Source organism: Scyliorhinus canicula, chromosome 10 (genome assembly GCF_902713615.1).
Source record: "Scyliorhinus canicula chromosome 10, sScyCan1.1, whole genome shotgun sequence".
NCBI classification, from domain to species: Eukaryota; Metazoa; Chordata; class Chondrichthyes; order Carcharhiniformes; family Scyliorhinidae; genus Scyliorhinus; species Scyliorhinus canicula.
In genome coordinates, this window is record NC_052155.1 from 129,257,330 (window position 1) to 129,545,687 (window position 288,358).

The 288,358-nt window shown below is 47.7% G+C and overlaps 2 long non-coding RNA genes across 2 annotated transcripts; both read left to right on the forward strand.

Annotated features, from left to right (window-relative positions):
• Positions 1–13,043: 13,043 nt before the first annotated feature.
• On the forward strand, positions 13,044–27,669 carry LOC119972951. Its single transcript, XR_005462190.1, has 3 exons — positions 13,044–13,195; positions 25,948–26,034; positions 27,478–27,669. It is a non-coding gene; the product is annotated as an uncharacterized LOC119972951 (long non-coding RNA).
• Positions 27,670–103,440: 75,771 nt separating this feature from the next.
• LOC119972950 lies at positions 103,441–237,177 on the forward strand. The gene is made up of 3 exons (XR_005462189.1): positions 103,441–103,488; positions 151,775–151,867; positions 236,861–237,177. It is a non-coding gene; the product is annotated as an uncharacterized LOC119972950 (long non-coding RNA).
• The last annotated feature ends 51,181 nt before the right edge of the window (positions 237,178–288,358 follow it).

The following is a 288,358-nucleotide window of genomic DNA, read 5'->3' on the forward strand; positions in this document are numbered from 1 at the left end:
CCCCAGTGGATTTGAGGGGGAAGGGGAAAAAGAAAGAGGATTTCAGCAGTAGGGCAAGACATTGGAGTGTATGATTCTCTTGGTGGTGGCCTCTAAAGGGTTCACTGTCAGGTAGGTCCCACCCACCAGAGCGAAGTGGACCACCCGTTTGGCCTTCAGAAAAAAGCTGCTTTGCGATACATTTTTGAGGTGGCAACAATAACCGAGTGGCCGAAGGCATCTGCCATTGCCCAGATGATGGGCCCCAGGCCTTAGCCTCTGCATTTGTTGTGATAAACAGTCCCAGCCTCTTACTCCTCCCTCTGTTACATATGTTGATAATGCAGGCAGCTTCAAACCCAGTCCCAGGGTATTGTCTCTCTCTCTCTGTTTCGCTCCCTGCGGTATTCTCCTCAACGGTCGGAATTCCCCAGGTCAAAAGAAAAAGGAGTTGTATTCCTCCTTACCAGTGGTGTTGTCGGTAAAGACAGTTCACTGCCTTCTCCTGCCCAGACATCACGGTCCCTTCCTCAGGAAAAGACAGTCCAGTCAGAGCAGAGAGTAGTTACTCCCTATGGCAACAGACTTAACACACTTATTCTTGAGAGACAAACTTTCAAAACTGTTAATAATAGGAGTATCCTACACCACCCCCCAACCCCCCCCCCCCCCCCCCATATGTTGGTACAGAGGAGAGGATTCCCTGTTTCTCCAACATAAAGTTAGTGTTTGTACCGTTTAGCCTTGTACAAATGTAATGGTTACTGTTTTTAATAAAAATATGATCAGCACGACACACTTATTCCTGAGAGACAAACTTGCAAAACTAGTACAATTGATTTCACCCTTCTTTCCTCTCTTTCCACACCACCCCCCTTCCCTCCCCCTCCTTCTGTTGGTACAGCGACGAGGGTATCTGGTCTCTCGTGTGCAGCACGGTAGCACAGTGGGTAGGACTGTTGCTTCACAGCTCCAGGGTCCCAGGTTTGATTCCCATTTGGGTCACTGTCTGTGTGGAGGAAGCACGTTCTCCCTGTGTCTGTGCGGTTTGCTCCCACTAGTCCCAAAGACGTGCTTGTTAGGTGATTCGGATATTCTGAATCCTCCCTCTGTCTACCTGAACAGGAGCCCAAATGAGTAGACTAGGGGCTTTCCACAGTAACTTAATTGCAGTGTAAATGTAAGCCTACTTGTGACAATAAAGGTTCTTAAAAAAAAATTAAAGTTCAGTGCTTGTACCGTTTTTTTATGTTCAACTGTGTTGTTAATCGTTTTAATAACAAAATATCATACCCCCCTCCCAGTCGTTGGTACCCAGTTTCTCCAATGCAGAATTAGTGCTTGCACCATGTGGCCTTGTACAAATGTAATGGTTACTGTTTTTTTGATAAATGATGTGTTAGGCAGGTTGGTTTGACGTTGACTGCAACTGGATGCAGTGAAGCTAGAAACAAACGTCTGACACAGGAGATGATCCAACACGGTTTTATTTAACTAGTGGACTGTTGTACATGTTCGGCTGTGGGTTGACACTCTACTAATCCAACTGATGACCTCTTACTGGCTTGACCAGACATATTAGCTACAGCATGGTAATAGTGCTCACTAACTTGTGCACTCTGACTGTCTCAGTAGCTGGGTCCTGAGAGAGGGAGACTTTTAATGTCCTGTCGGCTTTATAGTGGTGGTGTCCTGTCTGGTGATTGGTTGTTCTGGGTTGTGTGTTCATTGGTCATCCTGTGTGTCAATCACTGCCTGTTTACATTTCATTATATACATGAGTGGATATTATGACAAGAAAAATATGAGTACCATTGATTTTTAATAGAGCTCAACCTCTTGGTCCTCAGAGTGTTGGGTTCCACCCAAGTTCAGCAGATAATAGGGAAGGCAAATGGAATGTTGAATAAAAATTGGGAAGTTTTGCTAAAATTAGACAAGGCACGAGTTAGATCACACTTGGAATATGGTGAATAGTTTTGGTCTTCTTGGGCAGAATTCTCCGACCCCCCGGGGGGGCGGAGAATCGCCCGGCGCCGGCGTCAATCCCGTCCCCGCCGTGTCCCGAATTCTCCGCCCCCCGAGATTCGGCGCGAACTTACGCCGGCCGGCAATGTCCTTTCGGCCCCGGCTGGTGTGGCGCCAAAGGCCGTTCACGCCAGCCGGCGGAATGGGATCCACTCCGGTGTGGGCCTAGTAGTTCACGCCACTCCGACTCGCCGGGAACCCCCGCCCCACCGGGTAGGGGAGAATCCCGGCCCTTATCTGAGGAAAGATGTACTGGCATTCGAGGCACTCTTGAGAACGTTCACTAGGTTGATCCCGAGTATGGAGGAATTTACTTATGAGGACAGTTCAGTAGGTTGGGACTGTATTCATTGAGAGGCAACCTTATTGAAATATATAAGATTCTCAGCAGGTTTAACAGGGTAGATGGTGAGAGGTTGTTTCCCCTTGTGAGAAAGTCTTGGATCAGAAGGCATAATCTCAGTGTACTGGATATCCCATTTAACAGAGATGAGGAGGAATTTCTTTTCTCAGGGGATAGTGAGTTTGTGGAATTCTTTACTGTAGAGAGCTGTAGAGGCAGGATCATTAAGTATGTTGAAGGCTGAGATAAACAGATTTTTAATCAGTTAAAATTCAAGGGTTATGGGAACAAAGTGGGAATTTGTTGAGGATTATGTCCGATCGGCCATGATCTGACAAAATGGTGGAGCAGACTCGATGGGCTGCATCGTTTACTTCTGCTCCGATGTCTTATGGTCTTATCATCCAGGGAATAGATAGAAAATCCTGTGAGGCCATGAACCTCCCCAGCAAATTCCCAATATGTACTCCTGATGCTCAAAACCTTCAAAAGTGGTTCATAAAATCTATGCTTAATTGTTGAAAAGGGAGGCCCATCCCAGAATCCTGAGTTTTTTTCTTAATTGTTCTTCCAAAAAGAGTCTCCAGTAAGATTCCAAAACCTTCCACAAATCAATAACCTAGCTGTTCCTCAAAAACAATGTAGTTATTCCTCTTTATGTCCCTTCCAACTGTGAAGAATCACTGTAAGTATTTTGGAAATTGAGATACCCTCGAATACGACATGGGGGAGAAGATTGGTAATTCAAAGGCTTTAATCATCAGAGAACCGGACAGCTGCCGAGAAGTGTGCTCACAGCTTGCTGCCCAGTGAGCATCATCTTATATACCGTTTCCTGGGGGCGGAGTCCCCCAGGGTTCCAAGCCCGGTCTTAAAGGGCCAATGTATTAAAGGCAAGGTACAGTAACAGCAGTTACCAATACCATTCATCGCATTCACCCCCTGTTTAAAAAAAAACACATAGTCCATCGGGGGTGAAGTGGAGTTATAAGTTCAGTCTTTTGGGTGGCCTGACCGTCCGTGCTGACCTTCTCCGCTCCGGTGGTGGTGCCGTGGATATCGTCAGTTTTGATGCTGGTACATCTGGGAGCACGGTTGACTGAGCCTTTGCCCGCTTTGGAGCGGGGGGGGGAGGGGGGGTATCCGGGGTGACTAGGGTGATCGATGCCGGCACCGGCTGGGGGGGCAGAGGGCGCTATTGGGGGGCGCTGTCGGGGTCGGCAGTTGGAGCGGGGAGGGGAGCGTCGGTAGGAGGGGGAGGTCAGTGGGGAAGGCGGCGGGGTCGGTGGGAGAGCCAGCGGGTGCCAGGTCTCGCAGGGAGACGGTATCCTGTCTGCCGTGGGGGTGCGCGACATAGGCATATTGAGGGTTTGTGTGTAGCAATTGGACCCTCTCGACTATTGGATCTGTTTTATGGCTCCTCACGTGTCTCCGGAGTAGGACTGGTCCCGGAGTCGTCAGCCAATGTGGAAGCAAGACCCCAGAGGTGGACTTCCTGGGGAAGACAAACAAACGATTGTGAGGGGTCTCGTTCGTGGCCGTACAGAGGAGCGACCTAATGGAATGTAGGGCATCGGGTAGGACCTCCTGCCAGCGGGCGATTGGGAGACTCCTTGACCGTAGGGCAAGAAGGACAGCCTTCCAAACTGTCGCATTCTCCCTCTCCACCTGCCCGTTTCCCCGTGGGTTATAGTTCATCGTTCTGCTCGAGGCGATGCCCTTGCTGAGCAGATATTGACGCAGCTCATCACTCATGAACGATGTACCCTGGTCGCTGTGGATATATGCGGGGAAACCAAACAGTGTGAAGATGCTGTGCAGTGCCTTGATCACGGAGGCCGAGGTCATATTGGGGTAGGGGACAGCAAAAGGGAAGCGGGAGAATCATATATAATGGTGAGGAAATAGATGTTGCAGTTGGTGGACGGGAGGATCCCTTTGAAGTCCACACTTAGTCGCTCAAAGGGCCCAGAGGCCTTTATCAGGCGAGCCCTGTCTGGTCAATAGAAGTGCGGTTTGCACTCCGCACGGATCTGGCATGCCTTAGTCATGGTCTTAACTTCCTCTGTGGAGTAAGGTAGGTTGCGGGACTTGATGAAATGGGCAAGCCGGGTGATCCCCAGGTGCAGAGGTCATCGTGATGGCTCTCAGGCGGTCTTTTTGCGCATTGGCGCATGTGCCGTGGGACAGGGCATCCGGGGGCTCCTTGAGCTTCCCCTGGCGATATTTAATATCGTACGTATAGGTGGATAGCTCTATCCTCCACCTCAGAATTTTGTCATTCTTTATTTTGCCCCGTTGTGCGTTATCGAACATAAAGGCAAACGACCGTTGGTCGGTGACAAGGGTGAACCTCCTACCAGCTAGGTAGTGCCTCCAGTGCCGTACGGCCTCCAATATGGCTTGTGCCTCCTTCTCGACTGCAGAGTGCCGAATTTCCGAGGTGGTGAGGGTTCGGGAGAAGTACGCTACTGGTCTGCCCGCCTGGTTGAGGGTAGCAGCCAGGGCGACGTCTGATGCGTCGCTTTCTACCTGAAAGGGAATGGCTTTGTCCACCACATGCATGGCGGCCTTGATGATGTCGGCCTTGATACGGCTGAAAGCCGACTGGGCAACAGCCGTCAGGGGAAAAACCATGGTCTTAATGAGTGGTCGGGCTTTGTCCGCATATCTGGGGACCCACTGGGCGTAATAGGAGAAAATCCCCAAGCACCGTTTGAGTGCCTTGAGGCTACGGGGGAGGGGGAGCTCCTTAAGGGGACGCATGCGGTCGGGATCTGGGCCTAGGACCCCATTTTCCACGACGTAGCCGAGGATAGCTAGCCGGGTTGTGTGGAACACGCATTTCTCTTTGTTATATGAGAGGTTGAGGGCCCGGGCAGTCTGGAGGAACTTCCTTAGGTTTGCGTCGTGGTCCTGCTGGTCATGGCCGCAGATGGTCACGTTGTCCAAGTATGGGAAGGTAGCCTGTAAGCCGGGCTGGTCCACCATTTGATCCATCGCCCTCTGGAAAACAGAGACTCCGTTTGTGACACCAAAAGGGACCCTGAGAAAGTGAAACAGCCGACCGGCTGCTTCGAAAGTCGTGTAGGGGCGGTCCTCTGGGCGGATAGGGAGTTGATGATTGGCCGCTTTTAGGTCGACCGTGGAGAATACCCGATACTGGGTGATTTGAGTCACCATTTCCGCTATGCGGGGAAGTGGGTACGCATCGAGTTGCGTAAAGCGGTTTATGGTCTGGCTATATTCCACTACCATTCGTTGCTTTTCCCCGGAGCGGACTGCCAATACTTGAGCCCTCCAAGGGCTGTTGCTGGCCTCTATGACCTCCTCTTTTAGTAGCCGCTGAACCTCTGACTTGATAAAAGTCATGTCTTGGGCATTGCACCGCCGACTCCTGGTGGCGACGGGCTTACAGTCGGGAGTGAGGTTCGCGAAGAGGGGTGGCGCAACTTTAAGTGTCACCAGGCTGCATACTGAGTGGGGGCAGGGGTCCTCCAAACTTCAGTGTCAGGCTCCGGTGGCTGCACTGAAAGTCCAGACCGAGCAGCAGGGGGGCGCAGAGGTGAGGGAGGATGTAGAGTTTTAAACGGGTGTATTCAGCGCCTTGAATTGCGAGACCCGCGACACAATACCTCGTGATTTGTACCAAATGGGACCCTGAAGCGAGGACGATAGTTTGTGAGGCGGGGTGGGTGCGCAGAGAGCAGCGCGTTATATGTCTGGATGAATAAAGCTCTCAATGCTCCCGGAGTCGAATAGGCAGGGAGTGTCATGGCCGTTGATTTGTACCCGTATCATTGAGTTCCGCAGGTGCTTTGGCCGCAATTGATCGAGCGTGATCGATCAGAGTCCTCAGTGGTCAGAGTCCTCGATTGAGTCGGACTCACAAAATGGCCGCCTGGAGTCACAAAATGGTCGCCGCTGTCGGTCACACGTGTCGGGATTCGAAGATGACCGCCGCCAAGATGGCAGCCCCATGACTCGCACGAGGACGATGACGCGTCAGAAATAGGCGTGTCCGGCCGCCATGCGGCCACGTTGTGGGGGCTGTGAGGCTGGGAGCTTGATTTCTGGGCCTGGTGAGGCTTTTGTTTGCGGCCTTTGGGCCCAGCCAGGCAGACTTTAGCGAAGTGCCCCGTCTTCCCGCAGGCGTTGCAGATCGCGGAGCGGGCCAGGCAACGCTGACTTGGGTACTGGCCTTGCCCACAGAAATAGCATGGAGAACCCCCGGAGTGAGCAGATCGCAGCGCGGCGCAGGCCTGTAGCGCGGCCGAGTCTGGAGGGGATCGAGAGGAGTTCGCAAGGTCCGTGGAGTATGTACGGAGGTTACGGTGGGCCGTTTCTAGAGAAGAGACAAGCGTTACTGTGCCTTGGCGATCCTTTGCCCCGTCTTCTAGGATCCGCAGCCTGATGCACGAGGACCTGATACCGGAAACGAAGGCATCGCGAATATGCAAGTTCATGTGGGCTTCTGGCGTCACTGCTTTATGATTGCAGTTCCTCGCGAGTGCAGTGAGTCTCTCCACGTATTCGTCTAGAGTTTCCCCGGAGCGCTGGCTGCAGGTCGAGAGCAAATGTCTGGCGTGTACCTCGTTAATCGGCTTTACGAAGCGTTTCTTTAGTATATCGACTGCAGTTTCGTAGGTCGTAGCGTCCTCGATCGTGGAGGAGAGTCGGTGGCCCACCCGGGCATGTAATAATCTCAGCTTGCGAGCGCCGTCGACTTCAATCTCCGAGGAGTCAAGATAGTCCTCAAAGCACCTGAGCCAATATTTAAACATTTCTGGGCCTTCCGGCGACCGAGCATCTAGGTTGAGTTTCTCCGGATTTAGAGCGCTGTCCATCTTGATGTGTCTGATGTTTAAATTTAGATACCCTCAATTACGACACGGGAGAGAAGATTGGTAATTCAGAGGCTTTAATCATCAGAGAACCGGACAGCTTCCGAGAAGTGTGCTCACAGCCTGCTGCCCAGTGAGCATCATCTTATATACCGTTTCCTGGGGGCGGAACCAGAGGCGGAGTCCCCCAGTGTTCCAAGCCCGGTCTTAAAGGGCCAATGTATTAAAGGCAAGGTACAGTTACAGCAGTTACCAATACCATTCATCACAGAAATCAAGGAGTCATTAGACTGCTGCTAAATATAAATCTGTTATAATTTGCCACTGATAGTGCAAAATAGCCAATCTACTTTTTCACTAAAATGATTGCATAAAGGTAAAATAGTATTCGATCATTTATCATATTAATTGAAATTTAGTCCTTTGCTATATTATGCAGAAACAGAATGAAAATCACTGAATCTAGGGGGCGATTCTCTGAGCCTCTCCCCAGGCCAGAGAATCGCCGCAAACGCGCCATGACGCCCCGACGCCGGCGCGCGATTCTCCGAGGTGCGGAGAATTGGCAGCATTTGTGCCGGTGCATTTGGCACGGCATTGGTCGCGGGCCGCTGGATTCGGCGGGGCCGCCGATTCCTGCCGGCGCTGTTCACCCCTGGTCGTGCCGGAACTCTGCAGGAACAGTCGGGGAGCGGCCTGTGGAGGGGGGAGAGGGGCTCCTTCACCGGGGGGGGGGGGCCTCCGATGGGGTCTGGCCCGCAATCGGGGGCCCACCGATTGGCGAGCCGGCCTCTGCCCCCCCCCAGGCCTACTTTCTGACGTGGCCAGCCACTGAACACCGACTCCATGTTGAGTCGGGGCGAGCACACTAAAGAAGTCCCCCGCGCATGCACAGATTGGCGCTGCCCAACTGAGCATGCGCGGGTTAGCGCAGCATCCATTTGGCGCCGCGAAAGGAGGCTAGAGTGGCGTGAACCACTCCAGCACAGTGTTGGCTCCCTGTGGGGGCCAGAATCGGTCGTACCCGGCCCAGTTCGCGACGGCGCGAACACTTGAGCTCCACATTGGAGAATCACCCCTCTAGTCTCTGTTTTATTATCTAAATGGTAAATGGAGTAAATTGTAGACATTGGAAGGTTATAGAATTCCTCTAGTAGTAAATATTTTTCTTGTCAAGCATTTTGAATTAATTTATCGCCTGATTTCCAAAACACTTTGCCCTCTATAGTGATTGACAAACATCTAATTGAGGTCAATAAAATCACCATCTGATTAGGTAAGTAATTTTTATTGGCTTTTACATTGCAATGGTAAGACAGGTGATGAATCTTTTTAACATTCTTATTTCCGAGAGCAATTTTTTAAATCATAAAAATGACACACAGTATATTTAAGAATGACATCCAAGAGGTTCGAAAGCAGATAGTGTAATAATTTTAAATAGTATTCTCAAAACGCAAGAATTGAATATCTAAGTCATTAATGATTTTAAATGTGAAATACAGACATAAGAACTAGTTGTAAGGTCACCTTGAATAAAATACTTTGGGTAAAACTGTGAACTTTATTGGGAAATTAAATTGGGCAACAGAAATTCAGTCACCCAATACACACTGAGAGAAATCGAACAAGTGCAGAACAGATGACTGATTGTTATCGTCCATTTTACTCCACGACTGGCATCGAAAGTTATGTCCTCTGTATTTGAAATTAGCAGTGGCAATGATTCGTGTGCAGGGGATTACTAGCCTAAGAGGCAAACCAAAAATTATAATTTTGGGGAGGGGGGAAAAACATGCTGCGCATTCTGGGCCTTGAAAAATGCTTTTCTTTTAACACCATAGAGATGATACACTAACTGCCTGCTACTTGTTTTGCAGCTGCGAAATAGGCAGCCTGTGGTTGAGATCTGTAGAGTTGGAGTAGTGGGGGGGAAGAGGTGGGGGGGGGGGGGTAGGTGGGGAGTGGGGAGTGGGAACGGGGTGGTGGTAGATGCTTGACACCCGAGGTTCATTGACTGCAATTTCCAGCCAGGCCTATGAAAGGTTGAGCAACAGGCTCATCTGTTTCTGGTGGAATGCAATGAAAATGTTGTGGTCTTAATTCAGTTGACTTTTTCAGGTACACACGGGCGCATAGTGCACACCCACTATTCAGCCAGTATACCAGGCTTTGTCTGTCATGATGGATGGTCTTTACAAGGGGTTGCCGTTCAGAAATTAAAATATGTTTTCAGTCCAGCCCACTGCTGGTTCATGTGTGCCTCACATTGCGCTCACTTTTCCTTCCTCCAGATCCGTGGTTCCCAACTTGTTGTGGTCCACGACAGTATGGCTGTGAAAAAAAAATAAAATGGTGTGTACCTCATACGTATTATAATCGATGTTACGTTATTATTTTCAATGTAATTTGCTTCACAAACATCCTTGTGAATTATAATCTGCAATGTATGTGTGAGTGTGCATCTTAAACTATGAGAAATAGTTGTATTTTTAATACCCGTTGATATATAAGTTTGATTCCTGTCAGCCATAGGCAATGTGAAAAATAATGTTTAAAACGGCTTGCATACGTTCTAGTCCACAAAAGCTTTTGATGACGATCTATGGTCTGCATAAAATAAAAAGGTTGGGAACCACTGCTCTAGACTCTACTTCTGGGCTAGCCTGCCAAGGGAATGATTGATTTCTTGCCTTCTCACAACTGTAGCAGGGTATCTCACCTGTACCTCACCAGCAGCAATTAATGGGACCCGGACCTGAAAATGATGCTGGCCGCCCGGCATTGCCTTTTGGAGGTGTTGACGTGGTCCTTCTGCCAACCTCACAGTGGTACAGTGATCAGCACTGCTGTCTCACAGCGCCAGGGACCCAGGTTCAATTCTGGCTTGGGTGACCGTGTGGAGTTTGCATATGCTCCTCGTGTCTGCATGGGTTTCCATGGGTGGTCTGGTTTCCTCCCACAGTTCAAAGATGTGCAGGTTTGGTGCATTGGCCATGTTAAATTGCCTGTTACTGTCCAAAGCTATTCAGGTTAGATGGGGTTACAGGGACAGGTCTGGGGAATGGGCCTAAGCAGATTGCTCTTTCAGAGGGTCAGTGCAAATGTGATGGGTCGAATAGCCTTCTTCTGCACTGTAGGGATTCTATGGTTCTCATGATCTAAGTTTGCTGCCATGTTTTCCCTACTGTTATGGCACCAGCAGAGAAAGATTATGAACAAACACTAAACCTAGGTGAATGCCTGTGTGTATACAGGAAGAGCAAGTTAAGCATTGGTTCTGAAACTATTTATCATAAATTTGAATTATTTGATAGAACAAATATAAAATGCTTGAAGGAGCAAGTCCTGATTGTTTATCAGAAGAATTCCTGTCATTTATCGATATCATTGTGAGCTGATGATTGGCCTTAAGATTTCTCATGAAATAGAGGTGATTGACTTACAAGTTAAAAGGGAGTTGATGTCTTGAAATGGTTCATTCAGAGCAAGTACATTAGAGAACACAGCTGCATAGCAGAGTCAGGACAGCCATAAAACTCAACTATAACATTGGAAGTGCTCGGTTTGATTTGGATTCTATTTAAGCAGTTGACTTTTATTGTGACTTCCTCACCCTCCATAAAGATTATGTTATTTATTTTCTTGTTTATTACTTTTCACATCATTACTTCAAGCTTTTCAATCCCTGGAAAAACATATGCTTAAATCAGTCTTTGTCTAATCCTTGTACTATCACCAAAACTCAGTAATGATAATGCGTTCTCCTTGACATCTACTCTTGCATTTGAGTTTTTAACAGATTCTCGGGTCCTTTTTGAATGGCAACTGGTAAATATGACTAGAAGTACTTGAATCTTCTCATCTTCATTATCCTATTGTCTTACTTTGCACTGTAGCAAATGTGAGGAGTAGAGAGTCAGTTGTGGTCACCTCAGAGAGCGGATTCTTGAGCAACAGGAGGGCACAGAGCGGAAAGAGGATCAAGAAGGAAATAGAGGCCTTACACACAATGTAGAATCTATCATTAACGTTAGAGCTACCTGGAGGTGACCAGAATGCGGCACCGCAGGAGACTGTGACTTTCCAGGCAGATGGCCATAGGCATCTATGCCCCTGTCACCAAAGGCTTTGCAGTTTACATCACTGGTTGCAAAACCCTGTCAGTCAATGGCCATCAAAGTCATAGAATCATAGAATCTCTACAGTGCAGGAGGCCGTTCAGCACATTGAATCTGCACTGCCCCTTGAAAGTGCACCCTTACCCTATACCCATAACCCTGTAACCCCACCTAATCTTTGGACACAAAGGGACAATTTTAGCATGGCCAATCCATCAAGCTTGTACACCTTTGGACTGTAGGAGGAAACCAGAACACTTGGAGGAAACCCCCGCAGACACGGGGAGAATGCACAAACTCCACACAGTCACCAAAGGTCGGAATTGAACTCGGGTCCCTGGTGCTGTGAGGCAGCAGTGTTACCCACTGTGCCATCATGCCAGCCCTGTCACAGTTACCGTGACCTTGAACTGCTTGCTCCGGTCTCCTCTTCCACTCCCTCCCAGAACCGTGATAGGGATCCCCTTGTTCTCACTTTGCACACCACATTCAAAGGATCATCCTCTGCCATTTCTGCCTCCTCCACCATGATGCCACCACTTCCCCTGGCCGCCCTGTCAGCATTCCAAAACTGTGATCTCCATGACATCCTCATCCTCTCTTCAATCACCATCAATACCTTGTCCCCTTCCCATGATGTGACACCTGCCCTTTTACCTTCTTTCTCCTCACCATTCAAGGCCCCAAACATTCCTTCCAGTGGAAGCAGCAATTTACTTGTGCTTCTTTCAACTCAGTTTACTGAATTCATTGCTCACAATGTTGTTTCCTCTACACAGGGGAAATCAAACACAGTTTTGCTGACTGCTTTGCAGAACACTTCCATTCAATTCACAAGCATGACTCTGACCTTCCAGTTGTTTGCCAGTTTAATTCACCACTTTGCTCTCACGTTCACATTTCTGCCCTCAGCTTGCTGCATTGTTCTGATGAAGTTCAACACAATCTCGAGGAACAGCACCTCAACCTTCCAATTAGGCACTTTACAGCCTTCTGGATTCAACTATTAAGTTCAACAATTTCAGACCATGAACTTTATCCTACATTTTGACTCTGTTTTTTTGCCAGCCTTAATCAGGATTTGCTCCTGAACAAACTGTTCATTTTTCACACTCAGTCTGGACAAATGCTTTGTTTCTTTATTACACTCATTACCACTCCCTTCACCTTATGTTCCAGGATATCTTTGTCATTTATTCTCTCCTGTACACTCCTCTATCCCAGCTATTCCATTTCGGTCTTCTTCTCCTCTCTCCCGTCAATGACATTAAAGCTACTACACTTCAAAGCTCATACTACTGAGACAGAAGTGATGTCTGTGCCTCTCATGTCTGAAGAAATATTAGCAGCATTTCGCCCCATCGAGGCTGCTTCACCATTCTGATAGGATACTGTTGTAAAACCTTTGTCTGTTCTGAGTTTTCTTTTCAATTCTTTTCAATTCCTGTCCTGGCTGCTTTTAATCTACAATCTTCTTGCCAGCTGCTACAAATCTGAAACACCCCTGGTTTAATGGACGTGCCCAGAACTTCCTTTTTTAGGTTCTGTGGCAGAACCCATGATGTCAGTTTGATAGACTTGGCAAGCAGTCAATCGGTGACTCTGAAATTCAGAACTATCTCCTGTTGTTGCTTGCAATTGGTGGAGCCATTCAGAATCTGCCAGAAAAAAGGTGGGTGATCTGGAGAGCTCCATTTTGTCCTCAGTTCTAAAAAGAGGTTCAGCTGAAGGCACTCTCTTTCGGCTCTCTCTGTGCCAGGTGCTTTTTAAAAGCTTCTAGTCAAATCTGTGAAGGTATTCCTCGTTAAAAAGGTGGACAGCAGTCAGAACTGTGAAAGGAAACTTCTGGAGTGGACAATTGCAAGCAGTTTCTCAAACAGGTCTGTGATTCTTTAACCCTCTCTCTGAATGGCTGGGAAGAACCAGGGCTGAATTCTCTGATTTTAGGGCTACGTCCGGAGGAAGCGTCTGGTCTTACGACCAAAAGGTACAACATGGCGCAGCTGCACGTGGAACCGGCCTGCCAGATCGTGCCCCCCGTAACCCGTCTCGCCACCCCCTCGCCACCCCCTTTCCACCCCCCACCAGTTCCCCCAGCCCCCGCTAAAGCCCCCCATGCCAGCTCCCTCCGACCATGCCGATGTTTTACACAGTTCGCAGCCACCATGCGAGGTCCCTGAAAACTGAGAGGACATGCGACCGAAGCCTTTGGGAAGTCAGCCCATCGGGGGCGGAGCATCGGGGGAGGGCCTCAGATGACGTCCTGAAGCCATCCTAATGGCGTGTGGCATGCTCAACGATGACGCCATTTTTGAGGGGGCAGAATATACGAGAAATGGCGCCACCCCCGATTTTGGCGTAAAAACGGATTCTCCAGCCAATCCCTAAAAGCGATTTCAGCATTGGCAAATGGAGAATCCAGCCCCCAATCTGCGAACATTCTTTATAATACAGCTGAAGGTTCTGTACAGAGATCAGGCAAATGGAAGACACTGTAAAATTCTCTGGTTTAAACTTCCAGTAATATATCAGGGAGATGAGGGCTCCAACCAGTGGTCGGAAGTCAAAATTGTATTGGCCTGAATCTTCTATGTGAGCTCCATCTGGTGGTCGGAAGTCAGAATTGCAGTGACTTGAATCTCGTGTGTAAGCTCCATCCGGTGGTCAGAGGTCAGAATTGCACTGCCTGAATCTCTTATGTAAACCAATTCCCCAGAGGGTCACATTTGGAGAAAACCAGTGTCTACAGAGGCCAAAACTGTCGCAGTGAAGATTCATCTGAAACCTTTTTCTCCCATTCCCGTTATTCTCACCCAATTACTTTCTCCTCACCGTGTGTTGTTTTATGTATGTCTGGGTGGAGGAAGCTCTGTGTGTGCCAGGATGTAACCATTGTATGCACTCTCCGAGTATTGTGCAGACATGCATGATGTACTGCTGGTGATTGCACTGGAACTGTACGTTCAGGAAGTGGAGCCCCTTTCTGTTAATGAAGGGCAGCCCCTGGTGAACTGGTGCTCTGAAGGTGACATGTGTGCCACCAATAAACCCCTGGGCCTGGGGCATGGCAGTAATGACAGCTCATAATAATAATCTTTCTAATTGTTACAAGTAGGCTTACATTAACACTGGAATGAAGTCACTGTGAAAAGCCCTCGTCGCCACATTCCGGCGCCTGTTCGGGTATACGGAGGGAGAATTCAGAATGACCAAATGACCGAACAGCACATCTTTCGGGACTTGTGGGAGGAAACTGGAGCACCCGGAGGAAACCCACGCAGACACTGCGAGAACGTGCAGACTCAGCACAGATAGTGACCCAAGCCGGGAATCAAACCTGGGACATCCTTCGAGCAGCCCTGGGACCTGGCTGAGGTTGAAGTGGATTTAGGTGAATGCTGGGGCTAATTGGGCATCTGTGACATCTCAGATGCATTTGTGCGCAAATGTTGACGAACTCCCTCACATGTCCCTGTTCAAGCCCTGGAGTGAACCAGAGGCAAAGACCTTGAGGGCAGCCATCAACGTGATGGTCTCCAGTAACGGGTGTTCTTTTCCTCGACCTCAGGGTGCCAGATCTGATGCCATCTGGAGCAGGCGGCGTATGGTCTCCTTGTGAGGCAGAGTCGAGAGCGGCACACATAGTCTGGTAGCCTCTCAAAGGGCGGGTGCGGCGATAGAAATGTGGTCTGATGTAGTGCCACCTTCATACCTCCTCCTTGTTCAGCTGGATGGCCAGCGCTTTAGCCTCATCAGCTGGCCCCTGCTGTTCTGGGGCAGGCTCCTGTTGTGCAGGCCTTCCCTGGGCTTGTCCTGATGGTTTTGCCACTGTGCATCCATGACATCAGCAGCGGCCAGTAGATAGTAAACATGGCAGACTGAGTTCCAAATTCCATTTCTGATGGGGGGTCATTGAGAGATGTGTGCCTTTGCTGGGAGCCTGGGTTTAAAACTGAGATTATGAAGGGAGCTGTTCAGGTTTTCTATGCGGGTCCGGGATCCATATACGTATACCGTGTGATACCAATGGGTTGCAGTTGACCTGCAAGGCCTGGAGAAATCGCGTAATCCTTGGGAATGAGTTGGCTGACAGTCTCACTAGTGAGGCTGTTACTCTGAGAGGGGTTGTGTGCTTGTAAGTAACACCCAAGAGGTGAGATGCTAGACTTTTACAGCAGCAATGGGAGGTTCAGCGATGGAACCCGAATCCCGAGGGGGACACCCCAAGTCCACATATTTGCCACCAAGTTGGTTCCCACTAGTCCCAGAGATCCAGCCGTTCACCCCCTCGCAAAGCAGAAAACAATAAATAAGTTACTTAGCTACTTGCTTCCCCTCAAGGACCAGGGCACCAGGACCCCATTTATACAAACACCAAATCACGCCCCTGTGACTCTCAGCTGGGAGGGGTGAAACATAAAATGGTGGGTGGGGTGGGTAGTGGAGATTAGGGCTTCCAGCGCATTAATTACAATCAAATCAATGCAAAGAAGCTTTTTACATATTCTCGCTGGCACGGGGCGGGAATCCTGCGATGGTCAGTGGGACGGGACTGAAGACTGGGGACGGGTCCGCTGCCCAGTGTCGATCCCGTTTTTGGGCCGACGCGGGATTCCTGATCTTAGCAGCGGGGAATGGGAAGTCCTGGCCAGAGAGTAATGTATCTATTAAGACTTGTAATAGAATGCTAGACACCATACTGGCTCAATTGTTGCAATTTTGAATTATCACTCAGGACAGGAAGGTTCCTGGTGGTGTTTGTATGATTGACAGTGTATTTTAGTAATTGCGAAGGCTGAACAGAAGCAATACTTCACCTGGCTAATATGTAATTCTTGATACATATGACAGACCGGCATTGTTTTTAAGCAGGGACCGGCTTCATATGTGGGTCCAGACCCTGATGATGCCTGAAATTCATGCACATAGGCAACCTTCCTTGAGACAACCTCTAGGACCCCATTCAATTTTGACAGGAAGCAGGAGAGCCAATTGGACCGATTAAGTTGTGGGTGGTCAGCAGCCCCTCTGAGAAAAGTGGGCACTGCCAATTCAGATGGGAGACCTTGAAGGTGAAATTTCCAAAGGAGATTGATATTAACTTGGAAGCGTTAACTTTGGTTTCCCTTTCCACAGATGCTGCCAGACCTGCTGCGTTTTTCCAGCACATTCTGGTAAGGGCCTCCCTCTGCAAAGAGCATTCGAAGGCAGGATCGTGTCTCATAGACATCACGATGAGCAACTCTGCGAAATTCCCCTCCCTCCTGCTTCCAAATCTGTTGCTGCATGGCAGATGAGATTCTACCTGTTCCATTCATGCTCCTTTATTTCATTTGGGATTTGTCCCCAATTTTTTTTTGAAGTATAGACTTCTACAGAACTGTTCCATCTGTTCCTTTCGGAGGAACGTGCCTATTAATTGCAAGACAGCTGAAAGAGTTAATAAGCACAGTGTAGAATGAAAATGAACCTCTCCAAATTTGATAGATCTTAAAATAGGCTACATATTGTGAACATTTTCAGATAAGAAACAATTTTCTTTTCCAAAATAGAGCACATGGAGAGAACACGATCATTTATGGCAAGTGTTCAAGGTTCGGAAGCTAAAAGCAGACCAAAGCAATTGCATGTTACAGATGGAGCTGCTGGTGACTCACATAAAAAACATCTCATTCCCTTGATTTGAACTTTTTTGGATCTAGCGGACACACCAATGGGCAGATGTCAACATGTTCCAGAGCAACAAGCAAGTCAGATTCCAGCTAGACTGGGACGATTGTCAGTGTTCTCACCAAAAACGAGGGCCAGATCGTCCTCAGAGGGGAGAGTAAAGGCCACAATGATGGGGTCAGTGGTGATGGGGGATGTTTATGGGTGACAGGGAGGGGGACGGGTGAGAGGATGGTGGAGTAGGTTTGGTAAGTAACACACACCATCTCTGCAGCAAAGAAGCCCGCCCTCAAATATCCAACAGCAATACATTGAGGTGGGAGTGGGGTCCTCTCAAGTAATTGGAGTTCAAGGTCAGCACAACTGGCCAACCAAAGGGTCACCTTAGTAATAACGGGGAGCTAGGGCAACACGGTGGCACAGTGGTTAGCACTGCTGCCTCACGGCGCCAAGGTCCCAGGTTCGATTCGGGCTCTGGGTCACTGTCCGTGTGGAGTTTGCACATTCTCCCCATGGGTTTTACCCCACACCCAAAGATGTGTAGGGTAGGTGGATTGGCCAAGCGAAATTGGATGGAACGGTAGCACCAGTGGTTAGCACTGTTGCTTCACAGCGCTAAGGTCCCAGGTTCGATTCCCAGTTTGGGTCACTGTCTGTGCGGGGTCTGCATGTTCTCCCTGTGTCTGCGTGGTTTTCCTCCGGCTGCTCCAGTTTCATCCCACAAGTTCCAAAATATCTGCTGTTAGGTAATTTGCACATTATGAATTCTCCCTCTGTGTACCCGAACAGGCGCCAGAATGTAGCCACTAGGGAATTTGCACAGTAGCTTCATTGCAGTATTAATATAAGCTTACTTGTGACAATAAAGGTTATTATTAAATTGTAAAAATTGACTTGGGTACACTAAATTTAAAGATAAGTAATAAAAAAAACAGGGAAACTCAGAGGTATAATCACTGGCACTCCTCATTGCATGGTGAAGCCCACATAGCAGCAGGCCAGAGGCAGAAGGTGCTCATAACAACAGGATCCCAGCATGGTGTTGAGCTCATTCTGAGCCATTTGCCATTGGCTCTAGTTAGGATTAGAGGTGACGGGAGAAACAGAAAAGGGTGCTTACAAGGGGAATGTGAGTCAATGGCCGCTAAATTGCAACTGCAAATCTCCATCTTCCCGGGTGAATGGACTTGCCTGAGAAGGACTCATGGTTATTCTTCCCATTTTAACAAGGCAAAGGTCTCTCTATTGAATCTCAAGGCCAGTGAAGGCAAGTGGAATAGCCTGAGAGAAGGTTTCTCTCACTTGGTTCTCTTCAGCCTTGTCAGAGCAATATCTCCATGCGCAGGTATGTATGAATGGGAGGAACATCCATCCTTGGTTTCCCAAGATGTTCTTCACCAGGAAGGGCCAGAATGCAATTGATTTTAGGCGTAAGCCGGGGCCAAGAGAGACTGAACACATGGCAGTGTCTCTTTTTATCCTTCGGGGGTTTTGCGCTCTTTTGGGCAGTCCTTAGCTTTGGACCCAATAATTCGGCAGGCTTCGATTACTGCCTTCGATTTTAGCCAATAATGGGCCGGGTGCCTTAATGGCTGGGCGTGTCCTGAGCGGTCATTGACCTTGGCTGTTTGGGCTTCCTGGGTGAAGGGAGTGGCGCCGATGAGTCTGTATCTGTATCTGATACCTGAGTACAAGTCTTTTGTTCTGAGGAAATGGGCCATTAGAATGTAAATTGGCTGGGGGTTTTCGATTGTGTCTGGTTATCTAGTGGCAAATATACACTTAAGTTCTGAGTTCGTCTGGATCCTGCATTGGCCATATTTCCCGTGATTCTTTGCAAGTGGCCATATTTCCCTTTGTAAGTGGCCATGTTTCCCTTTGTAAGTGGCCATCCCAGGTGGTTACATTGTCTCAGAAGATAGTGCCAGGTGTCCTCGAGAAGCCTAAGGCCTGAAGGACACTGGAGTGCTAAATTGTCTCCTGCTGTGGAGTAGGTGTGCCCTCCTCGGCCTGACCAATTGGAGGTGATGGGGTCACAGGTATAGGGTGTTTGGAATGGCAGGGCTCCCCTGGAAAGTCCTAGGTAGACTGTCCCAGGGTATCTAGCTGACGGTTTTCCTGCCTTTGACTTCCTTATGGACCCTCCGTGGTTCCTTGAGAGGAAAGACACCTCGAAGGTTGAGGTTCCTTGTTCCCCTATTGCTCAGCTAGTGCAGAAACATACACATGGCTGGAATGATGGAATGTAGATCCAAGTGCAAATATGACAGAACCTGCTGAACCTGGGTCACCAAGGCATCTGGCACGCTTCCCATGGAGACTTCGATGCACTCGCATACCAAAACCACCAAATCAAAGAGCACAGAAAAGGACTGCACTATCTCTCATGACATTTGTTGAGGGTCTCTGATACCACCGCTTAATGTTTCCCTGTGTCTCTTTGTATCTCCAGCAGAAACCCATAGAATCCATAGAATTCCTACAGTGCAGAAAGAGGTCATTCGGCTCATTGAGTCTGTAGTGACCCTCTGAAAGAGCACCCGACATAGGCCTAGTCCCCACCCTATCCACACCATCCAACCTTTGGACACTAAGGGGAAATTTTAACATGGGCAATCCACCTAACCTGCACACCTTTGGATGTGGGAGTTAAGGGGCACACCCAGAGGAAATCCACCCTGACAGTTACCAAAGGCTGGAATACAACCCAGGTCCCCGGTGCTATGATGCAGCAGTGCTAACCACAGTGCAGTTCCTATGGCCAATTGCAGAGGCTCGTTATCTGACCCGGACCTTTCATGGGCCTGTTCTGCAGCAGCCCACTGTGTGCCAGAGATCTCGACTGTCACTGCCTCCACCAGCTAAGGACATGTCCCTATGAAGTGACCATTAGTGACTGACCTCAAGCCTACACCAGATCTATGACCCACTAATATGTATGCCTCGGTGCTGGTGGAGGGTGCAGGTGAATACTGTGACAGCTCTACAGGTGAAAACACCTCCTCCTCTGACATTGGCTGGGGGCCGGGGCTTTCTTCTGAGGAGGAGGCTGGCCTTCCTCTCGACCCGGTTAGCACCTGGAATGGAGAAAAGAGAGAATGAGTGACAGCCTGTCCTCTTTTGGACCACATGGGTGCTGACCACAATATCAACCTCTTCCCAGGCCGCTGTGGTCATATAGGAAGGCCTCTTGCTCCGATCCCTCAGGAAGAGGACCTGTGCTTTTTGAGTCCTTGGGTTTGCCAAAGGGTGTTGCCACATCTTCACTTTGGGATGGGGGAAGGGAGATGGCAGAGGAATGCATAACCTGTCCACACAAAGTTTGCAACAGGTATAGGGCAGATGGTGAGACTGCCTCTGGGTCAGTAGCATAACAGGGAGTAAGAGCAGAGGCTGCGAGCGGGACGAGCTCAGTACCAAGCTCTCCATTAGATCAGAGCCAGACTCCTCCATTCCTCTTTACAGTGACAGGGAGATGTCTGACAAACCAGTTAATACACCCAGCATTTAAGTGTGCATGCCAGTTCAGCACTCTCCTGTATTGTAGTCCATCAGTGTACCCCTCAGATTTCTCTACAGGAGTACCTATCTGCCACCTTGCCCTCCGGTGAGCTGATAAGCGCTTTAAACTTCACCCATGGCCTGCAGCCCAGTCATACACTGTGACTCACCATGTGATGATTCAAACTCCACACTATCCACTTTAGCCAAGCAGTGTCGGTTTCTGAACTGGTGGCTGCAAGCATCAAAATAAATGATTGGGCTTGTTCATCAGTGATGTGTTTTTGCTCCTTTTCCTCCTCCAGACACTCTTTTGACTGGTTTGATGATACTTTTAGATATTTGAAAGCAGGAACTCAGAATTGGAAGGCCGATGCAGGGCTGGCCAGGTGATTTGGGAGGAAAGTATGAAGTGGAATTTTACCATTTTTTGGCGAGGCATCCAGGTGGGAAACATGGAGGGTAGCATGCTGGTGGCATAGGTGGGTTTACCCGCCGTATTTTTAAACTGATGAACAAAAAATGTAAGGGGTGGGTCCCACAACATAATGTTGGTGGAGCAGGCTCTAATTGAGGCTTTTCAAAGATCAGGGAGCCCTGCTATAAAAGCATAATACACCTCCCTGCTCACGCAAGACCCCCACCACAGAACTTCCCCCACATCCAATGGTGTAAATGGCACCCAGTTGATGTCTTGCAGGCGCAGCCATTGACTCCTGGGTGCCAGGTGAATATGACGTCCTGGTAATTAAGTGAGCCTCATGGTTCATTGAAATCTCATTATCTGGATCATGCCCAGCAAGAGCGTGATGCAAATTGCACAAGGCATAGTGAATCAGGTGACTTGCGATCGGCCAGGCACCTGATGTGAACCACAATTTGGGCTCTTGTGGGGTTTACTCATTGCACCTGGCTCCATGCCTAGTGCAACATGATGGCTGAATCGCGCCCATGGACATTAGGAGTAAAAATGGATATGAATGATCTACATAAAATCCATGAACATAGGGAAAGGAGTTTTCAATTATACAATGTGGAAGAGGACATGTATTTGTACCAGAGGACTTTAATAAAGGTGAAATGGAGTCAGGTGAGTAACATTAAGAAGACGTTTATTTATAACACATACTATGTCCATAGGGGCCCAGTCAGACTTTACCAGGTCCCCGCTCTGTCGGTCGGTCCCTTTCTGGCCAACCTTATATGCACCTGGCAATAACCCCGGAGTTAGCGGGGGAGCTCATACTCCTCGAGTCACACAGGGAAACAATCAATCCAGCCTCCTGTGTTCTGTGCCGGTTATTACAAGGACAACTGTCATGAAAGCATAAAAGAAAAACCAGTGTAAAAGACTGAGGGAAATCAGGTACAATTGTTGTGTGTACATTATGACCAAACTTTTTCGCTCTTTTATCTGCATCAATCAATGTGTGTGCCCAAAATTATCTTGACTCTTCAAAGTCAAAGGATGTATAAACTTGAATCCAGAACTTGAGGTGCAGCAGGGAAGTATTTTTTTCTTTCTGGTATCATATTGAGATTCTTTATTGAGCGATTTTAAAAATATATATCTTCCCTGACAGCTGCGCTGTTCCTTTCTGTAATTTTAATTACATTTTTAAGTCATCAGTATAAGTGATATTAAAAATTGAAAAGATTCCACATTGCATGAACTTAAGCATGCTGTTTGTAATGCCCATGAATGATGGATCGATGGATACTTTCTTTTTCAAACTTAAAGAAGGAATGTACTGGATGAGCTTGATGTTTTTCACATGTCTTGATCATTTACACTGATTGGTAATGAGGTATGTAGTAAATATTGGGAGAAATAGAAATCAGCAGAATGGTCATTGCATTAATGGACATTTCAGATTTTGCCTCCACAGGAAATTCCTATCCACAACAAAGCCCTCTGGGATGGGGTCAGATGCCATGGATTTTGGGAGCATGGTGGGGAAGGAGGTTTGGGGATCAGAGCCCTCATGGGAGGCTGGAGACTGCTGTATGAATGAATGAATGTCAGGGGTCTGGAGAAATATGGCCTCTGGGGAGGTTTATGGCTTGAGGGGAAGGTTGGAGGCATTAGGGATGATCGGAGACATGGACAGGAGGTTGGAGGCTTTGGGGTGGGGGTGGTAAGGTGGCAAAAACGTGAGGGAGAACAAAAGGTAGCAGCAGCTGCCCAATAGTGGCAGTGGAGATGGGGAAGGTGTTGGTGGGGGAGTGATCTAGTGGGTAGATGATGTCATAATATCCACTCATGTATATCATGAGATGCAGGCAGGCAGTGATTGACACACAGGATAACCAATGAACACACACGACACAGAACAACCAATCACCAGACAGGACACCACCACTATAAAACCCACAGGGCATTAAGGCTCTCCCTCTCTCACAGGACACAGCCAAGGAGATAGACACAGTGCACAGGCCAATGAACATCATCACCATGTGATAGAGAGCTAGTCTGGTCAAGCCAGTAGGAGGTTATCAGTTAGATTGAGTGTCAACCCACAGCAGATTATATACAGCAATCAACAGGTTCAATAAAACAGTGTTGGACCATCTCCTGTGTCGGAAGCCTGATTAGAGTCTCACTGCATCCAGTTGCAGTTGATGTTAGACCAACACAGATAACACATCAAATGGCAAGATACTTACTTACCTTTTGGATCCAACAATCCTTATTGAGGTCTCGCTACCAAATTTCACTCTTTGTTGTTAGCTACACACTCAAATTAAAATCAGAAATGGTGTAGAGGCTTCCATTATGAATGCTAATGAGGGTCACTAATCCATTATAATATTTGAAGTGCCAATCTGAATATTTGGAGTGGGTTGGTTTCCAGCTCTGCTCCTTTTATGCCCCTGTTCGAATTGGAAGCGGGCGAATTGGTTGTGGACTGGGATCAGGGTTCAGATTCTTAACACTTTAACCTCCCACCAAAGCCTTGTGCATATTTTGGGGTTAACTTCCCCCCCCCCCCAGTCTTGCCATTTATGAATGCAGATCAGCCATTTTGAACAATTCATTTCTGCTGCCTACCTAACCTTGGAATAATCTGATGTTATTAAATGATTGGTTCAGAAGGGTGTGTCTGGACTTTCTTTCATAATGTACAGCAGAATCATACCATTTTTTTTTCAAAGTGTCAGGCTCAAACTGAAAACTGGCGTGTAGCTCTCCAGCTGTCCAGAGCAGTTTTTCTCTCTGGGTAGCGAGGGCAGGAATTCCCTGCCCTACCACGACATGTTCTGCAGCAATGGAGGGTGCGTCACCAGTGGCCAGTGTCGGAATCCTCTTGTCCCGCCACTGTCAACAGAGTTTCCTGTTGAACTCACCCCACACTGCCAAGAAACCTGCGACATGGGGGGTGCCGTTGGCAGGACCATAATATCCCACCAGCGTGAACAGCCAGAATAATGCTGCCCAAAGTTTCTCTGAGTAAAATAAATTAGTGGGTGGGTTTTACGCCATCAATATGGCAGGTCGGGTTCTGATAGAGCTGGCACCCGGCTTCACAGAGATCGGGTGACATGTTTAAAAGGCACCCCAGTCAGTCAGCACCGCTATCACCGGGTGATAGATATAGGACAGATATCAGAGGCAGTTTCTTTACTCAGAGAGTAGTAGGGGTGTGGAACGCCCTGCCTGCAACAGTAGTAGACTCGCCAACTTTAAGGGCATTTAAGTGGTCACTGGATAGACATATGGATGAAAATGGAATAGTGTAGGTCAGATAGGCTTCAGATGGTTTCACAGGTCGGCGCAACATCGAGGGCCGAAGGGCCCGTACTGCGCTGTAGTGTTCTATGTTCTAGTCCTGGAGGACAAGTCCCCTCCTACACCACCATGGAGGTATCAAGGTCTCTCGCTTCCTCCCTGAACAATCATCGGGGGCTCCACCACCCCTCACCACCGCAGAAGTTTCATTGGCATTCCCCCTCACCTCCCTCACACCCAGTGTCTGCAAGACCCCTCTCACTGCCCACTCTCCCCATGTCTGCAAGACTCTCCCTCACTTTCTACTCCTCCAGTCCCTGCAAGTTCCCTTCTGACTGCCCGCTTTCCCCCACAACCTCACATAGCTGGAAACTCTCCCATGGGGCTCCCACAAGGACCTGCCCCGAGAACTGCCCCCAACACTACCTCTTGGTTCAGGTTGGCATACCTCTTGGTTCAGGTTGGCACTGCCAGATTGCCACAGTGTCAGCCTGGCAGTGTTAACCTGTCTCAGGGGGCTGTGCCTGGGGGTATTGTGTCACTTTCCCCCTCGGGGTTATACTTACCTTCACATCCCTGGAGTGATCCCCTCGACTGAATTTCGTTTTTCAAAACCTGTTGTGACCTTGACCGAAGTGAAGTCACATCGGCGGGGTGTGAATATTCAGTGTGGGGGAGAAATCGTGTTGCGGGAGAAATTGTGTTGACTGAAATCAATCAAAATTAGGTTCTTGCTTTTTATGGGCATGAACCTCGTGTTGTCATTGGTAAGGGGCTGGGGAAATCGGGAATTGCAATCTCTCCAGAGAGAATCGCATTTCCCGATTCTCTCTGGATTTTCTGCCCAGGGCGCCGTTCTCTCTGATGGAGAACACAAGCTAAAAATCGCCGCCGTAATATTTGACATGGAATTAAAAGCAGACATGGGCTGGTTCATAATTGACTTCTTTAGACTTGTCATTCGATAAGAGGGAGAAATTTAAAGCTAATGATGACTGAATATCAACGTAGGACACTTGTTAATGTTCTCTCATTTCATTCCTTCTTTTGAATTACACACTGATCATTTAAATCAGAAATTATATAGAGATTTTGATGGCCTCCACTTTGCATTTATCAGCCAGTGTCTTAAAGCTGGCTTTATTATCTTATTATTCAACTGACCTGATCACAAAATTAAGGAAGCTTGCTGAGCTGATGCTTCCTGAATATGAAACAGAATCTGCAATGAATATCAATCAAATTGTCACTTAGAAGCTGAGCATGACCATATCAGTAATTTAATCATTATATTTCACACAGTTTTCAGGTCACCCTTGAACATTTTTTCCTCTCTCTGATGATTCATAACATTGACCTTTTGTTCTTTGATCAGGTGTCCTCCTTGAAAAATTACAGGCACTTTGTTGCGCTTCACTTTAATTTGTTTTTAATGGTAACTGTTTGTAAACGAACTGAATCTGACTGAATTTGAGAACAGCAATATGGAACAGAGCTTGCATTTTATAAGGTAACATCTGAAGCAGCGTAATCCATTATTTACCGAGTCAGGCAACTTCCAATGTCGAAAAGCTTTTCAATTACAAACTCCAGCACCTTGTGTTTCAAATGACAGGCAGCTTTGCATCAGCTGATGGATGTGATATATATCTGGATGTGCACATGGTATTGAACACATGTTGTCACTGGGCAAATACCTGGAGGTCTGATCACATCAGTTATGTTTTTCAGGGTGCAATGAGTGTTAGATCAGAGGCAGATGGACCTGGAATCTGGTGCCATTGATCCGTGTGCCTGAGCCATTTTCAAGAAATTGAGGTAATTGAACAGCACGGACTCTTACTTTCAAGTTAATGGGCAGGCCCCAAACTGTGGCTGAAGCATGGACAGTAAGGCTGCCTCCAGGTGAGAAACAGGGGCGGGAGGCAGTGTTTCATCCAGCTCGGGATCCCCTTCAACATCCATTCATCGCAGCTAAAACCACTTTGAAACGAACGTGCTTACCGTATAATACAGGCACGGCTTCAACCTGATTCCTTTTCATTTCTTGAAACAGTTAACCCATAAAACCTGAATCTACCTAATAGTGACGGTAAAAGATGCGGCCACTGGTCACTGAGTGAAGGACGATGATAGATAGTGGTGGTCCCCAGCGGTCAGTGTTAGAACCATTGTTTTTCTGATATATATAAATGACTTGACTATTTGGAACACAGACTAAAATTTCAAAATTTACTGATGGTACTGATGCACGATCAATTGCACAAAGACTTGAGTTGGATACAACTGAGGCTTTATTGCTCTAAGATGTGTGGCCTCCCACAGCAGCTGGCGAAATGGCTGCAGCATGGAGGACACACATATTTATACTCAGGGACTACCAACGTACCTGTAGTACAGGTCCTACCATACATCCTCTAATAGAGGTGCAACAGTGGTTTACCACAGGTACCAATCCTGGAGGAGTGGGAAACAGTGAGGATGTTACAAATCAACTGCAACAGGATATTGACAGGCAAACAGAATGGGCAAACAAGAGGCAGATGGAATTTAATACAGAGAACTGAGGCGATGCATTCTGGCAGAAGGGAAAAGAAGAGACAACATAAATTTAATGGCACAGTTCTAAAGAGCGTGCATGGGATAGAGGGGCCTGGGGGTGTGCCTGCACAGATCTCTGAACGGTTAGCAAAGCATATGGCATCTTGGGCTTAATAAATAGAAGTGCTGAGGATAAAAGCAGAGAAGTTATTGCTGAACCTCAATAAAGCTCTGGGTTAGGTTGCAACTAAATTATCGGATGCAGTTTTAGGAGTTTTGTGAGGGTCCTTGAAAAGGTGCAAAGATTTTATTGTAATGGTTCCAAGAATGAGGCATTTTAGCTCCCAGATTAGGTTGGAAATCTGGGATTGTTCCTCTTGAAGCAAAGGAAATTGAGGTTATATTTAATAGAGCTGTACAAGATTCTGGTAAGGGAGACAAGAAAGGCTGTTCGCATTAGCTAATAGTACAAGGACTAGAGGACATAAATGTAAGGTTTGGGGAAAGGTGTGCACATTGTCACTTCATATCAGGAGATGTTTTCTGGCCAAGTTTGTAAATATAGAGTGCAAATATTTACATGATTAACAACATAATACTAGCAATAAAACAGTTAAGTAATCTAAAGAAGCTTTTAATTTTATTTATAGCTGAGAAATGTGTTTGAATATTAGATAATTGACTGAAATCATTTGCATGGCATTAATTTTTCTCTTCAAGGTGGATTTAGCTTCTCTGACTGGGAATCGAATCTGAGCCTCATTCTTCCATGGCACCATAATCTTATCCACCACATTGTCACTTCGAATAGGCGTCGGAGCGTGACGACTAGGGGCTTTTCACAGTAACTTCATTGCGGTGTTAATGTAAGCATACTTGTGACAATAATAAAGGTTATTATTATTATTATTATTATTGCAGTAGTTGTGAGGAGGAACTATTTTCCATAGTGAATGTTTTGGAACTTGCTATCCACGAGGCTAGTGGAAGCAGAGATAATCAATGATTTCTGAAGGAAATCAATTGGCACTTTGAGCTAAGGGGGATGGCAGGGAAATCTGACTGGTTTGTTTTATTGACAAATAGCATTGGACCCAATGGGCTGAGTGGCCTCTTTCTGTGCAGTAAGTGACTCCATGAATCTATATTAGTGATTTATTATGGATGTAACTTGAAAAATCTATGTATAGCTAGAAATTAGCAAAAATTTACTCATGGGTGGATTTAGTTTTATAGGTTAAACATTTCAGTAAATGAAAGGAATCAGACTGAAGTTGCACCTGCATTACACAGTAAGAACATTTTCTTCAAGGTGGATTTAGCTTCTCTGACTGGGAATTGAATCTAAGCCCCATTCTTCCTTGGAACCATGATCTTATCTACCACATTGTCACTTCATATCAGGAGAGATGTTTTTTGGCCAAATTTGTAAATATAAAGTGCAAACATTTACATGATTAAAAACATAATACTAGCAATAAGACAGTTAAGTAATCTAAAGAAGCTTTTAATTTTAACTATAGCTGAGAAATGTGTTTGAAATATTAGATAATTGACTGAACCTATTTGCATGGCATTAATTTTTTTACAATTTTAGCAGAGCTAAACTTATTCATTTTAATCACTTAATTAAAGATCTGTTTTGATTGTTGTGAAAGAACTTAAAAAGCATCTTCAATTCTTGCTTTGATCTATATTCTGAATTCTTTGATCTATTTATGTAACTCGATTGTCAGTATGAATGATATATTACCTGCGGAGAATAGCGCTATTACATTCTAATTACACTAATATGGCTGAAATAGGCTCCCTGAAGTGAAGCAAAGAATTTTACATTGTTCTACTTAAATCAATATTTTTCAATCAATTGCCAGAGTGAAATGGTCAACATTGCTATGTCCTGTTAATTCTTCCAATTTCCTTCACATAATCTATGACAGATCATCATTCACTCATCTTGTTGCAACTGTACACATATTATTTTCCTGCTTCTTGAATAACACATTGAGTAATAATTGAATACTAAATTATGTATCTATGACATTATTTTTAATAGCCTTGAGAGCAACATAATTCTAACATTATGTAAATTATGAAAGTGCCTTCTATCATCTTTTGGATATTAATTTATTTCAGCGAGCTTCTAGCTATAGATGGTAGGCCTATGAAATCAGGAAGCCTTGTTGGATGCGTGAACTCTACTTCAATGTGGTCAGTTTTATTTTCATTCAGAATAAAAAATTTCAGTCACGACATTTGGCTCTGTAATGGTGGAGGTTTTGCCACTACAGATGGTATTTTAGCAGAAAAATAGGAACTATACCAGTCCCTATTTTTCTACCCACTTGGTATGTGACTTATACCGAATGCTCTTGTTGTGGGCTTTATGTGCATGAGCCGGAGTATGCAAAGTAGACAGATCATAATGTCCGCCATTTTCTAAAATTGACCTGACAGCCATTTTCTCCTTCACGACATCAGTCCTTTCATAATCACACGTGGCTGAACATGCATTCAGGAGCACCAGGCACACTTCCCCTCCAGCACTATTTAAAAAAATCATCATCCACTTTGCAAGTTAATGGATACAGGACAGAAGGAGGCCATTTGGCCAGTTGTGTCCAAATACCCAGTAGCCACAGCTGCACATTTGCTACTTGCTGTGTGTGTTTGAAGGAGTTGATATTAGCTGGAAGGAATGGTGCTGAACATAGAGAAGGCATTGATTATGCCTGCAGGGCGTTTAAATACACCACTTGCTCGCATATGGGCTGTGGAAATGGTTCCATTGATCTGTGCCATCAAATGGAGATGGAAGAAAGATAACAAAGAAGACCAACTGCCCACCAAGGATTCAGGAAGAAGAAAACGCCTTTCAGAAGGAGAAAATACCCACAGCAGGTCATCTGGATGCACTTTTCCTACCTCCACCGAAGCCAGGAGCACTGCATTTTGTTACTCTGATTCAGCAAGGAGCTATTAACAGAATTGTGTTCCTCTTTTGGAACCAGATCTGAAGCCTCAGAGCAGAGTAAAGACTGCAATGCCATTGGTCATGAAGGTGATCATGTAGCTGAATGTAAAATGGATACAAATTAGGCATTTAAATAAATGTTAACACCATTAACAGGCACCAAGCCCAAGTCCAGGGACCCCCTGGAAACTCTGCCTGAAAGTCAAACAGTAGTGCAGAAGGAGGGGAAATTTATAGCATTTTTACTTAACCCTTCCATAACATCTGTTGCCTCAGACAAAAGTGTTTAAATCAGCAGCTATTACAGATGTCAGAGGTTTCTTCGAAACCCAAGTACACTTCAAAGGGCTTCAAATCCCTTAACAGCCTATGAAATGCAAACCTTCCATTCAATTTCACGCAACAACATATTGAGTTTTATTGGTCCAGGCACAACTGTTTAGGGAGTTTGTCGATTTATCCTTCACACTTGAATGCATATCAATTACCCTGCTTTTTCTGCTGAGAAAAAAAGGAAGTGAGGGCATTTCACTCCTTTTGATGTGGCGAGGAGCTGTTAATCATAGCAAGTGTGTTTAAAAACATTGTATTCAGCATCAGTATAGGGTACTTGAGATGCATTCAAGCATGAAGGGAAACATATACACTGGAAGATTCCAGTATTAGACAAAGGGGTTTGTTTATCAAAGGCAATGGCAGTTAGATAACAGGCACAAAACACCATAGGACAGGTTATTACACTTCAGCTCCCTGGACCACACTGCCCACGGGGTCCTGCGCTAACTCCCCATTGGCTAGGATTTGCAGGTTCCTGCACGATTGGCCCCGAGCTGATCATGAATTCCATGGAGCCCACCCCCTTATAGGGGTCATGCTACTACACTCTCTGTTGAATTAGTGCCATTGCCCCTTTCTGCCCCTTGTTGAGAATCCAATACCACAATGAGCTCCCACTGTTGCTAAGAACCCACCAACGGATTAAGCTCCTACTGTTAGAGGCCTGCCACAGCAGACTGGCAATAGCCTCTGCTCTCCAATATTCCACTTCAGCTCAACAAGGAATCAAGCAGCCATCTGGCTTCCAGACACCGAACTGAGGTCTCACCTTGATGTCACTAGTTTTAACTAGTCAGAGATCTGCTGGCCCGTAATATTCATATGCTGATTGTAAAATGCCAAACTCCCAGTTATTTACATGTTAATCACAGTTAAGCATCTTCTCAATTAACCTAATTGCAGTCTTGCTGCATTGTAATGCCAACACTGCCTTTGTGCTTTCTTACTGCAGGTAATATACAGAACAATCGGCATAACGCCTGGCCGAGTGTTTACCTACCCAATTCTTCAGTTAATGGAGCAGTGTGTGAAACTGCTGGTATGTAGTTGAAAAGCATAAGAGGATATATTTAAGGATCTTAAAAACTTGTGTGAGATAATTAAACATTAAAGTAGCACTGCACTCACGTCCTCAGGGCCAGATTGCTGGCAATGATGGCAGTAGTTATCTTCTCCTACTGCCCTTGAGGGTAGAGAGTCTCTTTCCTTCTGTCCATGTCCTGCACCAAGACTTTCTCCAGTACAGCATTGCAGAATCTTGGGATATGTTCTCTGGCGTGCTTTTCACTCTTCCTTTGCAGTTTCAAACCCTGCTGCAGCCAGAATACATTTTTTTCTTTTAAAAAAATATTAGGAGTACCCAATTATTTATTTATTTTTCCAATTAAGGGGCAAGTTAGCGTGGCCAATCCACCTAACCTACACATCCTTGGGTTGTGGGGGTGAAACCCATGCAGACATGGGGAGAATGTGCAAACTCCACGCGAACAGTGACCCAGGGCCGAGATTCGAACCCCGGTCCTCAGCGACGTAAGTCCCAGTGCTAACAACTGTGCCACGTACTGCCCTTTCAGAAGTGCAGTCTGACTTCAGGCTAACTTTAAATGGTAATAGCCTCGCATGACGTTTGCTACCCTGTAGATGTGTCCTGTCGTTCACTAGTATGTTCAGCACTGGGATGTTCACCACATTCGCTTTCAACAGTTTTGTGGTAACCCTGATTCCCCATTCCCAATTTCAGGGACAATCCAATTTAGCCCTGAGGAATACTTGCTGGGTGTAGTTTAGAAAGTTTCAAATCAACAGCTGGTAAGGACAATAGTTTTTCTTCAAAAATACTCTGAAGATTACTACATGGTAAATTGAAATGTCGCAGATGCTCAGAAGGAGAAGCTTTCTCAGGCAAGATTGAAAGCATGTGAAGACACATTTTTGCAAATTAATTGTCTAATTTTTGTTAAATCAAAGTGGAAATATAAAAATAATTTCAATTCAAAGAGAATCATTAGTTCAAATGAATAATTCTTTCGCAACTTACTGTGACTTTCTGCCCTAATAATTGTGAAGTTCTTGCGCAACAGTTTTTCATCCTGATAAGAAATGTCTTATTCTAGTGGGGCAGTGTGACATTTCGGTTATTGTACATAGTTCAAATGATAGACTCAGCTCCACACACTCTATGATAAGCCAATGTTGCCTCATAGAGACAGTGAGGGAATGGCCCAAAGAGTGACGACCCTGATTTACTTCTTTTAAAAGGATGGTCTGTTTTTCATTATGAGATAGGAGGGAAATGAGAAACAAAGTAGATATTCCCAGAAGAAGGGAATATGCATAAGTAAAAAGGGTTGAATATACTGTGGTTCTCCATGACACAAGATTTGTACTTTTGAAATTGCATTGTTAACCCTCCATTATAATTTCTTTGAACGTTGGCATGGTTCTTCATGTACATTAGAAGCAGCAGAAACACAGTATAAAGTCCAAATGAAGACATTGATTTACAACCTACAGTGTTATCTCAGTTTCCAGGAAAATTATCTCCCTTCAAACTGACCTGAAAGTTCTTGATGCTGGCACACAGGGGCTGATTTTAGCATGATCAAGTCAATATTAATAACCCCGATGAAAGCCCATTAGTCTGAAACGTTGTTGCCTGTTTCTTTCTCCTCATGATGTGGAGATGCCGGCGTTGGACTGGGGTGAGCACAGTAAGAAGTCTTACAACACCAGGTTAAAGTCCAACAGGTTTGTTTCAAACACGAGCTTTCGGAGCACGGCTCCTTCTTCAGGTCACCTGAAGAAGGAGCCGTGCTCCGAAAGCTCGTGTTTGAAACAAACCTGTTGGACTTTAACCTGGTGTTGTAAGACCTCTTTCTCCTCAGACACTGCTTGTCCTGTTATGATTGTCCAGCATTTCTGGTTTTAAGTCAAAGTGCTTGCCTGTTTCAGGAGGTGGATCATTTTAATATGCAAATTGAGGTCCTCCGATGCACATGGAAGCCGAGTCCAATTGCCATTTTGACACAGACACGAGCAGAGCCTGTACAATTGTCTCTCCAATCAGTTTTACTGGCAGCAGAAAAGTCAACAAGTGCCACCCACAACAATCATCCTTTCTCCACATGCCCACTTCATCCTTCAGAATAAATTACAGTTGATCAGGAGGTCTCTGAGCTGCCCGATATTGCGTTAGCCTGCATACAGAGAGCTGCATCGGAATGGCCATAGCACTCTTGTTTCATTAAAGTGAAGACCTCTGAAATGACTCTCATCTCTTTGTTGCCAGCAGAAGGAGGAGGTCTGCACATTTCACCAGTCAGCCATTCTGGAGTACTTGGCCAGGGTTTTGAAGTTGTGGTGACTGTGGAGGTGTAAGTGTTCAGGTCAGTACTCTATTGGAAGAATTTCCCTGGTACTTCCCGCGAATGGGATCTTCCATTCCTGCCGCTGGTGACCCTCTGCAGCAGCTTCCCCGTAAGGCCGGCAAACAGTGCAAAATGCGGTTGACATCAGCAGGTCTGGGAAATCCTGCCGCCGACAATGGTGAGCTGCCTCTGCCACCAGACAATACGCTGGGGGGGGGGGGGGGGGGGGGGGGTGTGGGGGGGGGGGGGAGGAGCAGACAATCTTGCCCTGTGAAATTGACAGCAACTTCTGATGTCTGCATTTGGCACATGTGCAATTAAACGCAAACACCCAGAAGCTGTTGGCAGTGATTCTCCTTTCCTCCACAGTGTGTCCTGTTGTAGAACACATGGGTAGAAATCAATTTAGATTCACTAATTTGCTGGCAACTCGTCAAGTCTGGTTCAACAGCACCTTTTGAACCCACAACTTCTATTCAAGGGTAAGGGCAGCAAGCACATGAGAAAATCAACACAAATCAGTCACAAACAGCCTGACTTGGAAATGGCTGTTCTTTAGCATTGGTCAACAATCTGAAACTCACTAACTAACAGCATGGTGGGTGTACCTACATTGCATGGTCTGCAATTGTTCAAGAAGATGGCTCACCACCCACCTTCTGAAGGGCAACTAAGGATGGGAAATTGTTATAACCTAAATGGAGGTCCTGGGGTCATGAGCATATGGTTTCCCATGACCTCACTGGAACATGACCTTTCCCTTTAAGGGGGTGGAGCTTCCTCTTTAAGGGGTTGGGCTTCTCCTTAACAAGGTGGAGGAGGGGGAGGAGGAGGAGGAGGAGGAGGAGTGGTGATGGTGGTGGTGTCCGGTAAATGTTGACCTTACCAGAGATGCCTCCATCCCAGAAACAAATAAAAAACATTCCCTCTTTTGTGTAAAGGTAGTGGGCGAAATTCTCCCATCTGGAGGCTAAGTGCCGACGCCGGAGTGAAAACCGGAGTGTTTCACCCCGGCATCGGAGGCCGCTCCTCGCCCCCTATTCTCCCACCCCCAGGGGGCTAGGAGCGGCAGCACAGTGTAGCCACCTGGGATGGCCACTTCCTCACACAAAATGGAAGAACGCAAAGGTTACAGGGAAAAATGGACAGTTGCAAAGAGACAAGCAGTTTGCAGAATCCCTCGTGTACTCTAGCTGCTAAAGAAACCAGACAGCATTGTAACTAACGAGCTGCGTGTATTAAGTGAGCGATTCCCGGTGATTCCCAGGCACAATGGACATAACAATTAGAAGAGATTGAAACATTCTATAGCAGGTCAGACATCCCGGCGCCAGTGGAGTCTGAAACAAAGGACACAAATAAAGTGGAAAGAACCGCCCAGTGATCGAGGAACAACCCCGTTATTGGGGAAATTCAAATCAATCGATTGGGAAGAGACCCAATCGATTGCAAGTTTATAGAGGGTCCACCCTTCTGGGCGCGAAGCCCTTGGGACCTATAAAAGTCAGGTCCCAGGACTGATTCTTTCTTCTTGACCAGCCGGCTCTCCCAGCAGAACACCTTTGCAGCAGAAGACATCGAGAAGGAGAGGCCTGGTCAGCAGCCGCCATCAATTAAGTGTCATACAATGCACGCTACGAGAGTATACACTCCTGACCCCTTTAGTCCACACCAACTGGAAGCCGGCGGATCCAGGACAAAGCAAGAGGCCATTGTTCCCTGATCCAGCAGTTCCCTTATTCCAGATAAGTATTGGCCTGTTAGTGGTAGGAATAGCCTAGTCTTTTAGTGTTATATGCATGAGTAGTAAATTACTGTAATAATAAACATGTCTTGTTTGAACTTACTAACTGGTGTATTGAGTCATTGGTCCGAACTTGAACTTGAATCTTGTGGCGGTATCATAAGGATACCTGGTGACACTGGAGCTAAGGAATAAAACAGAACCGTTTGAGTGTAAAGCACACTCACCCAGAACGAGGAACAGCGTTAATTACGCATGCACGGTTGCCGTCCTCCCGGCGGGGCGGCGGAGGAAAGGAGTGCATCCTTTAGAGACGCTGGCCCGCCGATCGGTGGGCACCGATTGTGGGCCAGACCCCTACTGAGCGCCCCTGGTGCTCGATCCTCCCTTCCCCCCCACAGGCCGCACACGCAGCATTCACGCGCTGTTTATGCCGGCAGCGAGCAGGTGTGCTTGGCGCCGGTGTGAACCCATTGGATTAGGCAAGCCGCTCAGCCCATCCGGGCCGGAGAATCGCCGCTCGCCTGCTACAAACAGCGAGCGGCGATTCTCCGAGCGGCCTGTCGTAAAATGCGGCACGCCGTTTTGGCACTCCCGTGATTCTCCCACCCGGCGTGCGGTTCGGAGAATTGTGCCCAGTATTTTCAATTTAAACACCCTTGAAAATGTTTACTCTTGTTAAAGAGTTCTAATGGTACAGTAATTCATAAGTACTGCCAAACAATCTCGTTGGGCCTGCAAAACAAACTGAAACACCCTGCCGGTTATTTCCTGGTTAGCTGTCAGTGAGAATGTTTCATTGTGATTGGTTGCTTAGTCTGCTGGATGACACCACCATTGCTGGATTCCCTATAATTGGCACCAGATTTGAGTTTGCAGTAGGAGAGGTGACATTTACACCAAAGAGCTTGCTAGATCATTGCAGGCGACATTGTTCAAAGTGGGTGGTGAATGGCATCTCTTTTAAGAACATTCTTCTTTTAAGAACATTCTTAAAAGCACAAATATTTTGTAGGAAAGTATGCTTGTTTGCACAACACAACCTTTGCATTCAAATCATGGACCACAATTGGAAATGTAATCTATAGGGCACGATTTTCTGACCGGGTTGTGCGCGAGAGAGAGCACAATGTGGCTGCCGAATCCCAGATGAAGCCACCTACAGGCTTCTCGGCAGCATCTGCGACTCGCGGGACTCACAGCAGTCCCATGAGGTGTCAGAATCTAAAATTTGCCCAAAAGGGGCGAGACCAAACGGCATGCGTTGAAGTAGGCTCTAAACTTACTTACGGCCTACCCACTCGGAATCTACTTTCCTCCCTCGATTTACCGGCCTACCCAGGGAGGCTGCAGCTGGGCACCAATCAATGCTGGTCCACATGAACATGGACGAGGTGGGACGGCACCAGAAGGGGTCTCCCGGGCCATCGGAGACTCCACGGAGGTCAGAATCAGTGCAGGCTGGCCACTGGCACCACCCCTGAAATATTGGTACCTTGGCACCAGCTGGCATCTTGACTCTGCGATACTGTCACTGTGCCATGGGTGACACTGCCAAGATGGCAGGAGAACTGCCTCGATGCCAGGAGCACTGCCTAGATGCCAGGGTGGCAGTATAAGGTTTCCTTGGTTCCAGGATGGCACTGCCAAGGGTCAGGGCCCGAGGGGGGTCATGCCCATGAAAGAATGGTGGAGGGGGGTTTGAAGGGGGGGGGGGGGGGGGGAGAAAGTGTGCAAGGCAAGTAAGTCTTATTTGTTTGGTATGAAGCTGGTTAGCTGGAGATGAAATTCAGAACTGCTGGAGACTCGGAAGCCAGGGCCCACAAGGTGGAGAACTTCAGCCATGCCCGGTACACGCCACACTGAGCTCTGTGCTGGGCGCACATGCTGTGTGCACCCAAAGCCTCTTATCTGGTACTGCCATGACTGCACACGGCCCTATTAGGGCTGGTTTAGCTCAGTGGGCTAGAGAGCTGGTCTGTAATGCAGAACAAGGCCAGCAGCGCGAGTTCAATCCCCGTACCAGCTGAGGATCATGAATTCTCCCTCTGTGTACCCGAACAGGTGCCGGAATGTGGCGACTAGGGAGTTTTCACAGTAACTTCATTGCAGTGTTAATGTAAGCTTTCTTGTGACAATAAAAAGATTATTATTAGCTGATTTGACATTCTGGGCTGGATTCTCCCCTACCCGGTGGGGCGGTGGGTCCCGGCGGGATATGCTGGCATGAACCACTCCAGAGTTGGGCCTCCCCAAAGGTGCGGATTTCTCCACACCTTTAGGGGCCAAGCCCTCAGCTTGAGGGGCTAGGCGCGCGCCGGAGTGGTTCCCGTCCCGCCGGTTGGCATGGAAGGCCTTTGGCGCCACGCCAGCCAGGGCCGAAGGGATTTCACCGGCCGGCGGAAGTCCACGCATGTGCCAGAGCGTCAGCGGCTGCTGATGTCATCCCCGCGCATGCGCAGGGGAGGGGGTCACGTCCGTGTCGGCCATCGCGGAGGCTATGGCCAATGCATAAGGAAAAGAGTGCCCCCACGGCACAGGCCCACCCGCGGATCGGTGGGCCCCGATCGTGGGCCAGGCCATCGTGGGGCACCGCCCGGGGTAAAATCGGCCCACGCCACCCCCCAGGACCCGGATCCCACCCGTGCCGCCAGTCCCGCCAGTAAGGGAGGTGGTCTGATTCACGCCGGCGGGCGAGGCATTACAGCAGTGGGACTTCGTCTCATCATGGGCCAGGGGGTTCCCGCCGACTGGCGCGGCGCAATTCCCCCCCCCCCCCCCCCCCCCGCCAAATATCCGGTGCCGGAGAATTCAGCGGCCGGCGGGGGGTCGGAGAATCCAGCCCTCTATTTGTAAACTTATAGCACACAGGTGGATTGTAAGTGGACAAATTGTGGCACGTGGTGTTCAACATGGAGTAGTGTGAGATAATCCACTGATGATGTAAGAAAGGTAGAGAGGATATTTTCTAATTGGTGAGAATCTCAAAATTGACAACTTTAGAGGTTCCAGTGCAGCTATCACTAACATATACTGGTAAAAATGTACAAACAATGATTAAAAAGCAAATACCGTTTTTACTTTCATCTCAAGGAGGTTCAAATATAAGTGATGTTTTTGCTGGTTGTGCAAAGCTCTCGTAAGGTCCCAACCTTTGTTATTGCAGTCAGGAAGGATATACTGACCATGTGGATGCACTGGATCAGAGTAATATGAAAGTTAAAATTTTAAATTATGAGCATAGGTTTCACCGACAAGGCTCTTTCTCCTCAAGTGCAGAAGATTAAAAGGTGATTTAACTGAGGTGTTTAAGATGTTGAAGTGTTTGTTAGGGTGGACTATTTCCTCTAGGTAATAAATCCAGGAAAGAGATTGTAACTTTAAAATTGGATCTGGACAGTTTAGGAGCGATGTCAAGGGTATGGGAAATGGAAACTTCTCCCCCAAACAATTATGGATGACAGGACAATTGAAAACTTAACTGAAATTTGTGTTCATTTTGTTATGGAATATGGAATTGAGGCGAGTAAATGGAAGCAAGACATCTGTAAGCCATGATCTAATTGAATGGTGGAACATTCTTGAGGAGCTGAACAGCTTGTGTCACCCACATCCCGTTAAAGAGCAACTTTTTAAAGAATGAGGTGAAATAAAGAATCTATTGTGGTGGACTTAGCACAGGGCTAAATCGCTGGCTTTGAAAGCAGACCAAGGCAGGCCAGCAGCACGGTTCAATTCCCGTACCAGCCTCCCCGAACAGGCGCCGGAATGTGGCGACTGGGGGCTTTTCTCAGTAACTTCATTTGAAGCCTACTTGTGACAATAAGTGATTTTCATTTCATTTCATTATACAGATACATGAAACATTGATGGTGAGACTATAGTGATGCAAATAAATGAAAAAGATGACTGGATATTAATCGGCAACTATTGTCTAATGGGTTATAAATTGTCATTTTCAGTGATAGCCTCTCATTTCAAAATTGTTGTAAGGCAAAGAAATGCAAGAAGGGTTTGCCCTGGTTGAGGGAAATATAAATGTTAGAGGCAGTACGGACTGACATGAGTCAGACAAATTCTGAATGGTCTGAGACTTCCATATTTTTCCTTCTCGGGTTTGAAGATAAGTGCGTCAGGATGAACTTTAGATTGGATATTGATTTAAAGTGAGGACACAAAAGTGTGGATCATACAATCCAATATACTGCCTTGTACAAAATAACTGGGCCTTATCTAATGTAGTCGAGACTTTTCTCTAGGTGTAGCATTTGCTGGGATTTCTAATGATAAAATAGAAAGCATTTGAAATTAACTTTTAGTGAACTTTTTCATTTTAAAGAGGACAGAATTGTTGGTTGATTTTTAGGCTTTGAAATATTAGCTATATTGAGAACCATTAAATGTCAAAAATAACACAATAAAATGCCTCTAAATCTGTCTTACTTTTGCAGAAAAACCTGATTACTCAGAATTGTGCAATGGTTATTCCTCATTGAATTGAAAGCGAAATACTCCTTACTTGTGCCTTGCAGTAAAGGTGAATTGTTTGTTTGAACAAGTCAATCTCAAATGATTACATAAATGTCAAAAACATAAACTCCCATCATTTGTTCATCTAATCAGCTAGATCTCTATTTGTCTATTTGAAAGGTCTGCGCAAAGTGGTAGTTTCCCTGTCTCTGAACCACAAGATCTGCGTGCAAGTCCCACTTCAGAACTCGAATGGTCGAAGAAGTTACATTCATGATGTGGCCAAGCAGGTTGAGCATCAATCTGCAAAGCCTTCCAACATATACCAATCACAGGTGGTAAGAGGGAGAGTGATTCTTGGTCAGACATGGTGTTGGAACCAACAATTCTACGGACATGTGCTTGTAGGATTAGAATAGCGGTTTTAATATACTCACAACAGACGCAGCCGGTTAGCCATTGAACTTTTCAGTGAACTGGCCGGCTGACCATGTGGCACTGAGCTTTTATACAGGAGCTTCTGGGGGAGGAGTCCTGGGCAGAGCCAAGGGATAAGCCCCCATAGAACTCGAGCATTCCCAGAGCTACTCCCCCTGGAGGACAGGTAGTGTAACTGCACTTACAATACAGACATGTATGTATAGATTACAATCCGGTGTGAATCACATTCACCACACATGGGATGGATAAAATAGAATCCTCCACCATCACTATTCATAGCTCCAGGCTACAACATGAATGTAACAGCACTTGGGCTCCTTAAAGAGTCAATTGGCTGATGGCTGTTGTAGATCAGATTAATACCAATAACGTGGGGCGGAATTCTCCGACCCCCACGCTGGTGCGGAGAATAGTGGGACGCGCCGTTTTTTCCCGCGACGCCGGTCCAACACGCTCCCGCTATTCTCCCCAACGCGCAAATTTTTCCGACCGCCTTTCCCGCGAATAACCCCGTCAAATTGCCCGAAACAGCCAAAACCGGCCTCCCGCTATTCTCCGGCCTGGATGGGCCGAAGTCCCGACGTCGGCACGCAATTTGAGTACGCCGGTTGACACACCTGCTTTTCAAATTCGTCAGCCAGTTGAGATGGCTGACGAGGAAGTGGGCGGACCGCCGGACTGTGAGCAAACCGGGGCTGACATCTCGGAGAACGCAGCGAACTGTGGGGAGTGGGGGGGGGAGGGGAGGGTGGCTGGGGCGGAGAAGGGGGGTCTAGGGGAGAAGGAGAAGGGGGGAGGGAGAGAGAGAGGGAGAGAGAGAGGGAGAGAGAGGGAGGGAGGGAGAGAGAGGGAGGGAGGGAGAGAGAGGGAGGGAGAGAGAGAGAGGGAGGGAGGGAGAGAGAGAGGGGGAGGGAGAGAGAGGGAGGGAGGGAGAGAGGGAGAGGGAGGGAGGGAGAGAGGGAGAGGGAGGGAGGGAGAAGGAGAGGGGTGGAGAAGGAGAAGGGGGGAAGGAGAAGGGTGGGAGGGAGGGAGGGAGAGGGGGAGGGAGGGAGGGAGGGAGAGGGAGGGAGGGAGAAGGAGTTGGGTGGAGGGGATTGGGGGGAGGAGAAGGGGGAAGGAGAAGGGTGGGAGGGAGGGAGGGAGGGGGGAGAGAGAGGGAGGGAGAGAGAGAGGGAGAGGGAGTGGGGGGAGGGGGAGGGGGAGGGGGAGAAGGAGAAGTGGGGAGAAGGAGATGGAGGAGGGAGAGAGAGGGGTAGAGCGAGGGAGGGAGAGAGAGAGAGAGGGAGGGGGAGGGAGTGGGGGGAGGGGGGTGGGGGAGAAGGAGGGGGGGAGAGAGAGAGAGGGAGAGGTAGTAGGGTGGAAGGGGGATGGGGGAGAAGGAGAAGGGGAGGGTGGGAGAGGGACAGAGAGGGAGGGTGAGGGAGGGAGGGAGAGAGGGGGAGGGAGAGGGAGTGGGGGGGAAAGTGGGGGTGGGGGGAGAAGGAGAAGGGGGGAGAAGGAGAAGGGGGAGGGAGGGAGAGGGGGAGAGAGAGAGGGAGAAGGAGAAGGGGGAAGAATCGCTGCCTGTGAGAGGGCAACCCTGTCCAGGGCCATGGATGACGCATGCACATTAAGCCAAACGTCTTGCGGAACCTGACCCATGGCCGAAACCGTTTCACCCACTGCCTCGACCGCGGACGCCACCCGTGCGGTGTCGGCCTGGGTGGCTGCCATGAGCGGCACCACTCCCTGCTCCTGGACGCGGTTTGACTCCTCTAATTGCGTCTGCAGCTGCTGGAAGACAGCCCTCATCCCGTCATTGTATCCCTGGGTTTGCAAATGCATCGGCTGTGCGGCTGGGTCAGGTAAATCCAGGACCCCGGGAAACGTCTGGGAGCCAGCTGAATGCTGGGTCTGGCCTGCCCTCCGACAGTCCGGGCCCTCGGCTGCTCCGACCTCCACCTGCTGTACCGGCTCAGCTGTGTTGTGCGAATCAGACCGTGACCCAGGAGCCTCATCACTTAATTGGCCAACCGAGGTGAGTGTCTCTGGGATGGTGGATAGTGTGGGAGATAGCGGTGACGCAAGCTGTACGTCCTCGTCTGGAGACATGTTGTCGAGGTCATCGCTCCAGTGATGCACGGCCACAGGGCATTGACGGGCCATGTCTCCGTCTCCCTGTGTCAGCGTCCTGTGCGCCTCCTACTCCACAGATTCACTTTGGGAGGATGCAACTCATGTGTGTCCTCCTGGCACCCTCTGGCGTGTGGCCCTGGGTGCGGTGGTGGTGGTGGAACATGCTGGTCTCTGCCTGGGTGTAGACGGCGCTGGTCGTTCGGCTGCACGACCTAGGGAGGAGAATGAAACGGGGTTATTTAGAAACGTCGGCCGGGCGTAGGATGGTCCAGTGTGCAGAGTGTGAAGGGACAGATGATGGGGCGGGGGGGGGGGGGGCTTGTCATGCAGGGTTGTCTCACTTGGTTCTGCACCTCCAACCTCGCATTGCGCGACCTCCCGGGTGGAAGACCCCCCAGCAAGGTCCAGTGCCCTCTGCTTTAACGTGGCTAGGGGGTGATATATGGGCGAACCCCCTCTGGTCCTGTTCCGCTCCTGGGTATTGTGAGCAGTCTTGTCCTGTTGGGGGGGGGGGGGGCATAGGAAGATCATCAATTTGGCAGGTATCATCAGGGCGTTCACATATTGGCAAAGGTAGGGGGGTAAAGTTGGAACAAAACCATAGCACCTCTCCAGCACTCATGTGGGTCTGTGACAACTTTGTAAACCACCATCCACTCACTCTCGCCCCCCCTCGCCCTCGCCCTCACCCTCCCCCTCCTGCCCGGGCGGGGGGAAGTGGCTGATGAGGGACTTGAGCAGGGGGGGTTGTTGTGACCCGGGGGCACCCTCTTGGCACTTACCCTCGCAGCCCTGATGAGGTCGTGCAGCTTTTTTCGGCACTGTTCCCCAGACCGAGGGGTGTGCCCCACAGCACTCACTGCACTGCCCACCTCGCGCCAGGCTTCCCGCACATCTCTGATAGGGTGGCGATGCCCTCTTCTGGGGCAGATGATGCTCCTCCTTTGTTCCACCTCATTGAGGAGGGTCTCCATGTCTGCCTCCTCGAATCTTGGTGTGGCCCTCCGTGGCTCGACCATCCTCGCCGCTTCCTCCGTTCTTCTGGCCGCTCGCGCCTTTTTACGATGCGGAGCGGCGTCATTGTGCCGTCATTCAGGAGTCGCAGCCTTTTCGCGTCATTTGACGCGTTACACCCGCAGCCCCGCTCCTAGCCCATTTCTGGGGCGTGAATAGCTCGGAAGCGGGGCCGTATCGGGCCGTCGTGAAGCTCGGCAGATTTCACGATGGCCATCCCGATTTTTATCGGGAGCGGAGAATACTGCCCATGGGATTTGATGGCTAGGATGACTTTGGGACCTGCCTCCTTGCCCTACCTGTGGTTGAGATCGTAGTGCTGTGGGTCAGAGAATGGAAGGACATTGCCATTTGGTTGTTTCAAAAGAAAGTAAAGGATTACGCATAATCTATTATTAGAAAGCACCTATGTGATTTAAACTTCATCATCGTGTGGCTTAATCATTTTGTGGTTCAGCAGTCAAATCCAATATGAAATATAATGACGTGCAGCATATTCTTTACAGGTACGTAATTTGAATTATTTGTCCATTTGAATTGAAATTATGGAAAAAGGTCTTCTTTATTCATTCACAGGATGTTGCTGGTTGAGCCAATATTTATTGCTCATTACTAAGTGCCTTTGAACTGAGTGGATTTGCTTGGCCATTTCAGAGGGCATTTAAGAGTCAATCACATTCTTGAGGGTTGGGAGTCACATGTAGGCCAGACCAGGTGAGGACGGCAGATCTCCTTCCCTTAATTTTCTTTATTAATGAGCCAGATGAGTTTTTGCAGCAATGGTTTCATGGTCATTCTTAGATTTTTTAGGGGGAGATTCTCCGGTCTCATCATTGCGGGACCCCATTCTGAGTGAGAGCAGAAAATTTGGCGTTCAAGCCAAAACTCCATTCACCTTCAGTGGCAGCGGAAAATCCCATCTGCGAACGGAGATGGAAGATTTCGGCCTTAACTCCAGAATTTTCATGGAATTCAAATATGACCCAGAACCCAGGAAGCCAGAGCATTACGCAGGGCCTCTAAAGTCCACAGTCCAAAGATGTGCAGGGTGGGTGGATTGGCCATGCTGAATTGACCTTAGGTTAGATGGGGTTGCTGGGTTACGGGCTTAAGGAGGGTGCTCTTTCAAAGAGCCGGTGCAGACTCGATGGGCCGAATGGCCTCCTTCTGCACTGTAAATTCTCTGAATACCACTATGCCACTGCCTCCCCCAAAATTTAGTCACATTGTTTTACTAAAATAACTGGATAACAACATTTTTTGTGAACAACATGTCTGCATTAACAAGAATAGACTAAATTCTGTGAGAAAGACGTTGATCTTGATTTGTACTGGGGATCAGAAAGAGTACACATGATGTTCATGGCAAGGTCAGGAACTTCAAGGCCCTACGTATATTATGGTGAGGCTTCATTTGAATAAATATCTCTCGCGTCTGCCTGATATCTGATCATGTTGACTGCCTGGTTGGCACTTGAGTAGGCAAGTAGGCATCTGGAGGCAGACAGCGATGGAGAAGTGGGTGGAGGGTCTGGCAAAGATTGAGATGAATTGAATCTTCTGACATGGATCGAGGTGGAGAGAATGGTTAGCTGTGCACAAGGGAGGCCCAAAGCTTCCATGTGAGGCACTGAAGAGTAATCATACGGCTCCTGCCCCATACATAAGCCGCAATACACTCATATTTCTAACATTCTTCTCTCTCATGACTTCATTGACTTGAAATTTTGAGCGCAATTTTCTCATTTCTTTTTGACTAAGTGTTAACTTAGGTGGGAAAAGCAGGGTGCAGCCCACCAGCTGCACTGCCATCATGTCCTGCCATATTTTTAAATGCTGAGAGAAGAATAATCAAGGGGATGGGTCCCACAACGTCACACCTGCAGGGCAGGCTCTGAATGATCCCGCCCTGGCAGCAACCTCAGCCCTTTAAAGAGCACCCAGATGTCTGAATGATCCAAATAGATGAAAGGAACACCCTCCCCCAACCATGGACACCCCCCACCCCAAATGGACATGGAACCCCCAGTGCCTCTCCCATGGATCCCCCTCTCCACCACCACCCCCCTCCACCTCAGCAGTGCTCCATGGCAGCTTTCCCGATACTGCCCAAGCACTGCAAGTGCCTGAGATGTGTCGGGACCAGTGCCTGTGCTGTGCCAGGGGGGAAGCTGGTAAAGTTCTCGGGCAATGCCAGGCTACTATCTGGGCATAACCCTCTCCCATCGATGAACTGTACTAACCTGTGTGCCCCTGAGGGGTTCTGCTCACTCGTTTCCCATTTTTATAAACTGATTGTTAACTGCACCAATGTGACAACACACCTCCACAGGGAGGACTTTGTCATGTGGGGTAATGTTACAGTGAAGAGGCCTGCTAATTAGATGTAAATGTATTGTAATAGGGTTGGGAATCCCGTTTTGTCATTGGCAGGGAGGCGGGTACAATCGAGAAGGGAAATATTGCCAGCGTTAAAGCCGTTTTGTGTCTCCCGCTTGATTCTCCGTTCCTACTCCATTCCTTCCTGCCAACAATGGAGGTGGAAAATTTCCCCTCTCCTCCCCGCACTAACTCTGTTTTTCTCTGCAGATGTTGCCCGACCTGCTGAGCAATTTCTGTACTTTATGTTTCATTTAAAATTAAACTTCAAGTCTTATCTTCTGAGCCTCTTCTGACTTGACCTGACATCACACAGATTTACCTGACAGAGATGACTAATGGAGGTCAGAGTGGGGAAGGATGGTTACTTCAATAGAGTGGCATCATTTGGAAGGGAAGTCTGGGAATTCCCTCGCATGCTATGGAATTTTAACTGGAGCAGGCGACTGGACAGGTACATCTGATCCATGATTCCGGGGGAGGATGGTGTTGTCTGGTTGGTGGTGCGGGTGGCAGAAGGGTATGTCCCTCAATCATTGGGGTACAATTCACAATCCTCTGGATACCTGATTGGAGGATGTCTGATATCTGACTGTGGGGTGTACAATACTGGGATGGATGCCCATTCTAAAGGTGCCAAATCTCCATTCTGAGGGAATCCATTCCCCAATCTTGGTGAGATGGTTCTGATTACATGCGTGTGTGTGTGTGTGTGTGTGTGGGGGGGGGGGGGGGGGGGGGAAGGGGGCAGGCAGGAGAATTCCAATGCACATCCGTAAGGGATGGGGATGGGGGTGGCTGGGTGCTTGAGGAGCAGGGCAATCCAATTCTGAAGGGGTGGGTGCTGACCAATCCAGGTGGTTGGAGTATGGGTGCTGATCTCAACTCTATGCTTGACGGGCTGGGTGAAGTACTGCTCTTGGTGGTTCATGAGCAGTGCTGTATGCACACTTCAGTTTTCTCTGAAGTCGTCCTTGCTAGCACGATGGCACAGTGGTTAGCACTGCTGCCTCACAGTGCCACTGCTGCCTCACAGTGTCACTGCTGCCTCACAGTGCCACTGCTGCCTCACAGTGCCACTGCTGCCTCACAGTGCCACTGCTGCCTCACAGTGCCACTGCTGCCTCACAGTGCCACTGCTGCCTCACAGTGCCACTGCTGCCTCACAGCCCCACTGCTGCCTCACAGCCCCACTGCTGCCTCACAGTGCCACTGCTGCCTCACAGTGCCACTGCTGCCTCACAGTGCCACTGCTGCCTCACAGTGCCACTGCTGCCTCACAGTGTCACTGCTGCCTCACAGTGTCACTGCTGCCTCACAGTGCCACTGCTGCCTCACAGTGCCACTGCTGCCTCACAGTGCCACTGCTGCCTCACAGTGTCACTGCTGCCTCACAGTGCCACTGCTGCCTCACAGTGTCACTGCTGCCTCACAGTGTCACTGCTGCCTCACAGTGTCACTGCTGCCTCACAGTGCCACTGCTGCCTCACAGTGTCACTGCTGCCTCACAGTGCCACTGCTGCCTCACAGTGCCACTGCTGCCTCACAGTGCCACTGCTGCCTCACTGTGCCACTGCTGCGTCACAGTGTCACTGCTGCCTCACAGTGTCACTGCTGCCTCACAGCCCCACTGCTGCCTCACAGTGCCACTGCTGCCTCACAGTGTCACTGCTGCCTCACAGTGCCACTGCTGCCTCACAGTGCCACTGCTGCCTCACAGTGCCACTGCTGCCTCACAGTGCCACTGCTGCCTCACAGTGCCACTGCTGCCTCACAGTGCCACTGCTGCCTCACTGTGCCACTGCTGCGTCACAATGTCACTGCTGCCTCACAATGTCACTGCTGCCTCACTGTGTCACTGCTGCCTCACTGTGTCACTGCTGCCTCACAATGTCACTGCTGCCTCACAATGTCACTGCTGCCTCACAATGTCACTGCTGCCTCACAATGTCACTGCTGCCTCACAGTGTCACTGCTGCCTCACAATGTCACTGCTGCCTCACAATGTCACTGCTGCCTCACAGTGTCACTGCTGCCTCACTGTGCCACTGCTGCCTCACAGTGTCACTGCTGCCTCACAGTGCCACTGCTGCCTCACAGCCCCACTGCTGCCTCACAGTGTCACTGCTGCCTCACAGTGCCACTGCTGCCTCACAGTGTCACTGCTGCCTCACAGTGCCACTGCTGCCTCACAGTGCCACTGCTGCCTCACAGTGTCACTGCTGCCTCACAGTGTCAGGAAGCCAGGTTAGATTCTGGCCTTGGATAATAGTTTGTGTGGAGATTGCACTGTAAGGAACTGGGTAAAATTCTTGTCTGTTTCGTGTTTCTTTTATAATACCTGTACCGCTGGCTGGTTCGAAAACCATAGACTTTTGGGTTTTGAACTGAACCCCCCATTGCAAGCTGCCATGTGGACTGATCCAGCAGATCCATTGGATTCAGTGTGCTCTGGGGCATTGCTGGTGATACCATTTTGATGGACTTGGCTCCCAGCCAACCACCTCTTCTGGAATTCCGGACCTTTTCATATTTTCACTGGTGTTCAGTCAGGCACTTAATGATTATTGTCACAAGTAGGCTTCAATGAAGTTACTGTGAAAAGCCCCTAGTCGCCACATTCCGGCACCTGTTTGGGGAGGCTGGTACAGGAATTGAACATTACAAGCCAGCTGTTTAGCCCACTGTGCTAAGCCACTTTAGAATGTTCTGGAGAACCCAGGCAAGCCATTATTGTGAACTAGTTTCACTTTTGGGCTTAGATAGGATGCAGCACAAAGCAGATCTCCCTCTCCGCTCTCAGATTGTGGATTTAAACAGTTCCAGCCAAGCCTATGCAAGCTCCTCCACAGCCAGTTGCCAGGTCTGTCAGAATTTTAAATCTCTGTTTGGAAGACTGGTGATGTGAAACACTCTTTCTATCAGCTCAGGTTGACAAGTAAAGTACCGTCCACCCGGCCAGTGAATGTTCCACTTCTGAGTAAAAGGCTGGGGAACTGAAACTGACTTTTCTCAACTGATGACCTGCGAAATCCTCAGGTGAAGGATTCTAATATTACCTCAGTGGGTCTGAGGATTAGACTGGCAGAGGGCCCACAACTGCAAGTGACTCTCTGGAAGGAATTCTACCACCTCCATGTTCTAATCAAAGAGAACAATTGGGAAAGCAAAACAACTGAGGAGTTCAACCCTTCATGTCCTTGGAAGATCGTGGACCACAGAAACCACAACCTCAGCAATGGGATTCTCAAATCTCATACCTCTTAATCCGTGTTATTTTTGGAGCCTTTCCTACCCCCTTGGCTGTGTGTCTGTCATGTTCCTGGGTGGAGGGTGGGACCGGTTTTGGGAATAGGTAGACGAATAGACCATTGTTCCATTATTTCCATTTTCTGTTAATCTTTTACTCTTGTTATAAATAAACAGTTTGTTAATACTTTACTAATACACCTGGTGCTTTACTTATACACCTGGTGCCTGTAACTCGTTGGAGCAGTCATGTGTTAAAGATCCCAGGAAAATACACAAGTTATTGGTTAATTCACTTATGTTGGGACTCCGGGGTCTGTTGGGCTGGAACTGACCGTGCACTCGCACATAGTGCCATAATAGCATGTTCTACCCTTGTCTGCGTGGGTTTCCTCCAGGAGCTCCAGTTTCTTCCGACAATCCAAAGATGTGCAGGTTAGATGGATTGGCTGTGCTAAATTGCCTTTCGTGTTCAAAAATATTCAGGTTAGGTTATGGGGTTAAAGGGTGGTATGGGCGGGGAAGTGGACCTGGTTGGGTTCTCTTTCAGAGGTTCAATGTGGACACAAGAAGCCAAATGACCTCCTTCTGCACTGTAGGGGGGATTCTATGATTCAGTCCCTGGATTTCCTGAAGCCTGAGAAACACGACAGCTTCCAGTTAAACAAATTAACTCTGAGGTTTCCAGCCTCAGAAAAGTATATAAATTGCAAACTCACCTCTTGAGATCAGGCTGACTGAAGCTGAAACTTACTGGGTTGGAGTTTAGTTTTAGGTTTTTGGAATTTTAACCTTTGTCCATACCCCAGCCTATTCATTTGTTGGTATTAACATTTGGCACATTCTTTCGGGACTGTCGAGCTCGGAGGAGACTCTCGAATTATTTCTCAGCTTATTCCCTTCACATCACAGGGGCTGATTTAGCTCACTGGGCTAAATCGCCGGCTTTTAAAGCAGACCAAGTAGACTAGCAGCACGGTTCGATTCCCGTATCAGCCTCCCCGGAAAGGCGCCGGAATGTGGCGACTAGGGGCTTTTCACAGTAACTTCATTGAAGCCTACTCGTGACAATAAGCGATTTTCATTTCATTTTCATTGGTGTCAATCATGTTGGTCTTCACTGCACTTCCTCCAGTACATATAAAAACGTTATTTTGCACTGCAGTGACCGGAATTGAGCATTGTATGGTCTAATCACTCAGCACAACTCAGCAAGCCATTCTATCTATCCCAGGATTCAATTATGTACAATCTTGTTCGTGAAAAGTTTATTGTCTTACTGTCTGGTCTATTTTATATTTGTGACATTACTTGAGAGTTTTTTTTGTTGTTAGTATTTTGTCGAAGGAAATCAAAGGAAAATGGTCACATTATTTTGCAATTCTAATTCATACTAAAGGAAATTTAATGGAACTGGTCCTGGCCACGTGCATTAGCACATTGATGTTGCTGCTTCTGCTCGGCAGCAATCAAAAGAATTACCAGCTCGACTGGCTCCTTGATTCTTCCAAATCAAATACTGAAAGGAAGAAAACATCTAAGTGAGCGATGAGGAGTCCTGACAGCGCCTTGACCCACAGCCCTCTCAGGATCTGGGACATCCACCCATGTGCATTCCCCTAAGTGAACACCTTTTCAATGAGCTTCACTCCCTCCACAGTCACACAACAGCCTCCTCACCACAGTTGTCCCTCGCAACACCAGCTGAATGAAGCAGCTCAACTTTAAGTGCCACAGTGGGCTGCGTGACGCCCCCAAAGGTGAGGAGTGAGGGTAGTTGAGTGTATTCAAAGGACCTGTGCTCTATCCACATGGGGAATGAGACACTGCCAACCATCCTCTCCTGAACGGGGTGATGATGAGTGACTTCACCATAATGCCTTTCATTGGGGCCATCTGTGCCACCTCTCTGATATGGGGAGGTGAGTATTAGACTTGAGGTCCAATGCTTGAGGGGTAGGCTTCCATCTATTTTGATCAACATAAATAACCAAGTAAACTAAATCAAATAGACTGAGGGACAAATTAAAGGGACAGTCCCTTCATGAGAAACTGCCTCAAAAAAAGAGAGAATCACAAATGAGATTTGAAACATCGAACCAAAATGTGCTTAATGGGATTAATAAGACACTCTAGCCCCTGGAGTGGAAATGGGCACGGAAGGCCAATGGACACTCGTGCTTCCTCTCCAACTGGGGGCACAGGGATATCCAGCTGTGAATGTAGCCACGGTAGATGGGCAGTCAAATAGGATGATCTACAACTATTTTGCAGAATATAAAGAAGAAGTAAGCAAAACTAAATTAACTGTGGGACAAATTAAAGGGACAGTCCCAAATGGAAACTGTCGTAAATGCTAAATGAATCACGAAGAAAACTTAAGACATTAAATCAAAATGTGATTAATGGGGGCCATACGGCACCACACCCTCTGCGGTGCACAACAGGCACGGAAAGTCTCAAGCGTACCTGTGGGCTCTGAATGCTCCCTCTCCCGGGGCATCTGGCCACGAACATAGCTGTGGAAGAGGGGCAGGATGTCAGGTAGGATGACCCCCCAAAGGGTTAACAATTAGATGCCAATCAGTGGCACATTCATGCATTGCAATATTGCTAAAATTGGCACAATTAACTCACCAAGGAAGGGTTAGGGAACTGAGTAGACAAATTACTTCCCCTGATTTTGTGAAAAATGTAATTTGCAGTCAACTACATCCTTAAAGGGCATTTTCATTACTCTAGCTCTCATGGGCTGTGGGTTAAACGAGGCAGCCACCCACCCACACACTACTCCCTGATAGACTGGTCTCCATAACTAGTGGTCTTGAACTTCTAGACACCTCTTGCCTTCTGGAGTCAAAGTGTAGCCTGAGTGTGGGGGGTTCATTCGATTGCACTCCACTGTGTGAAGATCTTCAGCCCTCGCAAGGTTGGAAGCCATCCCTTCTCGAGTCCCCCACTCTGCCCATGTAGCATGGAATCTCACCGGACCATACCCAGGTATCTCACAGTCTCCCCTTTGTACTGCCCCTGTGGATTCACCAGCTCTTGCCCACTTTCAACCTGCCACTTTGGAAGGGCAATCTTTCAGCAGTGAAATCGCCATAAGTCCAGCAAGGGAGACAGGACGCGGCACCTGAAGACTGCAATGCTTACAGCTATGAGGGCCACTAAGGCCTGTGAGTGACCCCACTCCCAAGATGCCCAAACTTAACCCCTCCCCTGGGGCCCTCTGAGTCTCCCACATTCTCTCCAGTGCCCCCCCTGCAATTGGCACCCTGGAGGGTCATGACGACCCGAGTACTCACCTCTAATACTGCCTTTAGGATGTGATTGCCAGGCTCTCATTTTTATAGGGCTGTTGCAGATGAATATTCAGACAAGGGGAAGTCCCAGTGGGGGAGCTCACTATAAGATGTATGTAAATGAGGTTGCCGACCTTCTGTGGCGGGATTCTTGTTACACCACTGGCGAGGGGCCTGAATTGGAAAATGTGGGGCTGGATTCTCCGCCCCGCTGTGCCACATTTCTGCCCCGATCCGCCAGCAAGATTCTCTGTTACGCCGACCAAGCAATGGGGTTTCCCATTGTGGGGCACCCCCACGCCGTCGGGGAACTCCTGGGCAAGAATGCAAAGGAATGAAACCCATACAATCAGCTTTTGAAAACCAGATTGCTCAGAAATATTGACCAGGGAAACAGGCAAACTGGAAATATTGGAGACACTCAGCACCTGTGGGGAAAATAAGTTAATGTTTAAACTAAAAGGCTCTTGATGCTGGTTTGATTGAAATTTTCATAACTGGGATCAGTGACTTTTCATTTGGTAAAGACATCAAGGGATAAGGAGTAATAAATGGAGTTTAGATATAGATCAGCCATAATGAAATCAAATGGCAGAATGGTTGAACAGCTCCTGCTTCCATAACTTGTCGTCAAACTGTTTCTTCAAATAATTCTGTTCCAGTTTTAAGACCTCATTTCCATTTGCGAATCTAACCTGTTTGTCAACTAACGTGGGGATGAATATGATGTTGTGAATCAGCAATCTAGTTCGGCCTTCTACCATCAAGCTGTTATTAGAATATATTAGCCAAAAGATAAATAAGGTCTGAAAACCCAAATATTATGTGTGAAATACATTGTTTACAATGTATCTTCCATCTTAATTATCAAGTAATTTAATCTGAATGGTCAGGCCACAGAAGTATTGAACATTTTGAATACTCAGGCAACAAAGGCTTCCTGGCCTGCTTGTTTTTAACGCTTAACACAACTATTGAAATTACATCTTGTGTCTGTAAAATCTCAGACACTTAGACCAGTTTATTATTCAAATGTTTTGCCCTAAGTGTCCTTATTTGTGAGATGAACGAAGTGCAAAACAGGTTCACGGTTTAACTTAACTTTATTCACAATTCTCTCACTCTTTTGGGTTTTCAGACTCATACCTGAACTCTAGATATCATCCGCACTTTGTGAAGGAGGTTGGACAGGCCTTGATCACTCATTATGGATATCTTGTGGGCTTCAAAACCCAAGTTTCCTTCTTCTTGCAATGCTTGCACCTGGGCCCTCCCAGGTTATTGCTGAAGATCTGTTCCAATGTTCCTTATTTTATACCAGCCTGCTAGCACTGAGTCATAGGTATACACCCACACCTGTCCTATTGTCCTATCCAGACTTCAACTCATTAATGAGAATAAACAGGATACCACTGTTCAGCCATGGTAATTCAATGAAAATCCATTGTCCTCTGAAACACTGTTGTCTGACCAGGTATTAGCCCATTATGGAGTCTAATGGTATATTTTGTTTGTCCTGCTACAAAGTTGTGTCTGGAAGTTAATTACATATGCATAACATAGTCTTATTCTTTTGCATAAATGTGAGTGTGTAATCACAAAGTCCATATGGCAATAATGAGTTTATGAGTTGACTTGAGTGCTCTTACAGACAACAGCATCAATTCAGTCAAGCTTTCATGTGGTAGTTTCTGTTCCTGGCCTATGTGGCTTGTCAGCCTGTTTCTAGTACCACAATCTGTTAGCCCTCATATATTAACTTGACAAATAAACTGTTCCATACAATTGAAACTTGAATATTTCCTGAACATAGGCTTTTGTCTCTTAGAGTAGGCAGTGATTGTGCAAAGGAGGCTGAAAATAGCCAAACCCAGGGTGGGGAAGCAGAGGTTCTGCCCAGCTTAAACCGAGACATCAATTTTTCTATTCTGTTGCCCACCCAGCAGATAACCAAATTAACAGCTGGTCTGTGATCAGGAGGAAAAAGGACCAATATACCCTTCCGCAATTGAGTAGAAGGATGATAGGTGATCATGGCAATTGAGGAGGCAGGCAATTGGGACCCTACTTTCATTTGATAATCTAACCTGTTCGTCCTTAAATAATGTGGGGATGAATTTGATGTTGGTCTTATACCATGCTAGTGGGAGGCAGTTGGCAAACATGGCAAGGGGAAAGTGGGGCCTTGACTAGCAGTGGGGAAGCTGAAGATTTCTTTGAATGGCCGAGGAAAGTAATCCTGTTCAGATTGGGGAGTTTAAGAGATTGTTTGAAATCCTCCATTTCAGCCTTATAGTGGGATTATCCGGTCACCCTGCGATGTACGTTCTGGCGTCGGAAATGGTGGGATCTTCCTGTCCCACCAATGTCTACAGGGTTTGCGTGCTCCATACCCTCTGCCATTGGCGATTTTCACCGGCGGGATTACAAGGCTAGAAAATTTTAATGTTACCAGTTTCTTTGTGATGGCACATTTTAAATTTTAAAAATACTTAGCTGTTATATAAACAAAAGTAAAAACCAAAATTAAATTCCAATGCCAAGCCAGCAAAATGAAAATAAAATCCACTGCAACAAATAAAAGGTTCTAGAAGTTGAAAAGAATTGGGCTGCTTCCTGGCAGCATATATGAAAGGTGAAATGAGTACGACGTGATCTCCTGGACTAATTTCAAATGCCTCAGCGGGTTGAAGAGGTATTTTCCAGATTTTGACCCTGTTTAGCCGTGAGATTTTCTGTTTTATTTTGCCTCTTCTTAGGAGTTGACAGCAATTGCTTGCATACAACATACTGATTAATGTTACCCAAGGACCAAAGTGTTTTCAGTTTTTCAATTACTTTTGTGCAAAATGGAAGTTGGTTGAAATTTTTGCTGTGTTTGTGTGTATTGAAGTGCTGAGTATATTTACAAACTGACTGTCTTACCTGCAGTGTGCTGCAACCCCGATCCAAGCAAAATAAATCTTAACAAACCACTTCTGCATTTATCTTACACCAACCTTGGTCATGGCATTATTTTTCACATCACATATTTCCCCTTTGGTGTCTGATCAGAAGGAGAGATTACATTTATATAATGCCTTAAAAGTAGAAAAACATTCCCAGAGATATAATCAGAAAGACAGCGATGGATGATGAAGCAAAGGTGATAGTAGGATGGGTAACTAACAATGTGGTTCTGTCTCACTGACTCAAAGGCTCTTTCCCAAAGAATTCTGAATCACAAGATGCTGATGGATGAGGAAGTTAATTTGCCCCATCTTAATTCACCATGCCAGAATGACCCTGAATGTCCCCCACTCCATTTCTGCACCATTGGATGTAATTTAGTTCTAGTGACAGGGCCCTCCTAACCTGTTGGAGTACTAATAGAAAATACATGTCGATTAATTGAGGGAACGCCCCACATAATTAAACTGTCGTCAGGCATTTCACAGGCCAGTATTGGGTCTTAGACACAATCAAGCCCCCTGAGGGGTGGAAATTCTGCACCCGAGAGCTGCCAGCCAATTAGAAGCCTACTGGGAAATATGGCCAAGTTCAAAAAGACACAATAGCCTGATGGATAGTCATCATGACACCAGCAAAGCCTGATGGTATCAGCAAAAGCAGCATAAAAAGTGTGAGTCTGCAATGAAGAACAGCATGTGTGGTCAGAGAGTGAGCACGGGAGCTGATTGAACAATGGCTGATTCTAATGTCTTGGACAGACAGTAAATGAACACAGACCCCTGTGTGTCATGCTCCTGAGAAGAAATACAACCCCTGAGTGGGTCACAACTCTTTGAAAATTAGTGAGCAGAGAAGTCATTGATCAATTAGTACTGTCCTGTGAGCGTATGACTAGAAGTATGTGATCAGTGCCAGAGAGATCTGTATAAGAAGGAGAGACAAAGAGACATCAGCAGAACCTGGAAGAATAACATTGCAGAAGAAAGAAGTGTGATGGGGGTAATGACATCCTCCACAACTAGAAGTTAGTTAAGTATAGGCAATTTAACCGATGCTTGTGAACTTGTAGTGGTAGCAAAGAAAGGTAGAATCATTCATGTGTTTTCGATTCAGTGTATTACAGAACCTGACTTGTAGTAGTGCTAAACATTGTGATTTTATATTGTATATCGATAAATGCATGATTTGATTTAAATATAAAGTTGTGTCTATCAACTGATCGGAGCAAGGGCCCCAGTCAACAGGGGGTGTCAGAGGTAAGGGCTTTCAATTTCCACCCCTTCCTGATACCAAGTCCCTTAAGCAGGCACCGAGTATCTGTCAAGAAAGACGCACTTACAAGACCACAAGTAAACCTAACAGGATTTACTGGGTGGCCATCGAGAAGCATGGGAGAGCTCTGCGAGTCACATTTGATCCCTAAGCCACCGGTGGACTCAGGAATCACTGTAATGTGGGTCATTAATCAGTCTATTTGACATCCCAACTCCAGCTGTTGTAATTCCTGCCCCCAACTTAACAGTTTTCCTAATGCTGGGAGTCCGAAGTGGGGAGGGCCTGATCCCTCCCCATACTACCACCCTGTCCTGAAAATCTATTTGCTCTGCCAGCCTCAAATACCTTCTGCCCATCGTTCATTAACTTTTTTATTTTTGCCACTTTACACAGAAGTTGATCACTCCATGCATGAAGAAAAATTTCCTGATACCAGTCCAAAAATCACAATGGAAATAATGCCCCTGTGTCCTATCATCACCGTTCTCTGGTATCTACTTTTTTATTGGTTGTTCCTGGTAGGTTAATTTAACCTGGGTCCTCTTTCCGACCATTATTTGCGGTTACCTGTCACTCCTCCACTCTCCCATTTATTAAATTTCATTTCTCATTGGGGAGGAACAAGATAACATTTGGAATACCAGGTGCAAATGTGTAAATAACTAGGATGACTGGGATGCCTTTGGGTTAGACAGTGAGTCTCAAAGGACAAGCATGATGAGAAGTCAGAAATAGGTTGGGGAGGAGTGGGCTGGTGGGATGGAAGCACTGGGAACCACTAGGATTGCAGGGTGAGAATGTGGATCAGGAAGCACTGAGGAAAGGTAGTTGCAGGCAGCCTTGTTGTTTGTGTAAGAAAGAGAAGTAGGTGGATAAGCAGGGAGATGGGCACAAGCTCAGATACAGGTACAATACATATTTTAGAGGGTAGCACATGGTGAGCCATGATGCATGAGTGGCCTACAGCCAGGGTAGCAGGAAAGGGTTGTGCAAGCGGCAGTTTGCTGGACCCGAATGGATCACCATTGCCGCAGCCTGCAAGGCAGCCATGTGGCTCTGCACGCCGCTGACTGCCCACTGTGAACTTCATGCAATGGGTCATATGGTTCCCCCCTCCCTAGGGCACTATCCTAGGTATCTTCTGGCCCAAGCCGACCCATCAATATGATGGGCATGCATTCAGCGCAACCAGTGTCTTCCTGTTGGCTGGGATAAGTGTGTGTGGGGAGTGGAGTGCTAATATGAGGCAGCACCTTGTCAGCCTTGTGATTGCCAATCCCGAGCTCGGTGAATTGGACACCCATTTTTCATTTGAATCACTCGTGTGCCATTAATGGTTCTGGAATTTTTCCGTGACCGGTGCCAATTTTGCTGTCATAGAAGTCCACCGATTCTCTCCAGGCATCAGCACTTAGTATCTGACATGGAGAATGCAGCCCAATAATTTTAGAATCAAAACCAACCAGCTGACATGGAATGGAACGAGAAACACCAAAAATCTTTTGAAATGGAATTTAATTTAGTTTTCCACTATTCCTCTCCCCTTCTGAAGCCATTTATCCCTTACTTGGATCCCGTTCCACTGTCTATGTTTACCCAGTGTGATAACCCTTGTGGGGTTAACTGTATCAGGACTATCAGATTCCTCATGACATCCACTGAATACAAACTTCCCCGGTAATGAGGGACCAGTGCTTCCCCTGAACAGCGGGTTAGATCACTGGTATAAAACCCCCTATCTGGGTGCAGACTGGGGAGGGTGACAATTCGGGGAGTGGAGAGCTTGGATATCATGAATAAACCTAACCTTTGTTTCCAACCTGCTTGATTAGTGCGTACTGCTTTAGCGGATTCTACACCCCACAATAAGTCACTCACAGGGTCATCATTCAAATAGGTGCATTTGAAATGACTTTAGCTTCTGTGAATTATTCAAGTTTGGTGATGTCCTCACCTGAAGATTTTATCATATTCACATATTCAGGATCAGTGGATGGTGATCGTGGTCGGGAAGGAGGCTTCTTTCACCCTATCGAACTGGGGAAGAGAGTTGCCAAGGTTAGTTATAGCAACGATTCTATTAACCGCTGTACTGGCTGAGAAAAGATAACACAAATTGGACATTGATTTTGGGATCTTTCTGGTCCATAGAACTCAACTCTTCATTGAGTGAATTTTACTTGTCAGAACTAAGCCACAGAATAAATCACCATTCTGTTCCTAAATCTAATCATGATGTGGAGATGCCGGCATTGGACTGGGGTGAGCACAGTAAGAAGTCTTACAACAGCAGGTTAAAGTCCAACATGTTTGTTACAAACACTAGCTTTCGGAGCACTGCTCCTTCCGCAGGTGAAATCCCAACTTGGGTCACTGTCTGTGCGGAGTCTGCACGTTCTCTCCATGCCTGTGTGGTTTTCCTCCGGGCTCTTCGGTTTCCTACCACAGTCCATAGACGTGCAGGTTAGATGGATTGGCTATGCTAAATTGCCCTTTGTGTCCAAAAAAGAGTAGGTAGTGTTACTGGGTTACGGGGATAGGGTGGAGGTGTGGGCTTAGATAGGGTGCACTTTCCAAGAGTCGGTGCAGACTCGATGGGCCGAATGGACTCCTTCTGCACTGTAAATTCTATGATAATCTGTGAAAACGGGGAGGACTCCTGGTTCCAAGGATACTTGCTGCTCCTGAAAGGCAGAGGCTAATGAGCACAGGGGGACAAGCACCAATAAAAAAAAAGATTTCCTTATGGGGTCATGTGCTGCTGCTGCTACCATCATCCACAGCTATACCCCTAATGCTAACCCTAATCCCCACCATTGTACCATCTGCAAGTAGAGGAAAGGTGTTAAAGTAAACCCAATGTTGCCTTCATGGCACACCCTGTACTTGCAACTTCTAGTTTTGAAAACTAAGCCAGCAGATGGAAGTATCTCCTCCTGCCTTGTTACTATATATGTGGCCGGAATTCTCCAGCCGGTGTGTTCCCACAGGCAACACACCCCAGGTTTCCCATCAGCATAGGGTGGTTTCAATGGGAAATCACATTAACAAGTGGCGTGAGTAGATATTCCCGCTGCTAACGACTGGCATGCCACCAAGAAAAACGTGGCTGGAAGATCAAGTCCATTGTTTAGTTGATGCTATTAAAGATAACGGTTCAGGTCTAAACTTTCAGTTTCTTGCAAATGAGGCAGCAATATGGGGAAATTACTCAATTGGTCACTTTTTCCTGTCTCTTTTCCCAAGGAATGGGCTTTCTGTCAACTGATAATCAGGTTACTTCAGATTTATTACTCTCAAATTCACACTTATTGGTATTTGTTGCAAGATAGTTTATTTATTTTGCAAGTTGTTGTTTACAAACTTAACATTTGCCATGAATTTCATTCGAGTTGTGGTTTTCTGCAATTTGTGTGTTTAACCTGCTAGCCCACCCATGCATGAGAACATGTAGACTTATAGATAGATTCAGTTCAAGGCATACTCACAAATCATCTCTTGATCAAAATCATAGTTACATATGGACATATGAAATAGGAACAGGAGTTGGCCAGCTGACTCCTTGGGTCTGCTCTGCCACTCAATAAGATCTTGGCTGATCTAATTGTAACCTCAACCACACATTCCTTGTTGCTCATTCTGGGTGAGTGTGCTTAACACTCAATTTGGCTCTGTTTCATTCCTTAGCTCTAGAGTCGCCAGGTATCGTTAAGATACCGCCACAAGTTTCAAGGTCAAGTTCAAAGCAATAAATCCATACACCAGTTAGTAAGTTCAAACAAGACACGTTTATTATATTACAGTAATCTACTAATCATGCATATAAAACTATAAGACTAGGCTAATCCTACCACTAATAGGCCAAATACTTATCTGGATAAGGGGACTGCCGGATCAGGGAACAACGGCCTCTAGCTTCGTCCTGGGTCCCCAGGCTTCCAGTAGTTATGGACTAAAGGGGGTCAGGAGTGTCTACTCTTGTAGTGTGTGTTGTGACACTTACTTGTTGGCGGCTGCTGTCCAGACCTCTCCTCCTCAAGGTTCTTCTGCTGCAACGGTGTTCTGCTGGGAGGGCTGGCTGGTCAAGGAGAGGCTGGCAGAGAGAGAGAGCTGGGGTCGCGGTCTCTGTCTTATACCTCTCTCAGGGTCTGGGTGGACCCTCTATTCACTCGCAATCGATTGGGTCTCCTCCCAATCGATTGATTTGAATTCCTCAATAACGGGCAGTATCTCGATCACTGGGGCGGTTCTTGGGACTTATTGTTTTGGGCTTCTTTGGTGCCGAAAAGTCTGGCCTTCCATTGAATGTATCGATTAGTGTTAACTTGTTTCTTTTGTGCCTGGGGATCGCCCGGTATCGCCTCATTAATATGTTAACTGTTTTCTTTTCATAGTGCTGTCTGGTTTCTGCAACAGCCAAAACTGGTTCCTGCAGCAGTCCAAATATACAAGCGCTTTGCAAGCTGCTTGCTTTTTACAACATGTCCATTTTCCCTGCATTCCTTGCAATCTTCCATTTTGTGTTGGGCAGTGGTCACCCCAGGTGGCTACACTCCCTCCTTGTGATCCTCATGAGAAATCATGAAGGATCACCCAAGGTCGGTGCCTTTGGGTTCCCTGATTTCAGCGAGTCCCATGGCCTCTATACTTTCCTCTTTATGGCACAAATTTCTTTTATCTAACAGTCTCTGGTTGGCGCTATGTCAAAGGGGACATGCATTACTAGGGAACCTCTAACTATCCTTCGTAAACTACACTCCCTAACACATTTAAACATTCTATCTTCCTATCCTTAACATTATCATAACACTCCATTTCTGGCTCGGCAGTCGAGCTCAGAACATTACAATACATTCGCAGAGGTCTTTATTTACAACATCAAATCAAATTAAATCCTTTATTACACATCAAGGGGTTGGGGGGATTGGTGGAAGCTGAAAATAGGGGATCGTAAATGGTCGAGGTGCAAGAGCGGGAAGCTCTCCTTCTCCATTTTCTTAACGAAGTGTCTGCGCTATGATGCAGAGAACTGCTATCACCAAAAGTGATTCAATGACGTATGAAAGGGAGTACCAGTTCATTAATTTTGTGCACCAGGTCTGGTCATTGCTGTTCATTACTGGGCTTTGAGAAGTCGGTGTCTGGGAAACATTAACGGCGGGGGTCATAGGGGAAAAAGGGTTTGTGTCCGTGCGCAAAACTACACAAACAATAACTAAAAACATGTAGTTCGTCATCTCGGTCTTCTTTCTTTTCTTCCTTCAGGCCTCTTGTATTGCTGATCGTGCTCTGATCCTTCCTTTGAACGTTCGAAAGCTATGGGATCAAGCATAGTATCTGTCAATACATCGTTTAATACCTTTAATGTTAGTGTATCTGTCCTCTCATTCCAATTGTCCCTTAAATGAAGTCACACCCTGTGACTCCCCTCATTTTTTTTTTCAAAAGCGAATTTAAGACCAGTCATACACTTAACAACCTTGCCGCTGCGAGCCGTCTCGCAGGTTTTGTGATTTACCATCCGAATGTTCCTGGATGTAAATAGCATATGGAATGGAACGTTACCTGAAACGAAAAATGAAACCAAACTTTAGAAATTAGGTATCCGAATGAGTTGCGTATGGCCCGCGACGGGTAAGATTTGGGTGGAATCCCCGGGTAGGGCGTGCTGTGCTGTGCCCGAGCTGAGCTGACCAGAGGTGGGGTCCTCAGACAGGGCGGGTCCTCAATGCCATTTCTCCACTGTCTGAGTGACCTGGAACGAACGGGCAGGAATGTGTTCATTGTGAATTTGCTGCCTCTATTCCCAGAATAGAGGGGCACCTAAACAAAAAGGTGGAGCCAAGATGCTCCTGGTGGGTGAAGGGTGAAGCCTTAAGTTGGGCTCCAGACATTGCAGCTGAGTTGAGTTCTCAGAGTTATCTGCGGACAAACTTAACGTGCATGTGAGGTGGTCACAAGTTTTTCGTCTGAAAAGCGAGTGGCCAATCTCCAAATCAAACACTTAACATACAAACAAACATCATAACCAACATGTGTGCAGATTCCATCAGAAAGGACACCGTTTATCTCTCAAGCGGTTCCTCTTTTTACATAATCTGGACACCTCAATAATCTTCATTCTCTGCGAACAGGGTCGCAAAGGCCGTGTCGGGAGTCAGACTCAGAGTCATCCTCTTCTCCCAGATCCCATACCCTTGTATGGATCAGGCATGCAATTTTAGCATTCTATGACCGGGGGTCGCTCTTGCCATTGTGGACAAGTCTGCAAGAATTGTCCCTGTGCCAAATCGTGGGGTCTAAATTTGAATGAACGTTTTTGGGGTCGTCATAGTTGGGCGGTGGGTTTGGGTGTGGGTCTGGAGTTTTAATGTAAGTGATCTCTAAATCACTGTAGTCGGTGTCGGAGTTGATGTGTGTGGGGTCTGTTGGATCAGGGCAGTAGAGAGGCGTGCTGTGGCTGTCGTCAAAGTCACAGTCGCTGTCTCTGCTGTGGCAGCTTGTGGGCGTTTCGGGGCGTGGTCTGAAGTCAGTGGGCGGAGTCGAGGTCGAGTCCGATGAGGAACTGGTCTGTGAGGGGGAGGGTGGAAATGTGTCTCTTGTGGGCGGGGCGTCTAGCAGGACATGGTGTGAGTGGTTTGACTGTGTTCCATAAGCCTTTAACTGGTTAATATGGAACCACGCAGTCCTCCCGTTTGGGTACTTGATCCTATATACTGATGGGCTGATTTTGTCCGAAATTGAGTACGGGCTGGAAAAGTTTGGGGCCAAAAACGTGCTGGGGTTATACACAGATAACATCACCTGTTGCCCAACCTGAAATTCTGTGGTACGGACATTTTTGTTGAAACAGGCCTTGCTCTGTTTCCGCCTTTTACCCAATTTTACTGCGGCTGCTAGCTGAGCCGACCTTACAGTCTCAACTAATTGTTTTACTGCTGTCTCGTGTGTGAGGGCCGTCACTTCTGGGCTGGTCATGTCCAGTCCTAAAAGGAATTCTGAACCTTTCATAGGGCGTCCGGTCATGAGTGTGTGTGGGGTGAAACCTGTTGATGATGAAACAGTATTTCTTATTAACATTAGTGCGAATGGGAGCACTGAATCCCAAGTTGAATTGTTCTCCTGTACCATCTTTCTAATGGTTGATTTTAGAGTCCGATTCATGCGTTCCACTATTCCGCCTGACTGGGGGTGGTACGCAATGTGGAAATTTTGTTTGATGCCGAATATGGTCAGGACGTTTTTCATGGACCCGTCCTGTAAAATGAGTTCCCTGATCTGATTCAATACTTCTGGGGAGTCCCCATCTAGTAAAAATGTGGTGGGTCAGGATCTTTGCGGCTGTCTTTGCTGTGTTTGTATGAGATGGGAACGCCTCTACCCATTTCATAAACGTGTCTATGACCACCAGAACATATTTATAGCCATTCCTGCAAGGGACCTATAAAATCGATCTGGAGGTTAGTCCAGGGGCCATTAGCGGGGCGAGTGTGGCTGAGTTGTGCCTTCTTTGAATACCTCTCCGGGTTATTCTGTGCACAAATCAAACAGTTCTCGATGTAGTGCGTTACATCGTCTCTTAAATTGGGCCACCAACACAGTTGCCTAAGGTGTTCTGTGGTAAGGTCAATCCCTTGGTGTCCATGACCATCATGGAATAAGGCAATCATTTGATTCCTGTCTTTCTCAGGAACCACATACAATTTGTCTTTGATAATCACACCCTCGTGTGGTCAAAGCGTGTTTGAATTTGTCGTACTGGGCCACAAAGTTTCCTTTTAAAATCTCCCGGAGATTTGTGTCCTGCTTCTGTGCCTGTACTAAATCCTCTATGTCTGTCTGTGAGACCTGAACTGAACTCACAGGGGCGCTAGCTGGTGCGCTAGCTGGGGGTGTCCAAAAATGACCTCGCCTGGAACCTGCTTGAGCCAGTGCGTCGGCTTTCACATTTCCAGGGGGGATGATCGATGGTGGCTTCTAACCTTAATAATGCCATACGTCCTATCATTTGCCTTCTCTAGGATATGGCGGAGCAATGGGGCTGATGGAAGGGGCTTCACGTCCGCGGAGACAAAACCTCTTGTCCTCCACAGGGTTAGAAAATCTGTGAGGCTGTTACAGACATACAAACTGTCCGAATATATGTCTGCTGGGCTGGGGAACGAATCTGGGTGGTCCACTATATATGCAATGGTCGCGAGCTCTGCTGCCTGCGCGCCTAAGTGACCGGGTAACTTTAATGCTAACTCCTCTAGTGCGCGTCCCTGCGCATCTTCTCCATCAATACCGCATCCTGTAATGCGTTCGCCATCTAAAACAGTGGATGAACCGTCCACATATATCCGTAGGGGTGCACACGTGTCCGTGGGCAAGGGGCTCTGGCTTGAATTCCCTATCTTCCTGGGGGGCGTCTTAGCAATGAAGGGTCCTGTGTTGTGGAGGGGTGCTACTATCTCGCAATCATGGGGGTGTCCTGGATACTGGAGGTTGTCTGCTACAAATGTGTGTGTCCTGGTCCGTTTAACTGTTATGTCCCGTCCCTGTAACAGAAGTGTCCACCTAGCTGCTCTTATCTGGCTCACTGAACCGTCCTTCAGTCATCCGTCTAAAAGTAACTGTGTGGGGGTGTGTTCGGTCAAAATGGTGATGGGGTTGAGTCCGGTAGTGTAAGAAAAGTATTGTACTGCCCAGAATACCGCGAGCAGGTGCCTTTCGCAGGCCTAGAAACCTTGCTCCACGGGGTCTAACAGTCGTGAGGCATAAGCCACTGGTCGTAGCTGCTCGTGCCGTTCCTGAAGGAGCACGGCCGAGAGGATCAGATCTGTGCTTGCTACCTCAATTGCATAGAGGGAGAGTGGGTCTGGAACTTGTAGTGCAGGTGCTGCGCTAAGGGCTTTCTTTAACTCTTCCACAGCCTCTGTATGCTGCGGAAGCCATTCTCAAGGGGCTCCTTTCTTAAGGAGGTCTGATAGTGGGGCTGCCTTGGTCGCGAAACCATCGATATGGTTCTGACAATATCCAACCAGTCCTAAAAACGACCGGAGGGCTGAAACATTTTGGGGAAGGGGCAATTTGACGATCGAGTCAATTCTTTTGAACTCGATCTCGCGTTTGCCGTGCGTGATGATTGTACCCAAATACATCACTTTATTCTCCAATAGTTGGGCCTTTCTGGGGTTAACTTTACATCCGATTGAGTTCAGAAGTTCCAGGAGTTCAGACAGAAGTGTGATATGCTTTGCCTTGGTGTCTGTCTGCAGTAATAGGTCGTCCACATACTGTACCAGACATTCGGGTTGGGAAAATTGTGCTAGTCCATTTGCCAGCTGTCGGTGGAAAATGGAGGGAGAATTGTGGAATCCTTGTGGGAGGCATGTCCACGTGTACTGCTGTCCTTTAAATGTGAAGGCAAATTTGTACTGGCACGCCTTTGCCAATGGTATTGACCAAAAGCCATTGTCCAATACAGTGAAATATTTGGAGTGGAGTCCCTGCTTGAGTATGGTCTCGGGACTTTTTGCTACCGTGGGGGCTACTGCTGGGGTACCTTTGTTGAGTTCCCGATAATCAATGGTCAGACGCCTTGATCCGTCGGGCTTCCTCACTGGCCAAATAGAGGCATTATTAGTTGAGGCTACTGTCGTAAGTTCACCCTGCTCTAATAAGCTCTCTATAACTTTTCCAATTTCTCCCTCCGCTTCAAAGGGGAAATCTGTACCGTCTCCGTGGTCTCGGGTCAGGTCCTGTAACTTGAACTTGTCCAGTCATTCTGCCGTAGTCGTGCCGGTGACTGGCAAATGCTGTCCTGTGTTTGTTCAGTACTGCCCTAACCTGTTTATCCGTGGTAAGTGTGGTCGGGTCAAAACAATAGTCGCCTACTGCGCTAATCCTGTTCGCGTACTCACCTACTGTGAGCATTGCGGTTGCTCTGTCAGATTTCGCCATTCGCCAGACAGACTGATTTACTGGGTCGAATGACAGGCTGTGGGCATTCCTAAAGTCAATGCCCAGTATGTGTTCTGCTGTGCGGGGCAGATTAACTAAAACAACGGGGTGTCTGGTGGAGATATTGCCTAGTTGGATGGGTACAGGGGCTGTAATGGTTCCTTGCTGTGAGTGGCCTGTAAAGCCGCTGAGTGTTATTGTGGCTGTAGTGGGCCACGTGTCTGCCTGTGGTATACTGGAGGAATTAATGGTTGTGCGGGACCCTCCTGTGTCCCAAAGTAATTCTATGGGCTTGCCCCGAATTTTCGCCATGACCACCGGTCTTCCGGATTGGTCCCAGAGGGTGTCACAGACCCAAGTGGTGGAGCCCGAACACCGTCAGTCCATTCCGGCCACATTGGTCTGTCCTGACTGCATCCCTATACTGTGGATAGGCTTCGCTTTCTTCTTGTTCAGAGTGCCTGTCTGCTGGCCTCTCTGAGATTTCTGCGGGCCGTTGCATTCCCTAGCAAAATGCCCTAACTGTCCGCAGTTATAACATTCTTGTGACTTCTGTGGGGGGCTGTTCTTTCCCTCATTTACCCATGCGGGGTTTTGGTGCGCTCTCACTGCCTGAATATCTGCTGCAGCCTGAGCTTCTTCGGGGTTCTTTACTGTTACCTTGACGTGGACAGATTGCTCCCAAGCGTGGGACAATCTTTTCAATACCCATTTTTCATTATGGGCCTCTTCTGAGATGTCATAATTGGAGCAGACATTCTGTCCTGCATCTGTGGCATGGGGAATGATGGTGTGGGTCCATTTAACCATATTATCTCGGGTTAAATGTGCGCGGTCTAAATCTCCAAAAACGGCAGTGAAATGAATCCACAGCCTTCCTGCGAATGGTTCTCGGTTCTTTTCTGCCGACACTTATTTAGACCTTCGACTGGGTCTCCTCTGTTGTACCCTATCGTGTCTAAAATAGCTGTATGCATCTCTTCAAGGGTGCCTCCCCTGTGGGTCAGGGAGGGCTGCTACAACTGATGAGTCTAAACTCAAAACTGTGAGCTTAACCTGCTCTTGCTCATCCAGGCCGTACATGGCCGCCTGCTGTGTCACACGTGCAAAAAATTGGTGGGGGTCTGCAGTGGGGAGGAATGGGGTGATTTTCTCACATGCGTCCCTTAGTTGTGTCACGGTTAAGGGGGTGGTGTATGTGATCTTGGGTGCGCCTTCTGCGGTTGCTTTTCGTTGGGTGGTGACTGGGTTCATTGGTGCTGGTGCTATCTGATCTGTGGGGGTTTGGGGCACTTTCCTTTCCTGCTGCGCTGTTAGTGCACATGTTCACTGAACATATCGCTGCGCTGTCTCACTTAACTCCTGCCAATCTGGGGCATTCTCTTCTTCTAATTGTGTTCCAAAGGTTTCTTGGAAGCCATTCTGCACAGAAAGCAGAGATTGTAGCTCCGCAATCTGCTTCCTACATTTCGCGTGGTCCACTGTGCTTTGCCTTTGCTCAGTGGTGGCAGCATGGAGTGCCCTTAAAGCTGACTTTAGGTCGCTACACTGCTTTTTCAGTGTCTCTACCTGTTTTTCTGACTCTTCTCTTACCAAGACTGCACGCTGCACATCTTGATAGGCTTTTTCATACTGAACTTGAGAGCTGCTCAGATGGGCTAGACAAGACTGATGTGCCCTCTTGGCATCATCCACCTCTCTATCCTTATCTGCCAGTCGTTGCCTTAATCCTATATTCTCCTTTTCGATGTCCCTGACATCCACTTTGCTCATTCTGTTCTCTCCTCTAACACTGCTCGGAGCGTCCTGACAACCTCCTCTGTGCCTCGCAATTGTGCCAAGCAGGACACAATTGCCATCGGCTTACGTGCTTTACCTAAACTCTTCTTGTGAATGTTAGGTAGGTTCTCCCACCAAGTATGCCCTATACTCCCGGGACCTGTCTCCTCATTCACACAAAACTCACTCCAAAGGGGCCATCCTTTCCCTTTGAGGTACTTCCTGAGTTCCAGCTCCTAAACGGGACACTGACCTACTCTGTTGCTGTTGGTCGCTGCGACCACGAACTGCTTTGGGTTCATGAGGCGTTCGATTGCCTGCATGGCCATCTCTTTTTCTCCTATGCTCTCTTAAATTTGGAACGAGAGATAATAAGGCAATGCTTATAAAATACGGGTACGGCTTTCGCTGTGTTCCAAATTATAAACTCCCGACAGTTTGTTGCTATAAAAATCTCTCGGTTTTACCTTACAACCCTGTTAGTTACGCATGCTAAAACACATTTCCGAATTAGGAGTATTGGTTTCAACTACTTGAACACTTGTGGTTTTTCCTTTTCCCAATTGGATTTCAGATTCAAATTTCTGGGTTCTCTCGGAGTGGGGGGGGGGCACTTCTAATCGGGTCCCGGCGGAGTCGCCACTAAATATTGCTCATTCTGGGTGCGTGTGTTTAACACTCAATTTGGCTCTGTTTCGTTCCTTAGCTCTAGAGTGCCAGGTATCGTTCAGATACTGCTACAAGTTTCAAGGTCAAGTTCAAAGCAATAAATCCATACACCAGTTAGTAAGTTCAAACAAGGCACGTTTATTATATTACAGTAATCTACTAATCATGCATATAAAACTATAAGACGAGGCTAATCCTACCACTAATTGGCCAAATACTTATCTGGATAAGGGGACTGCCGTATCAGGGAACAACGGCCTCTAGCTTTGTCCTGAGTCCGCAGGCTTCCAGTAGTTATGGACTAAAGGGGGTCAGGAGTGTCTACTCTCGTAGCGTGCGTTGTGACACTTGTTGGCGGCTGCTGTTCAGACCTCTCCTCCTCAAGGTTCTTCTGCTGCAACAGTGTTCTGCTGGGAGGGCTGGCTGGTCAAGGAGAGGCTGGCAGAGAGAGAGAGAGCTTGGGTCGCGGTCTCTGTCTTATACCTCTCTCAGGGTCTGGGCGGACCCTCTATTCACTCACAATCGATTGGGTCTCCTCGCAATCGATTGATTTGAATTCCCCCAATAACGGGGCAGTATCTCGATCACTGGGGCGGTTCTTGGGACTTATTGTTTTGGGCTTCTTTGGCGCCGAAAAGTCTGGCCTTCCATTGAATGTATCGATTAGTGTTAACTTGTTTCTTTTGTGCCTGGGGATCGCCCGGTATCGCCTCATTAATATGTTAACTGTTTTCTTTTCATAGTGCTGTCTGGTTTCTGCAACAGCCAAAACTGGTTTCTGTAGCAGTCCAAATATACAAGCGCTTTTCAAGCTGCTTGCTTTTTACAACATGTCCATTTTCCCTGCATTCCTTGCAATCTTCCATTTTGTGTTTGGGCAGTGATCACCCCAGGTGGCTACAGCCTACCCACAATAACCTTTCACCCCCCCCCCCCCCCCTGTTAATCAAAAATCTATCTTGCACTGCCTTAAAATATTCAAAGATTCTTTTTCCAGTACATTTTGAGAAGCAGAGTTCCAGAGACTCACGACCATCTGAGAGAAAAAAACTTCTCATCTCCATTTTTGAGCCATCCTTTATTTTTCAACATTGACCCCTAATACTAGATTTTCTGATAAGGGGAAACATCCGAAACACATCCGAGCCTCCGAGCCGCAATTGCACTCGGCGTGGGGCGGAGAATGGGCTTCAGACCCGCGATCGGGTCCAACGCCGCTCCCGCAATTCTCTGGGGACCGGTTAATCTCAGCAATTGGGCATGCGCGGTCGACGCGGCGCCGGCCGGGGGCCACTGAAAGAGGCCCCCGCGGTGATTCGCCACCGGCAACTGGCCGAGTTCCTGCCGGTGTGGTTCACTCATGGTTCCACCCAGTGGGCACTCGGAGTGGCGGCTGCAGACTCAGTCCGCAGCCACCCTGGTGGGGAGGCAGGGGGATCCGTCACTGGGGGCCACCAATCAGCGGGCGCGCACGATTTCGGTGGGGGGCGATATTGTCAGGGCCGGTCCATTGTGTGGGTCTGCCATGTTGCGTGGGGCCACCGCCACACGCATGCGCGGACCTCCGGCCAGAAGTGCAGAGTCGGAGCCGGAGCTGCGAGGACTACTCCGGGGCCCTGCAAGCCCCCTGCAAAATGGAGAATCACTCTGGACTTTCTCTATGTAAGTCCGCAGACCAAGCAGGCCAGCAGCATGGTTCGATTCCCGTACCAGCCTCCCCGGACAGGCGCCAGAATGTGGCGACTAGGGGCTTTTCACAATAACTTCATTGAAGCCTACTCGTGACAATAAACGATTTTCATTCATTTCATTCAAATACATTCTGTTCCTAAATCTAATCATGATGTGGAGATGCCGGCGTTGGACTGGGGTGAGCACAGTAAGAAGTCTTACAACACCAGGTTAAAGTCCAACATGTTTGTTACAAACACAAGCAGAGTTCCAGCGACTCACGACCAGAGTGATTCGCGCCCGTTTTCTTGTGGGAGTGGGGACATAGCCCCATTATCAGAGAATTCCGCCCATCCTCTCTATCAATACCCCACACGACTTTAAAGATTTTGATCAAGTCACCTCTTACTCTTCTAAACTCTAGTGGCTACTATGATGTTCTTTGTTAGAACGACCAAGATAAAGAATTAGAGGTGACACACAAATGTGTACAACATAGTGCAAGGGATTTATTTACACGATTCTGCTCAATTAGGATACAATGGGGAACTCTCCAAAAGCCCGCAAAATTCTCCGATGATGTCATTGCGTAACACGTGTCACTACACCAGTCAATGGTGTTACTCTGATACATAACAGATACAAACTTAACCTCTCCAACCTCTCCTCATATGACAATCTGCTCATTTCTGGTAATAGTCTAGTAAACCTTCTTTGAACTGTTTCCAACACATTTACATCTTTCCAGGAACTGGCTGTCATTCTTTGCACCCCCTATGATATTTAGCCTCTCAACCATCCATATTAAGTAACAACATAGTTCATCCTTATAATCAAGGCTGGTTTAGCACAGGGCTAAATCGCTGGCTTTGAAAGCAAATCAAGATAGGCCAGCAGAACGGTTCATTTCCCGTACCAGCCTCCCCGAACAGGTGCCGGAATGTGGCAACTAGGGAGTTTCACACTAACATTTGAAGCCTACTTGTGACAATAAGCAATTTTCATTTCATTTCATTTTTCAAGAGGTGCATATTTCTTTATCGTACACACATGGATATAAAGCATGGTACAAGTCAAAATTTGAGTTGATCCATTTAATAGCACTGTTATGTATGATAATGGCTGATAAAAATACTGTCCTACACAAATTCCTCCTTTTTTACATTGGAATGATAAAATATATTTGATTATAATATGTTAACACACATTCCAGGTGGGATTCTCCCGTACCCGGTGGGGCGGGGGCTCCTGGCGGCCAGAGTGGCGTTAACCGCTCCGGCGTCGGTCCACCCCAAAGATGCGGAATCCTCCGCACCTTCAGGGGCTAGGCCCGCCCCAGAGTTGTTGGCACACCGCCGGCCGGTGGGATAGGGGCCTGGCGTCACGCCAACCGGTGCCGAAGGGCCTACGCCAGCCGGCTCAAGTCGACGCATGCGTGGGTGCGCCAGTGCATGCTGGCGTCATCCCCGCGCATGCGCACAGGGATTCACTTCCGCAACGTGGAAGACCACAACGGCCAATGCGGAAGGAATAGAGTGCCCCCATGGCACAGGCCCGCCCGCGGATTGGTGGGCCCCGACCGCGGGCCAGGCTACCGTGGGGGAACCGTCCGGGGTAAGATCCCTTCGCGACTCCCAGGAACCCCGGAGCCCGCCTGCCATGTCCCGCTGGTAAGCGACCTACTCTGATTTACGCCAGCGGCACCGGCGACAGGCAGGAGGGACTTCAGCCCATCACGGGCCGGAGAATTCGGGTGACCCCGGTGCCCATTGAGTCGCGCCGGACCCCGCCATTCTCCGAGGTGTGTGGCGCAATTCACGCCGGGCCTAATTTTGGGGCGGTGGGAGAATTGGGAGGACGGAAGGGGGGGGATTCACGCCAACCCCCAGTGATTCTCCCACCCGGCGTGGGGGGCCGGAGAATCCTACCCTCCATTTTTGGTGATTTTACATGTTTGATTGCAACAACAGTCAATAAATTGTTAAACTTTGATGGATCTATACTTTGTTAATATATTTATGTGTCGCCGCACTATATATTAATCGTCAGAACTTGAAACTGAGCTTCTTGGGTGAAGTAAAGTATAGCTTTATTTGTGTCAGTTTTTAAAGTCTACTGATCAAGTCAATTAAATGTGAGTACAGAATCTAGAAAGTTTGCCCAACGCAAATACAGATGGTTAAGTTGAATTCAAAATACAATTCAGTTTGTGGTAATTTCTTCAGATCAAAATGCACAATACAAAATGAAACAAAACAAAATGGCAGTTTGCAAAGCTAAAGCAAAAAGAATAGATTTCGAAGGTTAGGTTAAAGATGATTTTGGAGAGAGCAAAAAAGGTTCTCTCCCGATCTCTTAAGGAAATCATAATCTTTTAAGGTTCGGTCCCCTTTCTGGCTGTGATTGGATTAAAATAATTATAATTCATCTAATTCGACCAAAATGTCTGTCTATCAAGTTTTAAGAGATAATGTGGCATGAGAGAATTTCTGCATGTGTCCATAATATGGTGTGATCAAACCACCTGTTTCCCACCATATTTTCTAGAACTGGGATTTTTGCCCAGTAATGATAACAATGAGTTTATTCTGCAGTGTGGCCTTGCAGTGTATAGTCAGTTTTCAAACTGACTTTCACATCTGATCCTTCCCCATGCTCTCAGCCTTTTCTGCTGTCATGGCTAACATATGATTTTTAATAGTATAATGTCACTAAATAATTTCTTCCTTTAAACTTTTATTACCTATCAGAAAAGTAGGTTTCTAACAAACTTGTTGCAGAGACTTTGAGAAGCATTTTTCTTCCAACTAGAATATTTGTGGGCTGATAGAAATCGGAGCAAAACATGAGAGCCCAGAGGAATCATGGCAGGAAAATCTCTCATAGTGACAATGTTGGCGGAGAAATAGCTACCAGGAGATTTCTGACTATGGTGATTCAGGTCAACAATGCAACTTCCTCTCCCTCGCAATGATTAGGTTAATTTTAATGTAAGGGCGGCAGGGTGATGCAGTAATTAGCACTGCTGCCTCACGGGTTCGATCCCGGCCCCGGGTCACTGTCCGTGTGGAGGTTTGCACATTCTCCCCATGTCTGCATAGGTTTCACCCCCGCAACTCAAAGATGTGCAGGGTAGGTGGATTGGCCACACCAAATTGCCCCTTAATTGAAAAAAATAAGTTTAAAAAAAAAAGGTTAAAAAAAAAATTTTCTGTGACCCTACAGATTAAAATCACCGCTGGAAAATCATTGATGATTTTAACATAGATCAGACAGTTCCTGCTAATTTGAAAGAACAATACGTGACAAAGAAGTTGTTTGCTGCTATGTGTATTGCATTTTCATATATCATCCAACATGTAGAGCAAACCATTGAAGTGAGATCAATTACCAGTGAAATTCAAAAACATTTGTTCTGATCTTGAAATAAAGGAGGAAAATAGTTTGAGATGTATGAATCTTTACTGCCTGCATTGAGTGAACATTTTAAAATCTAAAATGTGTCTGCAACAACTCATATGTTCCTGCAGTTCTACTGCTGCTCCAATAATGATCTTTCAGAGAACTGTCTGATTGGATTTACATTTTGCTGCAGGAGGAGACTCTGGCAAAGAATGTAAATGGTTTGTTGATATGCATGGTTTTCTACTGTATATCATCCATTTGCAAAGGATAAATGACGGAATTCTCCCATTTTGAGACCAAATGCCATGGCAGAGGTGGGAACTTTGTGGGCAGCACGGTAGCATTGTGGATAGCACAATCGCTTCACAGCTCCAGGGTCCCAGGTTCGATTCTGGCTTGGGTCACTGTCTGTGCGGAGTCTGCACATCCTCCCGTGTGTGTGTGGGTTTCTTCCGGGTGCTCCGGTTTCCTCCCACAGTCCAAAGATGTGCAGGTTAGGTGGATTGGCCATGATAAATTGCCCTTAGTGTTCAAAATTGCCCTTAGTGTTGGGTGGGGTTACTGGGTTATGGGGATGGGGTGGAGGTGTTGACCTTGGGTAGGGTGCTCTTTCCAAGAGCCAGTGCAGACTCGATGGGCCGAATGGCCTCCTTCTGCATTGTAAATTCTATGAAAAATCTTGGAAGGTGGCAGATTCTCTACTTCTGTTTCAGGCAGGTGGGATTGGTGTGATTTACGATGGTAGGATTCCCATTGTGATTGTCACCACTCCCACCAATGACATAACGTGAATTCTGACGTTCATCGTTGGAATCCCGATTAGAATACATTTTTACCTGATTATTAGGTCTCTATGTCTATAACCACCCAACCCCCTACCGCCATGCCCTTGTTGCCCCTGCACCCCATCCCCACCCCGTGACTCCCACTCTACAAGTCCCCTCCCACAATCACTCATTTGTGCCTGGGTCCTTTCTCAATCCAAGATTTTGGGTCCATGTAACACCAGCAGTAGCCACCATCTGCCTAGTGGTACTTCAGAGTACACAGATTTTCCAGCTTCTAATTGGCTGGCAGCTCTTGGCAAGCAGGACTTTCATGCCCAGGGACATTGATTGTGAGGGAATGCCCTGCAGCATGCCTGAGGGCCAGGATGCAGCAAGTCTTTGTGGAAAGAGGTGACACAGGGGTCTGGTCAACTCTCCAGTCAGCAATTGAGACCCTTGTCACCAGTGCAATATTCCGCCACAGTCTTGCAAATTAGAAGTTAATTCATTAGTTGATGACATTAGCAAATAGAATATTGCTGCTTTTGACAATATCCACCTGATCATTTGGAAAGAGCAAATAAAGGCAAAGCATGTTGCTATGAAAGTCCTCACCTTAAGCACTGTGCTGTGATGAGAAGGAAATATCTTTCACTCAAAACTCTCGGGTGCGAATTGGAAATGTGATCTCACCCAAATGATTGATCATCAAAATTGGTCATCAGAAATGGACACGGAAGTATCCGTGCAGACGGACGACGTTGTGTCTGGGACCGAAGTGTCGGTAATAACACTTCGAAAGGTTGGCCAGGGAAAGACAGTTGACGAACTGATATACACTGCCCAACCCAGAACAGTTGCAAACCTAAGCACAGCCTTGGATGAAGTGGTGCAGAAGGCCACCACCATTGGCAGCTGAGGGGGATATTTTGGAATTTGCGGGGGAGGGATGTCATAACCCTCACAAGGACCGTGGGGAAATCGTTGTCGATCTCCCCACTGGACACGTGGAGTACGAACTTCTCGGGTCAGAGACAGAGGTCACCCAGCTGGAGCTCGTTAAAGACTGATACATAAAAGCCGGCCCAAGTAGGCCTCAGAGTTGTTGGTTGTGGACTGGATTGGGACAGTGTTACTGCTGTGGGCAGAATTGGATTCGATTGGATTTGTTTTATTGTCACGTGTACCGAGGTACAGTGAAAATGTTCTGCATACTATCCAGACAGATCATTCCACTGGAGGGCCAAAGAGCCTGTTCCTATACTGTATTGTTCTTTGCTCTTTCTACAGGAAAAAAAACATAGGAAATATTTAAATGCACAATGTTTATACATAGACACAAACATTGGGTGAAGCAGATGGAGTACAGTACTACTGATTAGAGAAGTTGTATGAAGAGATCAGATCAGTCCATAAGGGTCTGAGAGTCATTCAGGAGTCTGGTAACAGCGGAGAAGAAGCTGTTTTTGAACTTGGTGGTGCAGGTTCTCAGACTTTTGTATCTCCTGCCTGATGGAAGAAGTTTGAAGAATGAATAACCCAGATGGGAGGGGTCTTTGATTATGCTGCCTGCTTCCCCAAGGCAGCGGGAGGTGTATACAGAGTAATGGATGAGAGGCAGATTTGCGTGATGGACTATGCTGTGTTCACGACTCTCTGTCGTTTCTTATGTCTTGGGCCAAGCATTTGCCATACCTGGCTGTGATGCAGCCAGGCAGGATGCTTTCTCTGGTGCACCTGTAAAAGTTGTGAAGAGTCAATGTGGACATGCTGAATTTCCTTAGTTTCCTGAGAAAGTATAGGCGCTTTTGTGCTTTCTTGGTCGTAGCGTCAACGTGAGTGGACCAGTACAGATTGTTGGTGATGTGCACACCAAGGAGTTTGAAGCCGTCAACCATCACTACCTCGGCACCATTGATGCAGACAGAGGTGTGTGCGATACTTTGCTTCCTGAAGTCAATGACCAGCTCTTTTGTTTTGCTGACATTGAGGAATACTGTACATAGTTCAACAAATCCTTGTTTCATTACCACTGGATTCCTCCAGTTGTTAAACTCACACACACTCACATATATACACACATTCACTCACACACGCTCACATATACACACACACTCACTCTCACACACTCACATACACACATACTCTTGCATATACGCACACACTCAGTTTGTCACACATAGATGCACACATATGCTATACCCTATACATTCTCTCACACACACACAGTTCACATGCTCCCTGCCTGCACCTGAGACATTTGGATGTTTTATCTCTAAGGAAGAACTTGGGACAGCTCTGAGGATGCCAAGAGACAGCCAACACCTTCACTTTGCTTACAGCACCTCCAATCACAGGCTGTGTCTCTCCCATATTTCAGCTGCAAATGTGGAAGGAAAATGACTGGTGTTTGGAGGAGCAGCTCCTTGTTGATCGATCATTTCCAATACCTATAATTTGAAAAGTGATTCAGTGGACTGGATATAGGAACATGGCAGGCCGGATTATGGCCCATAGCCATATGTTGGACAACCCTCTAATATCGATACAATTACCCACTTCTGATACATGCACTGAAATGCTACTAGATTATGGCTCTGAACTAAACATATAGAAATAATTTGCCAGAGAAACAGTGGCTTTGGAAGTAAAGCCAAAGAAAGCAGAGATAGAGATGGATCACAACCTAATGTCTAATTACATGAACATAGCCCAAGACGTTAAAACATTTTAGAAAAATCATATTGTGAAACATTGTTGCCTTACAAGCTAGTAAATAAATAAATACTCTTGTGGTGAGAACAGTTAAAAGAGCAGTTCAATAGAGTTGCTAATTGACAGATTCAATCAATTTGTCCTTTCCTGCACTCCAGTCACTAAATGGTTCAGTGCATTAGTATAATGAGACACCATGTCACTGTGAATTATCATAATAAAGCATTGCGCCACTAAACAGTAAAATGTTAATGTCAATGCTTTCATTAATGTCTATATCATTTATTCCAATAATTTATTTTTGCTGGTCCCTGGATTACCAATAAAAGCATATCATCTGGATATTACAATATGTTCTGATCTCTCCCAGAACACTTTTTGAATTATATTTCCTTTTCTACTTAAATCCGAAAACATGTTTGTAAAATCCTGGAGCTGGGCAGCACGGTGGCACAATGGTTAGCACTGTGGTCTCACAGCACCGAGGACCTGGGTTCGATCCCGGCCCCGGGTCACTGTTATAGAATCATAGAATCATAGCATTTACAGTGCAGAATGAGGCCACTTGGCCCATCGAGTCTGCACAGGCCCTTGGAAAGAGCACCCTGCCTAAGTCATCCTATCCCCTATTCCACACCTTCACCCTATCCTCATAACCCCACCTTAACCTTTTTGGACACTAAGGGCAATTTAGCATAACCAATCCACCTAACCGGCACATCTGTGGACTGTGGGACTGCAAGAGCACCCGGAGGAAACCCACGCAGACATGGGGAGAACATGCAGACTTCGTACAGACAGTGACCCAAGCCGGGAATCGAACCTAGGACCCTGGAGCTGTGAAGCAACTCTGCTAGCCATTGTGCTACCGTGCTACCTGTTGGTCTGGAGTTTGCACATTCTCCCTGTGTCTGCTTGGGCCTCACCCGTACAACGCAAAAATATGCAGGGTAGATGGACTGCCAATGCTAAATTGCCCCTTTATTGGAAAGATTTTTTTAAAAATCGTGGAAACCCTTCCCCAGACAATTTGTTTTGCAAGTCTCTCTACTTTTTTACACCACTTCACTCGCCTCTCATGAACACAGTGGGACAAATTTCTGGAAAGATTCTCCAACATGTACACCATTACTTCCACAGAAGAATCAGGAGACATTGAAAAATTTACATCCCCATTCTTATGTAGGTTTTCTCACATTATGATGTCTTGAGGGGCTTGGACAGAATAAATAGGTAGATAGGGTTCCCGCTCGGAAAAGAATCGAGAGGCACAGACTTAAAGTGATTTGCAAAAGAAGCAAATGTGATGCAAGAAAATCCTTTTACGTACAATGAATGGTTCGGGTCTGGAATGTACGGCCTGGAGGTGTGGTGGAGGCAGGTTCAATCAAGGCATTCAAGATGATTATTTGAATAGAAATAACATGCAAAGAGAATGGCACTAAGTCATAATGCTCATTCAAAGAGCTGATGCCGACATGATGTGCTGAAGGTCTCCTTCTGCGACGTAAAAATTCTGTAATTCTGTGATGATCAATGAACGAAGGAATCCTCTTGGGCATTCACTCCCATTGGCGTTGCTGATGTAAATGGAAATTGATGCAAGATCAATTTTTAATTTTAAAGCTGAGTTTGATAGACTTTTGTCAACTAAAGATATGAAGGGCTCTGGATCAAAATGGATAATGGCCTACTTGTGTTCCTATATTCCGTTGTCCACTGTGCCTATGTTGTGATACAGTTCCATTGGCATATATCCACATGGATTTCAGGGCCTGTTTCAGCAAGCTATTCAACTGGATATCTAATCATTGTTGAACCTAATTCAATCCACAGATACAAAAGCAAAAGATATGGAAGTTGGAAATCTGACCATGCTGCCCGTCTAAACTAAAATCTTCTACACTTCCGTATCACTCTATTCCCCTCCTATTCATGTATTTGTCAAGATGCCCCTTAAACGTCTCACACTTTGCTTCTCTGTGCTTGTTTAAAACCTGTTACACTTCTTAGATTTTCCAGGTCTCATAAAAAAAATCAACCACCAGAATGTTAACTCCATTTCTCACTGGTGGTGTCTGACCTGCTGAGCATTTTCCATTTTATTTCAAATCTCCAGAATCTGTTGTAATTTGCTTTTGTATCAGAGTTACACCATTGCTCTTCTCCATCTTCCTCATTGCAACACACTTGTTGAAGTTTAGTTTTTACTCGTGTTTCTTTGGCAGCAGGAATTTTCCAGCTGTTCATGTCAGCGGGATCTTCCGGTTCTGCCAACAGCATACCACCACCATGAATTTCCAATTGGCATGGGATGGATTCAATGGGAAATCCCATGGACAACGGCAGGACCAGAATATCCCATCGCCGGCCAATGGCGGGCTGGCTCCTGCCATCGAGAAGCACGCCACGAGAGGCCAGAGAATCATGCCCATAGAATTTGCAGCACAAAAAGAGGCCTTTTGACCCATCATGGTTTTGTCGGCCATACGACCACAAGACTTAGGAGCGGAAGTAGGTCATTCGGAACATTGAGCCTGCTTGGCTATTCAATGAGATCATGACTGATCTGAGGTGATAATCCACAACTGTACTTTCCTGCCTTATCCCCATAACACTTGATTCCCTTACGAATTACAACTCTGTTTTTCTCAGCGTTGAACAAACTTCACAACCCAGCCTCTGCAATTTTCTGCGGGAAAGAATTCCACAGATTCACTGCCCTCTGAGAGAAGAAATTCCTCCTCATCTATGATGTTATGCCATCAAGTCGAGGATTCTCCCACAAGGGGAAACAACCTCTCAGCATCTATTCCTGTTATGCCTCCTGAGAACCCTATATGTTTCAATAAGGTCACCTCTCATTCTTCTAAACCCCAAGAATGCAGGCCTGGATTTGCCTAGCCCTAATTTACTCATACTTTGGGAAGTAAGTGAGTTATCATTTATTCTGTTTGAGGTGCTGATTTTTGTCTTTTGTTTCTCCCCTTGGCCTTCAAGCTCATATCCTTTCTTATGCTTTTTTACTTCAAAGAGAAAAATCACCACTGCACACCATGTATTTGTGCCCTTGTGCTATCTTACTGCAACACAAATGAGGTAAGGTAAAGGTAAAGTCGCCATAGTCTCAGATAACCACAGGCTGCATTCTCCTTTGAGAGAGCTGACTGATGGAGATTGAACCTGAGGGTCACCATACCTCAGGTAAGGTTGAGAAGGTTGATGAATAACCTCAGCTGATACGGGAATTGAACCCGTGCTGCTGGCCTTGCTCTACACTAAGGACCAGCTGTGAGCTAACTCAACAAACTAAGTATGTAGATTCCGTTTGCTTGAGGATCTCTGTGGAGGTCTTTGTGCAGCTAAATCAGTGCAAGCACCAAGGTGGTGCAGATCCAATTAAGGTGACTTTTTCCACTTTTAAGAGGCCACAATCATTTTTGTTTTTCGCCCAAATTGGGTGATTTTGTATCTCGTTCTTTTTGATGTGTCTAATGGACCAGGTGATTTTTCCATTATCAAAATTAAGTGAAGAATTTAGTTGAGATAAGATGTCCATACGTAGAAATGCCTGTGCAACTGGTCCTAACTCTAACAGCATTGGATCAGTCTTTCGGAGGGTAAGAGAATCTCCTCGTGCTTCAAAAGCGTTAATTTTTCCTGCATTTAGGGTAAATAAAACAGCATAATTTTGAGTAACGCAGCTACGTTCAGCTCCAAAACCAATATGAATACCTCCCACTCTTAGCGAAATATATCGCCCATGCTTTTTCTGTTCTAGAGGTGCATGTGAAGAAATATGAAAAGAATAACCAAGAGTAGGGTCCATTAGTTTTTGAAGAATCAAACAGAGAACATCTTTGATCTGGAGTTAAGCTGTTTAACATTTCATTCATTTCATTGTGGTCATTGCGTGCGTCCCTACGTGGGGATGGCTGGGACGGTCTAAAATTCCTGTACGCAAGTCTGGGTATGTCCTATTGGAACGTAACTCTGGGTATGTCCTGTTTGTATGTATTACGTGGCTGTCCACGGGGTGGAAACATATTGTCTGAGTCATTGGATACCTCACTATTATTTCTTGATTTGACGACATGATATCATCCAATGTCCTAATTTACCACAAAAAAGACAGTGTGGAATTTTCTTATTTTCACTCAATGGAGCAAGGGTGCATGTGGAACCCAATGCTTCTGGGGAGGTTGTATTTACTGCTCATATCGCTGCAGAGGCTGCAGGAGCTGCTGCTGGAGTGGCAGGTGACACAGGCTGATTTTGACCAGCCGGAGTGTTATTGCTTGTCTGGTTATGCAAGCCGCGATCTATCTGAATACATTGGTCAACTGTTTTGCGGTATGTACCAGCTGTAGCCCAATTTGGTACAATCAGGCTTAAGGCATTAGAAATTTCAGGTTTTATGCCGGCAACAAAAGCAGTTTTAATCGGCCCTAAAGTACTTGTATCCTAAGTATCTGTTTCATTTTGGAGTTTCATTCCTGAATGTTCTATCCAGATATGTAAAAGTCTGTCTTCGAAATCTTGTATATCTTCAATATTTTTTTGAATACAAGATGTAACCTTAGACCAATCGGTTCTAGGAGGGTGAAATCTTAATCGCCAATTTTTGACTGCTAGCCAACCAGCTTCTAAATTTTGCGAATCATCTCCAAGGGCAACTTCTACTTTGTCTGCAAGATGTTGACTGTCACGGGTGCCTACCATAATAGACAGAATTTGCACACCATCTAACGGGTGAAGATGATAAATGATTTGTAATGTGTGGAGATGTTCCCAAGTGGTCAAACGACCCCTTTTTGGGTGATGAAGATCTTTAGACCATCTGTCTATTTTATCAGGGTCTGCGACCTCATGAACCCAATGTTGGCCCTATACCGTTTTAGTGGTTGTTACCTCATTTTCATTTACTTCTTTACTTCCAATTTTAACTTGTTTCCTTCATAATAGGGCTAATCAAATTACTTTTGTAGTTTATGTTCTAGGTACGCTTGATTCGTCACTGTCTTTATCTGATTCAATTGGTATTTGAATTCTAGGTTTTGCTTTATTTCTCACAATTGATCTTGGTAGTGGGATTGGAGTTGGTTGTGGGATTGGAGTTGGTTGTGGGATTGGAGTTGGTTGTGGGATTGGAGTTGGTTGTGGGATTGGAGTTGGTTGTGGGATTGGGGTCAAAGCTATATTGCTCAGAGTACTTTCTCTAGCTTCAGAACTGATATTAGGATTTGAACAAGGCTAATTTGTTCTCTGATTCAGACTATGAGCTGCAAGATTGTCTGTTAAGATTTTGCAGTGTCCTTTTAAATTGTTCATTTCACTTTTCAAAACACATCTTTCCTCGAGTAACTGACAATTTTGACTTTTGATTTCATCAGTTTCTGTTTGTAACTGTTGATATTTGGACTCTGATTTATTGTTTTTGCGTTGTAATTCACCAATTTGAAATGATTGTCGTTGAACTTTAAAAGTTTCATTTTCCAATAGTGTTTTGATCTGGTCACATTTTTCCCGTTTAGATTTTGCATCTCGTAATTCTTCAATAACTGCCACTAGTTGGTCTTTAGTGGACTCAAGGTCATGATCGTATTTAGTTTTTGCGACCGTCTCTTGCTGTCTACGGAGCTGTGCCATTACTGTAAAAGACCATTTCATACATTTTCCTTCAGTTAAATGTGTGGATTTTCCATATGCTCTCTTGATGTTGTCAAGGGATCACTGTCCTTTAGGGATGCAGCACGACCTCCCTTAGAAGTTGTGGGAAGTAGTTCTCTACCATTTGAAGGTTCTGAATCTATTTTAGGATTTTTGTCCGCCATAAACTAAGCCTTACACCCAATTTTTTGGTCGTCAACTACGTTATGTGCAATCTGCCGATCATACCCCCCTGACTATTTATTATTCTGTCCTGTTTTATTTAATTTCTACGACCAGCACCCGATTGAATTTCCCGATTTCTGAAAAAGGTCCTTTCAAAGGGTCGAAGCACTATTTGATGCGGCTTTAAGACTTTTAATGGGTGAAGAAGATATTCTCTAACCCCAGTTTTGCCGTTTTTCTTTGGGTCTTCCGTCCTTCTGGGCTTCTGCTAACGGTACGATCTTCCGTCTTCCGATTTCCTCAGATTCTCTCCAATCGTCACCGACTCACTCCAATCTTTTCTGATTGTTTCCGATCAGTGATTGTCTCTGATCATCGACACAGCGCTCTTCCCCTTTTGCCGTACTACGCTAATTGTCGAGATCGACCATGCGGTTCAAGTGCAGTCTCGCTTACACTTTAAAACTCGGTAGAAATTTGAGTTCCACTTCTCAGATGCAAGTGAGAATCTTTTATTGCCTCTGCTGATTACAATTGAGAGAAACTTAAATCTATTCTCAATAAAGCCTTGCCACCAAAAGACTTAAAGAGAAGTAATTTATAAAACAATTTTAACTTTCAAAAATAATACAGAAATGGTTTCTTGCTTAAAGCAAAACAGCTTGCGTGAACCTCAAGAGTTAGAGTGGAAAAGTGAAAATATGAAAATAACAATAGCAAGTAGTTAGATCAGTATAGAGTGATCCTGGATAGAAAATGGCTGTCTGAACTCTCATGTTTAAGGAAAATGTTATCAGTCTGAGGCCATTTGTTCATACCTCTATGTTGTCCTAATTGGTTTGGGTGAGTTTCAAAAACATTTGATTGGATGGTTAACTGTCAATTCTCAATGTGCAATGTAAGTTTTAAATATTTCATGTTTGAATATTTGTGTGTGCTACGGAATGTGGTTTGTGCGTAATCGAGTCTGCTTCTTACTGGTTTTCTGCTAACTCTCATTGTATCCATATTCTGAAAAATGGTGGTTTCATATTGCTATGGTGCTTATTTCGACCTTGATCTGATTACTGGTACAGCTCATTTCTTAATATGAAATCTGTTCATTAGAACAATAGTCAGTTCATATTTTCAGTAGAAATATTGCCTTTATCTTCAACTAGTTTGTAAATGTGTCAAGCTTTGTACCTCTGTTTAAGTTATGTGTTTTGTCATGACCTAAGGTTATGAATACTGAAATCCTTATTTTAAAATGGGTATTCAAGACTGAGCTTTAACATTTACATTAAAATGGCCTTTTACCTAACAGAAATAGCTGATTTCCTTCACCTTCCCTAATAGCATAGTGGGTGTACCTGCACCTCAAGGACTGCAGCGGTTCTAGAAGGCAACTCACCAACAACTTCTCAAGGGCAATTGGGGATGGGCAACAAACGCTGGCCTTGGCAGTGAAGCCAACATTCCGTAACAAAGAATTTAAAGAATATCATAATTGTTTGCATTCAGAAGTCATTTTAACTGTAATGTTCTCATTTTGTGAAATTGTTGAACCATAATAAGAATTCTCAGTGGAAATTAGCAGAAAAGTACCATTAATACGTTAGCAACTTAACAACAATCTTAAAATAGAAAAAATAAACCACCTGGTCATCTTTCAGTAATTTCCTTATTATAAATTAATTTAACACGAATATGTTGTCGGCAGTGCTCTCCTTATCTGATGCTCCACAGAAGGAGTCCAACAGAGATAGATGAGATAAGATTAGCATGCCACCATCTTTTTGTGTCATATTTAAGAAAGCACAGCAGTTTGAATGATTACTATTTCCAAGTAAATACCAAGTGGCAAGGTGCACATTTTTATCAGGATCACCTATCACAAAAAATTTTCTTAAAATCAGCATGAGATATGCATGCTTCAGCAAGGACATTTGAAATGTTTTTATTTCAGTGCAAAAGATAAGGGCGTCATACTCAACCGAGCAGCCCTTGTAATTTTTAATTAAGTTCACTTTTAGTCATCTCTGTCAACTATCGGAGACATATGTCATTCCAATTTTGTTCAGCAAATATTTTCTGCACAAACATAAAAACATAGGAACAGATCATTCAACTCCTTAGAGTGAATTTTACCAGCACTTTTGGGACAGACTGGAAGATGGGAAGATTGGCAGATTGGTGGAGAAAGGCAATGGGTGGCATACCCATCATCTTGTTGTCCTTCCTTTTTGCCAACAATGGGAAGGGTGGTGGACAGCCCATACCTCCACCCAGAACCCAAATCAGCCATGTCAGTGACCAATTAAGGATTTCTTCCTGTCTTAGTTGGCAGTGTTAAATCTGTTGGAGGCTCACCAATGCATCAGAGCCAATCAGTTAAACACCTCACCTCCCAGAGGATTGATGGGGGAGGGGTTTCTCCTTTTCTTGAAATGCCCTGATCCATAGCAATGGCAGCCCCCATGGATACAGGGCCATCTGCCTTCAGTGACACCTCCCTCTTCCATGAGGCCTGCCTGAATGGCCCCAGTGCCCCAGACACCTGCCTTCCAGAGGGCAAATCCATCAATTCACCCTCATTCTCCAGATGCAGCCGTAGCAATGGCCACTGCTATCTCTGATGCAACTGAGGCTTGAACTGACAACCCTCTGATAGGACCAATGGCAGCACTTGCGGGCAGGCACCCGTCATTAATAGGGACAACTATCAATTAATTGGCTGCTGCCAGCAAAACGCAAACATGTGTCCCGTTGCCTTTCTCCATTTGCTTTTGACTTTGATGGTTGGACTCATCCTGTTGTCATGCAATTAAGCTCTTTGAGGCTGTTCCATCATTGAATTAGATCCTGGTTAACCTGTAAATTAACGCCAGCTGCATATCTTGGTTCAATTTCGCTTAACAACCTTACTGAACAAAAATTCTTTTAGTTCCAATAATATTCTGGTGAATCTGCATGGTATCGTCTCTGAGGCTAGTTTACCCTTCCTGAAGTATAGTGCTGTTATGTTCTGTGTTGTGGCCATGGTAAAGATGCACACAGAACATTTAGTTCTTTGACTAATAAGGTGGCCTATTAATAAATTAACACGTGGATAGATAACCAACAAACTATAATGCAAACGGGAATGATTAGTAAATTCAGCAAATTCTCCTGAAGCTACTATTAGTGCGACTGTCCTCTAGTTCGACGTACCGCCAACTGCCGGGTCTCTGGAGTCACATGGTGGATCTGTATCGCCACTTGCTGGTCAGAGGTCATATGGACCACTATATACATTGCTATGCATATGCAAATCACCACAATTGCCAAGAGCTATATGCATCTCTCCCAAATGCAGCCTAGCTATACTTTTATAAAACGGCAACATAACTTTCACCCCTTTGTACTCTCTCCTTTTAGAGATAAAGACTGGCATTTAATTAGCTTTCTTGAATCATTTTTTGTCCACTGGTTTTTAGTGATTTTGGTATTTCGATCATGGTAACTCCCTACTCATCAAAACAAAATTGCATAAAAGTCTTACTGCCATTCCTAACAACACCTTTCCCAATTACTGAATCACTTCCAGCTCAAAACCACTGTGGTTTAACTGAAGTAATATCTCTTTCGAATGCAAAGTGGAAAGCAGAACAACATAACTGTTATAAATGTTCCTAAGAGGTCGGCAATCAGCAGCTGTAATTTCTCAACAACTATTGACATCGTATTGTCTCTACTATAGTCAGTGAATCCTTAAGAACATGTTTAAGTTCAACAAATTCTAATCCCATGTGCACTGAAAACAGAATGTCAGATGGATGTAAACAGTATGACCTTTTAGTAATTTGTTACTGTCTTCCACATTTTAGCAAAAGAAGATAAATATTTCTTGCCTTTTAAGCTCTGGCCCATACAAATAAAAGGTACAATCAGCCAGTTACATTGCAGTTTCCATAACAACACAGCATGATTATAATGCTGCATCATGAAATAAAGCTTTAAAAAGAAACATTTACAGGATGTGTTCATCGCTGGCTAGGCCAGTATTTATTGCCCATTCCTAGTTTCCCTTGAGAATGTGGTGGTGAGCTGCCTTCTTGAACCTCTGCAGTCCCTGAGACATAGGCACATCCCCAGTGTTGGTAGGGAGAGAGTTCCAGGGTTTTGACCCAGCGACAGTGAAGAAACAGCAATATACTTCCAAGTCAGAATGGTGAGTGACTTGGAGGGGAACATCCAGTTGGTGATGTTTCCAGGTATCATCTGTCCTTGTCCTTCTCGATTGCCGCAGTCATGGATTTGGAAGGTGTCGTCTAATAGCCTTGGTGAGTTCTTGCAGTGCATCTATTAGATGGTACACAGAGCTGTCATTGTGCGTCAGTGGTGCAGGGATTCAATGCTTGTGGAAGGGATATCAATCAAGTGGGCTGCTTTTTCCTGAATGGTGTTGAGTTTCTTCAGCGTTGTTGGAGCTGCACTCATCCAGGCAAGTGAAGAGTATTTTATTAGACTCCTGACGTGTGCCTTCTAGATGGGAGTCAGGGGGTGAGTTACTCACTGCAGGTTTTCTGGCCTCTGACCTGCTCTTGAAGCCACACTATTAATATGGCTAGTTCTCACCTCACCTCTGGAGTTTTTGGAGCTGTAGGTGCTGTTTCAAGTGCAAAATTGTAGTCACACAACATTGTTGCACCAGATCCCATGCAGTTGGAATTTTTCAATGTGCAATGCCGAATTGACCATTTGGTGTAACTGCCAATCTCAGTTTTCCAGTTAACTCCTTTCCTTAACCTCACACAACTGAGCATGTGTTTAGTGGCAGGAAAAAGCTCATAACCAGTGCTATTTAAATGACCATCAACCAATATTAAGGGTTCCAGACAAACAATGTTCTCCCAATCATGGATGCAGTTGTTTCTATGTCCGAAATGAGCGCACACTGCTCTAATCTAGCCTCAGTGTCAATATCTGAGCTGGTGATTGTGCGAGTGAGTGATGGTGCTCCTTCATCATCAGTCTCTTCTTCTGCTTCCCCTTATGCATGGGAATAGAGTACTTAAGAGCAGGAGTAGACCATTCGGCCCTACAAGCCTGCTCCATCATTCAATAAGATCATGGTTGATCTGGTTGTGTCTCAACTCCACTTTCCTGTTTCCTTCGCTCCACAGTTGTCGATCCAAAATTGTCTGACTTTGCCTGGGATTAATTCAATGACCCAGCCTTCACTGTTTTCTGGGCGAGAGAATTGCACATACTAATCACCCTCTGAGAGAAAGAAAAAATCTCCTCAGATCAGTCTAAAGAGAGACCTATTATTCTTGAGCTGTGTTCCCCAGTTCTAGTCTCCTGGAAACATTCCCCCAGTATATACCCTATCAAGTCTCCTCAGGATCTTGTGTTTCTGTAAGATCACCCTCACACTTCTAACTTCTAATGGGATAGAATCCATAGAATCCCTAAAGTGCAGAAGGAGGCCATTTGGCCCATTGTGTCTGCACTGACCCTCTGAAAGACCACCCGACCTATGTCCAATCCCCCATCCTATCCCCATAACTCCACCTAATGTGCACATCTTTGGACACAAAAGATCAATTTAGCATGGCCAATCCACATAACCGGCTCATATTTGGACAGTGAGAGGAAACCGGAGCACCCTCAAGAAACATACGCAGACACGGGGCGAATGTGCAAACTCCACACAGTCACCCGAGGTTAGAATCAAATTTGGGTCCTTGGCGCTGTGATGCAGCAGTGCTAACCACTGTGCCACCCAACCTAGCCAACCTTTCCTCATAAGATAAGCCCTTCATCCCAGGAATGAGTTGAGTGATCTTCTCTGTACAGTTCTTATAAGGAGACTAGAACTGTGCACAATATTCCAGATGTGGTCTCACCAATGCTCTCTACAGCTGCAATCGCTACTTTTATATTCCATTGCCCTTGAAATAAGCATCAACATTCCATTTGCCTTCCTATTCGAGCTCCTCCCCCACTGCTTGGTCAGGCCTTGGCACAAAGTATGCTTGCGAGGACGTCAGTAGGAAAAGAAAAACATGTATGCAAACACCCATCTGTAGCTTCTAAATTTGAAGAGATTGGGATGATGGGGTAGTCCTATGTGAGAAAGAGGATAAGCTAAGTGCACACAATCATCTTCGATGGATGCAACCCCGCCACTGACCACATGCTCAAGTCACAGCATCATCTTCCTCGGATATCCAATCATACAGCTGTGGCTGTTCCCTGCTAGTTAGGTGCCGATGGTTCTACAAGAGAGATGGAAGTGAGTCAGTGGGTGTGGTGTATTGTGTTTAGGTGATTTGGTTGATGTGTTTAAATAGCTGGCAGTGTGTGTCAGCTGTATGGCAAGGGTGTCAGAGTTGCAGCAGTGCTAAGTGTGAGAGTGTGATGAAGTTATGATTGCTAGTTTTCAGTCACGGTTGCTGGAGATTGTTGGCAGGTGAGAACTGGGAAAATGTGAATTGAGCAGTGTGCAGTCATGTAGTTGATGGAAATGGCATTTGAAGATACATTCCCTGATTTTGACATCTTTCGTGACATTTGTCCTGATCGGAAAATAAATACATATCTCTGTCAGCCTGGCAAATTCATAAAATTGTTGTTTTCTCTTTTTCTTTTCAAAATGGACAGTCACTGGGCTGATAAAATTGTTCCAGTTGATCACTTGCTGGCTTCTGGAAGGTTCTGAGCAGTTTGAAAGTGACAAAGATTCACACCTCACATCACCTGGAATATAATACTTGCATTGTATAAATATTTCAGTCAAGCCAACATAATAATCTCACAAGATGTCTGCTCCAGCTAAGACTCCTCTGGCGCGATTCTCCGGTCTCGTTGCACTCTCGCTTGAGGATTAATAGCAGGAAAGGCCACTTCCCGCTATTAATGAGAACCATGACAGGTGCTGATGTGTTGGGTAAGCTGGGTCTGCGAGGACTGCGTTTACTGTAGCAGTGAGAGAGACAGGCTTCCAACATTTGAAGAAATGCAACTCTATTTTATTGAACTCTTAACTATCATACATACTTTAACTGTGGGTTGACACTGTGCTGAGTTGACTGGAGACCTGAGGCTAACCTGACCAGACTATCTTACTGCCATATGGTGGACGTTCTAGTTGCTGCTCACGAGCTCTGACTGTCTCAGATGCTGGATCCCCAGAGAGCGGGAAAACTAGTGCCCTCTGGCTTTATAGTGGCCGTGTCCTGTCTGGTGATTGGCTGCTGTGTTCTGTGTGTTCATTGGTCATCCTGTGTGTCAATCAATGACTGTCTGTGCACCATTTTGTATATTATGACATCTCCCCCCTTTTTTTACACTTTTTAAAAATATGTGTACAGGTCAATAAATAGTGAGTGTGTGTAGGAGCCTGACTGTACAAAGTATGTGAGCGTATTTACATGAGTAGGAGCCTGACTATCTACAAAGTACGTGAACGTATTTACATGGAAAGGTGTCTAGTGCAGATAGCCGGCATACAACAAATTAGGAAGAAACAATATGTACAGATGTATAAATGGATCACAAGGCAATGCAACATTCAGTCTATGTGGCGGGCGACGGATTCTGGTTGACCGTCTCACAGGTGGGTCAGGGGCCGCCTGCACTGGAATGGGCGGAGCTGCTTCCAATGTAGTGGGTGGTAAAAGAACTGTCAGATCGGTGGCCTCGTGGAAAGTTGCGTCCTGAGGAATCAGCAGGCGAGGCGGGACCTCACGTTCAGGTGGCGGACGTGGAAGTAGCCGCAGTGCCCGCCTATTACGCCGAAGAAAGGAGCCATCATGCATGCGAACGAGAAATGATCTCGGGGCCACTTGCTTGACCACCACAGCTGTGGCAGACCAGCCACCGTCAGGTAGCTGAACACGAACTCGGTCAGCAGGGACCAGAGCAGGGAGATCTGTGGCATGGGCGTCATACACCGACTTGCGTTGGGCCCGAGACTGTTGCATCCGCTGCAGGACCGGAAAATTGTCAAGGTCCGGAATGTGAATAGCCGGTACCGTCGTCCGTAGTGTGCGGTTCATTAGCAGCTGTGCTGGGGACAGGCCAGCAGACAAAGGAGTCGCCCTGTAGGCTAACAGCGCCAGGTTAAAATCTGAACCCGAGTCAGCAGCTTTGCACAACAGTCTTTTAACAATGTGGACCTCCTTTTCAGCCTTCCCATTCGACTGGGGGTAGTGGGGGCTTGAAGTGACGTGTGTAAAATTGTACTGCTGGGCAAAATCCGTCCACTCCTGACTGAAGAAGGAAGGGCCATTGTCAGTCATGACTGTAAGTGGAATGCCATGACGGGCAAAGGTTTCTTTGCATGCCTTGATGACTGTTGCTGATGTGAGGTCAGTCAGTCTGACCACCTCGGGTAGTTAGAAAAATAATCCACGAGGTTGACATAGTCTCGGCCCTTTGCATGAAAGAGATCAATGCCAACCCTGGTCCATGGGGAGGACACCAGTTCATGCGGCTGCAAAGTCTCTTTCCGCTAAGCCGGCTGGAACTGTTGGCACGTTGGGCAATTGAGGACCGTGTTGCCGATATCCTGGCTGATGCCTGGCCAATATACTGCCTCTCGGGCTCGACGGCGACACTTTTTGACCACCAGGTGACCCTCGTGGATTTGTCCGAGGACCAGCTCTCGCATGCTCTGTGGGATTACTATCCTGTCCAGCTTCATTAGTATGCTGTCCACTACCGCTAGATCGTCCTTTACATTATAAAACTGGGGGCACTGCCCCTTTTGCCAACCATCCGTGAGATGGCGCATGACCCGCTGGAGTAAAGGATCCCTGGCCGTTTCCTGACGAATTTGCCCGACACTTTCATCAGTGACAGGAAAGTTGGATGCATAAAACTTCACCTGAGCGTCAATCTGACAGACAAAGTCCGACTGCTCGCATGGCATGGTGATAGATCCAGAGAGTGCGTCGGCCACAATGAGGTCTTTGCCCGGGGTGTAGACCAGGTCGAAATCGTAGCGTCGGAGGTTGCGGAAGATACGTTGTAGGTGTGGCGTCATGTCATTGAGGTCTTTCTGGATGATGTGAACCAATGTCCTGTGGTCCGTCGCGACCGTGAATTTGGGGAGTCCATACACATAATCATGGAATTTGTCAATCCCCGTGAGGAGGTCCAGGCATTCTTTTTCGATTTGAGCGAATCGTTGCTCAGTAGGTGTCATAGCTCGAGAGGCATATGTGACTGGGGCCCTGGAGGAGGAGTCGTCCCGCTGGAGGAGCACTGCCCCAATGCCAGCCTGGCTCACGTCGGTGGAGATCTTCGTCTCCTTGGCGGGGTCGAAAAACGCCAGTACCGGGGCCTTGGTGAGTTTCGCCCTGAGCTCACGCCACTCTCGCTCATGGTCAGGGAGCCACTGGAAGTCGGTGGTTTTTTAACAAGATTGTTAAAAAAGGGGAGTGTGCCCATACCTTCGAAGACGCTGTGGTATTGTGCTACGATGTCATCTATTTGGGTTTGGAAGTTGGCATCTGGCGAGGCCGTTGCCTCAGCGGGTGACATGGTGTGAACCCGCTGCACAAGATTCAAGATTTTGCAGGCCTGAGCACCGAGCAAGGAAGCTTTGTTGGACCCTACAATTTCAAAACGCAGGGTGGCTTTTGAAGAACGATGGGATACCACAAGCTGGCATGAGCCACTGGCAGCAATGGCATTGCCAGTGTAGTCGAGAAGCTGGCAGGCCGGTGGAAGAACGCTCGGCTTGACGTGGATGATGTCCAATTCAGACTTCGAAATGAGGTTCGCTGAAGCGCCGGTATCCAGCCTGAAGCATATGCGAGCCTTATTGACCGTAAGGGTGGCACACCATTCGTCATCCAGATCAATGCTCATCACTGGGAGTTTGCAGAAAGCATCGTATGCTTGTTGATGATGCCCACCCGGAATGGGGACGTGAAGTCCTCGATGTCGTGATCAGGAACCATGTCGGAGTCGGAGTCTGCAACGGGTTGCTGTACTGACCGGACGTTCCTGCGCTGCGGCTGGGATCGCTGTGTGTTGGGCAGTTGAGCAGATCTGCACAGGGCTGCATAATGGCCAAGCTTGCCACACTGGAGACAGCGTCGAGTTTTCGCGGGACATTGCCGCTTTAAGTGGGTGGAGCCACAGACGTCAGGATGCTCCGTGCGCCACCGCGAATGCATGGTGCGGTTGAACGATGTGCGCATCTGCGCAGTTCAGTTGTCGGCCTCGCCATCCCCTCGGTCGTTGCGCGCATGCACAGGAGCCCAGGAAAAGCGCGCAAAATGGCCACCCTCATCCAGACTCGGGCCCTGGAGCTGTGTTACGGCCTGCACCCGCTCCGCATCATGGGGACCTTGCTGCGCTGTCTCTGCCTCCTTGATATGGGAGTACCGGTTATTAGCGTGCCTATGTAGGACACAGGTCTCAATGGCGATGGTAAGGGTGAGCTGCTTAACTTTAAGGAGCTGCTGGCGAAGGGGATCGGAGTAGACCCTGAAAATGAAAATGAGGGGCTGGTTTAGCTCACCAGGCTAAATCGCTGGCTTTTAAAGCAGGCCAGCAGCACGGTTCGATTCCCGTACCAGCCTCCCCGGACAGGCGCCGGAATGTGGCGACTAGGGGCTTTTCACAGTAACTTCATTGAAGCCTACTCGTGACAATAAGCGATTTTCATTTCATTTCATGATCTGGTCGCGGATCATGGAGTCGGAAGTGGAGCCGTAGTTGCAGGACTGCGCAAGGATACGGAGATGGGTTAAGAAGGACTGAAAAGGTTCATCCTTACCCTGAAGCGTCTCCTGGAACACATAGCATTCAAAGCTCTCATTGACTTTGATGTCCCAATGGCTGTCGAACTTCTGCAGGACTGTTTTGAACTTTTTCTTGTCCTCACCTTCACCAAAGGTGAGGAAGCTAAAAATGTGGATAGCGTTGTAGGGAGGAAGAGAGCAATCTTCCTGGCATCCGATGCAGCTTCGAGGTCGGTGGCTTCAAGATATAGCTGGAACCTCAGCTTGAAAATCTTCCAGTTTGCACCGAGGTTGCCGGTGATGCGGAGCGTTGGGGGAGGGCGGACGCTGTCCATGTTACCGGATGACTGATCGCTGGCCAAAGGCAGACTATCTCAAGGTAGGTCCGTCAAACTCGAGCATGACTCACTCGTACCATGATGTGTTGGGTAAGCTGGGTCTGCGAGGACTGCATTTACTGTAGCAGTGAGAGAGACAGGCTTCCAACACTTGGAGAAATGCAACTCGATTTTATTGAACTCTTAACTGTCATACATACTTTAACTGTGGGTTGACACTATGCTGAGTTGACTGGAGACCTGAGGCTAACCTGACCAGACTAACTGACTACCACATGGTGGATGTTCTAGTTGTTGCTCACGGGCTCTGGCTGTCTCAGAGGCTGGATCCCGAGAGAGCGGGAAATCTAGTGCCCTCTGGCTTTATGGTGGCCGTATCCTGTCTGGTGATTGGCTGCTGTCTTCTGTGTGTTAATTGGTCATCCTGTGTGTCAATCAATGCCTGTCTGTGCACCATCATATACTTGTGTGTATATTATGACAGGTGCCAAACAGTTTGCCATGCGACAGGCCTGCTCCCGTCGGCGAAATCGGGATCCTGCCATAATGTGGCAAAAAGCCGAGTATCACCATTTAAGCCATATTTATATGTGTGTAAATATATATATACAATAAATGGGAGCAACCCCATCTCCAAAGGCCTCCCATCAAGGGGTCACGCTGACTCCGATTAGTACTCCTTTTGAAAAATGTAAACACTGCAGAAGGGCTTCTGTGGTGAGCCGAGGAGGTGAGTCGGCATCTTTACTCACAGGCAAAGACCCCAGGGTGGTGGGCTTGCCGCCCCAGTGTACGGACTGGGAGGAGGAGGGGGGGCTGGCAGTGGGACCCTCAGCAGGCGGGCACCCTACGGAGGGGTGGGCTGCCATGAGAGGATGGGAAGAGAGAGTGAAGGGAGGCGCTGGCAGGGGAACCTTATGCGGCATCAGCATGTCAACCCCTAGATTATGTGTACCTATTCTTGGGGCAACCCTAGGCCTTGCCTGCCTGCCCCAATGACCACCCATAGACCCCACAGACTGCCGAGGCCTCTGGCCTTGTGACTGAAGGCTATTGGTAATAGGGAACTGGCAATCTTGGTTAAATGAGCACTTCACACAACCCAAGTAGAGTCCCGTGTGTGGCCGGGCCATGTAGCAAGTGGGAGCCATTTCCCAGCATCCCAATCAGACGGTGATGCCTGGACACTGATTGAACTGTGGAAGGTAACAACACACATGCAGCAGCCAACATCTGAACACCCAAGGATGGGACTCAGCTCCGGATACATGTTCATGGTCAGAGGGTGGGTGAGTGCTTCGAGGAGGGGGAGATGGCTGGAGAGATGGGCCAAGGTTTCGGAGGTCTGCCCACTTTATGGAAGAAAATGACTGAAGTGTCAGACTGGTTGTGCTCAAGTGTTCTTAATGCGTTACAGTTGTCATACAGTTCCCCTCTCCTGATAGTGATATCCCACTCTCCTGAGCATCCCCTCACCTCAGCACCCCCGAACCCCTTTTCCCAACCCCCTAATCCTCTCCACCCTCCCCCGGTGCTCTCAGTGATTCTTGCTGTGCTTGGCTTTCCTAGCTGTCCCACTGAGTCAAAGTGTCTCAACAGGATGCACATCTGAGGTGGAGGCAACCAGCTCCTTACGTCGTCCCGTGGCCTTCGATGCCCTTGGCGGGAGTCCTCTGGGGCGGGAGGGTCTCGGTTTATCAGCACAGCCGTGCCGCCATGTGCCATGTGCTGACCTTGAAATGCGGCTTCATCAGAGGGGAGGAACTCGGGTGAACTGGTGGCCACTGTCACCACTCCATGGCATGGGTCCAGATTAGCACACAGCACCTACTTCTTGCCGGTGCCCATAGGGCCCTGAGGTTCACCTTGGGACAAAGAGGCAGCCGGTTCGAGCCCTAGCTGCCCCTGCACCATCTGGCTCCCCCAACTCTCGCAAATACCCGATGGCTGCACCATCGTGTCGCGTCCTTGGCGATGCTCCTCCATGATTGGGACATGCTCTGCAGCACCTCGGCAATGCCCACTTGCGACTGGGTCAAGCTTTGCAGCACCTTGACCATTCCCATTTGACAGCGGGACATATCCCGCAGAACCTCATCAAGGTCAGTACGATATTGTGTGACAGCCCCCAGCCAGTCGAACATTCTGCTGAGACCCCTCAGCATTGAAGTCACCGACTGCGCGATGCCTTGGTCACCTTCACTCATGGTGCAGACGTTATTCCCCAGGCTCTCCATTGCAGTCGCTGCCCTAGCAGAGTTGGCCTTGATGCCACGCATTGCCAGCGACATTTCCTGTCACCATAGCCTCTGCTCCAGGTGTAATATGACCAGAGAATCACTCCCATTTAGTTTCAGAGAGCAGTTGACTTTGCTTCATTGACATCTTTAAGTAGGTATCCTAAATTGTTCTTTCTGTGATCTCTTTTGTCAATGTTTGAATATTTATTTGTACAGGTTTTGGAGGTATGAAGTATTTGAAGCCACTTTTATTCATATTTTGATGATCCGTCTGATTGACACTTTTATGGGGTAGTTTATATTTTTTCTGAGCAGTTCCACACATGTCACTGTTAACATATGGTTAATTGGTTCTGTACGTGATGTATTCTGGGTCAATGGGCACAGAAGGGCCATGACTTGGCATGCAGGGTGTGATAGTCCATGATGGTAAGTAGGGGAATAATTTGCCATGAGTTGGCATTGGAGTTATGAGGGACCATGGGAGTGGCTGGCCATGAGAATGGCAGAGGGAGTAGGTGGGAATTATTGGGTGTGATAGATAAAGACTAGAGAGTCTAACAGCCGTTAATATACCAGGGACAATGTCCCAGGTAACAATTCCAAGAATGGACAGCTGTTCTGAGAGCACTAAAAGCTGATCCTTCAGGTGTTTGCACAGTTCCTTGATAGCAGCCATGGTGCCAACTTACTTTTGCAATCTCAGGTCACATACCTTTTCCGGACTCTGATGTGCCTTCAAGCATGAATATTGAGAGACAAGGGGCGGATTCTTCCATAATCGACGGGGCGGGCAACTCCGGCGGGAAGGAGTGGCGTGAGCCACTCCGGCGTCCGGCCGCCCCAAAGGTGCAGAATCCTCTGCACCTTTAGGGGCTAGGCCGGCCCCGGAGTGGTTTGCGCCACGCCGGCCAGCGGGGAAGAGGCTTGGCGCCACGCCAACTGGCGCCAAAGGGCCTCCGCCGGCTGGCGCGAATTGGCGCATGCGCAGGAGCGCCAGCGTGTGTTGGCGTCATCCCAGCGCATGCGCAGAGGGGTTTGTCTCCGCACCGGCAATGGCGGACTGCTACAGCCGCCGATGCGGAAGAATAGAGTGCCCCCACGGCACAGCCCCGCCCACGGATCAGTGGGCCCCGATCGCGGGCCAGGCCACAGCTCCCGGGGCCAGATCCCCCCGCGCCCGCCCGAGAACCCTGGAGGCCGCCTGCGCCGCCGGGTCCCGCCGGTAAAGACCTACTCTAATTGACGCCGGCGGGACCGGCAAAGAACGGGCGGCCACCCGGCCCATCGTGGGCCGGAGAATCACCGGGGGGGGGGCTGCTGCTAGCGGCCGCTGACCGGCACGGCGCAATCCCCCCCCCCCCCCCGCCAAATCCCTGATGCCAGAGAATTCGGCAGCCAGCGGGGCCGGGATTCACGCCGCCGCCCCCCCCCCAAGCGATTCTCCAACCCGGTGGGGTTCGGAGAATCCCGCCCAAGGTTTACGCACTGTAGAAATGGCTATTTAATCAGGCCCAACAATCCCAATTGACCACTGAGTAAGCCATTTTTCCTTCTAAAGTTGATATTCGTGTGCCTGGACCAATCCTGAGGAACACTTCAGTATGGACGAGTGAAGGTCTCACAGATGTGGTGGTTTTCTATTCTCTGTGATGTCCAACAGGCAGTGAACAACAAAAACATCGCTGACCGTGATGATTCCTCCAATGATGAGGATGTGGGAGGGCCTAATGCCCATGTGATGCGAGACGAGAGATGCCTTGGACCACAGGCAAAGTGTACTGAGATCCGCAGAAGGGAGTCACAGGTCCCTCTCATACTGAATCGTTTCCTGTGACCCTTATGTCGTTTCAGAAAGATTCGAATAACAATTTTAATCAGTCCTGTTGTCGCCGCCTTCATTCTGCACTCCATTGCCCAGTACCCAGTGCACAGTGGCAGGGCTGAGGAGCCAAATGTAAGCACCTCTTTCCATCACTTCAAGTTCCATGAGAGATCAATGGTCAAGATCAGATCTCACAGAATGAGAAGCAGAGAGTGAGAGAAAGATTTATCGAAGCACCCAACAGAAACAAAACTTAACAACTGAATATTGTAATCACCTGGGAAACACAAGTGCAACTAAGCACCTCCCTATTGACCAAAAAAGGATGGTGATCCAATGAAAACTCCAGGTCTCTTTCCCCACTTTTACTTTTCTCCAACTGCATTAGAGTTCATCGACAAGGCAATGGAAAGCATATCTGCATACACCTCCACCAATTATTTTTTATTCATTCTTTATGGGATATGGGCATCGCTGGCAAGGCCAGCATTTATTGCCCATGTCTCGTTGCCCTTCAACTCTCTGGTTTGCCAAGTCATTTCGGAGGGCATTTAAGAATCAACCACATTGCTGTGTGTTTGGAGTCACATGTGGCGTCAGATTTCTTTCCCTAAACGGGCATTACTGAACCAGATGAGGTTTTACAACATTCAATGAAAATTTCCTGGTCACCAATTCCAGATTTTTAAAGAATTAATTGCATTTAAATTCCGCCAGCTGCCTTGGTGGGAATCGAACCCATGCAGACGTTCTGCCTCAAATAAGACCCCACATAAACTGGAGGCCGAGACCAACATTTGGCACATCCAGGTGGCAGCCCAATTCCCAACTCTTCAGCGACACTCTTGCTGGACTTATGACAAGTACACTGGAAGAGTCATGTATCTTCAGCCCTAGGAAGTGTGTGCATTGTCACATAACGCCAGATTGGAGAAATAAAATTATAAGCAACAATGTAAATGAAACCAGTGAAGCCAAAAATTATATGCATTCAATGTAGCATTAAATGTTTAAAGTGCCTTTACAACTGACAGCCTGAAGATAGGCCCTTTGACTCCTTTGCTGGCTATACCTTCCATCTTCATATAAATTCATGAGCACACAATCCTTCACGAGCAAATTCCAGCAATTCCAAGTTACAACTTTCAACCAAGTACTTAATCATGTTTAGAATTCTTTGCCCAATTTAATTTGCATATTAAGTAGATGGTGCTTATTTTTGTATCCCTCAATGTATGAGTTTTTTCTCCATTCTGGCAACTTAATCAGCAAGGGCATAACACTGATTGCATTTGAGGACATCATCCACAAGAAATAAACAGACTTACAAGACAAAATGCTGCATTTCAATTTTCTTCCAGCGTCATTTTGTAAATGTGTATTCTTGTTTCTTTTGTAATGTTCTTGCTTTCATGCACTAAAGAAAAAAGCCTCAGACTAAAGCAGGCAAAACCTCCAAACACCTCAAGGTTATTAAAAGGGTAGAGTTTCAATTTCACCCTTCATACATCAAGTTTCATTTGTTGTGCTACAGATTCAAACTTACTGCAAAACATTTGAGAGGGCAAATTTTTGCTCAGTTTTATTTTCGAACAAAAGGAGTGAGCTAAACAAGAATTCATGAGTGCGGGCACTTTGCTTTCTTCATGAGCTAACCAGAACTACCTGTAGTAATGCTGCAAAATCACCTATTGGTAAAGGTGTTAGCTCTTTTCAAAATATTTTTATTCTTCTCCTTTTTCACATTTTCTCCCAAAAATAAACAATAATCAGTAACGAATGCAATGTCAATCCCCATATCAATAACAACAATCCCATCCTCCCACAAAACACCCAAACATTAGTCCGCATGTTAACATAAACAAATGGCAAAAAGGAATCAGGACTCACCCATAGTCACCATTATCACATAGTTTCTCCCTCCCCAAACCCTCCCAACACAACCCCCCCCCCTCCCGTCCCACCTAATGGTCAATGTAATCCAATCCTTGAAAGTGCACAATGAATAACGCCCATGAATTGTAGAACTCCTCCATCCTTCCCCTCAGTTCAAATTTGAACTTCTCAAGAGTCAAATCTTGTTGGACATATTTCTGGAAGGTTCATCCCATGACTTCCTGTCACAGTTGCTTGCCGAAGATGCCCATCCATCCGGTGCCCTGGCATCCCAAGTCAATTGGATCTTCATTACCTGACTCCAAGATTCCTGACTGTCAGTCAAACAGCTTTATTTCATCCCCATCTCCCAAACTTTTACAATAGGTGAAAGTGTTGAAAGAAAATGCAAAGAATATACTACTGTATTTTAAGGTTTCTATAATTCTTCTCCAGGTTGCTTGTGGCATCCAAGAGATTGATTAATAATTGTCAGTTTTTTGGACTTGGACTACAGGTACCTAAGATATGTATTCATAAGTAATTTTAAGATGGTTTATGAAGAAGCAACAGTTTAGATATGATGCATTAACTAATTAGATAGAAAAAGCATACAATCTGTAACAGTTGAGAGGGCTTCACTGACCGTGCTTCTGCAGTGACAGCGGCCATATGGGCCCCCCCCTCCCCCCACCACCCTGCACCCCAGCCTCCTCGCCGCACTGCTCTCCACCATACCACCCCCCAACATGGCGCCACCCGCCGGTGGGGCATCATGCAGCCCACCCAAGGGCAATGCCCACAGTAGCCCCTGCAGGGGCAATGTCTCTCAGGGGCCACAAAGCAGACCATTTGCAAGGGCCTCGCCTGCCTTGATCACTCCTGAGGGCTCCTCCAGTATAGCGCTGGGATGATCGGCCACATTGTGGTGGCCTGTTGCATCTTCCACAACATCACGCAGCGGAGGGGCGATGTGATGGGGGAGAATGATGAATGCTAACCCTCCTCTGATGATGAGGATGTGGGGGAGGGCGAGGTGGACAGGACATGGGGCTGGGGCAGGAACTGGAGGCCACACAACATGTGTGCCAGGGCTAATGCGCATGGGAAGCTCCGATGGCCTCCAGGTTCACCGACGAGGTGATACCTACTTGCCGCACTGCGGGGTGCGGGCCCTGGGTTGGCAGTAACAGTGGCTATGGTTCATGGATCGAGGATGATGATAACCTGCCCTGTGATGAGCTCTGGTGCTCCTCATCGTTTGCCAACGTTTGTCTCCTACTCATGATATCTTATTCCAACGTTCACCTGGGTAATCTCTGCATGCGAGCTGGCCATTCCATCACACAGTCCCATCGATCCACTCGGATGGCGGAAGTGGGGACAGTGGGGTGGAGATGGGGGGGGGGGAACAGTGGGGAGGACACTGGGCACGAGTGCCTTCTGAACCATGGTCCCAGGGCCAAGCCCACCATCTGCTCATTGCCCCCCCAACCTGCACGCCCTCTGCTGCCAGCCGTTAGCAGCCCACCCTTCTGACAGAGCACCAAGGCAGGTTCTAACATTGTGCACAGGTGTTTAATGTAAAAACATATACACAGATACGTGCCCCAGCCCCTATCACTAAACTGTGCCCTGCACCCATGCCAACTTAACCAGTGTCCACCTTTGGATTCCCAGGCGGTACATCCGGAGTGGAGGTGACCTGCTGTGATTCCCACCATGCAACCTGGGTCCCCATTGGCGGCCGTCGTTATGGTGCCCGGGCCTGGATGGACCCGGCTGCTCAGATGTGCCCGGTGGCGTGGTGCTGCCCTGTTGTGACCATTGCTTATATGATGTGCTAGAAACAGAAGAGGGGGAAGTCCATGGCGCTGCAACGATGTGGAACTCCTCCTGCAGGAGTGACCGACACAGACCGCATCACCTCCTCTTCACTTCGGGTGCCCGGTGGCCCCCTGGATACTCCATGGTACAGGGGTGTGAGAGGAGCTAACCACCTGGCTCTGCCCTGGAAGCCCACTGCCGTCTCGACCAGTGTCTTCATGCTCGCGGACATGGAGCACAGGGAGTGGATCAGCTCCATCTGGGACTGTGCCACATCACAATGCGACTTTGCCACCACCTTTTGGTGTATGCAACATCATCCAGCAGCTGGCCAATGCTGTCGATGCTCAGCCATGGTCCACTGTGACTGGGCCATGTTCGGGAGAGCCACATGCAATGTCCAGATGAGAGGGCAGACCTGTCCTCGGTCTCGGGCATCGCCTGCACAGAGTGCCAAGGCCTTGGAAATGTTGATAGTCCCTGGGGTCGGCTTACTATCTGACCATTTGCTACGGGATTTCTTACCTCCAGCTGTTGTATCAGTGCAGGTGTGTGGTGCACACCAGATATTGCCCCAGGAACCTCTTCTCTAACATGCCCAACCGAGGTGAGTGTCTCTGGGATGGTGGAGGGTGTTGCAGGCAGTTGTGGGCGCGAAAGCTGTGTCATTGCCGCACTCAAGCTCTGGGGATTCTGTTGAATGCGGGTCAAGGGCTCCTGTCCGGTATGGCTGGCTAGTGTGTGTGGAGAGTGATGCGGTTGCAGCTTCTCAGCCTCCTGAGTGTCAATTACAGACTCGGCGAATCCTACACCATTTCTTATTGGAATCTATTGTGTTCTGCGTAGCGCCAGTGCTGGTCCCTTAATGGTTGTTGAATTGATCCAGATGCGGTGACAGTTCTGCTGTCGTAGAACTCCACGAATCCTGATCTGGCGTCAACACTTAGGGTGGGATTCTCCGCCCCCTGCCGGGTCGGAGAATCCCCGGGGGGGGCAACGCGAATCACGCCCCGACGACGGCTGCCGTATTCTCCGGTGCCGTTTTTCGGGCGGGGCGAGATTCGAGTCACGCTGGTCGGGGCCATTGGAAGCGGCCCCCACGGCAATTCTCCGGGCCCCGATGGGGCCGAGTGGCCGTCTGTTTTTGGCCAGTCCCGCCAGCATGGGTTAATCATGGTCCCACACGGCGGGACCTGGCAGGTAAATCGGTGGGGACGGTCCTCGGTGGGGGTGGGGGGAATCCGACCCCGGGGGGAGCCCCCATGGCCTGGCCCGCGATATGCGTGTGGGCATGTTCCGTGGGGCACTTTTTCCTTCCGCACCAGCCCCTGTAAGGCTCCACCATGGCCGGCACGGAGAAGAGAAACCCCCGCGCATGCGCCAAAATACGACGGCTGGTCTACGCATGCGCGGAATCATACCTGCGGTTCCACACATGTGCGAGTCCCGGCCTGAGTCTCAGGAAGGAAGAATCCAGCCGATAATCTTAGAGTGAGCTTTCCTTCACTTCTACTAATATATCTTTTAGCTTGATTTCTTTTTGCTCTTTATGTATCTGAGAAATTCTTTACTGTTTCACAGCACCGTACATCTACATGTTGTCATTGTTATTATTTGTTGATATTTTATCCTCTTTGTCAGATGGAATTTTGGAAATTTCAAACCAATATTTTGCCATCCTCTCCTGGTAATATAGATTGTATCTTGGAAAATCGCGGACACAGGGCGCGGTTCTCCCACACAGGGAGAAATCGTAAGGCTGGCGTCAAATCCAGGCGGGTTTGACGCCAGCCCCCCCTCCCCGACCGGGAACCGATTCTGGTCCCCGGTCGGGGCTAGCATGCCGCCGCCATAAGCTCCGGCATCGCGGGCTTAACGAATTTCGTTAAGCCCGCTTGCCAGAGTTTGCGCCGGCTGACGCGTCATATGACGTCAGCCGCGCATGCGCAGATTGGAAGACTACAACCCGTGCACGCGCGGATTACGTCATCGCGCATTTGCGCGAAACCCGCGCATGCGCGGGCCGGGATGCCCCTCAGCCGCCCCGCGACGTGATACAGCGGGGCGGCGGAAGGACAAAGAGTGCACGGGTATCGGACCCGCTGCCCGCAATCGGTGCCCACCGATCGCGGGCCCATGGCACCCTTGGCACGGCCGTGGTACTGCCGTGCCAATCAGTGCCATGGTTTTAAAAATCGGCACTTCACGGCCGTTTTTACGAACGGCCAGACCAGGTGTGTTTGCCGTTCGTAAAAACAGCCGTAAAGGGCTTGGAACTCGGCCCATCGGCCAGCTGAGAATCGCTGCTGGCCGTAAAAAAATGGCGGCAGCGATTCGTATCGGGAGTCGGGCGTGGGGGGGGGGGGGGAGAGAATAGCGGGAGGGCGTCGGACTAGCGTGGCCGTAAAATTTTACGACCCCCGCTATTCTCTGCACCGTCGTGAGTGCGGAGAATTGCGCCCACAGTGTTTGTTTCTTTCCAGCCATTCTTTTTAATAATTGCAACATCTTCTGCGTGAGATTTGAGATTCTGTCAGGTCCTATCCTCAGTTACTTTTATTCCTGGGGGATTGTTCATGAAGAAATTGCCTGAAGTGGATGCCTTGGCACTGGGCTCCTTGTACCTGTGCTGCATATATTTTTAAAAATGGGGCATCAAGCTACTTCTTCCTGATTCATTTCTGACTAATTTTACACAGATTCAGTTTATGTGTTGCCTGACATGATTCCGTTACTGTCCAGTCCAAGTTGAAATAAAAGGAGCTCACTGTCAGATTCTACCTTGTAACGATGATCTGTATTTAAATTCAGATCTTGGATCATGTGCCACTCTTGATTTTAGCAGTCTACCTTGTGTGTTGCTATCTGTGGGGAGTGAATTGTGTATATGCGGCTCCAGCTTGTCAGCCTCATGAGTGCCAATAACGGACCCAGTGAAACCCGCACCATTTCTCATTAGAATCGATTGTGTTCCACATGGCGGCGGTGCTAGCCCCTTAACGGTCATTGAGTCGGTCCAGGTGCGGCACCAGTTTTGCTATTGTGGAACGCCGCAATCCTGCCTCGGTGTTAACACTTAGACTCAGGAACAGAGAATCCGGCTGGTGTTCACTCGGAGGGTTGTTAACCTTTGGAATTCTCAACCCCAGAGAGCAGTGGAGACTGGGTCATTGAGTATATTCACAACTGAGTGAGACAGATTTTCGATTTACATGCACCAATAGGGGTAGGGGGCAAAGTGGAGGTAAGGCCACAAACCGATCAACCATCATCTTAATAAATAGCTGATCAAATGGCCGACACCTGCTCCAATGTCCTATGTTATTGTGTCCTTACGAAATATCATCTGTTGAATGCTTATTACTTTGATAAATTCCAGGCAATGGATTGTCTTTCCATGACAAAAGACTGTCAAAATTAAGATTGGTACTAAGGTTACATTGTAGGATTGTGCCCAAGTAGTCCAGCTATTAATTCTAACTAGAGTTTGGTTCTCGGAGAGGGAGACCCCATTGGAGATGTCTGCTACTTTGAAAAAAATCCAGAGATAACGGGCTGGATTCACCACCCCACGCCAAAATCGCTTTTAGTGCGGGGGCGGAGAGTCAACTTTCGCACCGCGATCGGGCCCGAAGATTTACCAGACTGATTCCAGTGATGGTAAAACAGACGTATGAGGAGGGAGTGAGTCGGTTCGGATTATATTCGGTCGAATTTGGAAGAATGAGGGGGGATCTCATAGAAACATAAAACATTTGAACAGGACTAGAAAGGGTAGATGCAGGAAGAACTTTGGTGAAGGTATCCAGAGCCAGGGGTCGGACTCGAAGGATATGGGGAAAACCTTTCAGGACTGTGATGAGGAGAAACCTCTTCACCCTGAGAGTGGTGAGACTGGAATTGGATGCTACAAAAAGCAGTTGAGGCCAGAACATTTGTTCTTTGTTTTGTTCTTTTGTTCTAACATTGTGGGTGGGATTCTTCGTTAAGCGATGGGTGGAGAATCGGGCGTCAGTCGAAAAACGAGGTCAGCATTGGGCACCCAATGGGGCGCCATGCTCCAATACCTCAATGGCAGCGTGAATGTGTTCCACAACCCGCACATCCCTAGAGCATCTCAAAAATAAGAACTCCTACATCAGACTCCTATTTATTGACTACAGCTCCGCCTTCAACACCATAATCCCAGCTAAACCCATAACAAAGCTCCAAAACCTAGGACTTGGCTCTCCACTCTGCAACTGGATCCTTGATTTTCTGACCAACAGACCACAATCAGTAAGAATGAACACCAGCACCTCCTCCACAATAGTTCTCAATTACGGTGCCCCGCAAGGCTGCATACTTAGCCCCCTACTCTACTCCCTGTACACACATGACTGTGTGGCAAAACTTGGTTCCAACTCCATCTACAAGTTTGCTGACGATACGACCATAGTGGGCCGGATCTCGAATAAAGACGAGTCGGAATACAGGAGGGAGATAGAGAACCTAGTGGTGTCGTGTAACGACAACAATCTCTCCCTCAATGCCAGCAAAACTAAAGAGCTGGTCATCGACTTCAGGAAGCAAAGTACTGTACACACCCCTGTCAGCATCAACAGGGCCGAGGTGGAGATGGTTAGCAGCTGCAAATTCCTAGGGGTGCACATCACCAAAAATCTGTCCTGGTCCACTCACGTCAACACTATCACCAAGAAAGCACAACAGCACCTATACTTCCTCAGGAAACTAAGGAAATTCGGCATGTCCACATTAACCCTTACCAACTTTTACAGATGCACTATAGAAAGCATCCTATCGGGCTGCATCACAGCCTGGTATGGCAATTGCTCAGCCCAGGACCGCAAGAAACTTCAGAGGGTCGTGAATACCGCCCAGTCCATCACACGAACCTGCCTCCCATCCATGGACTCCATCTACACCTCCCGCTGCCTGTGGAAAGCGGGCAGCATAATCAAGGATCCCTCCCATCCGGCTTACTCACTTTTCCAACTTCTTCCATCGGGCAGGAGATTCAGAAGTCTGAGAACACGCACGAACAGACTCAAAAACAGCTTCTTCCCCACTGTCACCAGACTCCTTAATGACCCTCTTATTTATTGACTGACCTCATCAACACTACACCCTGCATGCTTCATCCGATGCCAATGCTTATGCCGTTACGTTGTATATCTTGTGTTATCCTATTATGTATTTTCTTGTATTTTCTTGAATTGTGTTTAATTTCCTTTTCTTCCATGTACTGAATGATCTGTTGAGCTGCTTGCAGAAAAATACTTTTCACTGTACCTCGGTACACGTGACAATAAACAAATAGGGCAGCACGGTAGCATGGTGGTTAGCATAAATGCTTCACAGCTCCAGGGTCCCAGGTTCGATTCCCGGCTGGGTCACTGTCTGTGCGGAGTCTGCACGTCCTCCCCGTGTGTGCGTGGGTTTCCTCCGGGTGCTCCGGTTTCCTTCCACAGTCCAAAGATGTGCGGGTTAGGTGGATTGGCCATGCTAAATTGCCCGTAATGTCCTAAAAAGTAAGGTTAAGGGCGGGGGGGTTGTTGGGTTACGGGTATAGGGTGGATACGTGGGTTTGAGTAGGGTGATCATGGCTCGGCACAACATCGAGGGCCGAAGGGCCTGTTCTGTGCTGTACTGTTCTGTGTTCTATGTAAATCCAATCTGGCGTGGGTATGCAAAATGTACAGCAATATTCAGTAACATATCTTTTACCGGCCTGATCCAGTAATCTTCCTTACTGCGCTGCTCTGCCTCTGCCATGCAGAAGTGATGCCGGGCGGTTCACTTGTGGTATTTAAAAATGGGGTCCGGGTGCCGTGACTGCTGAGGAAGAAAGAGGAAGTAAGAAAAGTTATCAAAGGCCCAACAGTGGGCTGACAGTAATGCCGCTAGCAGGAGGGTGTCTGCCAGGGCCGATGGGAAAATTGGTGGTGGCCAGGAGATGAGCTGTGTGTTTAGGGTGTCCATCTGGAACCTGGGTGTCTGGGCATGAACAGGATCAAACAATAATAGAATTTACAGTGCCAAAGGAGGCCATTTGGCCAATTGTGTCTACACCAGATTCTGGAAAGAGCACCCTACTTAAGAGCACCTCCACCCTATCCCCGTAACTCCTTAACCACACCTACCTTTTTGGATACTAAGGGCAACTTTAGCATGGCCAATCCACCTAACAAGTACAACTTTGGACTGGGGGATGAAACCGGAGCACCCGGAAGAAACCCACGCAGACACGGGGAGATGTGCATTCTCCGCTCCGACAGTGATCCGACCCTGGAATCGAACTTGGGACCCTGGAACTACGAAGCAACAGTACTAACCACTGTGCAACCATGCCGCCCTGCCGCAGTCTGCAATGCAGCCATCCAGCTGCGCACTCCGCTGACTGCCCACTGTGTCCCATAAACATGCAGAGTGCAACTGGTTATATGGGTGCCACACTAACCCCCCCTCCCCTCCTTCGTACCCCCCCCTCCCAGGCCATACCCCCGTGGAACCCTGAAACCCAGCCAACCCATTAATGCTATGGGCGCTGTCCAGCACAGGCAGTGGCCCACCAGGTGTTGCCACCCATCCGAAGCACTACCTCACTGCAAGGGAAGCAGGAAGAGAGCAGAGGGCATCCCGAACAGCGACACATACACTTTGACCTTTGGCACCCACCCTGGCACACTGCCTCTCTCAGGGTAGATTCCCCACTAGTGGCACTATCAGCTAGCTGACCCCGCAGGGCCACCGACTGTCACCAAGCCCCGCCTGCCTACTGCGTCCCTGCCACTATCCAGCATGCCCCCAGACAGGTAGGCCCAACCTGTGCATCGCACACAGGACCCACAGCACACCGCAGCTATGGTCCTAGCAGGTGCCCATGCCCCTCATCCAGCCGCATTCATGGACCCTGCTCATACGCCTGCCACTAAGCATGGTACCAGTCGGTGCCACACGATAAACCCTCCCCACAACCAGGTGTCACCTTGTTGGTTGGGTATCACACGACTCAGGCAAGGAGGATGCGCACAGTTGACCCCATAAATGGGCACAGGACAGGGGCCACAGAGCATATCACTAGCATGGGTAGCGCCAGCCTCTGGTACTCCTGCCAGCAGGGACTGATTGCGGAGTTAGAGGCCCCCCAATGCCAGGCCCTGGTGGGGCTAGGGGCGCAGTGCGAAAGGCAAAGTGTTGGGGGGAACAGGCGGGGGTGGGGGTGGGATTGGGATGGGGGAGGGGGACCCGCTCTCGGTTTGATCAGGGTCTCAATTTCTGTGGCCTAGAGAACAGGGACTGTGCCACACCTCTCTAGGACTGTTCCATGTCCATCTGGGATTGTGCCAACTCACTCAGTGACCATGCAGGTTGCTCTGTGATTGGCTCGGGTCAGCCAGCGCCAGACCAATGATCTCGCGCCCGCAGCGATGGCCTGTTTTGACTGGGCCATGCTCTGGAGCGCCGCAGCAATGTCCATATGACCCTGGTACATGACTGCCTGTGACATGCTGCCCTGTTTGGTATGTGGAATAAATAATTTAGCAATACAGAAACGTCGGTGTTAGCAGAGGCCGAGCTGGATTGTAAAGAAGCATTACAGCTGGCTTTGTCCTTAGAAAAAGCGGCAAGCGATGCTCCAATGGTGGTGGATGCCCATACCAGTGAAACTGAGTCAAGGGACTATACTGCTGGGGGATAGGCAACTGCATAGCCACCCTCCGAATACTAAGTTAATCAGGCCCACTCGCAGAAGCTCTCCCAAGCAAGGAAAAATTAGGTCCAGACAGGAAGCAGCCCCTGCAGCCTTTCGCCCGGCAAAATATTGTAGTTGTTGCCAGAGATCGGAGCCAGAGAGGAGAAATAGAAGCCCAAAACCAACATCTTGAAGAAGGTCATGCAGGCCTGGGTACAGGAGAATACATGCCCGAGAAGCCCCACCTATCTCCGACGAACAACTAAATTGTGTCACGATGGTGAAATCAAAACCCATTAAAGTATCCATAAGGTTGAATGGACGTCCCACACTGATGGAAGTCGACACTGGAGCAGCCGTATGTAACTGTGGCTTATGGAGAGGAACTGGTTAGGCTGCCTTTAATGGTAGTGAAAGGTGTGGGGCCAAGCTTATTGGGACGAAACTGGCTAAAAGAGATCCAGCTGGATTGGGTAAACATTTTTCAGCTGGAAAATGGCCGCCTGAGCGAACTCCTGTGTAAATAGCCAGAGGTTTTCCGAGAAGGGCTCGGAACAATAAGGGGAGCAAAGGCAACATTGCATGTAGATCCAGAGGCAGTCAGATTCAGAGACAGACCCAAAATTCTACAAGGCTCATCCAGTACCCTTCGCATTAAGGCAGAAAGTCGATATGGAAATAAAACGTTTAGAGCATGAGGGAATAATAAAACCGGTCCAGTTTGCAGAGTGGGCGGCACCCGTGTGCCTATTCTTAAGCCGGACGGCTCAGTCTGACTTTTGTAGAGATTTCAAACAAACGATTAATCACTATTCACAACTGGGCAAATACCCAATTCCCCGGATTGAGGATTTGTATGCAAAGCTGGCTGAAGGACTCCTATTCTCAAAGCTGGATATGAGCCATGCATATCTACAGCTGAAGCTGGACGAAGAATCCCAAAAATTCTCAACGATAAACACCCTGAAGGGCCTTTTTCAGTATACAAGATTACCCTTCAGGGTATTGTCAGCTTGTGCAATATTCCAGAGGACAATGGAGAATATATTGCAAGGGCTACCACAAGTCACCATTTACCTGGGCGACGTCCTCATTACAGGAAAAACAAAGGCAGAACACCTGCAAAACGTGGAGGAAGTCCTGAGGAGGTTTTCAGCAGCAGGCGTGCACCTGAAGAGAGAAATGTTTTCCTAGCACCTCAAGTAACCTATCTGGGGTACAACATTGCCAAATCAGGGCTACACGCTTTGGAGGATCGGGTGAGGATGATTAAAGACGCCTCGGCCCCCTCACAATCCAGGACTTTTTTGGGACCTGTGACATATTGTGGAAAGTTCATATAGAACAGACCTTCCATCTTGGACCCCCTACACCAATTACTAAAGGGGCAAGCCTGGGAGTAGTCCGCCCGCCAAGACAAGGCTTTCAAGAAGGTAAAAGAACAGCTTTCCTCAGAGAACATCTTGGCACACTACGACCCCAGGAAAGAGTTGGTGCTCACATGCGACGTGTCTCCATATGGCGTTGGTGCAGTTTGGCACACAGAGGGCAAAACGGACAGGAACGACCCATATCGTTTGTTTCCAGGACGCTGGCAGCAACAGAACGAAAGTACACCCGAATCGAAAAGGAAGGACTGGCTGTGATCTTCGTGGTGAAGAAATTTCACCAGTACTTGTACGGGCGGAAATTCACTATAATTACAGACCACAAGCCATTGCTGGATTTGTTGACAGAAGACAAAGCAATACCACCAATAGGGCCCGGATCCAACGCTGCGCCCTACGACTGACGGCGTACTAGCATCGACTGGAGCATCGGCCAGGAACCCGGGTGAAAAACGGCAATGCACTAAGTAGGTTGCCATTACCGGATGTCCCGCCATTTGTACCCAAAATAGAGGAAACGGTGATGACATTACATTTCCTGGGTACCCTTCCAGTGGCCGCACAAAACAAAACATTGGAAAGGGTGCAAAGGAGATTTACCAGGATGCTGTCTGTTAGCGGGAGAGCACTTTGGAGATAGTGACCACAATTCGGTGTCTTTCACTATTGCAATGGATAGGAATAGGGCCATACGGCAGGGCAAGGTTTATAATTGGGGGAGGGGTAAATATAATGCAATTAGGCAAGAGTTAGGGAGCATAAGATGGGGACAGAAACTGTCAGGGAAAGGCACAAATGAAAAGTGGAACTTGTTCAAGGAACAAATACTGCGTGTCATTGATAGGTATGTCCCTGTCAGGCAGGGAGGAAATGGCCGTGTGAGGGAATCATGGTTCACAAAAGAGGTTGAATGTCTTGTCAAGAGGAAAAAAGAAGGGAAGTAAGGATGAGAAAACCAGGTTCAGTTGGGTCGCTTGAGGGTTACAAGGTAGCAAGGAATGAGCTGAAAAAAGGGCTTAGGAGAGCTAGGAGGGGGCATGATCAAGGAAAACCCCAAGGCTTTTTACTCTTATGTCAGAAATAAAAGAATGACCAGGGTGAGGGTTGGTCTGATCAAGGACAGAAGTGGGAACTTGTGCATGGAGTCAGAAGAAATAGGAGAGGCGTTGAATAAACACTTTTCTTCAGTGTTCATCAAGGAGAGGGGCTATATTTTTGAGGAAGAAAGTGGGATACAGGCGGGTAGGCTGGAGGAGGTAGATGTTCTGAGGGAAGATGTATTAGCAATTTTGAAAAACCTGAGGGTCGACAAGTCCCCTGGGCCAGGTGGGATATATCCTAGGATTATTTGGGAGGCTAGGGATGAGATTGCAGAGCCTTTGGTTTAATCTTTGGGTCCTCACTGTCCACGTGGATAGTGCCAGAGGACTGGAGAGTGGTGAATGTTGTTCCTCAGTTCAAGAAAGAGACTAGGAATGACCCTGGTAATTATAAGTCGGTTAGTCTTAGTTCAGTGGTTGGTAAATTAATGGAAAGATGCAGCTTAATCCAGGATAGTCAACACTGATTCGTGAAGGGTAAGGGTAATCACAAATTTGATTGAATTCTTTGAGGAGGTAACTAAGTGTGTAGATGAAGGTAGAGCAGTTGAAGTCATATACATGGATTTCAGTAATGCGTTTGATAAGGTTCCCCATGGTCGGCTCATGAAGAAAGTAAGGAGGTGTGGGATAGAGGGAAATTTGGCCAATTGGATAAGTAAGTTACTGGCTTTCACATAGAAGACAGGGTGGTGGTGGATGGAAAATTTTCAGACTGGAGACCAGTTACCAGCGGTTTACCACAGGGATCTGTGCTGGTTCCTCTGCTATTTGTAGTTTTTTTATAAATGACTTGGAGGAGGGGGCTGAAGGGTGGGTCAGTAAATTTGCTGATGACATTAAGATTGGTGGAATAGTGGATGAGGTGGAGGGCTGTTGTAGGCTGCAAAGAGACATTGATGGTCTGCAGAGCTGGGCCGAAAAATGGCAGATGGAGTTTAACCCTGATAAGTACGAGGTGATTCATTTTGGTGGGACAAATTTGAATGCGGATTACAGGGTCAACGACAGGATTCTGAGGAATGTGGAGGAACAGAGATCTTGGGGTTCATGTCCACAAATCTCTGAAGGTTGCCACACAAGTGGATAGAGCCGTAAAGAATGCCTATAGTGTGTTAGCGTTTATTAACAGGGGGCTTGAGTTTAAGAGCAGTGGGGTTATGCTGCAATAGGACAGGACCCTGGTGAGACCACATTTGGAATATTGTGTGCAGTTCTGGTCACCTCACTATAGGAAGGATGTAGGAGCATTGGAAAGGGTGCAAAGGAGATTTACCAGGATGCTGCCTGGATTGGAGGGTAAGACTTATACGGAAAGGTTGAGGGACCTAAGGCTTTTCTCATTGGAGCGAAGGAGGATGCGAGGCGACTTAATAGATGTTTATAAGATGATGAGGGGGATAGATAGAGTGGACGTTCAGAGACTATTTCCTCGGGTGGATGTAGCTGTTACAAGGGGGCATAACTATAAGGTTCAGGGTGGGAGATTTAGGAGGGATGTCCAAGGTAGGTTCTTTACTCAGAGAGTGGTTAGGGTGTGGAATGGACTGCCTGCTGTCAGAGTGGAGTCGGAAACTTCAGGAACTTTCAAGCAGTTATTGGATAGGCACATGGAGCACACCAGAATGACAGGAAGTGGGATAGCTTGATCTTGGTTTCGAACAAAGCTCGGCACAACATCGAGGGCTGAAGGGCCTGTTCTGCGCTGTACTGTTCTATGTTCTAAGTCGGTGTCGTTCTCGGACTGGTGCTCCAGATGTGGCAGGGTTGTGGCTGGGGATCGAGGGACCCAGGACAGTCCCGCCTCATTGGAAGGTGACCCTGCAAGATACAAGACAAGACGCATGATGAGATCGCGGGTAGGGGTGACTCACGTGCTATAGGGAAATCGCAACACATCGGGGGCTCACTTGGTTGTCCCATACCACCTTCCACCTTTGCGACCGCCTTCTCGCCCATCCCACCAACCCAATCCATCGCCTTCTGCTCCGTGACGGTGAGGGACCGCAGGTCCAGCACGCTACCTCTTATCTCCCACTCATAGCGGTTCTGGGCCACCTTGTCCTGGGGGAAAGAGATAATGCACAGTGTGAGACACTCGGACGGGGGCGGCATACGGGTCCGCAGCTAGTGGTCTGTCTGTTCAGGGCACCCAGCCGTGACAGGCGGGTGTTGGCATGTGCTGCAGGGTGGCGTGCAAGCGGACTGCCGGTGAGCGAGGTTCGTTCGTCCTCTCGGAAGGGGCTGAGTGTGGGACGGGTTGGTGCCAGAGCCGTGTTGCTGGTGACTTACCCTGGCTGGCCGCTGGTTGCCCATTCTCACCCAGCAGTGCCTACTGGTCCACCTGCTGGGGGCTGAATTTGGGGGTGGGGGGGTGGGGGGAGGTAGGGGTGAATAGGTGTGGGGCTACAGTGTGAGGGACGAGGGTGGTGTCAGGGGCACGGGTATAGTGACTCGCCTGGGCTGCCCTAAGGAGGTCATACAACTTCTTAAAGCCCTGATGTCCGGTCCTCGCTGTGGTGCTCACAGCGTTCAAAGCCTCTGCCACCTCAGCCCAGGCCCTGTTGACATTGGCGGGTGGCAACCTCCTTCCCATCCCTGGAAACAAGGCTTCCCGCCTCTCCTTCACGGCATCCAGCAAAATCTAAAGCTCTGCGTCCGCGAACCTCAGGGTCGCTTTTCGGGGTGCCATCTTCTTGGCTGGAATAACAGTGTGTGAGGAGCAGAGTGTGTCTATGCAGCTGCATCGTGTTCAGCTCTCGAGTGCTATTCCTGACCCCAGCAGCCACCCAACCCCACATTTACTCCCTATTGTCAACAGGTCTCAAACAGAGAATCTATCTCAGTATGATTTCAAGAAGCAGTTAGTTATCCCACTTAGGGTGAAGGGGATCAAAGGATTTTGTGGGGGAGGCGGGTTCAGGCTCTTGAGTTGGATGATCAGCCATGATCGTAATGAATGGTGAAGCAGATTCAAAGGCTCGATAGGCATCCTCCTGCTCCTATTTTCTATGTTTCTATGTTACATCTTTTAAAATGGAAAAATATCAAAGCTTGGAAAAAGGTCAGGGCAGTGGAGCTATTTAGAGAGCTTTCAATATGCCGGCATTGTCACAAAGGGTCGAGTGGCCAGAATCTGCGATGTAAGATTTGTGACCCTGTTGAACTGATTAGCACCAACATAAGTTATACAGTTTAGGCCACAAAGTGGTTGTTGTTTCTCATTCAATTTGCCATTAAACTCTGACCAAAATCTATATTGTCCTACACCATGGGCGGGATTCTCCGCGAACCGGTGGGGCGGGCCACTCCAGCGCCGAGGAGTGGCGTGAACCACTCCGGTGTCGGATTCCTCCGCACCTTCAGGGGCGAGGCCGGCGCCGGAGCGGTTTGCGCTGTGCCAGCTGGCGCGGAATGGGTTTAGCGCCATGCCAATCGGCGCCAAAGGGCCTCCGCTGACTGGCGCGACATGGCAAATGCGCGGGTGCGCCAGCATGTTCTGGCGTCATCCCAGCGCATGCGCAGGGTGGTCTTCTCCACACCAGCCATGACGGAGGTTGACAGCGGCCAGTGCCGAGGTAAAGAGTGCCCCATGGCACAGGCCTGCCTGCAGATTGGTGGGCCCCGATCATGGGTCAGGCCACCGTGGGAGTACGTCCCGGGGCCAGATCCCCCCGAGGACTCTGCAGGCTGCCCGTGGAGCCGGGTCCCGCTGGTAAGGACCTGTTGTGATTTACGCCGGCAGGACCCACCGAAAATGGGCGGCCACTCGGCCCATCGCGGGCCGGAGAATCGCCGGGGGGGGGGGAACGCGGGGGGTGGGGGGGGGGGTGGGTGGGTGGGGGGGGGGGGGCGGCGCTGCCAGCAGCCGCTTACCGGCACGCCGTGATTCCCATGCCCTCCAACCCAGCATGAGCTGGCACAGTCAACAAAATATCATACTGGGATGAACTATGATTTGCGGAAACAATTACTGATATAAAGAGATAAAGAAGATGAGGGGAAACAAATGCTAATTTCTCCAGAACTCTCAGGCCTTAACATTCAGCGATAATTTGTTTTTGGCAGTACGACTTTGCCTGGAAATAAAATACGTTTTCATTCTTAACAAAGAGGTTCTTCCTAGGACCTGGCATTGATTTAATTTGCATTGATCTCCCCCTACGTTACAAATTTTTTTTGAGATGATACCGTAGCCATCTATTTTAGTCACTAAAGTTACCAGTATGGTTCTTTCAATATTAATTAAAATGATTTCTGATTATCTGCATCCTGTTGTGAATAAAATACTTCATGAATGACTTGAGAAAATAAAAGTATTGCAGCGAGAGATAATAAAATTGGTATTGGGACCATTTTATTGATCTTTCCATCGAGACGAGATTACATTTAGAAGTGAAGATCTATGATTTGATTTAAAATCAGATTTGATTTGTCTTTGCTCATGTTCTAAATTTCTGGGCAATGGAGAGCGTGAAGTGAAGGCGACAATACTCAATACAACAAAGAACAAGTGTTAACCTGGCAAAATAGTGCATTTGTGATATCTGTACTCAGCTTGTTTCAAATTATAATTTATATTAACAGTGAGGCTATGAGTTAGAGCTTTAAAACTGAGAACTTTAAAACTGCAAGCATGTTAAAAAGCCTGGTGAAACCGACTGTCTGCCGGTGTCAGTTTTGTGTCAGTAAATTGAAAGTGGTTGCCTAAGTACTGGAGCAGGAAGCTGATTTAACAGTTGCAATTTGGGTGTGAGTCACCATCTTTTAATAAAAGCAGACCGGTCTTGTGACCACACAGAATGGGAGGACAGAGTGGAGACAGTAAGGACAGAGTATGATTGGGGCGGCACAATGGCACAGTGGTTAGCACTGCTGCCTCACAGCATCAGGGACCCGAGTTCAATTCCGGCATTGGGTGACTGCGTGGAGTTTGCACTTTCTCTCCGTGTCTGCGTGGGTTTCATCCGGGTACTACAGTTTCCTCCTACAGCCCAAAGATATGCAGGTTAGCTGGATTGGCCATGTTAAATTGCCCCTTAGTGTCCAAAGTGTGCAGGTTAGGTGGGGTTATGGGGATCGGGTTGGGAAGTTGGCCGAGGTAGAGTGATCTTTCAGAGGATGGGTGCAGACTTGATGGGCTGAACGCCTCCTTCTGGACTGTAGAAATTCTAAGGTTCTATGCTGAGGAGTGTGTGCTAACTTCAGTGCAGAGGGCAAAGGACGTGATCTTTTTATACATTTTGTTTCAGTCTCCAGTAGATAGTGACTGTTCAAATACATTAAATAGATGAGCAGGTATATGATTTGTTGTTGTGTTTTACCATTGTATCTCTTCAAATGCAAATTTAGGTGGGAATGCAAGCTGGGTGGAGGATGCAAAGAGTTGCAAAGAGATATAGACAGGTTCAGCGAGAGTGCAACAAGGTGGTGGATATAGTAAGCTGAGGTTCTTCATTTTTAGAAAAGCAGAATATTTTAACAAACAAATATAACTTGTAAATGTTGATGTTCAGTGAGACTTGGGTGTGTTCATACAAGGAGCACAAAATATTCACGAACAAGGAATTAACAAACCAAATGGCATGTTGTCATTTATTAAAAAGGGGTTGGAGTACAAGAATAAATTATTCTTGCAACAATTGTCTGGTGCTTTGGCGAGATCACACCTGGAATATGTTTTGCAATTTTAATCCCATATTTGAGGAAGGATTTCTGTTGCGGCATGCCGTCGGGATTCTCCGTTTTGCTTGCTGGTCAATGGGGTTTCCCATTATGGAGCAGCCCCATGCCATTGGGAAACCTCCAGGCTGTCGGCAAAACAGAGAATCCCGAGGGTGGAGAATTCAGCCCAATGAGTATGAAAATGAGTTTTGCCCAACTAATGGGAAAATGCTTAACAGTTCCCAGCAACTGCCTTGAAACAATTTGCAGAAAATCAGTGGCTGGAGTCTCCGTTTTTGGGACTATGTTCCCACGCCGTCGTACAAAATGTGGCCTTTCATGACAGAAAAACTGGCGTGAAAGGACCACATATTCATAGCCCTGAAGGGGGCTAGCAGGGACCCGGCGTGAAACTAGCAGCTTTTGCTGTGGATACAGGTCCCCATACTTCCGGGTTGGAGGCCATGCATATGCACAGCAGCGGCCTCAGAACGCGTAGCTGGACCCTCCAAATAGTGCCCCCGCTCGGCCCGCACCCAACCCAGACTGCCCGCCCAAAATTAGTCTGGTGCCGTATTAGGCACCCCCTGCCCTCCGATCGGCCCACCCCTGACCATGGCAACAACGGACTGAGTCCGCGGCCGCCACACTAGTATCCCCACAGGCAGGACCACATTAGATCCACGCCATTGGGAATTCGGCCTCCAACAATGGCCGCAAGTTGGCGATACGGGGCCCAGAGAATTGGGGAACTGGCGTCGGTCCAGATTTTGTGCGGCAAAATGGATTCTCCACCCCGCCGCCAGCCACAATTTCGGCGTCGGGGTGCGTGGAATCCCGCCCCAGATGTCCCCTAAAATGGGACCTTTGGGACCTGCAAAAAATTAGCGCACCTTTGTCCTGAAACCTACCGGTGGGAGGGGCCAGCCAACTCCATTCAGGTTTTTACCTTTAAAGTTTGAGCTCAGCACAGAGTTCAGAGTTTCATTCAGGAGAGATTCTTTGCAGGAGATTCATTCAAGAGATTTATTCAGGAAGATTCATTCAGACTACAAGGAAAGGCAATTCAAGGAGATTTCAGACTATTACAACGAAAAGATTTCAAGGAACAAAATGCTACAAGAAACTAACAGACGTTTGCCAGAAAAGGCTACTGCGAAAAACTCCAAGAAGAATTCAACAGAATTGAGACAAACAGAAAGGAAAACTACAGGAAGATACTGTTATAAAGGTCCAGCCGTGTTAAAGAAGATACAGAGAAAACGTTTTGTGCCTTTCAAACCAACTCCAGAAGCAGTGAGTATACTCTCTTAGCTTTTCGAAACCCCCAAATTAGGTCAGGTTGTTGAGGTGGGGGGTGGTTTGGGTGCAAAGGTAATTGTGTAGAAGTAAGAATTTACGTTGTGCCTCCTTTAGTTTCTTGATCCCACACCATAGTAGTGGGGTATTGTGTGCTGCGATCTGAGTTTGGTCTTCTTTTTGCGATCCGGATATTCTTGAATAAACAAGTTATTTTTAAACTTACCCTTGTTTGTCTCTCTTTCTCTCATTGTCCGCTCTGGCGAGTCACAATCATTGCCAGAACATAATTCCGAGATACAGAACCCAAAAATGGATTCTGCACGCCTCGAAAACGCTCACTCAAGAGAGTCTACTGTTAGGAATAAACAGTGGTCTCTATTTCTCTCTTGTGAAGCTGCCCGAGTGAGGCACTTCCAGGTGACATTCACAATCTACAAGAGAGAGACTCACACAGGTGCAGGCGGCAGTCAGGATAAGCAGGATTGGGCAGCACGGTAGCATTGTGGATCGCACAATCGCTTCACAGCTCCAGGGTCCCAGGTTCGATTCCGGCTTGGGTCACTGTCTGTGCGGAGTCTGCACATCCTCCCCGTGTGTGCGTGGGTTTCCTCCAGGTGCTCCGGTTTCCTCCCACTGTCCAAAAGATGTGCAAGTTAGGTGGATTGGACATGATAAATTGCCCTTAGTGTCCAAAATTGCCCTTCGTGTTGGGTGGGGTTACTGGGTTATGGGGATAGGGTGGAGGTGCTAACCTTGGGTAGGGTGCTCTTTCCAGGAACCGGTGCAGACTCGATGGCCGAATGGCCTCCTTCTGCACTGTAAATTCTATCTATGATAACTGGTGAGGCATAAGGGCAAGTTCACTGGTTCAGTATAAACAGTGAGCCTTGCTCTCTCTCTCGAAGCTGTCCCAGCGCAACACTTCAGGGTTGTGGTTTTCAATGCCAGCAGGAGAGAGACACCCACAGTTATCAGTGACACCCAAGACCAGTCTATGTGGATGAAAGGAAACCATTTATAGGGTCGATAATGAGACATTGTTTTCCCTGGCTTGGGAATCTTGAATAAGGGACACAATTTCAGGCCAGGGGTCCAATCATTTAGGACTGAACTGAAGTCAAATTTGTTGGTTCAGAAACTTGTGATGGAGTTCTCTACCCTAGACAATTGCATGTACATAATAATTGAAGATATTTAAGGATGAGGTAGAAACATTGTTGGTCTGCCAAATAATCAAGGGATATGGGAAGTGAGTCGGGAAATGGAATTGAAGTCAAAAATCACGGGCTGGATTCTCCAAAAATAGGGCTATGTCCCCACGCCAGCATAAAAACGCTGGCGTTTCATTCTGGACTTCTCCTACCTGCAGGGGGCTGGCAGGGCCCAGGAGTGCTCCTCGCAGCTCTGGCTGCGTATTCAGGGTCCTGCACTTCCAGTTGGGTGTCCGCGCATATGCACGGCCGCCCCGTGCAATATGGTGGGTTCGCACCGCAGACTGTGATGGAAGAAATAGGTCCCCACGAGATTGCACGTGCCCATATATCGATGCCACCTGATCGCTTGCCTGGCCATCCATGAGGCCCCCACCTCGCTGAAGGATCGCACCGCCCCCTCCACCAGGCCGGGGACACACTAAGTCCGCAGCCGCCACCCGAGGTTACCGACGGCCAATAGGTGGTTAGAACCACGCCGTTGGGAACTCAGCCAGTTACCCATGGTGAATTGTGGGGCGGAGTCTCTGTCAAAGGCCCCCTACCTGCGCGGGGACCGGAGAATCATTTCAGCGGCGTCGGCCACGATTTTGCCGCGAATGCCCATTCTCTGCCTCCACGGCGAACCCGATATCGAGGCTCAGAGAATCCAGACCCAGGTTAATGAACTATATGGTCTACTCTTGCTCCTATTTCAGGCCCAGTGGCCGGGTGACCCCCCACTGGACTGGGACAGTGTGCAGTGTCCAGTGTCCAGTCACGGACTGCCATTACCGCGGCCTGCAAGGCAGTCATCTTGCTGCCCATCCCACTGACCACCCACCTTGGTCCCTGATTCTGCAGTGACACCGGCTTGTGGGGAACCCATCCCTGCACCCCCACACCCAACCCTCCGCCTTACCCCCTACCCGAACCATCACCCGCCAGTGGCCCACCAAGGGCAGTGCTCACTGTAGCCCCTACGGGGGTGTTGGGCAGGCATCACATAGCGTACACCTGGCAAGGGCAGCAGCAGCTGATGGTAGCCCTGGCAGCAGGGGCGGGCGCTAGTGCAGAGGCCCCTATGGTGTTGGGCATCGATGATGCCAGGTGTGTCGGGATGTGGGGGGGTGGTACATACGGGGCAGAGTCCGCAGTCCCAACCGGGGCCATCATGTGGCCCGTTGGACCTGGTTGGGCATGGCGATATGCACCACGCCAACATGTCGGCCTTTCAGCCACTGCAGACAATGGATATTGTAATTCACCCAGCAATGGTAGCCTGCCTGCTAGACGGCGCAGCCCTGGGGGATGCCCTACTGCTATATGAGCTGGTGCTGCTCAAAGAGGAGGAGGAAGCTGCACCAGCGGAGCATGCCGTAGCGGAACAGGAGGCAGTCGCCCAGGATGGAGAGCCGGCTGCCCAACAAGCTGAGGAGGAGGAGGCGCCAAGGAGGTGCCATATGAGGACTCGTGTACTGGAAGTACCTGCCGGACCGGGCATCCCATCGAAGACTCCGGCTGAGCAGTGACAGTGCGACATATCTGCCGGACCATGGTACACCTAGCACTCTGGTGGTCCGGGGTGGACACCTGCTCCCAGTGGCTGTCAAGGTGACAGTCATCTTGGTCTTTTACACCAAGAGCGCCTTCCAGGTGCCGAGTGGGGACCTGTCCAGGATCTCATAGAGCTCGGTGCACAGGTGCATCCGCGGGATCACGGAGGCCCTATTTGCCCAGGCGGATCAATACATCCACTTCAATGTGGACCGAGCCCACCAGAATGCCCGGGCAACGGGTTTTGCCGTCTTCGCCGAGATGCCCCAGGTCCAGGGGGTGATCAGCAGAATGCATGTCCTCCTATTAGTACCAGCCGATGCCAGGACACTCTACACAAACAGAAAAGGGTTCCACTTGATGAATACGCAGCTCGTGTGTGACCATTATCTGTGCATCATACACGTCTGTGCCCGATACCCAGGCAGTGTGCACGATGCCTTCATGCTTGCACAACTCGACGATTCCTGACCTTTTACAATGCTTTCTGACATGTTCGAGATGCCGTCAGGCTGGGGGATTTGGCTCCTGGGAGACGGGGGTTATGCACTGCGGTTGTGGCTGATAACTTATTCACAGGCCACAGACTGATGAGGAGATCCACTACAAAGGCACCCGTGCAGCGACCAGGTCCGTGATCGAGCAGTACGTCGGTCTCCTGAGGATACAGTTCAGGTGCTCAGATCCCTCTGGCTGAGCCCTCCAGTATGATGCTGAGAGGGCCGCCCGCATCATGGTGGCCTGCGGCATCTTCCACAACATCGCGCAGCAGAGATATCAATGTGCTGGAGAAGGAGAAGGAACATCAGGCCTCATCTGCTGAGGAGGATACAGGCAACAGGGAGGATAGGCAGGGCATGGGACCCAGGCTGGCATGGGAGGCCGCTCTACGAGTGTCCCTGTCCAATGTGCATAGGTCACTCTGATCACCTCCGGGTTCACCAACTTGGGGAGGGATGGGGTGGAGTACTGGCCAGGGGCACGGACATCACATCCCACCTCCACACCCCCTAACTCCCACCACCGTCTGCAACCCCCTCCATACGTACATATGGGGGTGGGAGGGGTGGGGGTGGGTGGCTTAGTTGGTAGTAACAGCGGGTCTGGAAGATGATTGAAAACCCGCTCTGCGATGAGCTCTGGTGCTCCGCATTGTATGATGAGGTGTGACTCCTGTCCACGTTAGCACTTTCCACCGTCCACCTGGATGATCCCTGCATGCAAGCTGGCCATTCCATCACATGGTCCCATCGAATCCCTGGGGTGACGATGGTGGGGATGTTCGGGGTTGGGGGTGGGGGGGGGGGGGCATAGGCAGTGTGGATGGTAGGTAGCATGGGCCACCACCACCGTCTGCCCATTCCCTCCCGGTGCCCCTTCTCTGTCCAGCCCAGACCAGCCCAGCCCTCACACCCATCTGACAGAGCACCGAAGCAGGTTGGGACAGTGGTAACAGATGTGAAATGTGAACAAATATATTCAGATATGTGTCCTAGTCCGTATTATCAAGCGGTATCCTTTACCCATGGCAACTTAACTGGGTCACGAGCTCGGCATCCACCAAACATGGTGCCGTGCGTCTTACTGCCATCTTGTTGGCTGGGATGATGTGTGGGGAGTGAAGTGTGTATATGCGGCTGCAATTTGTCAGCCTCCTGAGTACCAATCGCAAAACCGGTGAATCCGGCACCGTTTCTCATTGGAATTGATTGTGTTCCACGTGGCGCCAGTGTTAGCCCCTCAACACTGGGGCTGGTTTAGCTCACAGCTAAATCGCTGGCTTTTAAAGCAGGCCAGCAGCACTGTTCGATTCCCGTACCAGCCTCCCCGGACAGGCACCGAAATGTGGCGACTAGGGGCTTTTCACAGTAACTTAATTGAGGCCTACTCGTGACAATAAGCAATTTTCATTTTCAGTAGCAGAACCAGTCCAGGTGCGCCGCCTTTTTTGCTGTTGTGGATCTCCACAAATTCTGCATAGCGGCAACACTTCAGAAACGGAAAATCCCGCCCGAGATATATCAACCAAACAACTGGAAAAACTCTGCAACTGGCCAGTTTAATATATTAAATACGTACATAACTGCCGCAACCCCGACCATCCCCACCATCAGACGACAAACCTTTTGGTTCGAAATCTGCTGAAGAAAATAACTGAAATCACCATAAACCAATTATATTGAACTGTTCCCATCATTATTCATAACAGATGCCGACGACCTTACGGAAGTTTACCTTTATTCCCCTTTAATATCTCTTTTTTCATATTGCTCAAATTTTTGCACAGATGGTTCTCGGAATTAGAAATGCCATCCAAATGGACCAGAAATTGCAAGTAGAATGCCTCATCTTCAGACAGTGTTGATATTGAGCAAGACATTATCTCAACAACAGGTATTTTAAAAATTGAGATTTATTTGCAGTAGGCAGCTAACTCATTAGAGATTCACGCAATTGAAATGGAGAAAAGGGTTGTGCAGGCAAGCAATTACAGTGAGGTAATAACCATCGGGCAACCTTTTAAGCAGGGTGTATTTCGATGGATTCATTACACAATAATTACATTTAAAGAATATAGAACGGTATTCAACAGGCCCGAGCTAGAAAAGAGAGTGATTGGTGTGTTCCCTCAAATAAAAAGATAATTCTGGAAAAACTCTGTAGTCCTGGCAGCAATGGAGAGAAACACAGAGTTGTGTTTCTGGTCTGTGACCTTTCAATACTATTTCAGATTTTCATCATCCAAAGTGTTTTACTTTTGTTGCTTTATCTTTCATGTTTTGGTCAGGTCAAATGAGTGTTTTGCAGCATTGGTGTACGTGCCGGTAGATGAAAGGATTCCCACACAGTATCTGTGTGACCTTCCTGCATGTGGTCTGATTGACTCTTGACGGATATCTGACAGTTTGTTCCTCCTGACCTCTCAAAGCATTGAGAAGTGTTTGCTTTTCTGAAAAAAATATGCCACCTTCTTCTCCAACTGGACAGAAGTACCTTTTCAGGTGACTAATGTGCTACTCTCACTCAAATGAAGATGCATTCATAAGACAACAACGACAGATGCAAGCGCAACAACACTTATTTAGCAACTGTCACTATCCTCGGACTCTTCAAACCTACATCCTGACAAATTATGGGAGTCTTACTTCTAACACCTAAGCTTCACAAGACACTCTGTCATGAAGATACACCAGCTGCTCCAGGATAACTTGAAGACAACATCCGGAATACAGATGACTTTTCCTGTAGCGCTGAAGGTTACCGCCACATGAAGTTTTCACATTATTGGGTCCTTTAACTCCACAGGGCATTTGCTATGGCAAGCTGATAGACACAAAGCAAGCAAAAATTGCTATGTTTACAAGAGGTAACACCCTCATTTATTTTCCTGGGGATAGGTTGTATTAACTGGACAGGGTGCAGAGAGTTTACTAGATGGCAAATTCCCTCAAGTTTAAAACTATTAGCCCCTGCAGTCATTTTGGTTCTTCTTTTTATCCTTACGCCGTCATGAATAGAAAATATTTGTGCTCAGTTCACGTTTGGGTGGTATGTGATTACATTACATATTTGCTATTCATGATACTGTTATGACATAGCAGTCCTTTCATGCTTGCATTTATATAATCCTTGGAGGAATAATCCTTAGAAGATTGGGACTAACCTTTGCATCAATAACTGCTGATACCACTAAGAAAGTCATTAATCGAAAAGGAGAACCAATTTGTTTGTATTTTTGACAACTGACTTGCAGCTTATGCATCATGAAAGAATCATGTAAGATAATTTTTTTTTGATGGAATAGTTATCATAGAATCATAGAACTTACAGTGCAGAAGGAGGCTATTCATCCCATCGAGTATGCACCAGCCCTTGGAAAGGACACCCTACTTAGGCCCACACCTCCACCCTATCCCTGTAACCCAGTAACCCCGACCAAGCTTTTTTGGGCATTAAAGACAATTAACCGGCACATCATTGGACTGTGAGAGGAAACCGGAGCACCCGGAGGAAACCCATGCAGACACGGGGAGAACGTGCAGACTCCGCACAGACAGTGACCCAAGCCAGGAATCAAACCTGTATCCTGGAGCTGTGAAGCAACAGTGCTAACCACTGTGCTACCATGCCGCCGGGAATACAGTTATTAGGCTGGATTCTCTGATTTGGAGACTATGTCGGTTTGAAAATGGTGGCATTTTAAACCAGGAAATCTGGTCTGGTGCAAAATGGCCACCGATTCCCCGTGTTGCTGGGGGCTAGCAGGACGGCAGTGTAGAGCACTCTGCTCTAGCTGACAAATGGCCTGCAAAATTGCAGGGTCCATGGCCACACATGAACACGGTGGCGGCCTGCAGCAACCGCGCCGTGCTTCATGGCGGAAGCAGGTGGCAAAATAGCCCCCCCCTTCGGCCGGCTCCAATTTTTTCCAATTAAGGGGCAATTTAGCGTGGCCAATCCACCTATCCTGCACATCTTTGGGTTGTGGGGATGAAACCCACGCAGGCACGGGAGAATGTGCAAACTCCACACATACAATGACCCAGGGCCGGGATACGAACCCGGGTCCTCAGCGCCGTAAACAGCAATGCTAACCACTGTGCCACCGTGCTGCCCTTTGGAAGCGTGTATATGCATACATGACCCGGAGCTGGTAGTCGCACATGTGTTAAACATTCAAACAGTAGAACAGTTAATGAAGGGCACTCCCTGATGCCCGGTGCAAACAATGTGACATGAATCCTTCAGCCCGGGCACCTTGATGGGCCTGGTCCAGCTCAACATAGATATTGTCTGCTGCCCGGGCATACATGGCACCTGTGACTTCATGAATGAACTTGTGGGCAGCAGCTTGTGATATGCCACACAAGTCCCTTTCCCAAGCCCTGGAATGAACCAGTTGTATAGACGTTCATGGCTGTGGTGACCATCATGGTCACCTTGAGTGGATATCGTTCTCCTCCACGGGGTGTCTCACTATCTTTTTGCTGCAACGGAGTCGTCTGCAGCATATGGTGTCCGTAATCTCCTTGAAAGACCAGTAATGTTGCTGGCGTGCCTCTTTGGGTTCCTCCTCGGCTTGATGGATGGCCGGGCCTTCAGGAGATGCAGCTGCCCCCTGTATATGGGGTGTCGTCTCCAGGCTGTGTTGACGGAACTGCCTTCTCTGGCGTTGGGCCGCTTTGGCTGCCACCAACACCACAAGGGCAGCCTCTGTGGGATCGACACCACCATCCATTTTGGATCTGTCAGGAATTGGAGAAGGAGAGAGACCACCAATCAGTTAGAGCTTCTACCCAGGGCCCTCAAATCTCCAAGCCCTCTCCCACCCTTGTGTGTCCCTTCTCTCAGAGTGCCATGTAGCGCGCTAGTTGTGTTGGAGAATCTCGCTCTGCACACTCACCCCTCGGCCACATCAGGAGCCCCTAGACCTCAGACCTCAGACCCCTGCCAGCAACATTAGAGAGCCGGGATGAAACCTGGGACATTGGTGCCGTGAGGCAACAGTACTAACCACTGTGCCACCCTGCTGTCCGACTTCTTTAACCCACAATAATGTGCCAGTTACATGCAGCGCTCACCACACCAGCAACAAAAGCATCAGCAATCTGTGAAAGCATTTCTTCAATGGTGTTATCAGGTGGCCCATTTGTAACAATGTCACATACGAGGTCCCATAACATCTTCTTGCTTCAATTGACTTCTGGACTCATACATCTCCTGAGCCCGATGTTCCTGGACCCAGATATCTTAGAAACAAATGTCCTTCTATCTGGCTACAGAAAAGGAGGGAAACAACATCAGCAGTCTCCAGGCATTTGCAGCCATCAGAAGGAGCAAGCAATGGAAATGCTCAGTAGCCAAGCCCACCGGAAAAATCCACTCCAACATGCAGCACGGAGGAGGAGAGAGAAAAAGTTCCTCCCCTTCCAAGAGGGGCACAGTTCAGCTCAGAATGGGTCCGGCACATTATAAACAAAACCAAATACAAACCAACCACCGGAGGAAGACACTAAACAGGCAGGAAGACAGCGAAGACACCAGCTGTACTCCGAGGATAAAAACCAAAGCAAAATACAAAGGACCAACACCACCAGCTGCCGAGGCAGCCCACGCCCCTCACCCGCCCTCGCCCCTCACCCCCTAGTTCTGCAGCAGACCTACATCAGTGGAAAGGTTGGTAAAGTGTGCCTGCGTAAAAACGAGCGGCACAGACCACCAGACGGGGCACAATGGAAGAAGGAGGGGGAACACCTCCCCCCACCACACCAGCATCGGTAACGTGCACCGCAGGAAATCACAAAACAGGCAGAAATATAATGAGGACAGCAGCTGTCCACCAAAGACAAAATCCCGACAAAGAAAATACAACATTGCCAGCAGCCGAGTCAGCGCAGCCATTCCCCCCCCCCCCAGCCATGTCCTCCCCCGCCCTCCTCCGGCCCCAGCAGCAGACCCGCATCAGTGGAAAGGAGCCCAATGTCTGCACAGGAAGGCATGTGTGAACAACAGTGCGTGTCTATCGGTAAGAGTGTTAGAGTACATGTGCATGAGAATGAGCAGCACAGACCACCGGAAAAGGTATAGCTGACATGGAGGACAGCGGAGGAAGGAGTGAGATACCCCACCCCCTCTCCAGCACTGGTAACTTGCCAGGAGTCCAAACCTTGGAAGTGAGAGGGCTCACAGCAGACAAGCACACAAAAGAAAAAAATCAGCACACTGCCAACGGTGCAAACAAAACTCTCCCCACCCCCAGTCCCTACAATGGACCTGCATCAGTGAACAATCGCTTGACCTTTTCCGCTATTAAACCGGGGCGCCCAGATCCTTGTCGGGCGCAATATGGTGGTTAAATCGCACCCTTTATGTCATGTTAATTTGTATTGTTTTAGTGTCTCATCATGTTCTTATTGAGAGAGTAAATTTCAATAAGTTCAATGAACACAGGGTTTCTCTGTTAGCTGATGCCGAAATCGGGAAATGCAATTGGGAGAATAGGTTCCAATGCCAAAATCGTGGCGGGCACCGATTTGATGCCAAATCGTCATTCTCCATCACCTCGACAGCAGTGCCAATGCAGTCTGGAACGCACGTACAGTATACACTGTTTACTCATTAGTGAGCCTGACCCAATATTCTCCGGGGCCTCCGTGATTCTCCACCTCCAATGGGCCGAGTTCCTGATGCCGTGATTCACTTGTGTTTTTAAAAATCGTGAACCCGGTGTCATGGCTGATGAGAGAGAGAGAGGAGGTAGGACACAGAGAGGCATGACTGTGGGCTCCGGGCCGGACAGTGGTCGGACTTCTGGGATGGGGGGGGGGGGGGGGGGGGGGGGGGCTGTCAGGGCCAGAGAAGGGAAAGGTGATAGGGAAACAGGCCCAGCGACCGAGGTGAATCCCCACAGGACTGGGGCAGTGTGGAGGCACAGACTGCCATTGCCGCAGCCTGCAAGGCAGCCATCTTACTGCACACCCCACTGACCATCCACCTTGGCCCTTGGTTCTGCAGAGTGACACCAGCCGTATGGGCGCCCCAAAGCTCATCCCCGCACCCAAACCTCTGCCATACACCGCCCACCCGGCCGTCACCCGCCGGCGGCCCACCCAAGGCAAGGCCCACAGTAGCCCTTACGGGGGCACCGGTGGGGCCCGCGGAGCGTACTGCTGGCAAGGGCAGTCCCAGCCAACAGTACTCCTGGCAGCAGGGATGGGCGTAAGGGGCAGAGGCTCCCACATTGTCGGCCACCGATGGGGACAGGGAGGCGACGTGAACATGCGGAGGCAGAGCCCGCAGTGCCAACTGGGATCACCATGTAGCCTGTTGGACCTGGTTGGGCATGGGGGTACTCAGCACGCTAACATGTCGGCCTTTCACCCCCTGCAGACAATGGTGGCTTTCCTGCAGGTCGCCACAATCCTGTGGGATGCCCTGCGGCTGTTCGAGCGGGCGCTTTTTGAGGAAGAGGAAGCTGCAGTAGTGGAGTGTACTGCAGAGGGACAGGAATCAGCCGCCTAGGATGGAGAGCCGGGAATGAGGAGGTGCAAAGGAGGCCTCACATGAGGTCACGTGTGTACCTGTAATTTGAGGACCTGCCGGATGGGGTATGCCATCGGTGGTTCTGGCTGAGCAGAGAGACAGTGCAACATATCTGCCAGATCATGATACACCTGGCACCGCGGGGGTATGGGGAGGACACCCACTCCCAGTGGCCATCAAGTTGACGGTTACCTTGAATCTTTACGCCACGGGATCCTTCCAGGAGCTGAGTGGGGACCTGTCTGGGATCTCACAGAGCCCGGTGCACAGGCACACCCGCACAGTCACGAAGGCACTATATGCCCAGGCAGCACAACACATCCATTTCAATGTGGGGTTCACCGCCATCGATGGAATGCCCCTTGTGGGGGTGACTGACGGCATGCATATCCCCCTACGAGTGTCATGTTATGTGGATTGGCCGGTATGAATGATGCACTACAGAACACCTAGTTCTTGACTAGTTAAAATAATTTATTATAAAACAAGTGTATGGGAAAGATATTACAGACTACTAACACTAACTGACTGACATGTTTGAGACGTCCTTCCGGCTGGGAGGTCGACTCCTGTGCCACAGGAGTTATCTGCTGAGGTCATGGCTGAAGACACCTATCTGGAGGCCACAGACCAATGGGAAAAACATGCTATAATGACGCCCATACAGCAACCAGATGCGTGATCGAGCGGTGCTTCAGCCTCCTGAAGATGCTCTGGAGGGGCCTCCAGTATGATGCTGAGAGGGTCGCCCGCAGCGTGGTGGCCTGTTGCCTCCTGCACAACATTGTACAGCAGAGATGCTGGAGGAGGAGAAATGTGAGGCCTCATTCGGCGAGGGGAATACGGGGGGGAGGGGGAGGATGGGCAGGACATGGGGCCCAAACAGGCACAGGAGGAGGCCCCACGCCATGTGAGCCAGGGCCAACGCACACAGGGTGCTCTGATCAACTCCAGGTTCACCAACTGGGGTGGGGGGGGTGTGGTGGTATGATTTACATAGCTGCCTGACATTGGTGCAGAACACCGGCTTACCATTGGCCCTGGTCGGTCATGTGCCTCTCGGCCGATTGGTTGAGACCAGTCATGTGACGGCTCCCCAATTGGTCGAGAGGCTGAGTTAACCCCGCCTCCAGGGTGAGGTATAAATACCCAGAACGCCCGGCGGTCGTCCATTTACTGTAGTCGACCGCAGGGCTAACATCTAGCTGATTAAAGCCTAACTTTTGTACAGCAACTCGTCTCGCGTTCAATTAATGGTTCATCAGGGGGACGGGGGGGGCGGTAGGAAACTGGCAGGGGCATGAAATCCACACCCCATCCCCACACACCTCCCACCCCCCATCGACCCTGGAACCCCTCTGTGATACATATGTGCCATGCTATGGGTTATGGGCCCTGGGTTGGCAGTAACACCGGGTCTGGTCCAAGGGATAGAGGATGATGACAAGCCGCTCTGCAATGAGCTCTGGTGCTCCACATTGTTTGACAGTGCCTGAATCCTGCCCACAGTAGCCCTTTCCACCGTCCACCTGGGTGATTCCTGCATCCCTCCATCACACAGTCCCATCGAATCCTTGGGGTGACAGTGGTGGGCACGGTCACGGAGGTGGGGAAGGGGATGGAGGTGGCAGGGGCCCAAGCCACCCACAATATCTGCCCATTCTTCCCCACTCTCTGGCCAGCCCAGACCACTCCATCACTCACACCCATTTGACAGAGCACCGTGGCAGGTTGTAACAGTGCCAACAGGTGTTTAATGTGAGAACATATATACAAATTTGTGCCCTAGCCCCTATAACTAAATTTCACCCTCCACCCATGCCAACATAACTAGTGTCTAACTTTCTGGCCTTATGGGCCCTAACGTGACGTCTTGGTCGATCCCCAGACGGTACATCAGAAGTTGAGGCGGCCTGCTGTGATACCTGCCCTGCGACCCGGGTCCCCGTTGGCAGTCATCTTCTGGGGTGACCGGGCCTGGGTGGGTCCGGTTCCTGTTCGGGCGCCCCAGGTGGCATGGTGCCACTCTGTCCTCCCCACTGCTCACCAGATGCACCAGGGAGAGGGGGGGGCGGTGTCCGAGGTGCAGCAGTGTTCTGGCACCTTCTGGCAACTTCCCTGTGGTACTCACCAGCATGGGCCCCTTTAGCTCCTCCCTCTCAGGGTGCCCTATAGACCCCGGGCTATTCCATGAAATGGGGGTGCGAGCAGAGTTATCCCCTGAGGCTTCCCCGCCACATGGCACTGCCAGTCCTGGAGACCTGCTTCGTCTCAACGAGGATCTTCATGCTCCCTGCCATGGAGCACAGAGAATATACCATCTCTGTCTGGGACTGCGCCACATTAACCATTAACTCTGCCTCCACCTTCTGGTTTTGTGTGACATCAGCCAGTGACTGCGCCATATCCCTGTGGGATTGGGCCACCTCCCTCAGTGTCTGCACCATGTCGGCCAGTGCCTGGGCAATGCTGCCGACACTCCCAGCCATGGCCTGCTGTGACTGGGCCATGCTCAGGCCGCTGCAATGTCCAGGTGGCTCTGGCACATGGCTACCTGTGAGATGACCTGTCCTGGGCATCGACCACTGCGTGTGCAGATTGCTCGAAGCCTTGGACATGCTGATCATTGGCCAAAACCCTCACCTTCAAAGCCTCCACCGCAGATGCCACCCTTGTGTTGTTGGCCAAGGTGGCATGCCTGGACAGCACCACCTCCTGCTCCTGCATATAGTTGGACTACTTCAACCATCTGGACAGGAGCCCGTCACTAGGGTTGGTTGGCCCGTCCTCTGACCATCTGCCCCCATGGGTGCTCCAACCTCCACCTGCTGTACTGGATCAGCTGTGTGGTATGCACCAGATAGTGTCCCAGAAGCCGCTTCACTAAAGTCCCCAACCAAGGTGAGTGTTATTGGGATGGTGGCGGGCGTGGGAGGTGGTGTGTCAGACTAGGTGTGTGTCAGGTGGATGGCTGCCGTCTCAGCTGCTCTCAGCATTGCTGCTCCGCTCACGGTGGTGGTGGGGGAGGGGGCTCCAGCTGTGGCACTGACTGGCGGGCGCGGAACGTCAGATGGACTCGCCCCATCTCCAGCAGGTCCTGTCGGACAGAAAGCAAGATGCATGATTAGACCGCTGGCAGGGGGAGAGTGCGGGTGGTGGGGGTGAGGTGGTGTGGGGGTGAGGGTGGTGTTGGGGTCAGGGTGTTGTGGAGTGAGGGTGGTGTGGGGGTGATGTTGTGGGGGCGTTGACACACATGTCACAGGGAATAGCAGGGTCACACTTCCTTGCCCACTGGTGAACTCAACCCCGGAAACCTCCCTTTCCTCTCTCTGCCATGGTGGGGGGGCCGCAGGTACGGTGGTCCTGCTCTAGTTTTCTCCCACTCACGGCGGTTATGGTCAGCTTTCTCTAGTGGGGGGGGGGCAAACAGAAAACGCCAGTGTTAGACAGTCCGCCGCATGCAGACCAGCGGGTGGGTAGCTGGTAGTCTCAGTGGTCAGGGTACTTGGCCATGGCAATCGGTATGGGTGCCAGAATGTGGTGCAGGGTGGGGGTTCTGTTGCCCTCGGGGTTGGGGATTAGGGTTACGGCCGTGTTGGGCAAGGATTGGTGCCAGGGGCACAGTGCTGCCGACTCACCTTGGCCGCTCTGAGGAGGTCGTGCAGTTTTTTCCGACACTGCTGTCCGGTCCAGATGGCATTATCCACGACACTGTGCTACTCTGCCACCTGTGCCCAGGCATGGCGGCGGCTGACAGCCTCCTTCCCGAGTCGGGATACAGGATCATCCTCCACCGCATACAGGAGGGTCTCCAGCTCGGTATCCATGAAGCGTGGAGCCGTGCGTCATGCTGCCGTCTTGTTGGCTGGGATGTGGTGTGTTGGGAGTGAATTGTGTATACGCAGCTGCAGCTTGTCAGCCTCCTGAGTGTTAATCGCAAACCCAGAGAATCCCGCAGCGTTTCTCATTGAAATCAATTGTGTTTCCATGGCGCCGGTGCTAGCCCCTCAGCAGAAGCAGAATCGGTCCAGGTTCGGCGCCAGTTTTGCTGTCGTGGAACTTCACGAATTCTGCGCTAGCGTCAACATTTAGTCTCAGAAACTTAGAATTCCTCCCAGGATCGTGTGATTGAACTTATCACTGGATACTATACCTAAGAATAATTAGCAATCATAATTGTGCAATAAACATTCTTACTTATCACTGCATTAGCAAAGTGCCTTGAGGTACTGTTGTCTGAAATTAAGCCCTGATTATCAGAAATTATCATCCATGAGAGAGTTAAACTTGGTTTGCATTTGCTCGCTTTCGATTTTCTTGTCATTGCCTCTGGCTCTTTATTAAGGCAATTTTATGCATCGCGCATTTACTTTTCTCCATTAAGTGTTCATTCGCTCAAATGATTATGTAAACTCCTACTCTATGGATATTATGCATGAAATTATGAGTGATTTTCGAAGTCAACTTAAAATTCAGTAATTCATATTTTGTCACTGTGGAACTGAACTGAGATTGAATATCATCTTTGCTCTCTGATGTGGGTGCAAATCAGTTGAAAGAAGTTGAAATATCTTGAGGAAACTAGTTCCATCTGATTGACATTGGGGTTTTCTGTCAAGTTAGGTTTCGGACAGCAGTCTAAAACACTCATTCAAAACTACTTCGAGCTTTATTTGAGTCTGTGAATGGAGGCCAGAAAGGACATTGCACTATCTTCTGTTCAATCTGCAAGATACACGTGTAAACCCGAGCATACGATGGACTGGGAGGACCGTTAAAATGTCCACATATTTTTCAAGTGTATTCATTCGGACTTTAAAATGCTCTTGTCATTTTCTTTCCAACTGGCACTTGAGCTTTCATGAGCCTTTTATTAGTTGCTGCTCCTTAATTCTTGAACTACATTTACTGGTGTCACAGGATTTGACACCAGGAATCCTCTGAGCTGACAAATTTGCTGAAAAATTGAATTTATAGAGAGAGGTCAGGGTCAGATTCCAAAGAGGCACTGGGACCCTCAAGGCAGATCCTGGACCTCAATATCTACATAGACAGGAGTGGGCATGTTCATGTGAACACTAATTGGTCCCAATGTCTGGTGAAATAATGCAGCACTATTACAGTACTTTATAATAATCACAGGCATGTTACCCCTGTGTAAGGACCTTTGCCCAGTTGTTTCCAGCTACATTTTGACCTGCAGCTTTATCACAACTGCATTCAGTTGTTGTTGCTGTTGTTCTCCCTGCACCTAGTGGTGCACAAGGCAAACATTCATCTAATCCCATCGCAAGGTTTTCTTCCTGGAATAGGTCTGTCATCAGAGGCTTTACAGCTTGAGGGGCAACATGCTATGCCAAGCGTGGCTGACCAGGAGTCCCTCCCGCTCTTGCCACCTGCCATTGGAATGTGATGGAAGGATTTTGCGAGTTGATTCTGAACCTATTTGGCTGCAATATGAGTGCATCTTCCTCTGTCATCAAGTCCTAGGTTGGGACTCAAACCTAGAGCTTCCGGCTCAGAGGCAGGCCTGCAATACATTGTGCCACAAGACCTCCACTGCATGCATGCTCCGTACAAAATGTAGACCAACAAAATGTAAAAGGAATCAGAAGTGTTGAAGTGCACAAAACGTAATTGAACATTGACGAGTTGAGTTTTTATTCCTTAAGGGAATTGTTATTCATTGAGAATTATGAATTATTTGTTTAAATATATGCATTTTTATTTATCATCGTTTAATCTAATTCCCCACCTTAACCCACATGCCCTTCATATATCAATACTGAGCTATATTTCAGTTTAAAACCCTGGTTTCAGACTTTGCACATCACTCTCAAATTAGTGAAATGTTATCATAATATGATCAGTATTTCCTGGAGAATTCTTTACGACAATATTACTAATGAACTCTGTCGTATTACAGATCAATAGATCTAAAACATTCCATTTACTAGCTTGTTCATTGACATAATTGTTCCATAAAATTATCTTGAATACATTCCATGAACTCTTCCTTCAAACTCCTTTTGCTAATTCGGTTTATCCAGCCTTCATGAATATTGAAGCCCCCCCTCCCATGATTATTGTGTTATTCCAGTAACATCCTCTGCTAATTTCCTGATTTATACTCTGCTCACCATCAACATTGTACTGTCAATGTCCTATTAATTACAATTTTAAGGTTTGGTGGCAATTACATTGTTAAGATTTTATGACAATTATATTGTTACAGTAACGTTGCAAATTGGGTATTTGTACACCTAAAAATGGGGGTAGCTGGGACACTAGTAGTATTGACCAAGATAAACTCTCTCCAGGAAAAAAAAACAGCTGTGCCTCATTTTCAACATCACCAACTGGCGTGAATCCGATTAAAATTGGCAGCAGAGGATAATCTTCAAAGTGAAGATTAGAAAGTTAGATGCCTTTTCATGCAAACGATTGTTACCAGGGTTACTTTTGAGAAGAATGGCTGAAACTAAGTATAAAGAATGATTTTCCACCATTGTTCTGTGAAGTTGAACCTTATGCCTGAAGGAAGAATGACCTGGGGAGATATGGGATACATCCTTACAAAAGAGAAAGAAAGGTATGTCTTGACACGTTCGCTTCCCATTGGAAAAGTATTTTGGGAGCTAATGGCTCATCAATTGGACACTGGAGAAGGTTTGGATAAATTATGAATATTTATGAATGAAAATTTGAAGAAAGGTGACCTGATAAATGCATATGAAGCATGGTCAGATCCTGTTAAATTTAGAAAAACGGTGATTATTTCATAGAAGTATATATAATGGAATTTAAAAGGCTATATAACGGATTGCAGAAATTCTATTTGTAGATCCCTAATTTAGTGCGTGCCTTCAAATTGTCGGATTGTGCTCAAGTATCGAACATGGATCGGCACCTGGTCTTGACTGGAGTTCGATTCTCATAATGTAATATACTTTTTGAACAGATGTCTGAAGCTTTAGAAACATTTCTGAAAAGACAATCATTTCCAGCTACTTTGCTGGCACTAATGCAGTCACACAATAGATGGAGGATTTGATGCTGGCAGCATTTCAAGATCATTTGTAGATGGGATGCAGGCATCCATAGGAAAGAAGAACCTCAAACAAAAAAAAATAAGGATGGAGACCTCTTTGGCAGCTCTAAGAGGCGAAAGGAATTGGGCAACTACAGCTGGAGAATGAATCCCAGGAATAACTGAGGAATGATAAACAAGCTCAAATATCATTGCAAATTGTCTGAAATAGAGTAAAAGGGTTTATCAAATATCACATGACGAGGAAGGATCAGAGGCGAAAGGTGACAATACTCATCAGTCAGAAAGACTTGTATTGATCACCAGAGGTTTTAGCCCAGTGATAGGTGTTCTAGTGGCAGATTCATTCAGGTGTGCGGTACTAGACATTGGTGTATGTCCACAGTATATGGAGTGGATTGTTTAATATGCTTCCTGGTTTCTCTAAATAGTAAAGATCGAAGTAAGGTTAAGAAAGGTCTACCCACTTCAGGTTCAGAATGGTAGCACATTGAAATCACTTGAGAGTGGTGACTTTTTGTGACATATTCAGAGTGAACCATTTTATCAGGACTAATGTAATATCCTATGAAATACCTTTACCATTCATAACTAACAATAGAACATAGAACAGTACAGCACAGAACAGGCCCTTCGGCCCTCGATGTTGTGCCGAGCAATGATCACCCTACTCAAACCCACGTATCCACCCTATACCCGTAACCCAACAACCCCCCCTTAACCTTACTTTTTAGGACACTACGGGCAATTTAGCATGGCCAATCCACCTAACCCGCACATCTTTGGACTGTGGGAGGAAACCGGAGCACCCGGAGGAAACCCACGCACACACAGGGAGGACGTGCAGACTCCACACAGACAGTGACCCAGCCGGGAACCGAACCTGGGACCCTGGAGCTGTGAAGCATTTATGCTAACCACCATGCTACCGTGCTCCCCAAATGGGGAAGAATTTGCCAATGATGTATTTAAAAGTAGTATGAAAATATAAACATCATAGTGATGAACACATCAGTGAAATGAACCACGAGTAACCCTATTTGTGAAAAAAATCATGCAGTAATTGATGAGCAGGCCAACCGAGCTGGAAGCTGAAACTTGCCCTGGCCATTAGTCATGTGAGTGTTCCTTTAAAAAAGGTTTAGACTCTTATCATGTGGCTTGTAGCACATTGGGCTGTGGCTGTCAGGTGAGAGGAGGTTTAGCGTTTGGGTTTCAGTATCAGTTTGACTGTTTTGGACAACAGGAGAGAGAAGTGTTTTTTCCTTGTCTTTTTATGTTTTTATTCTAAACATTGTTCCAGTAAAAAAACATTTGGTCGTGGCTAACTGCTTTGGTAACTTTAAAGATGTAGGGCTGGATTCTCTGCAGCCCGATGGCAAAATGTGTGGGGCGGTGAATCGAGTTTGACACCATAATCGGGCCCGGCGCCGGTTTGGCGATTCTCCGGGCACTGAAGATCGGCATCATCGTGGAGTATGCGCATCGCCGGGGGGCCATTACCAGAGGCCGCTCAGCAATCCTGCACTCCCGACCGGCTGGGTTCACGATGGAGTGGAACTAACCACCTATTGCCGGTCGGCATGCTCGCATGGCGGCTGCGGACTCAGTCCACGGCTGCCCTGGTCGGGGCCGGGGAGATTGGAGACCAGGGGGTGCCTTCTAGCGGCTGTGGATTTAATATGTGGGGATTGAGGCTTGGGCTCGCGGCTGATCAGGGGGTCTCTTTCTTCCATCAGATTCCGCGGTCCTAGTCCGCTATGGAGCACGGCATGGTCACTGGAGGCCGCCACTGTGCACATACACGTCCTCTGGCCCAGATGTGTGGGGACCCATATCTGCTACAAAAGCTGCGAGAGTCACTCCGGGTCCCTGCCAGCCCCGTGCAGGGCAACAAATTTGTTTAACTTTTTTGAAGGAAATTCAGGAGTAAAGCTCCACCTTTTTTATGCCGGCATGGGGCCATAGTCTCAATAATGGAGAATCTAGCCCACAGTTTGCTTTCCGGAAGGAGTTTGAATCTGCCGGTTGAGACTGGATCAGAATCTCAGGGAAAGGATCAATCCCATTCAAGTGAGAACACAGACTGCTGGACCACACCCTTGACAAGGGGTTTGGTTTATTGGATTTTGTTATTGAATTGGAACAGTTAAGGGGGAATTCATTAAGTGTTATACATAGGTTATTGTAGCTGTGCAGTGTGTTTATATTTGTTATTGATAAAGGTTCTTGCTGTATTTATAGATATATATGTGTTAATTACATTCTTAGAATAAACCTTGTTTTGATTAAAGTGTCCAGGAAGTGTGATGAATCACACCTGCAGCGAAGGCCTTTGTGCTCATCCTCGACAAATTTAACATAAAAGTTATTGGTCAGGTGAACTTCATAATATACTTTGGCGTGTCTAAGCCCTGGCCCATAACACCATGCAAACCATCAGTTCATCTGCTGCCATCCCAGACCAGCCCACCCCTCACACCCATCTGACAGAGCACTGAGGCAGGTTGTAACATTGTGCCCAGGTATTTAATGTGAAAACATATATACAGATTTGTGCCTAGCTCCTATCACTAAACTGTGCACGGCACGCGTGCCAATTTAACTGGTGTCTAATTTTCTGGCCTCACAGACCCTAATGCTACGCCTAGGTGGATACCCAGACAGTACATCAGGAGTGGAAGTTGCCTGCTCTGATGCCATCATGTGACCTGCATCCCCTGGCAGCAGTCTTCTGGGGTGACCAACCCTGGATAGGCCCGGCTGCTGCTTGGGTGTCCCAGATGGTGTGGTTCCACTTTGTTCTGCCTGCTGCCCACCAGATAAGGCAGGGACAAGAAGAGGGGAGTATGGGGTGCTGTGGTGTCCTGGCACCTCCCTTGCGGGAGTCACCAGCACCGTCCCCATCACCTCCTCTCCCTTGGGGAGCCCAAAGGCCCCCGGGCTACTCCATGGGCAGGGGTGTGTGAAGAGCTAACCCCTGAGTCTATCCTGATACCTGGCTCTTCCAATCCTGGAAGCCTGCTGCCCTTGGTCAGGGTCTGAAAGCTCATGGCCATGGAGCACAAGGAATGGACCACTTCCGTCTGGGACTGCGCCACAACTCGCAGTGACCGTGCCACCACCTTCTGGGTCTGTGCCACATCAGACAGTGACTGTGCCATCTCCCTCTGGGTCTGGGCCACCTCCATCTGGGACTGGACCATCCTGCTGTGGCTGGGACTGGGGTTGGGTGAAACCGGAAGAGCCCACCCCGTCACCAGCAGCTCCCACAAGGCACAGGACACGTGATTAGATCGCGGGTCGGGTCGGGGCGGGGTGTGTGAGGTGGGGGTGTGTTGGGGAGGGGATGTGTTTAGGTGGGGGGTGTAGGGGGCACTTCCCAGCTTACACCTTGACGTTATCACCCTGGCACTGCCAAGATGCCGAGGTGGCACCGCAAAGCTGGCTGGAGCACTGCCAGATCATCATGGTGGCAGTGCCAGGGATCCTGAGTGACAGGGTGGCACTGCCAAGGTTGGTACTAAGGGGGAGCTGTGCCCATGAAAGGAGAATGGAGGGCGAGTATGATGCATGGGGGGCTGTACATGACAGGTACGGAGGGTCCTCTGGGAGGTTGGGGGTGAATGGGTGTGGTCCTGGAAGAGGGGCCTTTAAGGGGGGTGTGGGGGCACTCAGTAACCCCATAGCAAGTTGTCACTTGGAGGGGTTTAGGGTACCCTCCATGTGTGCAGGGGTGATATTGCCAATGGTTGGGTGGAGGGTGGGGATCCAAAAGCTCACTCAAAATGGTGGCCCGAACTCTGAGGAGCTGGCCTGGCCAGTGGGTTGAGCTCTCCAGTGATGAAGAGAATACTAAGCACAGGATTTACCAACCAACCCCTCGTGTGTTCTTCGGCGGTGATGGTGCCCTCCAGTGGGATTTACCGACCCCGGCATTGTCAATGGCATTTCCTAATGACTGCGCCTCTCATCGCCAGGAAACCTGTGCACCGGCATTGGACCAAAGTATCCTGCCGTCATGAACAGCAGGTAGATCGCACCCCAAGTGTGGGCTAAACTGGTAAGAAACCCCCCAGGGCCCAAAAAAGTGAGCAATTGTGGTTAGGTAGTTGTGAGGAAAGCCCCAACAGGAAACTCCCAGCAAAACCCACTATAAATGACACTGAGAAACCTTTCCATTTAATCGCACCCAAAGATTTTCATCTTTTGACATTCATCCTTATTATTTTACCATTTTCACCCCTCTGTGTATATCTGTCTTGTGTGGGTCGAGTGGAACAGTTAAAGTAGGTAGTATGTATTAGCTTGTTAATCAGCTGTATTTACTGCATATTTCATTATAGTTCTTGGTATAAATATGCAGGAATTGCACTTCATCTTACAAACCTGGTGACTGTAATGATTGGGCAGTCAAGGCCAAAGATTTTGAGTATTTTTCTTAGAGTTATTGGTTATTTCACCCTTGTTGTGACTCCGGGGCACCGTGGGGCTGCAGTTACATAGGTAGAAAGTTTTAAGAGAAGAGAAAGCAATTCAGCCCTTCGAACCTGCTCGGCCATTCAATCATGGCTGATCTCTTCCTGGTCTGAAATCCATCTCCCTACCTGTTCCCCATATCCCTTTAACCCAGTTTGTTTTATCAGAAATATATCTACCTCCTTCTTGAAACCATTTAACGATTCCGACTCCATCGTACTATGAGGCAGCAAGTTCCACAAATTCACCACCCTCTGCAAGATGCAGTTCCTCCATCTCTCAGTTTTAAATCTACTGCCGCTCATTCTTTTTCTCTGACCTCTTGTTCAAGATTTCTGTACAAGGAGGAACATTTGGTCTATGTTTACCTTATCAATCCCTCTTAGTATTTTATGTACTTCGATCAGTTCCCCTCTCATTCTTCTAATCTCCATCGTGTCTAAGCCTATCTCCCTTCATACGTCAACCCTTTCATCCACGGAATCAATCTGGTGAACGTCCTCTGAACTGTCTCCAATGCCACCACATTCTTCCTCAAATAAGGAGACCAAAACTGGACATAATACTCCAGATGTGGTCTCACCAACACCCCATATAATTACATCAATACTTCTCTACTTTTATACTCAAGTCCTTTTGCAATAAACACTAAAATTCCATTTGCCCTTTTTATTACATGCTGTACCTGAACATCGACTTTCTGCGATTCATGAAAAAGACACCCAAATCCCTCTGCTCCGCCATTGACTGCACACTCTCCTCGGGTGGTGTAATACTACACCCACATGTCCCTTCTCTTTCATTCTGGCATGTCACCTCTTCATCACCGACTCCTTCAGTCTTGGCAATGATACAAGTGGTGTGAGATGGCTTTAATACGCTCCAGGCCAGCTTAGCTTTTGGTCTTCACACTGCAACACTCTCAATTCAATTGCCTCAAACCCTTTCAATTTGACATGCACACAATTTGTCTTTTCTACAAATGGAACAATCTTCATCTTGGCATCTGGTGCTATGAATCATTATAACATCATTACAGAAATAAGGTTAGAATTGAAAATTGAAAGTTATTTATACTGGAGAATCAATCAGGCCAAATGGGCATGTAAACCAAAGTAGAACTGATTGATGCCTAACCTTGGAATATCATTTTAACGAGTGATTGCCTATTGAGTACTCTATTACAGATTCTCTTTGAATTTACCAATCTCCTTGTGACAAGTTATTCCACTTAGCATGTGTTTCCACTTTAAACCAAGAACATCATCAACTCCAAGTTTAACACAACCCAGATTTGAACAGAACCGTCATTCATCCCCTCTGATTCTATCTTGAACCATCACAGAAGCACAGCACAGCTGTTCATGCAAAATCACCATCTCATCTTGTCAGGATAACTATGGATGGGTGTTAAGAATTGGGGAAAATTAAGATTAAAGAAACAAAGTAAAATGAGGAGTTCAGCTTTCACAAAGGGTCATCTGGACTCGAAACGTCAGCTCTGTTCTCTGCCTACAGATGCTGCCAGACCTGCTAAGATTTACCAGCATTTTCTCTTTGGTTTCAGATTCCAGCATCCACAGTAATTTGCTTTTATAAAATGGGGAGTTGTTTAGAGGCAGATGTTTGGACAAATTATGAGATGCAAATTCGCCTATCAGTGGAAAACAATTTACATATGTGATGGGACAAAACAGTGTACCTATAGCTGTGATACCTTCACAGCGAAGAGATGAGGAAATGGATACGTACCTGTCAAAAACCAATTCAACAGGGTGAATAACATCAAAAGGAAAGAAACAGTGTAATTGTGGAACCTTAACTTAGGAAAGGCAGAGGGCGTGATTCAGTTGACTTAAAACTAAGTCCTCTTACGGGAGTCTTCAGCAGGGTGCTCCTTAATGTCTACAGTGTTGAGAATCACCCCGCTATTCAATGTCAGTTTGACGTGGTTTTTGGTCTCCGGGCGTTGCACCCCACCGATGCCACACTCAGAGCGATTTCCTGCTGACGAGCTGATAGCTCTGAGAATATCACCATTGAGGCGTCACAGCTGTGACCTCCACCTTCCACCCGTGTAGAGGCACACACCTCGAAAATAGCGGACAGGCTTCTGGAGCATGATCTGGTGAGCACCACATAGCTGCAGTTGCACATCAGGTGGAGGCAGGAATGTCCAGGGGAGACAGTAGTCGCAGGTCTACTGGATCCCAGGACCCAGCTGAGTCACAGTCAGATGCTGAGCCTCTGGACCACGCCATCCCGGAGTGGATGCAGTCGATAGGATGCTTCCGTGAAATTCAGAGGAGGATGTCAGCAACACGCCAGCGGATCCGTTGCCGATTGCAGGAGTCTCACAGGCTGAAGGTGCAGGAGATAGCACCGGCACTGTATGGCACTGAAGCCAACACTGCTCGGCGACCGCCGTGGAGAGCCTGGAGCATGATGTCAGTAGCATAGGTGGTGGGGTCCAAGGCGTGGCTCACTCAATGACGGCCAGGGCTGAGCACCTTGACACCATGTCCGGTCATTGGAGGACATGACCTTTCCGAGTTGCTGCGGAGCATGTCCCATTCTCAGCTGGGCTTTGCCGAGGCGCTATGGAGCATGTCCTAATCACTGGGGGACTTGTCCCAGTCTCAGTTGGACCTTGCTGGGGTGCTGTGCAGCATGTCCTAGACTCAGGAGGACATTGCTGAGGCACTCCAGAGCATGTCCCTGTCGCTGAGGACCATTTTCCAGATGCAGGTGGACATTGGGGATTGGGGCTCATTCTGGGGTAGGTGGGACCTCTACAAACAGGATGGTCTTCACCTGAACCAGAGGGGTACCAATATCCTGGGAGGGAGATTTGCTAGTGCTCTTCGGGGGGGTTTAAACTAATTCAGCAGGGGGATGGGAACCTAAATTGTAGACCCAGTGTACAGGATGTTGAGAGTAGTGAGGTCAGGGATAGGGTTAAAAGTTCGAAAGAGGGCACCGGCAAGCAGGACGCTGGTTTGAAGTGTGTCTACTTCAACGCCAGGAGCATCCGGAATAAGGTGGGTGAGCTTGCAGCATGGGTTGGTACCTGGGATCTCGATGTTGTGGCGATTTCGGAGACATGGGTAGAGCAGGGACAGGAATGGTTGTTGCAGGTTCCAGGATTTAGATGTTTCTGTAAGAACAGAGAAGATGGTAAAAGAGGGGGGGGTGTGGCATTGTTAATCAAGGAAAGTATTACGGCGGTAGAAAGGACGCTTGAGGACTCGTCTACTGAGGCAGTATGGGCCGAGGTTAGGAACAGTAGAGGAGAGGTCACCCTGTTGGGAGTTGTCTATAGACCTCCGAATAGTCCCAGAGATGTAGAGGAAAGGATTGCAAAGATGATTCTTGACAGGAGCGAGAGTAACAGGGTAGTTGTTATGGGGGACTTTAACTTTCCAAATATTGACTGGAAATACTATAGTTCGAGTACTATAGATGGGTCAGTTTTTGTGCAGTGTGTGCAGGAGGGTTTTCTGACACAGTATGTAGACAGGCCAACAAGGGGCGAGGCCACATTGGATTTGGTACTGGGTAATGAACCCGGCCAGGTGTTAGATTTAGATGTAGGTGAGCACTTTGGTGATAGTGATCACAACTCGGTTATGTTTACTTTAGCAATGGGCAGGGATAGGTATATACCGCAAGGCAAGAATTATAGCTGGGGGAAAGGCAATTATGATGCTATTCGGCAAGATTTAGGAGGTATAGGATGGGGAAGGAAACTGCAGGGGATGGGTACAATCGAAATGTGGAGCTTTTTCAAGGAACAGCTACTGCGTGTCCTTGATAAGTATGTACCTGTCAGGCAGGGAGGAAGTTGTCGAGCAAGGGAGCCGTGGTTTACTAAGGAAGTTGAAGCACTTGTCAAGAGGAAGAAGAAGGCTTATGTTAGGATGAGACATGAAGGCTCAGTTAGGGCACTTGAGAGTTACAAGTTAGCCAGGAAGGACCTAAAGGGAGAGTTAAGAAGAGCGAGGCGGGGACACGAAAAGTCGTTGGCGGATAGGATCAAGGAAAACCCTAAGGCTTTCTATAGGTATATCAGGAACAAAAGAATGACTCGAGTAAGATTAGGGCCAATCAAGGATAGTAGTGGAAAGTTGTGTGTGGAATCAGAGGAGATAGGGGAAGCGTTAAATGGATATTTTTCGTCAGTGTTTACACTGGAGAAAGACAATGTTGTCGAGGAGAACACTCAGGTTCAGTCGACCAGGCTAGATGGAATTGAGGTTCAAAGGAGGAGGTGTTAGCAATTTTAGAAAATGTCAAAATAGACAAGTCCCCTGGGCCAGATGGGATTTATCCTAGGATTCTCTGGGAAGCCAGGGAGGAGATTGCTGAGCCTTTGTCCTTGATCTTTATGTCGTCTTTGTCGACAGGAATAGTGCCGGAAGACTGGAGGATAGCAAATGTTGTCCCCTTGTTCAAGAAGGGGAGTAGAGACAACCCTGGTAATTATAGACCTGTGAGCCTTACTTCGGTTGTGGGTAAAATGTTGGAAAAGGTTATAAGAGATAGGGTTTATAATCATCTTGAAAAGAACAAGTTGATTAGCGATACTCAACACGGTTTTGTGAAGGGTAGGTCATGTCTCACAAACCTTATTGAGTTTTTTGAGAAGGTGACCAAACAGGTGGATCAGGGTAAAGCTGTTGATGTGGTGTATATGGATTTCAGTAAGGCGTTTGATAAGGTTCCCCACGGTAGGCTATTGCAGAAAATAAGGAAGTATGGAATTGAAGGTGATTTAGCGGTTTGGATCAGTAATTGGCTAGCTGAAAGAAGACAGAGGGTGGTGGTTGATGGCAAATGTTCATCCTGGAGTTCAGTTAATAGTGGTGTACCGCAAGGATCTGTTTTGGGGCCACTGCTGTTTGTAATTTTTATAAATGACCTGGAAGAGGGTGTAGAAGGATGGGTTAGTAAATTTGCAGATGACACGAAGGTCGGTGGAGTTGTGGATAGTGCTGAAGGATGTTATAGGATACAGAGGGACATAGATAAGCTGCAGAGCTGGGCTGAGAGGTGGCAGATGGAGTTTAATGCGGAAAAGTGTGAGGTGGTTCACTTTGGAAGGAGTAACAGGAATGCAGAGTACTGGGCTAATGGCAAGATTCTTGGTAGTGTAGATGAACAGAGAGATCTCGGCATCCAGGTACATAAATCCCTGAAAGTTGCCACCCAGGTTAATAGGGCTGTTAAGAAGGCATATGGTGTGCTAGCCTTTATAAGCAGGGGGATTGAGTTTCGGAACCACAAGGTCATGCTGCAGCTGTACATAACTCTGGTGCGGCCACACCTGGAGTACTGCGTGCAGTTCTGGTCACCACATTATAAGAAGGATGTGGAAGCTTTGGAAAGGGTTCAGAGGAGATTTACTAGGATGTTGCCTGGTATGGAGGGAAGGTCTTACGAGGAAAGGCTCAGGGAATTGAGGTTGTTTTCGTTAGAGAGGAGAAGGCTGAGAGGTGACTTAATAGAGACATATAAGATAGTCAGAGGGTTAGATAGGGTGGACAGTGAGAGTCTTTTTCCTCGGATGGTGATGACCAACACGAGGGGACATAGCTTTAAATTGAGGGGTGAGAGATATAGGACAGATGTCAGAGGCAGTTTCTTTACTCAGAGAGTAGTAGGGGTGTGGAACGCCCTGCCTGCAACAGTAGTAGACTCGCCAACTTTAAGGGCATTTAAGTGGTCACTGGATAGACATATGGATGACAATGGAATAGTGTAGGTCAGATAGGCTTCAGATGGTTTCACAGGCCGGCGCAACATCGAGGGCCGAAGGGCCCGTACTGCGCTGTAGTGTTCTATGTTCTATGTTCTATTGGCAAGGCACTGCAAAACATGGCACATTTGTAGAGGGGCTTCATCGAGGACGTTGACACAATGGTGCAGATATTGGGAAGCCACCAGGATTGACAGAGCCAAATGGCGTAGGTGCATCCGGATCTCAATCCAGCTGTCCTTCTGTCCTGAGGTGACCCCAGTGCCATACAGTCACCGATTGGTAGGAGGGAGCAATGGAGGCTGACCTGGAGCCTTCCAATAGGGAGACAATGGCAGTTGCCAGCTCTTCTGAATCCACCCCCCCCCCCCAACAACTGTGGATATCGGGGTCAGCATATGGAACAAGGTGGCAAGGCATGTTCCACCACAAAGACGGCAGGGGACCACCGATTCCAGGTCCTCTAGAGGATGCCTGCCAGGGGCATCAAAGGCCACAGGATGCGGTAAGCAGCAGGCTGTTTCCACCCCTGATCTGTATCCTGGGAGCACACCTACTCATATCAGTAGAGCATGGAGGGCTAAGTACATTGAGAAGCACTGAGAGGGCAAGGGGGGTTGAGAGGGGGCGGCAGCATCGGAAGCTAGGCGAAGTACTAGTAGAAGTACTTTCGTACTTGTACACCATTAAAACACGTTATACCCGAGACATGTGAAGCGTCCGTCATGTTATTCCGCACTTCTGGCCAGTCTACACCCCCCTCCCACAGTTGCCCTCCACCCTCCCCAAGCCCAAGACCACCAGGCTCTCTGCTACTAGGCCTGGGCCCTGGGCCCCCACCCCAATCCCAAAGACATACTATGTGCAGATGATGGGGTGCTTGCATTCAGCAGACAGACAGGAGTCAGAATATGGCATAGATTGAGGAGCACCAAAGCTCAGCTCAGAGAGGGTTATTATCAGATTGACCTGCTAACAATGCCGAACCAGGTTCATCACCCTGGAGTGATGAAACACAGACCCTGGGAGGGTGGAACAGGGCAATGGAGGTTGGGGGTGAAGGGGGGATATGGTTGTGGGGGGATGGTTTGTGTGATGGGGTGAGGGTTCTCTGGGTTCCTCCCTAGCCTGATGGGTGGCTGGGTCCTCAGGGTGTGTTGTGGGATCCTGCACATAGGCTACCACTTTGAGCCTCTGTTGACACTGCTGCCGGCACTTTCTCCGGCGTCTAGCTGCCTGGCCTACCAGTAGTACCCAGAGGGCAGTTTCTGCGGCGTCCACAATATCATCCATAATGCGATTTAAGGAATCGAAGAGGGTTAGTGACTGACGATCAGCTATAGGTTCCACCCCGAGGGTCCCCTAGTTCTCCCCCACCCTCACATTCTCTGCCATCCACCATGATGCCATCAAACATACCCTCCACATGCACCCCTGGCCACAGCAGAGGCCACTCGGTAATGGACCCCAGACCCTGTACTCTGGACTGCTTTTGGAAACATTACCTGGACTGGACGCTGGTCCTCCCCATTCCATACGCCCACCCTCTGGTCACGGGGATGCCCCAGTGTAGTGGCCCAGCCCTTGGGTGTTGGAATGTTGGCTGCTGCCTCTGTGGTGTTGATGCCTCCGGAGTTTAGGCAAATGTTCAGGCCTGGCAGCCTGATTGGGATGCTAGTGTTATGGGCCAGGGTTTAGAGAACCCCAAAGTGTATCATGGAGTTCACCTGACCCACAACTTTTACTAGATTGTGGTATGGGCCACTCTACAGGTGTGGTGCAACAGAAATTTAAAAATAATTTTTAAAGCAAAACAATGTTTATTCGATGAACCCATAAAACACACAGTGAACATCTTAGCACCCATAATTCAAATACACCCCCACCCAAGAATACAACATTCTAAGTAATCCTTAAACTTTCCTTTTAACATGCATAAGACAAAAATCCTTTTTACAAAAGCACATTAGGTTTAAATTCTCTACTGAGGGCATTTATCACTCTGAATTCACCAAATGATCAAGAGATAGTCTTAACATGGCAGAGAGAACAACATTACACCTTATTTGCAGCTCCAACACTGAAACGAAACCAAAAGACATAGACACACCCAAGCTTTTCCTCAAAGCGAAACTGAAAAGCAGTGCCAGCGCTCAGCTCCACCCACACTCTGATATCACTGCAGCCACTTGAGCAGACAAACTTTTCTTAAAGTCACATTCCCATGACATTAGGCAGTAACAACCGCCTGTTTCGTGGTATGTGCACCCATAGGAATCCATTTGGAAGCTGTGAAGTGCTCACATTATTTGCCTTCAACCATGCGTCATGCGGCCACCATAGTCAGTGGGAGTTAAAGTGACCTTCACCATAATACAAAGGATAGGTCTCTGTAATGGGAATGTTAAGTGGGACAGGCAGGCAGCTGCTGTTTTGGGTATACACGATCCGGGGGTGGCATGCTGAGCCAATGGGTGATGGACCATCTGTGCCCCTGTCCCACCCCCGTAGGCTCCCTTCTCCCTCCCGCGTACTGGGCAGTGGCCCCAATGCACCTGGGCTGACTATCTGATTTTGAAGATGGCTACTCACCTCCTCGGATCCCCACAGCAGCCATTCCGCTAGCTTCTGTTAGCCTCACATTTTTAAAACAGGTGTACTAAACGGCTCCCACGTGACCGCTCGCTGGGAGGCAGTTGGATAACAGGCAGCCATTCGATAGGGGGTTCTTCCCATTAATGGTGTGGAGATTGGCCTTGATTGGCGTTTATTAATTGCTTCCCAAGCTGCAGTGGGATCCGAATCTCGCCAATGAAAATGAAAATCGCTTATTGTCACAAATAGGCTTCAATGCAGTTACTGTGAAAAGCCCCTAGTCGCCACATTCCGGTGCCTGTCCGGGGAGGCTGGTACGGGAATCGAACCGTGCTGCTGGCCTGGTTGGTCTGCTTTAAAAGCCAGTGATTTAGCTCAGTGAGCTAAACCAGCCCCAATGGGAGCGCGGCAATTAGATCAGAAACCAATCGCCGCCAGGCGTGGTTCCCGATTTTGGCCTCACCCACGATCTATCTGCCCATTCGTTTTCACGCCCGTCGTGAATTGACCAGTAGATCACGCCCAGTATGTTTTCAAGAAGCAATTAGTTATTTCACTAGAGTAAAAAGGATAAAAGGATATGGGGGGAAGTGGAATTAGGCTATTGTGTTGGATGATCAACCATGATTATAATAAATGGCGCAGCAAGCTCGAAGGGCTGAATAACCTCCTGTTGCTCCTATTCTCTATGTTCGGGGCAGCAGGGTAGCATGGTGGTTAGCATAAATGCTTCACAGCTCCAGGGTCCCAGGTTCGATTCCCGGCTGGGTTACTGTCTGTGTGGAGTCTGCACGTTCTCCCCCTGTGTGCGTGGGTTTCCTCCGGGTGCTCCGGTTTCCTCCCACAGTCCAAAGATGTGCGGGTTAGGTGGATTGGCCAGGCTAAATTGCCCGTAGTGTCCTAAAAAAGTAAGGTTAAGGGGGGGGTTGTTGGGTTACGGGTATAGGGTGGATACGTGGGTTTGAGTAGGGTGATCATGGCTCGGCACAACATTGAGGGCCGAAGGGCCTGTTCTGTGCTGTACTGTTCTATTTTCTATGTTTCTATTTTTCAATGGATTGTACACCATTCCTCACATTATATCAGATAAAACATGCACCACTCCGAACTGGTGTTCCAAGTTACCCTTCTGGAATTTGGGATACCCTCACATTTAACATTAGCGGAGATCTTAACAATGGGAAATAAATGCAGCCTTGCTAATGTAACCCACATCCTTGGAAATGCATGAAAATGAATCATTCATCAAGAATATATTTACACAATGGCGTTGAACAATATGAATATAAGGAGTTCATTCACATCAAACAAAAAGGGCAGATGGTGGTGTAGTGGTAATATTGCTGGACTAATAATCTAATTTAATGAATCTGGTGATGTGAGTTCAAATCCCAACATGACAGCTGGTAGAATTTGAATTCAATTCATTAAAAAAAATTGGAATTGAAAGCTAGACTCAGTAATGATGGCCATAAAGTTATCATCAATCGTTGTAAAAACCCATCTGGTTCAATAGTGTCCTTTAGGGAAGGAAATCTACCACCCTTATTTGGCCTGGTCTACATGTTACTCTGAACTGCCCCTCTGAAATGGCTCAGCAAATCGCTCAGCTCACGGGCAAGTAGGGATGGGCTAAAAATGCTGGCTTTTCCAGTCATGCCCACAACCCATGAAAAATAAAGGAAACTTTGAAAGTGGTACATCAAGCTCTTTAAAATCACAGAATCATTTACTTTTCACTACCTGAAAAGCAGCCACGCAGCTAATGGTTCTCAGAATATTGAATCTCCGCTGAAAACTACAGTCACTGTCACTGTTGATCAAGCATTATTTTTACAGCCTGAGGATTGAATTCTGTCAGCCGTTATGGTAATTTAGTTGCTTAATGAACATTGAATATAGATAGTAATCTCATGGTTTGATTATATCTTATTAATGGAATACATTTCTGCAGGTGAGAGTGAAGAAATGGTAAAAATAGAAGCTGACAAGATGTCTAAAACATCAGAAATGCTATTCAGTGAGCAAGAAACAAAGATAATGAAAGGTATTTATGTCATCTCTGCTTGATTTTCATTATCTGCATTCAGTGTCTGTGTTCAGTGTATTTGAATGGAAATGGAACCAGTGGTCATAAAGATAAATTCATTGCAGAAGACAATTGAGCATAATGATGAAAGATTTGACTGTGAATTATGCTTTTAACCAATGCAAGGCTTAGTGAGCATCTTTTATTGACAGGAATATTTGCTGAAACACTGACTATGTGCCCTGTTGAAAACAAATACGACAGCATTGATTGAGCAAGTTGAATGTGTATTTGTGCACATTTAATGAACAAATCTGAAGCAAATGCTTCCTCATTTTCTCCACTCTTCCTCTGCTTGTGGCTCCTGACCTTGATGATCTGGCACAATTGCTGGTGATAATGGCTGGTGTTCTGTTGCTATGGTTGTCACTTATGATTGCCAGGTCATGGAGCATGCTCCACATCACTGTGAATAGAGAAGCCTACCTGACTGAGGACTGCAGAACATCTCATTTTCAATAAAGTCATTAAAATCTCTGCTTGTGGACCCCAATAGTCTGCTCGATGAAATTCCAAGTGGTTGATTGGCCCTCAGTTTAAAAAAAAATAATTTTTATTGAAAAATGTTGTATTTATATAACAACGAACAGCAATAAAATACCAACAATAACAGTCATAAACATTCGCCCAACCTCAAAGAACAACAAAGCATATTAACAACAAATTCAATTAACACAATATTAAGTTAAATAACCATAGAAAAAATAGAAAAAATAAAGAACCCCCCCCCCCCGGGTTGCTGCTGCTATTGACCAAGATATCTATCTTTGAGTCAGAAAGTCCAGAAAAGGCTGCCACCGTTTATAGAACCCTTGTACTGATCCTCTCGGGGCAAATTTGACCCCCTCCAATGTTATAAATCCCGCCATGACACTGATCCAGGTCTCTACACATGGGGGCCTTGCATCCTTCCGCTGCAGCAAGATCCTCCACCGGGCTACTCGGGACGCAAAGGCCAAAATACCGGACTCTTTCGCCTCCTGCACACCCGGCTCCGCCGCAACTCCAAAAATCGCGACTCCCCAATCTGGTTTGACCCTGGATCCAACCACCCTCGACACCGTCCTCGCCACCCCCTTCCAGAATTCTTCCAGTGCTGGGCATGCCCAGAACGTATGGGCATGATTCGCTGGACTCCCCGAACACCTGGTGCACCTGTCCTCACCCCTAAAGAACCTACTCATCCGAGTCACAGACATATGGGCCCGATGCAGCACCTTAAATTGGATGAGACTAAGCCTCGCACATGAAGAGGAAGAGTTAACCCTTTCCAAGGCACCTGCCCAAGTCCCATCCTCTATCTGCTCTCCTAGTACACCCTCCCATTTAGCATCAAGCTGGTTTTTGGGTGCTCCACATGGGAGTCGTAAGCCAAATATCAGAGAGCTTCCTTGTCACTTGATAACCAGCCATGCACATTGAATTGGGGCTCAAAAATTGGCGGGACCGTAACTGTCTCATTAACAATGCATTGTTCCCGACATGATGCACAGCCAATAGTGGAAGACAAACTGCAGATTGAGGGAATTTAATCCTTTCCTGTTCAAAAGCACACCTGAGTTTAAATGAGAGGTTCACGTGGCCACAATAATTCCTTAAATCATGAAGAATGCTGCAGTTCTGTCAAATCTTAGACCCCCCTACCTCTGATCTTCTCTGGCAATAGGAAAGGATATCTAGTCAATCCTCTGAGTATAGAGCAACAGCGACCTCCTCTATTTGAGTCATCGGTTAGCTGAGGTCTGTATAAAAGACAGACAGCGCACACAGTAAGCTAGCACTTTTCCAGGAGACACATCCGGAGTGAGACTCATCCAGAGTGGGGATTGAAACTTGGTAATTTGGTGCAGTGAGGTAATTCGGTGCAGAGTGTGAGGAGGTGCTTTTTAACCCTGGTAAGTGACTGGTAAGTAGTCTCTCTTTTTCTTTTCATTGTCTAATTTATTTATTTTTATTTTGAAATTCTAGTTGTTTAAGTTTACCAAGGGTTTAAGACATGGCAGGAGATCCCAGACCCGTGTCATGCTCCTCGTGTGCGATGTGGGAGCTCAGGGACACGTCCACTGTCCCTGGCTCCTTCACGTGCAAGAAGTGTGTTCAGTTGCAGCTCTTGTTAGACTGCTTGACGGCTCTGGAGCTGCGGATGGACTCACTTTGGAGCATCCGCGATGCTGAGGAGGTCGTGGATAGCACGTTTAGCGAGTTGGTCACACCGCAGGTGAAGGTTACTGAGGGAGATAGAAAATGGGTGACCAAAAGAAAGAGCAAGAGTAGGACGGCAGTGCAGGTGTCCCCTGCAGTCATCTCCCTGCAAAACAGATATACCGCTTTGGATACTGTTGAGGGGGATGGCTCACCAGGGGAAGGCAGCAGCAGCCAGGTTCATGGCACCATGGCTGGCTCTGCTGCACAGCAGGGCAGGAAGAAAAATGGCAGGGCTATAGTGATAGGGGACTCGATCGTAAGGGGAATAGACAGGCGGTTCTGTGGACGCAATCGAGACTCCAGGATGGTATGTTGCCTCCCTGGTGCAAGGGTCAAGGATGTCTCAGAGCGGCTGCAGGACATTCTGGGGGGGGGGGGAGGGTGAACAGCCAGCTGTCCTGGTGCACATAGGCACCAACGATATAGGTAAAAAACGGGATGAGGTCCTACAAGCGGAATTCAGGGAGTTAGGAGTTAAACTAAAAAGTAGGACCTCAAAGGTAGTAATCTCAGGATTGCTACCAGTGCCACGAGCTAGTCAGAGTAGGAATGTCAGGATAGATAGGATGAATGCGTGGCTCGAGAGATGGTGCAAGAGGGAGGGATTCAAATCCCTGGGGCATTGGGACCGGTTCTGAGGGAGGTGGGACCAGTACAAACCGGACGGTCTGCACCTGGGCAGGACTGGAACCGATGTCCTGGGGGGGTGTTTTCTAGAGCTGTTGGGGAGGGTTTAAACTAATGTGGCAGGGGGATGGGAACCGCTGCAGGAAGTTGGAAGGTAGTAAAACAGGGACAGAAGCAAAAGGAAATAAGGGGAAAAGTGCAAGGCAGAGAAGACATAGTCAAAAATCTAAAAGGGCGACAGTACAAGGTACAGTGACTGAGGGCAGCTCAGTGAATAGGCCCAGTAATAACAAAAGGAATAAAACTGGAGATGTTAAGATTCAAAACAGAGGTAAAAAAACCAACATAAGTGTACTTTACCTGAATGCTCGTAGTATTCGGAATAAAGTAAATGAGTTGATGGCACAAATCATCGTAAATGACTATGATTTAGTGGCCATTACTGAAACATGGTTAAAGGATGGTCACGACTGGGAGTTAAATATCCGAGGGTATCAAACTATTCGGAAGGACAGAGTGGATGGTAAGGGAGGTGGTGTTGCTCTGTTATTTAAGGATGACATCCGGGCAATAGTAAGGGATGACATCGGTGCTATGGAGGATAAGGTTGAATCCATTTGGGTGGAAATCAGGAATAGTAAGGCGAAAAAGTCACTGATAGGAGTAGTCTATCGGCCACCAAATAGTAACGATATGGTGGGGCAGGCAATAAACAAAGAAATAACTGATGCATGTAGAAATGGTACAGCAGTTATCATGGGGGATTTTAATCTACATGTCGATTGGTTTAACCAGGTCGGTCAAGGCAACCTTGAGGAGGAGTTTATAGAATGTATCCGCGATAGTTTCCTAGAACAGTATGTAATGGAACCTACGAGGGAAGAAGCGGTCCTAGATCTTGTCCTGTGTAATGAGACAGGATTGATTCATGATCTCATAGTTAGGGATCCTCTCGGAAGGAGCGATCACAATATGGTGGAATTTAAAATACAGATGGAGGGTGAGAAAGTAAAATCAAATCCTAGTGTTTTGTGTTTAAACAAAGGAGATTACAAGGGGATGAGAGAAGAACTAGCTAAGGTAGACTGGGAGCTAAGACTTTATGGTGGAACAGTTGAGGAACAGTGGAGAACCTTCCAAGCGATTTTTCACAGTGCTCAGCAAAGGTTTATACCAACAAAAAGGAAGGACGGAAGAAAGAGGGAAAATCGACCGTGGATATCTAAGGAAATAAGGGAGAGTATCAAATTGAAGGAAAAAGCATATAAAGTGGCAAAGATTGCTGGGAGATTAGAGGACTGGGAAATCTTTAGCGGGCAACAAAAAGCTACTAAAAAAGCTATAAAGAAGAGTAAGATAGAGTATGAGAGTAAACTTGCTCAGAATATAAAAACAGACAGTAAACGTTTTTACAAATATATAAGACAAAAAAGAGTGTCTAAGGTAAATATTGGTCCTTTAGAACATAGAACATAGAACATAGAACGATACAGCGCAGTACAGGCCCTTCGGCCCTCGATGTTGCACCGACATGGAAAAAAAAAACTAAAGTCCATCTAACCTACACTATGCCCTTATCATCCATATGCTTATCCAATAAACTTTTAAATGCCCTCAATGTTGGCGAGTTCACTACTGTTGCAGGTAGGGCATTCCACGGCCTCACCACACTTTACGTAAAAAACCCACCTCTGACCTCTGTCCTATATCTATTACCCCTCAATTTAAGGCTATGTCCCCTCGTGCTAGCCACCCCCATCCGTAGGAGAAGGCTCTCGCTGTCCACCCTATCTAACCCTCTGATCATTTTGTATGCCTCTATTAAGTCACCTCTTAACCTTCTTCTCTCTAACGAAAACAACCTCAAGCCCATCAGCCTTTCCTCATAAGATTTTCCCTCCATACCAGGCAACATCCTGGTAAATCTCCTCTGCACCCGTTCCAAAGCTTCCACGTCCTTCCTATAATGAGGCGACCAGAACTGTACGCAATACTCCAAATGCGGCCGTACTAGAGTTTTGTACAACTGCAACATGACCTCATGGCTCCGGAACTCAATCCCTCTACCAATAAAGGCCAACACACCATAGGCCTTCTTCACAACCCTATCAACCTGGGTGGCAACTTTCAGGGATCTATGTACATGGACACCGAGATCCCTCTGCTCATCCACACTACCAAGAATTTTACCATTAGCCAAATATTCCTTATTCCTGTTATTCTTTCCAAAGTGAATCACCTCACACTTCTCCGCATTAAACTCCATTTGCCACCTCTCAGCCCAGCTCTGCAGCTTATCTATGTCCCTCTGTAACCTGCAACATCCTTCCGCACTGTCTACAACTCCACCGACTTTAGTGTCGTCTGCAAATTTACTCACCCATCCTTCTGCGCCCTCCTCTAGGTCATTTATAAAAATGACAAACAGCAACGGCCCCAGAACAGATCCTTGTGGTACGCCACTCGTAACTGAACTCCATTCTGAACATTTCCCATCAACTACCACTCTCTGTCTTCTTTCAACTAGCCAATTTCTGATCCACATCTCTAAATCACCCTCAATCCCCAGCCTCCGTATTTTCTGCAATAGCCGACCGTGGGGAACCTTATCAAACGCTTTACTGAAATCCATATACACCACATCAACTGCTCTACCCTCGTCTACCTGTTCAGTCACCTTCTCAAAGAACTCGATAAGGTTTGTGAGGCATGACCTACCCTTCACAAAACCATGCTGACTATCCCTAATCATATTATTCCTATCTAGATGATTATAAATCGTATCTTTTATAATCCTCTCCTCATCCTTTAGAGGATGAGAAGGGAGTTTTAATAATGGGAAATGAGGAAATGGCTGAGGAACTGAACAGGTTTTTTGGGTCGGTCTTCACAGTGGAAGACACCAATAACATGCCAGCGACTGATAGAAATGAGGCTATGACAGGTGAGGACCTTGAGAGGATTGTTATCACTAAGGAGGGAGTGATGGGCAAGCTAATGGGGCTAAAGGTAGACAAGTCTCCTGGCCCTGATGGAATGCATCCCAGAGTGCTAAAAGAGATGGCTAGGGAAATTGCAGATGCACTAGTGATAATTTACCGAAATTCACTAGACTCTGGGGTGGTCCCGGTGGATTGGAAATTAGTAAACGTGACGCCACTGTTTAAAAAAGGAGGTAGGCAGAAAGCAGGAAATTATAGGCCAGTGAGCTTAACTTCGGTAGTAGGGAAGATGCTGGAATCTATCATCAAGGAAGAAATTGCGAGGCATCTGGATAGAAATTGTCCCATTGGGCAGACGCAGCATGGGTTCGTAAAGGACAGGTCATGCCTAACTAATTTAGTGGAATTTTTTGAGGACATTACCAGTGCAGTAGATAACGGGGAGCCGATGGATGTGGTATATCTGGATTTCCAGAAAGCCTTTGACAAGGTGCCACACAAAAGGTTGCTGCATAAGATAAAGATGCATGGCATTAAGGGTAAAGTAGTAGCATGGATAGAGGATTGGTTAATTAATAGAAAGCAAAGAGTTGGGATAAATGGGTGTTTCTCTGGTTGGCAATCAGTAGCTAGTGGTGTCCCTCAGGGATCCGTGTTGGGCCCACAATTGTTCACAATTTACATAGATGATTTGGAGTTGGGGACCAAGGGCAATGTGTCCAAGTTTGCAGATGACACTAAGATGAGTGGTAAAGCGAAAAGTGCAGAGGATACTGGAAGTCTGCAGAGGGATTTGGATAGGTTAAGTGAATGGGCTCGGGTCTGGCAGATGGAATACAATGTTGACAAATGTGAGGTTATCCATTTTGGTAGGAATAACAGCAAACAGGATTATTATTTAAACGATAAAATATTAAAGCATGCCGCTGTTCAGAGAGACTTGGGTGTGCTACTGCATGAGTCACAGAAGGTTGGTTTACAAGTGCAACAGGTGATTAAGAAGGCAAATGGAATTTTGTCCTTTATTGCTAGAGGGATGGAGTTTAAGACTAGGGAGGTTATGTTGCAATTGTATAAGGTGTTAGTGCGGCCACACCTGGAGTATTGTGTTCAGTTTTGGTCTCCTTACTTGAGAAAGGACGTACTGGCACTGGAGGGTGTGCAGAGGAGATTCACTAGGTTAATCCCAGAGCTGAAGGGGTTGGATTATGAGGAGAGGTTGAGAAGACTGGGACTGTACTCGTTGGAATTTAGAAGGATGAGGGGGGATCTTATAGAAACATTTAAAATTATGAAGGGAATAGATAGGATAGATGCGGGCAGGCTGTTTCCACTGGCGGGTGACAGCAGAACTAGGGGACATAGCCTCAAAATAAGGGGAAGTAGATTTAGGACTGAGTTTAGGAGGAACCTCTTCACCCAAAGGGTTGTGAATCTATGGAATTCCTTGCCCAGTGAAGCAGTTGAGGCTCCTTCATTACATGATTTTAAGGTAAAGATAGATAGTTTTTTGAAGAATAAAGGGATTAAGGGTTATGGTGTTCGGGCCGGAAAGTGGAGCTGAGTCCACAAAAGATCAGCCATGATCTAATTGAATGGCGGAGCAGGCTCGAGGGGCCAGATGGCCTACTCCTGCTCCTAGTTCTTATGTTCTTATGTTCTATGGAGAAGTTCCCAGAGAATTGGAAATATGACACCTCCAGTGTAGTATGGGAAGTTATATATCACTGTGATTGGCACAGGTTTGGGGCAGCACGGTAGCATGGTGGTTAGCATAAATGTTTCACAGCTCCAGGGTCCCAGGTTTGATTCCCGGCTGGGTCACTGTCGGTGCGGAGTCTGCACATCCTCCCCGTGTGTGCGTGGTTTTCCTCCGGGCGCTCCGGTATCCTCCCACAGTCCAAAGATGTGCGGGTTAGGTGGATTGGCCATGCTAAATTGCCCTTAGTGTCCTAAAAATTAAGGTTAATGGGGGGGGGGGGGGTTGTTGTGTTACTGGTATAGGGTTGATACGTTGGCTTGAGTAGGGTGATCATTGCTCGGCACAACATTGAGGGCCGAAGGGCCTGTTCTGTGCTGTACTGTTCTATGTTTCTATGTAATTGTGGTGAACCACGTATTGCTACTATATATTTACCGTTGTTCGTTATTCGTCCGACTGTTATCCATCACTATATATATGTTCACTGTTGTTCTTATTCACTGTTACTTACTGTTGTTGTGTTGATGCTTCTGTTGGCTCTGGCTGTGGCTCCACCCCTCGGGGGAGGTATATAATTGGCAGACCTGTGGCCAGCTCTCTGTGCAGGAGCAGCAGCAGGCTGGCATACTTCGTAGCTTATTAAAACCACTGTTCTCTTCTGCAACTGGACTAGTGTGAATTGATGGTCCATCAGTAATATAGTCTTGGTTGGTTAGCACTGCTGTCTTCCAGCGCTGAGGACCCGAGTTCGATCCCGGCCCCGGGTCACTGTCCATGAGGAGTTTGCACATTCTCCCCGTGTCTGCGTGGTTCTCACTCCCTCAACACAAAGATGTGCAGGGTCGGTGCACTGGCCACACCAATTTGCCCCTCAATTTAAAAAAAAATGATTTGTGTACTTTAAATGTTAAAAAAATATATTTTCTTGGTTGTACTGTGATGTCTACATCTTCCTTCTACAAGGTCATAGATATTTGTAATGACCTCCTTAATAAGATACAACCTCCTAATGCACCGATCTTGGATAATGTGTGTATAAGGGAACTCTAAATATCCCGGGTAGATAGGACTTCTTTCTCATAGCTCTCCTTGCCTTCCAGTTCCTCTTGTGCTGGCTCTGTTCTGTCTGGCTTAGTCTCCTTCTCCAATTAATCATGCAGAGCAAGGGGGATCCCTCGTAAGGTATCATGTTCAACCACTCCCTTTCTTCTGGTGACTTCTGTAAGATGCCCAATGAGGTCCAGTAGCACAGGATTTACTATTTTGCTGAAGCCTTGCGAGATTGTTTGACAAAGTGTTGGTGAATACTTGAAAAAGTCTCCCACTGTGTCTTGGACATTCTCACAGACACAGTGTAGTCAGTCAATCTCAATCAGCAAATGAACACTGAAAGTTTAACATGGCTTCCTGAAATACTTGAGATGTTCAGCAAGGGTTTATTTACTCCCGGTTAGCTATTTGGTGTTTAAGACTAAAGTTGCCCCCATGATAGATGAGGAGATTTATTGTAAGCTATTACATGTTACTACCAGCAAATTTCATCAAGCTTCCCAACAGACATAACACCACCACATCCCATGGGGCAGCATCTGATCTACACCTCCTTTGTCTTAACCTATGATGAATTGTTACATTAAAGAAGGCAACTGGTTTAAGGAGATATCATTTAAGACAGTTGTCTCAACAGGCATCCAAGACTGTTGTTTGATTTGCTGTAGTGGTATAGAAAGCAACCTCATTGTACCCTTCTCAGGAGATTAAATGGAGTCCATTATAGAGCAGCCTAGGGACAAAAAGGATTTGATGAATAAGCTTCCTTTTTCTCATTTTGTATTTTCTCACACTTCTTAATAGTGTTATCATTCTTATTGTTGCCATTTGATGGATTGCCTTGCAGAAAGAACCAGTGTAACCTTATAACATGCCCATTTTAAGACAACTATTATTTAAATTGTCGTTCAAATATTCAGCCTCTGTCTCAAAGCAGTCATGAAGTGCCAGGTGGATATAAATAGTTAAGAATCATTTTGACTAATGTATTATCCTGCTAACTAGTATTTTGTCTTTTGTGTGTTCGTAAAATAATGTTAATTGTCTGATACAAATAAATTATTCTGGCTGCCCCTGTCTAACACCATTGAGAGGTTGTAGGCTAAAATTTATCCAAACTACATTTTTATTCACTCTCCTATTCTCACCCTGATCTCGCTTTCATTGGCCTGATACACTATTCTAAGAAGAAAACTTAATGCAAGCTTCAAGAATTAAATCTCATCTTTCTTCCAACCATCATTGATTCTGTAGTCCAAACATTGAGCTTGATAACTTTAGAGATGAGCTTATTTAGGTGATATGTTCCATCATTCAACTCGGGCAGTATTTTTCCATTTTCCGCAAGAGACAGGAAAAGCGACATTGATGCCGTCGGCCCCAATAATGGCTTTCTCCGCCATATTGCTCGCCACTTGGTAAACAGAATTGGAAAGGGTGGATCCCTCAATTTCACATTCGCCACCCCATCCCGAAACTTAAAAGTAAAACACCCGCAGCACCCCACTCCCCAAAACTGCCCCCTAGCACTGACCCCTGGGTCTGCCCATTAGATGCATGCCGTAGGAGACAAGTCATATTTCACGTCAGCATGCCCTGAAGTTGACAGGGGGGAATATCAGGCGCAGAATCCTGATAATTTGATTTAAATTTATTCTCATGGCGTTTCCAACATTCACTGTCAGAAATCTTGTTACTTTACTGGTGAAGAGGGGGAACCATCATGGCAGGACCTCTTGCCGATGTACAATGCGATTTGGACGTCCCAAGAGATTTTGCTCTGTTGTTGCAATTCACCCCCTATATGATCAGGAGCACAACATCCCAGCCATGGGGGGCGATTCTCTGAGCCCCACGCCAGGACGGAGAATCGCCGCAACCCGGCACATCACCCCAATGCCGGCGCGCGATTTCCGATGTGTGGAGAATCGCCGCCATTTGCACCGGCGCGTTTGACGCGGTGCCGGCCGCGGGCCACTGGAATCAGCGGGTCCGCCAATTCTCCGGCCCGGATGGGACGAGTGAATACGACAGAGTCCCGCCGGCGCCATTCACCCCTGGTCGCTGCCGGTGGGAAGTCTGCGCGAAGGGTTAGGGGGCAGCCTGTGGGGGCTCCGTCCCGGGGGAGTGCCTCCGATGGGATCTGGCCCACGTTCGGGGCCCACCAATTGGCGGACCGGCCTCTCTTTCCCCCCCCCCCCCCCTCCCCGCATCTACTGTCCTGCGCGGCTGGTCCCAGAACACCGTCACCATGTTGAGTTGGGGCCGGCGTGCTGAAGAAATCCCTCGTGCATGCGCAGGTTGGCGTGGCACCCAGCGCCGTTCTGGGCCCCTGTGGGGGACAGAATTAGTCGTCCCCGTGCCCGTTTCGCGCTGTCATGAAACGCAATGGCATTCATGATGGCGCGAACACTTCAACTCCATTTTGGAGAATCGCCCCCATGATTCCTCTCGAGGTCGACTACTTGTGTTTGCCTGTGCACATATATCTTCCTTCCTCATTTTTCTAATTGTACTGATATTCCTAACCAGTTTTGGGCGAAATTCTCCGACCGCCAGCAGGGTCGGAGAATCGCCTGGGGCCGCCAAAAATCCGGCCCCCGCCGTGGCAGAGATTCTCCGCCACCCGGGAAGTGGCGGTGGTGGGAATCACGCCACTCCGATCGGCGAGGCCCCTTCGGCGATTCTCCGACCCGCGATGGGCCGAAGTCCCGCCGCCGAGGTTTGAACCACCTCTGGTGGCGGCGGGATCGGCGGCACGAGCGGGCCCACGGGGTCCTGGGGAGGGGGGCGTGGGGGGCGATCGGACCCTGGTGGGGTGCCCCCATGGTGGCCAGGCCCGCGATCGGGGCCCCCCGCTCAGACTCCGGGCCAGTGCCCTGGGTGCACTCTTTCTCCTCCGCGGCCGCCGTGGCCTCCGCCATGGCGGAAGCGGGATTCTCCTGGCTGCATAGAGCGGGATTCTCCTGTCTGCCAGCCATGTTTTCCTGGATGTCGCACCCTCGCCAGCTGCAGGATTCTCCATTCCCACCACCTTCCAATGGGATTTCCCATTGTGGCCACCTCACGCCTCCAGGAAACTCCCAGGCGTGGATGCGCTGCCAGCGCAGCGGAGGATCGCACATGCAGAGAATCCCGCTGATAGAGTTCAGAATAGTTCACCACCAGTTATTTTCAGAGTGCCTGATCAGTTGCTAGCCATTGACATATTTCTCCGCGGTTTCTGCTAATCTGGTTTCCAGGTTACAGCGAGTGATTAGAACATTTTGCCTCAACTTTGACAATTTTTCACTTGCACTACTTCGACTAACCGAGAATGCAAGGCATTCTCCCACTTCTATTATTATGTTGGAAGCCAACGTATTATTTACCCTTTTATTGTAAAATCATTTTCTTTTATGTGAAGTGATGTAGACTGGTTTTTGCTTTAACCCTACAAGGACAGGAGTTTTCAGCTGCTCCTGCCGGTATGATCTTGCAGTCCCACCGACGATGACCTCCTGCCAGGGGCTCTCCAGCAGCGGAGAGTGCAAACGATAGGAAACCACATTGACAGCGATACAACTGAAATATCCCGCCACTGCACAATACGCCGGCAGGACGGTGGGGGGGGGGGGCAGAAAATCCCACCCTCTGTGTAGAGAGCCTGTTTCATGCTGTTAACATGAAACGTCAAGATAAAAATTATGGGGAGCGATTTAATCAAAAATGTTCTAAGCGTGGGAACGAGCGGGAACTGTCGCGAGCTTCCCGACCCTCGGCCAGTGAGGCCGTTACCACTATGAAACATTAATTGGACAATTTAACAAGATCCCACAGAGTTTGTGCCACAAATAACTGTCTTCCGACAAATTTGCAGGGACCACTCTCGCTAGCACCCAGGGCGGCACGGTAGCACAGTGGTTACCACTGTCACTTCACAGCTCCATGGTCCAAGATTCAATTCCCAGCTTGGTTCACTGTCTGTGCAGAGTTTGCATGTTCTCCAGTGTCTGCATGGCTTTCCTCCGGGTGCTCTGGTTTCCTCCCACAGTCCAAAGACATGCAGGTTCGGTGGACTGGCCATGCATAATTACCCTTAGTGTCCAAAGTGTTTGGCTGGGGTTGCAGGGTTACGGCTCTAGGGCTGAAGCATGGGCTTAAGTGGGGTGCTCTTTCTGAGGGCTGGTGCAGCCTCGATGGGCCGAATGGCCTCCTTCTGCACTGTAAATTCTAAGTCTATCTCTAACAGGGATGAGCAGCACTTAAACCGTTCCTGCGCAGCCAACCCCATCAGCTCGCAGGCATGCCACCGAGGAGACTGGCCCCATGATTCAGGGGTTCCGATCCGGCCAGACTGTTCGATGTGGTAGAGGTCAGATGGGATGCTCTGTTCCCCCCAGGGTCTCGTAGGGTCAGCCACAGGGCAGTCAGTGCTGTCTAGAAGGAAGTGTCAGTGGCCATCAGCACAGCAAGTGTGACCAGGAGGACCAGTACCCAGTGCCATAAAACGATTAACGACCTTCTGCAGGCCACAGAGATGGGTTGGCACCGGACCCGGAACCCGCATGAGAATGTGCCTGGTCCCATGGCTGCCCAGCACCGTTCTGTCCCCAGCCCACTCATGACCATCAGTGCCGCACACACCACCACCTCCCATACTGTCTATTTACCCCATGCTCCCCATTCACCCCCTAAACTCTCTGCACCCCCCCAACTACCCCACACTCTCGAAACTCCCCACCCCTCGATGTGTCCCATCTCCCCCCCACCACTGAAACTACCCCACCCCAGCAATGAAAGACACTTACAGCTCACCATGTGCCGTCTCTGCCCTTGTTGGAGTACGGTACGGGGTGCCGGACGTCAGAGTCCTCATCCTCTATGAGGAACGAGTCCTGGAGTTGTGTGGGTGACCAAGGACAGATCTGTCAACAACATAGAGGTTGGCATATGGCGCAGAGGTTACACTGGCTCCCACTCAGATGACCTTTCATAAGTGCCAGACAGACTGACGCATCCAACACACTGCCACATGTCCATTCATCCGGAGGATCCTCATCTGACGGGGCAGTCCCATCCGACGTGGTTTGGCCCCTCATCTCACTTGAAATGAAAAAAAAATGAAAATGAAAATTGCTTATTGTCACGAGTAGGCTTCAATAAAGGCCACATTCCGACGCCTTGTTTGGGGAGCCTGGTACGGGAATTGAACCGTGCTGCTGGCCTGCCTTGGAGGACACTTCAGAGGGAAGCTCTGTGGAGACCACCGTATTCGCGGCACAGCTGTCATCCCCACTATCCACCAGCGCAGAGACACACACCTCGGTGAATGACAGTAGTGGACAGGCTTCTGGGACACAATCTGGTGAGCACCACTCAGTTGCTGATGCACATCAAGTGGAGGAAAGAATGTCGATGCGAGATAGCAGTTGATGGTTTGCTGGCAGGTAGAATCAAGGAAAACCCCAAGGCCTTTTACACATAAGTGAGAAATATGAGAACGACAAGAGCGAAGGTGGGTCCAATCAAGGACAGTAGCGGGAGATTGTGTATTGAGTCAGAAGAGATAGGAGAGATCTTGAACGAGTACTTTTCTTCAGTATTTACGAATGAGAGGGACCATATTGTTGGAGAGGAGTGTGAAACAGACTGGTAAGCTCGAGGAGATACTTGTTAGGAAGGAAGATGTGTTGGGCGTTTTGAAAAACTTGAGGATAGACAATTCCCCCCCGGGCCTGACGGGATATATCCAAGGATTCTATGGGAAGCAAGAGATGAAATTACAGAGCTGTTGGCAATGATCTTTTCGTCCTCACTGTCAACACCAGGGGATTGGAGAGTGGCGAATGTAATGCCCCTGTTCAAAAAAGGGAATAGGGATAACCCTTGGAATTACAGGCCAGTTAGTCTTACTTCGGTGGTCGGCAAAGTAATGGAAAGGGTACTGAGGGATAGGATTTCTGAGCATCTGGAAAGACATTGCTTGATTAGGGATAGTCAGCACGGATATGTGAGGGGTAGGTCCTGCCTCACAAGTCTTATTGAATTCTTTGAGGAGGTGACCAAGCACGTGGATGAAGGTAAAGCAGTGGATGTGGTTTACATGGATTTTAGTAAGGCATTTGATAAGGCTCCCCATGGTAGGCTTATGCGGAAAGTAAGGAGGCATGGGATAGTGGGAAATTTGGCCAGTTGGATAATGAACTGGCTAACCGATAGAAGTCAGAGAGCGGTGGTGGATGGCAAATATTCAGCCTGGAGCCCAGTTCCCAGTGGCATACCACAGGGATCAGTTCTGGATCCTCTGCTGTTTGTGATTTTCATTAATGACTTGGATGAGGGAGTTGAAGGGTGGGTCAGGAAATTTGCAGATGATATGAAGATTGGTGGAGTTGTGGATAGTGAGGAGGGCTGTTGGCGGCTGCAAAGAGACATAGATAGGATGCAGAGCTGGGCTGAGAAGTGGCAGATGGAGTTTAACCCTGAAAAGTGTGAGGTTGTCCATTTTGGAAGGACAAATATGAATGCGGAATACAGGGTTAACGGTAGGGTTCTTGGCAATGTGGAGGAGCAGAGAGATCTTGGGGTCCATGTTCATAGATCTTTGAAAGTTGCCACTCAAGTGGATAGAGCTGTGAAGAAGGCCTATGGTGTGCTAGCGTTCATTAGCAGAGGGATTGAATTTAAGAGCCGTGAGGTGATGATGCAGCTGTACAAAACCTTCGTCAGGCCACATTTGGAGTACTGTGTACAGTTCTGGTCGCCTCATTTTAGGAAGGATGTGGAAGCTTTGGAAAAGGTGCAAAGGAGATTTACCAGATGTTGCCTGGAATGGAGAGTAGGTCTTACGAGGAAAAGTTGAGGGTGCTCGGCCTTTTCTAATTAGAACGGAGAAGGATGAGGAGCGACTTGATAGAGGTTTATAAGATGATCAGGGGAATAGATAGAGTAGACAGTCAGAGGCCTTTTCCCCCGGTGGAACAAACCATTACAAGGGGACATAAATTTAAGGTGAATGGTGGAAGATATAGGGGGGATGTCAGAGGTAGGTTCTTTACCCAGAGAGTAGTGGGCACATGGATGCACTGCCTGTGGAAGTAGTTGAGTCGGAAACATTAGGGACCTTCAAGCGACTATTGGATAGGTACATGGATTCCGGTTGAATGATGGGGTGTAGATTAATTTGTTCTTAATCAAGGACAAAAGTTTGGCATAACATTATGGGCCAAAGGGCCTGTTCTGTGTAGTATTTTTCAATGTTCTATGATCCCAGGACCCAGCTGGGTCCCAGTCAGAGGCTGAGGATCTGGAGCAGGTTTACCCAGATCTGATGCAGTCGATAGGGTGCAAGCATGATATTCAGAGAGGGATACAAAGAAACATACAAAGAAAATAGAAGCATGAGGAGGCCATTCAGCCCTTTGAGCCTGCTTTGCCATTATGATCATGGCGGATCATCTAGTTCAATACCCTGATCGGGCCTTCCCTTCATTTCCCTTGATCGCTTTAGCCACAAGAGCTGGATCTGATTCCTTCTTGAAATTATTGACAACATTTTCTGATCAATTGTCTGACATGTGGAGAGGCCATGCCTGCCCCTATGGGCTGCTTAAAAGAACCAGTCTCCTGTCCTGAACCTTACCTCTGAGGCTATTACAGCATCATCCTGTGCTAATCCGCTCTTTATGGGAATATATAGAACTGTGGCTGCCAATTCTTTTTTGCGGTGTTTAGATTTGTATCTGCACTGCTCTTAAACCCATTAAGATATTTTGAACCAAGCCTGTACTGTTTATGCAACTATATATTGAGTCTACCTTTAATAGGATATATGCACGGCCCCGATCCTAACCCTACCTTACCCCTCCATCACCCCTCACCCCGCCCCCTTATTGGGTTACAATAATCTCCAAGACTGTGATTTCCCCTTTGAAGGACTGTGTTGGAACTGCATTATGGGACAATATTAGAAAAAGTATTTTTCTGCATCTCATCTAATAATGGGAAGTTTTTTGGGCGGGGGTGTTGCAAATGCTGCTTTTCATTTCTGTTCACCTGCAGTAGTTAGAGTGAGAGATTTTTTAAATCTTAAATTGTAATAAGCACTCTCTCACAATTCTATGGTGGCACAGTAGTTAGCTTTTCTGCCTCACAGCGCACAGGGACCCGGGTTTGATTCTGACCTTGGGTGACTGTGTGGAGTTTACACTTTCTCCCCGTGTCTGCGTGGGTTTCCTCAGGGTGCTCATCAGTCCAAAAAAGTGTAGGTTAGGTGGATTGACCACGTTAATTTACCCCTTAGTGTTCAATGTTGAGATGGGCTTACAGGGTTCCGGCCACAGAATGAGGGAGTGAGCCGGTCAATGCAGACTCGATGGGTCGAATGGCCTCTTTCAGCACTGTAGGGATTCTATGATTAGTTATAAATGTTAATCATTCCCATCGCTGAATCCCCCACAATCAACATCCTGGGAGTTACCATTGATCAAAAACTGAACTGGACTAGCCATATTAATACTGAGGCAGGTCAAAGGCTAGGAATCCTACGGCAGTAACACACCATCTGTACCCCCCAAAAAAATGCCTGTCCACCATTTACAAGTCACGAGTCAGGAGTGTAATGGAATATTCTCCACTTGCCTGGATGATTGCAGATCCAACAACACTCCAGAAGCTCGACACCATCTAGGAAAAAGCAGCACACTTGATTGCTCCTCCTTCCACAAACATTCAAACCCTCCACCACTGACGAATAGTGGCAGCCATCTGTACCATCTACAAGATGCACTGCAGTAACTCACCAAGGTTCCTTAGACAGCACCTTCAAAACCCACTAGCAGTAAGGGAAAGGGATGGGGTGATGGAAAAGGATGGGGGAGGGAGGTGAAAGGTTGAGGGAAAGAGGAATCAGGCGTAAAGAAGGAGAGAAGGTGGAAGGGAGAGGAAAGGGGAAGGCTGAGGGATGGGGTGGGGGTGTGGGATGGGGAAGAGGGAAGGGGGGGATGGGGGGTAATGACGGATGGAGTGACATCCTATGTGAAGCAGGTGACAAAGAGGGCCTCCCTGGCCCTCGGGGCTTGCCGACCTTCACCGCTGCCACCTGTCCTCCATTCTCCGGCTGGTTCTGCGGGCACTCCCCCGGGCTCATCCTCCAGCCCCTTCTGCTCTGGCGCCTTCTCGTCCTCCTTCTTGGAGGTGGCCACATGTTCCTCACCCTCCCCCTCCAGCAGGTTGCCCCACTACTGTACCAGGTTGTGCAGGGCGCAGAAAACCACCACAAAGTGTACGGTCTTAAGGGGGGAGTGTACTGCAGCGCATCACCAGAGCGGCCAAGGTGTCGGAACTGCATTTTGAGGCGTCTGATGCACCGCTCTATGATAGCCCACATAGCCACATGGACTTCATTGTATCTCCGAGACTCTACATTGCCTCCGACCTCCGTAGTGGGGTCTTTAGCCAGGTTCTAAGTGGGAACCCCTTATGCCCCAAGAGCCAACCGGCCAACCTGGGGTGGTCCTCAAAGAAGCCGGGGATATCCAACTTCCCCAGGATGTAGCTTTCGTGCACACTCCCTGGGAAGCATGCACACACGTGCATGAGCACAGGGCTAAATCGCTGGCTTTGAAAGCAGACCAAGACAGGCCAGCAGTACGGTTCAATTCCCGTACCAGCCTCCCCGAACAGGTGCCAGAATGTGGCGACTAGGGGCTTTTCATAGTAACTTCATTTGAAGCCTACTTGTGACAATAAGTGATTTTCATTTCATTTCATTTCATGATCCGGAGATGGTGGACACATACAAGCTGGATGTTCAGGGAGTGGAACCTCTCCCTGTTGATGTAAGGCACCCCCAGATGACCGTGAGTGGAAAACGACATGCGTACAGTCGATCAGTTCTTGGACCTTGGGCGGCACAGTAGCACAGTGGTTAGTACAGTTGCTTCACAGCTCCAGGGTCCCAGGTTCGATTCCCAGCTTGGGTCATTGTCTGTGCAGAGTCTGCATGTTCTCCCCGTGTCTGCGTGGGTTTTCTCCGGGTGCTCCGGTTTCCTCCCATAGTCCAAAGATGTGTAGGTTAAGTGGATTGGCCATGCTAAATTGCTCTTACTCTCCAAAAAGGTTATGTGGTGTTACTGGGATAGGGTGGGGATGTGGGCTTAAATAGGGTGCTTTTTCCAAGGGCCAGTGCAGATTTGAAGGGCCGAATGGCCTCCTTCTGCACTGTAAATTCTATGATTCAATGATTCTATGACTCCCAGCAATGGCAGAGAAACCTGCTGCCTGGGTATCCTGTTCAGCCTAGTCCATGTCAAAGTTTATGTTTAAGGGCAAACAGGGTATCCGTGACCTCACGGGCTCACTTGTGGGCTGCAGCTTGTGAGATGCCACACAAGTCCCCGGTCGAGCCCTGGAATGATCCTGAAATGTGGAAATTCAGGGTTACGGTGACATTGACGGCCGATGGGAGCAGGTATGCGCCTCCTCCACATGGTGCCAAGTCCGCAAGGACATGCACAGGTGCCGCACCGTCTCCTTGTTAAGGTGTAGCCTCCTGCGGCACATGCTGTCCATCGTTTAAAGACCAGAAACACCTGTACATGCTTGTCTGTTGCCGGCCTCCCCCTATAGGTCCCTCCCTGACCTAATGGGGTCCCATCTGGCTCCCTGGCCTGCCAGTAGCACCACAGGGCTGCTTGCGCGGGGTCCAAGATTTCATCAACTCTAATATCTGTGAGGAATGGAGAGGGTATGAGAGAGGGTGTGAGACAGATAACCAGTGGTGTCTTCCTCCCCGGGGCCCTCCATTCCCCCATCCTCCCGCCCCCACATCCCCTGCCATCCAACCCACCCGGCCCATGCACCCCCGGCTGCAGTGGTGGTCCCAGCTCATCGGACTCCACGTCCTGTACCCTAGACACCTGCACGTAACTTTACCTGGGCCAGGCGTTGGTGCCCATGGTTATTGATATGTTTCCGTTGCTGGCGCCAAGGCCTTGGGTGTTTGGATGTCGAATGCTGGGTGTGTGGTGGTGCCTCTTGCAGTATTAATAATTATTATTATTATTATCGCTTATTGTCACAAGTAGGCTTCAATTAAGTTACTGTGAAAAGCCCCTCATTGTCCCTTTCCGGCACCTATTCGGGGAGGCCGGTACAGGAATGGAACCGCGCTGCTGGCCTTATTTGGCATTACAAGCCAACTGTTTAGCCCACTGTGCTAAACCAGCCCCTGTTCAGGCATCAGGGTCTGTCTGGGATACTAGCCAATGATTCCCACATACTACATGGCCCACTCTCCAATGGGAATCCACTTGGGAGCTGTGAAGTGCTCACTTAACTACTATTGCTAATTCCCAATTAGCGACAGCCATCAGCCACGCGGCCAGAGGCCTCCATCGTCAGTCGGCGTTATGGGTGATCGGTGGGCTGCCTGGCTGGGGTTGCCCCCGGAACGGTAAAACACGATCCAGGGGTTGGCATGGCAGACCCACAGACACTGAGGTACCCATATCCCTTACACCTCCCCCAGGCCATGGGCGGCCACATTACCTCCACACCCCTCCCCACCGATGGCAGGCCACCCCGGCCAATATTGGCCCAACTCTCTCACCCTCCTACGACTGCCAGGACGGCATTCCCATTGCCCCTTGGGCTCATTGCCTGGGAGGAAAATGGCTATTCACCTCCTCGGGTCCCCGCAGCAGCCATTCCTCTAGCTTCACATTTTTAATGAGGAATACTAATCTCACCAGCGTACTACTTGCTGGGGAAGCGGTTAGATCATGGGAGACCATTAGATAGGGGGTCGCTCCTGCTAATTGTATGGAGATAGGCCACTGGAAGCGTGTTTCCTCCTCCTCCACATGGTGCCAAGTCGACAAGGACGTGCACAGGTTCCGCATGGTACCCTTGTTAAGGTGAAGCCTCCTGCGTCACATGCTGTACATCATTTGTCTGCAAGACCAGAAACACCTGTACCCCTTGGGCTGTTGCCGGACTCCCCCTGTGGGTCCCTCCCTGACCTAATGGGGTCCCATCTGGCTCCCTGGCCTGCCAGCAGCACCACGGGGCTGCTTGCGTGGGGTCTCACCACGCATCAGCAGGTTCCTGGTTTCACCAATGGAAGTGGGCCGGTTGATCACAAACCGATCGGCGCCCAGCGCAGTTCTCATTTTTGGCCTTGCTTAAACACAATGTGGCCATTAAACCGCACCCATGAAGACTGACAATATGTGAAGAACTATACTGAGCTGCACTGTAAGCTCAAAACACAAAGCATTAAAGTCAATTTAGTCAAGTCAAAGCTTTACAAGTATCAGCAAAGCTCTGTAAAATGACATTAAATGTCGGACTCATACCAGGGAAAACAAGCAGACAGAGCCTCATTAATGCCAGTAAATGTCTTGCTTTCTCCCAGCTTTGAGATTGATAACAGAATCAAGCTGACTTCAAGTGTCACCTTCGGATGGGGCTTACCATCAACATCTGTGAAGGCATGGAAGTCAGCTTTGATGCAATTGAAAATAAATTCAAGTGGATTGAAAACAGGCTTTACCTTCAGCAAAAAAGGTTTAAAGAAATACACCACAGAACTACAAGGGGTAGAGTGGTTGGAATAATTTTGCATGATGCTCAGGAGACATGCACTATCCATACCTATGGAGATGGGAACCTGTCACATTAAAACATTCATCCTTCAGACCTTGAGACACGTGATGTCTCTGTCACTTTAGTCTTCACCGCGGACCTGTCCACACACCCCCCCCCCCCCCCACCCCACCACCACCAACTGTGTGACAATATTAAAAGCCTGCGATGCAGACTCCATCATGAAGATAACGGTGTGCGTGCTGTCAGCAGAAAAACAGGAGTCAGGCTTTTGCAGATCCTGAGAAGCGCTAGAGTTTTCTTCACAGTGAGTGGTCATCATTCGCATGCCTTGTATAAGGACCTGCTGTCAGTGCCAACACAGGCCCATCACCCTGGAATGATGTTACACAGGTTCTCGGCGAAGGAACAAGATGGTCATGGAGGGAACCATGTGATGGGCTTCGGCTGAGGAGAATCTGGAGACAATTAGGGCCTCCCTGCTCCTCGCTGCACAGAAACCCGTGAAATAGGGGAAGCCCCCCAGGAAATCCTTTATTAGGGGGAGCCCCCACAGGGACCCTGTAATAGGGAAAACCCTACAGGGGCCCCTGCAAAAGGGGGACCCCACAGGGACCTCTGTAATAGCACCCCCCTCTCCCAGTGACCCCTGTAATAGGGAAAACCCCCCAGGGAAACCTGTAATTGATGGACCTCCCACAGGGACCCCCTGCCTAAAGGAACCCTCTCCATCGACACCTCTCACACATAGACCCCCCCACGAAATAGAACGCCCACCCCAGGAAGGGACCGCTGACTGGAAGCTCAAGAGAAGTCCCGGCAGGGACAGTGGGATGAATTATAGCTGTAATACCTACCTTGCACTCCATGCGTCCTTTCCTCAAAGGAGGGCAGCTGTGCCTGCATCTGGTTCCCACAGATCTAGTATCTGAAAGCTATTCATAGATTTAGGGTAGTGGTCTGTAATTGACAGCTTCTTCAAAACATCTGCAGCTTTGATTCATTCATATCCATTCAAGCATCAGTTGCTTAAGTGTTGAAACCGCAATGTTTGTAAACATTGACTACATCGAAGAGATGTAAGTGCATTCCAAGCACTAAGTGCTTTCCAATCACTCAAGCGCGGTCCCCCTATTGTAGAGGTCCCTGGGGGAGTCCACCTATTCCAGGGGTCCTTGGGGGAGTTCCCCTATTGCATGGGTCCCTGGTGGGGTCCCATATTTCAGGAGTCCCTGCAGGGTCTCCTTATTACAGAGGTCTTGGTGGGTTCCCCCTATTACAGGGTCCCTTGCGGGTGGGAAGGGCACCCAGTTAATCGGGGCTGGGGGATCAGGGATGATTTGTGGTGCAGAGGTTGGCTGGCTGGCTGTGGGACCTCATTATTTGGCAGTCCGCTCAAGATGGCGGCCCAATAGATGGTTTTGCTGGGATTTCCCTCGTATTCCACACCATGCATAAATTTGCGTGACTTGGAACACTGTAATCCCGCTTGGCGGGAAAACATAGTCCCCCAAACAGAGAATCCCTCGCCAGGAGTGTAAAGTGCTATCACAACTAGCACAGCTAATCCCACCTTTGAAATAGCCTTCAGCTGTGAAGCTAGAGGCTGATACCAGTCAAAAGGGATGGAATTGAATTTCATGGGGGAAGCTGCTGCAGGGCTTTGTCCTGGGAGAGGCTGCAGCTGTGGTTGCCTCTGTTATGGGTCTCCACGATATTTAAAGATAGCTTGAAGGCCTCACACATGCAAAGGCCATAGCCCCGCCCCCCAACCAAGGGCGATCTCGTACTGAAGGCCCCCTAAAGGCCCTGAGCCCGAGCACTGGGGAAACAGTTTTGGTACCCTTGAGCTGCATGCCAGTAAATTAAAATGGCTCCTCACCTGGAGTACAAAATAATTCCTGTGTGACTTCTCACTGGGGAGATGATTGACTCCTGACAGACCACTGCAATTGACTTTAATCTCACTGATAAGATTTAAATAAATATGGATGAGGGTTAATTACCTTTTTGCCATTTTATGTGAGATCCAGAACTTGCCATCAGGAGCAGGCTGGGGGAATTGTAAAATGGTTTGCGCCCGGTACAAATCTCAATTTTGGCTTCGCCTGCGATTCACCTGGCACATCTGAATTGGCACCCGGTGCAACTCAGTGATTGTGTTATTGTGCCCCCCGCGGCGATTCTCCGGCCCGCGATGGGCCGAAGTCCCGCCGCTGACAGGCCTCTCCTGCCGACATGGTTTCAACCACCTCTGGTGGCAGCGGAATTGGCGGCGTGAGCGGGTCCCCGTGGTCCTGTGGGGGGCGCGGGCCGATCGGACACTCTTTTTCTTCCGCCGCTGCCACTGCCTGCACCATGGCGGAGGTGGAAGAGACCCCCCCTACCCTGCATGCACTGGTGGTGATGTCAGCGGCCGCTGAAGCACCGGCGCATGCGCGAACCGGCGAAGGCCTTTCGGCCAGCCCCGACGCCGGCCGGTGTCAAAGGCCGTTGCCGCCGGTTTTGGCACCAGTCGGCGTGGCGCCAACCACTCCGGCGCGGGCCTAGCCGATGATGGAGTGGTTGGCGCCACTCCGCTATGCTGGGACCCCCCGCCCGGCCGGGTAGGGGAGAATCCCGGTCATGATTTTTAGGTAAAAGGTTTTAAAAACTGTTTATTTAAAACAAGGAAAGAAATAAACATGTAATGGAAATTATACAACAATGGTCTACTCATCTAACTGATCCACAAATCCCATGCTACCCTCCACATAGACACGCACAAGACAAAAACATGGTGGGTAGGTAGGAAAGGGTAAAAAATAACAGGATTCAAAAGGGTGTGAGATGAATGCTACTGAGGTGGTAGTCTTTGTCATTGACAATCTTGAAATCATCAGTTTACATAGATTACATAGAATTTACAGTGCAGAAGGAGGCCATTCGGCCCATTGAGTCTGCACCGGCTCCTGGAAAGAGCACCCTACCCAAGGTTAACACCTCCACCCTATCCCCATAACCCAGGAACCCCACCCAACACTAAGGGCAATTTTGGACACTAAGGGCAATTTATCATGGCCAATCCACCTAACCTGCATATCTTTGGACAGTGGGAGGAAACCGGAGCACCCGGAGGAAACGCACGCACACACGGGGAGGATGTGCAGACTCCGCACAGACAGTGACCCAAGCCAGAATCGAACCTGGGACCCTGGAGCTGTGAAGCGATTGTGCTATCCACAATGCTACCGTGCTGCCCCAAACAGTTAGTTTGCATCATTTAGAATCTGCCTTCAATTCAACTTCACGGGTTCCAGGAATTCCATCAGAGAGTCACATTCACTTGTACAGGCCTCCACCAGATTGACTCTCAGTCTCAATGAGATAGTATTAGAATTCTCAACCTGAGAGTTTACAGCAGGTTCACCATCCACACTGCCTTTCAGCTGTCTGTGTGGTCTTTGTGCAATGTTTACGACTGTGGTGTTGAGCGAGAGAAGTACCTGCATTTCAGAACCTTTTAGTCTTCTCAGGAGAGATACCGGACTGTTCTCAGCCTTTCAAACAGAGAATTAAACTTTCACAGGCTTGCCTACTGTTTGCAGTCCTTCAATCAGGGGTTACCTTCACAAACCTGGCTGGAGATTGTTTTAAAATTGACAGCCTTAGTTGATAGAGCGAGTGTTTAACTCAGCCCCTGCAGCTGTCCAGATCTAAGCAGAAGCTGAAAGACAAAAATGCAACCTGCCTTCTTTTCCATAAACCTTCCAGAAGCTTCTGAAGGGCTCCACCAATAACAATCGAGAATCGAACAAAACCTGAAATTCCAGAAGAGCCAATTGACTGCTGGCCAAGTACATCTAAATGATATCACAGGACCTTGCTACACAGCACTCTGCACAGAGGGGAATCCCCTTGGGCCAGTTCAACGAGCATATTAAATCGGGGTGGGGGGGTCAGATTAAGACCGAAGTCTGCAGTTTAAACCCAAAATCTGTAATGTTGCAGCAGCAAGCAAAACAGTAATAAAAGGGACGCAAGGATTCCAGTTGAATTGAATCACGCTATTGAATTGTAGTCCACAGAGTTTCTTGTAACACACAAAAATTGTAAGAAACCCTTAAGCATGAGAATTTATTGCCCATGCTTTCAATATTCCTGTTTAACGGAGACATACTTTGCCAAAATTATTTTTATTTGCGGGGGGGGCTCTTTATGTGATGTCTCGCTGGGCGGCGTTGATGAAGTCGCCCGATGTCAACTGGCGCGCCACTTCTGCAGCGGGTGAAACCGACGTGAATTGTGTAACGCCGCTGCTGGCCCCTTCGGGCCCAGAGAATACGCGATGTTTTGCGGGGCCCGACGCAGGAGCCATCAGCGCCGCTTTTGGCCGCCAGTCCCGGGCATTGCGATGGACATCGGAGAATTTTGCCCCATGGCGCGTTCCTATCTTGTATTTTGTCGATGGGAGATATGGCTTAGAATCAGGACTGGGCCATTTATTTTTACTGATCCTGCCAGGGGCTCACATAAGTTTATCTACATCGGGTGGGATTCACCCGTACAGAGCGGGGCAGGCAGAAGCAGCGCAGTGGAGTGGTGGGAACCACTCCGGCGTCGGGCCGCCCCAAAGGTGCAGAATCCTCCGCACCTTCAAAGGCTCGGCCGGCGCCCGAGTAGTTTGCGCCCCACTGGCCAGCGTGGAAGGCCTTTGGCACTGCACCAGCCAGGGCTGAAGTGACTCCGTCGGCCGGCGCGGGTCCATGCAGGTGCAGGGGCGTCAGCGACTGCTGACGTCATCCCCGCGCATGCGCGGTGGGTTCACCTTCGCACCGGCCATTGCGGTGACTTACACAGCCGGCGCGTAGGAATAGAGTCTTCCCACCCCACAGGCCCGCCCGCGGATCAGTGGGCCCCGATCGCGGGCCAGGCCACCGTGGGGGCACCCACCAGAGCCAGATCACCCCACGCCCCCCCCCCCCCAGGACTCTGGAGCCCGCCTGCGCTACCAGGTTCCGCCAGTAAGGGACCTAGTCCAATTTACGCCGGCGGGACCTGCACAGAACAAGTGGGACTTCAGCCCATCGCGGGCCGGAGAATCGCCGGGAGGGCCGCTGCGAGTGGCTGCCGACTGGGGGGTGGGGTGCGATTCACCCTCCCGCCGAATCTCTAGCGCCGGAGAATTCGGCAGCCTTCACACCGCCCCCCGGTAATTCTCCGACTCAACGGGAGGTCAGAGAATCCCACCCATTGTGTGTGCCTACTTGAAGGCAGACAAAGATGTAGCACCATATGGTGGAATGGAAATGCCACATGCAAACCTTCATTGTAAGAGTGATCTTGAAATTGTCAGATTGTTGTAAAAAAAACAACTGTCTTATACGGGAGGAAACTTTACCCAGTCAGGCCTTTATGTGTCTAATTCCACACAGATGTTGTTGGGTCTGAACAGGACTCTGAAGTGGCCAAGCAATCCATTGTATTCTGGCAAGAAGGAATGGGTAGTAAATGCTAGCTTTGACAGTGACACACATATTCTGAGAATGCATTAAAATAAAGCACCGTGTTATCATCGCAATTCTAATGTTAACAAACTTGGCTTGATAAACCAATAAACCAAACCCACGCACAATGCATACATCTGATCGAATTTACTCCGTACTGAAATTCAATTGTAACAAAGGCTGACATTGTATTACTGTGTGGATTAATGTTGTTCAATTTTGGACATATCTATTTTCGAATGCCGAAGCTGATGTAGGTGTCAAGATACAGTCCCTCATTTTATTTGTCTGCTAGCTTTATTGTTTGCTTGGTTATTTAAGAACGAAATGTGGAAAAATGTAAATATGCTTCAATAATGCAAGTGGGAAACATTAACTGCAGCACTACCGCCAAAGAATAACAATTATGATTCATTATCCCTTCTTCAGAGATCTCTAATCAGAGTGTGGAATCCACTTCTCACTGTTAAATTCCCTTGTGGACAATATTAACAATGCAACTGTATCTTTTGCTGCTGACAGTAAAGATAATGAAGTTACTTGCAGCAAATCCACCTGCAGTGCATTGCTGAAGAACATCAATAGTCAGGATGAAGCTATGCAATGTGCACTTACATAATCAACATTAAGAACTTAAGACTGTATTTTCACTTTGCTGAAAAGGAAGTTAGTTTTTTTTCTTCCCTCCAATGTTAACCTGCTGCATCTCATATGATCACAATTTGCAAATGTTGCATTAATACGTCCATCTCGACAGAATGATTACATGCACTCAATAATTCAGTGGACTTTCATTCATTCCACATTCTCCATGCACCCCAAGAGCCTGTACCTCAGTTCATGTCGTTTGATGTCCTCCTGCATTGGGATGTCACTGGCGGTGTGCCCTTCAACTCGACTTCAATCATCCTCAGATGGGGTGGAGGATTGTGCTTTCAGCAAATGATTGCTCTCCCATGCCTCCCAGGTGAGCTTGCAAGCAGATAATCTTGGTAAGGATGGAAGTGGTAAGTGTAAGTACCATTTTTGAACAGAGGCAGTTGAAGGATCTCTATGGATGAGAAAGCATTGGGTACCACATCATCACTCCTAACATTTGTAAGTAAAAGGAGGCTCGGATAACAGTCTTTACACAGTACAAATGAGTGATTGGTTGAGAATCCCAAACTGCTGCATTTGGAGAAAACCTGAAACCAAGTGGAAATAGTTGGGATCTTGCTGATTATAATAATAATAATCATTTCTTATTGTCACAAGTAGGTGTCAATGAAGTTACTGGAAAAAGCCCATAGTTGCCACATTCTGGCGCCTGTTCGGGGAGGCCGGGACAGAAATTGAACCAGTGCTGCTGGCATTGTTCTGCATTGCAAGCCAGCTATTTAGCCCACTGTGCTAAACAACTCTGCCTCTCTCATTTACAAAAGGCATGGTGGGCAGTTTTAGCAATCGGATGAGCAAGTCATCTGAGATGAGGTATACATGGCGACAAGAAATAGGTATAAATGTTATCAATAAGTGATCAGATAGGAGGACTTTTTATTCATAGATTATGTCCTCTGAGAATTAAATGCAATATCTTCAGACGTATTAGTTAAGTTCTATGGAAGAGTGCATCGGTCAGTTTTATGGTATTTGGCTAATATACTGGGCTTATTCCTGGATGATCCGTTACTATTTTCTCACTCTTAAATAATTCAAACTCAGAGTTCCAATAATGGGTGCAGCTCCAAATGTTTCCAAAGAGCAAATAATTCTTGGAAATCTCTAGTCATGCTTCCTTCAAACTCTCCCATTCTTTCCTTGATGTTTGACATTTTTTAAAAGTAATGTCCAATTAAGGGGGCAATTTAGCCGAGCTAATCCACCTACCCTGCATATCTTTGGGTTGTGGGAGTGAGACACACGCAGACACGGAGAGATTGTGCACACTCCACACAGACAGTGACCAGGCAGGGGCCAGGATTGAACCCGGCTCCTTGGCACCAAATGGTAGCAGTGCTAGCCACTGCACCACCGTGCCGCCCTCAATGTTGGCCATTTGCTTATTTCTGCCGATAATGCTGTCATTTCAATTAGTTTCTGTTTCGTTGTATGGTTGCGGACTAGACCATACAAAGATGCACTTTCACAAACTTCATCAGTCAATACAAAAAAAATTTATTAATAAAACAGCAGCTTTATAGCTGCTTGTAGCTACCTACATGTCTCCTGCCTCAGAGGACTCCACCCCCTGGGGAGATTATCCACACTGAGTCCCAATTGGTCTCGCAAGACAGGTGATACTTATCTGCTGTTTCTTTAACAGGACAAACACCACAAATCATTGCATACCTCCCCCTTAACTCTTTTATACAATCTTCAATAAATAAGTTATGCAGACCTAAATTCAAACAAAACATCGTCTACATGAGTCAGACAATTATAAACCGAGTCTTTGAGGGTTTTTTCTGTTTCTTGTAGTGTGGTGTAATTCTGTTGTCTAAGATGTTTCCACAGGATCGACTATAACAGAAACTGCAATAACCTGTACCCCTTCTGGCACAGGAAGTTTATTACTTGCTTCCACAGAGACATCAGTTATGCCTATAAGAGGTTGATCAAGTACTTTGGTACTTCTGGGTTCAAAAACATTTCTTTTTAAAACATTTTTTTCCAATTAAGGGACAATTTAGCGTGGCCAATTCACCTACCCTGCACATCTTTTGGGTTGTGGGGGTGAGACCCATGGAGATACAGGGAGAATGTGCAAACTCCACACGGTCAGTGACCCGGGGTCGGGATCAAACCCAGGACCTCGACACGGTGAGGCAGCAATGCTAATCACTGCGCCACTGTGCCACCCTTCTAAAACATTTCTTGATGGCAACACTGAATGCTGGACTGTCTCTGCTCAGTCAAATGGTCCATGTGTTTATGAAGGTCCGTCCTTCCATGCCAACTTGGTAAGGCAGGGGTCCAGACTCAGAGACAATAATTCCAGGATCTAACTTGGTCCATGATCAAAGTTTCATAGCGTGTACTTAATCTGAGTTTTTTTTATTGATGGTTCATTGATGTGATCTTGAAGCCTGTGTATTTAAACATAAACACATTTATTGGTTGGATTAGCTATGTACAATTCCGAAGATGGTCTTGCGTGGATCAGTTCCAAGCTGACTTGCCACTTCTAGACTTCTGTCCTAGACTGTTCTCTGACCATGTGACTGCATACATTACTCTGAGCTTGTGCTACTTCCCAGTCCCACGTTGATCACTGCTCTATTGAGCACCTTACATTATAATACATGCAGGCACACATCATCGCAATACAACAAAGTCTGATATCTTGACAGTTCGTTCACAATTTTGGTCTGCCACATGTGAAGGAATGGTTGTAGTACTCTGTTTCTGATACTTAAGCCAGGTGATAAAGTTCTTCTCTTTACAGCATTTCAATTCAGCATCTTTTTCATTGACCATTTTATCATATTGGTTCTTGTGCATTTTTTCTAGTATTACCATTTTTGCAATCTTGTTCTGGCGTGTAATCTCAGTTTCTTTCTCTGGCTGAATCGCTGATTCTGTTGTTGATTTCAATGTTTTTACCGCTTCAGTTGATTTCTCATTGTCAAGCTTCCCTTCTTCAAGTTCTTATTCTCTCAATTCAATTCTTCACTGGACTTGTTCTTATTTTCTTGTTGTTATTACATGGAGTTCAACTTATTCTACAGTCTCTCATTAATTTCTTCTCCACTTCTTGTTGTAATTTTTTGCAACTCTTTTATTCTCCAAGTTTGATTTCAGTGATTTCATCTTATTGTTTTAATGTCTTCTCTCGAACTCTAATTGGTTTTGCTGATGTTCCAGAGTTGCTCATTTATTTTGAAGTCTTTGATTAGTGATGCTTCAGAGGGAAATCCATCATGTTTTTCTTGGCCAAATACATTTCACAAATGGAACCTTCTTTTCTATTTGTCTTGACTTCATCTTTTGAATCCCTTTTGGTTTCACTGTTGGTTCGGTCTGTCTCCAACAAAGTGTTGACTTGTTTCCATTCAGGCAATCTCTCATTGCACTTCTTTGTAGGTATTTTGTTGCCCTCCTTTTGGGGTACTTTACTGCCCTCCTTCTGGTGCCTTTCCTTGCCCTCTTGCTGGGGTCTTTCGTTGCACTCCTCCTGGGGTCTTTCTCGGGCTATTCTTTCCTGAGGCATAGTACATTGGCGAACCCATGCAGGCGCTGCGGCAATGTATGAACGTGCAACAATAACCAGGCAGGAATGTTCCCTTTCAGTCGGGGAACACTTCAGCAGTCAAGGTCATTTAGCCTCTGATCTTCGGGTAAATGTTCTCCAAGGCAGCCTGCAGGACGTGCAGCAATGCAGAATCGCCAAGCAGAAACTGATAGCCAAGTTCCGCACACATGAATACGGCCTCAACAAGGACCTTGGATTCATGTCGCATTCCATTCGCCCCCCCACCATTTGGCCTGGGCTTGTGAAATCCTACCAACTGTCCTGGCTTGAGACAATTCACACCTCTTTAACCTGTGATTATCCCTCTCTCCAGTCACTCCACCTCGACCTGTAAAGACTTAATTACCTGCAAAGACTCACATTCAAAGTATCGCCTTGCATCATTGACTTTGTCTATGTATGTGTTGCTGGAACCCACCTCTTCATTCAGCTGAGGAAGAAGCTGCGCTCTGAAAGCTCGTGATTCGAAACAAACCTGTTGGACTTTAACCTGGTGTTGTAAGACTTCTTACTTTTATTGAAGGAAGATCCTTTCAGTGATCGCTGGCATTTTTATTTACCTGCTGGTTGTTTAGAGACCACGGGCGGGATTCTACGGTCTCCGAGGTCGAAATCGCATTCGGCGATCAGACGAAGAATTTCCCTTTGCGCCGTAATTGGGGTGGCGCTGCTTTTGCGATGCTTCTCCCCCTCCAAAACGGCGTACTCGCAGCCCTGAGGCCATCCTCTGATGCCCCGCCCCCGATGAGTTCCCGTTGCCGTGGGTCACTCATGTTATTTATTTTTGTGAAGCCGGTGTGGCGGCTGCGGACTGAGTCTAGTGCCGATACAGTCGGGTGGGAGCAGATCCGCGGGCAGGGGGGTTTTGGTGGGGACTGGTGAGGGCTGGTCCAGGTGTGGAGAGCCTGGTCAAAGGGGTGCAGTTGTTGGCAGGCTGGGTCTGTGCATAGTCGGCACCATTTGGCACGGTGCGGCCGCTGCAGGCCGCCGCCGTGCGCATGCGTGGTCACGGACCCGGCAATTTACCGGCCAGCAGCTAATGCCGGGGCCCTGCTAACCCTCACCAGACAGCGGATCAGTGCAACCTTTGCGCCATTTTTTTGGGCGTAAAACCCTACTGTTCCCATGCTGGTATCAGCACTTAGTCTTTAAATCGGAGAATCCAGCCATCTGTTTTTTCATTAATTTCTTTGATGCGCCGGAGTTTGTTTATTTCACTCACACTCAAGGTCCAATGGGGCTGTTAATTTTAAAACCTGTTGACCTGTCTTTTTTTAGCAGATTGAGAACTTATTTTCTTTTGTTTGAAGCCCATCAGAGCAGCGATGACTGCCACAGAACCTCCGCAGGCTCTGCTCCAATCCTACACATTGGGAGCTTGTCAGCTCGTCGGTTTCCCCACTCTTCCGGAGACCCCACTGCAGTTCATTTGGGACATTTTATTTTACTTAAAGCACTGCTTTCTGTATGCTCTTCAAAAAATACTTTGCAGAAACTCTATTTTAAACTTAAAGCCACAGCTCTTGCTTTGCATGGTTATTTTCTCTTTTTTTTCCTCTGCATTTTCAACTTTTTACTCTGCTAGCCTATTCAGGTTTGTTCTCTGTCTGTCCCTCAGCCTCTCCAATGTGACTTCTGACCCAGGGGTCTTGCTGTGTTCTCCTCATTGTCCACACATCCTGGAAATGTCCATCTTTTCTGATTCTACATTACTCAGGGTCTGGCAATATCTCAATATCTCATATTGGTCTATTTGCCCAAAGAGAGGCATTCTGGTGAGTACTTTTTTTCTCTCTTCCATTAAAACAGGATACTTGCAGGTGTCAGGCCAGAAGGAATGTCAGGATAATTTTATCCTCATTGCCAGATGTAAAGATGCACTTTCACAGATTTAATTTGTGAATGGAAAAAGGAGTTATGAATAAGAAAAGAGCAGCCTCATGGCTGCACCAAGCTACCTCCATATCTGCTGCCTAAGGGAGCTCCACCCCCTTTGATAATTTACCCACACTCAGTCCCAATTAGTTCTCCTGACCAGGTGACCCTTACGCTGCTGTGCGCCCTTAAAGGGACAGTCACCAGAAATCACCATAACGGGGGTTTTGGAGATTGTCTATTTTTTCAAAGTTTCCTGCTTTGGGAATGGTAGTTGTGGTATTATTGTACATGCCAGTAAACTAAGGGTTCATATATGTACACAGAGAGCCATTCGAGGGAGCTGGTCTCAGAGGTTGGATATAGTACTTGGGGAGAATGGGATCAAAGGCTATGGGGAGAAAGCAGGATTAGGCTATTGAGTTGGATGATGAGCCACGCCCGTGATGAATGGCGGAGCAGACTCGAAGGGCCAAAAGGCCTCCTCTTGCTCCTATCTGTTATGTACCTATGTATATAAGAGAGGTGGCAGAGTGTTGTGGGGCAGAAGGTTGGATTAGGTGGCAGGAGGTGAGGTGGAGTACTGATGAAAGTGAGAGAGACATGAGACTAATGAGTTAGTAAATTAGATGAGTATAGTTTAATATGTGTTTAATCAACTGTTAGTTCTGAGGGCTATGTGTTGAATTCAATTGTAGTGTTAAATAAATAGTTTTGTTAGTTCACAAGATTCGTTCTCTAATCAACACTACACATCAAAGCCATCTGGATAGAGCAAGGCAGGGAACAACACAGTAGTCTGGATTCCATGCTTTTTCTGAGGCCTGGAATTGTTCCTTCTTTTGTACTGTTGCTTTCTGATTTGGGTCTGTGCTCACTGTCTCTGAGTCTGTGTCTCAGCTTGCGTCGGTTATTCCCACGATGTTCCGATGTCTTGGTGAGTCTTATCTTTTGCCTTTCCTTCGAGGATCTCTTTTCTCGCCAGTCCTGTGTCTTCTGATTAGAGTTTGCTCAGTCTTTTACTCACTGCCAGCATGTTCTGTTGGACGTTTAGAGCTTAGATGGGGCTTTTATGGACTATCTTGATTATATCGTTTCTCACAACTGTTATTTTTAATTCAGAGTATTTACACATTTGGGCCTCTACATGAGATTAAAGCTTCTCCTTCCAGGTCTCACTTACTTTTCTGTCATGTGATCTGACACAATTGTTACATGAGTATCATGTATGCTTCTGATGTTAGCCGGTTACTTTACATCTCCCCCCAAGTCTTTACCCTATCATATTTATATCCTTCTGCTGGGGGTCTGATTTGATCACACACATGAATCCCAGATGTGAAGGGTTAACTCTGGGATTCAAGCATCTACCATTATTACCTTTCACTCCGTTGCCAAATGCCAATACCTACAATCCTCCTAAGAATCTGTGAGGAAGGGCAACCTGACCAGTTCACGAAAAATCAGTAAGGGTAGCTGGCTGGTTCACCCAGGTCACAGGAAACTAAAAAGCTAAAGGGAGGTGAGCACAGCTTCATGGAGAAGGGAATGCCTTTGTGGGATAGGAGGAACATAAGAACATAAGAACTAGGAGCAGGAGTAGGCCATCTGACCCCTCGAGCCTGCTCCGCCATTCAATGAGAATATGGCTGATCTTTTGTGGACTCAGCTCCATTTTCCGGCCCGAACACCATAACCCTTAATCCCTTTATTCTTCAAAAAACTATCTATCTTTACCTTAAAAACATGTAATGAAAGAGCCTCAACTGCTTCACTGAGCAAGGAATTCCATACATTCACAACCCGTTGGGTGAAGAAGTTCCTCCTACACTCAGTCCTAAATCTATTTCCCCTTATTTTGAGGCTATGTCCCCTAGTTCTGCTTTCACCCGCCAGTGGAAACAACCTGCCCGCATCTATCCTATCTATTCCCTTCATAATTTTAAATGTTTCTATAAGATCCCTCCTCATCCTTCTAAATTCCAATGAGTACAGTCCCAGTCTACTCAACCTCTCCTCATAATCCAACACCTTCAGCTCTGGGATTAACCTCGTGAATCTCCTCTGCACACCCACCAGTGCCAGTATGTCCTTTCTCAAGTAAGGAGACCAAAACTGAACACAATACTCCAGGTGTGGCCTCACTAACACCTTGTACAATTGCAACATAACCTCCCTAGTCTTAAACTCCATCCCTCTGGCAATGAAGGACAAAATTCCATTTGCCTTCTTAATCACCTGTTGCACCTGTAAACCAACTTTCTGTGACTCATGCACTAGCACACCCAGGTCTCTCTGCACAGCGGCATGCTTTAATATTTTATCGTTTAAATAATAATCCCGTTTGCTGTTATTCCTACCAAAATGGATAACCTCACATTTGTCAACATTGTATTCCATCTGCCAGATCCTAGCCCATTCACTTAACCTATCCAAATCCCTCTGCAGACTTCCAGTATCCTCTGCACTTTTCCCTTTACCACTCATCTTAGTGTCATCTGCAAACTTGGACACATTGCCCTTGGTCCCCAACTCCAAATCATCTATGTAAATTGTGAACAATTGTGGGCCCAACACGGATCCCTGAGGGACACCACTAGCTACTGATTGCCAACCAGAGAAACACCCATTAATCCCCACTCTTTGCTTTCTATTAATTAACCAATCCACTATCCATGCTACTACTTTACCCTTAATGCCATGCATCTTTATCTTATGCAGCAACCTTTTGTGTGGCACCTTGTCAAAGGCTTTCTGGAAATCCAGATATACCACATCCATTGGCTCCCCGTTATCTACTGCACTGGTAATGTCCTCAAAAAATTCCACTAAATTAGTTAGGCATGACCTGCCCTTTATGAAACCATGCTGCGACTGCCCAATGGGACAATTTCTATCCAGATGCCTCGCTATTTCTTCCTTGATGATAGATTCCAGCACCTTCCCTACTACCGAAGTTAAGCTCACTGGCCTATAATTTCCTCTCTCTGCCTACCTCCTTTTTTAAACAGTGGTGTCACGTTTGCTAATTTCCAATCCACCGGGACCACCCCAGAGTCTAGTGAATTTGGTAAAAGAACTTTGGTAAAAAAAGGAGCAGGATTACATCTACCAGCTCCCAGCTACCCCTGTCAGACCTCACCATACAAAGATCCTGAGAATCAAGGACACCCAACTCCCAGGGATTTGATCCACACACCATACACCCTAATCCGACTGAGGAGGGGACTGGAGCTCTTTGGGATCAGGGAGTAGCCTGCACTCCTGGCATTGGAACACGCTAATCCAGGATTTGTAGGTGGAATGCACCCCCCCCCCCCCCCATGCCCCCAACCCCCATATCACCTTACTGCAATGTACATTATATTCAGATCGAGCTGCTCCTGTGGCCTATTTCACAATCTTCACTACTCAACTGGAAGTCAAGCCTGTCGATAAGACTGACATCCAGGTGAGGAATCTGTCAAGGACAGGGATCTCTGTGAAGTTACTCCATTGCGTGAAGGGAAATCAAGGGTGTGATTTACCAGCCTCATTGAGCCCGACTTGGTGATGCAATGAGGCCGGTTAACCTCGCGAGACGTCTCTCGCGGGATTTGTGACCCCGAGCGTCTCGTAAGATTTATCCGAAACACGCGGGACTTGATCTAGATCTTGCCTATGCTGGGTGGCACCCTGGATCTCCCTCTGGCAGCCTGGCACCTTGGCACTGCCAGCCTGTCACTGCCAATGTGCTGACAGGGACACTGCCACTCTGTCAGTGCCAGGTTGTCCAGATACCAGGGTGGCACTGCAAAGGGCCAGGGCCTGAGGGTGGCCATGCCCATAAAAGGGGGAATGAGGTGGTTATAAAGGGTGGGGGGTAAAGGGCGTGTATGATGGGACTTCATAAAGGTTGCAGGGTGGGGGTCCTGAAACGGGGTGGGACCAGATAGGAGAGTGGGGTGGCCTGAAGAGGGGGGGCCTCAGCGACCCCATAGCGCTGTATCCTCACTTTGTGGCGTGTGAGGTGTGCAGAGGGGAGTGACATTGCCCATGGGCCTGGTATGTGGGGGACTCTCAAAACTCACTTACAGATCGGGACACCCTTTCAAGATGGCAGCCCAATCTCTGAGGAGCTGGTCTCGCTGGCGAGTTTCAGTTTTCCAAAGTTTACAAAAGAGTTCAAAAATTTTGAAGTGTGCGCTTGTCTAGGCAGAAACTCCCCAAGGCCCAAAATGACACTTCAAAATTGTTTGGTTGAATCACACCCCAAGTCCTCTGCATTTTCTGCTCAAAGCCCCATGCTGCCACCCACATTCATGTCCAGGCCCATGATCCTGGCTAATGAGTCAGTGGGAGATATTTGTCACTGTTGTGTGTTGTCTTCAAAGTGATTTTCAGCAATGAAAGAGGATTGACTTCCGCCTTCACTGCATGAAGTTTCCTTGATAAATATGATGAATCCACATACAAATTGAACTTCTGGGTGAACTGACATCTGCGGCTGGCAGATTCATACTCAGGAAGTTAGGAGTCTGAACACAGAGTGGAGGTTTTTCCAAAAGTTTAAGGAACCACTGGAGAATGTGTAACAATTGTTGCAGTTATATAACAATGTATGATTTCTAGAAAGAAACTTCCAGGCCTTGTCAGTACATGACTATTTTGATCATTTCTGCATACTAAAGGCAATATAAGATGATACAGCGTAGCTGAATGAAGCCTAGAGAAAGGCACTGTTTTCCTTTTTCATAATGTAGTATTTATGTTGTGCCTTTAGCATAAAAAACTCCCCAATGCACTTTACAGAGGCATTATCAGGAATAAATTACTGACAAGTCAAAGAGGGAGATATTCAAAGGGGGGGGGGGGGGGGGGGGGGGGGGAGTCAATAACTTGTTCAGAACAGTCGAAAAATCCTGCTCTATAAAAATCAGGGTTATTCAAAGGTCGTGATTTTGAGAAGTGCAGCTCCACAGAAATCAGGAAGTCATCTTAAAAGGGTTTTCCGAAGAGCACGGAAAATAAACGCCCACCACAGCACCCACACTCCCCCCCCCCCCCCCCCCCCCCCCCCCTCCCCATCCCACAGACATGGAGGACCGCCCTCACAAGCATCTGGGGGTCTCCTCCACCTCATCACCACAGCACAAGCAATGAGAATCTGCCCCCACCCCCATGACTACCATAGCACAAACAACAAAGCTCTCGCGCCCGCCACAAGCAATGGGACTCTGCCCCCACCCCCATGACTACCATAGCACAAACAACAAGGCTCTCACGCCCGCCACAATGCCAGCAATGAACCTTTGCAGGGATTGGGACTATACTTACCTTTGCGCCCCTTGGGGAAGCCCCTCGAATAATGATTTACACCTTCATATGCCTGTTGTAAATCTCACCGACATGATGTCACTTTGGCCATATTTGACTATTAAATGAGGGGGAAATCATGTGGCGGGGGCTTGTTAATTATGTTGAAATGTATTCAAGTGTATTCCAATGAGATGCTCACCATTGGTGTGTGGGAACCCTGTTGCATCAGGGGCATACAAAATTGGGAAACACGATCTTGTCGGCGAGAATGCCGTTTCCCGGCTCTCACCACATTTTGTGCCCGCATTGTCATTCTCGCTGACCTCTCATGCGGGTGCAAAACGTTCCCTATGGATTAACATACGCATCCTGTTAACCTTTTATTCAATGGTGTGGCTCTGACAAACGAAGCTCGTTCCAACCCCCTCCACATCCTCCCTGCTCCGCCCAACAGTAACCTGCGCATCTAAAGCTGCTAGGCCTTCCGGATGGCGTGAACCACTCCCCCCATAAAGGGTACAGCACTGGCAGCAGCATGTGGCCCTTAAATTATCACTAATTGGCTTTTAATAAGCCCTTAACCAGCAAAAGATTTTTCCCTGCTAATTTACATGAATCCTGATTAGGATGGATGCACAATTTAACACAGCAGCATAAATGAGCGACCTCACAGATTCACATGTCTCACATTGCTGTTTATTCACACCTACCTTTTGTTCATCAAGGTTAACATCAGGAGGAGGGCAGCAGGTATCTGAAAACAAAGACGGACACAAACCTATCAATTTGTCAGATTTGGAGGTTGGAGATTAAATGATAAACTGCCTGAATGGAAGATAGTTTGCATCCCATTTTTCTTTCAGTGCAGACTGTTTTTTGAGCGTTGATTTGCAGTGTGCCGTTACAATATTTAACTGGATACCACAGATGGCTTTTCTGGCGCCTGATCACTTCCATTTCATCATCACCGCAGCTCTGAATGCCTTAATGTCGTTATTAGCTGGGTGGAACCTGATTAATTTCACTTATGTATTGCTGCTTCACTGTGAGTACGAAGTAATTAAAGCTTTGCATGAGGACTGGAATATTAATGGCTGTTACTCATCCTGAAAAAGAAAAGCAATGCTCAAATAACCAAACTGCATTAGATAATGACACACATATTTTAGCTGAAAATGACAGCAGGTGGAGCATCATTCTGAATTAATATTGTTGGAAGACAACTATCATAGGGGCTGGTTTAGCTCACCAGGATAAATCGCTGGCTTTTAAAGCAGACCAAGCAGGCCAGCAGCACGGTTCGATTCCCGTACCAGCCTCCCCGGACAGGCGCCGGAATGTGGCGACTAGGGGCTTTTCACAGTAACTTCATTGAGGCCTACTCGTGACAATAAGCGATTTTCATTTTTTTTTCATCTAAATTGTTAGAATGGAACCCTCTAAATACAACCTACTGTGCTGAATAGTTTTATTTGCATGTTATCATTGTGTCAGTGTGAACGGTGGCTCACTCTCCTTATTCCTTGCCTCCACAATCTATGCTGACACTTAAGTGCAGTGCTGAGGGAAGACGATACCCTCAAGGATGCCATTCTCGGAATGAGATGGATGTTAAATCAAAGACCTGTCTGTCCTGTCAGTTGGATGTAAAATATTCCTTGGAACTATTCAAAAGAGCAGGGAGTTCTCCTCTGTCCTTGCTGACATGAAATGGGACCTCCAGCAGGTGGCGATGGTAGGGGAGAGGACTAAGCAGAGGAATTGGTTGCCCCCTTGTAGGCCCCTCCCTGCAAGGAACAGTGGGCTGGGATCTCTGTTCATGAGGCGAAGTGCCGATGCCAGCGGAGGATCCGTGGTGTTTCACAACAGGAAAATCGGTGCAAAACCCTGACCGATTCCAGCCATGGTGAGGGGCTAGGACCGGAGCCGCAAGAAAGGCCTGTGGAACGCACGTAAAATGGTCGGAGAATTGCCGGGGCCCGGGCCGCACATGTGCAGGGCTGACAAGCTGCAGCCGCGCATGCATACACCTCCCACACACGTACCGGTCGTGCCTGAAAACATGGTGCTGGCCGTGCTGGACCACGTACCAGCCCACCCCGACCCATAAAACCATAAGACCATAAGACATAGGAGCAGATTTAGGCCACTCAGCCGATCGAGTCTGTTCCGCCATTCAATCATGGCTGATATTTTTCTCATTTCCATTCTCCTGCCTTCTCCCCCATAACCCGTGATCCCCTTATTGATCAAAAACCTATCTATCTCTATCTTAAACACACTCAGTGATTTGGTCTCCACAGCCTTCTGCGGCAAAGAGTTCCACAAATTCACCATCCTCTGGCTGAAGAAATTCCTCCTCATCTACGTTTTAAAGGATCGGCCCTTTTGTCTGAGATTGTGCCCTCTGCTTCTAGATTTTCCTACAAGTGGAAACATTCTCTCCACGTCCACTCTATCCAGGCCACGCAGTATCCTGTAAGTTTCAATAAGATCCCCCCTCACCCTTCTAAACTCCAACGACTACAGACCTAGAGTCCTCAACCGTTCCTCATACGACAAGCTCTTCATTCCAGGGATCATTCTTGTGAACCTCCTCTAGACCCGTTCCAATGGCAGCACATCTTTCCTTAGAAATGGGGCCCAAAACTGCTCACAATACTCCAAATGGGGTCTGACCAGAACCTTATATAGCCTCAGAAGTAAATCCCTGGTCTTGTATTCTAGCCCTCTCAACATGAATGCGAACATTGCATTTGCCTTCCTAACTGCCGACTGAACCTGCACATTAACCTTAAGAGAATCGTGAACAAGTACTCCAAAGTCCCTTTTTGCTTCTGATTTCCTGAGCATGTTCCCATTTAGAAAATAGTCTATGCCTCCATTTCTCCTTCCAAAGTGCATAACCTCACATTTTTCCACTTTGTATTCCATCTGCCACTTCTTTTCCCACTTTCCTAGCCTGCCCAAGTCCTTCTGAAGCCTGCCTGCTTCCTCAATACTACCTGTCCCTCTACAGTTCTTTGTATCATCTGCAAAGTTAGCAACAATGCTTTCAGTTCCTTGTTCCAGATCATTAATGTATACTGTGAAAAGTTGTAGTCCCAGCGCCAACCCTGGAGGCACACCACTAGTCACCGGCTGCCATCCTGAAAAATAACCCCTTTATCCCCACTCTCCGCTTTCTGCCAGTCAGCCAATCCTCCATCCATGCCAGGATCTTACCCTTAATACCATGGGCTCGTAACTTCTTGAACAGTCTCCTATGCGGCACCTTGTCAAATGCCTTCTGAAAATCTAAATAAATCACATCTACTGGTTCTCCATTGTCTAACTTCCTTATTACCTCCTCAAAGAACTCTGACAGGTTTGTCAGACATGACCTCCCCTTGATGAAACCATGCTGACTCAGTCCTATTTTATCATGCACTTCCAAGTACTCCACGACCTCATCTTTAATAATGGACTCTCAAATCTTACCAATGAACGAAGTCAGGCTAACCGGCATATAATTTCCAGTCTTCTGCCTCCCTCCCTTCTTAACCAGTGGTGTAACACCAGCCACTTTCCAGCCCTCTAGGACCCTTCCTGCCTCCAGTGATTCCTGAAAGATCACCACCAATGCCTCCACAATCTCCTCAGCTATCTCTTTTAGGACTCTGGAGTGTAGTCCATTTGGTACAGGTGACCTTCAGACCTTTCGGTTTCCCCAGAACCTTCTCCTTAGTAATGGTCACTGCACTCACCTCTGCCCCCTGGTTCTCCTGGAGCTCTGGCATCGCACTAGTGTCTTCCACCATAAACACCCCACAGCCCACCTTCTGGCCATCCCCCACCATTCCCCCCAGTCCTAGCTGAAGACCCCCCAGCCAGAGGCATGAATCTCGGCTGAGTGTGGCGGCGGTGGACACTGTCCACAGCCGGCATGCCAGGCTCACGACAGCTGGGACCGCACATGGCCAGTGTCATCAGGAACTGGATCCATCGGAGGGGAGCATCGCGGGTGGGCTAGCTGATGGCGCTCCAATGGGTTTGCGACTGCGATTGTGGAGGCAGCTAACCGGAACCTGCCCCGATTTAGGCTTGAGGAGCCATTCTCCACCGGATCGCTGTTCTCGATTTCGCCATCGGGCTACGGAGAATCCCGCCCAGTGTCTATGAGGGGGTGGAGACAGAGGCCATGAGGAGAGAGAGGTAGGAACCAGGACAAAGCAGAACTTGTGTGCGGCAGGAGCCTTGGACATCTTCAAGCCTGAGAGGGCAGCTGTGAAGCCGGAAGGGGAATTGGGATCCAGTCAGGCTGACTGACAGCACCCCTGAGTCTGAGAAGCATCATGTAGAGAGGACTGCTGCCAGGAAGCTGGGTAGTCAGTCAAGTCCGAACATGCCTGCTGTGTGCTGCACTGAGGAGCTGAGAGGCTGACTGGGACAGAGAACTGGAGCATCAGCTTTGAACAGTCACTGTAAATAGTTGTTTCATGGAGTAATGCTTTCCCTTGAAAGTTTATACAGTCCTGATACCAGTGGAGTAATGGAACCTTTTTTTTCCCTTTGTGCGATCCACGTTACACATACATCCCTCAACCAACATCAGTAAAATAAATGATTTGATCGTTATCACATTACTGTTTGTGGATTTGCTGTGTACAAATTGGTTGACATATTTTCAAAGTTATAATAATGGTGACACTCCAAAAGAATTTCATTGCTTGTAAAGCACTTGGGGATATTCTGAGATTGCAATGGGTACAATATCAGTGCAGGTTTTTCTTTCATCATGCTATCACTCAATCAGAAGAATCTAAATGTTTGCATTTTTGGGTTGCATAACCTTCAAAAACATCAAATAGGACTGGTTCAGCACAGTGAGCTAAACAGCTGGCTTGTAATGCAGAACAAGGCAGCAGCACGGGTTCTAGTCCCATACCAGCCTCCCCGAACAGGTGCTGGAATCTGGCGACTGGGGGCTTTTCACAGTAACTTCATGCTACTATTATTATTAAGATTGAGGCGTTTCCTGCTGGAGACCTATGCATACCAAGCATTTTTAATATATGCCATTTCCATTTTGGGGGATATGAACATTTGTTTCAAGCTCTTCGGATCAGCTCAACATGACAAAATACAGATTCAAATTTTTGGTTCTGACACTGGGCTTTCTTTGCTCACTAGTGTGTGCAATTAGACAATAAAAATTGGCTAAAGTCAGATTAATGTAGTGCCTTCAAAAGCAACAAGGGTCTACCATTGAATGTATAAATCTAAGTGCAATGCAAGAATCAAAATAGTGGAAGCAATGAATATATAGATTTCTATCCTGTTCTATCCAATACAGCTGTTTTTCAAAGGTCTCTGCCTTCTTTCCAACATCCACTTGTTGCTTTGCGTTTTCCGTCCATTTCCTTCAAATATCTTGATTTTATTCATTTTTCTGTGTGTCTTCTGCTGCTCTTCTACAGTTTTCCTTGAACCAGAGTTGGTCATCTGATTTGATGCATTGATAGTGTGAGGAATATGCCAGGCCACAAATTTATAAGCTGTGGTAAAATGCACTTTTGCTGCAACTTGATGATTCAGTTGTCCTCCAAAGTTCTACTTCTGGTCAGGCTGTCCTAGTACAATTATGATACTGGCATCTACCTAACAAAGTACAAAGTTGCCCAGACATTGCATGTCCACAAAGTGAAGGACATACAATGAATCCGGCCAACTCTTGTCCCATCTGTCTACTCTTAATTACCAGCAAAATGATGATTTTGATAGTGCAATTCAGAAACACTTACTTAACAACACGACGGGCGGGATTCTCCGCAAATGCGGAGAATCGTAAAGGCTGCCGTGGGACAGGCCGTGCCCCACGGCAGCCTTCACCCCCACTTCCGGGGCCGATTCTCCCCCCCAGGCGGGGCTAGGAGTGCGGCCCCATGCGTCACGGCGACGCGGCCTTGATGACCGTCGTCAAGGCCGCAAGTCAAGCGTCACGCCGGCTGACATGGCCGATGACATCGGCCGCGCATGCGCAGGTTGGACAATGCCAACCCACGCATGCACAGCTGGCGTATTTTCCCTCAGCCGCCCCGCAAGACGTGGGGGGCGGATTGAAAAGAGTGCGTCCGTTACGGACCGCGATCGGTGGACACCGATCACGGGCCTATGCCCCCCTTGGCACGGCCGTGGTACTGCCGTGCCAATCGGGCCCCCAGATGCCCCAAATGGGCATCTGGCACCCGTTTCACGACGGCAACGAGCAGGCCCATCGGCCTCAGAGAATCGCCGCTCGCCGTAAAAAACGGCGAGCGGCGATTCGTGGCGTGGATCGGGCGTGGTGGGGGGGGAGAATAGCGGGAGGGCGTGAAAAATGTCGGGAGGCCCTCCCGCTATTCTCCCACCCGGCGTGGGGGGCGAAGAATTGCGCCCCCCATTACTGGTATCTAGATTGGGTTCTGTCAGGGACACTAAGCTTCAAACTTTGTCACAACCTTGATCCTTACGTCAATAAACGAGTCAAATTCAGGTGTGAGGTGAGAGTGACTGCTCTTGACATTCAAGCAGAATTTAACCAAGTATATATAAGCAGGCCTGGATAGTCATTTGTTTAGCTTGACCATTTTTAGGCGATTTTCATAGCGACCAACTCTGACATGAGGTAATGGTCACTTCGAGGCTAAAAGCAGAGGTTATGAGGATCTTCCTTACAAGTGAATTCCTTGACTGTGGCAGAGTTCCACACAAACTATTGTCAAAGTAATTTAGTTGTCGGAAGTATAATTCCATGGGAGAATCACTCTCAGGAAGTTGTAAAAGTCATTGTTGTGAAGTTATTAATTATGTTTTTCCTTTGATAAGTTTCTTTTAAAATTTGAAACCCAGAGTCTTGTTTTTGCCCTTTTCTGTTAAGTCTTGGACCAAAGTGAATTCATTAAATGGCAAGTTGGGATGGCTGAAATCAGTTACGTTGCAGCTAATATGATCAGATAACATAAAGCTGACTGTGGCATCAAGCAAACCTAGCAAAATTGAAGTCAAAAGAGACTGGGGATAACCAGGTTGAAGTAGGGTGCTCTTTTCAAGAATCAGTGCAGACTCGATGGGCCGAATGGCCTCCTTCTGCGCGGTAAATTCTATGATTCATTATTCCTCAGAGAATGGAGCAGCCGAGGCCCATATGTAGAAAGATTTGGATAAAATCCAGACTTGGGCTGATCAATTGTCATTTCTATAAACGTCACACAAATGCCAATAAATGACCTGTAACTTCCTCCAAACCAACTCTGTGGGTGCACACTCACAACCTGGCCTGCAGCAGTTCAACAGGATGATTCGTATGCTGGTCTTCTTCACAACACCCAAAAACCATGAATTTAAAAATACATGTACATACAGAGACACAGCCTGCACAAATATTCACACCCCAAACAAATGTCTTCACATTCATACCCCCAAGCACATCATCATTCACACCTCAAAACACAAACCTCCACACATACCTACACCCCAAACACATTCCTTCACACACATTCATCCCCCCCACCAAACTCAACCCTCCACAAACACACCCAAAAACATTCCCCCACGCACATTCACACCCTCAAACCCATTTCTTCATACACACTCACACCGCAAACAAATGCCTCCACATACATTCACAGCCCGAAATACATCACTTCACACACACTCACCCCCCCCCAAACACATTCCTCAACACACATTCACATCACAAACACATTCCTCCACAGACACTCACACACCCAAACACAGACTTTCACATCCAATCACACCCAAAAATACATTTGTCTACACACTCCAACCCCACAAACAGATTCCTTCATACACACGTACACCCGCAAACTCAATCCTCTGCATACATGCACATCCTGAAAACTATTGCTCCACAGACACTCACACACACCCAAACACATCCCTTCCCAGACCTCACATCCCCAAACATATCCTTTCACATGCATTTACACCCTCAAACACATCTCGTCAGACACAGTAACACCCGAAGGACATTCCTCCAGACATTTTCACAACCCACAAGACATCCCTTCACACACACTCACACCCCAAAAGGCATTTCTCTCCATACACTCACACCCACAAACACATCTCTTCAAACAAACTTGCGTCACCAAACAAATTCCTCTCCACACATTCACACCCCAAATACATCACTTCACACACACTCATTCCCCCAAACACATTCTTTTGCACACACTCACACCCCAAACACATCTCTTTACACACACTAACACTCCCAAACACATCTCTTTACACACACGAACACACCCGAATACATCCCTTTCCACAAACTAACACTCCCAAACACATTCTCCTACACATACCCATGCCCCACAGACATCTATTCACTAACATTCACACATCAAACATGTCCCTTCATACATACTAATACCCTAAGGGACAGTCCTCCCTCCGCACACACTGTCAAACACATCCCTTCACGCACAGTCACACCCCCAAACACATCCTTTCACAGACACTCATGTCCTAAAACAAATTCCTCCACACACACTCAGAAGCCCAAACACATTCTTTCATACATTCACATCACAAATACATCCCCCCCCCACACACACATCCCCGAGTACATTCCTTCACACACACACACAGAACCCTAGTCACATCAATTCACACACACACAAACCACCAAACCCATACTTTCACACACATTTACTCCTGCAAACAGATTCTTCCACACACACTCACAGCTCCATACACACACACACACACACACACCCTCGACCCATTCCGCCACACAAATTCTCAGCCCCAACCACATCCTTTCATACATTTTCACACCCCATACACATCCCTCCATACACACACAACCCCAAACAATCCCTACATACACAGTCACACCCCCAAACAGATCTGGCCGGATTCTCCGTTCCTGAGACTAAGCATTGACACCGGACAGGATTAGTGGAGTTCTATGACAACAAAATTGGCGCTGCACCTGGACCAATTCAATGACCGGTCATGGGCTAGCACCGGCACCACATGGAACACGATAAATTCCAATGAGAAACGGGGCAGGATTCGCTGGGTTCAGGATTGACACTCAGGAGGCTGACAAGCTATAGCAGTATATAAACACTTCACTCCCCACACACACCATTCAAGTGAACAAAATGGCAACAAGAAGAGTGGAACCCCGTTTCTTGGACGCCAAACTGGGGACCCTGCTCGATGCCGTGGAGGAGATGTGAGCAATCCTGTGCCCTAGGTGGGAAGGAGGCTGCCTGCCTCCGCCGTTCACCGTGCCTGGACGCAGGTGGCAGAGATGTCAGCACCATGGGAAACAGCGCGAGGACCAGCCAGCAGTTCCAAAAAAAGCTGCACAACCTGCCACAGGGCGGCCAGCGTGAGTAGGCAGCACTGTGCCCCGATCATTAACCCACATCCCGCACTCCCATAACCCCTCCTGGCCGTCCACCTGGAGGGCGGCTGAACCCCCACCCTGCACCACATACTGGCATCCATACCAGCAGGGTGCCCTGGCCACTGAAGCCACCAGCTACCCACTGTTATATTACCCTTGGTGGTAATATATTGTGTTCTTTGCCTTTTCTTCCAGAATGGTCCGTTGTGTTGATGACAAAGAATCCATCAATCATTAGATTAAAACAAAACTAATTTATTTTATAATGATTAATTAAATGAAAATCGCACATGCTCCTCAGGTATAGTAAAACATAAAGTAATATTGAATCTGTCCAGTAGTGATCAATAATCTAAATAGTCACTGATAATAGGATGATCTAACCTTGTGTTAACACTATCTAATCTAATCTTCTCCGAGGGCTGTTCCCTTGCTTTCTCCTTCACTTACACACTACCCAGCATTCCCTGAGGCCTGATTTATATACAGAGGTGGTGCCCTCTAGTGTTTGAATTACACAGAGATGTAATAATTAACCCTTCACTGTTCTCACTATATACATATCATTACACCCACCCCCTGGGCTGCATATGTTGGACTGACTAACACTGTGCGTTTTCTGTTTTTCTCCCCCCACCCCCCCCCCCCCCCCCCGCAGGAGAAAGCCGCCCACAATCGCCGAGAGAAGGAGCAGACTGGAGGGGGAACCACTGGATCTATGGCCTGTTTTTGAAAACTCACCTCTCTTCTTAGAATTCCCCCTATACCAAAAAGGGCCGACATTCTAAATGGTGAACAGGGATTCTCACTCCCTGACTCCGATGCAGGCTTCGGTGGGTGCCATTCAGGTCAAACTATATTTTCAAGTTATCCCCCAGTATAACCCAGACCTTCACCGAAGATTTTATCTACTTACCACTTAGTAGCATCGATGTCCTGGGTCCCGCATTGCTAAGTAAGTAACGTAGACCTTAGGAGAAAAACACATTTTCAGGTTAAGTAAGTTATTTTATTGTTGTATTTTTCTTTTAAAAGCTGCAAACACTTTCTTTACATAAAGGTAAAAACATCTTGCTTCTGGATCCTGCTGCTTGGTTGAAGGGACCTTCAGGCCCACCTTGACACTCAATCTTCTTTAAATTCTGGTCTTCTTGGGATGTATTCGCTGGTTAACTCTGTTGCTGTGTCTTGTCGATCCATGTACTGAGCTATAAGAGCTAACTCTGCTAGCTATCTCTAATCTGACTCTGATTCCTGTTTAAATTCTAGTCTTCCTTAGATGTATAGCTGTTTAAACTCGGCTGCTTGCCTTGTCTTTCCCATGACCGAGCTCTCTCTCTCTCTCTCTCAGTTCTCCTCCCCTTCTCTCCTGTTGCTGTTGCTGTTGCTCTTCTGCTTCTGCTCCCTGGGTTTATATTCTCTTTCTAACAATTATTAAGTTTTTAGAGCCTTATTGTAAATTAACTTATTTCCCTTTGATTGTTAAAAAGTATCTTTGATGTAAACATTCTAATACAACTAATTATTCAATTTGGGCAATTTAATTAGGTGTTACTTTTATTTCTGTGATTTCGAATCGTTTAATTTTCCAATTGTCCCCAGCTCATAACTTTGCCTTTGATTTTGACTTTAAATTAAGTTTCTTGTAGACAGGTCGTCTCCAATTTGCTTTTAATTGACTTGATGTTAGTAGAATTTTACACTTAGAATTAACACCAAATTCGACTGAGCATCATCCATCCTTTCCAGCTGTTTACTAAGAGAGTTCATTTCAATTAAGGTGTGAAACTTTGCTTTTAGCTGTATGCTAAAATATAACTTGATTATGACTTGAAAGACCTGCCTGCTTTAAATATTTGTCACTTAATTCAATTGAAACTCTCATCCATGCTTTTCCAGATGCTTCCTGAGATAGTTACTTTCAATGAAGGTGTGAGCTATTGTTTTAGCTTATTACATGAAAGCTGTGTGTTTGCTAAACCTGCTTGTACATGAGGGTTGTTGACAAGCATCCAACATCTGCAGGTGCAGTTGGAGGAGGCCAACTGTGTGCAGGAGCAGGAGGTGGTGCCAAACATGCATGCCACCCTGGAGAACACCGCATGAGTGGTGTCTACAGTCGAGTCTTTGGGGACGAATGTTTCGGCCATGCATCAAGATGTCCAAAGGTTGGTGCAATCTGTGCAGGCGGCCATGTACCAGAGTCACCTGGACATTGCAGTGTGCCCCAGAGTGTGGACCAGTCATAGTGAGCCATAGCTGAGAGTGTCAGCAGCATTGCCAAGCGCTGGCCGACATGGCACAGACACAGAGGGAGGTGGCCCAGTCCCAGAGGGAGATGATGTGGCACAGACCCAGAAGGTGGTGGCACAGTGAGCATGATGTGGCGCAGTCCCAAATGGAGGGGGTCCACTCCCTGTGCTCCATGACCGGGAGCATGCAGACCCTGGTCAAGACGAGAGCAGGCCTCCAGGACTGGGAGCGGCAGATGGCAGGAGAGCCTTAGAGATTATCTCTGCTTGCACCCCTACCCCATGGAGTAGCCAAGGCCATCGGGCACCCCACGGGAGGAGGAGGAGGTGATGGGGCCCGTGCCGGCAATAACCGCAGGGAAGGTCCTGGAACACTGTAGTGCCTTGGGCTCTCCCCCTCCTGGCCCTGGTGCAGCGGGCAGAACAGAAGTGGCATCATGTCACCTGGGACACCCGAGCAGTAGCCGAGCTCATCCAGGCCCTGTCGCCCCAGAAGACGCCCGCCAAAGGGAACTCAGATTATAAGGCGGTTTTTGCAGTAGGCCGACTCCAGTTCTGATGTACTGCCTGGGGATCCACCTAGGTTTGTGTTAGAGCCCTAAAGGGCAGAAAGGTAGACACCAGTTAGAATGGCACTGGTGCTGCACATAAGATAGAAATAGGGGCTAGGGCACAATCCTGTATATATATATGTTCACTATAAAAACCTGTGCATAATGTTATAACCTGCCTCGGTGCTCTGTCTGATGGGTGTGAGGGTTGTCCTGGTCTGGATGGCCGCAGAGCGGTGCAGCAGGTTGGGGGAGGGAGGGGGTGGGTGTGCATTGCGGGGGTGGGCTTGGCCCAGGGACCACAGTTCAGCCAGCGCTCACCGCTCCGGTTTCTCACCCCCATCATCCCCAATTCCGCCATTCCAGTGATCCGATGGGACTGCGTGATGGACTGGGCAACCCGCATGCAGGGATCACTCAGGTGGAAAGTGCTCCCATGGGCAGGGGTCAGATGCTGTTCAATGATATGGCGCACCAGAGCTCATCCCAGAACGGGTTGTCATCATCCTCCATCAAATGGGCCAGACCTACTGTTACTGCCAACCGAAGGCTGTGAGGCGGGTAGGAATTACAGAGGGGGTTGCAAGAGGCTTGGGTGGGAGGTTGTGGTGCCGGGAGGGTGTTCACGGAAGGAGGTGGCCATCTGGTGTGTGTGGGGGGGGGGGGGGGGGGCGCGGGGTGGCGGGGGGGGGGGGGGGGGGGGGGGGGTGGCGGGGGGTCAGGATGGGATGTCCATGTTGCTGGCCACGCCCCGTAGTCAGTGAACCTGGAGGCGATCAGAGCATATTGTGTATGTTGGTCCTGGCTCTCACGTCGTGCGGTCTCCCCTGCCTGGCTGTGCCCCATGTCCTTTCCATTCTCACCCTTCCCCGCATCCTCATCGTCGGACAAGCCTGGCATTCACCCTCCTCCTTCAGCACATTGCCACTCTGCTGCGCAATGCTGTGGAGGATGCAGCAGGCTACCATGATGCCGAGGCACCGCTCAATCACGCCCTTTAGTGGTTCTCTGTATCGGCCTGTGATCTCCGGATTGGCATCATCAGCCACGACTGCAGTGGATGATCCCTGTCTCCCAGGAGCGAATCCCCCAGCCGGTGGGGCATCTCGAAGAGGCCAGGAACTCTTGGTAGTGCCAGGATGAATGCATCGTACACACTGCCCAGGCATCGGGGGCAAAAGTGAATGATGTGCAATCATGGTCACACACCAGCTGCACGTTCATCGAGTGGAACCCCTTTTTGTTGTGAAGGGCAGCCTGTCATCTGCAGGTGCTGATAGAGCAACATGCATCCCTTTGCTCACCCCCTGGACCTGGTGTATGTCGGCGATGCCGGTGAACCTCGCTGCCAGGGCATCCTGGTGGGCTCGGTCACATTGAAATGGATGTATTGTGCTGACGGGGTATATAGGGCCTCCGTGACGGAGCAGATGCACCTGTGCACTGAGCTCTTTGCGATCCAGGATAGGTCCCCATTGGCCGCCTGGAAGGACCCGTTGAGCAGATTTTCAGGGTGACCGTCACCTTGACGACCACCGGGAATGAGTGTGCTCCCCCAGTCCCCTGCGGTGGCAGGTGCACCATGATCTGACAGATATGTCGCACTGTGCTAGGGAAGACCCCGGAGAATACCGGGCAGGACCGCTAATGATATGCAAACGGCGTTCACTGTACGTGCAGAATGGAACACATTGACGCCGATGTTGAGGCACCAGAAAACTGCGATTTAGCGTTAGCCCATCGCAATTTCGGAGTCAAGACCAATTCTCCGATCAATCGCCTTTCTCAATTTTTTTTTAATTTTTTTTATAAATTTAGATTACCCAATTATTTTTTCTATTAAGGGGCAATTTAGCGTGGCCAATCCACCTACTCTGCACATTTTTGGGTTGTGGGGGCGAAACCCACGCAGACACGGGGAGAATGTGCAAACTCCACATGGACAGTGACCCAGAGCCGGGATCGAACCTGGGACCTCAGCGCCGTGAGGCGGTTGTGCTAACCACTAGGCCACCGTGCTGCCCGCCTTTCTCAATTTTGACGTCAGCCGACAGACAATCCTGCCGATTCTCTCATACACACACAAACCTCAAACACATTCCTCCACACATATTCTCATCCCTATACACATCCCTTCACACACGCTCACATCCCAAACATAATCCTCTGCATCCACTCACCCACAGATTTCACCCCCTCCGTACACACATCACACATACACATAGGTACATATACCCCACTTTTCCAGATCTCACAGACACACCGCATCTTCTTCGCACCCACTACATAGATAGAAAAATCACACACCTCACACAGTTACACACACCACACTCACACCTCCTTCCAGTCCCCGCACAAAGTCCAGAGAGACACACACATACCACAGACACATTACATCCCTCCAGCCCGAAAAAACAAACCTGCCAGGCCCACACGTGCATGCACACAATTACACACACAAACACACACACAAACACACAATTACCTACAAAAACACGCAATTAAACATGTATTGATGCAGCAGCTGGCATGGAAAACATGACACTCATCAAATGAAACGCTTCCATTGCAGCGTGGTCAGCACCGTGGTCAGAAGGAAAATAGATGGAGAAGTGAAGGAAAAAATGTTCATGGGTACATTTTTTTCTCTCTACAATTTATAATCATTTGTTTTTAATGGAACTGCAAAACTCTAATTCAGCAACGTTAATTGGACAAATGCAGATGAGCATTTATTAAGAATAAATCCAACTGGGACCATTCCGAAATTCTCATCTGCTCATTCCTATTCAGCAGAAAGCACTTTTGGAATGAACTATCAAACTAAAACTGGCAAGGAGTTGATATGATTCTTTAACCTGCCAGTGCATGGTAATGGAATTCTTAATTAGGAAATCAGTTTGGGAAGTTATAATGATGTGGCAGAGGCAGAAACAATATATAGTTGTAAAAGGATGAATATAAAAAATGTTAACATGTCTGAATGAAAGAAAAGATCATGTTAACTTTTGGGATAGATATCCTTCACAGATCAGCTGAATGACTGGAGATGAGTTCCAACCACAACTTGCATTTGCTCAGTGCTTTCAACATTCTAAAAACTGACCAGGCATTTCACAGGATCAAAATCAGCTGAAAATTGACACCAAACAAAGAAGTAATTATGATCTCTTATAGTGTTACAAGCTTTTTATTTCCAGATATGTAAATCGATGTTGAATTCTTAAACTGATCGGATTGGATCTCACATTATCTGGATTATTATTCCAGAATTTTGGACTACTTGTCGAATGACATAATGACTACATTACCATAGTGACCAAGGCTTGACACTTGCAGTGGTCCTGTCATGGAGGCTAAACAGCTGGCTTGTAATGCAGAGTAAGGTCAGCAGCGCGGATTCAATTCCTATACTGGCCTCCCTGAACAGGCGCCGGAATGTGGCGACTGGGGGATTTTCATAGTGATGTACCATCAATTGAACGCGAGACGAGTTGCTGGACAAAAGTATGGCTTTAATCAGCTCGATGTTAGCCCTGTGGTCGATTACAGTATAAGGACGACCGCCGGGGGTACTGGGTATTTATACCCCGCCCTGGAGGCGGGGTTAACTCAGCCTCTCGACCAATCGGGGAGCCGTCATAAGGCTGGTCTCAACCAACCGGTCGAGAGGCACATGACCGACCAGGGCCAATGGTAAGCCGGTGTTCTGCACCAATGGCAGGCAGATATTCTAATCATACCACCACACATAGTAACTTTATTGAAGCCTACTTGTGACAATAAGCGATTATTATTATCACAGGGATGAAAGGAGCAACCAGGAGGTGGAGGAAAATCTAAAATTAAAGTTCTGTGGATTTTCAGCAGATTTTGCAGCATCTGTGGAGAGAGAAAGAGTTAACGTTTTCAGTCTATCACTCAGCTATTCTGATAAAAGTTCATCAGGCCGGGATAATGGGCAGTAAATCACACTTCTAGGTTTTGCCTCATTCCTTGCTGCTATCCTCTCTAGGCAGAATCACACAAATAATCTAACCCTATATATTAATGAGCCAAGGTTTGAAGATGCTTTGCACAGTGTGGATTATTCAAAAAGAAAGGATTAAAGTTAAGTAAATTAGTTTTAATTATAGCTAACATGCATTTGTCACGCCCAAAAGACATAAAAGAAAAATACATATGCTTACATCATCCTGGATACTTTATACAATTATTATTTTTCTTATTTTTAAAATTGACAAAAGCTTAACTAGCTTCAATTCAGACAGAAAGAATATCTGGCCATATGAAAAAAGCAAGGTTCTTGTTCTCTCTAAAAATGCGCTAATGCCCACTGGGACTTCAGCAATCAAATTCCAAGGAAATGCACAAAGACCCTTTGCATTTCTAAGGCAGAGCTCTGGCTAATGGAGATAATGGGGGTGCTTTCATGCCCACATCCGCCATCAGTGAGAATGAAAACACAGGCAGAAAATCGCGCGAGAATCAGGAATTTAGATTCTTCCTGACGGGAACTTGTTTCCAACTTTTCTGCGCCCCTCGCCGGTGATGTAATGAGTTTCATTCCCACAAAGGGCAAGAAACTCATTTGAATAGATCTATACATTTTGGGGGCGATTCTCCAAGCCCCGTGCCGGGGAATTGGAGCAACCGACCATGACGCCCTGACGCCGGCGTGCGATTCTCCGAGGTGCAGAGAATCGGCGCCATTTGCAGCGGCATGTTTGGCGTGGCGCCGGTTGCGGGCTGCTGGAATTGGCGGGGCCGCTGATCCTCCGGTCCGGACGGGCCAAGCGGCCGCCTCGACATGACAGAGTCCCGCCGGCGCCGTTCACCCCTGGTCGCTGCCGGCGGGAACTCTGCAGGTACGCTCCAGGGGTGGCCTGTTGGGGGGGGGGGGCTCCCTCCCCTCACCGGGGGCGGCCTCCGATGGTGTCTGGCCCGCGATCGGAGCCCACCGATCGGCGGGCCGGCCCCTCTGTCGGCGGGCCTCCTTTCCTCCGCCGGCAATGTTAAATCCCTGCGCCAATTTTGTGCGGGCAGCCTGGGGGAGGGCGGCCACTGCGCATGAGCTAGTTGGCGCCTGCCCAACTGCGCATACGCGGGACCCTCCGATGCCACGCCGAGGCCCCGCCCTCGCAAATTGCACCACGCCCCTGGCAACCCCACGGAGGCCCCAGAATGCGGTCTGGGAACGGGCGCCGATACCGGAGTAAAACACTCCGGTCTTTACTCCGGCGTCGGCACTTAGACTCCCGTTGGGAGAATCCTGTACATAAATTTTATCACTGAGCACCCCCCCATCATATGATCACCCCCTCACTGAAAATGCTATCTTCACAGACGTGAAATGATGTCACATCAGTGATGTTTACAACTGGTTTAGAAAAACAAGAATCAGTCGAGGGGAGCCCCAAGGGGTGGAAGCATAGGTATAGCCCTGGGGGGAGAAGGCCCAGAGTCCTGGCAATTCTCCCTGTGACTGTCCCCTGGAACTACCCCCTGACACAGGTTGAGGGGTGTTTATTTTCTGTGATGATCGGGCACTCTTTTTAAAGGGGGTAAACTGCGCTCCCTGAGTTTGTTTTTCAGTGTGACTCCGAATCTGGGTAAATATTTGGCTGTGTAGCTAAAGGTCCACATGCTGAGTTTCAGTCAGAGCCTGACACTCTGAAAATATATGGGACAATTCCACCTAATATGTCTGCGATGACAAAGGATCTCTGAAACCCCTGAAACTAGGAACATCCATCCTTTGTTCAATCAAGGGGAAGAAGTAGAGTTAAGTCACATGATCCAACTGCCGCACTGTTAGAATCAGTTATATATTGCCTTGTGAAGCTCACCAAAAGCTGTCTGCCATCTTCCATCAACAAAGCAGGATCTGAAACAGCTTTGTGTAGATTTGATTTACCTGGCCCTGATCTACACTTTTCTCCACTGGAATGTCTGAGCTATTGTACCAGTGCCTGGTACAAAAATTACCTGACTCCCCAGCAGAAATTCACGTGGGCGTCATTTAGTACTCCTTTTCAAAAACGGGAACCTGGCGCAATGGCTACCGAGGGGAAATGAAGAGGTGAGTAGCCATTTCCATTTTCTGGCATGCAGCTCAAGTGTACAGGTGCTGCTGCCCTCATGCTCGGAGGGTGGTGGGCCTCAGGGACGTTGCGCTTGGACGGGGAGCTGAAGCATTCCAGGTCAGGGGTCGCCCTTAGGCAGGGCAATTTAGGGGCTTTGTATCTGTGAGGACTTCAGGCCATCTTTAAATATTGTGGAGACCCATAACAGGGGCAACCACAGCTATAGCCTTCTGTCCTACCAAATTCTCCCAGGACAGAGCCCTCCTGTGCCTTCTGTTCTGAAATTCAATTTCACTCCCATTGACAGTGAGCAGCCTCAAGCTTCACAGCTGAAGGCTATTTCAAATGAGAAATTAGTCTTGTAAGTTGTGAGGGCGCTTCATTCTCCTGAACTCTCAAGTGCTTCCCTGAAGGCACAGGAGAGAATGGCCAGTGCACACCAGCAAATCTTGATGCCTGAACAGTGTACCCATACTCTAGGAGCATTAGCACCATACAGGAAGTTGCCAACAAACAAACAGTAAAGAGCAGAGCTTCAGAACTGAGAATCCTTCCGTGGCCACAGGCCAAGTTGTACAGGTGTTGTTTATTCAGTGAGCTGACAGACACAGATATCACAGAAGACTCTGTTTCAGCAGGAAGTGCAACACCTCATCGAGTCCCTACAGTGTAGAAGGAGGCCATTCAACCCATTGAGTCTGCACAGGCCCTTGCAAAGAGCACCTTACTTAAGCCCAAGCCTCAATCCTATCTCCATAACCTAGTAAACACACCAAACCTTTTGGACACTCAGGGGCTATTTGCATGGCCAATCCACCTAACCTGCATATCTTTGAACTGTGGGAGGAAACCGGATAACCCAGAGGAAACCCACACAGACACGGGGAGAAACTGCAAACTCCACACAGACAGTCATTTGAGGCCAGAATTGAACCTGGGGCCCTGGAGCAGTGAAGCAACTGTGCTAACCACTGTGCTGCCATGCTTCCATAGAATATAGAGACACTGAGGGCCACCCTGGTCCTCTTGACATGTCATACCCTTGCCGCTGCCACCTGTTCACCATCCTTCACCTCCTCCTCAGGCCCGTCCTTCAGTGTGAGCAGACTCACTTTGAAGATTAATGTGCCAATGGTTCCACACATATGAGGTGTGACGTGTTTTAATTGCTAACATTTCAGTATGCCCATTCAGCACTCCTTGCTCTTCTTGATCTTCCATGGTCTATTGCTATGTTTAGGTGTGTTTACAGGATGTTCCTCAGAGGTGGAGGCAGCTTGCTGCTTTCTGGGTCCTGTGGCCATTGATGCCTGTGGTGGACGTGATCTGGAGGGCCTGAAGCCAGAGGGCACCGGCCAACTTTCCAGTGGCACTGGTGTTACTGTGCCACACCCAGTTCTGCCCGCTGCCCTTACGTTGCACCGGTGTCAGGAGTGAGGGGCTTTGAAAGAAATGGAGACTGCCTTAGTCTCTTTGTGGCAGGTACTGGGTTGGCCTCCAGTGCTCCCTCCTACCTGCCTGTGCCCATAGAGCCCTGGGGGACTCAATAAGATGTAGGAAAAGCTGGAATGAACTCCAGAGGTCTCTGAGATATCTGGCGCTGCCAGTCCTGGTGGCTCCCCATTGTCTGTATCTTGGTGATGTCTCCCTCAGCTGTGGTCCTCAGTGACTGGGATATGCTATGGAGCGCCTTGACAATGTCCACCTGCATCTGGGACACGTCCCTCAGCGACTGGGAGATGGCGTCAAGGCCCTCAGCCATGGTTCACACAGACTGAGCCATGCGTTGCACACCATTACTCAGGACGCGGATGCTGTGCTGCAGGCTTTCCACTGCAGTCACCACCCTAGCTGTGTTGGCCTTGGTGTCATGCATTTTCGGCACCATCTCCTATGGCTGCAGCCTTTGGGACTCCTCCACTCGGTCTTGTTTTCACTGGAGTGTCACTGACACTCCCTCCTGAATGTCACGTAGTGTCCTATCTTCTAAATCAGCTCTGGAAGAACCTTGTACAGAGGCACAGCTTCTGGCTGGGACCCCAGAGCATTGCACTCAGTTTCTGGATTGCCAGTTCAGTGACTTATACCACTAGGCCACAGGAGGAATCTAGCGTGGACATTTAATTATGTAATCTTACTATCCAATTGATGTTTGCTCTGGTCACCAGTCAGCATTTATTTGGTTTGTCACATATGTGGTTGTTATGGGCCAGGGTTTAGAGAACCCCAAAGTGTATCATGGAGTTCACCAGACCCACAACTTTTCATAGATTGTGGTATGGGGAGCACACGGCCAACTCTACAGGTGTGATACAGCAGACATCTGACAGTAGTTTCTAAAGCAAAACAATGTTTATTCTATGAACTCAAGTTAACCTTTTTAAAACATACAGTGAACATCTTAGCAACCATCAATTCAAATACAACCCCCAAAGAATACAACACTAAGTAATTCTTACTTTCCTTTTCACATCCATAAGACTTAAAAACACCTTTTAACAGAAAGACATCAGGCTTAACTTCCCGACTGAGAACAGTTATCACGTTGAAATCTGCAAATGGACACTCATAAGCTTGCAGAGATTCACACACATCCTGCTGTGATTGCAACTTCTCCAAAACTAAAATGAAACCAAACCCACTCTGCAGCAAAAAGCCTAAAGTGAAAGTAAAAAGCTGACAGATAACCCAGCTCCACCCTCTCTGACATCACTGCAGTAATAAACACTCATCTCTTAAAGGTACTCTCACTACAGATATTTATATACATACCCATTTATAAACACCCACTTTTCAAAGGTACTCTCACATAGAAAGAAGTCTGACAACACCAGGTTAAAGTCCAACATGATTGTTTCAAACACTAGCTTTCGGAGCACTGCTCCTTCCTCAGGTGACTCCCCATTGTCTGTATCATGGTGATGTCTCCCTCAGCTACGGTCTTCAGTGACTGGGGTATGCTATGGAGTACCTCAGCAATCTGGTAGACGTCCCTCAGCGACTTCCTCAGTGCTCCGAAAGCTAGTGTTTGAAACAAACATGTTGGACTTTAACCTGGTGTTGTAAGACTTCTTACTGTGCTCACCCCAGTCCAACGCCGGCATCTCCATATCATGGCTACGTACTCTCACATGACAGTGGTAAAGTGCACTCTGAGAGTTCTGACTCTAAAACTTCAAGCCCACTTCACTCTCCACAACAGCTGTCAGCCCTGCTGAGTATTTGCAATATTTTCTGCTTTTATTCTAAATCACGTGCCACATATTCCGTCAGTTTGAATGGAGTCTCACTAAACCAAGGCTTCAATGTATTTTACAACTGGTCATGGAATTAGCTTTGTGAGCCAGTATTAACTTTCATCTCGGAAAATATGACTTCAAAGCGAGCATGGTTTCCCTATAAAATGCATTTGATGCAGATCCTGACACCAATTGCATTACATTTAGTCCCACCATTGGCATTTCAGTGTAACTTCAAATGCCTGGCAATAAATTATAGTCCCTAGTGAGAGAAAGTTTTGAATTAAGTCTTTAAAATTTGATCAGATGTGTTTATGGGATACCCAGCTGGCAGAATCCTGCTCACAGCGAGACAGATGGACGTACAGATAGTAACACACAATAAATCTTCCGGCTTTGGAAGGTTGGCTGCTAAAATCAAGAGTGGCACATGATCCAAGAAGTGAATTTGAATACAGATCATAGTGACAAGGTAGAATCTGACAGTGAGCTTCCTTTTATTTCAAAGCTAATCATTTGGCTGGATAGCAATGGAAACCTGTCAGACAGCACATAAACTGAATGTGTGTAAAATTAGTCAGAAATGAATCAGGAAGAAGTAGCTTGATACCCTATTTATTTACATATATGCAGCACAGGTACAAGGAGCCCAGTGCCAAGGCATCCACTTCAGGCAATTCCCTGATGAACAATCCTCCAGGAATAAAAGAGCAGGAACTGAGAATAGGCCCTGACAGCATCACAAATCTCAAGCTGAAGAAGTTGCATTTATTAAAAAGAATGGATGGAAGATAACCGACACTGTGTCAGCGATTTTCCAAGATACATTCTACATTACCAGGAAAGGATAGCAAAACCTTGGGTGGAAATTTCCAAAATTCCATCTGACAAAGAGGATAAATATCAGCTTTGTTGACAACATGTAGATATATGGTGCTGTGAAACAGTAAAGAATGTCCAAAAGTATTTCTCAGATACATAAAGAGCAAAACAAAATCAAGCAAAAAGATATATTAGAAGAAGTGATGGAAGTGTTGATGCCAGGGCAGGATTGACGGAGTTCTACAACAGCAAAACTGGTGCCGCATCTGGGCTGATTCAGCAACCGTTGAGGGGCTAGCATTGGCGCCACATGGAACACAATTGATTCCAATGAGGAATGGTGCGGGATTCGCCGTGTCCGAGATTGACACTCAGGAGACGTCAAGCTGCAGCCGCATGTACACATTGCACTGCCCACACACACCATCCCAGCCAACAAGATGGCAGTGAGGAGAGCAGCCCTGAGGTTCACCGATGTGGAACCAGAAACCCTGCTAGATGCCGTGGAGAGGAGCCGGGCGACCCTGTATTGGGCGGAGGGAAGGACGCTGCCAGCCACCACTGTTCACCAGGCCTGGATGCTGTCATAATATCCACTCATGTATATAATGAGATGCAGACAGGCAGCGATTGACACATAGGATGACCAATAAACAGACAACACAGAACAACCAATCACCAGACAAGACACCACAACAATAAAGCTCACAGGGCATTAAGACACCCGCTTTTTTCAGGACCCAGACACTGAGACAGTCAGAGTGCACAAGTCAGTGGACATTATTGCCATGTGGTAGCTAATAAGTCTGGTCGAACCAGTAAGAGGTTGTCAGTAGGATTAGCAGAGTGTCAACCCACAGCTGAACATGCACAGCCATTCATAGTTTAAATAAAACCGTGTTGGATCATCTCCGGTGTTAGACGTTTGTTTCTAGCTTCCCTGCATCCAGTTGCAGTCAATGTCAAACCAACCCGCCTAACACATCATGGTACCAGAGTGCTATTAATCCTGCCGACCCTACCTCGAGTAAATCTGCAACAACCAGAAAGCAGCCATGCAGCGACATGGAAAACATCCATCCTCCTCCGCAGCTCCACATCTCCGGCAACCTCGCCGCCAATTGGAAAATCTTCAAGCAAAAGTTCCTCTTGTTTATCGAGGCCTCCGACCTCGAGGCAGCATCAGATGGAAGGAAGATCGTGCTATTTCTCTCGACCGCGGGGGATCACGCTATCCATATATACAACTCGCTTACGTTTGCCGATGGCGAAGACAAGACAAAGTTTAAAACGGTCCTGCTGAAATTCGACAGCCACTGTGACATTGAGGTGAATGAGAGCTTTGAACGGGATATCTTCCAACAGAGACTTCAGGGTAAGGATGAACCTTTTCAGTCCTTCCTGACTCAGCTCCGCATCCTGGCGCAGTCATGCAATTACGGCTCAACGGCTGATTCCATGATCCGGGATCAGATCGTTTTCGGGGTCCACTCCAATTCCCTTCGGCAGCAGCTCCTTAAAATAAAACAGCAAACTCACTCCGTCACTATCGAGATGTGCATAGTCTATGAGCATGGCAAGAATCGTTACTCCCACATCAGGGCGGCGGGAAATGCAAAACTGGCCTCCCACAAGGCAGAGCGGGTGCAGGCCATTGAAAAAACGCAAGGCCTGAACATCGAGGAGAGTGGCCGTTTTGCGCACTTTTCCCGGGTCCTGACGCACGCGCGCCACATCCGGGTGGCCGACGAGGCCGACAACCCTAATGCGCAGGTGCGTACGTTGGCCAACCACACTGCGCGTGCGCGTTGGCGCACAGAATGCGCTGACGTCAGCGTTATGACGTGTCCGAATTGTGGCTCCGCCCATTTAAAGCAGCAATGTCCAGCCAAAGGACAGCGATGCCTACAGTGTGAGCCTGCTCCAGGTCCGCTCCACCGATTATCAGCCAGCGGTCCCAGATACTGCGCAGAGGTATCCGTTTGGTACAAGACATTGCAGGATACTGATCCCGACAGAGCAAAGGATCCCGATGCTGATTGCCTCGAATCTCCATATTGGGTGGGCATCATAACTACACGCGAGCTGGTCCCCACTGCACCGGCAACCCACCTCTCGATCCTCAGTGTAGATCACGACGATGAGTGGTGTGCTATCCTCACAGTCAACCAGGCTCGCATCCGATTTAAACTGGACACCGGAGCGTCTGCGAACCTCATATCGCAGTCAGATCTCGACAGCATCTGTACCGAACAAGCATTCTTCCACTAGCATGCCAACTCCTCGACTATAATGGCAATGCCAGGCAGCACGGTGGCACAGTGGGTTAGCCCTGTTGCCCCACGGCTCTGAGGTCCCAGGTTCGATCCCAGCTCTGGGTCACTGTCCGTGTGGAGTTTGCACATTCTCCCTGTGTTTGCGTGCGTTTCGCCCCCACAGCCCAAAGATGTGCAGGTTAGGTGGATTGGCCATGTTAAATTGCCCCTTAATTGGAAAAAATGAAATGGGTACTCTAAACTGAAATGGGTACTCTAAAAAGAAATAATGGCAATGCCATAGCTGCCAGTGGATCGGGTCGCCTAGGGGTATCTCACAAGGAATTCAAGGCAACCTTACGATTCGAGATTGTTCAGCCTGACAGGACATCCCTGCTCGGTGCTCGCGCCCGCAAGCTTCTGAATCTGGTCCAGCGAGTCCACACCATGTCCACGACACCACCGCAATGCCAGCAATCCCGCCTGCCCAAGTGCCGGCGTCTCCTGCTCCACCTCCGCGGCGATCGACCCGAATTCGGCGCCCGCCTCAAAGACTGATAGATTTTACTTTTGTAAATTTTGTTCAGTTTGCTCTGTTTCTGCACGATAGACACCTCCCATGTATATATGTCTGTTATCTCACCGTTTGTACATAGTCAGGCATGTATATACCTTCACGTTTCATAACTTATTTGAAAAAAAAGCGGGGAGATGTTATAGTATCCACTCATGTATATAATGAGATGCAGACAGGCAGTGATTGACACATAGGATGACCAATGAACACACAACACAGAACAACCAATCACCAGACAAGACACCACCACTATAAAGTTCACAGGGCATTAAGACTCCCGCTTTTTTCGGGACCCAGACACTGAGACAGTCAGAGTGCACAAGTCAGTGGACATTATTGCCATGTGGTAGCTAATAAGTCTGGTCGAACCCAGTAAGAGGTCGTCAGTAGGATTAGTAGAGTGTCAACCCACAGCTGAACATGTACAGCCGTTCATAGTTTAAATAAAACCAGGTTGGATCATCTCCGGTGTTAGATGTTTGTCTCTAGCTTCCCTGCATCCAGTTGCAGTCAACGTCAAAGAAATCCGCCTAACACATCAGATGCAGGTGGCAGAGGTGATCAGCGCCGTGGGCAACACCATCCGGACTGGTCAGCATGACCTCCTCAGGGCGGCCGGGTGAGTATGCAGCACCAAGCCCGGCCCACACACTTGTAGCCCCACTACCTCCACCCGGAGGGCAGACAAACCCCCACACTGCACCACATACCAGTACCCATTCGAGCCGCCATGGCCGGGTGCCCTGGCCACTAAAATCACCAGCTATCCGTCCCCAAGGCTGCCCACGTCGGACTGTCTAACACTGTGAGCTTTCTGTGTCCTCTATCCCGCACCCCTCACACACCATCCTCACACCCACACCACCCCCTCTCCACCACCACTGCCAATGACAGCTTTCACCCCATAATGATCGACAGTGCTCTGATGGGGCGGTAACTGACTAGATTTGATTTGTCCTACGTTTTGTGAACAGGCAAAACCTGGGCAATCTTATACGTTGCCGAGTGGCGCCAGTGTTGTAGCTGTCCTGGAACAGTTTGGCTGGGAATATGGTTAATTCTGGAGCACAAGTCTTTCGATTTATTGCCGGAATCTTATCAGGACTCACTGACTTTACAGCATTAAGTGCGTGCAGCCATTTCCTCATATCACATGTCATGAATCAAACTGACCGACGTCTGACATCTGTGATGCTGGCTCCCTCAGGATGAAGCCAAGATCGATAATCCACTCGGCATTTCTTGTTGAAGATCATTGCAAATACTTAAAGAGGGTGTTAAAAGAGATAAGTTTTTAGAGGGGGCAGGTCAGAATTTATTTCTTAGATAATTGAAGTCATGACCACCAATAGGAGAATGATGAGTCCAGGGATGTGATACAGGAAAAATCAAAAGTGCAGAGAGTTTACATTAAGAATGGGGTCAAGGAAGTGCAAACAGGAAGAAGAAAATAGTGATAGCAGGGAATTAAATACAATTGCTAAACCTAAAATCCAGATGCTTCTGAAGGTCAACAAGGATTGCGTGATCAGTAAAAATAACCTGCTGTAGGATAGGATATGGACTGCGGATTTTTGGACCCGCCAAGACAACAGAGTGGAGAATGGAAGGATGGTGGAGAGAACACTTGAATAACGGAACTGAGATGACATCTTCAGTGGCATATTGACTGAAGTATGTGGAGTCATGGTCAATATTTTGGAGGTGGAAGCATTTAGTCTTTACGATGAAAAGGCTCAGGGGTTAGAGAGACTGCTGGGACCAAATAGGCTGCTGGATTGCATGTTGCATGGTTCAACCAAGAAGTAATTGTTGAGGAGGGGAATAGAGATATTAGCCCATATAGTACGGTAGCATAGTGATTAGCACTGTTGCTTAGCAGCACCAGGGTCCCAGGTTCGATTCCCGACTTGGGTCACAGTTTGTGCGTAGCCTGCACGTTCTCCACGTGTCTGCGTGGGTTCCCTTTGGGTGCTCTGGTTTCCTCCCACAAGTCCCGAATGACCTGTTAGGTGAATTGGACATTCTGAATTCTCCCTCTGTGTACCCGAACAGGCGCCGGAGTGTGTCGACTAGGGGCTTTTCATTGCAGTGTTAATGTAAGCCTACTTGTGACAATAATAAAGATTATTATTATTCTGCACAAAATCTGTGGTGAAGAGCAGAGACTGCTCTTTCAGTGTTCCAAATAAATAGTCAGAGAAAATTATAACAAAACCAAACCTGGGTTAGCACAGCTGCCCCACTGCCCCGGGTCACTGTCCGTGTGGAGTTTGCATATTCTTGCCTGGGTGTGTATCACCCCCATAACCCAAAAGGATGTGCATTGGCCATGCTAAATTGCCCCTTAATTGTAAAAGAAGGAATTTGATACTCTAAATTTATAAAATTTAAAAAAAACTTGGGTGTCATACTTGAACGTTTGACAGCACAGAAAGAGTGAAGGGTCAAGAGAAATAATAAAGAGGTCAAATTGGCATGAATGTTTTCTTGTGGAATCTGAATCCCATGTTTGAGGATGGTCTCAACAAGATGCGGCACCTGGTTGAAGAAGAAATTGAAACCAAAGATTGATCCATGAGAACCTCCTTAGATGATTGTGCAAGGGTGAATAAAGAAACCATTGGTTGAGATTATCTGGCTATTTTCACGCAGCTAAAAGTGGAGACATGTTACACATTCTGGTGGCCCTCTATTTGCAAATCTAAGCAGTCTTGCACCAGTTTCAGGCAAGCAGGCGACTAAGAATTTGCAGGTACATCTGAATATAGCATCAAGTGGCCTTGGACACAAAAGAAAATGGCGTCTCCTTTGACTTTCAGCTGCCAGCTTCCCATGTTTCACTCGCCATGCGCTGAATGTCTTCCCTGCTGTCTTTCATTTAGGAAAGGAAGGAAAACATGAATAAGCTTCTTGTTGAATCAAGCACGGGGCAACAATTTGTATTTAGTCTGTAGCTATGGTTCCAGTTTGAGAATAATCAATTTCACAGTGCTCTGGGCTGAAGGGATACTCTGCAGTCATTACTGTGGCGCACAATAATCAAACAGTTATCACGGTGGAAAAGACTTGAAATGAAGAATATGAAAGATTGCTCAAGCGCAGCCGGCTGGTGCGGCCGGTAGGCTATGGTTTAAAACAGTAGTTTCAGCAGAATGAATCAATTTGATTTGCTCCTGTATCTGATGATGGTAGGCTCATCCCTATTTGTCTGACATGTGTATGTGCTATGTGCCGCAATTTTTATTCCTTGTCCCATTGAAAAGTAATGGACTTCCACTTCATATTAATTTTCAAGATTATGTCTTGTCACCCGTGGCCAATAAGTGTCCCGCCGTGTAACAGATACAAAGGAATGAATAACTGGTCACCTACCACCATTATGTTGTACTGTACAATATTAAAGGGATCTGGTGCTGCACAGTTTATGGAGATAGCTCAAGCTGAAAAATGTGAAACTTTTTACCAGAACATATCTTTTATGAAATAGAGATAAATATCATTCTATGGAAATATGGAAATTCGCAAGCATTTTGTTTAAACATCTTGACATTTCAATTTGTCTTTGATTGCCTTTCAATTTGACATTTACTATTCAGTCATTAGGTTTTTCTTGTCAATGCAAGAATCCTAAATCAGTTATAAAATCACAAGCGCACTGCATGAAGTATAAAACCAAGTCTGTAAAACTAAAAGATAAAGTTTGATACATTTGCAGATTGATGGACTCAAAAAACTTACATTAGTCAAACCAGTTTGCCACACTATTTTTGCAATTCTTTTCCATAATATCCAAGATTCATTTATTCATATATTGTGGGTAATTACATTTTGAAAACAAACTTTTAAAAGACAGAAAAAATATCTCAGGAAAGGCTGAAATGCTGGAACTCTTTCCGTTTGAAAAAAAAACAGGCTGAATGGTGACAGATAGAGCAGTTTTTTTCAAACATTTTTTGCCGGGGCTCAATTTTGCCAACCAACTGACCTTCAGGATCCACGCTGGCCGACCTTCATGACACATTATCACATTCACTTACCTTTAATACAAATGGGGAGGCTGCTTGGTCCTCACAATCTCACTTGAACCAGGTTCACAGGAGGTGAGGGCATTGCACATATCAGGTGTCGGCTTGAGCCAGTTCCTTATACTATCTGCACCTTTACGAAAACAGATATACCAACCTCGCACATGTAGGTCATCGTGACGGACAATAGCAACAAAATGCACCTTTTACTCAGCACTGGATACTTCAGCCTCATTGGTTTTGTGTACATTGTTAATGTGGTATTACAGAAGCATAACCTTTTAATTTGGAGTCAGCTCCAAGTTAAAACTGACTCTGGGGTCTCAACCTCAAAGGGAATTTTTCACCCACCACTTCTCTTTCAAAATCTGCAACATCTCCTCACATATGCCAGTACTTCCCTGCATATAACACACATGGGCTTTGCTTGCTTATTTGCATTGGTGCAATTGACAAAACCATACCTCAAGAAATCAGCTTTTTATTGCTTTGTTCCCAAGTTAAGTTTCTTCTTTATAGGATGTTAACCAGAGGCCCTGGAGTTCTATACAGAGCTCACACTGGCATTGCTTTGTCCTGCCCTGGACTCTCCTGTGCTGCTCTCTCCAGCAGATTCTGTTGTAAAATTTTGTACAATAGATAAACTGTCTAGTTGAGTCCAGCCGATCTTTCTTTTAATACTAATCTTTATAATAATCTTTATTCTCGCAAGTAGACATACATTAATGCTGCAATTAAGTTACTGTGAAAATCCCCTAGTCGCTACACTCCGGCACCTGTTTGAGTACACTGAGGGAGAATTCAAAATGTCCGATTGACCTAATAAGCACGTCTTTCGGGATTTGTGGAAGGAAACCGGAGTTGCCGGAGGAAACCCACGCAGACATGAGGAGAACGTGCAGACTCCGCACAGACAGTGATGCAACGGGGAATCGAATCAAACCTAGGATCCTGGTGCTGTGAAGCAGCAGTGCTAACCACTGTGCTATTGTGCGACCCACTGGTAAAAAGCATTTATCTTCACAGTGCACGTCCCTTGCTTGCCAGCAGTTCAAAAATTCAAGCAACACTTCTGTGTGATTTGGCGTCAAAAACACGTACCTGGAGGGCGCTTGGCATCAAGTGTGAATGACCTGCTCTCTTCTGCCACTTCTGGTCAGAGGACTCCACACAGCTTCATTTATTTAATTTAAAAGATGACGGCGGTTTCCATTCTCCATGTAAATGCCAGTCGCAGCCATTGGACGCTTCTCGCGTGATCGAGACCACCGGTGGGGATGGCACGACCGATCGCTCCGCTGCTTTCTCAACACTTGCCTGCGATCCACCTGCGGGTCGCGACCTGCATTTTGAAAAACGCTGAGATAAGGTCTTCAAAATGATGATGGGGTTGAATAGGGTAAATAGAGAGAATGGTTGTAAAGTCATTACAGCTGGATTTGCAAAACGGGTTACTTTTGATTGAACACTCTGTTCACTAATTACATACAGGCCCTATTTATTAGCTGAATTACAATGAATGGAACTGAATATCCAGTGCTGCATTTAACGGGCGACTGATCCAAAAATGTCCACTTTGTGCCTTTGCCCAAAACAAATTTTGACTGCAAGATTTTTCCACATACAACAGCATCTAAACTGAGGGGCCATAATTATAAGGTAGTCGCTAAGAAATCCAGTAATTAATTCAGAGTGTGTGGTGCGAATGCGGAATCTGCAAACAAAAATCCAAAATTTTATGCTCACTCACTGGCAGGATTTTAAAGTAAAAAGTAAAAACACCAGGTTAAAGTCCAACATGTTTGTTTCAAACACTAGCTTTCGGAGCACTGCTCCTTCCTCAGGTTCACTCAGAAAGCTCGTGCTTGAAACAAACATGTTGGACTTTAACCTGGTGTTGTAAGACTTCTTATTGTGCTCACCCCAGTCCAATGCCGGCATCTCCACATCATGGCAGGATTTTAGGCAGGGGGGGTGGGGTGAAATTAAAGGGATGGGATGCCTATCAGGTTCTTACCTGCCCTGACAACACAGTGATTTTATGCTGGAATGGACAAGGCCTTGGATGGGTAGCCCACCCTTGACCCCCTTTGAGGCCCTTGAGTGGCCTATTATTCGTCACCTAAGGACTGTTTCCTGTCATGTCTGAAGTTTCTAGGCTGGCGGGTGGATTGAACTTGCATTTGGGAAGGCCAAAAATCAACAGTTAGATCCCGGGCAGAAAGGATTCTCCATCAGAAGCCTCCTTAAAGTCCAGTTGCGACCGAATAATACTCATTCAAGCATGAAATAGCTGCCGGACTCTCAGAATCAGGGGGACTTGTTCCCCTCCGATTCCTCAAATGGTGGGAAGCAACACCCTGGCATCTGAAAAATGTAGGGCATGGAGCAGCCGAGACAATCAATCCACTTAAGGTGATGCAGGGCACGTTAATGTGGGAAAAGGGAATAGAAAGCTGTGTTGTTCAGGTGGAAAGAAAGACACTGTTGGCACAGGCTAGCTGCCCTGAATGACCTGTTTGTGTGGTATAATATTCTAAGTATCCAAGCAACAGAATAAATTATTTATCTGAAGAATCAATTTGGACTGCTTTTACCAACAATTTGCCAAACTGTTGCTGCTCAAACCGATAACCTGCTACTTCAACGCAAGTGTATGCAGACACTCGTGGCTTTCATTGAGGGAGTATGTATGTGACCATACATACAAAAGGTTTGCCTGCAGGGTTCATTCGTAGTTTCTGATTGTACACTGCCATACTTCATTTACCTCTGTTAGATTCAATTTGACATAAAGGATACACCTTATTAACAAAAGAAACACTTTATTAGTGAAGAACAGGCATGTAAACAAACAAAAATCAGGACATATATGAAATATGGGTGGCACAGTGGTTAGCACTGCTGTTTCACAGCGTCAATTCTGGCATTGGGTCACAGACTGAATCGAGACCACAATGCCCCAGGGTATGTTATTTTAATTTGTTAGAGTTTCCTGTAGGCTGGGAAGAGTAGCAGTGCTCCTTCAGGATAATCAAAAAAACTTTGGGTCTCACCTCGCCTGGTGTCCCTCTTTTCCCTCGGCCATGATTGCTTTAGTACCTATCCCACGAACAATTGCCCAATCTCCCAGACAAACTTTTAAAAAAAGAATTCCAGGATCTGGATCCAGTTCACATCTTCATTGGGCCATCTGCCATCTGTGCACCATGTTTTGTTGAAATCTATCCATTTGTTTTTAAGGTATAGGGGCCCATAACTTCTGCGATCCCCTGCGCCACTTTTAGGGGATAAACTATGATGCACTGGACATTTTTCTTGGAATTTCACATGTAAGGGTTTACGCTGCAAATGCCTAGAGATGCTAACTTACTCACTCGGACAATTTCGCTGGCCGAGGAACCATCTGACAGAAGCGATTTAAATCATTAACTGGATGGTTCTGCCAGTTTTACCTTGAAAGAGTTAGAAAGAAAATAAACACTTTGAACTCCAGAGTAACTATTTAGACACCTAGATCCAGCCTCGCACAGGACATCCCGCACAAACATGATCCCCAGGGGACCCAGCACACCACTTCACACCCGACCCGACATCGTCCACACCCCTCACCTCACCTGACCTGCAAATCACACACCCCGGCCCGATCTGTCCCAACAGACACTCTCCCGATGCACCCCTTCCTCCTGGACTGAACCCCCCTCCTCTCTAGGACTGATCACCCTCCTGGACTAACCAACCCCTTCCCTCCCTCCCTCCCTCCCTCCCTCACAGACTGACCCTCCCCCATCCTCCTGGCTAACCCCTCCCCCTCCTAGATTTATGCCCCACCCTTCCGGAATAATGCTTCTCCCAGACTGACCCCACCTCCCGGACTGACCAGCCCCCGCCCCAACCACACACACACACACATACAAAATGGCCCTCGAGTCCAAGCCCCACATTTTCATGAAAAGGTAAGTTTGCCAGAATTAAGTACCCACTCCAAAGTTATTCTCCACTGATCAGGTGTTAGAATGTTCACATAAATAACTGCATATAAATAGCTAGCACCTGATGTGATAGACATCCTCTTGGACTTCAAATGAGAAGCCACTGCTTTGGCCTTCTTGGTCAGGAATGTCAACCTTTTGATTCAGATTGATTGCTGGAAGGCCAAGTTTTGCAAAGGTGGGACAGGAGAGACAGGCTAAGTGGGGAAGTGTGGTGCGAAGGTGGGAAGGAAAGGCAGGCCCAGTGGGGAAGCGTGGAGCAAAGGTGGGACAGGTAAGGCAGGCCGAGTGGGGAAGCGTGGGGCGAAGGGGGACAGGGAAGGCCGACCCAGTGGGGGGAGGATTGCATGGTGTCTGGCAAAGAAACACAGACTGCCAGGGTCATGTTGAGAGGGTGTCTTGGAAGTAAATCAGAATGTACCGTGGGCTTGTTTGGAAGGATGTGTGGGGAAGAAAAAGACTGTTCAGGAAATATTTATAAGGGTAAACATATTAAGCATATTTTGGTCCTGTTGTTGGCCGGTGAATGTTTTTTCTGGACAGCAAGAGTCATTGAGAGGTTGGTAAAAGGGTGTGGCCTGTGAGTTCAAGAATTTGGTCCTCTGGGATTGAATGAGGGTACCGTGAGGAAGAGGGTAGAATGACAGTCAGAGGTGGGGGTTGAATGGTAGAGTGGAAATAATAGGCTCATGAGTGGGTAGTTGATGGTCTCATGAGGCGGGGTGGGGAGGGGGGGGGGGGTGTTGGGGGGGGGGGGGGTTAATGGTCGCAGTAAGTCAGGGTAAAACTGGCCTAGAGAATGGGAGACCCCAGGGTTAAGAGTGGGATGAGCATGCCAAAAATTGTGGCAACAGTGGGGAGAGCAGGAATGTCCACAGAAATGATTACTGGATCCAGAGTGATGGGCAGAGGTTGAATGGCAACAGGAGGGATAGGAATGACAAGGCAGTGATTGTGTAGGAGGATAGAGGAAACTTGGTGGGTAACAGGGGGAGGGTAGAAGGTGCTTAGTGTGCTGACAATCTCACAAACACCATAATGAAGTCCTCAAGGTTCATAGTTTATAAAACCGTTCAAGCACCTGATGTAGGAGGGGCCTTTTTTCAAACGAGAGGAATTAATTTCTCATGTGTTTGACCGAATGAAGGGGCACCCTATTAATTATTACCCCACGGTGAAACAACCTGATTTGAATTCTACACTCGGGGCTCTAACGCCCAATAAATAAGCATTGCTCTGTGATGAATGGATCATATTCCAGCGAGAACCATCAAGATCCAGCGCTGCTGAACATTGTTTGCTTATTTCCATCTGCTGATGCAAGATGCAGGGATGAATGGAGAGGTGGAGGGGTGAGGGAGTGGTGGGGTACGAGGGGCTTCAAGGAGCATGGGTGATGGATGACAGTAAACTCCCCACTCCAAACCTCAATCCTCCTTGGTAAATGGTCATGGTTGATAAGGGCTCATGTAGAAAGTATTTCTAAGATGCAAAGACAATGATCTCTCGATAGAGTTTCGATGGTCAAGTAGACAACCTGAATAATGTCTGAAGGAGGGTTCTCAGACATGGCTGTCATCACCCAATGTCTCCATGCACAGCCACGTATGAATGTGAGGAACATTCATCGCTGTTCCTCCAGGATATCCTTCACCTGAAAGCAGCGTGGTAGGGATACCATGTAGACAGAAGCCAGGCATTGGCTTTGAGCCACAAAGAATATGCTCATTAGATGGCTCACTGCAATCTTCAGAGCTCCCTGGAATTAATCAGTCACATTCATCAATAGGAAAAGTTTCCACTCTTCAACATGTACCTGATACGTGATCACAAAAGACAAGGCTTTTGCGTTTGTACATGGTTTCCAGTGAACTCACACGATGCCTACATTCTAAACCATTTTGAGGTGCCACAAGGTTTTGAAGGACCTTGGTGATTGCAGGGATGACTCCTTGTGGACAAGGGATACCTCCAGAAGACCTGGTTGATGATGCCAGTTTGCTGTCCACAGAATAGCGCTGAGAAAGCTAGAATGGCACATGCCTCCACAAGGGCCACCATTGACCAGGCAATAGGCCTCTTAAGTGTATGGTTCAGATATTTCAACCACTCAGGTGGGACACTCCAATATTCCCCAGACAGAGTGTCCTGGATCATTGTTGTCTGCTACGCCCTGCACAACTAGTGCAAAAACAGAGGGACAGCTTGGCTGAGGGAAGCATGGAGGACTGAGACATCACTTCCGACGATATGGATGGAGAAGATGATGGCGATGAAAAGGGCCAAGTGTCATGGAGACAGAGGTCCTTGCAAGGGTACAATGAAGCAGATAGACCCGTGGATTCTAATAGTTAACAGATTCAAAGTGGAGCAAGCTACATCCTCTTCATGGTTTGGTTTTCTATTCTCTGCTGGCTGGTAGGCCACAACACCTTTTTGTAACACTTTATGCTGTGCTGTCATGTACCATGATTTATGGTTGCTGAATTAAATTACATTAATTAACATCTGATCTGCTCATATTGTGATCCTGCAAAAGCGTGGTGATATACAGACACCTTGCACCAACTTTGTGCATCCACAAACTCCTGCCAGACACCCTGTGCACTCGCACACACTCCTACTGCCTGATACCCTTATGAATGTCACTTGCAGTGAGCACAAAGTGCCAGTTACCCGTGTAATGCAACAGGTTCACCCCTTTCCAGAAGCTGGGCTATTTTCTTGTGGGTTCCACAGACGCTAATCTCTGCTGTGACCACCATCCAGGCTGTTGTGGTCAGACAGGAGAGCCTCCTGCTATCATAACCACCCACTGTCCCTGATGGCCTGGAGGAAAACCTGAAGGGAGACTTCACTGACCCATGGGCCACACGTTGTCTGCTCTAAGATCTGTGATCTACAACAGCTGTTCTGCTCTGGAATGACAGCCAGACTTATGCCCCTGGCTTGCAATGAGTGAATAGCTGTACCGGCATGGTGGAACTTCCAACCTGTGAGCTAATGGCGGGGATGGCACCTTCCTCCTCACCCTCACAGCACGATTTGCCATGCTCCTCACACATGCATATAAAATGAGATGAACAACACAAGGCCATGCATGGCCAGCTATCCTGCTTCCAAACGCAAATCACTCTCATTTCTGCTCCTGCGACCTAACGTTTACTCAAGAATAGTAGATACTGTCCATGGCTTTCACCCGCCTTCAGTAATCAGGGTAATCAATCTGAAGATAGATTCTCAGTGGAAAGTAAGATGGAGGGGACTGGATTACATGTTGCTGAAAAATAACTCCAAGTTTTCCACTCACGCCCAAGTGGAAGTTACTCTCTCTCTCATGTTCGCAAAACCAATTGTGATGTCAACTTTTCATCTCACAATTAAGAAACACTGGGGGAATTTTCCAGCCATTCTCACCGGAGGGACCTTCCAGTCCCACCATTGATGATGCCCCGCCATGCGTTTCCTGAAGGTGGGTAGTGTATCAATGAGAATTCCCATTGACAGCTACGGGACCAGAAGATCCCACCAATGACAGGACTCCTCCCGTCGCTGTGAAACACACGGCGGGTGGTGGGGGCACGGAAAATCTCTCCCATTAAGTAATTTTACAACCCAGAATGCTCATGTCTCCATTTTCACTTTATTTCACTTTATTTTAACAACACATAGAAATTTTTCAGTTTTCTCGTAGGTGAATTCCATTCCACAGTTTTACTGCGTGGCAGAAATGTGAGCAGTATTTGTGTCCAATTATACAGTTTTTGTGACTCGAATGTGGAAGAAGAACTATCAAGATTGTAGCCACCTTGGGTGGCCACGTCCCGATTCAAAATGGACACTCGCAAGGAGTGCAGGGAAAAACGGACAACACCAGAGAAAACAAGCAGGTGCAAGGTTTCCTGTGTATTAAGATTTGCAGAACCCAGACAGAACTGAAACCAATAGCCATTAGCATATTAATGAGCTATCTCCAGGGACAAAAAGAAACATTGAAACAATCGTGACCAAGACAGACTCCCCGGCGCCAGTGGGAGCTAAAACAAAGGCAGGCCAACGGCCACATAGGGCCCGCCCAACGATCAGGGAACAACTCCGATATTGGAGGAAATCAATAGGAACGATTGGGACATGGTCCAATTAATTGGGACCAAGCCCGGGGTCCGCCCAGAAGGGCGCAAAACCCCTGGGGACTATAAGATAGCGTCCCCAAGTTCAGTTCGCTCTCTTGGAAGAACACCCACCTTGGTTTTGGCTCTCAGCACCGAGAGGCCCGCCAAGCACCAGCCAAGTAAGTCTAAGGTCAACGCACGCTACGAGATAGACGTTCCTAGCTACTATTCCGTACCAGTTCGAAGACAGCAGTATCAGAGCCAGACAACGGCCATTGTTCCTCTGACTGGGTGGGCCACTCGAGTAAGTATAGGTTTTAGTAGCAGTTGTAGTTTAGTGAGTAGAGTTTATGCATGAGTAATAATTGACTGTGTGTATAATAAATGTGTATTGATTTCAAACTTACTAACTGGTGTATTGAGTCATTGATCAGTACTTGGCTTTAAACCCTAGACTAGACTAGACTAGAACAGTACAGCACAGAACAGGCCCTTCGGCCCTCGATGTTGTGCCGAGCAATGATCACCCTACTCAAACCCACGTATCCACCCTCTACCCGTAACCCAACAACCCCCCCCTTAACCTTATTTTTTAGGACACTACGGGCAATTTAGCATGGCCAATCCACCTAACCCGCACATCTTTGGACTGTGGGAGGAAACCGGAGCACCCGGAGGAAACCCACGCACACACGGGGAGGACATGCAGACTCCGCACAGACAGTGACCCAGCCGGGAATCGAACCCGGGACCCTGGAGCTGTGAAGCATTTATGCTAACCACCATGCTACCGTGCTACCCTGTGGTGGTATCAGAAAGATACCTGGCGTCTCTTGAACAAAGGTAATTAAAACAGAGCAAATTAAGGGAAAGCATAATGAGCAACAAGATGATTGTCACTAATCTAGGTCAGGAGAACAGGAAACTCAAGAAAATTAACCAGAATGGTAAATGTGTCCAGTCCAATTCACTGATGGTACAAATTCAGGATTTTGAAACATTGATTTATAGAAACAGAAGCAACAGGACAAAATGAATTGCAGTTAAGTGTGTAATGAGCCTTAGCATTCCTGAAAGGGTGAGTGCAGATCAATAAAGCTATTTAAAAAGGTTCCTGTAAATAGGGAAATAAAATACAAGAGTAAAGATATAAAACATGCACTTGTACAAAATTATAATTAAGCTAGTTAACGTAGATTGTGCACTTTTGGTTTTCCCATTTTAGCTCCGGAGTACATACTACGTCGGTTCATCAGGGTGGTTAGGACCAGACATATGAAAGCCAGTATTATTTCTATAGAGGAGAAAAGATTTAATAAAGGCTTTTAAAGTGATGAAGAGTTTTGATCAAATGAATAAGGAAAGATTATTTCCCCTGCTTAAATGTCAGCAACAAGGGATCATCAAATGAAAGCTGTCGCAAACTTAATGAGCTGATTGAGAGTCTCGAATAATTTTTTATGCAAAGGAGTATGGAAGCTTTGCTACGAGGAGTAGTTGAGGCAGATGTCATTACAAGCTTTAAATGGATAAATATTTAAAGCAGAATAAGATAGAAGGAAACGGAGAGACAGCAGGGTAATGGAATAGTTTTAGAATACACAGAAACATAGGAACAGGAGTAGGCCATTCAGCCCCTCGATCCTGTGCAGCAGTGTAATGAGATCATGGCTGATCTGTGACCTAACCTCCCTTTGGCCCATATGCCTTAATATTTTTTCTCAACAAAAATCTATGTCAGACTTAAAATTAATAACTGTTCGAGCTTCAACTGCTGTTTGTGGGAGAGAGTTCCAAATCTACTATCCTTTGAGTGAAGACGTTTTTCTTCACATCTCTATTGCATGGTTTAGCCCTAATTTCTAGACTATGCCCCCTAGTTATAGAATCTCCAACCCATGGAAATAGTTTATCTTTATCTACCCTGTCTTTCCCTGTTTGAATACCCAAGCGAAGTTCGAACACAGAAAAAAATGAGTTGGATGGCCTCCATCTAAATTGTAAACTTATTTGATTGCATGAATATATTTCAGAAACAAAGAATGGATCACAATTCAGGTTTGGAAAAACATGTTCACATCATTTGCTTCACGCCATGCCAGTCGGGGGCCGTTGGCAGCGCACCCCCGGCAATTCTCCGGGCCCCGATGGGCCGATAGGCCGTCCATTTTTGGCTAGTCACGCTGGCGTGGGTTATGTATGGTCCCACACTGTGGAACCTGGCAGGTAAGTCAGTGGGGGCGGTCCTCGGGGGGGGGGGGGTCGCAGGGGGATCCGACCCCGGGAGGAGCCCCCACGGTGGCCTGGTCCCCGATCGCGGCCCACCGATCTGCGGGTGGGCCTGTTCTGTGGGGGCACTGCCTCCTTCCGTGCTGGCCCCAGTAGGGGTCCGCCATGGCCGACGTGGAGAAGAGAACACCCCCCCGCGCATGCGGCAAAATATGCGGGCTGGCCTGCGCATGCGCGGAACCATCCCTTCGGCGCCGGCTGGAGTGGCGCCAAACACTTCGCCTTCCACCTAGCCCCCGAGACAGGTGAGAATTCCTCACCTTGGGGGCCCGTTGGCGCCGGAGTCATTGGCGCCGGTTTTCCCGCCGGCGTGGTGACTAAGTCTCCGGAAGGTAGAATCCCAGCCTATGTAATTAGAGAATGGCTACAATGCAGATGAAAGCCATTCAGCCTATATGGCGGAATTTCTCCCCCCTCCTGTGGCAGGATTCATGATGGCAGTGGAGGACTGACATTGGCCAACAGTGGACACTTCTTGTTCTGCGGCTAATAACGAGGTTTCCTGATGTCTGAACCCGTGCCACCGGGCAACACACAGTGGGGGTTCTCCATCCTCAAGATCTGGAAGATCCCACCAGCTGGAATGGCTGGAAAATTCCAACCATGAGGGCAATTATGAGCCCGTGTTATCCATCAGCGTAAACAATGACATGGGCCCAAATTCTTGCAAGAATTGGAAAATGGGATACTCAGCCTTGCCTCTAATGTAATGATGTTCCTGGCCAGAACCTGATTTCAATAAATTTCAATACATTTAATTGTATTGACTTCCCCACAATTTGTTCATGTCATGTGAGTGTCCCTTTAAGAAAGGTTTAGTCTCTTATCATGTGACTTGCAGCATCTTTGGCTGTGGCTGTCAGGTGAGAGTCTTTTTTAAGGTTTCAGTTTCAGTTTGACTGCTTTTGACTGTAGCAGGAGAAAGAGGTGTTTTTCTCTGTTTTCATTTTAAAAGCTGTTCCAGTAAAAAAAACATTGGTTGTGGCTAACTGCCTTGGTAAATTTAAAGTTATAGTTGTTTTCCGGAAGGAGTTTGAATCTGCTGGCTGGACCTGGATCAGAATTTCAGTTAAAGGACCAGTCCCATTCAAGCGAGCATACAGTGTGCTGGGTCATGCCTTTGAAAAGGGGCTTTGGTTTATTGGATTTTGTTATTGAATTGGAACAGCTAAGGGGGAATTCATTAAGTGTTATACATAGGTTACTGTAGCCATGTGAGGTCTTTATATTTGTAATTGATACAAATTCTTGCTCTTTTTATGTACATATATATATATGTGTTAACAACATTCTTAGAATAAACCTTGTTTTGATTAAGGTGTCTCTGAAGTCTGATGAATCACACCTGCAGTGAAGGCTTTAGTGCTCCTCCTATCCAAATTTAACATAAAGGGTGTAGGTCAGGTAAACTTCATAATACACTTTGGTGTTTCTAAGCCCTAGCCCATAACATTCCCTTCTCATTGAATATTCATACCGTGCCGACGTTACACCACATCAGCGAGGTTTTCAACAGTTTCTACAAAACTCGAAGCGATTGAGGGGAACATTGATCAGTATAGCCCCACAGGGATAGCATACCCGAGCAGAGCCATGGTGGCAGTGCCAAGGTGGTCCTCTGTGCACGAGTAGGCTTACATTAACACCGCAATGAAGTAACTGCAAAATCCCCCAGTCACCAAACCACGGCTCCTGTTCGGGTACACTGAGGTTTATTAGTAAAACAGATTAATTCAACTGCATATCACCCACAGTCTCAGAGGAACATTGCAAAGATGGCTTCAAATCATTAAAACTATGATTATAGCTTATTGCCTTGAATGTGCTGAGGGGTGGGATAGAAGAATTTCATGTTGTTATTTACCATTGGAGAAGTGTTTAACACAACAATGGTGTCAACCCCTTTGAGCCAGTTTATTGACATGAATTAAAGGCACCACTTAAATTTGTTAAATACAGAGTTATGGCCCAGGGAGAAGTAACACCGGTGGCAGCAAGCGCAGGAGTTTGGGGACATCTTATGGTTTCAAAGAACAAAGAACAATACAGCATAGGAACAGGCCCTTCGGCCCTCCAAGCCTGTACCAGTCATGATACCACCCATGGCCAAAACCCTCAGTGCTTCCTAGTGCCGTATCCCTCTATATCCATCCTATCCATGTATTTGTCGAGATGCCTTTTTTTAAAATTTAGAGTACCCAATTATTTTTTTTTCCAATTAAGGGGCAATTTAGTGTGACCAATCCACCTAATCTGCACAGATTTGGGTTGTGGGGGGTGAAACCCAAGCAGACATGGGAAGAATGTGGAAACTCCACACGGACAGTGACCCAGGGCCGGGATTCGAACCCGGGTCCTCAGCGCCGCAGTTCCAGTGCTATCCACTGCGCCACATGCCGCCCATGCCTTTTGAACGCCGTTAATGTATCAGCTTCCTCAATCCTCCCCAGCAACGGGTTCCTGGCACTCATCACCCAATGAATAAAAAACCTGCCTTGCACATCTCCCAGAAACATTAAGAAAAACTTTAAGAAAAACAGCAAATCAGGTAACTGAATTTTGAGTTTTCAAAATGTGAATAAATAATAGTTCTGTTACCTTTGCCATATGCGACACTGATGGCTAGGTTTAGAGGTCAAGGGATACCCCCAGAAGACCTTTTTTGTTACTTGTTCATGTGGTGTGGGCGTCACTAGCTGAGCCAGCATTTATTGTATATCCCTGAGGGCATTTAATGGTCAGCCACATTGCTGTGGATCTGGAGTCACATGTAGGCTAGATCAGGTAAGGATGACAGATTTCATTCCCCAAAGGATATTAGTGAATATGCTTAAATAGTATTTTGACAGGGTGGCAAGTCACCAATGAGTGCACTCCAAGTAGTAAAGAAGGAAAATGGTGATATGGAAACACTTGAGCATTCGAATATTGAGTCAGGGTTCAAACATTCTCAGATCAAACTCCCAATAATAAATTAGCCAAAATGCAGATTTAAAAAAAATTAGATAGGACATCACATCATCTTCCAAAGAGATCTCAGAATGACGTAAGCAAGCTGCTTAAAGAGTTAGTTAGTGTGCATAGGTAAACCAGAGTAAATTTAGTTAGTTATGCAGACTATTGGTGTGGGAAATGTCACACCCATCGAATAAAATTCTGACTGACTGAGGGCTGGATTCTCCGATTTTGAGACGAAGTGCCGTGCCGGTGTGGGAACCATGACATTTTATGACAGATCAAATGTGCAATAGCTGCACCAATTTAGCTACTTTAAATGGACTGGCACCATCGGCACACGGAACACAATCAATTCCATGGAAAACGGTGCCGATTTGTCGGGTCCGTGATTGGTGCACATGAGGCTCACACACCGTAGCCGCATTTAAACGATCCATCCCCCTCACACACACCGTCCCAGTCAACAAGATGGCTGGAAGGAGAGCAGCGCCAGAGTTCCGGGAAGTTTAGCTGGACACCCTCTTGGATGCCATGGAGGAGAGAAGAAAGAACCTACACCCTGGCTGGGGAGGAAGGCCACCAGTGCTGCTGTTCGCTGTGTCTGGGCACAGGTGGCAGAGGCGATCTGCGCCATGGGTAATGTCGTCTGGACTGGCATCCAGTGACGGAAGAAACTCCACAATCTCAGGGTGGCCAGAGTGAGTTGGTTGCTCCGTGCTCCTGTCACTTCCCCTCCCCCAGGAGAAGGCCGTGCACAACTGCCGGAAGCGGGAGAAGACGGGAGCGGGAACACCAGAACTGTGGCCCCTCACCATGCCCGAGCAGAAAGCACTGGACGTGGCCGGCGGCCCGGAGGAAAGGAAGGTCACCCAGGTGAAGTTCGTCGGTGGGTGAGGAAGTGAGACCCCGCTTAGTTGCGGATCCCCATTACACATGTGTGGACACACCACTCTTTGGGGGAGGGGGGCACCCCAGCTGCTCGGCTTGTCCCCCTGCCCCTTCCCCATCCCTGGCAGAGGGCCCACACCGCAGCCAGCATGGCCGGTGTCCGGGCTGGCAGCCTGCAGTCACTCCACGCCATTTCCCACCTCCTCTCTCTCGCTCAGCAGCTCAGCAAGTGAACCACGCTGTCGGGAACTCGGCCCATCGGAGACGGTGAATCTCGGAGGCTCCAGAGAATAGGTGATGCACTATCAATTACGACGAGACGAGAGTAGAGAGTAATCAAGACTTTATTAAGCAGAGATGTGTTGCCTCCTGCAGCTGCTGCCGAAATGGCTGCAGTTCAGAGAGCACACACATTTATACTCCACCTACTGGGTGGAGCCAGCAGGCAGGGACCTACCCCCGTACCTGTAGTACAGGAGCATTACCGTATTACTTCTCATGTACGTAATATATACAAACAGTGGTGACTACCACAATAGGGTGTCAGGCCCACTAATAATATGCCTTCTGTACTTTAATGTGGCACAGGAGTGACACATTCACACCAGAGTGCCAGAGGATCCTTATTTGCCGTCAAATTGGCACCTACCCCGATTTTGTCGTCGGAGGCTCTGCCCAATTGCGTTTCGCGATTGCGGCATCGGCAAGCGGAGAATCCCTCCCTGAATCTTGGAAAACTACCTCAAGTCAAAAAGGAAATGAAATTAATGCTGGACAATGGCATAATTGAACTAAATCAAAGTAGCTGCAGTACTCGAGTCATACTGGTACCAAAACCTGATAAATTGCTAAGATTTTGCATTGGTTACAAGAAAATTAATACTGTAACAAAAATCGATTCTTATTCAATTCCCCAGCTTGAGGACTGTATTGATAGAGTTGGAAGTTCAGACTTTGTGATTGAGGTCAATTTTTTAAAAGGTTATTGACAAGTTCACTGACAGATCAAGCCAAATAAATCTCTTCTTTCATAAACCTAGATGTGCCATCCTGATGTGAGTTTATTAGAATGAAGAATGCATCAGCTACCTTTCAAAGATTAACAAACCAAGCAATTGGTTACACAACTGTGTTGTATATATTTAAGATCTGCTGGTCTGGTGTAACGCTTGAGAAGAGCACTTGAGAGCATCATTTGATGGACTAGAAAAAGCTGATTTGGTGATAGCTTTGGTGAAAAATGAGTTTGCCAAGGCCAAAGTAATCTATTTAGGACATAGTGTGGGACAAGGTCAAGCTTGCTAGGAGAAGCTGAAGTTCAAGCGATTCCTGGCCCTATAATAGAATGAGAAATACAACGGTTCCTCAGAATATGTGGATTTTACAGCAAGTTTGTCCCTAATTTCAGCATGGTCGTCACTTGATTGACAAACCCGATAAAGGAAAATATAAAAGTTAACTGGACAGAATCTTGTGTTTGATACATTAAAATGGCCGTTTTAATAAATGTATCTGATTTGGCTGCTCCAAATTTCAATAAACCATTCAAAATAGCTATTGATGTTCGCAATGGAGTCATGAGAGCAGTGTTGCTGCAAGATGATGATACAGAGTCCAGTCAGTTACTTTTCAAGAAAACTTAATACATATCAACGAAAGTGCTTGACAATTTAGAAGAAAAGTTAAGTCTTGTCTTGGCTTGTCAACAACTTGAAGTGGAAGCTTGGAATAATAAATTATTCGCAGCTGCTTTTGCAGATGTCCCGCATGAAGAATCTTCAGCTGCTTTGCTGGAGTTTGATGCTGCAGCTCTGCAACGTAAAAATGAGTATGTTGCTGGGAAAAACTTTGGAGGCAATTTTCAGCCTACGTTAGCCATCAGCAAGAACAGCAGAGAATCCCGCAATGGGGATTTTGTGAGGAGGGGAGTCCTCCCTGTCTGTGCGGGAGGTCTTGAGGGAGTGAACTATCGGTGCTAATTAGGGCACCCTTTAAGTAATTTTTAAGGCCGCCCTGATCTTTGTAACAAAGGCCTAGGTCCCACCCTGCCGCAGTGAAAGTTTAAACTACGCCCCTGAATATGTTTACAGAGAGATTTGAACTAAAAACTGAACTGTGCTGCTGTAGAGGCACAAGCCAGGTTTCAGTCAGAGATTGACACTCTGGAAAAATATGGATAAATTCTGCCCAATGTATTTACTGATGCTCTATCCAGAGTTTAAAGAAGTGGTGGAAGAGAGAAGGCCGGCTCTTGTTCTGGCGATTTCATGTTCTTTGAATCATGTTAATCGTAATTGTAACGTTTACTTGCTTTGATAAGGCTCTTAGAATTTTGTCCATACAACATGTAATTGTGAAAGACAAGAATATTTCTATGTACGGGATGTAAATATTTATTTGCCAAAATAAATGATGATAAGAACTTGCAGTATTTCAATCTTCCTGTTGCTTGCCAATTTGGCTCGGCAGGTTAGTCTCATGCCCATGTGTCTGTTGTTGGCCTGGAAAGGTGCTCTGGTGAGGTCAGACACAGGAGCAGCATCTCATCTTCTGATTGAGTAAGTTACAGCCCTGAGGACTCAACATTGAGTTGAATAGCTTTGAACTGTGACCTTTATCCTCCATCTTAACTTACTGTTTTTAATACCCCTTGCATTTTTTGTCTTAATGCAAAAATCCCCCCCCCCCAAATATGTCTCTTGTTCTTGTTTGCTACATCTTTGTTGCAGTTTATCCCAGCCACAGTATGATATCCAACACGTCTTCCATCTCTTTTTGTTCAAGAGTTTGAAGAGTCAAACAGACTTGAAATGTTAACCCTGTTTTCTCTCTCCACAGATGTAGCCATCCTGCTGAGTTTTTCCAGCACATTCTCTGCTTTTCTTTCAGATTCAAGCATCCACAGTAGTTTGCTTATGTTATGACAGTATTTCAAAACTGTCATAAAGAAGCCTTTGTTTCTTTTTTCCCAAGCGGGCGGTGGGGGGGGGGGGGGGGGGGGGGAGGTGGAGTAGAGTGTAATAGAATCCATAGTTTCAAGGGCTTGTATCAGTTGAGACAGCTTCTAATTTAACAGGGAAAGCGAAAACAGGGAAAGGGGAGATCATCCAGACCAAGTCATAGATGTTCTGCAGAAATGTGCCACTGTTGGTGAAGGCTGTGCCCATGGAACTCGGGTTAGTTGGCCATTGTTTTTGCCCAGGGATCCGGTTAACACCTAAAATTCCTTATGAGAAGGAAAGGTTTTTGTGACTGAGGTTGATGACACATTTTTAAGATCTGTCTCAGCTGTACCTGTCAGTTAATTTGTAATTTTTAGTTAAAACCAATAATAATCTGGCTGCTAGTTCATTTATAACTAAGCTTCATTTTAAGTTTTAGGGTATAGTCGATTACCTCAGATAGTCTTCAGCATTTTCTTGGTTTAACTCTTGTGTAGAAAAAAAAAACTGTTTTAAACCATTGGATCTTGTGGCTTTATTCTTTCAGGAACTGAGTGGGATTTTGGATTTCTTCTTTTTGAAAAAAAGTTACCGCTCTAAACTGAGATCATAACAAGAGACACACAGCAAGAGGGGCTGCAGGGGGAAGAAATCACAACCAAAGATATCTGATGTGCCCCCCATACCCCAAGAGACAGCTTCCTTCACATGACAGAGCACCTGTGCTGTAGAAAATTGTGGCTCTCCATACAAATAATATTTGTGCTCTGGTTCACAATGGCCAGAGGCTTCAAGATTCATTCCTAGATCCCTACATGTGTGATGAATAAGAAATTGATACATTATTTCATATTTCTGGCAGTAATGTTATTAAAATCGTGGTTTAAAATACATTCAGGCAGTGTGTCTGCTAATGCTGTAATTAAGGTGTAAAAGAGTGAGGTAATCATTCATTCCAACCTTTTAACCTGGTTATAGGTAAAGAGCTGATGGAACATTGTTTATACTTTGGATGGTTTCCTGGAGAGTAGGTTATATTTAGTGTTGGCTGAGCAATTTATGGAGCTTAGTGGGATACATATGAAGTAATGAATAGAAGAAGCCAGGTCTGTTTGCAGTTCTGCAGTCTGTTATAACATTTTAAGTTGAACAGCTATTTTCCATATGATTTGAGTCTGATAACACAGAAATGTACTGGATCTGCTCTTGAAAGTAACTCTTTCTAAAGGTTTGTACAGCTAAGCAAGTAATCTGTTTTGTTACCTCTACTTAAAAGCAACACTTGAACTGTATTGTGTGGCTTAGTTGGAATTAGTGGCAGGTGCAGATAATAGGTTCAGGTTTTACCTTTTTTTTAAGAACTGTTTAACTGATAATTTTAAATCTTTTTCTTTAATGTTAATGTGGTTAATTCTGGGTGCGATTCAGTGGACTTAAAATGAAATCCACTTTCAAGGGCATTTTGCTGGGTGATTCTCGGTGGCTGCAATGCCGTGAATCACCCTGCTATTCACCTGCACTTTGCCACCTAGAGCGATTTTATGATGTCGGGCTAATATCGCTAGCAGGAACAGGGCGGGATTCTCCAACCCCCCGATGGGTCGGAGAATCCCTGGGGGTGGCGCAAATCCCGCCCTGCCGCCTCAACGCCGGCTGCCGTATTCTCCGGCACTGTTTTTCAGGCGGGGTTCACGCCACACCGGTTGGGAGCCATTGGCAGCGCCATCCACCCGCCCCCGGAAATTCTCCAGGCCCCGATGGGCCGGGCGGCCGTTCGTTTTTGGCCAGACCTGCCGGCGTGGGTTACGAATGGTCCCACACGGCGGAACTTGCAAGTAAGTCAGCTGGGGCGGTCCTCGGGGAGGTGCAGGGGGATCTGTCCGGGGGGGGGGGCTCCACGGTGGCTTGGCCTGCGATTGGGGCCCACCGATATGCGGGTGGGCCTGTGCCGTGGGGGCACTCCTTCCTTCCGCGCCAGCCCCTATAGGGCTCCGCCATGGCCGGCGTGGAGAAGAGAACCCCCCGTGCATGCGCCAAAACACGGCGGTGGTTCCGCGCATGCATGAGATCATGCCGGCCCTTTGGCACATTCGCGAATTCGCGCAGTCCCTTCGGCACAGGCTGGAGCAGCGCCAACCCCTCCACCGTCCACCTGGCCACCGAGACAGATGAGAATTCCTCACATTGGAGGCCCATTGACGCCTGAATCGTTGACGCCGGTTTTCCCGCCGGCGTGGGGACTTAATCCCCGGAAAGAAGAATCCCTGCCCAGTTGTTTGCAGATCGGGGAACATTTTGATTGGCAGCCCAATCTCCCCCCCCCCCCCCCCCCCACCAGATTTCAGCCCCCCCTCACCACTGCTTTTCTGGACACACCCCGCACTCCCCAATCTTGTTGAGGCCCCTGGGAACCCCCTCTCTCCACTTGGCAAGGGCCAACCCCTAACAGTGCCAACCTGGCACCTGGACCCCCTGGCACTTCCAGCCTGGCATCCAGCTATGTCTCTGGCACCCTGGCAGTGCCTGCTGGGCACCCTGCCCTATCATTGCCCACCCAGAGGTCTCTAATGCCCTGAATGACTCTACCATGTACCGTTATGCCTGGTTCACATTTGTGTGAACTAGTACTAAACAGCGCTCTGGCGGGTTGCGACAGTTGAGTCCCTGGCACATGGTGAATCTGGCATACGGGCATTTAATTAATCCATTAGGTTCATTTAAATATGCAGGTCTGTATATCGCCCTCACTGGACGAGTTCCAGATCGCACCAGGCGGAGTGAGTTGGGTGACTTGTGATCGGCCCAGCGCAGAGCACGATTTGAGGCTGTCGTGCAATTTACCCATTGTGCTGGCCACAATGGGGTCGCTGAATTGCGCCCTGAATTTCAATGCATTGGGGATGCTCCAGGGATCACCTGCATACCTGGCTAAATTTTATTGTCAGTACCTCATCATACCATCAAGCAGGTCATGGACATCCTATTCTGGAAAAGGCAAAATGAGAGGATGGGGAGGGGGGGAGGGTTATATCTGCTTTGGGATAGCTGGACCAGCGCAATGTAGGAGGCATTGGGTTTGCCACCATTGATTCCCTCAGATTCAGAGCACCACACAACCTTCAAGACACTAAGGGATCAGCTCGACAGATTCCTCAGTAGTAAAGGATTCTACCCATTGATTGGGCAACTGGTCTGTGACCAGAGAAAGCACATCACGTTGCTTTGCACTAGGTTCCCAGGTAGCCGTCATGATTCCTTCATCCTGCCAAAGCTCCAGGTTCAGCATCTCTTCTGTACATGCAGACTCTCTGTGTGGCTGTTGGGAAATATGTGATATCCTTTCAAAAGGTGGATCCTGACACCATTGCAGTATCCAGGTATGGAAGCAGAGCGACACTACAATCAGAACCCTGTAATAACATGAACCTTCATTGAAATAAACCATTCGCAACTTGACAATGTGCTTCCATTGCCTAGCCTAGTTGGATAGTGCCCTCCAGTACCAGCCAGCTAGCCAGAGTGTTTGCTGCACACTGCACAACATGACTATACAAGGAAGTCTGGGGCTAGTTGAAGAGGACTTGTAACATCACTATTCCTCAGAACAGGATTGGGTGGCAGAGGAAGAGGAGGATGAAAATGACACTCCAGAGAAGTTGGGTGATCAGGCACTGGAAGGTGACTACCAGGGCCATCTCAGGTTTCACTATGATTTTGTTTCATATCTCCAGCATCCATAGAACTTTGCTTCTATACTGGGTGGCACAGTGGTTAGCACTGCTACCTCACATCTCCAGGGACCCAGGTTCAATTCCGGCCTTGGGTGACTGTCTGTGTGGAATTTGCACATTCTGCTTTGTCTATATGGGTTCCTCTGGATGTTCCAGTTTCCTCCCACACCCCAAAGATGTGCAGGTTAGGTGGATTGGCCATGCTAAAATTGCCTACTCATGTCCAAAGGTGTTCAGGTTAGGTGCGGTTATGGGGATAGGGCAGGGTGTGGGCCTAAGTAGGGTGCTCTTTCAGATGGTCGGTGCGAACTTGATGGGCCAAATGGCCTCTTTGCACTGTAGGGATTCTATGGTTCTGCTATTCAATGGTTCTCATCCATCCTGTTTTTTCCTGGCTCCTTGAAAGGGCTACCTAATTAGTCACACTCTTTGTTCTTTGCCCACAACCCTACATTTAGGTTTAAATATGTACCTTAAATATGTAAATTCATATATTTGTTTTTAAACAGCAACATTTGAGTAACCTTCTCCATGAATATGTTAGTGAAAGCAGACTCAGAAGAATCAATGGCATAGAAAGAATATCACTTGTGACAGAATTCATCCTGGAAGGTGAGGATGAAATATGCAACAGGCTGTCAATCAATGTATAAAATTGGAATGGATGAACAAAGAAAGTACTGGATAAAAATGAAATAAAACAAAAGTGGTTTTGATCCATGATAAGAGCAATGCTTAGATAATTTTAGTATATTATCAAAAAAAGAAGGACCAACATTGAGGGCAAGAGGAATTAAGTCAAGATTGTATTTTTATAACTATATGCATGCATGTATTCTGGCTCCACTCTTCCTGAGAGACTGGATGATGAACTCAGCAGGTGCTGTACAGAGTGACACTTCAGATTGGATGCTACACTGCCCACAGAAAATACACTTTAGCATTACAATCCCCTCAGGCTGAATGTAAGAGAAACTAAGAGTGTTCTGAATCATAACCACATTATAGCTAACCACAAAGAGGAGGCCGGATATTTCATTCCAATGTGCTGTTCAGCTTGGTCACGTGGATTGGAATTAAATTCAATAAACTCCCTTGTTCAAATTTGAAGTGGATGATCCAAAGAAAGGACATGGATATACCTGATCACCAAAGCTAAACGTAACTAGGCCGCACCCACAGCTGTATATTTCAACGTTAATATACAGGCAACATTAAAATAAAGAAAATGGAATATTTGATATTAAATATCAAATATTTGATATTTGATAGGACTGAGTTTAGAAGGAACTTCTTCACCCAAAGGGTTGTGAATCTATGGAATTCCTTGCCCAGTGAAGCAGGTGAGGCTCCTTCATTAAATGTTTTTAAGGTAAAGATAGATAGTTTTTTGAAGAATAAAGGGATTAAGGGTTATGTTGTTCGGGCCGGAAAGTGGAGCTGAGTCCACAAAAGATCAGCCATGATCTCATTGAATGACGGGCGGGATTCTCCGGCTGCGTCTGCCCGGCGACCGAAGAATCCCGCTCGAGGTCAATGGATTACTCCATTGTCAACGCCTCGCCCATGTCAATCTTGTGGCTGGCGGGGCGGACGAATCCAGCCCCACGAGTACAGAAAGGGGATGTGAGAGATGATCAACTCGGCATTATAGTGATAGGATAAAGCCAATTTGATCCTAGATTTCAGCATCATATTTGGAATTGAACTGGGACCTGAGACCAGTGGGAATGGCAGAGGAGCTGAAGGGTTGGAATGAGATCTGCAGTCTAAAATCTCCTGGGAGCGAGATATTAGGCTGGATTTTCACTAGCTTAGATGATTTAGGAGCCCTTTAAAACTGGTGGGTGGGTCCCGATTCCAGGATTCTCAACACCATTCAAGTTTTCAATTTTTATGAATGACTTTGATGGTTCAGCTCAAAAGACAACGACGTGCATTTCAGACCTGGCCAGCTCCTTTGTAGGGATAAGCATGTCTTAGTCCTCGCTAATTTCATGGAGTCAGGCCAGCTTTTCAAAGAGTCATGATTCACAGAAGTGTCATGAAACATAGTCTGCATGAGGGGACATTTGAAAGGTTAGTTAAAAAGGTCCTGCTCATGCCCTCCATGCCAGTCTATGTCTTCCAAACAACCACCACGACCTTTCATTTCTTCATGTCAAGGTGCGCCCCACAAACAATTCTGGACCCTCATTCCCCCTTGCCACATTATGCCCACTAAACAATACCTATGGCCCCTCAGCCCTTCATGCAAAGCTATGGCACTTCCATACCCATTTAACTCTATACAATGTGAGACAATAAACCCCATAGTGACAGTAGAATGTGTAAGAAAACAATTTAAAAATGTCATTCATTGTGAATTTTGCACTTTTCTTAAAAAGATGATCCCTGTTTGCTCCAGTCCAATAACAGTGTCAGTCATCCAGGCCCTTTACAGGATCACAGAAAAATCCAGTGCAGAAAAGGCCCTTTGGCCCATCGAGTCTGCACCACCGCATGAAAGGCACCTGATCTGCTAATCCTAATCCCATTTGTCAGCACTTGGCCCATAGCTTCGAACGTTATGATGTGCCAAGTGCTAATCCAGGTACTGTTTGAAGGATGTGAGGCATCCCGCCTCTACCATCCTCCCAGGCAGTGCGGTCCAGGCCGTCACCAATCTCTGGGTAAAAACCTTTTTCCTCAAATCCCCCCTGAACCTCCCGCCTCTCACCTTGAGCTTGTGTCTCCTTGTAACTGACCCTTCAAATATGGGGAACAGCTGTTCCCTATCCATCCTGTCCATGCCCTTATAATCTTGTACACCTCAATCAGGCTCCCCTCAGTCTTCTCTGCTCCAACAAAAACAACACAAGCCTATCCAACCTCTCTTCACAACTTAAATGTTCCATCCCAGGCAACATCCAAGTGAAACGCCTCTGCATCCCCTCCAGTGCAATCACATCTGCAATGTGGCGACCAGAACTGCACACAGTACTCCAGCTGTGGCCTCACAAATGTTCTATATAACTCCAACATTACTCCAACATATATAAAGTTTGTACATATCAGAAATTGCAAGCACTTTAAACCTGTTAATATTGTGCAATTTACAGCACGATCCAGAACTACCAATCAAGCAATGTTTTTGCTGGGACTCAGGTGCTTCAGCAGGCTAATGGATTGCTGGGCTTTTAGCCAGGCCTCATTATGTAATATTGGCTGAGAGCTTAGCAATCTATTCAAATACTAAAACATCTCAGCCTAAGTAAACAGCTTGAATTGAATAAAATGACAGATTATTTGATGGATATAGATTCAAGGTGTGTGCTTGTATTTTGATTAAATCTGAAAGATTTCTGAACATTAAAACAAGGTCAACTTGCATTTCGACAATACCTTTAATATGGAATATGGTTTCAAAGTGATTCATAGTGGCAAGAACAACAAAAAATATATGATTGGATTGGATTTGTTAATTGTCACATGTACCCAGGTACAGTGAAAAGTATTTTTCTGCTAGCAGCTCAAACCGATCATTTGGTACATGAACATAAAATAAAATAAAATGAAAATAGATAATAGGGCAACACATGGTCCACAATGTAAAAGCATAGTCACCAGCATTGGGGGAAGCATACAGGAGTGTGATATTAATCAGGTCAGTCCATAATAGGGTCGTTTAGGAATTTGGTAACAGCGGGGAAAAAGTTGCTTTTGAATCTGTTTGTGAGTGTTCTTAGACTTTTGTATCTGCTGCCTGATTGAAGAAGTTGGAAAAGTGAGTAAGCCGGTTGGGAGGGGTCTTTGATTATGCTGCCTGATTTCCCCAGGCAGCGGGAGGTGTACATAGAGTCAATGGATGGGAGGCAGGTTCGTGTGATGGACTGGGCAGTGCTCACGACTTTCTTAAGTTTCTTGCGGTCTTGGGCCGAGCAGTTGCCATGCCAGGCTGTGATGCAGTCTGATAGGATACTTTCTATGATGCATCTGTAAAAGTTGGTAAGAGTCAGTGTGGACATGCCGAATTTCCTTAGTTTCCTGAGGAAGTATAGACGCTGTTGTGCTTTCGTGGTGGTAACGTCGAAGTGAGTGGACCAGGACAGATTTTGGTGACGCGCCCCCCTGGGAATTTGAAGCTGTTAACCATCTCCACCTCGGCCCCTTTGATGAAGACAGGGGTGTGTACAGTACTTTGCTTCCTGAAGTCAATGACCAGCTCTTTAGTTTTGTTGGCATTGGGGAATAGATTGTTGTCGTTGAAATGAGATGAAAGCCAGAGATGGAGCTATTAGGAAGTTGACCAAAAGCTCGGTACAAAATGTAGGTTTCAGGCTATTAAATAAGTGGAGGGAAAGGGATAGATTTAAGGAAGGAATTTCACAGCATGATTCTTCAGTGGTCCAAGGAACAGTTACCAATGGTGGCCCCTTTGACCTGATTTTTGGTTCATTTGGCAAACAGGCAAGATAGTGATGTGGCACTTTTCAATGCCAACTATTGTAAGGAACAGTCCCTTGACCCCAGAAATTGCTGCAAGTTCAGTTTCAGCATACCTTAGTGAGCATAGGTGCCTTGAAGAGAGGCCTTCCATCCTGCTTTGAGGATGTCACTAGCAAACATTCTAATTCATTTGTCAATGGCCCTGCAGGAAACAATTGGGACAGTATCTCAGATAGTTCTGAATGTCGCCACAGAACAATGGATACCAGGGAACCAAATGTCAATGCACATTGTTTTTTTTATCTTGTTACATGGTTTTGTGCACCCGGTGACTGCAAGAGAGTTATCAATTCATGACCTCCAAGTTTCTTGTTTTCTTTTTTTTTAAATTTAGAGTACCCAATTCATTTTATCCAATTAAAGGTCAATTTAGTATGGCCAATCTACCTGGCCTGCACATCTTTGGGTTGTGGCGGTGAAACCCATGCAAACACGAGGAGAATGTGCAAACTCCACACGGACAGTGACCCAGAGCCAGGATCAAACCTGGGACTTCGGCGCCGTGAGGCAACAGGGCTAACCCACTCCGCCACCGTGCTGCCCCTAAGTTTCCTGCTTTCTGAAGGAGCAACTGAAGACCACCAAAGACCTCCTTTTCAGTGACACACTCTTGAAAATATTATTCTGCACCATAAAACAAAGAAGTGTTTAGAATCAACAATCGGATAGCCCATCTCCAGCATTGAAGTATTGTCGTCATGCATTACTTTCAAGCATAGTCCTTCTACTTCAATATCACAGGAACGACCTCCTGAGAGAATGTTGAAAGGATCTCCGGATTTATAGGTGAACATCTTCCCTTCATCATTAACTTCAACTAAATGCTGGAAATCAAACCTGAAATAAAAATCCTGCCTGCCTAGAAGAGCTGTGAAAAGAGAATGACCTTTTGCCACAGCTGTCAAATCTGATGCTGGCATCAAGTTAACAAAAAAGTTCTCAACTTTAAATTCTTGAAACTATTAAACTGTTACCTTCTCACCATAAAATCGAACAAACACGCCATGGCACGAGAATGTATTATATATTTCTATTTTAAATAAAAAAACTGCATTCCTTCCAGCTGTTTGCATAAAACTAACAAGTTCAACATCGTCTGCATCACTGCATTTTAATTAGTTGCGGTGCATTTAGTGAAGTTCATGACTCTGCTTAAAGCTACAAATGGATTGTTCAAATGCTTATTTTATTTTCAATGATTTGTTGTCACCTAAATTATCCTGTTTAAATCACCCTATTCCTTAAAGAAAATGTGGAGCGTGTACCAATGTCTGTTTTTAGTCTTTAGGAGGTCTTCATTTACATAAAAAAACAACTCAAGAAACAGCAAGCAATTTCAAAGTGTTCTCTAATATGCATTTTATTTTCAAATTAAAATTGTGCTACGGGACAGTCATCATGGTACTTGACAAGAGCTGAGGGTTAGATTAAATAATTATGAATATTTATAACTCCACTCAAGGTGCTGTCAGCTTGAATTTAAAAGTAGATATTAAAATCTATGTTTTCCAACGGTTTGTGTCTATCTGTGTGTAGATATATAAAAATCTGGTACAGATGGCTTCCTTCTGTGCTGTAAGTTGGCTATATTATTTGGTATGTAACGTTATCTTCTGGTGCATATGTTATGGATCAATTAAATGCACACACTAGGTAATCTTCATGAACTTTGAGCCTTTGTTGCATTTGTTAAAATAAACTGATATTTGATTCACCTTTTTTCTAACTGACATTATTACTGAACATCAGCATCAGATTAGTTTTGCATCCCCCCAGGCAGACTCTACTGTTTCTTTAACCAGTATCATTCCGGAATTTATAATAATAACAATAATCTTTATTAGTATCACATGTAGGCTTACATTAACACTGCAATTAAGTTACTGTGAAAATCCCCTAGTCGCCAGATTCCGGGGCCTGTTCAGGTACACTGAGAGAGAATTCAGAATGTCCAGTTCACATAATGAGCACATCTTTCGGGACTTGTGGGAGAAATCCGGAGCACCCGAAGGAAACCCACGCAGACACGGGGAGAGCGTGAAGACTCCGCACAAACAGTGGCCCAAGCCAGAAATCAAACCCGGGTTTTTGACAGTCAATTCCTAAAGACCAATCTCATTTTCCATTGCTTACTTCATGTTGCACCTCATTGTTCCAGTCGCAAGAAGACTGCTCAGTCCTTTTGCCTGTGGCATTGTTCTGATTTGGCATCTGTTTCATTGTGTTTTTAATATGTGAGGGTTCTTCTTGTTTATTCCCTGTTTATCCCCTTATTTCTCCTTTCTTTTATTTTTGCCGTTACATTTTTGATCCATGGATGATTTATGGACATGTGTCTTTAAGGCAGCCTGCCACTTTAATTCAAACAGTGGCCTGTGCCTTTAATTCAACCAGTAGGTTCCAGAATGCTTTGCTGTTATAGACTGGTGATTGCAGACTGACCCATGTCAGTGATGACTTGGTTTGATAGATTTGGCTTGTGACCAATGAATGGGCCCAAATAGTTATGCTCTGCCCGGTAACAGTGGTAATTGGCTATTATCTCACTGTAATATTTTCAGTGTCATGATGTTGCCATTTGGTTTGACTTTTGATTCTAGCAGACTGGATGGAGGGTTCTAACTAAATTACTCCAAAAAGATCCAACTGATTCTCGATATAAGGCCACTGTGAAAATCCCCTAGTCGCCAGATTCCCAGATTCTCCAGATGACCCGGCATCATCAGATGGTGATCCTCCAAGCCAATGGACATGTGGTCAGTGGAAGGAAAGGATAATGTTGTAGGACAACTCACCTGAGAGGGGTCATCTGAATGAAGGATCCTCACTCCTCTGGCGCAGGCCGACCTCGCTGTCAGTCACTGCTCTCTCTCCTTGAGCAGCACCACAACCTGTTCCTCATAGGGGGAGGACTTGGATCTCTGGCATTCTGCCTCCATCTTTTCCCTTTCCCTGTTATTATGGGCAATCTTCTCTAACGGGGAGAAAGAGTGGGCATTGTGAGCTGCATACCTGATGGATCAGGGGATCTATGGCAGGTGGCATGTGTGAGCGCCGCACCTGAAAATGAAGGGGTTGTGCTGGTGGTTGCTCGGGATAACCTGAGGAACAAGCTTGAAGATTGGATTTTGGGAGGGTGCAAGATTTCAGCCTGTGGATCGGGGGCGGGAGGAGGGGGATTTGGAAAATTGAGGGGTGGCAGGCGGCACTGATGCCAGGCAATTTACCCTTGCAGTTCAGTGGAGATTGTTGGTCTTCTTCCTACTTTGGGCGGCAGTCGTCCTTGTCATGTTGCCCCTACTGACGCCCGCTCTCATTTGTGAAATCGGGATCTCGCCTTAGCGCGATGAGATTTGATTTATAATTTGAGGTACAGTGAAATGTATTGTTCTGTGTACAGTCCAGATAGATCATTCCATACATGAAAAAACATAGGGCTTACAATAAATATACAATGCAAATCCATAGACATAGACATCGGGTGAAGCATACGGAGTGTCGCACTAAGTAGAGAAGATGTGTGAAGCGAGGGAAGAAAAGAAGCTGTTTTCGAACCTGTTAGAGCGTGATCTCAGACTTTTGTATCTCCTGCCCGATGGAAGGGTTTGGGAGAGAGATTAACCTGGGTAAAGGGGTCTTTGATTACGCTGCTCACTTTCCAAGGCAGCGGGAGGTATAGACAGAGTCAATGGATAGGGGGCGGTGTTGTGTGATGGACTGGGCTGTGACTCTCTGTAGTTTCTTACGGTCTTGGACCGAGCAGTTGCCATACCAGGCTGTGATGCAACCAGATAGGATGCTTTCTATGGTGATTCTGTAAAAATGGGTAAGAGTCAATGTGGACATGCTGAATTTCCTTAGTTTCCTGAGGAAGTATAAGTACAATTGTGCTGTTGTGTATCACCACTTAAGCCCTGTTCCCATACAATTAACAGAAGCGACCCATATCCAATGGCCTCTTGTGAGTCAGCGGCCTCCCCAGCAAGTGGTCACACCGGTGCCGATTAGTACTCCTTTTGAAAAACGTGAACCTGGCGGAAGGGCTTCTGCAGGGAACGGAGGAAGTGAGTAGCCATCTTTGCTCACAGGCAAAGAGCCCCGGGGTGCTTAGCTTGCCGCCCCATTGCTTGGCGGGGGGTGGGAGACCCTCAGCTGGCGGATGGGGGGCACCCTCCGCAGGAATGGGCCACCATGCGATGGGGGGGTAACTGCGTACGGAACTAGCATGCCAACACCTGGATCGTACCTACCCACTCTGGCGGTAAATGTAGCCCCTACCTGCCTGCCCCACCAACCACCCATAACCCTCATCGACTGCTGAGGCCTCTGGCCGTGTGGATAAAGGCTATAGCTAATAGGGAATTGGCAATCTTGGTTAAATGAGCAAAATGAGCATGTCACACTACCCGAGTGGCTGGGCTGGCCATGTAGAATGTGAGAGTCATTGCCTAACACCCCAATCACATCTTGATGCATGGACACTGCACTTGAATACTGCGGGAGACAACACCACATACGCAGCAGCCAATATCTGAACACCCAGGAGATGGGACACAGCTCCAAGGACATGTTCACAGAACAGAGGAAAGGTGAGGGCTACAGGGAGCAGGTGAAGGCGGGAGGGGCGGGAGGGGTGGGTGGAGAGCCTGGAGAGATGGACCAAGGGTTCGGAGCTCAGGCAGCATTGCGGAAGACAGTGACACAAACTTCATATTGCTTGTGTTAAGGGTTTTTAATGTGGCACGGATGTCCAACCATACCCCACTCTCCCAATGGTGCCGCCCCACTCTCAGCACCAACCCGTCAACCGCCCCCCCCTCCCCCCCCCCCCCCCCGCCCTCTCACACCCTCTCCGGTGCCCTCAATGATCCTCAAAATAGTTTGCCTTCCTTTCCCCACCGCTACGTCTCGGTGTGTCTCCAGGATGCACATCAGAGGTGGAGACAGCCAGCTGCTTACCACATCCCATGGCCTTCAATGTCCCTGGTGGACGTTCTCTGGGGCTCGAGGGCCCCGGCACACTAGTCGATGGCACATGCACAGCCATGCTGCCCTATTCCGTATGCTGACTTCAGGACGCGGTGGAACTCGGGGAGCTGGTGACCACCATTTCCACTCCATGGGACGGGCCCTGGTTGGTACCCAGCGCCCTCTCCTCCTCTTCGGTGCCGATAGGGCCCTGGGGTTCACCTCGGAATGGAGGGGCAGCTGGTTCGAGCCCTGGCTGCCCCTGTATCATCTGACTCTGCCAGCCTGGTGGCTCCCCGATGTCCGGTTTGGAGGGCCGAAGGGCCTGTTCCTGTGTTCTGCATTAAAATATCGACGTCCTCGGCGATGCTCCTCAGTGATTGGGCCATGCTCCGCAGTGCATCAGCAATGTCTAACTGCGATTGGGACAAGTTCTGCAGCACCTCGGCCATTCCCATCTGAGGGCGGGACATGACCCGCAGCACCACATAAAGGTCAGCCTGGAACTGGCTCACATCCTCCAGCGAGTCAGCCCTCAGCCATGGCCGTAATCGACTGTGCCACACCTTGCACACTTTCACTCCTGCTGCTCGGACGCCATCCGAGCATGGATTACCAATGACATCTCCTGCGCCCGTTGGCTCTGTGACTCCTCCAATTGACTATAAATTGCTGCAGTGTCACTAACATATCCCTCTGAAAGTCCTGGCCCAACCCTAACGTCTCCATCAGCTCCGAGTCACCCTGTACCAGTGGCTCAGCATCAGGCTGGGACCCAGCTGGGACCTGGGAACCTGCAGACCTCTGACCGATGTCTCGCCTGAGGGTTCCTGCCTCCGCCTGATGTACATCAGCAGCTGTGTGGTGCTCACCAGATTGTGTCCCAGAAGCCTGTCCACTCACGTTTCCCACCAAAGTGTGTGTATCTGCACAGATGGAGGATGGGGATGACAGCTGGGATGTGTTGATCGTGGCATCCTCAGAGCTCTCCTCTGAGGTGTTCTCCTGGTGGGGAGGGGAGGGGCCACCTGCGATGGGCCGGTGCTGTCGGCTGGACCTGCAGGAGAATGGACATGTGGTCAGTGGGAAGGATGGCTCAGTCAGTATGGCAATAACAACTCGCGTCACAGGTCCTCCGGGTGGAGCCCGGTGGATCGTCACCTCTGCGACATCCGTAAACCTCCACATTGGTGACCTCTCTGTCCTTGGCCACCCCCGTCACCTCCACGGACCGCTCTTCGAAGGTGGTGAGGAGTCGTATGTGCAGCCGTCCTCCTCCACCAGCCTGGGCCCTCTCCCGACGATTGTGGCAGAGCTTCTCCAGCGGAGACGCAGAGAGGGCATTATTTACCACACAGGTAGTTCACAGTGGTGGAAGGGGTGTGTGAAAGAAGGGTTGGGGGGGGTTGAATGGAGAGGGAGGGGGAGGATTAGGAGTGGATGCTCGTGGAAAGGAGGGAGGAAAGATCTCAGGGGCGGAAAGATCTCTGGCGGGGTGGTGGGGGCCGTTAGTGTCAACTCACCCATGCTGCCCGGTGTAGGTCGTTGACCTTCTAGCGACCCTGGAGGCCAGTCCTCCTGGTCACATTCCCCGAGCTCCCAGGCAGCACTGGCTGCCCTGTGGCTCACCCTCTGGGAAATAGGAGATCCCTCCTGGCCTCCACCACATCAAGGAACCTCCCCAGGTCTGCATCCCCAAATATTGGGGCCAGTCTTCTCATTGCCATGGCTGCGAACTGAGTGGGGTTGGCTGTTCAAGTGCTGTTTAAGTGCTGCCCGACCTTGTTAGCGGGCAGCTAGCAATCGCAGCCCCAGTGAATTGCTGGCAAGTCTTCATTTGTGGAGAGAAACCGATGGGGTGTGTTTTGTGGGCTAATTGACGTTGAAGAGCGTTGCCGGCCTCGCTGGGCCGAGCGCCGGGAAGCTCGCAGCAGTTCCCGCTCACTAAACACATAGAAATCTTTTGGAGAATCGCGCCCTATGCTCCCACCACCTTAAATGGGAATTCCCATTGATGCCATCTCCATGCAGCCTGGAAATCAATGGGGGGGGGGAGTGTATTGCGGGCGGGACCAGAGAATCACACCGCCAGTGAACTGAAGAATGCCGACCACATTCGGCTATGTTTGGGGTGTTTGTTATGTTAGTTGTGGCTAAGCAGTTTAATTCTTCTCTCCCATTCAGAAGGTTATGGGTTTAAGTCCTTCTTCAGAAACTTAGAGCACAAATTATAGGCTAATGTTTCAGTACAGGACCACGGAAACATTGCACTATCAGAGGTGCCAGCATTCAGGTGAGATATTAAACTGAGACCCTCGCTGAAATGAAAGAACTCAGGTCACTATTTTGAAGGCGAGAAGAGGGGCTCTTCCTGCTGCCCTTGTGAATATCTGTCACTCAAACAACATTACTGTAACATTATACAAATGTACAGCACGTGAAGAGTTAATGTTATGTTAAGCCTAGCCACTAGAGGGAGCCAAGGGACAATACTATAAATAGTACTGGCTCTTGGGCCCAGGGAGGAGACTAGATTTGAAGCTGACAAAGATAAGATTCATAGTGCATTGCAGAGTTAGTTAAGATATAATTGTTCCAGTTAGTAGATAGAGATAGTGTTAGTAAGTGTAGTTTAATTCTTACATGTATGTTTGCTATTCAGAATAAGTGTCAAACTCAAATTTAGTAGTGTTAATAAAATTAGTTTAGTTCTTCAAAAGAGCTTGTGTCTTTGTGATCACTACGCCTTCTATCCTGGAAACCCCTCACAAAGATCACCAAGATGTGGAGATGCCGGCGTTGGACTGGGATGAGCACAGTAAGAATTCTTACAACACCAGGTCAAAGTCCAAACGGTTTGTTTTGAATCACTAGATTTTGGAGCACAGCTCCTTCCTCAGGTGACTGAAGAGGTGGGTTACAGACACGTATATATATATAGACAAAGTCAATGATGCAAGATGATACTTTAAATGCGAATCTTTGTAGGTAATTAAGTCTTTACAGGTCCAGACGGAGCAACTGGAGAGAGGGATAATCACAGGTTAAAGAGGTGTGAATTGTCTCAAGCCAGAACAGTTGGTAGGATTTCGCACGCTCAGGCTAGTTGGTGGTGGTGGTGGTGGTGGGGGGGGGGGGGGGGGGGGGGGGATGTAATGCGACATGAATCCAAGGTCCTGGTTGAGGCCGTACTCATGTGTGCGCAACTTGGCTATAAGTTTCTGCTCGCTGATTCTGCGTTGTCGCGCGTCCTGATGGCCGCCTTGGAGAACACTTACTCGAAGATCGGGGCTGAATGCCCTTGACTGCTGAAGTGTTCCCCGACTGGAAGGGAATATTCCTGCCAGGCGATTGACACGTGATGTTCCTTCATCCATTGTCGCAGCGCCTGCATGGTCTCGCCAATGTACCACATTTCAGGACATCCTTTCCTGCAGCGTATGAGGTGCAGGAAAGTTCACTAAAATCAGGAATTGCTGCTTCTGGGAGCTGGTAGCACACACGCTGGTTGCTGCATTTCCTATATTACAGCAGTAACTATGCCATTGCTTGTAAAGTGCTTTAGGGCGTCCCTATTTGATGTAAGACTTTATCAGACAATTAATGAAATACGTCACAAAATCATTTTATAAACTGATGAATCAGTGATGAAGAATTAGGAAATTATTGGAAAACTTATCAGCCCCCAGCTTTTGCATCTCCGAACACTGCACTAAGTCTGGTGACAAAGCTGCAAATGGTTCTCCATTTGTCCATCTGCAAAAGATTTCTTGAGTTCACTTTCAGCCTACATTTGCCTGGTAGTCTTAATTTGCAGCACACTGCTCAGAAATTGGGCAGAGATAGTGTTAATGCACTGACTGAAACATTGCCATCTGCGTGTTATTACATTTTAGTCTGTGCCTGCTGCGCTTACCATGAGGAAAAGTAATTCAGTTGAAAGCAGCATGGGATATGCTCACGCATTTTTCATTTAACAAACAAAACTCTCTACTTCCGCAATGCATTTTTTGTAACTCTGTTCCAACTTCGGAGATTAGAAATTGACCCTTATTTTGTTTCTGCAAAAATAAAAATCCTCTGTTCACCAACTATGGCAAAATTCATGGGGGCAATTCCACAGAATCCCTACCATGCAGAAGGAGGCCAGTCAGCCCATCAGGTCTGCCCCCATTCTCTTAAAGAGCACCCCAGTTAGTCCACTCCCCTGCCCTAGCCCTGTAACCCCGCCTAACCTGCACATCTTTGGACACTAAGGGGCAATTTTTAGCATGGCCAATCAATGATTCAGTGATTCAATTCAATTAATTTTTAGCATGGCCAATCCACCTAACCTGCACATCTTTGGACTGTAGAAGGAAACCGGCGCATCCGTCGGAAACCCAAGCAGACACGGTGAGAAAGTGCAAACACCACACAGACAGTCACCCAAGGTCAGAATTGAACCCAGGTCCTTGGTGTTGTGAGGCAGCAAAGCTAAGCACCATGTCACTGCCACGTAGATGTGGACAAAAGTTAAAAGACCAGTTTTGGGTGCCTTTGGTGCGGAGGTTCGCATCGGCCGCAGTGGCGAAACCATGACCTGGATTGAATGGCACTTAATGTAAAAATAGTCTCCCACAGTAATCTCGACATTATTGGCCTGCGTGCCATCTGATTCATCTGACTTGCACCTCAGCTACTTGCCGCTAATAGGGGGAGCTGCTTCTAAGCCTCCCTCACCACTCACGTCCAGTCAACACACAAGCATGGCAGCGCACAGAGCTGCTCTTTGCTTTGGGGATGCTGACCTGACAAGGTTTCGCAACACAGTGGATGAGAGGAGGGGCACCTTGTTCCCCCTGAAGGTGTTCAGAACGAACAGCTGGATAAGCACTGCAGACTGTGAGGCAATGGCAGCTGCTGTCAGTGTGGGCAGCACGACCAGGAGGCCCACCGTCCAATGTCGGAAGAAGATCAAGGATCCTCCAACAAGATGCACAGGTAATTTACCACTTCTTTCCTGGCATCAGTTCTGCTTGTCACCCTCAAATTTCCAAATTCCCCTTCTTACCCCATTCCACCGGCTGACACCTCACAACCTTCCCACATCCAATCTTCAAACTTGTTCCTCAGAACTCCTGGCACCCACCACCACAATCCCTTCATGTCTAGTTTTGCTGCCCACACAGGCATATCATGCTGCAGTGATGTTGCACAGAGGGGGAACCAAGTGATCAGGGAGCAGGAGGTGTGATGTAGGGGCAATGGGGGGGGGGGGGGTGGCAAATTGGGAGAGGTGGGGAAGGAAATGGGGTATGAGCTGACAGGCATGGCCTTATCCTAGGAGAATCTGGAGACTATGAGGGTCCTTCTTATAGGCCGGAATTTTGCTTGTTTTCCATCTTCCAGCTTCTCCTGCATGGTGGCAACATGGGCCTCATTGTATCAGGTCTCCACCTCAGTCTCAGGTCTCCACACCAGTGACAACAGCCATGATCTCAGTATCTGCCCTTTGTACCCCATGAGTCATCCTTTGGGTGGACCTTGAAGACACCGGGGATCTCTGAGTTCCCCATGATGTAGCTGTTATGCTCACTCCCAGGGTAGCAGGCGCACATGTGCATGATTCTGAGGCAGTGGTCGTACAAAATCTGAACTTTCAGGGAATGGAACCCCTTCCTGTTAATATAGGGTACTCCCTGATGCCCCTGTACTCACAGGGAAACATGCGTGCCATTAATGGTTCCTGGACCTCGGGCATTCTGGTGATGGGTGAATCCTCCAACCTGGGTATCTTGCTGGGGCTTGTCCAGCTCGAAGGTGATATAATCTGATGCCAGGTCAAAACAGCCGCATCCGTCACCTCCCAGATGGATCTATGGGCGAAAGATTGGTATAGGCCAAAGAGGTCCCCACTTGAACCCTGAAATGATATGGTGGCATAGAAATGTAGGGCTACAGTGACTTGGATGGCCACCAGGATCGGGTGTCTTCCTCCTTCATGGGTTGCGATATCTGCAATGGCATGGCACATTTTCCACACTGCCTCTCTGCAGAGACAAAGGTTTCTGCAACATGGAATGACCAGCGATGCCTGTACACCTTGGGCTATCGCTGGCCTCCACTTCTGGGTCCCTCCTCAATGATGCCCTCGAGACTTCCCGCTGGGGAATCAGATAATTCTCAGGATCCCGCTGCATTCGAAGTTAATCTCGTTAAAGAGACTGACATTAATGCAAATTAGAGTTCATGATATTCTTGAAATTTTTGGGCGTGATCTGAAACTCTCCATCGGGAGGGGGCCGGATTAATCATAGATCCTAACCATGGAGGGATTGGATTTGGATTTATTTGAATTTGGATTTATTGTCACGTGTACCATGATACAGTGAAAAGTATTGTTCTGCGTGCAGTCCAGATAGATTGTTCCCTGCAAGAAAAACATAGGACAATCGATAAATACACAAAGTGAATAAATGGACATTGGGTGAAGCATACGGAGTGTAGTGCTACTTGGTAGAGAAGATACGTGGAGAGATCAGTTCAGTCCAAAAGAGGGTCATTCAGGAGTATGGTAACAGCGGGGAAGAAGCTGTTTTTGAATCTGTTAGTGCGTGTATCTGACTTTTAGATCTCCTGCTGAATAGAAGAGGTTGGAAGAAAGAATAACCCGGATGGGAGGGGTCTTTGATTATGCTGCCCACTTTCCCAAGACAGTGAGAGGTGTAGACAGAGTCAATGGATGGGAGGTGGTGTCACATGATGGCTTTAGCTGTGTTCATGACTCTCTGTAGTTTCTTATAGTCTTGGGCCGAGCAGATACCATACCAAGCTGTGACACAGACAGAAAGGATGCTTTCTATGGTGCATCTGAAAAAATTGGCAAGAGTCAATGTGGACGTGCTAAATTTCATTAGTTTCCTAAGGAAGTATAGGCACTGTTGTGCTTTCTTGGTTTTAGCATCGACATGGGTAGACCAGGACAGATTGTTAGTGATGTACACAGCTAGGAATGTGGAGCTGTCAACCATCTCCACCTCGGCACCATTGATGCAGACAGTGGTGTGAATGGTAGTTCCCTTCCTGAAGTCATTGACCAGCTCCCTAGTTTTGCTGACATTGAGGGAGAGAGTGCTGTCGTTACCACCATGCCACTAGGTTCTCTATCTTCCTTCTGTACTCTGACTCATTGTTGTTTCAGATCCGACCCACTACAGTACGTTCGTGTCATCAGCAAACTTGTAGATGGAGTTGGATTCAAATTTTGCCACACAGTCGTGTGTGTATAGGGAATATAGTAGGGGGCTAAGTATTCAGTCTTGCGGGCCTCGGCATTGAGGGCTATCGTGGAGGAGGTGTTGTTGTTATCCTTACTGATTATGGTCTAAGGGTCAGGAAGTTGATGATCCAATTGCAGAGGGAGGAGCCAAGTCTTAGGTTTTGGAGTTTTGATATGAGTTTGGCTGGAATTATGATGTTGAAGGTGGAGCTGTAGTCAATGAATAGGAGTCTGACATAGGAGTCCTTGTTGTCAAGATGCTCCAGAGTTAAGTGTAGGGCCAGGGAGATGGTGTCTGCTGTGGTTCAGTTGTGGCGGCATGCGAATTGCAGTGGATCAAAGCATTCTGGGAGTATAGAGTTAATGTGTCTCATGACCAACCTCTCAAAGCACTTCATTATGATCGATGTTAAGGCCACTGGATGGTAGTTCTTGTTCACATTGCCTGGTTCTTCTTTGGCACCGGTATGATGGTGGTCTTCTTGAAGCTGGTGGGAACCTCGGAATGGAGTAGGGAAAGATTGAAGATGTCCACGAACACATCCGCCAGTCGGTCCATGCAGGAACTGAGTGCACAGCCAGATACTCTGTCAGGACCCGTTGCTTTCCGGGGATTCACTTTCAAGAAGGATTTTCAAGATTGTCCTCATTTGAATACTGAGGGTGTCTTGCTGAGATCCACTTTCTGGAAGCACTGATCGCCCGATGCAAATCTTCCCTGCAACAGCTAAGAAGCGTTGCTACACTGCTATACAACCAATTGTTTTTTGTTGGTTTTCTGCTTGAAACAAGCACAGAGTGCACCGAGTTCATCAGACTGGGCTGTGCTGCTGCCAGAGATTCTCCTCGGCTTTGCTTTTTAGCCCGTTATGTTCTTTAAACCTTGCCACAACTGACGAGAGTCCGTGCCATTAGTCTATGACTCTACCTTAGTCTGCTATTGTCTCTTGGAGTCCCTGATGGCTTTGCGGTGGTCAGATCTAGATTTCTTATATAGGTCAGGGTCACCTGTCTTGAACGCCTCAGACCTGCTCTTCAGTTGGGAGTGAAACTCCCAGTCAAACCATGGTTTCCTGTTGGGGAACACACACACTACCTTCTTTGGCATGCAATCTTCCACACGCTTACTGATGAAGTCTGTGAGAATAGTGGCATGATCATTTAGGTTGACCGCTGATTTCTTGAAGATGGGCCAGCCCACTGACTCCAAGCAATCCCGTAGGAGCTTTTCCATTGTCTTGGACCAGCATTGCATGACTTTCTTTACCGGATTCTCCAGCTTAACTTTCTGCTTGTACTCCGAGAGAAGGAGCACCGTCTGGTGGTCCAATTTTCCAAAGTGCGGTCAGGGGATGGATTAGTAGGCTCCCTTGATATTTGTGTAGCAGTGGTCAACGATGTTGGGGCTTCTGGTGGGCCAGAAGATGTGTTGGTGGAATTTAACAGCACACTCTTGAGGTTAGCCTGGTTGAAGCCCCCAGCCAGAATGGACAGGGCGTCCGGATGTTCTGTTTCATTGTTATTTATAGTGGTCTATAATTCATCAAATTAGCAGGGCTATTCTCACCAGTTGCTGCAAAGCTAGTTCATGAGTCTCCTTTGAATACACTTCAGCTTGAGCCTTGTGCTGGAGGAAGGTGAAATGGTTCTTCTGGAATATCATCTCTTTTAGGAGTGTCAGTCAGAAATTAACATTGACCGATGTGTCGTCAAATGAGGTGCTATTGCAGTGTTAGGTGAGAAAGAGCCACAGGATGAACAGCTGAGGGTTGTTGGTGGTGACCTTTCTGGAGTGGAAAATCAGAGGCACTGATCACCATTGATCATCCTGCCACTCATCAAGTGAGTTTCTGAATTGGGGGAGGCGTCTTGCAAAATTAACATTATATGTTGTGTACAATGAGCACCCTTCCTGTGCTGTTTGTTCATATTTTTAAAGAAAATTGTTAAAATTCCTTTATTGTGCAATGAATAAAAATAAGATTTGTGCAAAACACATCCTTTAATATATCCTGCCAAACATGATTGCTAATTTTTGTTTTATCCAGTCCGAATACTGGATCCATGCAATCTGTTTCCCTTGTGTAAGAGGCTGAAAAGGTGCTCCAGACAGCTCGAAGAATAATTTAACTGTGGGCCCTTCAAAGTAACATGGCAGCAATGTCTTCAACATTAAAATTATATCGGATAATAATATGAAACAAGGGAAAGCCTTTGGGCTCATTAAAGCTAAATGTTTTGTAGATTCAGCATAATTAGCTTTATTACGGTCATGCCCAATTTATTTACGCTGTTGAGAGAAATCAATAGTGACAAGCAAAACTTCCAGGAAGATTAAACCGTGTGAAATGTTCAGCTGTCTTAAAGTGAAACCCATGGATTGCAATCTAAATTTGCTCACTGTATTTTAGCGTCATGAGCACTGCAATAAGTGCCATTGCCATGGTTTCAGTAACACAGGATTCATCAGACTGCACAAAACTCAATCTTCTATTCTCTATTTACTGTTGTAACCTTACAACCCATTCTTAAAACAAAATACCTATTCAGTTACATTTTTAAAAGAGTAAAATGGCCTGTTTTCTTAACAGGGAATGAAGTATTGGTCATAAATGGTTTTACATCTGTTTTTTTTTAATTGTGTGAGAGCCATGGCTACCAGGGTCACTTGTGATAATCATGCTCAGTACTTTTCCATTGTCTGTAGGACTGAAGATTTTGTTTTGGTAACCTATACGTGGCTAAAATAACTTTTTGACTGTACACTGGTGGATGTATTGTGAAGAGAGTGCCTACTGGAAACGCAAGTCGGTGTTGCATCGATTTTTGAATATATTAAATTGCTGGCTGAAAAGCCAGTTCCGGCCTTCCTGTCTGAGTTCCTGGCAGCTTAGGTTTCCCACTGGAACTCCAAAGTCAGAGAATTACCAATGGTGCACCAGCACAGGAGAACTAAAAACCTTTCAATTTTAAATATAAAATATATGCGGCTGGATTCCCCGTACCTGAGACTAAGTGTTGACGCCGGGGCATGATTCGTGGACTTCCACATTAGCAAAACTGGCACCTGAACCAATTTAGCGACTGTTAAGAAGCTAGCACTGGTGCCACGTGAAACACAATTGATTCCAATGAGAAACTGTGCCACTCAAGAGGCTGACAAGCTGCAGCTGGTATATACACACTGTACTCCCCACACACACCACCCCGGTCAACAAGGTGTCAGCAAGACAGCACCACGTTTCAACGACGCCGAGCTGAGACGCTGTTGGGCGCGGTGGAGGAGAGGCAGGACACCCTGTACCCCGGCGCAGGAAGGAGGTTGCCAGCCACAGCCGTTCGCCGTGCCAGGGCGCAGGTGGCAGAGGCAGTCAGCGCCACTGGTACCACCATGAGCACCAGCCTGCAAAGTGGAAAAATGGCACAACCTCCTCAGGGCGGCCAGGGTGAGTAGCACTGTGCCCCTGTTCCAACCCCTGTCCCACACCACCGTGAACTACACCCCCATCCCCCCACACCCAGGAGGACGGCCGGACCCTCACCTTGCACCACATGCCAGCACCCATACCGTCCACCATGGCCGGATGTCCTGGTCACTGAGGCCACCAGCTAGCCAACCATTGGGCTGCATGCATCGAATTGTCTAACACTGTGCATTTTCTGCTTCCCACCCACCCCCCACCCCAGGGGAAGACCACCCATAACCACCGGGAGCAGGAGAAAACTGAAGTGGGACTGCTGGACCTACAGCTCCCACACCATGGCAGAGCAACGGGCCCTGGAAGTGGTGGTGTCCCTGAGGAAAGGGAAGTCTCCAGGGTGGAGGTTGACCACAGGCGGAGACGTGCAACCTCGCTTAGTTGCAATTCCCCGTGATATGTGAGGCAACCTCACCAAAATCATCCCCTCCAACCTCACCCCCAGCCTCACCTTCATCCTCACTCTCACACTACCCTCAACACCACCCCCACCCTCATCGCCACAGCATCCTCATCCCTACTACCGGCATTGGAGGTGGAGAATAGCGGAGGCCTCGGAGAATATCGGGTCGGGCCCGCTCATGGTATGCCAATGGTGTTTAGTGAATTGCATTCTGGAATGCATTGACGCCACTATTGAGGTGATGGAAATTGTGATTTGTGTGAAATTGGTGCCTGCCGTGACTTCGGCATCATAACCGATTCTCCACCCAATCACATTTCCCGATTCCGGTGTTAGCCTATGGAGAATCACACCCAGAATCCCACCCAGGAAGTGCTAGAGACACTCAGCAGATCAGACTGGCCGACGTGGCACAGACCCAGAAGGTAACGTCACATTCGCAGCATGATGTGGCACAGTCCAAGATGGAGATGGTCCACTCCCTGTGCTCCATGGCCACGGACATGCAGACAACAGGGGGCCTCCAGGACTGGCAGCACCTGGTGGCAGCTTCAGGGGATAGGTGCGCTTGCACTCCTCTTCTACGGAGTAGCCTGGGGGTCATCCGGAACCCTGAGGGAGGAGGAGGTGATGGGGCCCGTACCATTCCTGAAACTCTAAGCATATATCATCTTCTTTGTCCCTAATAGTATCCACTCCAACACTTATTACTCAATTACATTACCATTCCATGTTACTACTGGACAAGTTAGATCCCAGGTTGGAATTCATTTGATAGATCATAACTCTTTTTGTTGTTCAGATACGTGGAAGGTGGCTACTGAACAGTCACAGGATTCAACTAATGAACTTTTTTTTAAATAAAAATTTAGACTACCCCATTATTTTTTTTTCCAATCAAGGGGTAATTTAGCATGGCCAATCCACCTACCCTGTACATCTTTGGGTTGTGGGGGTGAAACCCTCGCAAACACGGGGAGAATGTGCAAACTCCACAAGGACAGTAACCCAGAGCCAGGATCGAACATGGGACCTTGGCGCCATGAGGCAGCAATGCTATCCACTGCGCCACTGTGCTGCCTACTAATGGACATTAACAAAAGAATAAAATAGTTCTCAAATAATGAAGGATGAGCAATAATGGACTACTCCTTCACCACACTATAATGTTATGGATGTTAACACATTCATAAGGATAACGCAAGTTATACAACCCAAATTATCACTCTAATATTCTCAGTCAGTACATGTAAACAATTGGACACCCCACACTCTGAAACCAAGTGGCAGATGTCACCCAAACAACTTCCCCGGATTTCTCAGCAATTCCCCCCAGGCACTTGACTTGCTGAGAGCCAATTGGTCTCACTGGAATTTTGCCTTTTACACAATGGTTTCAAATTTCCTCTCTTGAAGAACATGCCTCGAAATCTTCTCATAAGTAATGCTTCATTGGATGTTTTTGCCAAGGATTCACTCCCCAGGTTTTAATATCTCCTTGCAATGTTTCCCTGCCCTGGATAACCAAGTTAATTTGAGCTTTCTTTCCATACAAACTCTCAGATAACCAACCATGTCAACAGAACACCACTGCTTCTGTGACCTGTAGTAAGGAGTCACCAAACTTTGAGTTCACTTGGATCTCTGGCTTCTTGCCAGCCGAAGTCCCCAATTTGGCACCTTGCAGTCCTATGTTTATCTTGGAGCCTCTCTGTTTCTCATTGTCAACTTTACGAAACAGAACTTTCTTTTCCAGATTGCTCTTTGTTGTTCCTTGACTTTGCAGTCTTCCTGAAACTTTCTTCTGCCCATTCCCTGGTTGCTGAGATTTTTCTGTTCTTTAGTTTAGGATCTGCTCTCTGCAACCTCTTTTCAAGTCCCTATGTACTAACACACATAAATACAAGCATAAATTACATAAAATATGTATCTATCTCTTAAACCTTACTATCTACATGCTGGCAGAAGATTTCTAGGTTTCCTTCTATGTTCACTCAATAAAGGCGTTGTTATTCAATGAGTCCTGATGGAAAGGGTACGCATGTTTATTTATTGAACATTAGATGAGGTGAGGATTAGTTTGTCTGTGTTTCTGTGGTCAAGCAGCCTTTTCACATTCAATGTCAAAACTCACTTATGGATCCACAAAGCACTAAAATACAAAAGGCTTTTCAGATAATCATCTCCTTGCTTGCTCCTGTGCTAAAGGAATTCCAAATTTTGCACATTACCTTGCTATCTCCCCACAGCACTGTATCTACCTCAGCTTTAAATATACACATATATTCATATATTAATTCACTCTTCCTTTGAATGATGCAGTGACATCTGTTTCAACTACACCATATGGCAAATCAACCATGCACCTAACACCTCTCTGTGTAATGAATAGTAACTTGCAAGAGGTATTGGAGAGCTACAACCATGGTACCTCAGTATGAGGCATCAGCTTCAGCAGTATACGATAGAGAACATTAAAGAGTAAGTGTGTATGGGGAAATGTATCTGGGGCTGAGAACGTAAATGGACAGCAGCAGATGAGTTGCCTGTCATACACAGAGCGGGATAATCAGTTCAATTGCAGGGGCTGGTTCAGCACACTGGGCTAAATCGCTGACTTTGAAAGTAGACCAAGGCAGGCCAGCAGCACGGTTCAATTCCCGTACCATCCTCCCCAAACAGGTGCCGGAATGTGGCGACTAGGGGCTTTTTGCAGTAACTTCATTGAAGCCTACTTGTGACAATAAGCGATTTTCATTCATTAAATGGAATTAAATATCAGGCACTTCCTGCAACAGGTGATCCAAACTGCCCAGGATGAGTCTCTACAATACATTTTGCTTCTAATTTACTATGATAAGATAGAAATGGCGATGAGCTATGACAGGATTGATGAATGTGGAAGGTTGTTGTAATAAATTTAATACATTTAGCAATTTCAGTTACTTCACAGAATATTGATTTAAATAAACAATTAGATGAGCCATTCTGAACATGTTCATTCTCAGACGCAATGAATGAAAAAGTTAGCAATGATTAGGTAATTGATGTTAGATTTATTGCTTACATTTACTTTGAGTTTGAATTTTAGTGCCTGATGATACATTTCCATACTCTCAAAATTGCTCATTGACACAAAAATCAGACACTGGAACATCAATAATGAATTCCATCTAAAATGGATTACATGGTGAAAGCACGAACCACCCATTCGACAGTGTCCCCATATACTGACCCATGACTGCAGCAACTCAAGTATTGTGAAATGGACACAGAGTTTGACACCCCACTGAAATAAAGTCATTAACAACAAAATGGTGAACTTAACCAATTGGCATTACATGAACCAAGAAACAGTTCTGTCACAGGAAACCTTAAATATTGTATGAATATACATTTCCAAGCAAACTTGTCTTCTTTTGTACTTTATTATGGAATAGAAAAATAAAATCACTCGCATTAATGATATAATGAAGAAGATTTAGAAAGGATTATTTACTTTTGAAGGCTTTTGAGTAATAATATTAGAAAGAACAATACAGGGGGAATATTAATGATAATAATCTTTATTGTCACAAATAGGCTTACATTAACACTGCAATGAAGTTACTAGTCGTCACATTCCGGCGCCTGCTCGGGTACACAGAGGGAGAATTCAGAATGTCCAAATTACCTAACAGCACGTCTTTTGGGATGGGAGGAAACCGGACCACCCGGAGGAGACTCTCGCAGACACAGGGAGAACGTGCAGACTTCATGCAGACTGTGACCCAAGCTGAGAATCGAACCTGGGACCCTGGAGCTGTGAAGCAACAGTGCTATCCACTGTGCTACTGTGCCGCCATGAATGAGCCAGAGTGAGCTTTACTCTATAACACTCTGGCTAGAGACATAAAATGCTTGATGAAACGCCACATTTGTATTGTGAAGGGGGAATTTCCACTGGAGGTCTCGTATTCATCCACAGGAGCTGGAAATGAGGGTACTTATGTCATTTTCCAACTTATCACAACTTCCGTCAAGCTATAGCAAACAGCTGACAACATTTACCCATCATACATCCTTGTGAAAAAATGTGCAATTGCTATTTTGAAGTACACTGCATTGCGCAGCTCTCACACAATGGGCAGGATTCTGCCGTAATCAGCGGGGCGGGCAACTCCGGCAGGATGGAGTGGCGTGAACCACTCTGGCGTCGGGCTGCCCCAAAGGCGCCATGCCAGCCAGCGGGAAGGGGCTTGATGCCACGCCAACCAGCGCCGAAGGGCCTCCGCCGGCCGGCGCATGCGCGGGAGCGCCAGCGTGTGCTGGTGTCATCCCCGTGCATGCGCTGAGGGCTTCGTTTCCGCATCGGCAATGGTGGACTGCTACAGCCGCCGGTGCGGAACAATAGAGTGCCCCCACGGCACAGGCCCGCTGATGGATCGGTGGTCCCGATTGCGGGCCAGGCCACTGTGGGGGCACCTCCCGGGGCCAAATCCACCCACGCTCCCCAAAGAACCCCGAAGGCCTCCCGCCGGTGAGCGACCGACATCAATTTACGCCTGTGGGACTGGCAAAAAACGGGCAGGACTTTGGCCCATCGTGAGCCGGAGAATCCGGTCAGCCCCGGGGCCCATTGAGTCGTGCCGGTCCCGCCATTCTCCGAGGTGGGCGGCGCGATTCACGCCAGACCATTTTTTGCGGGGCCGGAGAATTTGGAGGATGGTGGGGGCGGGATTCACAACATCTCCCGGCGATTCTCCGACCCGGCAGGGGGTCGGAGAATCCCGCCCAATAAACTTGATGAGCAATTCTGCCATTGATAGGATCCAGCACGAAGATATGCCTGTAAGATGTATAACTCAGGAATTTGCAAGCATGCACCCCACTATTATCTCACTTAGTTTTAACAGATGGAAAGTTACAGGTTTTAGTACTATCATATCCTGAGATGTGGGCGGAATCTCCCTCTGGAACTGGGACACCTTTCTCTGGGTCTGCGCCATGTCGGCCAGCGCCTTGACAATACCACCGATGCTCTCAGCCATGGCCCGCTGTGATTGAGCCACGCTCAGGAGTTTGCAATGTCTAGGTGGCTCTGGCACATGGATGCCTGTGATAGCACAGCCCTATCTTGTGCCTCGGCCACCCCCTGCACTGATTGCCCCAGGCCTTGGACATGCTGATCCATAGCCAAAACCCTCACCTGTAATGCCTCCACCGCAGGCGCCATTAGTACATTGTTGGCCTGGATGGCACACATGCCTGGCACCTCCTGCTCCTGCACGTGGTTGGACACATCCACCTGATCCTACAGGTGCTGGATGGTCGCCGACAGCCTGTCATGTAGTCCTTGGCTCTGCGACTGCACCTCCAAGATCATTGGGACTGTCCGTTCCAGAAGCCCAAAACCCATGGATGGCAGCTAGTCCCTGGGGTTGGCCAGCCCTCTGACTGTTCCACCCTCGGGAGTTTCTACCTCCACCTGTTGTACCAGAGCATGTGTGTGGTGCAAACCAGATAGTGGGCCAGGAGCCTATTCACAAACATGCCTCATGTGGGCCTCACGGTAACATGGTGGTTAGCATCAATGCTTCACAGCTCCAGGGTCCCAGGTTCGATTCCCGGCTGGGTCACTGTCTGTGTGGAGTCTGCACGTCCTCCCCGTGTGTGCGTGGGTTTCCTCCGGGTGCTCCGGTTTCCTCCCACATTCCAAAGATGTGCGGGTTAGGTGGATTGGCCATGCTAAATTGCCCGTAGTGTAAGGTTAATGGGGGATTGTTGGATTACGGGTATACGGGTTACGTGGGTTTAAGTAGGGTGATCATTGCTCGGCACAACATCGAGGGCCGAAGGGCCTGTTCTGTGCTGTACTGTTCTATGTTCTATGCCTAACCAAGGTGATTATCTCTGGGTTGGTGGAGGGTATTGGAGACAGATGTGATGGGAAATCTGTGTCAACATCGGACTCGAGCGCGGGGTGTCCTGGGTCTAGGGTCTATGGGTCGTGTCCGTGTCGGTGTCCACGTCACTGCTTGGCACCTATGGCTGTGGCTGGGGCTGGGGACGTGGGTGGGGGACATCAGAAGGGCCTGCCATATCACCAGCAGCTCCTGCAAGACACAAGGCAAGATTCATGTTTAGACGGCGGGCCAGGGGGGACTGGGAATGGTGAGGGTGGTGGAGGGGGAGAATGTGGGTGGTGTGGGTATTGGGGTGGTGTGAGGATGGTGTGGGGGTTAGGGTGGTGTGTGTGTGAAGTTGGGGGGTGACACACGTGTAACGGAGGACCGCAACTCATCAGGGCGTCACCTCCTCGCCCGATGGCGATCACCACCCCGGAAACTGCCCTTTCCTCTGGTCTGCCAACCAGGTCCAGGGCCCTCTACTCTGCCATGATGAGGGGCTGCAGGTCAGGCAGTACACTCCCTGTCCTGTCCGCTCCCAGCAGTTATGGGCGTCATTCTCCTTAGGGTGGGGTGGGGGTGGTGAACAGAAAATGTTGGACAGTCGGACGCATATAGCCCAGGGGATGGGTAGCTGGTGGTTTCAGTGGCCAGAGCACCTGGCCATGGCAGCTAGCATGGGTGCTACATGTAGTGCAGGGTGGGGGTCCGGCCGCCATCTGGGTGGTTTTGGGGGTTGTGGTGAATGTATAATATATAAATCCACACTGTATATCACTGTGTCCCTGTGGGCTCCATCTGTGAGCCGTTGCGCGGCTCTGCCCACAGGGGGAGATGAGGAACATGTACACGGCTCCGCCCTTGGCTCTGCCCACAACTGGAAGTATAAAGTGCTGCGGTCTTGTGAGCCTGCCTTCAGTTCAGCTAGTCGCAGGCAAGCTCAGTTGTAAGTCGATTAAAGCCACAGTTTACTTCAACTCGTGTCTCAGAGTGAATTGATGGTCGCATCAATTTAATCGACTTAAAAAAAAGCTACCATGGAATCAGCCCTCAAACCTGATCGACTGGCTGCAGAAGCGAAGGAAATATTTTTGAATTGGCTTTGGTGCTTCAAGGCCTTCCTGGCTGTGTCGACTACCTCCGCTGTTACAGAGGAACAGAAACTCAGTCTTCTACATGCACGGGTAGGCATCGTATTTCAACTCAACTTGATGTTACTGACTCTTACACCGAGGCTCTCGCGATACTCGACCACCTCGACGTGCGGCCCGTAAATGAAGTTTACATGCGGCACATCTTTACAACCCGCTGCCAGCGCCCTGCAGAGTCGCTAGAAGACTACCTGCGTGACCTGAAAGCTATAGCACGAGAATGTAATTTCAAGGCTGTGACAGCCTCCCAGCACATGGAACTCGCCGCCCGAGATGTGTATGTTGCAGGGGTCCGGTCCAATTATGTGCGCCAGTGTCTCCTCGAGAAAGGGGCCCAGAACCTGGAGGACACGGTAACACTACCGACCTCGTTAGAGGTTGCTTTCCAAAGTTTAAACTCATTCCCGGCCGATTAACGCGACCCCATCGTGGACCCCCAACCAGAGACTGCCTCAGGTCTGCGCCGCGCGGCCACCCGCCCACCACGGAGGGCTACCGTGCCACTTTTGCGGCCAGCCCCAGCACTCCCGACAGCACTGCCCAGCCCGCAGCGCGACCTGCAGCAGCTGCGGGTGGAAAGGGCACTTTGTGAAGGCCTGCCTGGCTAAAACAAAAAACTCCACCTCGAACGCTAACCAGAACACTTGCTCCTCCAACTCACAGGTCCGCAGACCCCGCAATGTGGCAGCGTGTCTACCGACTCCGCCTCCGCACGACATGTGCGACTCATGGGGGCCGCCATCTTGGCAATCCTCCCCCATGCGGCCGGCCATGTGGGATTCATGACCATCTCCTGTGTCGGAAGCTTGTTTCTCATTTTAATGCATCCAGTTGCAGTCGATGTTAGACCAACACAGATAACACATCAGTGCAATTTTCCATTGGAATCAATCGTGTTCCACATGGCGCAATGCTAGCCCCTCAACCGTCGCTGAATTGGTCTCGATGCAGTGCCAGTTTTGATGTCATAGAACTCAGCAAATCCTGCCCCAATGTCAACACTTGCTGCAGGATTCTCCGTCGACGGGATCTTCCGCTTCGCCGTGGGTGGGAGTCTCTCTCGCATAGAGGGAGGAAGCCCCACTTATACCTTGTTCAGCCCATCTTGAGTGTGTTATTCCTGTGCAGAAGGCTTCTTTCTAGCACGTTGGCTGCATCAACTTGCCTTCTCGTGGTCAAACAGTTTGCCTTCCAACAACAACATCCCCTCTACCACCAGGCCTTTAAAATCCAGCCATCAGATGCATATTGTCATGACACAGTGAGGAACTTGAGCATATAATCATCAATATAGCAGCAGGGATGGGATGCACAAGTTCCAAGATTACTCATAGGAATTTCAATGCAAACTCATTACGAGAACACCAGGCAGTGCAGATGCCTAACTCCTAAATCAAACCACTGTAAATAATGAATGGATACTCATTATAACACAATGGAAAATAGGCACAAGTCGCTGAAATACAACTGATCAAAGAAAGGGAGATACTAAATGTCATAATACATTGGAGCATTTCTTGATTTCTAGCAGAGGCCATTGAATTACGACCGAAGATATCACCCATCTACCAATTAGAACACGGTGTGAAAACCATTCTAGCAAGATACTAACACAGAGATTTTGTGAGTAGTGAAGGGCAGTGGAGCAGTGACCTGCCAGAAAGAGTCAGAATCTGTATTCATATACTCTGAGCAATGCTGGATGCCAAGAGAGGTGGAAGTGTATGTTTTCAAGTTCAGAAGTTGACTTTGGACAATTCATCAACATAACAGGAAAAAGAAGAAAGCAGAGCACCTCCTAACAATTTGTGTTATTTTAGCAGAGACCAATGGGCTTACTGGTTTCACGTTCAAGTACAACTATAAAATTCTTTCCCCCAGTGTAGGTCACACGATGTTGTGAATGACGTGGCTACAAAAGCGGGCAGAGCATAAGCAAGAAGTGCTTGGCTCGTGAATGAAGTATTGTCTGTTGGGAATCTTTGTTGTCGGTGGTTTAGGAACCCAACACATTACATAGTGCCCGGAGTTGGCAGTATGGCACAAAGACGCTGCCACATCGACCCACTTGGCTTTGATGAAACCATTGCACAGAGTTGAGAAAAGTTTGAGAAGGATGGCGTATTTACTGCAGTACTGAATTATCTGCTGACAAAAAGGTACAGTAAAAATGCATGTTGAACTTAGCGGGCCATCGAGAAACAAAAGTAATTTGTTTTCCAGATGGAATTGGCTAGCTGAAAGAACACAGAGGGTGGTGGTTGATGGCAAATGTTCATCCTGAAGTTCAGTTACTACTGGTGTACCGCAAGGATCTGTTTTGGGGCCACTGCTGTTTGTCATTTTTATAAATGACCTGGAAGAGGGTGTAGAAGGATGGGTTAGTAAATTTGCAGATGACACGAAGGTCGGTGGAGTTGTGGATAGTGCTGAAGGATGTTATAGGATACAGAGGGACATAGATAAGCTGCAGAGCTGGGCTGAGAGGTGGCAGATGGAGTTTAATGCAGAAAAGTGTGAGGTGGTTCACTTTGGAAGGAGTAACAGGAATGCAGAGTACTGGGCTAATGGCAAGATTCTTGGTAGTGTAGATGAACAGAGAGATCTCGGCATCCAGGTACATAAATCCCTGAAAGTTGCCACCCAGGTTAATAGGGCTGTTAAGAAGGCATATGGTGTGCTAGCCTTTATCAGTAGGGGGATTGAGTTTCGGAGCCACAAGGTCATGCTGCAGCTGTACATAACTCTGGTGCGGCCGCACCTGGAGTACTGCGTGCAGTTCTGGTCACCACATTATAGGAAGGATGTGGAAGCTTTGGAACGGGTTCAGAGGATATTTACTAGGATGTTGCCTGGTGTGGAGGGAAGGTCTTACGAAGAAAGGCTCAGGGACTTGAGGTTGTTTTCGTTAGAGAGGAGAAGGCCGAGAGGTGACTTAATAGAGACATATAAGATAGTCAGAGGGTTAGATAGGGTGGACAGTGAGTCTTTTTCCTCGGATGGTGATGACCAACACGAGGGGACATAGCTTTAAATTGAGGGGTGGTAGATATAGGACAGATGTCAGAGGCAGTTTCTTTACTCAGAGAGTAGTAGGGGTGTGGAACGCCCTGCCTGCAACAGTAGTAGACTCGCCAACTTTAAGGGCATTTACGTGGTCACTGGATAGACATATGGATGAAAATGGAATAGTGTAGGTCAGATAGGCTTCAGATGGTTTCACAGGTTGGCGCAACATCGAGGGCTGAAGGGCCCATACTGCGCTGTAATGTTCAATGTTCTTTGTTCTAAGAGGAAAAAGAGGACACTGAAATAATTCTACAAACATTCGGAAATATTTATCTTCCAGTACAAAATATAATTCTCGACAGGCATGCACTTAATTCGACAAACTAAATTGCATATGACTCATTGCAATCTTAGATGACCACCTTCAAAACCTCTGTCAATAAGTGTGCATTTGGCACCCTCACGGATGAGCCAGTCAGGAATAGAATAGTCTGCGGTGTCCACAGCAATCGAGTCCACACACAGCTGCTGGGAGAGAAAGATTTAACATTACACACAGTCATTAGTATCTGCATGCTAAACAAACAATCAGAAAGAAGAAGCAGATATTTTAGGAAAGAAACAGTACAGGACATGCTGCGACTGCATTGGCCAGCACCATCAGAGGAGAACAATTAGTTTTGCATATGGTAAATGGTTCAACAAATGTGGAAAGTGGAATCATTTTGGTAAATGCTGTATATTGTAAATACAGCAGCTTTCCTCTACCATCAGCAACTGGCAGCTGGTCAGTTCTTCAGGGGTAATAGTGTCAGAAAGGTGAATGAGCTGAAGCTCAGCCAAAACAGCAAAAATACAGAGCCTCCAACACTGAATTGTGAAAATGTCAACATTATCACAGAAAAGGATGAAATCTTCACAACCCTCAACATGATTTTCAGCAATGCAAGACTGAAGGTGACGGTTGCCATTGGAGTAAAATGGAGTGTATTGTCACGTCGAATGTTACAGAAACTGGATCCATATACAACACCAGACCACAGTACTTAGGTGGACCTCATGGCTTATGGCAGACAAGCCATCCGCACCAAAGATGTATCCACTGCACACAGGGCAGTTTTAAGTTTCCTGTAGTTGACTAAAATGTAAGGCCACTACTGAGTCTTCGGGACAGCATTACTTGTGACTCATTCAACTTGGTCCAAAAGTGCATGCTTTACAACGCCAGTTCCCAGAAACGAGAGCATACAAAGATCTCTTCAACTGCAATGCCATTGGTAAGCTATCAGTTGCATTTCACATGACGCAAGATGATCCGATACCTCCAACAGTTTGTGCTCCGAGAAGAGTATCAATAGCCATGAAGCAGAAAATAGTCAATGAGATGTATTGGATGACACCACTGAGTGTCATAACTCCGATAGACAAGGCCACAGAATGGGTTTTGGCAATGGTGGCTGCAGTAAAGAAAGATGGTATGGTCAGGATGTGTATTTACCTAGTGCACTTAACCAAGGTGCAGCTCAGACCTCAGCACTCTATGAAGGCAGTGAAACAAGCAATAGCAGACATGCCAAATACTCAGGTGTTCAGCATCCTCAATGTGAAATATGGGTTCCGACAGATTGTGTTCGATGAAGATTCTTTGAAACTAATCGCATTCATATCTCTGGCAGGCAGATATTGATTTCTTCGTATACCCTATAAGTTTCCATTAGCAGCAAGGTTTTCCAGTGGTGTGTGGAGCAACTCTTTGCATGGTCTCATGCTCTGCCGAATGTGGACCATACAGTTGAAGGATCCTTAAGTGTTTAATCAACTCCCACCAATGGTCCTGATAAAGACAAAACAATGCTTATCTGATAGATGGCTGTTCCTGTGGACAAGCATTCCGTACAATGCGGGCAGCATAGCAGCACAAGTGGATAGCACTGTGGCTTCACAGCACCAGGGTCCCAGGTTCGATTCCCTGCTGGGTCACTGTCTGTGCGGAGTCTGCACGTTCTCCCCGTGTCTGCGTTGGTTTCCTCCGGGTGCTCCGGTTTCCTCCCACATTCCAAAGACATGCAGGTTAGGTGGATTGGCCGTGCTAAATTGCCCTCAGTGACCCAAAAAGTTTAGGAGGGGTAACTGGGTTACGCGGATAGGGTGGAAATGAGGGCTTAAGGGGGTCAGTGCAGACTCGTTGGGCCGAATGGCCTCCTTCTGCACTGTATGTTCTATGTTCTGACAAATGATCTTTCAAAGTTCATTCTGCGTTATAGTGAAGTCATTGGAACTTTCCACTAGGATGTCGAATGGTGTTGGCAACAGCACCACACAATGGGGCTCACCAGACTCAAACAGGCACTCGCAGCCCCATTAGTTCTACAGTATGTTAACATTCAAGCACCCTTACTTGCATCAGCAGATATCTTCCAACATAGGCTTGGTGCAGCCTGCACCAGAATAGCAGAAGGGCTTTCACTGACACTGAGGCTTGTTACGTACTGTTAAGAATTGGGGGAAATTAAGATTGGAATATGAAATTGGTGTAAAATAAAATAAAAAGGGGAATTAATAAGGGCAGCTGTGTGATATTCGAATTAGGATAATAGTGAGAAAAGCAACTGAATACCTATGTGGCTAAGGGAAACCAATGGATTGTAGGGCGGCACAGTGACATAAAGAACAAAGAACAAAGAAAAATAACAGCACAGGAACAGGCCCTTCGGCCCTCCAAGCCTGCCGATTCCAACTTCAGGTCGCTGTTTGTGTGTAGTTTGCACTTTTTCCCCGTGTCTGCATGGGTTTCCTCCGGATGCTTCGGTTTTCTCCCAGAGTCCAAAGAAGTGCAGGTCAAGTGGATTGGCCATGATAAATTGCCCCTTAGTGTCCAGGAATGTGCAGGTTAGGTTAGTTGGATATGGGGATCGGGCAGGGTGAACACAGATCAACGGCTCATTTGTGGTGTCGGTGCAGACTCAATGGGCTGAATGGCCTCCTTCTGCACTGTAGGGATTCTATGGGTAAGAGATAACTTCAAAGTGGGGAGATAAAGGAATTGGCATTTACATGTTAAAAAGCCGAGTCCACAAGGTGGGTAACACCAAAGTGAAATAATGGCCGTGGTACAATTGCTAGATAAAGGGACACAGTCAAGGCAGGTACCATCCCAGCCATAGCCCATTGCAGAAAATAATCTCCCAGAAAATAAATTATTGCATAAAGGGCAGCTAGTGAAAATCCAAAACTCGAACCAAAAAGATTACGTCTTCACTGAAACTGAAGACTATTTTCTCAAACATGGACAAATAACCTGTCCTTGTCTTGTATTTTTTCTTTATGTTAATAAATGTTCTTTATTATTTGATCACACAATGACTGGATATTCCTCCCTGGTTTGTATATCTTTTCTCACAGTATGCCAAATTGAAAATATATACCACTAAGAATGGGTGTTTCAAGTTACCGTTCTAGGTTTTGGGATACTATCTCATTTAACATCAGCGGAGTTCGTAACAGTACCAATTAAAATTAACACCTTGCTTTAGTATTTGCATGTCAGAAATGTCATGCTTTAACATATGGTTGTCCTTCAATTGTTGAAACGGACCCAATCACTGATAACTATCTTTAAAAAGCATCTTCACATTGTTCCTGCACTGCTGTAATGCATGATGTTAAAGCTGCAACATTACAATCTCAGCATGGTCTACAAACGTAATAAGGAACTGTACTTCAGTGATGACCTTTCCAGTACCTTCTAACCAACCACAGACCAGGCAGATCATGAGGAAGGCATAGACATCATTTAAAAAAACAAATGTAGAGTACCCAATTCATTTTTCCAATTAAGGGGAAATTTAGCGTGGCAAATCCACCTACCCTGCTCATCTAGTCTGCACGTCCTCCCCGTGTGTGCGTGGGTTTCCTCCGGGTGCTCCGGTTTCCTCCCACAGTCCAAAGATGTGCGGGTTAGGTGGATTGGCCAGGCTAAATTGCCCTTAGTGTCCTAAAAAATAATGTTAATGGGGGTTGTTGGGTTACTGGTATAGGGTGGATGCGTGGGCTTGGGTAGGGTGATCATTGCTCGGCACAACATTGAGGGCCGAAGGGCCTGTTCTGTGCCGTACTGTTCTAATTCAAATCTTTGAGTTGTGGGGGCGAAATCCATGCAAACATGGGGAGAATGTGCAAACTCCACATGGCCAGTGACCCAGGGCCGGGATCGACCTGGGACCTCAGCACCGTGAGGCAGCAATGCTAACCACTGCACCACCTTGCTGCCCAAGAAGATATAGATAAAATATTAATAATAATAATCTCTATTGTCACAAGTAGGTTTACCTTGCAATGAATTTACTGTGAAAAGCTCCTAGTCACCACAGTCAGGCGCCTGTTCGGGTACACAGAGGGAGAATTCAGAATGTCCAAATTACCTAACAGCATGTCTTGCGGGACTTGTGGGTGGAAACCGGAGAACCAGGAGGAAACTCATGCAGATACGGGGAGAACATGCAGACTCCGCACAGTGACCCAGCCGGGAATTGAACCTGGGACCCTGGTGCTATGAAGCCACAGTGCTAACCACTGTGCTGCCGTGCTGCCAATAATGGTGCTGTCCTCTTGTAGAATTCAGGAACTTAAAGATGCCTTACAGTTGGAAATCACATGCAAACAACTGCACAATGTCATTATGAGGGGCTGACCAAAGTCCTCGAAGGAGCATCTCACATTCTTCGCCATTGGACACGAACTAACAGTACAGGATGGACTGATCCTACCTGGCCAGCAATTGCCATCCCTACTTCTCTTCAAAGGCACTACACCCAACAACTGCACCAGGGGTAACCCGGCTTGGAAACAATGGGCTTCAGTGTGAAGGAATCACTGTACTGGCCCTCCATGTACACACACCTGGAAAGGGAAGTTTCCAGATGTGCACCATGCAATACATTCAAGCCTCATCAAGCTAAAGAACCATTGCATTTCCATGGGGTCCCAGACCTCCCATGGTCATTCACAGCATCTAATATCTTCAAGTGGGATGGTAAATAACATTTGGTTTTAGTTGATTCATATTCTGGGTCGTTTGAACTCGACTACCTGACGCACATGACAAAAATCACAGTCATCATCAAGTTGAAGAGGTACTTTGCCACACATGGCATCCGGCAGAGACTCATGACAGACAACACTCGCCAATTCATTACCACTGAATTCTGAAACTCTGCCCACACATGGGACTTGGGGCACATCATGAGCAACTCCCTATACCCACAGTCCAAAGGCCTGGTGGAATGGGTGGCACAGTCTGTTAAACATCTTCTGGACAACGTGAATGGGTTCAAACAAATTATTATGCTGCACCCCTCAGTCTGTGATATCTATCGTGGCAGATCCAGCCTTTGTCAACACAATGACTCTTTCCAGGCCACCAGGACCACAATTCCGACTGCTAAGACTCTGCTGCAGCCCCAAACTTGAAACCAACATGTATGATTTCCTCATGTAATGCCGATCGTTACGGGCAAACGGTCGGCGTACATCCGCCAGCGCCTCTTAGAAGGGGCTACCCTCGATCTCGCGGCCACCAAGAAACTCGCAATCTCACTAACGGTCGCCGCCCGTAATGTACAAGCATACGCCCCTACCACACGGCGCCCCCAATCTGGACACCATGGACCCCACCAGCGAACACCCCATCATGGACCCCACCAGCGAATAACCCCAGCCAACCCCAAGCCTGCTCCGCGTGGCAGCCAACCAACCCCGGGGGAACCAAGTGCTACTTCTGCGGACAGACAAAGCACCCCCAGCAGTACTGCCCGTCACGGAGCGGGCTCCGCAAGGCCTGGGGGAACAAAGGGCATTTTGCTGCTGTGTGCAGGCCCGCTCGATCGCCGCTGTAACCAGGCCCATTGCTCCTGCACCCCTCACGTGTGACCCCGTGGGCGCCACCATTTTTGTCCCCGCAACCCACGTGCGGCCCGTGGGCGCCGCCATCATCCTCGCCTCAGACCATGTGCGGCATGTGGGTGCTGCCATCATCCTCGCCTCAGATCACATGCGGATCGTGGGCGCCGCCATCTTCCCCCCCCATCAGGCCCCGTGCGGCCCGTGGGCACCGCCATCTTTAATGCTGCCCGCCATGTGCGCCCCATGGGTGCCGCCATCTTCCCCACCTCAGGACTCCTGCTCGTCGGGCACTTCATCGGGCTGCTCATCGCCTGCAACCGCCGACGACCAGCCAGGGGCCTTCCAACACCAGCCACGCCTCGCCTCCATCACGATCGACCAGTCCCGACTGCACAATCTCACGACCGCGTCGACGACAGTAAAGGTCGATGGGCACAAGACATCGTGCCTTCTTGACTCCAGGAGCACTGAGAGCTTCATCCACCCCACTACGGTAAGGCGCTGCTCCCTTGCGGTACACCCCATTAACCAGAGAATCTCCCTGGCCTCCAGATCCCACTCCGTGGCGATCCGGGGGTACTGCATCGCCACACTCACCATCCAGGGCGTAGAGTTCAGCGACATCCGGCTCTACGTCCTCCCCAACCTCTGCGCGACCTTGCTACTAGGCCTGGACTTCCAGTGCAACCTCCAAAGTCTAACTCTGAAATTCGGCGGGCCCCTACCACCCCTTACTGTCTGCGGTCTCACGACCCTTAAGGTCGACCTGTCTTCTTTGTTTGCAAACCTCACCCCGGATTGCAAACCCGTCACCACCAGAAGCAGACGGTACAGCGCCCAGGACAGCACCTTCATCAGGTCGGAGGTCCAGCGGCTACTGCGAGAAGGCATCATCGAGGCCAGCAACAGCCCCTGGTGAGCCCAAGTGGTAGTTGTGAAAACTGGGAAGAAAAACAGGATGGTCGTGGACTACAGTCAGACCATCAATCGGTACACGCAGCTCGATGCGTACCCCCTCCAATGCATATCTGATATGGTCAATCAGATTACACAGTGTTGCTCGTTTTACTGGAGTGTATTAACACGCCTCCGTTTAAAGGCCGTGTGCTTAACACTGCTATGGCTCTGTGTATGTAATTATGCTCAGGAGTCGCCAGGTGCCGTATTTAGACACCTCACAAGTATATCAAGGTCAGGTTCAAAGTAATAAATCTGTACACCGATTAGTAAGTCCAAACGATTGATATTTATTATGACAAATATAATAAATACACATGCATACGCTAAAGAGACTAACTTACTTCTAATACTAAACAACTAAAATACTTATATAGACAGGAACAGGCAAAGTCAGGGAGCAAGGCCTTCGTCCCGTTCTTGGTCTGCAACTCTCAGGTACTTAAAGTTGTCAGGGTCTAGCAAAGTCTGGATCCCGTAGCGATCGTCGTAGTGGCACTTACAGTTCGATGGCTGATGGCTCAACGGCTGGTGATGGAACTGGAGTCAGGATGCGATGTATCAGCAAAGCAGAGCCGGAGCGACAAAACAGCAAGCCGGAGCAACAACAGACCGAACCATGTACGGGGTCTATTTTTATAGTCCCTAGAAGTCCGTGCCCCTACGGGGCGGGTCTTTTACCTGCCATGTATCGATTGGGCCTTTTCCCAATCGATATCTTCCAAACCCCCCAATCTGAGGGTCGCTTCTCGATGGGTGGGGCGGTACCTATGGTTCTTTGTGTTGGATACTATGGTGCCGTTCTGTCTGGGCGTCTACTCAAAAGTATCCATTCATACTTAAATGTTTCTATTGTGCGGGGTCTGGATCTGGATCACCTTATTACTATGTAGATCTTGTTGCCATTTACACCTTTGGGTGACACTCTGCACCTGGCCACAAACTGGTTTCTGTACGTGCAGAATGCTAATTAGTCTTCTGCAAACTGCTTGTCCTTGCTAAGACTGTTTTCTCCCTGCAGCCTTAGCAGTTCTCCATTTTGTAGCCCTGTGTCCATCTTAGATGGCTACATTCCCTCCTTGTGATCCTCACAAGAAATTGTGAAGGATCACCTATGCACGTTTCTTCGAGTGCTTTTGGGTGCCTCTTTGGGTTCCCTGACCTTAGCAGGTTCCTGGGTGTCTACTCTGTCTTTAACTATGGGAAGAAAAATTTTTTATCTGACATTTCTACTTGGCGCTATGTCAAAGGGGACATGCATTACCAAAAACCGGGAACCTCTACCTATCACAACTTCTATCCTTATCTTACTTTAAACATTTTATTACAGTCTAAAAACCTTATCCATTCACACCACATTACATATCACTTTCTGACTCGGCAGTCGAGTTCAGAACAATATAATACATTGGTATCCTTTATTAACATAGTGCTTTATTCATCAAGGGGCAAGGGGGATTGATGAAACCGAAAAATAGGGGATTGAACTCCGTAAATGGTTGAGGGGCAGGAACGGGAGGCTCTCCTTTTCCATTTCCTCAACCTGAAGGTCTGTACAATTACGCAGAGGATTGCAATCACCAGCAGTGATTCAATCACGTACGACATTGAATACCATGTCTTAAATTTTGTGCACCAGGTCTGAACTTCGCTGATCAGAGCTGAGCACGGGGGAGTTGGTGTGAGGGAAACATTGACGGCGGGGGTTGTGGGGAAAACGTGACTTGCTTCCACATATACAAATATAACATTTAACAGTAATAGGTAGGCTTCTATCATGGTCTTCTCTTCGTTCTCTTTGTTCTCTTGCTCTTGTATGGCCGATCCCTGCCGTGAACCCTCTTTCGTCCTTCGAAATCTATGGGATCAAGCACAGTATCTGTCAATACGCAGTTTAATATCCGTACTTGCTAGTGTATCTGTCCTCTCATTCCAATTGACCCATTAAATGACTGGCCAAGTCACACCCTGTGACTCCCCTCATTTTTTTTTTTCAAAAGCGAATTTTTGGGACAGAATACACCTAACAACTTTCCTCCTGCGAGCCGTCTCGCAGGCTTTGCAAATTTACCATCCGAATGTTCCTGGATGTAAATAGCATGTGGGATGGTGGCCTAAGGGCTACCTAACGAAAAATGAAAACAAATTTTGAAACAAAATGTCGAATGGGTTGCGTATGGGCCGCTACTGGTAAGATGTGAATGGAATCCCCGGGTAAGGCATGCTGTGCCGTACCCGAGCTTGGCTGACCAAAGTGGGTTCTCAGACAGGGCGGGTCCTCAGTGCCGTTTCTCCACTGCCTGAGTAACCTGGAATGAACGGGCAAGATTGTGTTTACCGTGGATTTGCAGCCTCTATTCACCGAATAGAGGGGCACCTAAAAAACAAGGGAGGAGCCAAGATGCTCCAACATCTAAAAACAGGGAACAAGTCGTGAACCGTGTCGGTTCACCAGAGGATACAACAGAAGTTCTCAAAGGTTTCAGCGGAGAAACTTAAAGTGCGTGCGAGGTGGTCACAATCAAACCATTGGATTGGGAACTGAAGTTCTCAAAGGTATCTGCGGACAAGCTAAAGTGCGTGCGAGGTGGTCACAAGCTTTTCGGCTGAAAAGAAGGTGTCCAACCTCCACTGAACCATTAACATTAAAGACAAACAGACATAAATTCACAAACAAAACATACGTGCAGGTTCCATCAGAAAGGATATCGCTTCCCTCAAGCGGTTCCTATTTTACATCATCTGGACACCTCACTTTTCCTCTGCCTCTGTGAACAGGGTCACAAAGGGGTTGCCGTATCGGGAGTCAAACACCGTGTCGTCCTGCTCTCCCGGATTCCACACCCTTGTGTGGATCAGGCATGCAATTTTGGAATTATGTGACCGGGGGTCACTTTCATCGTTACAGACAAGTCTGTATGAATTGTCCCTGTGCCAAAGTGTTGGGTCTGAACCTGAATGGGCATTGTCGGGGTAGTCGGGGTCGGGTGGTGGGTCTGGATATTTGATATAGGTGACTTCCATGGGGTCACTGGAGTCGGGGTCGTAGTTGCTACAGTGTGGGCTGTAGGGTTGTGTGCTGTGGCTGTCCTCAAAGTCAGTGTCAGTATCGCTGTCTCTGCTGTGGCAGCTTGTGGGCGTTTCGGGGCGTGGTCTGTTGTGGTCAGTGGGCGGAGTCATGGGCGAGTCCGATGATGAACTGGTCTGTGAGGGGGATGGTGGAAACGTGTCTCTAGTGGGCGGGGCGAGGTGTTCTGCTGCGTCTAGCAGGACATGGTGTGCGTGGTTAGACTGTGTTCCATATGCCTTCAGTTGGTTAATATGGAACCACGCAGTCTTTCCATTGGGGTATTTTATCCTGTAAACTGAGGGGCTAATTTTGTCCGAAATTGAATATGGGCCTGAAAATTTTGGTGCCAAAAAACTGCTGCGGTTATACACAGATAGCATTACCTGTTGCCCAACCTGGAATTCTGTGGGGTGTACGTTCTTATTAAAGCAGGCTGTGCTTTGTCTGCGGCGTTTTCCTAGTTGAACTGCGGCTGCGATCTGTGCAGACCTCACAGTCTCAACTAGGTCTTTAACAGCTTTCTCATGGGTGAGGGCCGTCACTTCGGGACTAGTCATGTCCAGTCCTAAAAGGAATTCTGTATCTTTCATAGGGCGTCCGGTCATGAGTGTGTGTGGGGTGAAACCTGTAGATGTGGAAACCGTATTTCGGATAAACATTAGTGCAAATGGGAGTACTGAATCCCATGGAGAATTGTTCTCTTGAACCATTTTTCTAAGGGTCGATTTTAGGGTCCGATTCATGCGCTCTACAATCCCGCTGGACTGTGGGTGATACGCAATGTGAAAATTTTGTTTGATGCCGAATATGGTCAGGACGTTCTTCATGACACGTCCTGTGAAGTGAGATCCCTGGTCCGAATCTATACTTCTAGGTAAACCCCATCTCGTGAAGATTGGTGGGTCAGGATCTTTGCAGCTGTCTTAGCTGTATTCGTGCGTGAGGGGAATGCCTCTACCCATTTGGTAAAGGTATCAATTACAACCAGCACGTATTTATAGCCATTCCTACAAGGTGGCAATGGTCCTATAAAGTCGATCCTGAGGTTTGTCCAGGGGCCATTAACTGGTCGAGTATGCCGAAGCTGTGCCTTTTTGGAATACCTCTCCGGGTTATTCTGGGCGCAAATAAGGCAATTCTCAATGTAATGGGTTACATCGGTCCTTAGGTTAGGCCACCAACAGAGTTGCTTGAGGTACCTCGTGGTCATGTCGATCCCTTGATGTCCGTGTCCGTCATGGAACAAGGCAATCATTTGGTTTCTGTCCTGCTGCGGGACCACATAAAGCTGGTCCTTGATGATCACACCCTCATGTGTGGTTAGAGCGTGTCGGAACTTATCATACTGGGGCACAAAATTCCCTTTAAAAATCTCCCTGAGATCCTCATCCTGCTTCTGTGCCTCTGCTAAATCCTTAATGTCTGTCTGTGAGACTTGAACTGCGCTCACAGGGGCGCTAGTTGGTGCGCTAGCTGGGGGTGTCCAAAGGTGTCCTCGCCTGGAACCTGCTTTAGCCAGTGCGTCGGCTTTTACATTCCCAGGGGGGGATGACCTATGGTGGCTTCTAACTTTTATAATGCCAAAGGTCCTATCCTTCGCTTTGTCTAGGATGTGGCAGAGTAAAGGGGCTGATGGAAGGGGTTTCCCGTCTGCGGAGACAAAACCTCGTGTCCTCCACAGGGGTAGAAAATCCGTCAAACTGTTGCAGACATATAGACTGTCCGAATATATGTCCACCGGGCTGGGGAAAGAATCGGGGTGGTCCACTATGTACGCTATGGCCGCGAACTCTGCTGCCTGCGCGCCTAAGTGACCTGGCAATTTTAGTGCTATTTCTTCGAGTGCGCGCCCCTGCGCGTCCTCGACATAGATGCCGCATCCAGTGATACGCTCACCATCTAAAACCGTGGATGAACCGTCCACGTATATCCTCAGTGGGCCACACGTGTCTGTGTGTTGGGGGCTTTTTCTTGGGTTCCCTATCTTCCTGGGGGGTGTCTTCGCTATGAAGGGTCCTGTGTTGTGTAGGGGTGCTACAATTTCACATTCATGGGGCTGTCCTGGATATTGAAGGTTGTCGGCTAAAAATGTGTGTGTCCGGGTCCGTTTTACCGTAATGTCGCGTCCTTGTAAAAGTAGTGTCCACCTAGCTGCCCTAATCTGGCTAACTGAACCGTCCTTCAGTCGACCGTCTAGGAGTAACTGTGTGGGGGTGTGCGCGGTCAAAATGGTGATGGGGTTGAGTCCGGTAATGTAGGAGAAGTATTGAACTGCCCAGAAAACTGCTAGGAGGTGCCTCTCGCAGGCTGAGAATCCTTGTTCTACTGGGTCTAAAAGTCGGGAGGCATAAGCTACTGGTCTTAGCTGCTCGTGCCGTTCCTGAAGTAACACGGCCGAGAGGGTTAGACCTGTGCTCGCTACCTCTATTGCATAGGGGGAGAGTTGGTCTGGGACTTGTAGCGCGGGTGCTGCGCTAAGGGCTCTCTTTAACTCTTCCACAGCCTCTGTATGCTGCGGAAGCCATTCCCAAGGGGCTCCTTTCTTAAGGAGGTCTGAGAGTGGGGCTGCCTTTGTCGCGAATTCATCGATATGGTTCCGACAATAACCAACCAGTTCTAAGAACGACCGGAGGGCTGAAACATTCTGGGGAAGGGGCAATTTGACAATCAAATCAATTCTTTTGAATTCGATCTCGCGTTTGCCGTGTGTGATGACTGTACCCAAATACATCACTTTATTTTCCAATATCTGGGCCTTTCTGGGGTTAACTTTACATCCAATTGAGGTTAAAAGTTCCAGGAGCTCGGCCAGAAGTGTAATGTGCTCTGCATTTGTGTCTGTCTGCAGTAGTAGGTCGTCTACATACTGTACCAGACATTCGGGGCGGGAAAATTTTTCTAAACCATTCGCCAGCTGTCGGTTGAAAATGGAGGGGGAATTGTGGAATCCTTGTGGGAGGCATGTCCACGTATACTGCTGTGTTTTGAACGTGAAGGCAAATTTGTACTGGCACGCCTTTGCCAATGGGATTGACCAGAAGCCATTGCTAATGTCCAATACCGTGAAGAATTTGGAGTTGAGTCCCTGATTGAGCATGGTCTCGGGACTTGTTGCTACTGTGGGGGCTACTGCTGGGGTTATTTTATTGAGCTCCCGATAATCGATGGTCAGACGCCATGATCCGTCGGGCTTTCTCACTGGCCAAATAGGGGCATTATTGGTGGAGGCTACTGTTCTAAGTACCCCTTGCTCCAATAAGCTACCTATCACTTTCTCTATTTCTCCCTCTGCTTCTAGGGGAAATCTGTATTGTTTCTGTGGTCGGGGGTCAGGTCCGGTAACGTGAACTTGTCCAGTCATTCTGCCGCAGTCGTGCCGGTGACTGGCAAATGCTGTCCTGTGTTTGTTTAAAACTGCTCTCACTTGTCTGTCCGTGTTTAGTGTAGTCAGGTCAAATGAATAGTCGCCTACTGCGCTAATCCGATTAGCGTACTCTCCTACTGCGAGAGTAGCGGGTGCTCTGTCTGATCTTGCCATTCGCCAGACACACTGGTTAACTGGGTCGAACGACAGGCTATGGGCATTCATAAAATCTATTCCTAGTATGTGTTCTGCTGAATGGGGAAGATTTACTAAAACGACGGGGTGTTTGGTGGAAATGTTCCCTAGCTGGATTGCTGCGGGTGCTGTAATGTGTCCCTGCTGCGAGTGTCCTGTGAAACCGCTAAGTGTGATGGTGGAGGTGGTCGGCCACGTGTCTGCCTGTGCCGTGGTGGTGGAATTAATTGTGGTGCGGGACCCTCCTGTGTCCCAAAGTAACTCTATGGGCTTCCCTTTAACCTTAGATGTGACTACCGGTCTTCCGGATTGATCCCAAAGAGTGTCACAGACCCAAGTGGGGGAGCCCGAACACCGTCAGTCCGTCCCGTCCACATTGGTCTGTCCTGACTGGATCCCTATACTATGGATCGGCTTTGCTTTGTTTCTAATCAGAGTGCCTGTCTGCTGGCCTCTCTGTGATCTTTGGGGTGCATTGCATTCCTTAGCCCAATGTCCTAACTGGCCACAGTTGTAGCATTCAAGCGACTTCTGTGGAGGGCTGTTCTTTCCTTCATTTACCCATGCGGGGCTTTGGTGTGCTCTTACTGCCTGAATGTCCGCTGCAGCCTGAGCTTCCTCTGGGGACTTTACTTTGCCTTTGCCCTGAACTGATTGCTCCCAAGCGTGGGACAATCTTTTCAGGACTCATTTCTCATTGTGGGCCTCTTCTGAGGGGTCATAACTGTTGCAAGCAATCTGTCCTGCATCTGTGGCATGGGAAATTATGGTGCACGTCCATTTAACCATGTTTTCACGGTTCAAATGTGCTCTATTTAAATCGCCGAAAACTGCGTTAAAATGGATCCACAGCCTTCCTGCAAATGCTGTGGGATGCTCTGTGTTCTTTTGTCGGCACTTGTTAAGTCCCTCAACTGGGTCACCTTGGTTATACCCTATGGCATCTAAAATGGAGGTGTGCATTTCCTCTAGGGTGCCTCCGCCAACGTTCTGTGGGTCGGGGAGGGCTGCTACAACAGATTGGTCTAAGCTCAGAACCGTGAGCTTAACCTGCTCTCTCTCGTCCAGGCCGTACATGGTTGCCTGTTGTTTCACTTTCGCGGAAAATTGGTGGGGGTCTGCGGTGGGGAGAAACGGAGTGATTTTCTCACACACGTCCCTGAGTTGGGTTACAGTTAAGGGGGTGGTGTAGGTGATATCGGGTGCGCCTTCTGTGGTCGCTTTCCTTTGGGTGGTGACTGGATTCATTGGTGCGGTAACTATCTGATCTGTGGGGGGTTGGGGTGCTTGTCTTTTCTGCTGCGCTGCTGGCGCACATGTTCCTTGAACATAACGCTGCGCTGTCTCACTTAATTCCTGCCAGTCTGGGGCATTCTCCTCATCTAGCTGTGTTCTAAAAGTACTTTGAAACCCATTCTGCACTGAAAGCAGAGATTGCAGTTCCGCAATCTGCTTTCTACACTTCGCATGATCCACTGTACTTTGTCTTTTTTCTGTGGTGGCAGTATGGAGTGCTCTTAACGCTGCCTTAAGGTCAGAGCATTGCCTCTGCAATGCCTCTACCTGCTTCTCTGATTCTTCTCTTATCAGGACGGCACGTTGCACGTCCTGATAGGCCTTTTCGTACTGGGTCTGGGAACTGCTGAGATGGGCTAGACATGACTGATGTGCCCTCTTGGCATCATCCACCTCGCTACCCTTCTCTGCCAGCTTTCCTCTAAGTTCCATATTCTCTTTCTCGATGTCCCTGACATCCACTTTGCTCATCCTATTTCGTTCTTCTAATTCTGCCCGGAGCGTCTGAACGACCTCCTCAGTGCCTCGCAACTGTGCCAAACAGGACACGATTGCCATCGGCTTGCGTGATTTACTAAGGTTTTTCTTATGAATTTGAGAGAGGTTCTCCCACCAAGTATGTCCTATACTTCCGGGACCTGTCTCCTCATTCATACAGAACTCTTTCCAAAGGGGCCATCCCTTTCCTTGCAGATACTTGCGGAGTTCCAGCTCCCACACGGGACACTGACCTACTCGGCTACTGCTGGTCGCTGCGACCACAAACCGTTCTGGATTCATGAGGCGTTCCATTGCCTGCATGGCCATTTTATCTTTCTTGCTTAAATTTGGAACAGGGGGTGTTGAGGTTATGTTTTACGAGACGGGTAAGGCTTACGCTATGTTCCGTTCACAAAACTCCCGAAAGTTCGTCGCAACAAAAGCTCTCAGGTTTTCCTTACAACCCTGTTAGTACGCATGCACAAAACACACTTCCGAATTACGTTTATTCATTTGAACACCTTGATTACTTGTGATTTTTCCTTTTTCTTTACTCAGATTTCTAATTCAAAGGTTCCGGGTCCTCGACGGAGTGGGGGTGCCACTTGTAACCGCGTCCCGTTAGGATGTCGCCACTAAATGTTGCTCGTTTTACTGGAGTGTATTAACACGCCTCCGTTTAAAGGCCGTGTGCTTAACACTGCTATGGCTCTGTGTATGTAATTATGCTCAGGAGTCGCCAGGTGCCGTATTTAGACACCTCACAAGTATATCAAGGTCAGGTTCAAAGTAATAAATCTGTACACCGATTAGTAAGTCCAAACGATTGATATTTATTATGACAAATATAATAAATACACATGCATACGCTAAAGAGACTAACTTACTTCTAATACTAAACAACTAAAATACTTATATAGACAGGAACAGGCAAAGTCAGGGAGCAAGGCCTTCGTCCCGTTCTTGGTCTGCAACTCTCAGGTACTTAAAGTTGTCAGGGTCTAGCAAAGTCTGGATCCCGTAGCGATCGTCGTAGTGGCACTTACAGTTCGATGGCTGATGGCTCAACGGCTGGTGATGGAACTGGAGTCAGGATGCGATGTATCAGCAAAGCAGAGCCGGAGCGACAAAACAGCAAGCCGGAGCAACAACAGACCGAACCATGTGCGGGGTCTATTTTTATAGTCCCTAGAAGTCCGTGCCCCTACGGGCGGGTCTTTTACCTGCCATGTATCGATTGGGCCTTTTCCCAATCGATATCTTCCAAACCCCCCAATCTGAGGGTCGCTTCTCGATGGGTGGGGCGGTACCTATGGTTCTTTGTGTTGGATACTATGGTGCCGTTCTGTCTGGGCGTCTACTCAAAAGTATCCATTCATACTTAAATGTTTCTATTGTGCGGGGTCTGGATCTGGATCACCTTATTACTATGTAGATCTTGTTGCCATTTACACCTTTGGGTGACACTCTGCACCTGGCCACAAACTGGTTTCTGTACGTGCAGAATGCTAATTAGTCTTCTGCAAACTGCTTGTCCTTGCTAAGACTGTTTTCTCCCTGCAGCCTTAGCAGTTCTCCATTTTGTAGCCCAGTGTCCATCTTAGGTGGCTACAACAGTACCGGGTCTTCTCGACAATGGACCTGAGATCTGCCTACCACAAGCTCCCAATTCGCAAGGCGGACTGCCCATACACCGCGTTTGAAGCGGACAGCCGCCGTTACCACTTCCTTCGGGTTCCCTTCGGCGTCACTAAAAGGGTCACGGTCTTCCAACGGGAGATGGACCGAATGGTTGACCTGTACGGACAGCAGGCCACCTTCCCGTACCTGAATAACGTCACTATCTGCGGCCACGACCAGCAGAACCACAACGCTAACTTTTCCAAATTCCTCCACACCGCCAAACTCCTCAACCTAACGTACAGCAAGGAGAAGTGCGTGTTCAGCACCAACCGCTTAGCCATCCTCGGCTATGTGGTGCAAAATGGAGTTCTCGGGCCCGACCCCGATCGCGTGCGCCCCCTCTTGGAACTCCCTTTCCCCCACTGCACCAAGGCCCTCAAACGATGCCTGGAGTTCTTCTCATACTACGCCCAGTGGGTCCCAAACTATTCGGACAAGGCCCACCCATTCATTCATGCCACTGTTTTCCCACTGACAGCGGAGGCTCACCAGGCCTTCAACCGTATCAAGACCAACATCGCCAAGGCCGCGAAGGATGCGGTCGATGAGATGCTCCCCTTCCAAGATGAGAGCGATGCATAAGAGTCACTCTGGCCGCCACCCTCAACCAGGCAGGCAGGCCCATGCATTCTTTTCACACGCCCTCCATGCCTCCGAAATTCGGCACTCCTCCGTCGTGAAGGAGGCCCAAGCCACCGTAGAAGCTTTACGACATTGGAAG